We start from the raw sequence: 207,136 nt of genomic DNA, 5'->3' as shown, positions 1-207,136 counted from the left end.
CTAGCACATAGGAAACAACACTTGGTGTGTTTTCAGAAAAGTCTTTTGTGGTGATCTTGTGAGTTCCCAGAAATATGACTATTAATGGGTGACATAATTCACTTAAAAGACACTCCATGTGCTACAGATTTATGTGAAAGACACCACCACAGCTGTCAGATGGCGTTCATCTGAGTATAATCAAAACCTCATTTTGACAGTATGTACATTCATATTCCTGTAAAACAGTGTGTTCTTCAATGTGACAACACACATCAGGGGCTGGAATCCATTGTGACAGACTGTAAGAGAAAGAAATAAAGGCAATGGAAAGAGCTGAGTGGTCATCGTAAGAGAGTAACAGAAGAAGAATTTAGCTTTCGACTGCCAAAGCTAGTGAGTCACATCCTATCTGAGAGATTCTTGTCAGATGTGGGAGAGTGGGAGGTGTGTGTGGGCTGTAGAAATATGATATAGAAGCACAGATCCAGCCTGCGAGCGTTTTCTCTTGAACACCAAGAAATGAATCCATCCACCTTGGAAAGTCCTCAAGGCTTTTCACACTAAGGATGTAATGTGTTAGTAACAGACTTGTATGGGTTCTTTGTGTGTTTGTGTCAGCGAGAGACAGAAAGGAGACTGTGAAGGAGACAAACATTACACTCTATATGCTGGAATGCTTGAGTAAGATGCACATTGCCTGTTTTGTTTCAAATTACTCTGTGATAATGATATCCACTACTTCTACTCACACCTCTGTGCTGGTGTGTAACTTGACAACACCTGGCCATAGTTGCTGCCTCTGAGCAGCTTTGCACTCTGTGACCTTTGCAGTCATTTTAAACCACTAAAACTATTAACATCACCATTGAAAGTGCCATATCTTAATCGTTATGTTCATCTCTATCTTTCTCTTGCAGTCTCATCTCTAGATCGTGTAATTATTTTGCTAAAAACTTACATCCTTCTCTTTTATTCCTCTCTCTCCCATTCACTATCTGTGTCCGCTCACGGGAACGGTCCTAATTTTGATCCTGGTAGTGATTGGTGCCCAGCCAGGTGGCAATAATGTGCCCATTCTACTGTGTTTCCTTCCAGGGGTCAGGGGTGCTGGGTGATTAACACACAGGATGTGACCTTTAATCCACTAGCAGCTCCTTGCAGCATTAATTTCCCCCAGCCAGCATTCAGCTCTGATAATGGCATGTTAATTAATGACACTCTTTTGAGATGGCGTCAGCCGGCACTGGAAGCCCCAAGAGCTGGTTAATACCTCGCATATGTTCTCAAGCATTCATGTCATCCCAAAATAAGAATAAATCAAAAATACAGACACATAAAACCCACCATGTGACAGCCAATTGATACTCAAGATTTCTTCCCAAGACCTGTTTGATTGAGTGCAAATGTCTCTTTCAGTGGCTGTCAGTGTGCTCATGACTAAATGTGCCATTGTTAAATCAGAAGACGTATGTTTTGTTAGTGAATTTTCTCAACTGTAAAAATATTCTTTGCGTCAGCGCTGAAGAACAGCATGATTTTTATGTTATCTTATGCATACCATTATAGCCGTGAATGCATGTTTTATCAGGCAAAATGTCAACCCATGCTCCCTTCCTGTCTACTCATATCCTTCTGATAAAGCTGCTCGCTCTAATGTATTCACAAACACACATGCATGATCCACCCACAGGAACCTCACGCTCTTGGCTTATACATATTTAATCAAATATTTACATTCTCTTGTTCACTATTCCCTGTTGATGTTAGAAGGAAAGACAACTGGCTGAGCTGAAGTTTTGTGTACATTGGGTGAGTCAGAGTGATATGGAAGAGAGGCAAAGACCAGGCTTGTCACTGTCTGGGAACTGTGACAGGATTTATGGATCTCTGTGCCTTGGAGGGGAGGCTGCAGAATAGACAATGTGTGTGTGTGTGTGTGTGTGTGTGTAGTGCCATCAGAGTGGTGGGAGTGGACTCCCAGGAACTTCCCATCCCCCACCCTATTCTTTCATTTGACTTCAGTGACTTTATTGCAATGACTGTTTATCAGCAACAGAACTGATTTTAATTTAGAAAAAATATAAACAATATTCCAAACTTAGGTCATCCATTCAAATCATATTGCATTCAGTGTCAGTTCTTTTTTGTTTTGTTTTAAAACATGTGATATATGATGCTACCTTATCACTAATATCTGTAATAATAATTGATTATTTGGATTGAAATCCAACACGTGCCTTTACTTTAAAGCAAGACTAAGCATCCAGCCATGCTAGCAGCTCTGTGACGCTGTATTGGGCACAACACAGTGGTTTGAGCTACATGCTAATGTCACATTGGCAATATGCACACAATGACAATGTTAACACGCTAATGTTTAGCAGGTATAATGTTTAACACGTTCATAGCTTAGCGTATTAGCATGACAACATTTGCTAATGAGCACAACCACAAACTATCATCAAAGTTATTACAGTTCATCTTTTATGTCATTCTATACGATAGTTGTGAAGACATTTCACAAAAAAAACAAAAATGTCAGCATCATTGTGACACAAGAAGTCAGTAGGCTTCAACCTCTGGGGAACACGAATGTCTGTACAAAAGTTCATAGATAGTTATGTTGGGACCATATATACTGTACATATAACATATGTCAATACATGACAAAAAATGAACCAATTCCTAAAATTCTGACATATTCTGGTGTATAAATGATCAAAAGTTGGATTGACTTTTACCTTCACCAACTTTGTAAGATAGAATAAGTCTTTTTTTGTCAGTTAAAATTACATTAGCTCTATCAGTAATTTATGGATTTTGTAGTAGACATAAAGATCTGAAAATATGATGATGTATGTTCATATGAATTCTTTATTTTTGGAAAATGTACGCCCTGGATCTGGTTTATTAATTTTGCATTGTCTTTTAACTTAAACCCATGCAGACTGAATATATTTGTATTTTTGATACGATAATACTTTATTAATAATACTTTACTTTATAACTTTGGCCGTTGTAACCAGCTCAGCCTGTCTGAATGTGCCATTATTTTAAAACACAAGAGCAAGCTGTGCTTACAGCAGAGTTCAGTATCAGTTAAGTAAAAGTTCAGGAGGGAGTTGCAGATTTAGTTTGAAGTTAAAGCCCTGAGAGAAACTGTGAAATCATCAAAGCGTGATAAACTGAGCTGGAAGTGTCAGCTGAAGTGTAATCACTGAAAGCAGATTAGCTGAGAAATGAACGCTGTGGGACTTTCGGTGTACATAAAGGCACTGAAAGCAGTTGAAATGTCAGCTGAGGAGTAAGAGATAATGGCAGTTGAAGTGTAAGATGAAGATGAAACACCAGACACAGCTGAAGTGTAAAGAGGCTAGATGCTATTGGACTGTCAGTTAAAGAGTATGAAAGTATTTGAGATAGTTGAAGTGTGTGCACTGTGAATAGTTGAAGTGTCAGTTGGTATGTAAGTAGGGTACGAACTATTAGCTCATATTAATGAAGAGTGAAAAACAGTTAGCATTATTTGACATTGAATAAATAAAGACATAGTGGCAAACAAAAATGCCCTCGGATACAGAACCTTATGGAATTTTAGCCTCAGGGGTCATAATATCATGATAGTGTACTTGATTGTGTGTGTGTTTTGTCTTTCATGGATTTCTTATTGCTTCATGTCTCCTGCGATGCTGTGATACCAGTTTTTGTTACACTGCGGGAAAGGAGATATATCACTTTTTCTAGTGGGGGTATATCTCTGGGATTAAAACCCCCACCTATCAAACTTGAATGAAGGGCAGAATCTCTAAATGATGGGATCAAATGCTCTGTTCACACTTTTAATATTCACACTCCAACATGCAAATGTATTTTCAAAAAAACATACCTGCTTTGAACTACTGTTATATTTTGGCTGCTGTGGTTTTTCAAAGGAGTGACTGGTTTTGTTATAATACGCAAAAATTCAAGCCATTCAGAGGTGATACTCCTGGGGAAGACACACCAGCTTAACCAAGACAATTTATGGTTTGACTGCATTTCTTCAAGTAACATAGTTAACTTCCTAGCTTTGTTTGCTAAGACCACATATTATTTTTTACTATTTACTATTTTGTAATGTGAATCTGTCACGTATTGCTGACACGATTTGTTGAAACATTTGAGATAGTAGTTGAAATACTGAAAGAAATGGAAGTGGCAGTCGAAATACAATTAGTAAAAGAAGTTAAAATGGACTGAACTGAATGAAGTTTAAGTGTTAATTTAACTGTAAGCACTGAGTATCAGCTGATGTGAGAGAAACTGAAATAACATGATCAATTGAGCTGGAAGGGTAATAAAATAATGAGAGTTTTGCAAGAGTTGTGGTGTGCTCCCGTTATCTCGATCGTTTGGTGTGATAAAACTCAGTTCCAGCTGTCTTAAGTCAGTGTTTTTATCGTCTTAATATTATTGGATGTTTTTAGTCTTGGCTCATGCAAATAGTGAAATTCAATGACGTGAACATTGTCAATAACCAATAGGTGCGCTCTCTCCAGCACCAAACAGGAAACAGCAAACCGAGCAGATAGTAAACATCGCGGGGGACTCCGGGGAGGCGCGTCCTTGTTGTGCCCGTTTTCTTAAGCAGGATCGTGTCCACATTCTGTGGTGTCTTCTCTGGTTTTTCAAAACAAACCACTGCACGCACAAGTACAGCTGTGGCCAAATGCTGCTTCTGTTTCTGCTCTATTGTTCAACAGTTTTTCTTCTTGTAAATTTCCACCAGGAGCAGGATGGAAAATAATCACAAAAGGAATCTAGTTGTAGTCTTGGAAATAGTGACCCTAGTCTTTGCAAAATTATGACACATTGTCTTTTCAAAGTCTTCTAGTGTATGGTAGGCATAAGGCTCCTCTTCCTCCTCCTCCCTCAGAGCCTCTTCGCCTCGCCTCCCCCACTGTGGCTCCACTTCTCCCCCTGTTCTTTCCACTCAGTGGTTTAGCAGGAGCTGGTTTATTGGCTGGTGGCTCTGTCAGTCTGGGCCTGCCTCTGCAGCTTCCTGGCCGGGGAGCTGCTCTCCTCTGAGCCCAGGCTTGTTCCCAAGCTGGTGTCTGTGGCTGAAGCTGACAGTATCTATACCAGCAGTGGAGCAGAGACAGTCTGAAGGAGGCTGTCTGGATACACAGGTAACATATTATATGATGTTGCTTTGTGCCCCAGCTTTGGCCTATTGGGTATGTTCCTGACTGTATAAGGAGTAAGGGAAAAAAGATGATATATTTTTGTTTTCTCCATGCGGTGTTCTGAAAACAAAACTAAGAGTGTACAGCTATGCTAGTGGCACTGGGGGCTATATTTCGGCACAGTTGTGCTTTGAGCAAATAACATACTCACAGTGACAATGCAAAAACATACTGATGTAAATCAAGTATAATGTTTACCATATTCACCATCTTATTTTAGCATGTTAACATGCACATTTCATGGCATCCATCCAATAGCCGTTGAGACATTTCACTCAAAACCACAAATGTGAACTTCATGGTGACACTAAGACTAACACACAATGTCAATGACATGCTCCTTGGCCTTGGAAGTAATACTAGGTTACTACTTGCAGATAGTTAGCCAGACAGGCTAACATTTGCAGCTTATATTATAGCTTATAGCTTATATTTTGCTGTTGTATTATTGGTTTTGGGATGGCTAAAACAAAAGACACCAACCTCCAAACTCTCTACATAAGGATTATCGCTCTCACTTCACCACCATGCACACCGCATCAAAGTGTTGAGAAATCCAAAGCCTGAAAGTCCTGCTGAGCCTAGTTACAGCTGCCTAGCCATGATTGGACTGTTTTTTTTTTTTTTGGGGGGGGGGGGGGGGGGGGGTTTAAGGGAAAGGTCAATTAGACAGTTCTATTACAAAAGAGATAACAGATGTTTCAAATAAATAACTATTCTTTACCAAGATAAGATCATGTGAAATGTCTGATTTCAGTAAAAATTGGTCCCACAGGATGTAAGGAGCATGGGAGAAATATGAACAAGTGCAAGAGGAAAAGAGAAACAGCAGTTAGACAGATTCATTCTACATTCTTAGAGTGTATTTATCCTTTTGTGCGTGTATGACAGGTACAGAAAGGTGCTAGACGATTTTCCAGGATCAGATGGACGTGTTCAAAGCCATCAACAATTTCTAGACAAAAGTAACAGTCTCTCGAAACAAGACGAAAGCCAAACTCTCCACCAGGATCGAGGAAATAACTTCAAATCTCTTATGCAACACATCTGTACCACCTCATGGCAAGTTGCACATTGATGTTTCGAGTAAAACCATGGTCCTAATTTGTAGGGTTAAAACTAAGATGTTATTAGCTTATTTACAGTATGATTTTGTGTCTATTCTCATTAAAGACTCTAGATCCTATTTTCTTCCATTCCTTCTTCTCCTTCTTTCATTACATTGTGATCAGGATGCTGTGACCTCTGACACTTCACTCCCTTACTTTTCTTAATTTTGTGAAGAAAATTTTATAATTGAATGTGCTTGTATCAGTGATTAACTGAAGTGTACATACTGAAAGTAGATGAAGTCTCAGTGGAATAATGAGATTAAGGCAGAGGAGAGTCAAGTTGTATGTTGTAACCACTAAAAGCAGGTGAATTGTCAGTTGAAGACAAAGTGCCAGAGTTGAAGTGTCAGGTGGTTTTTAAGCAGTGACGGCAGTTAAAATGAGAGTTGAAGTAGTAGAACTATTATGTCAAAAAGAGAATTTCAAGAACACTTATACTGCAAAACTTCATAATTATTAATAATTATCATAATTGATAATTATGTTGTATTAAAACAGTTACTTATTATAGGTTTAACTGTGCAGACAGGTCATGTATTGTCTAAAAATATTATTATGGAAAGAAGAATAACCAAAGTTCATAATAATAATCACAATTGTCAAACATCAATTAAAATTATACACCTTGATGTATTATTTTGGGGTATTAAAGGGGCCTCGCCTGCAATAACATGAGTAGGAACATCAGTCCAAAACAATCAAACTATCAGACTGATAAAGTGATGATAAAAACAATTCATCCTATCAACAAGATGAGGGGGGCTCAACCTACAACAACAAAAGAGAGAATAATTATTCATCTGTGCTTCATAGCATCACACTGAGAAAGAAGCTCTCATTGAAACCTTTTGTCTTAAGTGTTTGTAGCTTATCCAACCGAAATGTTTCCTGTCTTTTCAGGAGCAGATCTAGATCCCCTCCCCTAGATAGAGATCTGCTTTTGAGGCATAGGTGAGGCTCCTCTAACCCAGTGTTTTAAACTTCTAATGCAAACATCACAATGTATTCATTTTGAAAATCTGTTTTCCATTTATTCCACTTCTGCGATTTTATCACCTTGGGGGTGTACTGCACATACTGTACTCAGTATATTCTGTATAGATATTGTATGTATGTATGTTTGTATGGGAGTTGTCATTGTATGCTTTAAATACAATTTTGGTGTAATACTGCATGATAGTGATGTTCTAAAATGGATGCACAGTTATTTTTGTCAATAAATCACATTTACAGCTGCAGATTGAACACTTTTGGTACAGATCGAGTTCATATTACTGGGGCCAAATGATCTTTCAGGTTTTTATAGACTATAGGAATTAAAATTCACTTTTGTATGAATGATTCTTACCTGAAACATACAATTTATACTTTTTCTGGATTAAGTGCCATGGCTGGATTTAACTTGCTAGGGGGCCCTGTGCTAAAAACAAACGGTAGCCCCTATTTGTATAAATTCCTCCCACCCCCTGTGAATTAGAGTACACAAATACCCATCACATACAGTGCACACAGTAGAATACATGACATGATAATTGTGTTTATCCTTGAGACCGAGAGAAAAACTACTGGTACGCTAGAAAACCCCAGGTTTTTACATGCTGTTTTTTTCATCATTTTTATAACACAATCAGAACAGAATTCTCACCAACTCCATAACTTTATAAGGCCTCCTTTAGTTCATTGTTTTGGCTTTACAGTACATTTATTGTGTGGTTCAGTCTCAGCAGACAGCTATTTTCAGTAAACAAGCCCTGATATACCCACTGTATGCTTCCTGCCCAGCAGTAAACAGCAGACAAAGTTAGTGACTAGCTGGTGAAGAAAATGGAACATCTAGCAACTATCCTTCTCAAGAGTTGGTGGAGACCAAAACAGAGCTCACAAGAGAGTAAATAATGGACTCAAACATGCTCCGTGTATGCTGGATGTCCAAAAAAAAGCTATTGTTTCCTCACATTTGAAAAACTAAGAACAGATGGTTGGCAATTAATTTGCTGTCTATTGACTATCAGTTAATTAATTAATAATTCAAATGTCTACATGTGTGGGTGCCAACCTACATATCTTTGAACTGTGAGAGGAAACCTGGAGGAAACCCACACAGACATGTGGAAAACATTCAAACTCCACACGGAAAGGCCCCAATAATAATAAAGATATAAATAGTTCAATATTGTGCATCGCTGAAAGTGAGCACCCCTCCCCCTTCCCTTCTTCTTCTGTACCCCCACCTCTCCCCTCTTTACTTTAAGCCCCTTCCAACATTTAAGGCGAGAGAAGAGGCCCCTGGCCCAGATACTGGACCCCATCGCCTCATGACATACGTAGCAGTGCTTGTGCGTGTTTGTATGTATGTGTGTGCGTGTGTGTATGTGTGTGTGATTTATGTGTCTTGTCCAGACCCAGTGGGAGATGGGAATATGGACCCCCCACCCTCCCCCACACACCCAACAGAGCTCTCTAAAAATGTGTGTGAGAGGTTTGGGGGAGGTTCCCCTGAGAGGCAAATAGAATTAAGGAGCCAACTCGAGTCACTGAAACTATGCTATAGCTCCTCAGCTGACAGCAGTGGGAGCACACACCCAAGCCACTGAGAATTCCCTCTCACAGAAACCTGCGTGTTGTTCTTCCTCATACCTGCACAAATACAAACTGAGAGTGGAATTGATTTAGATCATTTTGATCAGTATTCTAGACTGAACACCCTGAGAATGTCATCTTTGCAATAAGATACACTTGCTAAGTATTTACCTCTAATCTCACATGCTGACATAAGCAATGAATAAAGCAAACACAGTCACAGCCAATCATATACACATGCACAGTAACACCACCAGTACTTCCTCTGGCATTAATCTCACACATTTATTCTGGTCAGTCTACTTGCAGGCAGGAATCCACCAGGACATCTCATGTTGCATATCAACACTTCCATTTGTGCAGCGTGAGGCTTAAGTAGGTTAGAGGCAGGCATGCACACTCCACTTTCGTCTCCAAGCCCTCCAGGCAGTAAACGATTCTGTCAGAGAGGCTGCTGCTCGTTATCGACGTGCTCACAGGCTGGAAGTAGTGGGCACCACAGCAGCTTCTGCACATTGCAATGCAGCCCAGCAGCAGCCTTGGCCTCTGCCACACAACAGCCATGGGTGATCGAGTACATTATGGATCGGCAATAATACCATGCACAGAAACACTGTCAAACCCAAAAGGGCCTCTGTAGTGAAGTGGATATATATTGATTCCAATAAAGCAAACAGTAGTAGTTACATGAGTGTGAGCTGTAGACGTGAGGATATAATGTCATCTTTGTTTGTAGTTAATGCTTGCAACACAATGATTAGACAAGGCTAAAAGCCTACAGCCATGCTAGCAGCTCTGTGAGGCTGCACAGAGATGCAGCATGCTAACATGCTCACAATGACAATGCTAACATGCTGATGTTTACCAGGTATGACGTTTACCATGTTCACCATCTTAGTTTAGCATGTTGGCATGCTAACATTTGCTAATTAGCACTAAACAAAAAATGCAGTGGAGGCCAATGGGAATTTCATTAGCTTTGCAGGTATTTGGGTATATTGCACAAATTAAAATGTTTAGCTAATGATGGTGCTGGATGACACGTTAAAGGATCGCCAAAGTTATGAATGTCTGTACCACATAAATTCTTTAGGCATTTTACTCAAAACCATATGTGTCAAGGTGGCACTAGAGAAAATAGGATACATCGTCCGGGAACCATGAATTCCTGTTCAATATTTTGTGTCAATCCATCTGGTAGATGTTGATATATTGCACTGGATAAAACACCTGCTAATGGAGCTAGATGAATAGATAGATCTCAGGTGACCACCAAAGTCAATAGGATTCGTCCTCTGGGCACCAAGAATATCTGTATGAAGCACATTTCCTGGCAATCCATTTAATGGTTGTGGAAACATGAAATTAAAAAAACAAAAATGTCAACCTCATGTTGGTGCAAGAGGAAAAGTCAGAGGATCACCAAAGTTTATAGGATTCATCCTCTGGGTGTTATGAATGTCTGTACCAAATTTCATAGCAATCCGTTTAATTTAATAGTTCTGTCAGGACTAAAGTGGTGGTCACAATGAGGTTGCCTCCCCTATAGCCACACCACTAATTTGGCTAAAAAGTCAGAAAGGAAAATAGCTTATTCGTAATGTGTGCTGCAGCAAAAGGCATGCACCACACCTAGCCTGAAACCTTTTGACTGTGTGTGCATGCCTTTCGTGTATTTTGAAACAGGGATGTTATTAGATAGTTTGTCTGCATGTCTGGATCCTCCAGCCAGTAGCTGTCCAGGGGGGTGGGGAGGGATTTGTGGATGCGGTTAGACCAGAATAACAACACTCAGATTAATGACCCCTGTTCCTCTGCAACGCTCGGAATCAATGTTGTATTTCACAAGTATTTGTGGCTGGAATGTGTGTATTTAGAGCATGTGTTTACTGTATATCGGGGTAGGTGTAGTGTATAAGAGAGGCCCCTGACATTTACACAGAAGAGTGTACACTAGCAAGGGGGATTGGGTGGTTTATGGAGCAAAGGGAGCTGACTTGTATGATCCATGTGTTATACCTGAGATGTCTGACTGGAGGCCCCCAAGGCATACATGTGACAGTGAATTCCATTATCTCCCGCAAACCAACCTCCTCATCTAACACACATGTTTCCTATCATGGTTGGGACATTCCAGGCATTGCCCAGCATACCACAAAAATATCTATCATGTACCAAGCACATCTAGATAGAAAAAAGAAATAAACTACACTGAGGTATCCTACTGGGATTTCTATGTTTGCGTGCAGGGAATAGAATGATAAAAGTCATGAATTAAGTGCATGTTAGCAAATCTTTACTGAACATCCAAATACCTTGGAAGCCATATTTGTACCTTAAGACACTTGGAGGTGGAAAGTTAAAAAGACAAATTCAATTCAAATGTCAAGAATTTGACAATAATTTGTAGTTTCACTTGTTTAATTGAAAATCTGTTGAAAAATAATGGACATCAAGAATCTGGAGAAGTGTATAAAATTATGCTTTTGTGAAGGCCAACCTAGCAGTTTTTTGTTTGCACTTGCACTATACTGTGAGTTTCTGAATATGCTTTTTAGGGTCAGTCGTTTGGTTGGTCCACCACAAATAATATTGAATCAACTGCCATGAAATTTTTTCATGGTCCCCAGTGGGTGTATCTTACTGTCTTTTTTTAATATTCTGACTACAATGAGGTTGGGTTGACATTTTTGTTTTTTAGTGAAATGTCTCAACGACAGTTGGATGGGTTGCCATTAAATGTGATACAGTTATTCATGGTGTCCAGAGGATGAATGCTACTGGCTTTGGTGATCCCTTGACTTTTCGTCTACTACCACCAGCAGGTAAAGGTTTTCACTTATCCAGTGAAATATAGGAAATGTTAGCATACTAACACTCTAAACTAAGGTGGTGAACATGGTAAACATTAGATCTACTAAACGTCAGCATGTTCGCGTCATTATGAGCATGTTTTCATGCTACCATTAACATTTAGCTTGAGGCACCACCGTGCCTAAGTACAGCCTCACAGAGCAGCTGGCGTGGCTGTAGACTTTTCTAATTAATGATAGAAATTGAGCCCTAGTGTTTAAAACAGCCTTGTATTCCTACATCTAATTAAATGAATCAGTCTTCATTAATCGTTACTGCTTTTACAAAAAGTCATCAAGAGATTTGTTGCTAAAAATGCAACACGTGCAAACAGATTTTTCTTGTGGTATGGCATGCCATGGCTCCTTTCTTGTGACTCATGACACTAACGCCTTCTTTATTCATTTTTAGCTATCCATTACAGTTACAATATTTCCATCTTTTAAAAAAATATTTGGAATTTTATGCCTTTATTAGAGATTTCACACTAGAGATGACAGTATGGAGGGTAGAGAGAGAGATGGGGAATTCATGGACCAAAGGTCCCTGGCCAGACTGAAACCAGAGATGTTGGGTATATGATCCCCACCTTAAACCCCTTGGTCTCCAGGGCCCCCCATATTTCCTCTTTTTTTTGCCATAATGTTAGATACCACCATTGCAACCCAGTATAATCTGACTCCTAACAAGTATGTAAACAAGCCAGCAACAGCAGGCAATAAAAAGTTCCTAAGATTTCTGAACCCACGCCTACATTTTTATTTTACATTCACACGCTCATTGTGCAGAGTGAGTAGAGCTGATCCAATGACAAAGCTAGAGGCCATGCATGGTATGTAAACAGTGACTCACCTTTAATAACCCTAAACATACACATTGCTTGTAGGCAAATGGGCTAACGTGATGCTAAAGCACTTTCTCAGTTCCCTGTGGACATTACGGAAAGCTTTTTATACAGTGCATATCATGAGAGGAAGAGTGGAGAAGGAGGAGGAGAAGAGTCTGCAGAGCCATCCGTGGGGGCGGATCAGGACAAGATCAATGGGAGTGACAGGGAGTGCAGGAGGCAGCAGGAGATTCAAAGTAGGCCAATAAATAACATCCTAGTGAGACAGCAACTGCCTCCCCCTCAGCCGCCACCCCGACCCCCCTGGCCCTGCCGACTGGGCCCCCTTGATTACTGGCCTCCAAGGGGGGGATGGAGGCCCCGGCTGCACAATACACCTCTCATACGGGGCCCTCACTCACCTCTTGCCTCCATTTGTTGGACATTCATCTTTCAGCATGTGTGTGAGTTTGTTTAGGGGGTGGGGGCCTAGTGGATGAAGGGGTGGCAGGGACTGGTGGGGACAGGGATGGAGGGATGGAAGAGGGGTCGGAGTGTATGTGTGCATGTGTGGTGTGTGTGGGGGGGTCTGCTATGTTTTTTACACCTTCTCCCCTCCAACACACACCCATCCTCCTAAACACCATCCTATATTCTGCCATGCCCCCCATCCCAGATCACTAGGCTCTGCACTGAGGTTTCACTGAGTGAGCTTGGTGGTTTAAACATTGGCCAATTTTGCTTTTGCTCCATAGCAGCCAAGAAGAAGAAAAAGACCTTGTCTTCTTTTCAGTCTGGCTGCCATGCTGCAGCAGCAACAGTTCTGCATGACACCTTCAAGCAAGTTTTACTTTTGGTAACACAACCACGATTCAAGGCTTCCTGGTTTAAAATTTCAGCTAAAATATTTATAACATCAATTTGAAGGGGCATCCCGCTGATTTTACACATAAAGGTCAGTTAACTCATCATGGTTAGTAGGATACAGGCTATACCAATCTCTCCATAATGTCCTCTTCTTTATAAAGTCTGAGAAAATACCCCATGTCATCAGGGATATCTTGGGTCGGGCTTGAGACAAACAATCTTCAAAGAAATCCTGTGTTATAAACAGGGGCATGGATTTTAAGAGATGAGGGCATTATAGGTTGTAATCCTTTCAAATTTCAGTCCTGGTTGATCTGGCAACATCTGTGGTTACTGGCGGTAACAGCAAGCGCAGTTTAATACAACAGCAAACACTTACTGAGCAGCTACTTTGTCAGAAATTCAACGGTAGAGCAACTGGTGTATCTGTTTACAGAGCAGCCAAACAAACTTACATTTTAGTAATGAAGGCAGTCAAAAATAATTTCAACTACAATATGACTTCATGCTGCATATGGCAAGTAGTATTTCACACAACAGCAAGGCATAGTAAAGTTTGTTGCTTCTTTGAGGAGCAGCCCATCTCCTGCAACTTGTCTTCTAACAGCTCAGTGTAGATGCTCCCTCCTGTTGCCAAAAATTCATTTTTGATGAATGATTGTGGTCAGCGATAAGCACAAATACATAAATTGCATTTCCTTCTTTACGATAAAATCTACCCCCATGTTTCGATAGTTAAAAGAGCAGCACTGAACTAGCAGAGGAATAATATGTTCCTAGTACAGCTCTCATACAGCTGTAGGAGAGTGAGCAGTAAACAGTGAGGATGAAATCAATGGGATAAATAGCAGACACTGCCACTAAAAATGAAAACTACCATTTAAAGAGGTAAAGAATGTAAATACACTGAATGGTAATCATAAATAGTATCAAAAACTGGGTTTGATTTAATAAAAATCTTAAATTAACTTTAACAGGCATAGGGGCTAATGAAAGATGCTAATGTGTTGCATTATGGGAAATGCAGGATGCAATATTTTTGAAACTTGACTAAAATTCAGGATATCTTGCTTTGATTTTGACCATCTTTATTTTATTCTTTTTCTCGCAAGTCTCCTAACTTCATGGAAGTGCAATTACAATTTTCTTAAGAACGCCTTTAATATGCATGTTGCTTAACAGGGAACATGACTTATTTTTTCAGTATTAGAGGTTGTTGGCCCAACAAGACTTCATGAAAATCTAAAACTACAAGAACTGACAACCATCAGTGCAGAAGAGAAGACTGTGATCTATGCTCCCACCTAGCATAGTGGATTCATTTAATTACAGTTAATACCTGAATTTGGCTTGCACCAGGAAGGGAGGCATTATAACTGAGGAGTGCATTTCAGGTCGAAAGGCTTGGCTTTCTTCCCTTGCCTCAGTAAATAATGTGAGTATCTAAATATTTCACAAAGCACATACAGGACGTGTAGGACAGGCAGATGACAGGCAGGTAGGTCGAGCGAAGGGCTTGTGTGTTGAGACGGGTGGCCACACCTCAGCCGAGGTGATCGCCCAGAGGACTCAGAAAGAAGACAGAGATCCCCTTTGTGGTCCGCAGCCACTCACTTACATGACTGTCATACCACAAGACGTTTGCGTGGAAGATGAGAGCAGCCGAGCGTAGTGAGCTGACAGGAGCAGGCATAGAGGAAGAGGGAGGAAGAGGCGAGCGGGGAAGAAAGAGAAGCCGAAGGAGGAAGACAGAGAGGGAGAGAGAGAGAGAGAGATTCGCAGAAAATGAGTGGGAGGTGTGGGAGCAGAGAGTGGCAGACTTATACTGTAGATCTCCGTGGTTGTACGTTTTCAAAGTGCCAAATGACACTTCCTATCACTATGTTGAGGGAAGTGGAGCGTGTCAGCTCCTGTGCTCTCTCACCCCATCTTGCATGCAGAGCAATTACCCCTGACACACACACACCCTCCTCCCCCCCCCCCCGTCAACCACCATCATCCCCCTGCAATTCAGAGAAATCAGCCAGCAGAACTGTGACTCATCATTTAGAGTAATAGGCCTCAGGAGTCTCACCGCTTGTAGGAGGCTTAAGGAGCACAGGGACATGACTAAACAGAGTGAAGTTGTCCCATTATGAGGGGAGAACATCATAGAAATCATCTTATCTTTTATCTATATTAGAATGGATCAAAAAGGCAGCATTTCAATATCATTCACAAGCTGCTAACCTTGTTCTCCACTATTGAGCAGAGAGCAGCTCCACAGTGACTGAGGTTTAAAAAACCCTGCTCAAAGGCACAGGAGCAGCTTTTGTGCATGACAGGATGAGCGTCATTCATCTTTACTCATTTACTCCATCATTCATCTGTGTGATCATGTGATCCATCTATTTAAAGAGAATCTAAACGGAGGCATGTCTGAAAAGCCGTGTTGCCAACGTGTGCTACATAAACCATTGTTCCACCAGCCCTGTGATTTGCACTGAAGGGGTCGCAGTGGGTTGCCATGGCAACCTTTCAGTATAGATGGCCTGTTTCTTTTCCAATAGCGGTGATCATCAGCATCATTGGAGGAGCATCATTAGCAGGGAGCCCCCGAGGCTGTGTGATCAGTGCCTGGCCGGGACATTAGAGAGTGTGGAGGGAATGATAGACAGAGCGATTGGCCTTTATCATCTGCAGGGTGCAGCAGGGCTCAGCTCTGACATGACAAGCCTCAATGGGTTCTTTCCTACCTGGATTCTTTCCACCCCCCCTCTCTCACACAGCCTCTGCATCTGTTGCCTTCAGCCCCGCTTGTCTCTTAGGCAACAACAAAGCCCTCACCACAATGATCTCCTCACTGTTGATGTGTCAACACACGTAATGATTGTATCATCCCTGTCTCCAAAGGCTGTCATTTACATGGCATCCTCTGCTTAGGGGCTCTTGTTCACGGCTCTGTGCAAATGGAGGAAAACACACAACAGTTAAACAGCAGCCCATCATCTCTGGTTCACACATTAGACACTGTTCAGAGGCTTTAAAGACCCTCCTGAGGTAAACACTCGCATGGTGGGAAGGCTGGTGTCTGAGTAGAAAGATGAAACCGATTCTGACAGCTTCACCCAGCACCGCTTCCCCTGCATCCCTCCTAATGCGTGACTTTTTCACATGAAAATAAAGATATCAAAATACAAGCCTGCCCTCCAAAGTGCTGCCACGGGGACTTTTTCTACACAGCTGTAAACTCTCACTCTGAGTTCCTGGATCACAGAGCAGTGCTGTTCCTTGAGTTTAAAATCAGGGTAGAAACACTGTGTTTGCATGTTTACACTAGTGTGTGAAAGGTGCTTTCCCCCTCCAACTCTATCTAATCTGACATCCAGATAAAATGTGGATGGCAGAAAAGTGGAAAATGGCTACACAAATGTTTACATTGTTAAGTGTTTACTTTTTCTCTGCAGCTCTTTCCATCACTCGCACACATTCACAGAGAGAGGAGGTGTGAAGCTAGTGATAAGTATGAACCTGTGGTGTGACTCATCTACTCTCTTTAATCGCACCATGAAAGCTCCTATGATCTGAAGTCTGCTTTAATAAACGTGCAGGACCATTATCCCGCTTCTCATGTCTGACCTTCATGTCACGCTGTAGAAAAAAAAAAAAAAAAAAAAAATCCTCCTCTCAACCCATTAACCTATAACTCCTGTTTCCAATGGGCAGTTTTATGAAGCATAAATAAGAGAGGTTGAGCACAGAGCTGGAGTGATGTCCAGGCCAAAGGAACCAGCTTTGCCCATCTGTTCATCTCACGGCCCTCTCTTCTACCTCACCTCCCTTGTCTCATTCGTTTAGTGGTGAATGTGGACCGGCCACTGAATGCTAGTGGAGAGAAGATTCGCAGGGTGTGCACTGAGGAGCAGATGGGAAATTTCAATGAGCTGGAAAATCCAGAGTACCAGTAAGCCTTCTTCAAAGAGGGTGCAGGGTGATATTGGATGATACAACAGTGCCCCCTTGTGGACAAAGACTCTGCCTCATCATCACTACAAGCATTTAAAAGTTCTTGATATGGAATGCTTTTTTACAGATTTTGTTTGTCCTGATTCATAGTGAGTTTGCAAAAGTTTAATAGACACATGTTTTAGGTGTCTGAGTTAATCCTCAGCTCTTTTGCCCTTGTGTCTGAATTACTCAGCTGACATATCTGCCAGTGTCAGCAGCCAGCCAGGCCAAGCAGACAGTGCTGAGAAAGGCTTTCTGGTCTCCAGTGCTATCCTTAGACTGTCTTAAAGGCAAGATGCTGCAAATGTAAAATCAGCTTTGTGCCAAACCAAAATTCTTACTGACAATCTACTGCAACCTTTGACCCCTATGTTTTTTTTTTTTTGTCCAGATGAAACCAGACTGACATTTTTTTCGTTAATGTCTGACAAAAAAGGAATATGTATACAAACAGCACCAAAGACTCCCATCTCGAACTGATTTTAAAGACACACTCCCTGGTTTTGTTACAACCAATAAAGTCCCAGCTCAGTGATGAGTTGCAAAACACTAAGCTGCAAATAAAAAATAATAATTAGAGGGATATTGGGTGCAGCAACAAAATCAAAGAGTGCATTTTTAAGAATTCACAAGACTTCCAATTACTTACAAGGGATTTAATGAAAAAAATGAAAGGAAAAATGATGAATTTGTGTATAAAAACAAAACACTTTATTACAATTAGGCTGAAAAAACCCAATGAAAACACAACTACTTTACAAGTACAAATGTTTTTCATTGATATTTACAGTTTTTTTTTTCCGACATCAATAAAAAAAGACAATTTATGAGAAAACACAAAATACTAAAGTACATGTTTACAGTGTATTTGCTGCAATAAAAAACAAATGACTAAAGGAACGTGCATTATTCTCCATTCATTATCTATAGACAACAAGGGAATTAGACATAAAAGGGACTATTTATCAATACACTTATTCTAATGACAGCTCATTCCCCTACTCAGAATTACAAACAAGTCTCAGCCTCACATATCTGTTGAGTAATATTGTAGTCATCACTTTGAAGGCGTGACTTGTGTCTCTGATCATATGATGTATTGGGCAGCAGTTGAAGGGGAATTTTTTTAAGTTGTGGTAATTTTCAAGGAACATTCCACTTTTTAACGAATGAATAAAGAAGTAACAACGTTGTTTCGTTTCAGTAAAGCAGAGTCATGGGCAGACATGTTGTGACTGGTCTGCCAAAACAGCACTGAAATGGCTGTGTTATGTTCATGTTAAGATTAGAGATGGTTGGGATGAGGTAAAGGTTTGGTGTGTTTGAGGGTGTGTTGGGACTTCTGTCTCTGCTGTTAGCTGCAGTGAGATTCATAAGAACACTTCAGTACAACTTCAGTACTGTCACATCTGTACTGCAGGAAAACTCAGTAAATTCGGTTTCATGAGTGTGTCTCCTAGCTGGTCCCCCCACTGGGCTTGGCAGGAGTTTTGGCTCTTATGCTACCCTGTCGAGCTTGGCCCTTGGTGGGCTGCTGGGGTTGAGCGGGCTGCTGTGCCGGGGACTCGGCAGTGGAGGGTGCTGCAGTCTGCTGGGCGGGGCTGTGGGGAGGAGGCGTCTGGATCTGGGGCGAGGCGGCTGCAGTCACCACCGGCTGCTGGATGAGCTTTGGCTGGACTACCTGGGCTGTCGCTGTGCCAGCGGAAATCATCTGCACCTGAGCAGGAGCCGATGTGGCTGCCTGGGTCAGGGCCACGGTCTGAGGCTGAGCCTGGATCTGAAGAGAAACAAGACAAACATAACAATTACATCCTGTTTGAGAGGTTTATTTGTGATTCATTCCACTGCACTTCAAACCTTTATGCTGGTTTTACAAAGAGATTACAAAGTCCATGATGAATCATAAAAAACTTCAAACTGAAAATTAATTGATCTGCCATAGTTTTTGCCTTGACGCAGACATTACATTTGCACAGACTATAAAAAGATAAAGCATCAAACATGTCATTAGAAAGGCAGGTCTATTAAAATGATGAATTAAAATGATGATTCCTAGCCCACAGTGACATTTAATCTTAAACCTGGAGTACAGAGGCTCTGTCTGAGGATGTCAAGCTTATAAGGGGGTAAAGGATCTGTCATATAGCTTAGGGACAGACTTCACCACATGTTTAAGTCATTAGCCACCCAGAAGTTACCTCCAGGAGCAAAGCTCAGCCTAAAACCCTTACCTGCTGAGGAGAAGACACGATTTGTTGAATATTGGCCACAGTAGGCTGCTGCTGCACTATTTGTGGGAGCTTAGCCACCTGATAAGAGAGGTAAACATGAAAATCTCATATCAACACACAAACCCATTATTTATCAGCAAATATTTGTTTTAGGATAGTGACTGCCAGTGATGATGTACCTGGATTTGTTGAGCTCCACTGGGTTTCTGAGCCTGGGCGATGGATGTAGTAAAGAACTGGGTCTTGATCCCTGGTTGAAGCTGGGTGGTGGCAGCGTAGGTCACCTTCTGCTGTGTTTGCTGGGTAGGCTGGGCTGCCTGTACTGTCATCTGCTGGGTGCCGATGTAAGGGGAAATACAAAACTGCACTTAATACAGTAACTTGATTCACTTTATCTCCTTAGTGGATTCATACTTCTCCTGGACTTAATACCGAATGACCAGTTTTTGTCGACAACATTTGCTGTTGGTCTGTTTACCTTCTGCTGTACAGTGGCCTGTCCTTGTGGCTGCCCTGCCTTCTGCTGGGCTACAGCTGCTGCCTGAACCGCCGCCTGCTGCTTCTTCATCTGAAGCAGCTGCTGGACCTGCATCTGGGGGAAGGACGGCGTCAGCACAGGACCACCTGACAAAGGGGAGAAAGAATGTCATACAGAAGATTTAGGACATATCAGAAGTGTGTGACAATAACCAAAGCACCTTTTCTTGCAACACCAGGATTTCACAAAAAGGATGTACAACACATATAATATTGTTGCCGTTTTGATTTGCAACACATCCTGTGTTCTGTTCCACATGTTGCAAAATTAACTTCTATTTTTGTCACAACTCAATCAATTCTGTCTCATATACTGAACAAAGACATGCATATGAATAAAAGAACAGCATCTGGTCCATAACACAGTTCATGCTTCATTTTAAAGTGTTGTAGACCATTACTAAGTTTGATAGCTGATAGCTATTTGTCACAGACTGTATGGACACAAAGACCAACATTCAAGTCAGTCAGTTTGCTTCGACACAAAGAGAAAAACTAATAAGAGTTTTAACACACCTGTTTTCTGGGCCTGGCCAATAGCCACACTAATCCCTGCTACAGTGACTGGCAGTGTGGTGACGCCAGCAGATGAGACCACAGCAGGCACGGAGACCACAGGAGGCTTGGTGAGGGTCACTTGAGCCGTCTGTCCTGCCTGAGCCTGAATCTGGCCCTGAGTGGGCACGCGAGTCTATGAATGGAAACAGGACCAGAATTAATGCTGCACCAACTTCAGCTGCTAACATGAACAGAGGAGAGAACAGGACAGGGATTTACAGAGGATGACAAAGTTTTTGCTGGAACACCGAGCTGCACACAAATATAAAACGTCTGTTAACTGGTGTCCTGTTGAAGTAAGAATTCACATGCAGCCAACTTCAGACAAAAATGTGTGACGAATAGGAGGAGGGGCATCTGGACTTTAGCTTTCTCCTCTGGAAATGAATGAATGGATTTGTTATACACCAACAACAACCAAGATTTTTTTCTGTAGTAGATATCTTAGTTCATAATGTGAGGACAAACTATGACCGATTACTTCCATTACCTCTTTTAAGTGTTGTAGTTTCTGTATTTTGTATGTCAAATGATTAATTTCACAATCTTACCAGTCTAGCCACCTGCAGGTTGGCCACTGTGGTACCAGTCAGCACGGCTCCAGGTCTGGGTGCTGCCACAGCTGCTAGCTGGGGATTGGCTTGGGCAGCCTGTGCAGGTTGAACCTGGGTGGTCTGCTGGGCCCCTGCAGCCTGTTGACCCTGGGCTGCTGCCACTGCTGCAGCTACCTGCTGCTGCTGCTGTTGCTGCAGCTGCAACTTATGCTTGTGCATCTTTAACAACTCCTGCAAACACGGTATTATACACGTTATCATATTATCATAACCCTTACACTGTTCCATTGTATTGTTTACTACTACAATACAGCCATCGCTACGATCATACTGGCAGAACTCTCAGTAACATTCTCCAGACAAGCAGTGATTGACATTTCTCAAGTGTCCCATACCATCGTGTTTTGTGCAGCTATTGTGTAAAGATGCTGGTGGTGTACCTGTGGTTTGCCGACAGCTTTGATCTGTGGGGAGGCAGCCTGCTGTTGCTGCTGCTGTTGCAGCTGTTGCTGCCGGAGCATCTGCAGGTGGGCTGGAGTGAGAGGCTTTCCTTGTTGCAACTGCATACCTGTGGCTGGGTGGATGACAGCAGGTTGTCAGATATGTAAAAACATGAACAGGGACTTGATGGATGTCGGTGTTCAGTTCATTACCTGGTGTGACTTGAGTGACAAGTGGGCGAGTCTGTGACTGCACCGGGCTCAGAGTGGTAGAAACTACTGCAGATGCTGTCACTGGGGTAACGGCTCGAACGCCCTGCCCTGCAGCTATGGCTACCACTTCTGCAGGGGCAGCAGCAGCTGTAACTGCCCTCTGTTGTGCATGGACCACCTGGGCTCCAGCGGCACCAGCAGGCTGGATCAACAACAACAATAACAGCAACAAAATGAGCAAAAGCTCCAACACTTGCAATGATCATTATGTCTACAGGATGTAGTGGTTATGCATGCTGCTTAATGCCGATTCAAAGACTATTTGCGTCATAAATTCCTCTAAGTCAGTAGGTGGGTGTGTTAAGCCAGCAGCAGAGATAACTGAACATGACTCACAGACAGGGTGCCTGGTATGACTGGAGATGCCAGGCGTTTGTTGGCCTGGAAGGGACTTGGAGGAACTCCAGCTACTGTGTTCACAATCACATTCCCCCCTACAGTTGCTGGAAGAAACAAAGAGAAAGGAGTCAAGTGCTGGAACACCAACAGCTTTGTAATGTAAACCATGTGTGTGTGTCAACGTACCAGCCTGGATGGTTGTGCCCACAGTGGCATTTTTTATGGCTCCAGCCTGAAAAACATGAAACATATGTGAAGAGATTTTACTGGGTACAAAGTGGCTTGTTCTGATCTGACTATAGAAGCATATTGATGGAGGATGTTTTGATTCTCACCAGAACAGCTGCATTAGGCACAGCAGCAGCTCCAGCAACTGCGGCAGCCTGAGGGACCTGAGCCTGAGCCTGGCCAGCAGCGGGAGTCTGGGCCTGGCCGGGTGAAGCCTGGGGAGCTCCAGCCTGCTGCTGCGCCAACTGCTGAGCCTTCTGCTGCTCTGCAAGGGCCTGCAAACACACACACAATGAACAAAAGCAAAGACTGCTTAAACATGCCAGTTAAGATGAAAAACAAGCTCTACTTGGATGTGATATACACAGATAGATACTTTATTAATCCCCAAGGGAAGTTAAAATACATATGAATACATGATATACATGAAAAACAAAGCAGGTGCTCCTGATGGATGTGTCCGTTCGATATGCATTAGTCTTATTTTTAAATCATGAAGCCACAATAACAAAAGCTTTTTAACTTTAATACTTTAGGATGCATTCTGCCTTGAATTTTTGGGGGGAATGTATTCCCATCCTTGTGGTCAGTACATACCAGTACACGTATTGGGACCTAGCCTAACTTGAACAGAACAGCTGCAGCCTGAGAGGGACAGACAACTATTTGTGCCCTCACTAGTAGGCAGGTTGTCAATCTACTGAAAACTAAACCAGCAGATTTCTTTGATTAGTTAACTTTCTCTTAGGCTGAAGCCATGTTAACAGTCAAACCACATGATATTGTCTTTTGTTGAAATAAAGACCTGCATACTCCTGGCATGCCTTAACACATGCATATATATCCATGACCTTTCAAGTTGGCATCTACATTTGTAAGCAGTTGTCAACACATTTCCGACAATTACCTTTTTCTCCTTGGCAATCCTCTCAGCACGTTGAGATGCCACCTGAATGGGAGGTAGGGGCTTGTCGTAGCTGATCCCACTGTAGAAATGAAACAGATGTTACACTTTTTTCTTTCTTTCTAGATTAAAAGTGGAGATGTCAATAACATGAAAATGGCAACATGAAACGCACCTTTCTGCCAAGACGGAGGCATGTTTGGGATTCTTTTGGAATGGATTCATGCCAAGCCTGTAAATTAAATGAATACATTTAAAAAGTCACCACATCTAAACTTGATTTCACCATTTTCTAAAGATATGAAATAATAGTCTGGAACATAGAGGTTTCTTAGTTTCAATTAATCAGGGTTTGACACAATCCTCAGTACTCACAGCGGTTTTATCGGTGGGCTCCGCTTGCTGGCAACGATCTTCATTAGTTCAAAGCGGCTGTTGTAGAGCTGAATGTGAGTGGCATTGTCATCCTGTGTGTAGATCTGACAGGTCCTTAGAGGACGGCTGTTCTTAGACTGAGTGTGTACACACGCACAAGACACAAACAAACAAAGAATATAAGTGAGGCCACGAATTCAAGAGCAAAGGAACATTTTTTCAATACAAATAACAGGGTATAGTACCTTGTATATGCTCTTGGTTTTCTTCTTGGGGTTTGCCTCATACACCAACTGAAAATGGTTCGAGACATGGTTTAGACAAACTAGTACAAAGGTACTTGCCATTTTCACAGTTTTACAGAAAGGTATGTTGATTCTGTTTTACCTTGCCCTCTTCTCTGGGAATGATGACATTCTCATAGCGGTTGCGACACTGTTTGGGCGAGCGGTATATGCGGCTGCAGGAGTTCACCACATCGCTCACCAAATCCCAGTTGGGAGTGTGGGCAGGAGACACGATTGTCAGGTTCAGAGGCAGCTCCAGCAGCTGCTTTACAGCCTGTCAGAAAAAGAGCAATGATATTTGGACCCTGAATATACATGACATATGACAAAGTGACATACAATTCAAGATCTACAGTATTTGCTTCCAACAATACAGCTTAGAAAGTAAAGAATATCATGGAAGGATTTAGCAGAGCCAGTACCTGAAGCAGAGCCCAGTCCTCACTGATAAGCCACTCTGGGTTGTCCTGACCGGCCTCCATGGCAGGTTTAACCAGCGAGGGCAGGGGCTTGGCAAAGGGTGCCTGCTGCTTGAGGGAGAAGTTCTTTTTCTGGTCCTTGCCCTCGCGGCGAACTTTGAGCATGCTGGCCTTTTCGAAAAGGGAGCGTGGAGGAATGACTGTTTCCCCATGGCCTTTCTTCTTCTTCCTGGCAGCTGCTGGACAAACACACACTTGGGTAAGAAAAAAGACAACAAACAAACCTGCAGTGACATTTCAGGATGTGTCTATTCAACAGACCATCTCCATTGTTATAAAAATTATGATTACACTGTGTATGTGTGTTACTATTTTACATAGATCATGATGAATTGTCTTGTACTGCAACATCAGCAGACTCGTCAGCTAAGGTTCAAGGAAGTTCAGCATTATATTTGTAAAGAGGAAGATGTAGAAAATAAAATTTGTTGGAAACAGGGTGAGACATGTCATCTGGGGGTCAGTTTAGCAGGTTGGCTCCTCAACAGGAGAACTGAAAACGGTCATGATGTTATCGATGAAGTCTGTACTTGACAGACTGGGAGAAGAACTGAAACGCCCACCTACACTGTATAAAAACTCATTGACTCATTGACTCCTCGAGGAGTCTTTTTCTTTGTAACCTCATCCTGTGTGTTGCATTGTGAAACACTCCTTCTTGTACAAGAAAATAAATTCTGTTAAATTTTGATACTTCGGCTCCGGTCTCTATTGTTTTAAAGGTTATTACAGAAATTCATTTAACATCCGTACTTGATACATTTATATACCAATGTTCTTTAAGTCTTTTAGAACTTCATCTATTGAAGATACATTTATTCCTGTGTTTAAAAACAATTCCTTCTCTGCACGCAGAAAAAATATTCCTAGATCAAAAGCAAATACTCTCAATAAGTAGATGTAAACGTAACTACATATGTAATCATATTCAGTGTAAGACTGACATAGCAGTTAGTGAAGTCCTTAATCACAAATCCTCACCTGAGGGATCCATCTTGAGTCTCTTGTGCTCCTTGCGGATGTAAATAGGAGGCAGCTTGGACTCTGGCATGGGTGTGGTGTCATACATTAGACACATCACAGAGTCGATGTAAATGTCGTTGTCATCCTGCGGCGGTGTGGGTGGAGTCCAAATCTGTGTTGGAAAATCACAAAAAAACATCACTGCAGTAGAACACAGATTTAAATGCCATACATAGTGATGAGTGACATGCAGAAATTGAGAGTGAAGAGTCTGTTCTACTGGCAAACAGTAATTGGATCATTATTTTCTTCCTATGTAACATTTTATTTCTCAGATGTCTTACTGGCATGATTTCTGTATGGCCGTCCTCTGCATCAAATACATACTCCTGGTGACACAGAGAAAAGGTTAATGTCTGACAATAATGTAAAGCAATCCACACACCAGTTCTCATGAGATCTTATGATGAGAGACAACGGCCACCCACCATGTTGTAGGCATCCTCTCTGGTGTAGGTGAAGAGATCTTCATCTCCCTCCATCACCTGCCGCTCATCCTCCTCCTCCTTCAGCTTCTGCAGCTGCTGCAGCTCCCAGCCTCTCTTAGAGCACTCTAATCTCTCCTACGGAAAATAAACACAAAACATGTCTCAATCTGACTTATTTAAGTAAACTGAAATGCCAACTTAGTAGAGCTGATACATTAGTTGATTAATAGTCTGATTTTGAAATATACGGTTTACATTACCTTGAGAACAGTTTCATCGTCACTGATGTGAAGGTACTCCAGGTAATGCAGGGCATACCTTTCGATCGGTGTGAGCTGTTTGAGGGATAAGTAAATGGTAATATAAACTCAGTAAACAGAATTTTATTTTTCATTATTTCCTGAATATGTTCTTTTCCACTTCCAGCTTCCAAACAGTACCTGTTCCATGACCGCATTCAGCTCCTCTATCTGAGCAGGCTCTTCTTTAACCTGGCTCTGTGACTCCTGATCGTCCTCTGCTGAACCCTTTTCTGTTAACTCCACCTCCTCCAGCTGCTGCTCATCCTCCTCTGGCAGGGCATCCAGATTTATGCTGTGGAGAGCCTGGATGTAGGGTCTAGCCACTCTGGGAGAGATGGCCTCAGAGGCTGATGGCTCCTGGTGAAGAACCACAAACTCCTCCACCTTCTCCCCAGAGCCTGCCTCCACCTCAAACAAATCCTGGATTGTCCGCTAGAAAAACACAGACATTAGTCAGTTACTTTCTGTCCCAAGTTGTATAAATAGCTTAGTTATGTATACAGATGACTTCATACAATACAAAGAGTACAGTGCATACACATGGCTTTCATAGTAGAATAAATTTAGCTTTTAGCAAGTGAAAAATAGAGGTGTGTGGTTTTTCTGAAACTCCAGGAAAAAACTGCAGCAAGTTCATCTTACTTGTGTGAGGAAAGCCAGAGTGTAGTCAGTGCCCTGGGCAGCCACCTCTCTGATCAGGTCCTTGGTGCCGTTCTTCAACAGCTTCTCTTCAATGGAGTTCCCACTCTCCAACCTGGGCAAAAAAACAACAACGAAAAAAACCCAAACCTTAAACTAGCACCACAGTCCTTGATTAATCAGAAGGTAAAAGTTACATCTTTTACCATGACGTGTTGAGGAACACAAAAATACGGAATTAAAACAGATGTGCCTGTATTCCTGTATTAGTAGTATCACCTGTAAATGTGTATATCCTTGGAGCGTCCAATTTTGTCACACCACTCCTGAGTGCGGGCGTCCATGCTGGGATTTAGGTCTGTGTCATAGAAGATGATGGTGTCTGCATCAAAGACAGTTCCCACTGTAGCGCAGCAGTGGTTGGTCAGGATGCTGCAGAACACCTGTCTGTTCCTGTTAAACCTCTTCATATTCTCCTGCAGGGAGGACACACCAAGCACATGAACACACTTAGCAAAGGCTAAGGAAGAAGTTGTTGAAAATGTTTTTCATTAAAGATGTTACTAATTTGGACTTTCTTTGCTTATCTCAGTGATTTGCAGCACTACCTTGTACCTTGCACACCCTCTTAATGCTGTAATTAATCCAAGCTTTTTTTTTTAAGTTTAATCTTTATTATCCATTTGAATGTGACTTCTGCAGCCAATAAGTTGTCTGCATCTTCTTTTTTTAACAGTGCCATCAGGTCTAACTAACTCAGAGACAAGAGGGACAGACAATAGGTTAGACAAAATCAGGACAGAAGCATTCAAGATTTAAAGCAGAGGTAAGGCAGAGAGGAAACAGTTAATGGAAAAGAAATAAACCCAAGATGCACGCAGACTGTGATCTTAACTAATGTCTGCATCTCATAAGGCCCTGGAAGGAACAGAATCCAGCAGGGAGGGAAGAGAGCAAGATAGTTTGTCCCCTTGTTGAGCCAGAAGTCTGCACTGACACTGGGAGGTCCCGGTGTTAGACAGGGAGCCGCACAAAGGTATGGATGTCTATGAATTTGTGAACAACTACAATCTAATGCTTAAGTCACCAGATGAATTTACTTGTCCATGTTTGATCAAGTGTCATGAGGCCAAATTTCTGCATATTTACTATAATGTGAATAACATCCACAGAATAAGCTCGCTGTAAGTACTGCTTGTCAGAGACACTTCAAACGGTTGTGATTTTACCTGTCGCTCGTCAGGAGTGAAGCTTTCATCCACCCGCACATAAGTGAGTTGCCTGTAATCTAGGAAGGCCTCAAGGATGTCTAACATCTTCATCATCTGAGTAAAGATGAGGACACGGCGGCTCTCTGACCTAAGCTTCTGCAGCAGAATAGCAAGCGCTTCCAGTTTACCTTTTGAAAAGAAAAATATACAAAATAAAGTTATTACTCATGACATGTTATGGTTTGTGGTATTTCACCAAAGTTTATGCCATCAATGAAGATCTTTATCAATAGACGGTTGTTGTTTTTCTTACACACAATACACATCAGTTACCAGTTAATTATGTTGTAGTTATTAATACACAATTTTAATTCATTAGCTGCGCAGTCCCAGCAGATTGCATGTGAAACAGAAAAAATAGTGTTGCACTAACCTGAGTCCATCTGCATTAGCTGCATGTCAGGAAAATGGAAGAGACGCCCGGTCACCAAGTGGTGGATGTCGGCGCTGTGGGGAGCAGAGGCCTCCTGTAGCCGACAGTGGAGGGACTTCTGTGCAAGGCTGTAAGGAACCGGGGGATTGGCTGCATACAGGAGAGGAGGCAGGGCTACAGCTGCAGGCACCACACATTCCAGCCTAGAAGGTGACAAAGTGGCAGGTTTTCAGTGACTTGGAGCAGTGAAAAACCGACTAGTAAATACATTGCATTGTAATTCTTAAAGGCAGTGCTTATTTCTAATACTGCAAAAAAAAAAAAAAAAAAAATCAGTGTTTTACCAAACCAATGTGATCGTAACAATGTGGCACACAACGCATGAACTCATCAAGCATTTTATGGTCTCAAACAACATAGGCAGCATAGAATGGAGGAGGCTTTAATACTGAGCTGAAGTACCTCTTGATCAGGCTGCTGGCAGCCTCCAGCCGGTCCTCGACAGAGAGCAGGGTAGACTGTAGAGTAGAGGTGGTTGCCACACAGGTTCTCTGGGCCCTGAGGCAGCTCTCTCTACCCACCCACCTCCAGCCTCCAGCAGTCAGGGCAGAGTGACCAGGCTCTGAGCTCACAGTGCATGCCTGCAGCAGGTCTGACCCATACAACACTCTGCGGCTACAACGTCGCTCATTTGCTTCAAAGAGGCGGCTCAAACGCTGCTTCATCTGCTGAGTCTTTTCTTCTGAAGACTCCTGAATGTAACAATGAGGACAGTGCACACAGCCACAATCCAATGTGCACAACGTTACAAAATTTTGTATAAATACTGTAAACTGATTTTACTTTAGTCAGATTATCAAAAAGTGAAATGCATTACTTGATTTAGCTTGAAAGCAATGTACCAACCTGTGATCCAGCATGAGCTGCAGTAGTGAGCTTGGTGGCGGCTGCTGTGGCATTTGTAGTCACACCCAGCGCTTAAAAACAAATATATAACGTCAATAGAAGGATACAATCTATCAATTTGCAGTAGCGGTGCTATTGCTAATGCAAGTGTTAAACCTACTGTGCAGGAGAAGAGGTTTAATATAAATTGATACTGGATGAGTCACCTTGTTGGGCTGTTGACAGAGCAGGATGAGGTGTACCAGGTGTAGCTGAGGCGTTGGAGGCAGGAACAGCTTGTGGCATTGTTTGCATTACCATGGATCCCTGGGGCCTGATGATCTGCTGCCCTGGAGCTGACACAATCTGCAGGATGTTCCCTAAAACATGACACATAAACAACCATTACAAAAAAAACTACTGGTAGAGTAAGTGTCCATAGTTTGATATATCAGTGTAAACATTTATCACACCTCTATGATCAAAAGGCAGGTGAATTTCATCAAGATGTTAAAAGGATATTAAAAATGAGTGATGAAGGAATGAAAAGATAGTGTGACAGTGGGATGTACATTACCGAGTGTACCTTGGAGCTGCAAGGGCTGTCCGGTGGTGAGCTGGCGGAGCTGGCTGGGGGATAAAGTGAACTTGTTGCCCTGAAATTGCAGAGTGACAGGAGTCTCTGGCTGGGAGATACGATTCTGACTACCCGCTATGTTGGCCAGCTGACCGATCTTCACCACGTCTCCACCTTCAATGAAAAGGAAGAAAACACACTTCATTAAAGACGACATTTAAATGTCTGTTGAAACATCTGCCATGTTAACATTTACATAAAAATATACTCTGCATCAGTTAGTTAAAAGGGTGAAAAAGAGACAAGACATGCAGATCCAGGGTGGGTTAATCAGTGGAACGAGCCCAGTCGCCCTCCACAACAGAACCATAGCAGCTCCTATTTTTACAAACCCTGAAGGGGAAAGAAAATTGCTTTAAGAGCAGTCCTAAGGTGAGACAGAGAGCCTGAAACATACACAAAAATCAAGACCGCACTTGACTGCCTTTTCAAGGCAACACACATGGGTGACAAGGAAATATACTTAGAGATTGGTGTCAAAAATGATATCTGTCAATAAAAAGTCTTTGAACACCCTTTATTTATCACTAGTTTTTTTTTTTTAACTTTTCAAATATTATATGATTAACCTTTAAGCCATTTTTCATCTGAGCAATACACTCATTCTGATTTACCAGACATTTTTGAACATTTACTACAAGTAGTTTGGAAATGGCATGATGAACCTTGAGGAACTTTTTTAAGGCTCACAGTGAATGTTTTAGAGCTGCAACTATTAGTCAATTAATCAATTACAACTATTAAATTAATTGACAACTATTTTGATAACTGATTAACCTTTCGAGTCATTAAAAAAAGTCTAAATTCTCTGATTCCAGCTTCCTAAATGTGAATATTTTCAGGTTTCTTTAGTCTATGTCAGTAAACTGAATATCCTTCGGCTGTGGACAAAACAAGACATTTGAAGATGTCACTGGGCTCTAGGAAACAGTGATCGACATTTTTCACCTTATTCTGACATTTATTTTATTCTGACCACTAAATTGATGAATGGAGAAAATAATCGACAGTTTAACTGATAATGAAAATAATTGTTTGTTTTAGCCCTTAAATGTTTCCATTAGGCTTTTAATGTTTCTTAATCTGAGCAAGTTTCAGGTGCATCAGAAAGGCTTAACAGTTGATCCTATAGATGTTGTAAATACATAAACTGGGCTAACACAGGCATTAAGATAATGTATGTCATACGTTACTAATTCAGGTGCCTACTATTGGGGGTGTTCAAAAACCTCTGACTGGCAGTGTACTGTATCTCTCAGTACCATACCAATTTTGCAACTCAAGAACCAAGCTATCAGAAAGTACCCAATGGTATTAGCAAATTTAAAATGCTTCTTTAAACATTTAGGAGTGTTTCAATTGTGGTGTAAAAAAGCAATGCACTCATAGTAATACTAATTTACTAAATTTACAGAGCCCAGCAACTAACAGAGAAAAAGGATTTGACAATTTGTGTGCACAAATTAGTAACAATGACAGCAAAACACTGTGCTGGGTAGTGCAATGAAAATACATTAAGTAAGAGTTGTCAGGCTGAGGACAATCTAAAGGATTATTCAGTGATTAACGTATTCAATAAAGTATTAAGTATCAAGGATTTAAATTGTCAATTGGCAAGCACATGTTATTAATCAATGTGCATGAATCACTGAGTCAAGTTTATGTACAACTCATTTATGCGCACAAATTATCCAAAATTTTAACCAGCAGATACTAAAAAAATTTTTTAGTATCAGCTGGAGTAAAATAGTCTATCAAATGACTTCAAGAATCACACTCAAAATGTTTCAGCAATCTTATTGAGATTTGAAAAAAACAAACACTCATAAGATAATTTCCAAAAAATGTTTACCCTTTTAAAATAATCAAATACTGTGTGTTGTTACTGAAAAGGTTTCTCTGTTCACATTTGAGGCAGAAAGGGCTGGCAACTTTTGAGACCGTTTTCACATGCTTTGCAGTGACGCTCGACATCAGAGTGAAATCATAACATTATCAAACAAAAAATTAAAAACCAAAGCTTTGGGATTTCTTCCTGCAGCTGGGCTGATGCAAGAGACAAAAGAATATTAGTAAACTGGGAGAAAAAAAAAAAAGATTAAAAAAGAAGGGGTAGAACATAATTAAGTGTAGTGACATGTGGTGTAACAACTGGGTTGTTCATAGTGTACATGCAGGTTTTGAGAAAGAAGCTGGGAATACAGAGGCTGTGGAGATGCTGCTGATATGGCTATAGATCTGATTTGAAGGAGCAAATTTTGGGACCATGAGTTGCACTAACAACCATGAGTTGTTGTAATTACTGATATATGGCATCAGTGCTTTAAGTAACTGAAAGACCAAAACCGCTGTACCACCAGTGCTGCTACCATTGCACTTTAGAATTTACGTACAAAGTCATTTGTTTTAGGAGTAAAAACTGAACACATATCAGCAGTGCCCCAAGTAAAGGCCTCAGTGTAGAGCAGCCCGTACTGTTGTGGCGGAGGTGGAGGGGAAATGCTGAGAGGGAGGGGAGGGGAGGCCACTTACTAGGCAACCGTGCCTGGGCCTGGGATGTAAGAACCAGCCTCTGGGACAGTAAGCTGGGCTGGATGGCGTGGCTGGGGGCTAGAGCTGGCCTGGGGACGTGTGCTATTCCAGGCTGGCTAATGGGAGCTATAGATCCCACAACTGTGCCAGCTAAGGTCTGGCCCAAGGCCACAGGGGCAGCCCCCAACACATGCTGCCCAAGGCCACTGCTCCCAGAGGAGGCTACAGTGGAGGCGGCAGTGTTGCTGCTGCTGCTGCTGACAGAAGAGGTAGTCTGGGCTCTCTGTGTAGCTGTTCCAACCGCTGTGAAGTACAAGGTAATGGGGGTATGGGACTACATGTTAGGGGGAACCCAATATTTAGTCAAATCATCAGTACGATCAAAAGCCTATGTTCACTCAGCAGTGGTGGGCCAACGCAGCAAGCAGAATTAAGGTTGTTACTGACCAATCAGTGATAGATTCATCACTGCTAACAATTTGATTGATGAAATATATAGTACCTGACAATAATAAGCAAAGTTGGTGTTACAGTAACTGTGCATCTCTAGAGCATCAATTCCATCTGTGTGGGTGTATTTAGTGGCAGCCAAACTTCACCCAAACTGAAATAAGCACCTTTTGTGTGCAACTCTTTATCTAACAAGTCTGACTGTTGTTTGTTTCATCATATCTTCATTTGCAATATTACCACTTACATAATTGTCCTATCATTTTTTTAATCAATAAGCAGTTACAGCGGAACAGGGCTGGTAGTCCCTAAATGATGTAGTAGTCAACAAAGACTTAGGGCACAGGAAGCTAAAGCTGCCAATAAAAGCCATACATTAAACTGTATCCTACTGGCTGTGCTGCCATTAGGGGAAAACAGTATGGCGAGCCCACCAGTGCTGTATGGAAGAATGAATCTAAACAAATGAAACCTCTGCGGCCAGTGAAATTTGCCAGTGAAGGTGCATCAAACCTATCCATAATGGACCTATATAATTTGCAGGACTGCGCATAAATATCTACACACAGTTTTTAAAATACACTGCAATAACTAATAACAACATATGACCATATGGGCAAAACCTACATTAATATTTTATTCATGATACAGTATAATCAGATTAATTTAAATCCAAAACAATGACACAATCATGCAGCACAACACTGTATAATGCACACATCACAAGCTTAAAACATGTATAAGTTTATTAGGTAAAGGTCCCAATATAACAGCTACGGGTGGTCATGTTTGTCTTTTAAAGTTTGACGTTAGATGAAACTATCTAGAATCCAGTAGCCTCTGTGGAAACAAAATTTCCTGTCCTTTACTGAGCACCGTCCCTGGTATGCACTTACCATGAGAGGTGGCTGTAGCAGTTGCAGTGGTGACGGGGGACTTGCCCCTGGTCTGGGCTGACTGGCTGGTGGTGGAAACGGAGGTGCTAGTAGCAGGAGAGCTCGTTGGAGGACGCGGGCCTGCTGTAGTTGTGATGGCACCTAGGCGACCTTCTGGCTTTGTCCCATACTGCACTGGTTGGAACAATCTGATCAGAAAAAAATTAAATGATCATGTTGTATCAATGCCAGAATATCCATATAACAATAACATTTTAGAGCAGTTTGAAAACGTAGAAGGGGAACATCATCATTGAGATTTTATCGCTGACCTCATGGGTTTTATCGGGCATGGCTTGGGTCGTGGTGGTGGATCTGGACCAGTGTAGATCTCCTCTATGAGCTGCTGTGTGACTTTCAGTTTGGGTACTGCCTCTTCAGTCTGATACCGAGTCAGTCTATTCTCATTATTGATCAGATCAAATATGGACATGTTTGCAATCTAGGAAGATAATGAGATGAAAGACAACAGCAGAAGTGGATCAATGTCGACTGATGAATACATTTCAATAATTACATTTTAACAAAACAACAGAATATTCAGCAAATGCTGATTAAATCAAGGCGTAATCACATAACATTTAACAAATCAAATGATATAAAGTAAAGCAAATATAAAGTACAAAAAGGGAGGACAGTGTACTCAGCAGGGCAGAAACCAATGATTGCTTTTATTACAGGTGAATTGATTAACTTTTTTTTTCAAGTAACAGTTTAGTCTTTAAAAGGTCAAAAACAATGACAGATGTCAATCACAAAGTGATGTCTTAATACTGATTATTCTGTCTGTCTAAAGATTATTTTTTCTGTCCAATAATCCAAATAACTAAGAAAATCTTTACATTAGAGCAACACCAAATTATTCACTTATCAAAATTGATTAATATCCTGTTAATCAACTGACTGATTAATCCTTTTAGCACTGCTATTCAGGGTGTTTGCCTATTGTGTCTTAAACCTCATCATAAAAACCAAATTTTTTGTTTAGACACTTAAAGAGTAGCCAACAACTTGGCGGATCTTGGAAATGCAAAGCACAAGTGTATACCTTGCTTGAGTCATTCTGCAGCGCTCCCAGCACCAGTGATGGGATATTGTATTGCAGAGGAGAGGAGAAGTAGGAGCTGCTTGTCTCTCTGGGTGACACCAGATCAGGGTGGTTACACACTCGCTGTAACTGCATCAAGACCTGAAGCACGCTGACAAAATGACCTGTCTTCAGCGCCTCCTGGGCTCTAGGGGCACACATCAAAACAGAAGACATGATTGATTTACAACAAAGGAAAGAAATATATTGCAAATATTTACAACAAGTTATACTGTGCTTTTGATTTTTTTTTTTCAAATTTAATACATCATTTAAGTTACTTCTTTAATTATTTTTAGTGGAGAGACCTACATATTTTACAGTATAACTGAATATATTGCATTCAACTTCAGAAAGCTTTACTGTGGCACAAAGGGAGTTAATAAATCACAAATGTGTGCCTACTTTAATTGCAGGCAATTTGTATGTGCGGTGATTTATTTAGTTCATTAGGTGTTGCAAATCTATATTTCTTACGGCTGTGGAGTCTGAGCAAGATTCCCGGTTAAAAACCTAATCAAAATGTCACTAACTTCAAAAAGAAACCTACGGCTTTGGTATGTTCTTTCTGGCTTTCATTTAAGGGAAAATTTTATGGGTAATTATCTGAGGGGAAAAAATTGTGATCATAATATGTCAACAATAAATGCATTCAAAGTTAAAAAGGGTTGTTTGTTTTATTTGCTGTCCAGTTATCAGTTTGTACATTTCCTATTCTATGACTGATAATGAGTGTGTGGTATGTCTTGAAAGTCCCGTCTCTTGTGTGGAGCAAATCTCACCCTGGTTGAGTAAGGATATCCTCATAAAGGCTCTTCTGTCTGCTGGAGAGGCGGCACTTCAGGATGTGCTCGTACTTCTTGGGCAGTTGTTTCTCCACATCCCTTTTGGAGCGCCTCAGAATGAAAGGCTGGATCATCTACAGTAAAGATTAAGAGGGTTTGATATGTAATCTGCATTTATGGCTTAAAGGTTAGTTGAATTAATCATGTTTTGATTTTTAATGCAGCACAGTTGAATCAGTACAAGCATTTGCAGGCGCTATACCCACCCTGTGCAGCCGGATGACCAATTTGTGGCAGTAGTCCTGGTTCTGGTCTGTGCCTGCCTTAACAGGGAAGTCAGAATAAGGCCTGGTGATTCCTGGCATAAGGAAGTGGATCATGGTCCACAGCTCTTTTAGGGTGTTCTGTAGAGGAGTGTTGATGAGGAGGATCCTCTGCTCACTGGAAGATGCACAAAATACCTCAGTTACTGAGTCAACAGAGCCTTCTTATAAGTATCTAACAGAATATGAAGTGCTTTCATAGAGAGAGAAAAAAATCACTGACAGAGAAATGATCTCATCAGTGAAATAATTGGACCAAAACTACTGTTGCATATGCATCAGTCAGACCCAAAAGCCATGTAGCAGATGAATGGGGATGATATACACAAGCCTGAAAAACCGTGAAATTACATCCCAGCCCACCTTTTAAGAGCAAAGATTGTTTCCCAGTGTTTTTCAGTCATGTTTTTGATGAGCTGCACTTCGTCCAGGACCAGGTGCCTCCACCTTCGCCTCAGAAAATGGCTCTGGTCCTTCATCAGGAGCTTGTAGGATGTCACACAGACATGGAAGCTGTTGGCTTCTCCCCACCACTGTAGATCAGTGATCAGATAATATGTTATCGCATTTACAGCTTTTTTTAGGTCTTTTTTATGGAGTTGTATTATCAATATGTGTGTGTGTTTTTTTTTTAAATACAGCAAAAACCTACCAATCTCTGAGATCTGCGCTCCCTTTTGTTGCCCAGGTACAGGAGGATCTTTAGGCCAGGACACCAGCGCTTGAACTCCACCTCCCAATTTAGCAACTTGCACGTCCTTACCACAATAAGGTGGGGTCCCCAGATGCCTGTGGACAAAAACAGGTGATGTGTTTATTACACTCTGTTCTACAAATTGGATTAACAAACACCTTGAATATTTAACAATTATGTTATTACTATCTTCCAACAGAGGCATACCCTCTTGGCCAGCTAAGTGGGCCATGTAAGCCACAGTCTGTACGGTCTTGCCGAGGCCAGTCTCGTCAGCGAGGATACCATTGAGGTGTTTCTTGTAAAGGTTCACCAACCAGTCCACACCAATTTGCTGATATTCTCGCAGTGAGCCATGCAGTAGAAAGGGAGCTGGGCTGCGGGTCTAATAAAATAAAAGATAAGTTAAAATATAATAATAGGCATCTTGTTCTTTTATATGTCTTGTGTGTGAATTTGAGTGCATCTTACGGAGGAAGTGGTCCTGAAGCTGCCCTTGGGCAGTATTAGCTCTGTGGCAGCAGCAACTTCAGCTATGTCTCTGGCGGGGTTCCCATCAGAGTCACTGGAAGAGGCCTTGTCCGCAGCACGGTACTGGTCCACACTGAGCAGGGAGTCAATCAGCACTGCCTCAGGTGGACTGCTCGCAGGACACTCCATACCTGGATAATAGAGTATCAACTATTTTAGAGGCAGGGTATTCATAACCATCAGCTGACAAAACAGGTGTAAGGGTGATCATGACTATTTCACCTTCAGTCTCTTCCATGTCATTCTCATCACTATGAGGACTAGGCTGAGGCCACTCAAAGCTGTCAACGTAGGCGCCAGCATATTGTTTCATCAAAGCATCCAGAGGCATCTCAGCTAAGAGTCAAACGAAACAAAAGCATTTTAATTAGAAACACAGACATAAGGACACAAGTCATTCTGGTACTTGCATGGTATATTAGACTAAGTGGCAAAAATTGAAAAAGGGTTTAATAATTTTTATCAATCTATAATTTGTTTAGAAAATAAAATTGTGATAAAATTGAAGATACTGTCCAAGAATCCTTCATTGCATAAATTCCAAATGTGTGTTTAATTTATTCATTGTTGAGCACAGCAGAAAATAGCTATAGTTGTGAACCCCAGTGTAATGTCAGGTTATGAAAAAATGGATACCACCACCTTGTTTACTGATGACCTGAATATATTTTATGTTGTGTACAAGGGAATATCATACAAATGGGATTTTAGGAGTAGACTAATTTCTTAATCCTGCTTCTCCACATATGCATAGACAGAAAAGTAAAGTGAGTAATTACCATCTTTGGCGAGGTCAACCAACTCTGCTTTGTGGTCTGCTACCCCTTCCACGGCCTCCTGTTCCTCTATGGTGCTCTCTTCATCTGGGACTAAAAAATTGGCAGTCAAATAATGAACAGTTGTAAATGGTTTTGCAAGGCCAAGGCAACTGCACTGCACCAACTGCTATAAAGGCTTTTTTTTTTTTTTTTTAAACTTTTTTTGGCAAAATGAACTTTGAAAGTTTAACACATACCATCTTTATCAGCCAAAGATGAACTTGATTTTCTTTTTCTAGTTGAAGTGGCCACTTCCTAAAAATAAATTAGAAATACATGTAAGCATCATGCAATATGTGCTTTTGCTTTGTCATACATTAGTGTTTAAGTGCAGCACCTACCTCTTTATCAGCTTTCTCTCCTGTTGACTGACCAGGTACTGTAACAGAAGTAGCTTTAGTTCAGTACACTTAACAAGCAAACAAAAATATCAGCATTTATGAAGTATGTTTAAAACAGGTGAAATAGACTGGCGTGATTTAGATTTAAACTGAGCCCGATGGATGGCAAAGTAAAAGCTTGTGATATAGAACAAATCTGATATTAAATGGGACGTACCTTTGGCTGAGGCTTTTTGTAAGCTGAGGGCTTTGAGCCTCTTTTCATAAATTTCAAAATGGAGTTTAATTTCCACAACCTGACAGAAAAAAAAATAATTTAGACTGGTAAATACACAATTATTCATTTAAAAAACATGATAAGGTTCTATACTTAATAAAAACAACATACCTGCTCAATGTTAGACCAGAAGAACTCCACCTCTCGGGCAATTGTGCTGGCAATGTGACGAAGATGAATTTCCCGTTCTTTCTTTGACCTCTCTTCACTTTTCTTCTGCTCTTGATGGTAGCGGGCACATGTGCGAACAAGCTGTAGCAGAGACACATGAGACAGTTTGGCTTTCAAAAAAATATCAACTTCTGTAGTGACTCCTCCTTTCTGTTGTGCCAATGTGTCACTTCACATTAATCTCTCCCTGAATAGGTTCCCTGCTGTACCTTCTTGGCAGCAGCCTCTTTCCACCTCCTCTCCTGGGCAAAGTCAGCTGCCATCCACTGCATCTCCTCCAGAAGGTAATCCCAGTGGGACTTTGGACGCGAGGCTTCCACGAGCTTGGGAAGCCTACTGGCTGACCACTGGCCCTCCTTTCTCAGCTCAGAGATGCGTTGATGCACTTGACTCTCCTGGGGATTAAACACAGCATGTGACATCGAAAAAGAAATCAAATCAAGTCATTTTTATTTGTAAAGCCCAATATCACAATTTTGCCTCCAGGGGCTTTACAATAAAAAAAAAAAAAAAACATTCTTGACCTATTCATCCTTGTTTCAATTGCTCCAATCAAATATGTGTTGAAACCCAAAATTAAAGCCTTACTCAATGAGCACACTCAGTTATAAGACAATGCACAAAAGCAGCACATATAAAGAATAAAAATAGCAGTTATTAGAAATTCACAATAACCTTATGTCTTCATACTAAAAAGGAATCAATTCTTTTTACTCATCAAATCTCATAAGAAACTAAGCAGAAGTTTTCATCTTTGCTTTCATCAAGAAAGGAATACATGACTATTTGCAGCCACTAGTGAAGACTCAAAAGCAACACATAAGTGTATTTAGGATATTTCAAGGCATTCAATCTATTCAACGCTAGATTGTTTAATTATTTATCCAAATAAACATTTGCAAACTGGATGTGCAGGAACTCACCAGTTTAGCTTGCTCAACTTGCTTATCTTGAGAACCCTCCTGCGAGGACTGCATGGTTGCACTTTGACCAAACCCACCAATTTTGACTGCAGAGACACCATTGGTTCCAGTCAGTTTGGACTGGGTGCTTGGGTTGATGTTGGAGCCAAGAGGGCGAAGAGGACTTGTAGTATGGGGGGTTGGAACAGAGTTGGGAGCAGGAGACATGGAGGTCAAGGATATTGAGTTGGTCATAATCCTTTGAACTGGTTGGTTTGACTCTGCCCCAGGGCGAGCAAGGGCCACCGTCTGCCGAGAAGGAAACTCATCTTAATAGGACATTTTGAGGTGTCACCATTTAAGTACAAATATAAATGCATACTATATTTAGGTGGTGTCAGGTAGACGTAGACTAACCGCTTGTCCTGACTGTAGCATGGCCTGGGATTGTTGCTGCTGAGGCTGCAACTGAAGATGAAGACCAGGCTGCATCTGCTGCTGGAGTTGAGCCTGGAGCTGTGTGTGGGGGTTTACTGTGGCCAGGACAGGCCCACCTGTTTGCACCTTCATCTGGAGCTGACCACCTGGCTGGGCTGTACTCTCCACTAACTGAGCCTGCTGAGAGAGTGTCATGGGCAGGCCTGCCATAGGGAGGGCACCTTGGGGCAACCTGCCAGGCAGCTGGGGGGGAGGGGTGTGCAGGCTGGCTGCATTCTGGACTGGAGGTCCTTTGGATGGGTCGTATTGTTGCTGGTTCTGCTTCTGTCCTGCAATCTGGACCGCTTGGGGAGTAGGCGGCATCCCGCCTGTACACATAGTAACCAAATTATAGGACAAACAAAGGGGTGGTATAAAAAGCAACACAAGGAAAGAGGGTAAAAATCAGGTTGTCAATATTGTCATGTAAAGTGGAGTGATAAAGTGTAGAAATGTCTTTTGTGCTCTTGCTAGATTTTTAAGATTTTAAAATTGCCATTAGGTGTTTGGTAGCTTTCCCTTAATATACATTTGAGAGCACCCTTGCAACTAGTTACATATTTTGAAGCTAATAAGTAAATAATTAAATGGTACTTTTAAATTGTAAATGATGAGTTTCAGCTATTAGAGCTCCTCAGCCTTAATGAACTACATGTACTTTATGAATCAACAGTAGTGTACTACTTCCTGATGATCAGAGCGGAAACTAATGAAACTCATACGGCAAAATGATTACAGAAGAAATGAAATCAATGTGGTCATCTACATGTCTCTCAAATAAAATACTACTTTGATTAATGCAAAACCAAAACATTGCATTTCAAATGTTGAGAGAATGTGGTTAAAAACATCAAAAATTATACATGCAATAAGAGAGGTTTTAGAGAGTAAAAATAGAAATGTTTCAAAGGAAAATGAAAAAAGAAGAACTTCTGAAAATAAAGAGACAGGGAGAGGAAAGGGTAAATAAAAATTCAGAGCGGACACACACAAAAACACCATATGTTTGGCATGCATGAAGCGATGTCATTTTAGCAGTAATCAAGGCATCTGAATGCCTCACAGAGCAACAAAGCACAGAGGTGAGAGCAAAAGGACACACATGGGGTCTTGCAGACAGCAGGCCTGAGCGGAGCTGTGCACACTAAAGCAGCGCCTGCCTTACCTCCCTGAACGTCACACCACCTTGCCTAGACGCCATCAACACCTGGCCCTGACACACCCACACCACCACAATCGCAAAAACCTGTGCCGTGAACACAACTCCTCCACATGATTCCCCTCCTACTTAGACTGAGGGAAAGAAGCCAAGTCAGAACAAAATGCCATGAAATAACATGGAAGGAAATCAACAAAATGTGAACATGAGATAAATAAATACACTCTTGAAGATGTGACGTATGAATTTACGATTGATGATTTCTGAATCCCTGTTGATGATGCAAGGACGGACAACCAGTGAGGGAAAGACTTGAAGGAATGACAATGGGAAACCAAAAGGACGCATGACATGTGGATTCATAAAATGGGAAAACAAGCAAAACCCACTGGAAAGTGAATTTATTCCCACAGGGTTCCCACTTTCTGTGATCCACCTCCACATTAGATGAAAATCCATCAGCACGGGAAGGTCTGTCCAAATAAAGACGACTAACAGGAACAAACTTCAGAAAAGAAGAGATGGATAACGACGGGTGACCAATAGTTAAAACAAAAAAGGAAAATAATAAGACATGGCATCTTCCCATTGAGTGGCTACTCTTCTTCAGACTTGAATTGTCTTCTTCCCCATTTATCCTGACAGAGAGAGCTGGTGCTGGTAGAACTAAGCCTGAACTTCCTGTGGACTGCTGGAAAATCCAGCAGATGGATGAAGATCTGTTTGTTGATGCTGCTTGGAGTTTGTTTGTAGAAGATGAATGTTGTGATTCAGTTTTTAAAATCTCCTTAGTATGAGGAAGGGGACACGTCCAGCAGCATCGAACAGAACACAGAGCGGCCTGGTAGTAGCACTCCTACCTTGCGCAGTTGGCATAAGCTGCTGGAGTGGAACGCCAGGTGATCCTAAAGGAGCTACACCAGGATGCTGGAAAATCAGCCCATGGCGACCAACGTCAATCCGGGACCTCTTAGCCTGATCTGGGATTTAAAACACACAATACCCTCATAACGCAAAAAAAAGCACTCGGCATAGAGCAATGACCTTCTGAAGACCTTGCAGGTCACCTCTCCTTCCTCGGGTTAAGACTTCAACACAGAGCGCAAGTAGGGGATGCCAAATATCTAAAAGCAGAAGCAATTAGAGGGAGAAAAGAAAACAAACAGAAAACAAAGCAAACGGGGAGGAAACAAAGCAACAAAAGAGACACAGGTGTCTACGATCCTTGCCCTACCTGCTTGCACCATGGCCTGTTGCCTCTTAAAGGCATCCATGTCTCCGGGGTTGGCAATGGTGCCAGCAGCAGTCCCTTGATGTCCCTGCAAAAACAACCTCAAGGAATTAGTAAGATATTTCCTCTTTACAAAGATTCTCAATAGAATTTCAGAAATAACTACAAACAGTTAACTGTAATAAGTAGAAAAGTGTTGCCTCTATTACCTGAAATTGCTGCTGGGAAGAGAAAGCTGCAGAAACATTGGGAGGAAGCTGTGTTGCTATGGCAACTGGTGTCACAGCTTGACCATCCTTTCCAGTGACAACCTTCACCTGAAAGAAGCACAGATTTGAAAGAAGCACAATATTCATTGAATGAAGTGAATGTGAAACGCTCTAATTTTAAAATTCCAACATGAACTCACAGAGCCAGCCAATGTAATACCTCATCATTAATGACCTCAGATTGTTCTTCTTCTTCCTCTTCATCTTCAAGGTCCAAGTCGTTCTGTCTCAAGTAAGTGTACAAGGGAACACAGGGTTTCTTCTTAAAGGCTAAGTAGTCCATCATGTTCCCTTGCAGGTGCTGGAGAAAGAACAGCTCAATCAGATATTCTTTGAACACCTCCTTCAGGCTCTCCATCTTCTTGGTATTGTGCTCCAAGCATTGTTTCCTTAGCAGAGCTATCTCTGGAGTAGAAGGAGCAATTTCCTCTAACTTCTTGAGAACCTGTTTTTTCATAGTTCCCACTACCATGCTGGTGGGTGCAAGAGGATTATTGGGGGTCCCTTGGGATGAACTGGTGAGGGATGGGCTAGATGGTGGAATGGAGGAGGGTATACTAAAGGATGCTGTGGCTGTGGTTCCTACTCCAGCAACCACACTCTGTGGTGTCTTCTCAAATATCATAGGGCGCGCAAGCTGTCCTTGAATGATGCTGCTTATCTGTGGAGGTAGGTTGGAAGTGGTGATGTGACCTGGGCTTCCCAGAGTGGGCAGAGCAGTCCCGGGGGCCACAGGACTTTGAGGTCCGAGGTGGTGAATGGTGCCTCCAGTCTGTGAGTGAGGCTGAGACAGCCGACGTTCTCTCACAGAGCCTGGTGCTCCTGGAGAGGCCAGCTGTACCTGGCCAGGTGTGGCAGGGGCAATCTGGGCCAACGCTGTCCCGTCCTGGTAAACAAAATGGCCACTTCCCGGTGGACTGCTTAAACTGATTTGCCGCACTAGCATACCGGCTTCAACAAATCGTGTTGGACTCTGTCCACAGACACCCAATGCTGTCGCAGGGGCTCCTGGCCTTGTCACACCTTGCAGAGGGACTGGACTGTGTTGGGTGGGACTTTGGGGCTGCATGGGTTGGGGCACAGGTGAGGTGACCTGGATGTAGGAAGATGGAGCATGCTCAAACCTCCACTGAGGTGTAGTATGCTGGAAGCCGGGAGATGCTGGGTTCTGGAGGGGGAGTGGGGTTAGGGTGATCTGGTTGCCAGGCACAATCTGTCCCACATTTTGTAAAGTGATGTTCATGTTCTGTCCAGTGACTGGGCTACGACTCATGATTATCTGATAATTGGGCGACTGGGGGGCAGAAGGGCTGGCAGCAGAAGAAAATGTAGTCACAGGTGATTGAGGATGGTTAACTGTAGCTTGCTGCTGTGTAACTGCCATGGTGGGTTGCTGCTGCTCCTCTGCTTCAGACCCACTGACAGACTTGGATCTCTGGAGTTGTCGTTGCATATTCTGTGATCCACTTCCATGGTGCATTGCGTGACACTGTTACTATGTCTAAACACAATAATCTGTGAAAAAGGCACAGCAGAGCACAACAATTTAATAAAAGAGGAACTCTTATCCATGTAACACTACAATACCCACTACACCTACAAATTATATATATTTATTTTAGTTTAAAATATAAAATGTGCAATACATTCCATTCATTACTGTATACTTGAACAGTAACGTCACTTTAAAAAAAAAAAAAAAAAAAATCAATATTTATCTCAGCACTCTGTGCATTCTTCACTTCTTTGCACTATTTATATCCTGTTTACAGTTCACAAAAACAGTTTCACCCGTTTAAAGACATTCCTTGTATATCTTTCTGAAGATTGTTGTGTTGTGTGTAAATACATCAAGAGCCACTGAACTGGAGTCAGATATCGATATGATATGTATATACCTTAAGCTTACATAAATTTGTCAACCATCAGAAATTTTGTCACACCATTTATACTCTATCCTTTTAGTATCTCTGGGTGTATTAGGCCACTGTCAGATATGCTGAACATCAGAGTAGTTATACTTTATGGCAATATTGAATTATCTTTATATGATTTTGCAACAATGTTTTTATTGGTCTATAATTTACTGGATAAACCTAAAAAAAATATATTCATGTTTGTTTACTTTACCTACACCTACCTACCTACTTTACCTAACTATTTCTTGATTGGTTAAGCAATATGTCATACTGTATATTAATGTCTTGACATAAAACATATATACATACATACATAAAGACAGAATTTTCTCAATATTGCCCAATCCTTATTCTAACTTGTATAAATATCCAATTGTGACGTTTAAAATACCCACACAGACAAACACATTAACATTAAGTGATCGAAAAATATACAGAGCAGCTGCTGGACAGTACACTTCACTCTTGACAGCTAGCACATCACGCATGTTAAAATGTCTTTATTAAGTATAGAGGTGGTCTGTTAATGGTGACAAAAAGGTAACGACCGTTACCTTAACGCCCAGAATATACACCTTGCTGTTATATAATTTGTGGCTTCCATAATACATCTTTGACGTATTATAGCTACAACTCATTTGTGTCTAATCTTCAGCGGACGCCAGACAAAAGCAATAAAAATCAACGATATTATAGATAAAGATTCTTCTGTAATGGAAATAATGGTGTTGATCTAGTTTAACGCTGTGAATCAACCAAAGCCTGCAAATCTGCATTTGAAACAAAGGTGATATACCGATGATGGCCATGGTGATACTATAAGCGTTATATGTTATATGCATATTACAGTAAATTACAGCGTCGAGAAATTCACGGGTATGTTGTAGGCTACTGGTTTTAACACAGTACCGATTGCATCATATTTACAACCAAAATGGCTTGTAAAAAACAGTATTTTCTGACATCGGTTTACATTTTCATTGTTTGTTACGACGTTAACTTCAGCTCCCACTTCCAGTATCGCTCCGGGGCGTAACGTCAGCTAACGCTAACTAGCTAGTAGCATTACAATTAGGCATTGACACTTTTTGTCGGTGTAATTAGGTATGAGCAAAGAGCTACAACACAATATACTGAGAGTAGATTGTAAACATTAAACTGTTATATATGCAATGATGCTGCCCGTGAAATTTCAATATTTACAACAACCCTTGCTACGGGACGCGTGCTAGCGAATGGTACGATGTTAGCTTGTTATTGCTAGCAGGCCATCTCCCAACGAATGAATAATGTTACATTTTATCACCTCACTGGTGTTACTTACAGGGAACAGGGGCTTCTGTAGTTGTTTCATAAATCCTAAGTCATATTTACAATGAGACAGATGCTGTAACAAATGCTATTCGGCGAAAAAATAAAATATCGATATTGCTACCGGCTATTCAATGTTTTGGAGCTAATTTCATTCAGCAACATGGCGACCGCGGCAACCTTTTGTGTAACCCGGATGTCGTTCGGTTTTCAGGAAGCGGTAATACAGTGAAACGATGACGTAAGCTAAAATGGGTTATTTAATGAATTTTAATAATTATGTATGTTGTTACCCGCCTGATATATGAGTAAACCATCATTATTTTTTGTCAAAAAGCATAATTTCTTTGTATTACGTTCTTAGAAACTAAATACAATCTTTTGGAAATCAGCAGTGGAAGAAATACTCAGATCCTAATGTAACCAACCAGAGGTCTTCGTTAGCCTAAGAGATTGTTGCTGGCCTCCAGCAACAGTCATTAAACTTTCTAAACTGCCACAATAGTATTACTTTGTAGATATTACAATACATTTGGTAATGATAGCAATGCTGTTGGACTTGAAAAGCAGTGTATATGGTTTGGCAGTGGCATATTTTGAGTTTGAGTATTGGGCTGGTTTTTGGGCTGGTTTTGATTGGCCATTGTGCTGGTTTTGTCACACAGACCTGGCAACCCTGTGTGCTGCCCAGCTAGGGTTAGCTAATCAGTGGTATCTGCAAAGAGTCTACAGGTTTTTGTTCCAACCAAGCAAGAGCACAGCTGATACTACTGTCTACATCCTGTTACCTGTTTACATCTTGTTCTTAATTGTCCTTACCAGTTCTCATTATGCATATACATTAGTGAACAACCTGTCTACATTACAGTTTATTGTTACTGTACACCTGCTACCACGGTATTATATTCTTACCAATGTATTATATTCTATTTTATTACTATGTTTTAACTCCTGCACTATTTTATATCTTAGATTCCTACTTTTACTTGCATTTTTCTCTTTTCTATACATATCATTTGAGCATTGTTGGAGGGATCCTGAGATTTAAGATTTTCATTGCCAATGACTGCCTCACTTTAATTGTTGTGCACATGACTAATAAAGAAATTAAGTAATGGTGATCGGTTTCTTTTTCTTTTTCTTTTATAGGTATGAAAACTTACCCAAAACTGCAACTCTAGGGTGTGCAGTTGGCATTTCCCCAATGGCAAAGCTGCTGGGCCATTGTGATTTGCATGGAATGATTCCTCAACCACCTCAGCCATACCCCTAAATGGAAGAAACAAATGATCCCTAACAGTGGTGAGGATGAACAGATCAACTACACGATGCTGAGGTAGAGAATGTCATGCTGAGAGAAGAGAATGAGAAATTAAAAAACAATTGGAGAAACAGAGGCAAACTTTTTCCTTCAGTCAAATTTCCTCCTATCCAGTATGATAGGGCCCGACTGCACCGAGGTTGCTGTCTCTAACACAGAGATGCTTGACACACACAGTCATTTGTACAGCCAGTACAAAGGACGGACCATGCTGAGGGCTCTAATTGGTGTGGCTTCCAATGGAGTAATTACATGTGCGGTGGGAGTGCCTCAGACAAGGCAATAACAGCTGACTGTGGACTTCTCCAACATCTGAAACCAGGTGATATGGTTATGGCAGACAAGGGCTTCACAATTCAGAACATTTTGCTGAACAGCCTGTCTTTCCTTTTCAATGGACAGTTCACACAGGAGGAAGTGAACAATAGCTGATCAATAACTGACAATGACTGATCTCCCATTCAGAGGCTGAAATTGTTTGGCATTTTGCACCACATCACTTACCAGTTCAGAAAAAACATCAACAAGATACTGAAAGTATGTGTGTGTCTTACAAATTTACAAACACCCATTCTCTGCTAAATTGAATGAATTAACTGATTGTCAATGTGTGTTAAACATTGTTGAATAATTGATTCATGCCTGAGAAAGGTGTGCTTTGCCCCCTTTGTGGGCATCTTTCCATCTTCCTATTCTTTTGACTAATTTATGTCCCTGTTTGTTTTGCGGAAAGACTTTTATTAAAAAAAAGTAATACCAGATAAAAAAAAAATGTGCTACTCTTATTTATATCCAGAAACATTTTATTGTGTGAAGTGCCAAAACTTCATTTATTATAACTGTCACAATTAATTCAAAGGACATTAGTACAGATCATGAATGCAGGGTAAATACAATTGCAGATATAAACATACAACTGTGACACAATGTTTGGTAGGAAACAAATCTTTATAAAATGTTTCCAGAGTGTCAGTGTTAACAGCCCATGTTGGGTCGTTGAGCACTGGCAGGTCAACAAGGGCAAAAGGAACCCTCACAAGTAGGTGACATCTGTTAGCTCTGGTCAGGTGCAGGTTGCCCTAGATCTGATGCCAGTGGTTATGAGTTTGTTTTAGTGTCAGAGACACAGTCACTTCATCCAACTCCAGAAAAAAGTCCCTACTCTCTGCTGCCTGCAGGATAGTCCTGGTTCTGGCTGACCACAGACACTTGACCTCAGTAATTCGGCCACCTGATACTGCCCCATCTGGAGATTCACCAAGCAGGCTGCTGTCAAACAGAAACACTCCCCTCTCCTGGATAACGACACCAGTACGCTCCATGTATCGCTGCTTTCCCCCTGGTTCATGGAGGATTTCCCAATCACATGCCTTGAAAAAAACCCCATACCACTTATTGCAGTGATCACCAGCCCTGCTGCTCGAGAGGTACTGCCCTGCATGCTTTAGGTATCTCCCCACTCTAACACAGCTGATTCTAATTATTAACTCATTATTAAACCCTTGACAAGCTTAGCTGCTACAATCATTATCAATGTAAATGTCACATGTGACTGATATGTTATTATATGATATAGATTGTTAATACTGATTTCACTGTTGTACTTGGTTGAGATAGAGCTAGTTTAACTGCTTTATATATTGTACAGTTAGGTAGGTGTTTTAATCTTTAGTATGTATTATATTTTATAAGCATATGTTTTTTATGTCAAATAATCAGAAAAGTAACCAAAAACTTCAGCTATCATACAAATGTGCAGTAAAAAGTACAACATTTAATTCAGATACTGTGACTAAGGCACACTGATTTAGCATGCAAACTGAGGTGGACTTGAATAGAACCCATAGTTCTGACAATAAATATTATTTATTTTCATCACACAGTATGTAACAACTCATTTTGGCAAATTTGACTGGCAGTCATAAAGTGACAGTAGAAAAGGCATTTTGATAAATTCTAAAACAAACTTAAGTAAGTAACTTAGTAATATCAGGCAGTCAAAAATCATGTGTGAATTCATTCACAAATTAACACTTTTTTGTTTTACACACTTACATCTGTACTGCCAAACTTTGCACAGCTGAAAAATAAAAACCAATGATGCACACATACACACATACAACAGATAAACACAAGAGATGTGGCATGCAGTTAATGTCACTTAAAGTACCTCATTACGGAGTACATCTCTACCTGAGGGAGGCCATTGTTGGATCAGTTGTTGTAACACTAAAATTTCATTCAGTTGTCAAAATATACTTAATACATTTCATGATGCAAGTCTACATGACCGTTAGACAGGTGTTTTGTGTGACGTCAAAACATACTCTCATTATCTTTAAATCTCTACTGTAAGAAAAATGAAGCAGGCACAGTTTTACTAGTATTGCTACGAATTTGCAATATTTGGTCATCTCATTCAAGATCTTTTGACTGATGTTGGCTGGTGAACTTTTACTGTACACGCAACACAAAAGCTTCAAATACAGAAAACAACCTAACTAATTAATCTTTGTTTCAAGTACAACACATTAAAATCAATTATAATTTGATCAGAGTATTCTATGTGCAAAACACAAAAAACACACTAACATGTACAGTTTGTAACAAAACAAATACTGAGAAAAAATGTTACCTGATCAAAGTATTCAAACAATCATAAAACAATCTGTCTTCAAGAAAGTGTCCGAAAAAGGACTTTCAGTCTTTTCTGTGCAAATGTCAGGATTATAGACTGGGTAGTGGGACAGGAGCAGATGCTCCAGTGGTCATTTCCCTTAAGAAAGATCAAAGTGCTTCTGTGTATCAACAACCTTGGAGAATCCATCTATTGTACATTGAAGGGAGATGGATGAGGAAAGAAAATGTAGTTGTAGGGCTCATGGACACAGTTAAGTCTGCAGAGCTGAGAGACGTCGCTCAATACACTGCTTACCTGAGAACAACAGAGAGATTGAGAAATTCAGATTATAATAAAACCTAGTCAAGGCAAGCACAATAATCCTGTAAAGACAATTCATCATTGTGACAGCATGGGAAATACATTTATATGTGGTGTGATTCTGGCATTTTAAACTCCTGTCTTTGTGATTTGTGTGTCATAATGTTTCCACATACATTTATCTATGCTGTCAATGTCCTTTTGCTCCGTAATGACTCGGGACAGACCCTCCATCAGCAGAAGGGCTTTATGGTAGCGCTGGACTGATGCTGTACCATAGTGGAACATCTCATCTAAAGCGGCAGACTGTACCTGAATGCAGTAAGAACACACACAGTCAGGCTACGATAAAGATACATGCAGGATAGAATTTAATTTGGAGTAAATGTCAACATCCCCTGCTACAAAGTGAACTCACCATGTGCACAGTGTAGTTGTAGATGAGCTTCTCTGCTGTGAGTCCATTGAAGCGATCCATAAGCTTCTGTTTGTCAAGCAGGAAACTCTGAAGCCGATTGGTGAGGGAGCGACAACATGTTACGCAGGTCTTGTACAACTCATTCAGCTTCTTGATTACTGCAATCAGAAAATATAGCACACAAAGACATTTCATTACTATTATTATTATTATCATCCCATGTTAAACTGTCAGTTACAATTAATTAATTTTCATTGCCATAAAAAATATTTAAAATGTCCATAGAAACTTCTGAAACTGTTCCTACAGAATAATCCATTTTTCTAATGTCATTCTGTATGCTGGTGAAAAAAAAATTGTTTGGAACATACTGAGCATACAGATTAATAGCATATAGGTCAATTAAGATGCTTGACAAGCGCCTGTTTTGATTTATTCTGTCTGCCATTAGTACACAAAAGTTGAGTGCTTGATGCTTAAAACCAGAGGTCACCAGTCTCACCTTGTTTGACTGTGGCAGAGGGAAGGACTCGACCTTGCTTGATATTCCCTTTAGCACTGTGCAGTGCTGCTGACAGAAACTCTTCAGCCTTCATGTACAACACTAACTGCTCTGCATAGCTGGAAAGTGAACATGAGAAACAGAATATTTTCAAGAAACTTTGTGAAGAGAGGGGAGCTACTGTACATGTTGATAAAGTGTAAAAATCCTCATGTCTCTCACCTCCACTCTCTACTTAAGAGGCTGATCTGATCTGTCACCAAACTCTGCTCTAACAAGGAAACATCAGGACTGCTGATGGTATCCAGCCCTGGCTCCTTAGAAGAAGCCAATTCCATAACACAGTGGACAAAAGCCAAGGTGAAACGGAGGTCACTCAGAGCATCTGTGTGTGCCTGCTGTGAAGAATTAAACAAATAAAGCTGATCATGTGGAATCTGAGTTTGCCTATTTTATGTTCATTTGCAAGTAATTCTTCATGCCTGTAACTTCAAAACAACCAGCAGGATTCCCTTCATCTCACAGTCACAACGTAGTATTTGTCTGTACCTCCATCAGTGTATCTTCAGGCAGCTCTGGAGGGTGAAAGACCAGATTACAGTGTGGAGTAGCATCCATAGCTTCAGTCTCACTGTTTCTACGGCTTCCTCGCTGAAGAAGGCGACTGTTGAGTAGCCAGGCTGAGTTAATGTAGCTGGGGGAGCCTGCATTTAAGAAAAAGATAAACCCAACATAACCTTGAACATCTGAAATACGAGGAATAAAAAGAGCAAGCATGTAATTCGCTGCGCTTACAGCAAACTGTAACTTTAATGTGACCAATCACAGTTTGTTCTTTTACATGCCCAATGTTAAAATAGTTTACTTTCAAATTTACCTGGTTAACAATATTTCTGTACTTGTATTTCGCTTTAGATTGTTAGATAGATTGTTACTCAATTTGAATAAATGGTCTGAATGAACACTAAGCTTGAAAGAGCAATTCTTGATAAAAGTATAGCCTCAATCATGGATCACTCAGAAATATAATTAAGAGGCTTTTCATAAACCTCCTACAACACAAGCTAAAATAAAGGTTAGACATGAATGCACTCAATAGTCCGTCAATATTTAGGGTAGTTACTGTAAGTAGAACATATACCTGTGAACATCCTTGATACCACAGTATCAGGAGGAGTGTTTTCTTTGTATGGAGAACCCACAGTGAAGACTGCAACAGGCGAGCTGTCAGGGGAAGGAAATCCTGTATGACAACCAGTAGGTGGAGCTGTGGGGATGAATAAGAATAGTCAAATGGCTATGATGGCCTTGGCCCAGTAAATACTCTGGCCATTGTCACTATGGTAGTTACATCAAAATAGGCATCTTGTAATTATGCATGTTGCCAACACGTTTTAAAGTGGGTATTGATTTCATTATCACCTGAGACCTTTAGGACGTTACAGTTTCTATGAATTGGCCTGTTATGCTTATCCGTAACTACAACAACAACTATATAGTCTGAAGTACTGGTAAATAAACATAAAGACTGCTACCTGTGGTGTCCATGCTCTTCTCATAGCCGAGGCTGTCGTCACTTCCTTCATCTAGAAGTTGAGCTCCAAAGGCAGCCTTGAGAAGCATGTCAGACAGCCTGCCTGTGCTCAGTGATCTGGATATCCAATACAAACACAGACACCGTCATGAGCATTTAATAATTTATCACACGGCATATCTTTTATACTGTGTGTGACATTGCTATGTGCCAGATGGCAGGTTTTCATATCAATGACGTAGTCTGAAGTAGAAGTGGGTTATTGAAATGAACACAAACAAATCACATTCACATTAATCACATTTCATTCTGTTGTCATATGACTACAGAATGTTTTTTAACAATATTGTTACATAACAATAACAGTTATAATAATAATATTAATTTATAGACATTACACTGTTCTGACCTTTTAGCAGGGCCAATTTTATTGGCTGATTTCCTGCTGAGGTCGGTCTGGGTAGCAGGAGACAGATCAAGGGATTGCAGGTCCGGGACTGTCCTGATTCGGCTGGGCATTCTTGAGTGAACCTGCTTGTTAGAAGCATTTGAAAATTCTGAGCCTTGACTGGAATGAAGGTGCGTAGATGACAAAATATTTATTTTTTGATATTCTCTTTCTGTAATAGAGATGTTTTAGAACCTGACCTTGGGGATGAAAGTGTCCTGCATGTCAGGAGAGACAGCGAACCGCCCAGTTCTTGTACAGAGAGGGAGAGACTGCTCTGGGGTCTTTGGCGTAGTTCCCACTAGTGAATAGAGCATTACAGATATTAAAACATATGTAAAAACAGTGAGAAAGGTCTGTTTATTAAGTCAACAGTATTCATTGGAACACTTTTGCTCTTATTAAAAATATCATCAACACTGAAACATGCTCAGGCATGATCTCTGGGTGTTGTCAAAAGGCCTAAATAAAAGTACATGAGTCATGTAGAGGGAAAGTGGGTACAGAGGAAATCAAATGATAACACTTAATCACAAAACAACTCCTGGAATGCACATATTTTTACTGTGTATCAATGTCAGATGGAATTTTTGTTCACACCCAAATGGCTGTAGTGGCCAACAAGTAACATTACTCTTAAAAGATTGCCATGTACTGTGTTTAGCTGCAGTATTGGGACAGAATGGGTTGACTCAAGGTAAAACAAAAGCAGATTAAGATGCTTACCAAGTGGGGAGGACTGCTGTGGTCTGGCTCCTCCAGTTGCCAGCCTTGAGGAGTAGGGGTTGAAGCCTGAAGCCGGAGATCTACACCCTCCACATTGTGGGGAGCTTTCATTGCTGCTCCCAGCACAGCAGAGTGTGACCCTGAATGACATGAGGAATAGTTAGGCAGAGAAGAACGGGTAATAACCAGACAATAGGGTGCGGTGGGTACAGAGATAAAACAGCTGAGCAGTTGTACATACCTGGTGGAGCCATGAAGGCCTACAGGCTGCACCATACGCTGGTAGTTTTGGATCTGAGTTGGGACAGGAATGGGCTCCGAGCGACTGCGGTTACTGCCGCCGAATTCAACAGGCTTGCTGTATGGATAAAAGAGCAATGGACAATTAGGAATATAATGGATGATTTCAAAATAAATGTAAAACAGTAGTGGGATTGACGGTATTTTGTGCCATTTTCAGCCTCTTCATCTACTTTGAACACTTTCATCTTCAACCCACCAAAATCTAAACCAGACTGACTTTCTCTTACCTAGCAAGCTTGGAGGGACAGTGTAGCAGGGGAGACGGGGGAGGCATCCTGTCTGCAGCTCCGGGACCTCTCTCAGCCAGTAGTGAGGTCCTGGAAAAAGCATAAAGACAGACATTTGTTAGCTCTGTCTGCACAAATTAATAATAATTACTAACATTAATTTTTACATGACATTTTCAAACAAATCTGTTCTGCATTCTTTCTACAGCAAGTGGATATTTGGATGCTTCCCTTCAAGATGACAGACTGCCACTGTGTTTTTGTAAATATAAAACAGAAGAAATCATCAATCTTATTATTCTCCTTATTTCTACAAAAATAAATCTGTAATACTAACAAGTAAACTGAGAAAGCCCACAAGGGATACAGTAATGTACAATGGAATCATCCACATAATAAAATGTGTTGAACTCACCCGCTGTATATCAGGCAACTCTCAATGGGTGACCCACCTTCTGCCTCACATGTGTACTCACCTAGAAACAGTACAACAAGAAATAGTCAGTTTTCAACAAATTAACGTGTGACAGGTTGATGTTAAAGAAAAATTGCTTGATTGTGATAACTGCACGATGATCCGAAGAATAAGAGTGAGTTCTTACTGAGAAACTGAGCAGGTACCATGACATAGTCTTCAGTGTAAGATGAGGTGTTCCTACTGTCTCGATTGGCAATTTCTTTCAGCAGGAAGCCGGGGGTATCCTGCGTAGGGGAGCACGGTACCTTGGGCTGCAGTCGGTGCATCTCTCCATCGGAATGCTACGAGGGTGTAAAACAAAGAACTGTTTGATCAAATTTAACTTATAGAAATTGCAGAGAAAAATACACATTGAGCGCACTTTATTTTAAAGTATAAAACTATAAAAAACTATACTACACATCTTTTGACAAGGGATTTTGGTTTCATGAATCCACAAGAGAAAGGTGTACACACTTGAAGGGAGGCCAGATGGGATGTGGAGGAGCTGCTAGAGGAGCTGCCTGAGCCAGAACTGGGGTAGGAGAGCATAGGAGCTGGAGAGCCTGTCAAAACAGAAATGTACTTGTCTTAGGACCTCGGATACAGCACCTTTATTGATTAAAAACTGTACTGAAACAAGCAAGATACAAAACAGTACGTACACTTCTTTGTGGATGAGCTTGTCTCCAAGAAAGGATGGTGGAAAAACTCATCTGCAAATGTAAAGATTTAGATGTAAGAGAGACCTTTAAAAATGTAATTATGAAAAAGAAGTACTGAATGTTAAACTTTACCAAAGGTGATCCGTTCCTTGTGGTTTCTTTGAAGGAGCCGCAACAGTAGATGTCTTAGGTTACTAGAAGTCTCCTTGGGGATGCTGCAGAAAATGAAACGGTTTCAAAACACTGTTAATAATATTAATCATGGACGAAACAAAACACAGATGAACAAACTTATACAAGATGTGTGAGAGGAATCATGATTAAAGTCAGATTACTGGCTCGTACCACCATTTTTTGATATAAAGTACAATCCAAGAAGAAGGGAAAACATTAGGTAGGTGTATCTCTGCATGCAGCTTATACAATATGTCATGAGTGTACCCTACATGTCCATAGAACATGCCATTATGTTGAATTTCATGCTTAAGTGTATTCACTGTGTGCACTTTTTGTTGCTGATTCTGTTTAGGTGGTGTTAAAAGCAATTTTAATATTTAGGTCACTTGTGTTTCATAAGCTCAGACTGAGCTGTAAAATATGTGAATTTTTAATCTAATTTACAGCTTCAGTGAAAAAACCTCAGGGCATCATGACACTCAGAGTCGATACAGACTTTGTGTGTTTATGTCTGTGTTGAGCTATGTGGGTCATGTGGAAAATGATAGCTGTGCAGACCACTAGCTGGCAGCTCGCAGCAGGTTATATATAGAATGAAAAGAAAACAACAAACCATGCCTCCTCACACAAGCCGGCCAGCTTATCACCGGCTTTATCAGTGCAAAAGATAAGCATAGCCACGAGGCATACACAGGCTGGAAAAGTACACCATGAAAACAGTGGGCAAACAATCCATAATTCCCTTTGAACACTTTCCAGGTCCAAGTTCTGCACATCAGGGATTCAGCGTTAATATGACTTTAAATAGCCAAGAGAACTGTTTTGTAAAGGCATTGGTCTTACTGATATCAAGGCAGAGAAGTTGGGTTTCACATTACACACTGACAACACCTTAAACTATGAAATATACCATAGACAAGACACTAGATATAGTATAATTGTCTATACCTTAAGGATGGAATTGAATTAAACAGACAGCATAGACCATCGAAGAGAGACCCTGACTCTTTCTTCTAACTAAATCTAATGACTCATTAATCAACAGTGAAAAACAGAGTAGATGATGCTTTTGCAATTGTGTGAGTGGTTGATCAAGAATGTTCTTCTAGATGATTGGTCCCGTCAGGTGTCTGTATCAGTTTCTTCCAGATTAGAACTATATTTAGTGGTGGTGTGCAGCTTGTAGATTTATTAAGTTCTAACTATGTAGGCGTGCGTGCATGTGCCTGTCTGTGTACTTGCATGTGTTTTGTAAACTGGCCATGTGCACACCAAACACCATTCGCACACACACAAACTTGAGCACGAGCACAGGGCAGAGTACCATCAGTCATTCATCGGAAAACTGAAAGGTGAAACTAGAAACAGCTCTCACAGTAATGCATCATCTCATTGCGTGTAGCATGTGTGTATGTGTGTGTGTGTACAGTGAGTATGTGTGCTGGTGGGTGGGTGGGGGGGGGGCGGGGGGGTCGTCCAGAGGGGCACTAACCTGGGTAAGAGGGTCCTGTTGCTTTCATAGAAGAGACGGAGTTCCTGTGGTGTGCTGGCCTATACACACACACACACACACGCATCACAAAATCACAAACGTGAGTTACAAAAAAATCACCATTCCCATGCACGCACGTGCATAAACATGTGCAAATGAATACACCTGCACGCCTACAAACATGTGTGTTTGAGTAAATGATGAGGAATGTTTGACTGTCTATTTACCTACAACATCACAAATATAAAAACAGTGCCACAGCCAATTGTGCTACAGTGCATAAAATCCAAACATAAACCATATGATGATCCCACTGAGGACAAAGTGGAATGCTTGGACATGCCAGCTAAGTAAACATCATCGACATCATCATCATCAGGTAACCTCACACTGACCTTTGTAGTTAACTGGCTGACCTGCCTGGCAGAAATAGAAGTTAATATCTCCTCTCATTCGCAGGGAAAATACATTCGAAGAAACTGCAACATAAATAACCTCAATAGGTACAAAAGGTCAAACAACATGTTTTTTCTTCATTAACCTCTAATACATGGGGATAAATGGATTTCAAAATCAAAGAGGAGACCAAAGAAGAGATAGAGCATGTGTCTATACTGAAATCAAAGGTGAGGCAATCTGCAAATAACAGATTCATCAGAGAGGCCACGTGAACGACATTAAGTAATACCCGGGGTTGTGAAATAATATTTACTCTGGGCTTAGAGGAATGGCTTGCAGCCATTTCCGCTTGCCCCCCATCTGTAAACAAGGCTCTTTCCTAACAAGCAGTCAAGCTGTTCCAGCATTTCCAAATAACATGAGATCAGGGAGAGTGTCACTCAGCGGGCAAGTGGTTTTTTCATATTTGCGTTGTGGATCACGTTGTTTCTGCGTTGTGAAAAGGATACATCCTGTTCAGTTTTGTGTTGACAATGATGAGCATGAAGCCAATCTACAAACAACTTCACAAATATTTATGATTATGTAAGGGACCTTAGCAAGCATTTTGTGGTTTATTGTTAAATCCAGTTACCTAAACACAGAAGGGTGATGTTAGAGATTTAGTATCTGCATGTGTGTGTTCTTAGAAGTGCTGCTCACATGAAATGGTGCCTTTCCAGTCAGACATTGGTAGACGATAGTGCCTATGCTCCACAGATCAGCCTTGGCATCGTAGTTCTGGGACATGATGACCTCAGGAGCCTGTGTTCAGACAAACACAGCTTATAGCCTGGGGACACAGTGACACTATATTGTGCTGGCACGTGAAACCAAAGGACCTTAATACTCACCATGTACATGGGAGAGCCACACAGCGTTGCTGCCATAGTGTTTGTCTGGAGGTGACGCGCAAACCCAAAATCAGCTGGAGGGCGAGAGAAGTACAGTGAGGGACCTACAGTACAGCAGTGCGTGTGTGAATTTGTGTGTGTTGAGGGGGGTAAGCTGTTAAAATCAGTGAGATATAAACTAGTTCCACCATCCTCCTTAAGCTGATGCATTTTCACAGACATACTGTACATCTAGTTCTTCTTAAATCATTACCTATCTTAATGCAGGTATTGATGGGACTGGACCTGCGCCCCTCTGTGTGGCAGAGCAAGATGTTCTGGGGTTTCAGGTCTCTGTGGAGGATGCCTTTGCTCTGCAGAACCTTCATAGCCTGAGCAATCTGCTGTAAGAATACACGGATGGTGTCCTCACTTAACGTGCCCTTAGCTGAGGGTCAGAGGGAGGAAATACATTAAGATGATACGGGAGGAAGTTAGCATGGCAGTATATAGAAGGTTTGTCATATTACATGGTATGTAGATACACGTGTAGAGGTGTCAGCTCTTATTCTCTGCATGCTGCCGCAGCTTTAGTGCCATTCTGTCGGACTGCAGTGTTGCAACTTACTATTAATTTAATAATCATTAATAATAATTTAGAGGACTAACTGTTTTATCTATAAAATATAAAAATATAGTAACAAATGTACATTACAAGTTACCAGAGCCCAAGTGTCTTAATATCACTCATTTTGTTTGAGCAGTATAATAATAAACAGTATAATAATATCAATAATAATATCATGAATATCAATAATATCAACTTCTCAAATGTGAATATTTGCCACTTTTTAGTCTTCTATTTCAGACTGTTGGTCAGACAAAACAAATGATCTGAGTATGTCAACTTGGGCTTTTGTAAATTGTGATGGGAATGTTTCACTATTTTCTGACATTTTATAAACTAAATGACTAATTAGGAAAGTAATCAGCATAAATCAACGACTATATCTACTTAAAACTTTGTTTGTGCTTACATTCCCATGACTAACTGAAGTAAGGTTCAGATACCCAGCTCCAATCACATCGACGTCACTGCTGTCATAGTTCGTGGAAGAGAATTTTGTTTACGGTGTAGCTGCTTTTGGATATTAAAAGCTGTCTGACATGCCACCTCTCCCCCAACCCTCCTTCCCAGTACATCCAGAATTTCTAGCTGCAGTGTTTTTCCACCGAAAGACAGAGGATAAGTGAGTGACAGATGGGTGAGGTCATGTGCGTGCTCCGTGAACCTTGCCAAGACGTGACCGTGTGGTTTGCTGCAAATAGCTGGATGTGCTTTCTGGCAGGGACACAACATTGGCAAGTCCACAAAATAAGAAACTGGCATGGTGGCAGAATTAGATCAACACTTCACATCAGCATCTACACCAACGAGGTAAATTTAGCACGAGAAAAACCAACTCCATGCCCTCAGCCACGTCATCATATTTTGAAAGAGGGTTTGAAACTTGAGGCGGGGGAAATTTTCAGTGTGACGTACTAGTGAGAAAAGTTTTTTATCATTCTGAGAATTTAAACATGGTGAAATTACATGGTACAAGGAAAGGCAATGACAAGAAATATAACAGCTGGGAGTTGTTATTGGGCACTCATTTTGTACTAGTTTCTACATAATTAGTACAAAAAACCTGTGAAAAACTTAATCACAGGCCAATTCTAGGGGTTTAATTTTATCTGGGTTAAGTACTTAGGAGTATTAGTGATAATTTACCCACTGACCTGTGGGAACATTAAACCTGAACTCTATGGTTATACTGCTTCCGCCTACTAAAAATCCTTTTATTCCTCTAAAACACTGAAAAAGCTGGGCCAAGCCTCTTAAAAGCAACACAAACCTACCGGTACTACAGTAAGCTGCTCCAAACATGTTTACAAGTAACAAACCGTGAGTCTGATCCCCTTTTGCAACAGTGAGGTGTACTGAGAAAGGTGAAATGGAAAAACTTAACAGTAGTGAAATGTGGGCTATATTAGGCCCTGTGTAATGTAGGACACTTACAGTGGAGGTACTCTGCCAGGTCACCTCCGTTGCAGTACTGAAAAGACAAGAAAGACAAGTCTTAACAGACGCTGTGACGATGCTACGTTATTAGTGAATGTGATTTACATTTCCGTCATTACCATTTCTATCACAACTCACCTCCATGACTAGATACACACATCCTCCCATTTCCTGTTGATAAAACCAGATCAAATGTTAATTATCATAGGAAAATGAAGACTAAGTGGTATAAAATGATGCTAGGAATCAGATCAAAGTGACTTTTAAACTGATTTGTTGAATGGTAATGAATACATCACATTTTGTAGAAAGACGGGGAATTATAACTTATACTGACAATCCATCAATGTCTTAGCAGCTGTGCCCCAGGTTACACAACAAGTGACAACAGCTCATTTCTTAGACTCTCATTTCGCCCATCATCAGTGGTGATTCTAGACATTCTGGGCCCCCTGTCAACAGCTAACTCAGGGGCCTGAAACTGTACCCTGTCATGGACCTGTCAGCTCATGCTCCAAAGACCCCCTCCCACATTTGGCACCCCTGACCATTGCCATTGAAAAAGTCACAGAGCAGAGAGGTGAGATGAGGTGGGGTAAAAGTGTGAGAAGTTTAAGGTGTCAGTCCCACCTGTCTACTGAAGGAGGAGTGAAGAATAGGGGGGGGGGGGGGGGGGGGCAAGCTGCCTCTGTCATTTATATCAGGAAGTTAAAGCTAATAGGGTCTGTGTCTTGGATTAAAACTTACTCGTACTAATTCATGAATAACACTGTTTGTCTAATAGAGTGTAATACATGTCGCAGACAGCACATGTTGTGCTGATGCCAGGTAAATTAACACCATTACGGCCCACAAAAGTCTCCTGCAGCCTGACCTAGAGTCTCAGTGTATAATCCACATTCATTAGCCCTGTATGCTAGTGTGTGCCTGCTGTGAGACGATACTCAGACTGTGTCTTTTATAAGCCATTGTTTAACCTGCTTCACTCTGCCATCTGTCAGAAACACTGAGAGATCGGCTCACCGTGTCTGGCAGTCTGGCAGGTGTCAGTAAGGTGAGAAGCACACACACTCATGCAAACACACATCCAAGCAAATGGTTACTGCCCTGTGCCATGTGTGAGTTGTTGTAAACTTTAGGGATTTTTATTTAGTGTATGGCTTATGATAAAATACCCTACAGAAAGCCTCATAAGAAACTACAACATCCAACAGCTAAATCTGTAGCGCATGAGCAAATGACATTCAGTGTTTCAGCAACATGTCAACATTTGCAACGTGTGGCAGCATGGCCTACAGTATGGCTTATGAGGGTGAATAGCTGTTACAGAGATAGAGAGGGAAGACAAGACAAACCATCCCTACCTGATAGTCCAGTAGTCTAACAATATTCTCATGTTTGAGTTCCTAGAGGAGGGAAAAAACCATTTTAGTTCAAGGTACACTGAAGCTGACACAGAATATATTGTATGACTCCATTAAAACCTTCACTACCTTCAATATTTTGATTTCTTTGCCAAGAAGAGATTGTGATTTGGCCAAGTTTTTCTTGTTGATACACTTCACAGCAACCTCCCAGTCACGTTTCTTGAAAAGTAAAAGAAAATATAATAAATGGTATTAATACACCAGACTTACTTATATCAACAATGACCAGACAAATACATATTTGTTTCAGATATGAAAGTTACCTCTTTATGTCTGCCTTTAAACACAACTGCAAAGGCACCGTGACCAATCAGGTCTTTCCTGCTGAACTCAAACTTCCCAACAGACTCCATGGATAATAAAAATAAACACACTAAAGTATCCGGGCAGGTTCAGGAGGCTGATTTTCCGAATAAAACAGACGCACAGTCCCACAATACTTCCCTTGTGCCGGTAAATCCCATCTCATTGATGAAAAATGTTGTCTTCACAATTGACAAGTCATATAATCGAAGAAAATATCGATGACAGCCTTAAAAAGTTGCTGTCAACAGACAAAAAGTTAAGACAACGTGCGTAGGGATAAATAGACGTATGTAAACAAAAACACTAGCGTCCCGCTGTGCTTGTTTACCGGTTCAAAACCGATTCAAACGACTCCCTGTTGCTTCTAACAACAAATACAAGTTAAAAAGTCGCAGTAATGCTGTTTGTTAATCGTTTGTATCCAGACAGAGCTCATAAATTACTGTCTTCCTCACCTTTACCCATCCGCTGCAGTTATTCATATCTCATGGTGAGCATGCGCAAACGGACAGGCAGAGGTTTGATGACGGCGCCTTCAGGGACACCTCGTAAACTCGTAAGTCAATGTCTTAAATAGGCTTGAACTTATTTTTAAATGCTAAATCTAGGAGTTTTTATTTAAAGTAGTAGTATGGTGGCTTGTTTTTATTTATCTATTAAAACGTGGAACTCAAGCAGCCCAAATTACATTGCCTTTGTTATTTAGGATCCCTAAACATTTTCTTTGGTCAAAATTGTACATATGCACAAACACTCAACAAACAAAACAATAAACCTGCTTTAACCCCATTTAGTGATTCACATGTCTCCTCCACTACTTCCATGCATGGATTACCAAAAGCCCCAGTGGCCTAAGTGATCAGGGGATCCCTAAGCAAAGGGCTCAGTCAACATTCCTTCTCTAAAACTGAAGAAATCCCCTTCACTTAGTTTAAAGATATCACATCAAAGAAGACATTACAACACCTTCAAAAAGAATTGTTCGTCCCCTCCTGGTTTCTGTAAAGAGTTTAGGCCTTGTGCACCATACTGACACCACGCATTTTAGTGCCTAGAGGCCAACAATCTCATAATCCATCAGGGCCTAAACATCATAGAAACATCAGTATCATAGAAACCAGACAATTTCGTTGTTGTGTGTTTTAGCTGGTTACATAATGTCTCCATGTCAGTGAGTTAGACAGTACAGTAATAACTCTCTCCTTTCAAAAAATGGTTTGATAATAGTGTAATTCACAGGTACATATACGAGTAACCAACAAATGGCATGAATTATGTTGCCTATATAATGAAGATGACACAGATTCTTGTCATAAAAGTTTTTTAATAAAGATAATTGGAAGCACAAACCATAGTACCATAAGACAACAATCAATAAAGGCCTTATACATGTTTTGAAATACTGAAATATTTAACTTTAAATCTGACATGAAAAGTGGGTGCAGAGTGACTTACAGTAAATCCTGTTTTAGGAAACTTAATGTTGGTACAGTGTAAGATAAATGACATTTTAAAATATGTCATCTCCCTCCATTCTCACAGTATGTTAAGAAAAAAAGCAACCACCTTATCATGTCCCTCTGTTGTGGAACATATTTATTTTAATGTACAAAAAAGTATGAAAATTTAAAAGAAATTTAGCTCTAGAAATAGCTAAAGACATCATAAAACTTCACAGAAATGTGTCCACAACACAACCAGTATTCACTATTCTTCAACAAGCATAACATACTGCATCTTACGAAGATGTGAGGTACTGCAAAATACCAGTCAGTTCATTTCGAGAGAGAAAACACACAAACGGACACAGAATTTAACATGAGAACATACTGATTGTTGAGCTGTGACACTTTGCAGAAGACGTGAAACAGAACTCAGAATCACAAAATAAATAAATACATTATAACAGAATTACATAGGGTCTAATTCACTGCTACATCATCCATTGTTATTATGCAGTTATTGCGTTAAAGCTGTGTGAATGAATTGAGAGGTGTTTATCCTGCAGTGAGAACAGGTAAAATAAGCTGTTTATCCCAGGTGATGATGAATCAAATGCTGTTAACAGCTGGTGAAACCATGATGTTATTGTTTTGAAGGCATGAATCTACATCTACAGCAAAATATAAGCGCTTTCCTTGGTCTCTCTGTATCCAAGGTCATGTATTTATACTGAAACATTCCCTATGAAAATACTAATCATCTCAAATTTTAGTTACATTTTCTACAAGTAAGTTAAAGCAGATGGATTTGCACAATTTAATTTTGTGAGGAAAAATAACATGTCAAAGCATATCACTGTGATTTAAATAAACTCTGGCCGCCCATTAAGTCAACTGCAATGGACATACAGACCATGCAACAGACTACTCTGCTACACAGAGCGTCATGGTCAGACCCTGAACTACGCTCTTACACTCTTGTGTCACCTCACTGACCTCCTCAGAAATCCCTGCTCCTGTTTTTGGGAACACAATATGTTTTTTAATGAGACATTATTAAGGCACAGTTCTTAGAGTCTGCTTGTCTTTAAAGGTGAAGCTATTATTTAGCTACACAACACCTCCTTTGGCATCACTTTCACTTGAGGCTTGGATGAGTGTCCAATTCAACACATAAAATAGTGGAAAAAAATACTCTGGCATTCAGTGTTTTGTCGTTCTACACTGGTGAGCTTCAGATTGCTCTCCTGCCACAGACAGAAACGGTGATGTGTGGTTTTACACGGCGGAGAGGTCGATACGATTGGCTGAGTTGGTGCTTTTGTCCCATGTGTTCATCTTAGTGGGAGTTACGCCCTCCTTGTTTCCATTCATCTAGAGGATAGTAAGGAGAGTATTAGCTTCAGGTAAAAGTTGAACAGCTCATCTTTGCTCTAGTGGATCTTTAACACCAACACTCACAATGTCAGAGTTGAAGGGCTTCACATTGATGTTTCGGATGGAGCTGCTGGTAAGAGACCACACCTTGGTTTTGTGTTTGAAAGCAGCTCTGACCTAAAGTACAGAAAGAAGTAAAACCATTACACCATTAGACCCTGTTGCCAAATGAAATTCTGCTGTTGTGTGTGTGGACAGTTTTCTTCCACAGGACTTGACAAAAAGATAACATAACTATCATTAAAACCCAAATTTAACATGTTTAGCACCGTACCTCAGAGTTGAGAAGACAGTGAAACAAGAAGACAAAGAACCCCTAAAGAAAAGGAAAAAACTGTAAACTTTAGGAGGAAATTCACAAATGACTGCAAACATTTCGGAAAAGAAAATATCTCGTAGTGAAGAACTTACTTGTAACGAGTTGAATACTGCGAAGATATATAGGAACGGCAGGGAGTGCGTGTTAACAGCTAGTACGCCGAAGATCCAGGAAATGCCGAGTATAGGCAGGAGTACAGCCACTGCCTTTGCTGTCAGCCTAAAACAAAGCAAGAGAGAAACCCAATTTATATTATTAGTTCTGGATATGAGGACAGTATCTAATAATCAAAACAGTACTGGTCTGATCATGAAAGCAAATCAACTCACTTGACTGCATTAGCATCTCCATGAACCTTGTAATTCTCTCCGCTGATACGAGATATAATTCTGGTCACAGATATCAGAATGCCGATGTTCACCTGGAAATCAGAAAGGAAGCAACACAATTAATATGAACAGAAAACACTATTTATTTTCTTTCTTCCTGGGATAGAACACAAGCTTACAACCAATAGAGATTAAGAAGTAGACCAAATTAGGCAATGAATTGTTAACTGTAAAAAATGACAAATGCAAATTGTTATAAATTCCTCACCACAATGACAAACAGGGCTGGTGCCACAAATGCCCAGATGGCTCCATTCTTCAGTGACAGCCAGCAGCTGAGAAAGCAAAGACACGGGAGAGAGTGAAAAAAGATATATGGCGTTGCCTTCCAAGTAAAAATGCTCTAATGCTGTAATGTAAATAGGGAATGACATCTGCAGTTACTGTTAACCTGAAAGTTTTTGAATAACTTTAAACACAGTTGGCAGTTCCAATTTCTTTCCACAGGTGATGTCATTCTTATGCAATGCCACCGAGCTCAAATCAAATTAATTCAATATAAGTATGATATACTTTTTTTGGTCATACTTACTTGTCAACTTCACCGTAACTGTCCAGAGCTGATGTCATGGACACCACACAGATCACCAATGGAGAGCCTGTTAAAACAAAAGACAAAGAATCCCCCCATGTTACAAATTAACTATAAATGTAATTTAGTCTCCATGGCTGGATTGACCTGCTAAGGGACCCTGGGGCAAAAAAAAGTTGTTATCAGCACACTCATATTCCTCAGTCAACAAGTATGCAATCAACAGAATGATTTAAAGAACATGTCTGTGGCACTCAGCCCATTTTTCCTACTGAAGACAACAATCTTTAAAATGAGTCGTAAATATAAAGTATAATTTCATTTTTAAAATTAAAATTAAAAAATAATTTCCTGAAACTGCTGGGCTTCGTAGTTTTTTGTTAATGTAACTCAAACAAGAGGAGTAAATTGTGCATTTGTTGGGAACTATTTTCAGCTGCGGATTAATTGCTCCACTGTATTATTGTGTATTTCAATGTTCAATTCATTGTTAGTTTTTGTCTGTTCATGGAATTTGTTAATAATGAGAAAAAAATTGAATTTCACCAGGGTTATCTTGTAAAAAAAATCTTCAACAATCTAATGTAAACCAAAGCCACTGGTTTTGACAGATTTAAGCGAAATACTGTAGTGCAAAATAATTCACTTTTTTTCCACGTGCACTGTATATGGACGGATGAGATTTTCTGAGATTTTCATGACACTATATGAAGTGAAAATTGCCTGTCGTCAAAAAATATTCCTCAACTAATTTTAACAAACAGCCTACTGTTAGACATTGTGGCCCTGATTATATTGTCCAATATGGTAAATGCTACCCGCCAAAAGTTTCTTCTTCTAGGTTTACTACAAGGAAACTGTTACTATATTAAGGAGGAAATAAAAGATAAAAGCCTTTATCACAGCTTATAGCAGCAGCAAATACTTATAAAATGAATTTACTTTTTATTTGCATCAGGTATGCTTCTAACTGTCAGAGAAGTCTCTAGCACATAATTTGCAGTTGGCCACACAAAATGAAAAATTACTCTGGCCAGAAGAAAGGAAGTAATAAAAAAAGGATCATTTTTCCACTAATGGGTTCAACATGTGGAGGAGAGACGATGCATTCCCCAGCATCCAAAGACAGTATACGTATGTCCCAGATTCTTTTCATCTGTCCATCAACTCTGGTTCATTGAGATCATGAGAGACAATGTTACACTGGAATGTAACTCAAAGCAGATTTATTTAACGGGCTCATCTTTATTTATGTTTAATAAACAATATTTGACCAGTAAGGTCACTAAAAAGTAGTAAAATCACATTTACAGTAAAGGACTGGCATGAGGTAGAGACAGGACGATGGGTCAAACTGGGGAAATAAAATAAAATGACAAGTACAGAAAACCGATAAAATGACAAAAGAGAAAGTCAGTCAGATATATCTTCTGGTTAATCCATCTGAGTGTAGTAAATAAAGACGGCAGAGCAGACTTACCCCAACCAATGCCATAGTAGTAGAAGTGTTTGCTGCCCTCAGAGCCGAACACCTTGACCACCATGCTGTAGAGGTGGAGGCCCTCCACCAGCATCCAGGCGAAGGCGCTCAGAAAGAAGAAGTGAAGCAGGACAGCCATTACCTTACAAGGCAGCTGGGACAGGGGACAAAAAATCATTCTCATTATTATGTTTTTATTGTTTCTTTTTTCATTCTCATTTGTTTTTCACTCAACTACAGTATTTTTCTCATTTTTTCCTTTACACTTTCTTCTTCTTTCTCTCTTTCACGCATAATTCTGAATTTTAATCATTCAAGTTGTAGTTTACTCTTTACAATATTTAGCATTTTTACACTGTAAAACACAAATGATGTTTCTCTCATTATTTATTCAAATACACACAGACACACTCACTAATCTTTCTGAGGCACACTATAATCCTCATTGCCCTCATTATATTAATAATTATCATTTATCCAGTAATTTTTATTATCATCATTATCATCATTTTTTAAACCTTTTTTATCACTGTAATAATTAAAAAACTACTCACAATCATTATCATCAACAACATCGTAGTCATTACTACATTGCTCATTATCATTATCATTATCATGCTGTACTGTGTAACTACCGTGCCCGGGCTGAAGCGAGCGCTGATGAGCAGTAAGATCTCAGCCACCAGGATGGCGAAGGACAGGTTGGCGTGGATGTGGTAGCGTTGGTTACGGATGGTACTCACTGACCTGCAGAGCAGTAGGACAACATCATATCAAAGTGCTATAGTATTGTGATCAAAATAACATTTTGAAACAGATATTTATGTTGACATTGGTGCATTTATGAAATAAAAACAGTATTTATCAAATACAGTACATGGAGTGTATGTGTGAATGTATTGATCAGGCAATATATTGCAATACATTATACATTAAAGTCCCCCTCCACTCAAAAATGTGTTTTGCTTCTTGTTCCTTCACTTGGATGTTTGGGATTCACTGTACAGAGTTTGACACTAGAAGGCTGCTTTCACATTCATCTGCTGAAGGAGGAAAGTTTCTCTGTGCTCACCTTCACTCTGAGTTTAAGATGTGTGCCTATGAGCATGATTTTGTGACATCACAGCTAGTTTGAAAGCCAATTGTGGTTTAGTATGCAACTTTGATAAGTGTGATGTGGAAACTTGAAGCCTCCAGTGTAACACTGAGAATTAACTTTTCAGTTAAGTAGGAGACATCTTGTGTTCAGTTGTTACATTTGTATACTCATAGATTCTGTTTTGGTTTTTTTTGTTTGTTTTTTTATGAGGGAGAGGGAGTAGATGTAATTTTAACTTTAACTTAGAGAAAAATACATCTAACACAAATCATTATTCAAAGAAGAGTATTTTTATATGTCTTCAAACATGTCTGGAGGGGGTCTTTAAACATAAATTAAAGATTTATGAATATGAGTTATTAATGTGAGTAATTGGTGATACTCACGACAGGACTGCAAAGGTGACCAGAGTGATGGCAAGACAAAAGATGGAAATTGAGCAGCCAACATAACCAATGGTTGACAGTGCCACCTGGTGGCCGGTGGTGAGCTGTATATGGAGACACAACGCTAATCAACAATGGACCAGACAACATGTAAAAACATTATTATTTTGCGTACATGGTGGATTGGTACATTGTGCCAGCAACACACATGCAATGCTAGTTCTTTCCAGTCTCCTGGCCTGTCTCAGTGAGACTCTGCAAGTCTTATTAGCCAAGAAATTCAAAAGAGCTTGGTAGAGTTTATGATGAATAACACAATATTGACCTTCATTAGTATTTTCTCAGGCAGGCTACCATCCAGGACTGGGCACGAATATACTCTTTAACTGTCATAAAGTCTTAGTAAAAGTCTCCAGAGTAAAGGATAAAAAAGTTGGATACGACAAACGTTTTCACTAATTGAGAGGTATGCTTTTTTTTAAAAAAAATACATGTCTTAAACATTTGAAATAAAGTTGTATAAACTCATTGTAAAAGTACAGTTAAATACCTGTTTTTATGGTTTTGGGATAAGCAAAATGTACATTGTCCAAGAAGCTAAAGAGTGACAGTATTGTGTTTCTCCATATGCACATGCCCATGGTGTACAGCCTTGTGCATTGATGTTGTTTTGGAGTTCAAGCTATTTTGAGGGTTTGGGTTTGTTTCTCCATTAACTGTCTTCACATGTGCCTTGTCATTATGAGGGCAGAGGAGTCTCAACCTTCCAGAAAAGGGATACGTGGGATGTTCCCTTGCAGCTGAGGGATGAGGCAGCCCACTAATTAGAGACTGGCTAAGGGAAAGTATAGCATCAAATAGACTTCTGCTACTTAAATACAGCACTGGCCCACTTAGCAGCAATAAGAACTCCTTCTCTCTATTTAAAGAAGCCAACAGGGTTGCTGACCATACTCCTGTGGCACATATTCTTGGATAACAAAGAGTCAGTCTGTGGTGACAATGCTCATGGGGTTGGCATTCCAAGTTGCTCTAAGTGCAGATAACGTAAATGTAAAATACTGAGCAGAAGAGTGTTAAGAATTGAGGAGAAGCAGCAAAACTGTTATCCCAGATGTTGTGAAGTGACAGTTTTTGGTCAATCTTTAAAGGGACAGTTTTTGTACTCATGGGGGACTGTGGTCCTTGAGGAATGGACCACTGACCTTTGCAGTGATCCAAAAGAACCACATTAATCATGGTTGTCCACAGCACTTCTGTATAAAACCACCAGTGAAACCGACATTGTGACTGTGCAGGTCTGCTTACAATTGACCTACAGTGAGGAAAAGCAAACTGTCCAAAAGGCAGCAGTGGGGGCTTCTGGTTGGTGGTTTAGTGTGTGGTAGACCGCTGTTTCCTTTCTAATTATGCTACAACAAATCTACTTATTTGTGACAAGACACAGAGGGAGGGGTACACTTTTGAAAAATGGTGGCATTAACCTCCCTTTAAAAGTAGTGGGAGGTTTACTGTGTCTGCAAATGTCCTTACAACAGATTTATAAAAAGCTCTGTGGTGAGAAAGATCATGTTGAACCTTCAATAATTTATTTTTTGGCCACTTGGGGGCAGCGCAGCAAGCTATACACACAATGCTGACACATTATCATCTTATAAAGTTGATATGGCTAAAGTGTTAGCAAAATGTTGCCTATCCAGTAGATATGGAGCAACATTAGCATTCATTTTGGATTTCTAGCCACCAGGCAAATGTAAGTCCAATTATTCACTTTAGTCTCCCCCAAGTCCTGAGGAAAATGTTTGTGTCTTCAGCTGCTAAATGCTCCACTGTGTTTGCCAGATAGTCGCTAACTTTGTCTGTTTGTCATTTGGTGCTGGACAGGTAGTATATTTCAGGATTATCAGGGATTTTTCCCTGAAAACAGCTGCCTGTTGTGGCTTGAGACGAGGATGATGAGAACAGTGAGAGTCAAAGCAGCAGAAGCCAAAACAATAAGCTGAAAGAAGCTAAAGCGCTCCGTAGGGGAACTGTAGAGTTGTGAAATAATCCTTCGTGGGTCCATCGTAATGAGCAATTTGTTCCACATTACATGTAGTAGTTTAATCTGTTGTTAATATAAAAATATTAATTGCAGCAGCTTTTAAGAGTGGCCTCATACCTTTAACGGCACCACTTGCATAAGGATGGCAAAGTTGGTGAGGTGGTTGCACAGACACACAGAGTATGTCATGTTTCCATCTGAGCGTACACAACCTTCGTTGGACCATACTCCCTCTTTTGAACTGAAACGGAAGACAATTATGTATTATTTACAGAGAAACTACAGAAAATACATACATATAACGATGTGAGCATTCAAAGCTAAAATAAGAACAAAAGAGACAAGGTTTTTAGAGGATAACTACTGGCAAAGATCACTTAACATGATCCATTGTGGGAAGCAAACCGAGAATTTTCTTTTCTGAATTTACCAGGGCAACCTGACAGGGCGATCCAATAATTCACATTTTTCTTGAGCTTCGGGGCAAAGGGGAGTCAGGAGAGGAAGCCTTTGAATCCAACTAAAACACACTCCCTTTTAAAATGATTTATGCTCTCTAAATAGTGTTTTGGCTTCACTTATCATAGCACCATAATTTTTCAGTGGGCTGTTGCTCAAGATACATCAAACTGAAACAGCAAGACACATAACGCCGGGTGTTTTTGATTTGAATGAGAAAAGGGAAATACACCTTTTCCAAATCTTATGTTATTGCTCTTGATTCAAGAGTTGTGCAAAGAATATGCAAAGAATCAACAATCAAGACAAAGCCTCTCTGGCTGCACATCTGAATGAATAATTGGGACATGCTGTATCTAAATCATGAACACAGACCCACCTGTAGTCCAAGAAGGCACAGTAGAGGAAGACTTTATTGCTCTGATTTAATACTTGATCCTGTTGTTCTTTAGTCTGAAAAGGAAAAGTAAAATAAAGTTAAGACAATCCTATCTTTAAATATGTGGCATAAGAAAACATTTGTTTTGGATTGTACTGGCTCATTAAATTACAAGTTTTGTTGTTCCAAATCTCACAGACACCTCTTTGGAAAATGTGCTTTGATAGAGAAGACAGCATTGAATATTTAAGACACAAATTAGCCTCATTCTTTCCTTAATACAGTCTTTCCTTTGCCATATGCTCAACAGAATCAACAGATCTTGATGTATTGCAACACAAAAAAATACTGTACAACTGACTTTTGGATCTAAGGAGGAATAAACCACTTCATTAATTCAGCTTCTGATACAAAATAAAATGCTTCATTGGTGTGTACATGCCAATAAATTCAACTAGAAGGGCCTGAGATCATATTAAAGGAAAGACAAGACGCAGATCGACACTCAGCAAAGGTGATTATTCTGCTGAAAGAAAATCCCTACTGTCTTCAAGAATCTTATTTGATTATAACTCACTTTTTCCATGTCATTCCCTAATATGAGATTTGGCATCCCTAGAGACAGTGAGCTAATGGCTAAAGTGCAAGAATTCAGTAATTGGGGCTTGGCCCTGGTTTCAGGTCAAACCACTACCCTCCTCAATCTGTCATCCGAAGAAAACAACACTTTCATTGGCTGGTTGGGTGTATACTGAGAGACTGCTCACCTCCTCTCATTCCTCGAGCCTCGACTCTCAGACTGAATAAGTATATGATTAGATGGACTGTGTCTGCACTATTTCCTTCTGGAAAAAGTGAGAGTGAGAGTGAAACTGACAGTCAGGCTGTCTGTTTCCTGGCCCATAGGCTCAGTGATTCATATTACCAAAGCATAGCACAATACGTTGACTTCATTGTGTAACCAAAATCTTTGCTCTCATTCTGTCTGTTTTGCACATGCAGCTCTTTAGTCATTATGTATTGTTACCCTCGAGATGAATGCATGGATAGATATTCATGTGGCCCATTAGAGCAGGCAGGACAATGGATCCAAGAGCCATGAGAGCGCCATAAATGCACCCCGTCATCACAAGCTGGCGGCCAGCTTTGAGGAGCTGCAAGCAACCCCGTGGGTGAATTTACTGCTCCCTTGTGGGCTTTAATAACTCACATTTCTTGTTGGGTGTAAATGAAAGCAGATGGAAGAGAGACAAACTGTAATTGGCACACTGTAAGCCTTTGCTTTACAGTGTCATATTTGCACTCCACAACTGCTGAGCCTTTAATGTTGCAATGAAGGAAGACTAATTATCCACATTAAGCACAAATGTAAACCCTGTCTTGTGGGAAACAATCCATAATTATCAAACCCTGAGAGGTATCAGATACACTCTAACATATACATTAACTAACAGACCATCAGACATGAGAGAAGTGCTGTTTGGCCATGCTTCCTCGCTAGCAACTGTCTGTTTGTGGTACATCCAGCATGTGCTTTTGAGTTGATATCTGTGGAGAGGTGCAGGGACCTGAAAGTCACTGCTGAGTGTTAAAATGCACTCGGAGATCTGGCCAAGCTCTGCGCGCACACCGTTGTTCCCCAGTGCCCCAAGGCCTCAACATCTACCAGCCAAGAGTGCAGCTGGCACTCCAACTCTCTTATTAACACCAGAAGGCCAGCAAACACCACCTTGGAAATCACTTCGAGCCTCGTAAGAAGGATAGACAGAGAGAGGAAGAGAGGAAGAGGGGAGAGAGGAAGCTAGTGACTGGAGAGTGATGCAGAGTGACAGACTGATAAAGAAGAGTCAGAGAGAGAGGCTGATAAATCATAGATAGTTAGGGTATTTCTAATGCTCCTATGTATGTCACTCTGTCCCATTTGATGCAGCTGTCAACCACATCTTCATCTTCACTGGTGACATAACAGTGCTTACTTTAACAACAACTCAGTGACCCTTGGACTTTACAACAGTGGAGTTCAGAAATGAAAGAAAACAGTCTTTAATCCTCAGATTCACCAGCAGCTATCAGTGGTGGAAGAAGTATTCAGATCCTTTAAGTAGAGGTACCAGCAGCATCTACCTAGCAGCAAGATGTACTCAAAGTATCAAAGTAAAAGTACTCGTTGTACTTGTGAGTGATGCGTTATTGTATATGACATTATTAGATTAAATAGATTGTGTGAGAAGCATTTTACTGCTGTAACTGGTGACATAACTGCTTTATACACTGTTTTGTTTTGTCCAGCGGCTCCCAACCAGGGGTCAGGGCCCCTGCAAAGGGTTAAGATAAATCTGAGGAGTCATGACATGATTAATGAGGGAGGAAAAAAAAAAACATTCTGCTACACATATTTGTACTCATTTCCTAATATTTGCATTTTTTTGTGAAACATTAGATGATTTAACGTCTTTGGGCTTGACATTTTTATTTAAATGACACCATCTGGGAGGTTTAGAGGGGACATTTTTCTTTGGTAGAAGTGCTGTCAACTCATAGACATCTGAAATGTGACAAGAGGTCCCGTCTAGACACAGATTTTTTATGAAAAAATATTCTTTGAGGCCTTTTTTGCCTTTAATGGATAGCAACAGTTGAGAACTGACAGGAAACGGGGTGAGAGAGACGCAGAATGACATGCAACAAAAGTCTGCTGCTACATGCCACATCACATAGCATGCATCTTAACCAAAAGACTACCGAGACGTAAGTTTATCACATTTTTTCATGTAAAATGTTAATCAGAAAAGTAACTATGGCTGTAAAATAAATGTTGTGGGGTAAAAAAGTACAATATTTCCCTCTGAAATGTAGTGAATTAGAAGTAGAAAGCAGCATAAAATGGAAATACTCATGTATTGTAAAGTACAATCACCTTCAAAGTGCACTAAGTAAATGTTTCACACTGGCAGCTAGTAGTATTTTGGGTGCACAAATATGACTTAGCTGAGGCAGATGCCAGGGGAGAACATTACTGTAAATTATGATACTTGTTTGGAGTAAACAAACTGCTTATAGCTGCCATGTCATTATATGCCTGTGATACGATCATGTTTTACATAACAACAATTTATGTGGAAATTCCGAGCATTGTTTAAGATTTGAATGGTGTATCCTGATGACGCTAATGGCGACACATCTATCAACCACGTACACCACCACACCATCAGCTGTCATGTTGAATAAATGGCCCTGAATGCTAACATGAGAAACGCTAGCTGCTGCCTGATGTATACATCTCTCTAGCACAAACTAAGCCGAGTCCTTTTTCTGGTTAATGACTGTGTTGAGACTGTTTGGTAAAATGATGAGGGATGGAAATAAACACTCTCATGCATCACAAAAGTATATAAGTCTTAGATGACATATAGAACCCAGTAATTTGTGTAAATCCAAGCTTTTCTGTCCTCTGTGGTGTCTGTCAGACCTCCCATGACTGGCAGAGCTGGAAGCCGGAGCCTCGCTGTGGTTGAGCTAGCTTCAGCAAACACCGACAGCATATGCCTCTGCAAATCCCAAGACTTCGGGCAATTACAGGCCAATTTAAATCCTAGCTTTTGACGGCTGGTTTTCAAGTATGGTGCCATCTATTGACCTTGTTTCAACAGTCAATTCAAAACAGACAGACGAGTGCTGTCAGAAAGTAGACTGTCACACAGTGTCCTGTGCATACACGCACGCACACACAGGCTTTCATTTCTGTACTTTAGTCTGCAATAATCTAAATTTAAGAGGTTTAATTCACAAATGAATTAGCTTGCAGCTACGCATTCAACATTAAACTCAAGAAAACTTAATTTTTTTCTCTAGTACTGAGTGAAATAGACAAAATCATATATCATGATATTTTTGACCAAATACCTCGTTATTGATATTGCAACATTACTGTAGGGATGACTTTTGGGGCTTTCACACAATGATATTTTTGATAAATAATCATCAATAATGTGGATATAATGACTAAGTGTATAAAGGCAAATAACAGAACAGCTAGAACAGTCTGTAAGTTCAGAAAATTACATCACTTTACTGTAATGCAGCCTTTAAAACCAGGAGAAGACAACACTTATGACATATCATGATATATATTGCCCAGCCCTAATGACCATTACTGTATACAGTAATATTATGCAGCAGTGAAACCGAATCAACAGCGGTCTACTTTTTACAAACCCAGATGGAGATATCTACGTAAAAGTTTCAGTTACACTCGACAATAATCATATGTGATGTGAGCACAAAATAGTCAGCATAAAAAAAATCAGACATTTTGACCAAAAATAAAACATTGAAACTCCACAAAGGGCTAGTAAGAGGACCTTGAGTAAATGTTTGTCAAATATGAAATATCGCTTATAAAAAAGTCCTGCACACACCCACTCAATCCATCCAGCGCTGGCACAATGGGATGCAGCCACAAGTGCAGTCAGGCATATTTCAGGAGCAAAGAAGTCTAAATAAAGGCTTTGGTTGCGCTAAATTTAAAAAGCAGCAAAAAAGGAAAAAAAAAATTACACAACAGTATGAGTGAATAAGTCAGCAATCTTAATCTTCTCCTTTTCCCTCAAATGTTCCAAATATTTGAGAACACAGAGAGCCAGTGTGTAATTTGGACTGCACTTTCTGCGTTTGGTATAGCTATCATTTCTTAACAGTGCAGCTGCCAAGAGGGCCCATAATAACAGCACTGAAACTCATCAGTCACACTTTATAAAACTACAACGTATTATTTAAAACTACCATCTTTTTTGTGGAAATGTACAGTAGGTGAAAGTCTTGTTAAATGTGTGAGTCAACAGAAGAAAAGACTGGCTAAGGTGTAGTCAGCTTTTGACAATGGCTGAATTGTTCCGCCTAACAACAGAGTCCATAATTGCATTTCCCAAAAGCTACAGTAACTGCTGTTAAATTTAGTAAGGGAAGGAAACACTTTATTGCAGTATGTCTGGGAAAGGCACGCAGAAGTATGGTGAAACATTACTCAGTGCAGTCGGCTCAAAGAACACTAACTGCAGCTCAAAACTTGACCTGGAGTTTGAGAAAAATATGCCCATTGAACCACCTTAAGGTCATGACATTAAAGCATCACGCTAACAAAACGGAGTGTAGATCTCATTGTCGTTGTAACAGGGCTTTTCAATCAGAGGTTGGACTTAAGCTGATCCACGTACAGCATGTGAAGTAAGTATCTGAATCCATGCAGCTAAACACAAATGGCCTTGAGTGAGCTCATTGTGTCAGGGGAAATGTAATAAGACATGCAGCTGTGGTCTCGGCTCAATTTCTGAGATAGACACTAAAAACAAGGAGAAGTGTTGATAGGCATGCAGGGTGTGAGGAAAACTGGGGACAATTAAACAACCCCAGAAGTTTTGATAAGGTGAGTGGTGGACGCTGAGAAATACTGTACCGTGACTGTTACTTTGGCTCAAAGTAGCAAATATGACAAAGGTTTCTTTCCTTTCAGAGCTAATCTCACATGACAACGGGAGAGGTTCTCCATGCATGAATTCATGTGTTAAATTCCCACAGGCTTTCATGTGGGCTCACCGTAACGTTTCTCTGGTTCCTGGCCCGTTTCTGTTGGAGCAATATGTTTGCATTTGTAAGTTGATGGCTGCATTTTGAGCCTTCGCAGAGAAGTTTGAACGTGGGGAACATACGGGTCAATAAGATTTTAAGCTTGTGAGAAGATAATAAGAAATATTTTCAAAACCTTCACATTCAAGTTTGTGAATGAATAGAAAAGATTCATAGTTGTGGAAAAAAAATGAGAATGTCTAAACAAAATTTGTGCAAAATTGACATCAACAGTGAGGTTACAAAAAGACACTAAGAAGAACAACATTGGGAACATATGAGTCCAGATGATTCAAAGGAGAAAGATTTCTGAAAAAAAATTGTATAAAATTTGTATTTGCAACTTAAATGCGTGACATCAGTGTCACACACATTGTGGGAAGTTTGGGTTTCACAATTTTCTGCTTTGACTATTTACTCAGATGTTCACAAAAGCAGTTTTTTTCCTTTGTGTAACCTCACCATTGATTTAAGATGTGAAAATTTTTATTTTAACAGTCTCTAATTCACTCATCCAGTTTTGCCTCAGGTTTGAGTGAAGGCTGATTTACAACCACCGGTTTTAAAGTTCTTTCTGAACATTATTTTACAAGCTCATTTTTCTACCCACATTGAAGCTCATAGAAAAACTTGTATATACAAAATCAGCACCAAGACCTTCCCTATCTTCCTCTGGCTTCAAACTGGAGCTGCATGTAGTGAGAGGTGGTGGTCGTAGGGATAGAAGGGGGGAGCTAAAATGGGAGGAGCTGTAAAGAGAGGCCCTAAAATCCAACTCTTTTGGCAAGAGAGGAATAGCAATAGCCAGACCTCCATCTGTGATTGATCAGTATGCTGGCTCACACAGCTTGTGTTTGTATGTGTGCTGGCGTATGGATGGGTGTGGGTGGTTGGAAGAGAGGGAGAAAGAGAGAGAGAGGAGAAGAGGCTTTGCCCACAAGCTGGGCTGGGCGTGTGCTAGGAGTTATAAAAAGACTGGCAATAAAGAACGGTTATTATTGTGGCAGAAAAGACTGATACCAGTATTTGCTTACATGATTAAACAATTAAGAGTGTGGGTATCAGAAAGTGTTAAATAACCTTTGCATGTTTATGTTCAAAGTGGCTGAACAATTAATCCATTATTTTCTGCAGGAATTAAGGAGCTCCAAGGAGTCTAGACATCTTTGTTAACAAAAGGCACCCAGTTTCCCTTGTTGCCCCTGACCTCTTTCCTTTCTTCACATCAAACTCTCGCTTTCATGTGCCCATGAGAAGGAACCTATTTGTTAAACGTCACAGGACAATGTGGCCGCTACTTTTGTGTCCAGCCACTTAGTGCATAGTTGAACTGATAGAACAATGGTGAAAGTCAATTGAGTCAATTTGATGAACTGAGTCATTACATTCTCTTAATTTTTTTAACTTTTCAGGGAAGAAAATCACAGTTACATTCAGTCTGTGTAGAAAAGAAGACGTTGCCAATGTTAATAATTTGTAGTTCTACTTTACTTCACAAATTAAATGAAGTAAAAGTCAATTAAGGGATAGACGGAGACACCAGCACTCTTCCTCTGCTGCCAACCTGTGTCACCGTTTGCCTTGGACCTTCTTATGAGGCCGCCAAACTAACACACGACTTTACAAGCCTGTAAAGTCATGCCCTCCTTGTCAAAATCTGCTTTTCAAATCCTCTCACTTTTGACCCTATAAAGAGTGACTTTGCTCATGAAAAAAAATCTTTCCATTCATTCACTTCATACCATCAGTGTGATGCTTTGAAGGAGGAAGAGGACAGGGAGGAGGTGTCGGTGTTTTTATGTATGTATTAATGTTTAACTACAGACCCCAGTGCTTCCCACCCTCTTTTTTCTTCTCTTCTTCTCTCCTTTGGCCCTCTCAAACTGAACCTGAGTCAGACAGTAGTAATAAATCACTGGTGGAGCCAGGGTCCAATCACCACTGTGGCCGAATGGCGTGAGAAAGCATGTGGGCCTCCAGCAGCCTTGATAACGCCTTCTCTGGGTATCAAACTTGGACCGTGCCATCACGTAACGCAGCACGTCGGCTCTGACTGAGTCCGTTGGGAATTGCATTACCTCACTGTAACAGCACAGTGAGGTCATGCCATTCAATCAAGAGAGCAAGGTCACCCAGACACCAACGGCATGGCTTTGACCTTCAGAGAGTGGTACCTGCCATGACACCAGGTTGGTGACACCATCAATCCATGGTACATATGGTTTATCTTGGCAGGTGTAAGTTAAAGAAAATAGATGGCATTCTGAGTCTGAGTCATTACACTAAGTGACTGTTAGTACAGTACAAGCGATGGCACACAGGACTAACCATGGCAACACGAAAAGACATATGAGAAAGCTGACACATTACGACTTCAGACACATTCAGCCTCCCTGCTAAGTTTTAATGAAGTCGCTGGGTACTTGTCTACTCTCCGAGGTTAAACCACTGAACTTGTGCCATGAGAGTACACCTTTGACCTTTAACTTACGCAGACAGTAAAGAGCGACATAAACAATGACGGGAAAGGTCTGCCACATACTGCGTGAGCAGCCCTCCCTGCCTCCAAGCTAGGGAGGCGATAAGTATCCATCAGCTGCCAAAGACATTAAAAATCCAAAAATAGTCACTTTTTGATTAAATCCAACTACAGGTCTGTGCGGCAAACCAGTTATAGCAAAACAATCCGTTTTCTGGACGTGTTCACAGCCAAAAGTGCTTGTGTGCCAAATTAAAATGCAGCTCCTAAATATAAATCATTGTCCAAGCTATGCAGCCTAAGTAAAGTTGAAAAGTGCTGGCACACTGCGTTCCAATCAGTATGTGTTAGTAATAAGTATAACAGCTTATTTGTAATGGGGTAGAAAGGAAAGAATGTAAGAAACCTGATTTATCCTTACATCAGAAGTAAAGGCAATCCAAGTGAAATAGAAACACCTTGACTCAACAGAGAGCAGAGCTGGTGAGCATCTCCAGCACCCCCATAACAAAGGAGATTATAAGCTCTCTCCCATGGTGTCAGCTAAAACAAACACAGTAATCATTGTCACAGAAAGCAGGCCAGATAATTGTAGCATAAACATTTATTTCACCAAGGAAAATGAAGGCAAACAAACCGATATTGCCATGGTTTCATGAAGCTGCATGGTTTTCATTTGTGCTCTTGTGAGTGAGGAGGAAAAAAAGCCTATTTGTAAGTCATTTCAATAGAAAATGAATGGTTTTTGCAGGACTTTTAAATTAAACAGAGCTATGTTAGTAGGGGTTTACTCAACTTGTTTTGTCTTAATAATTGCTATTGTATGATGGACTAATATGCAATTAACATCATGCATTTAAATGAAAAGAATGGCTTCACCATCCATTCATTGTGCAGAGCATTAAACACATACTATGGCTGTGAAGTTCACCGCCACATTTCTGACTTTACAAGGAAGCAAGCAAATGCGATACACATTTGTAAGTTAATTTTCATTATGAGTTTCCCATGGAAAACTGGCACAGCCCCTGCCATAAAGCAGTGAAGAAAAAATATGTTGTTCATAAAAGCAAGTTATTGTTCCCTTCAAAGTGCCCTAAGCCGACAGTTCAAATGTCCATAATCAGTTCTCTTTCTGGAAGCCACATGCTCCGCGAGGGAAAATCTAGGCAGGCTAATGAAAACCAAAATAGGCTTCGCTCTTTGTGTTGGTGAGTGCCCAGCTGCACAAGCCTCGGTCAGTGATAGACGCTCATCTTCTTACATAAGAGAACGCCCAAAAATAGAGCTGATAAATTTCATATGGGGGGATCCAGCTACTGCAGCCACAGGCGAACCGTGGCCTTCTTCCCTCTGATAAGGCGGGTGTCCCACACCCAGCAACTGGAAAAATTAAGCACTCCATTTTCCCAGTATGACTGACTCACCCAGAGGTAAATAGCAGATAAAGACATGAGTCAGATAAGAAGAAATGGGAACAGTTAATATATTGTACAAGTTGATTCTTACCAGGACATGGGTGAGAACAATCTTGATGAGTGGCGCTCCAGAGAGGTTGATTGACAGGGCCGGTGAAGGCTCCACTTTCAGAGAAATTAGGCAACTTGCTACTTGAATCTTATGATCCTTGAAATCAACTGCTTCGTTAATCCTAAAATACAAGAAGACATGAGAAAATAAAGAGATTTAGATTCAGACACAGAAGACAGAGATAGAGGGCAAGAGAGACAAAAACAAATACAGTCGGATAAATAAGAAGAAATCCACGGTATCCTTGCACAGGCACCAACACATAAGTGTTACACACTTGCTCAGAGCAGTAGCATTTAAGTGGGACTTTGATCTGTCTATATAATTAATCACGCTGACAACCAGCAGCGTTGCATCAATAGTCTTTCAGAGCCATCTGATATGTGACATTGAGATCATACAAGCATCACCTCTCTATCATGATACAAAGGGGCACTCTCACCCGCAGAGAGAGCGGAGCAGGGCAGTGGGACGGCCATGTTAAAAACAATCAGTCACTAACACCTCCAGATGTTGTCACGTATTTTTTTTATTTTTTATCACATTTGGTACTTAAACTTCTATGAAGGATGAGAAATGGGGAAAAACAGGTTGCTTAATCGCTGTTATGTCAGGTTTGGTAAAAATAAACATTGCAGCTGTAGTGGAACAAGCTGGCCCAGTGATGAGACAATAACTAAAGGGCGGGGCGGGTGGATGCTGGGGAGGGGGGGGGGGGGGGGGGCGGTAATGGATATGTAGAGCTAATAGCAGGGTGTATCAGTCAGGGGAGGTTGAGTGGTGAGATGAGAGATAGGCGAGGGGACAGATAAGACCCTGGCCCCAGGCACCAGCCGTTCTGTGGTTCAGGAAACATGGGCGCCTTAGTGCCAGTCAACATGATTCCTCACACAGGAAATATACAAAGAGGGAAGCCTTTTGAGTAGCTAGAGTGAATATTTGCAATTAACATTTTTGTTTAGAATATATAGTCCCAGATACGGTCCTCGCCAAACCCAAAGTGGGATGTCAAAACCTTCAAGTTTTATCTGACTTTATTGTGTGTTGTCCTGTCCTCTTACCTGGTCTTGATGGGGCTGATCTCATTGTAGTAGCTGTGCATGTTGTGGTAGAAGAGGCCAACGATGGTGGTTTGAGCTGAGGTAAAAAAAAAAAAAAAAAGCAAAAAAAAAAAGCATGCACATAGTTGAATGTATGAGGCATGAGCAGGGGGCTGGAAATGTAATGCAGTGCTGCTAAAATGCTCACAAAGAAGGGAAGTTAATTAACGTTGCCCTGCCGCCGCACACTGGCACCGGCAGCCTAATAGGATAGCCGTGTACTCGCACAAGGGTGAAAGGGAGAGGGCCACAAACCATGTGGTTGTTGGGAAATCTTATGAAACCTCTACATGACTTCACCAGTAGAGCAGGAGGTCTGGTCCCCCTCCCCTAATCTGACCTATCATCCAGCTCGGTCCCACCTCAATACTGCAAGATAAACAATAAAATTGGAGGAAACCCTTAATGGTCCTGTTCCTCTTTTCAAAGGGCTTCTAGCCGGATCCGTTGACTGTGACAACAAAAGCCTGCTGATGTCAAACAAATGTGCGGTGTATATGCTGCGGGAGAGTTTTTAACCTTCCAAAAAATCATGTCAACAGAACACCCACCCTCCTCCTACCCCCCGGCCAGTCCCGCAACAGATCACAAGGTGGCCAGTTTGCTTGTACAACTCTCCTAAGGAAGACGGGGAATAAGAAAAAAATTAATAACAGACCAGTCTGCAGCACTCTCTCCATCTAATTAGGATGTAAAACCTCCCCTCAGAGCGTTTCATACAGCCAGGTACTAAGACCTATGAGTTAATTTGATCCTGGCTCTAATGTGTCAGAAAAAACATATATTCCATTTCTGATAATAGTCCTTTAATGAATTATTAAAACGGTTTATTCCAGTGTTCGTATGGCAACATGGTGCATGCAGCGGCCAGGTGGAGCCAGGGGAATCTGACCTGAACACAAAGTCAAGCAAACAGTTTTAATGTCCACCGTAATTACTACTCCCCCTCACTCCGACTATGTGAGTGCACTCTTTTTAATGACAGAGGAAAGTGGAGAGAAAAAAGTGCTCTCTCTCATTCTTTCTGTTTTGAATAAAAGAGTAACTGCCAACATTAAAGTCATAGCTGGATTTCTACGGTGCACCATAAAGCCACACAAAAGCTCTCATGGCACTCCTGTAGTACACTCTATGCTATGTTAGTGGTCTTAAATCTAAGCATAATAAATTACCGGCCAATAACAAGAGCCTCCCAGCTGGACAATTTTCTTCTGGCAGAATGAGTGCACGACTAATGCGCGGTGTTCACACTCAACCTGGAGAAGTTGCTACTTTTTATGCAGAGAATCCTCAAGCTAGGAAAAGGTCTATTTTGTACATCAACTAAAGGAATGTGATGTCTGAACATCTGTCGTTTGAAATATTGGCACTCACATTGCATGGTGAAAGCCTCGCCGGGCACAGAGATGTAGTTCTTGCCCTCCATGGGGAAGCGGTAATGCGGCAGGTTGTAGTTCTGTGGAAGTTTCATCAGATAGTAATCTGTAGGGTCAAAGGTTAGAAAAAGCGAGAGAGTGTTGAGAAAAACAGACTGAGAAGCATGAAGCATCAATCTGCTTTATCAGGGGTGGATCAAAGATGTGAGGCGACCCTTGGGAGAAAGACACAAGCAATTTAGTGGCAAACAAAATATTATGCAAAAGAAAAAAAACCCCACACCCGTGAGAGGCAAGGTGGGGGGGTGGGGGATGACCCCCTCCAACTCTGCTTATCTGACCCGTATTTGTCCTCTGGATAAGAAAACGAATGATGTCAGCTTGACGCTCCATGTCCTTCTGTCCTAACCGTGTCAACACAAACTTACAAACAGTGAGTCACTTTATGGAGAGCTGACCCAATACTGACCTGCAACAAAAGATGTTCCACCCAGGGAGATGAGGGAGTTCGGGCTGGGCTCCAGGTTAGTCACCATGTGTTCCATCACTCTGTCCACGGTCTCGATCAGACCGCTGACCACAGGGGTGGACTGCTGCTCAACAATGACCCAACAGGAAAATGAGCACAATCAATTCACAATCACTGCTTTCAATGTCCAGTATTGCTTGATGCTAATCTATTAAAATGGGGTCACATCTTTAAAATGTGTTTTTGGAATTTCAAATTTATTACATTTTTCTTCACAGGTTGAATTTAAAATATGAAATAGGTCAAGTTAAAGGGGCACCACACCAATTTTACACATAAAGATCAATATATTGGGCCTGGAGAGTACTACTCAATACAATACAACAGAACAGGTTTATAATATCTTCTGCTGTTCCAGAGAGAGTTTGGGCTTTGAAATTAAAAATTTATAACAGAGAGCCTGTGTTACAAACTGGGGGGCATATAGTTTGAAGGACGTTAACCAGGCAGGGAGCATCAAAGGAAATGCTGCTATTGTTTGGATTATGGGAAATCTGGGATCCAGGGTTTTTGGAGCATGACCCATACTAAAGACTATAAATTAGGATATCTCAGCCTCTGTTGCTTCAAAAAAAAAACCCACTCATTTATCGGAGTGCAATACAAAATTGTTGGAGAACAGCTTTAATCAAATAAAAATAAATAAACAAAAAAGCTAGAAAACCAAATATAGGTTAAATAAATTACCACTTAACATTGGTTTTACATATGTAGCATAAAAAACATCAGCATCCAGGCATTACAATGCAATAGTAATAATAGAAACTGGATTAAATGAAGAACAAAAATAAGGAACTGCAAACAATGAGTGTGAAATTAAATACAAAGTTAAATAATGATGATAAGTCAAAAAGTCAAACATGTACCTTATGTTTTCTCTGGAAGATTATAATCTGTGAAAATGTGATAAAGCGTGAAATTTTCTGACACTCATCATGAATCTGATCAGAAATCGCAAGGGGATTTACCGAACACTGTATCTACTGTCCAAGTTTTGCATTCTCGTACGTGAACATCTGTTTCAGCTTGCTCCTACAAAAACAACCGTGCTTGTTCTGAGCACTCAATGTACTGAAACCACACACTTTCTTCTGGAAACAATGTGTTGGTATATGAAAGCGCTGAGCTTTGGCCAGGATTTACAGTACCGGAAGCTGCAAATGTACATTGAAAGTAAGTCCACACCTCCATATTTGACTCTGTGTTGCCTATGTACAGTAGTTCTATGTGGATAACATCGCCAGGTACTGTTATTGCTCCTGGCACCACTTGTACCAAAAATGTGCAGTGTTAGAATCTGAAACTCATGGATCTCTTAAGTGCTCTTAAGTATTCACCAAATTGCATATGTTTCATTATGTCATGTTTAAACATTGCACAACAACATGGTGAACTCATTTACCTCTGGCAACCCCGGAGAGGACAGCACTTCTTCCACACTTTTGAGAAAAGCCTGGGTGGAAGAAAATGGACATCACGGAACTGTTGCATCATATGCACATGGGTGGGCATTGTGTCTGTGTGTGAACTAGCTTTGCAAGTGTAACATGCGTGTGTGTGTGTGTGTGTGTGTTTGTGTGTTGAACTGTGCTCCAAGACCTGCGTGAGGTTGTTGGCAGTGTTGTGAGGAATGGTCCTATTGGGCAGCGCCTTCAGGAAGCCCAACATTGGCATGGACTCCGGGTCCTGGGAGCTTTGGACCTCCTCATGCTGGCTGTTGACGACAGGAGAACTCACTTCAATGGCTCTCTGGGGAGACAACACATGAGGCATCAAATGAGGTTTATCAGGAGGTCGTTTCCGAAGGAGCATGGTGTTCCAACACACACAGGATGTTTAATGTGACTGATAGCCTGAGTTTGGGGGAATACTTTTTGTACAAGTGATTCAGTGTTGCTCTTTTTCAGCCTAGTGCCCTACAGGGAGCCATTTTGTGTGTAGTGTTGAGCAGCTGTCTCCACTTTCTTCTATTTCTTTATCCGTTTTCTACCTCCAAAGCCCTTTAATAAACAAGACCGCTCTATTCACATGTGCTGTCAATATCCTATTCCTTTTCTTCAAAAGGAAACAATAGTTCAATAAGAAATGTATCGTTTGCATTCAGGGAAAAAAGGCCTTCACCTTGTTCAGTGATTACATTTGTGCATATTTTGGCCCCAAAACTGTATACAAATTATTCAAGCCATTTCTGTGTGAAAGAAAACCTAGATTGTTAACACATGTAGTTTATGCAATTTTACATTGGATTACAATTTTACAGGTATCACAATTACATTTTGTTACTGCAAAGTCAGAATTGACAAACTTACGACTGTTGGTGTTGTTAGAGTGAGTTCTTTGGAGACGCTGGGTGTTGTTGCAGACACCATGGCTTGACCTAGAAAAGCCAAAAATCAAAGGAATCTGTTAATTAAACATTAGATGGAAGGTATAATTCACTCTCTAAAAGGTATTACAGTTTAGATAGCCCCTGCTTGAGTGCAAAAGCTGTAATCTTTCCATTTGAGAAGCATTTTTGTTATTTTGTCATTTGTCCTTTGTTGAACCTGACCAGGCTAGCTTCTATAATGTAGCTGGATTTTATCACCATGCAGCTTTAATAGTTTACAACGCTGGACGGTGCCCAGTCATGAAAGGAGATAGACAAAAGTTGGATAATCAACCACGTAATACTCTGCCACTAGCTCCTGTACAAGGTTAGGATACATTTTTATGTCTTTGCTGTCATTTAATGAAAAACAGCACTAACTAGCTACCAGAAAATGTCCATATATGGATGTACATTCAAGGTATCAGTCTGAACGATTCCTGTTCTTCTTTGGTTCAATGCAACATTTTATATGTGTGCTCTGGAGAAGTAAAAATATTTTTTCTGTAACCATAACAGTTGGGCGCTTTGCATCTGGTAATGGTCTGTAGAATATATTATGCTTTTGTTAACAGCTTCAGAGAAGAAAACAAGGCAATGTGCTCTTTGTTTCACACATCGTGATCAGTTGAAGCTCACATTAATAGCATCATATTATTACCTAACGCACAATGGAAGAGACAGCTTAAACTATTAGTAATCAGTATGTTTCACACACAACAAAAGTTGATTCAGCCAACAAGCTGAAAAGGTGAATTTCATCAGGCTTTGAACATTTCTCAGACAACCATGAAATTTGATAATTGGCTATATCACACAGCAGAATGGTATTTTTTCTAAATTCTGATAAACGTCAAGATGTTTTTGTCCATTTATGGCACTCTCCTAACCAAAGGAGGTAAACAACAAGAGAGCAAAAACAGACAAAGGTCTGGGGGTTTTGTCCTAGCATGTTATAACCTGTCACATTAAATTAAAATGATCTGCCCCCTGCAACCCAACATGCCGCTGCACTCTAATAAATACTTATAAGGCAGAACTATGTGAGCCATGGCACTTACATTGTGAAAGGTCATGAAAATATTTTGTGCAAAATCCACTTGACAAGGAGGTGTATTTGTATAGTTTAATATCTTGTTGTTATGCATGAATGCTGTGGGTGGAATGCGAGGACGGAAATTGCTTTTTAACCCCTATTTCCTCAGAGTGGAGTCAAGAGGGAGGAAGCATTATAACAGACATGCCATCTCCTAGAATGACAGGAAATACTTTCAAGTGGACCGTGATGTCCTACCTATGGCTGCGTTGTAGTAGAGCATGATCTCGTGAGGAGAAAGGGCCCTTTCCCAGATGACAAACTCATCAAATGCCCCTGTTACATAATGATCATAAACCCTGTCGTTGCCAGTTCCAATGACAAGGTCAGCGTGGGGGTCGCCATAGTTCTCTGAGACATTGCCGTCTTGATCACCAGCAGTGAGGGTCCCATTGATGTAGACCTTCAGGCCGTCCATTTTTTTCCATGTGAACAGAATGTGGGTCCAGTAAGGCCCTGAAAGAGAAAAACAGAGAATCATAATAAAAAAATGATGTAAGTTTTGTATGTCATTCTTTCAGAGGCACAACTCTGCTTCACCTGGCAAGTTTGTTTGTTTTGTCAAATAAATACATATAAATAGAATAAATACATGAATTTCAAACACTTGTCTTTAACAAAGTTAAAAGCCTGAATCAGCTGAGTGGTATAAGAATGCAGCTCTGGGTTGGTCTTTATTTTGCCACGCTGCTGTCGTGCGAGAGGTTCAGCTTCTGCAATGGGCATACCATGCTTGAGAGCACCTGCTTTCTCTTGGGCAATGAGCTGCTGACTCCAATTCGATTTGTTTCACGGAGACATGGATGAAGGAGCATCAAACTCCTGTACTGCACAGATACAGTGTGAAAAGAGCAGACCGAGATGAGCAGAAAGCACAGAAATCGCTAGGAGGAGGAGGACTATGTATTATTGTGGATAATAGATGGGAAATCACTTTGAACAAGACACTGACTGTGTCATTTAGGCAGTTTTATCTCCCAAGAGAATTTGGAAAAATAAATATAATCCTGACATTCCAGGCCCTGACAATGAAAAGACTGCTAGCAAAATAGCAGAAAGCTATAACAATGTGCTTTCTCGTTCGGGAGACCTTGGCGATTTTAACACCTGTTACATAAGGGGTCATCTGCCAAAACCGGAGCATCATGTCACTTCTCCTACTCACTCCACTCAAATCTTAAACTGCTCTGTGGAAATATTAAAGACGCATATAAAGCAGTCTGCTGACTGCTCTTGGATAGGTTGGATATGTAATTAATCTCCTTCCCAAATATGAAGCCAGAGTGAAAACAAAAAAACCTACAACCAAGGAGATACAGGTGTGGTCTGAAGGCAAACTCAGAGACTGCGCTGAGGGCAAATGGGCAAATGTGGGACACTGTCTTTGACACAATATCATGATGTGTAGAGAGGGTAAGAAGCAAGAACATCATGCTATGAATGACCCGATCTTTGTCAATGAGCTGAATGTTTTCTACAACAGATCTGACAGCTGCTTTCTAACATAGTTCCGGTTCCCAAAAAAGGTAAGAGCTATTTTAGTTCATGATTTACATATTGTCTCTGTGAGTCAATGGAGAAAGTTTTACAAAATCACCTTACTGCTTCTGTCACTATTCACTTCAGTTAGCTTACGAAAGCCAGAGAGAGGCCTTACCATGCTTGACAGCGTGAGCACCTACAGCACCCCAAAACATATGCTACAGTTTTGTTTTTAGATTTTAATTAAGCTTTTAATGTTCTGTTGTACAATATCACTGCATGGTAGAGTAACCTGAGCAGTAAATACAGGAGCAAGCTGGCAAGGATCATCAGCGTGGGCAGTAAATTAATCAGAAGGCCACAGAGCCAGTTAGAGGCTTTTGGGGAACAGAGGGTGAGAAAAAAGCTTTGTGTATCACAGAGAAACCTTCACATAGTTTCTCCAGATTTGAGCAACTAAACTCTGGTAGGCGGACACCTCTGGCAACACAGAATGTAAGAAGTAAGAAGTAATTTATCCCACAGGCACTTGGCTTGATCATTTTTTGAGATTCAATATTAATATTTTTTCATTCAGTATTTCAGTATTCATACTTTCAGTGTTGTGGATGTGTGGAGAATGTGTTCTATTCTATTCTGTGTACAATTAGAAGCATTTTAACAAAATAAGCACTGAAAATGAGGAGACAACGCTGGAGTGTATAGGAGTGAATAAAGTGCAAGAAAGAGAATCGGGAAATCATTAAAAACATTTATCTCCATCATTGATTAATCCACAGACAAACTACACAATTATTCTAACTGTGAAGTTGCTCATTATAATTTTCCAGACCATAAGGCGACATATTCAAATTGCTTGTTTTCTCCAACCAACAGTCTAAAACCCCAAACTATTCAGCTTGCATCATATATGATGAAGATAAGCAACAAATCTTTACAACTGAGCAGCTGAAGCCAAGAATTTTATCACATTTTTTATGGGAACATGAACGTTTGTACCAAAATTCATGACAATATATCAGATAGTTGTTGAGACATTTCATTCAAAACTCATGTCAAGCTCATGGTGGTGCTGGAGAAAAAGTCAGATGATCATAAAAGTAATCAAGATTAATCCTCTGGGGACAATAAATGTTACAGGTAATAAATGTACAAAATTTCATGGGAATCCATCAAATTGTTTTTGAGGTAAACCCGTCTGGCACAAAGTGGTGGACCAAACAACAGACCAACAAGTTTTGCTCTACACTTTTTGTTTCTCATTATTATTTTATGATATACATGTGTGTCCACCAGACCTCAAGATCAGAGTCTGTTCTGGTCCTGCAGAATCTTTGCAATTAATTTTACAATACAAAGAACTTCCTCTTGTTTCTCTGAAGTAAAAGTCCCAAAAGACAAAACATTCACTGTCTGAAAAAACTTCTACCAGAGGAGCAAAACAACCAAAACACATCAATACTTTTGTGGTTAGAATATAATGTGCCAAAGACCACCGCCACATAAACATTTCAACTCTTTTCATTTAAAGATATGTCTCTTTGCATACTCTGACAGTCTAAGCCTCCACTGATGATTATTTCAGTCACGGGGCACCTCGAGATTTGATCCATTACCCTCAAAGCTTTTCCTCACTTATGTGAAGAGAAAGAACTGACAGATTTTGACATCATGTCCCAAAACTTCGACATGTCACACAGTATGAGAGCCAGATGATGTTTGATCCTCCGTAACTGGACACGCAAAACAAAATTGAGTTATGACGCCCTGTGAATACAATCTTGAGTAATTGCAGCCAAAACAGAAGATGACAGAAGTCATTTGAGAGCAAAATACTGACCTGTAAAAGCTTCACATAACTTTAAGTCTAATATGGTTTATTCCACTTTGTCACAATAGGTTGCCAAATCTTTTCATCTTATTAGAATACAAATGTAATGCTTGTAACTTAATTTAAACTATTGGTCATACTATGACTTTCATTATGTTTCACATTTCATCTAACTTTACCTTTACCAATCACCAAAGTCAGGGAACATTATCTTTTTTTAAGATGGGAAAAGACCACATCTCATTACATGTCCATGATAATTGTATGTTTTGTGAAAGATTTATGAAATTTATCCTTGACTTGCCAAATCAAATGTTCGCGGCTACATCTGGTTTCAGTTAACCAAACCATGAATGCAATTACATAGCTTACAATTTATGGTTGAAAACTAAAAAAAAAAAAACTAAGAAAGACTAAAAAAAAAAAAATCTTCCAGACCATTCCTCAGAGGAATTCAGCTGCAAGAACACTGTGTAATTGAAAGGCAAATTCATTTGCAGTACCTGGAACTTTGATATTGGCCTTCCATCTGTGGTTGTTGCCTCGAGTGTAAAACTCCACATAACCTCCAAAGGGATTGGTGTAGACAGAGAAGCCATTAGAGATAACTTTCCCTCCAGAGGCTACAGCAAAACGCGACTCTGCCTCGTGATTTTTCCAAAAAAAGGAGAAAGTAATCCCTGCAGAATGAAGAAAAACATTTGTCATCAATACAAGAGATTAAAAATGATTTGTGCTGTGCCAAGTTATCATATACATAAACTGCAGTGTAGATTACAGTGTAATAAGCAAGCAGCAAGTTATGGTGATATTTGACACTCACCCTCAGGACCGCACAAAGTAGGGTCACTAATGCAAGAGTTCTGGTAGTTTCCAAAGTGGAGGAAGGTACCGCCGTTGTCTCCATTCAGGAAGATGCCTTTGTTGACCATTCCTTCAACAATATCTGCGGCAAAGCAAAAATCAAGGACATCATTTTGCTTGAAAATTGAGATAAGTGTCTTCTAGCCAGGAGATCTGCCTTAGCACCAAAATACGGAGAATGTTCAGTTCTCTGCTCGTACGAATAAATCAGCACTGTTACTAGTCAACTAATCATATATTGTTTTGCAACTAATGAACACAAGTATTTTATAGCTTTCTTGGTATCTCATAAAACAACACAAAGACACTTAACATGTGGCTTAAATGTATTAATACAATACAGTTCTGATTTGCTGGCAGTACAAACTGGAATCGTGTGCATCCAAACAAAGAACACTAAATCATTTTTAAAAGCTAAGAATTCCTCATCTTGTGTTGTACGGATGAAATAAAGAGAAAAGTATGAAATGCTGAGCTCTACCGTGGTTAGGTGTGTGGTAGAGCAGACAACAGAGGGCAGTGGGTGATGCACGAATGAATTTCAGTGAGCAGAAGTGATTGATTCTCACCTACTGTTGCAGAAATGTTAGTGTAGGCAGAGTCATTGGTATACACATAGGAAGAGTTATGGGAGGAAGGGAGCACAGTGTGGTTGTGGATTCTGAGAGCTGGACAAAGACAACGGAGAGAAACAGTGATTCACACCTATATAGACACATGACAGAGGAGACAAGAGAACAGTGAAAGAAAGACAATGGGAGGGACGTGGTGCGCAGGTATGAGACAGAGTGATGCTGAGCTGAGTGCACAGTGGCAGCGCTTTTCCTCTTCAATCGAGGAATCTCCTTAAGTCAGAGCGACTTCACACATCATACTCGAGTCTATACCTGATCCCTCTTCAAATGTATCTCTTTTTGAAAAACTGACAAATGTAGGCACAACATGGCTGCATGTGAAAGAAGTAAATGTCTCTCAATCTATCTCTAAACTATAAATCACGTTTTATCATACTCTTACTACCTCCAGATTATGGGATAATGTATGTAAAGTATAATACAATAAGTTAGCTCACACACCAGATATTTTGTCCTATAATATCAGTGATAAATCTAACATACTGCACAGTATATGAGAGCTTTGCATACAACAGCAGCATATTTAAAAAGCACGATTGCTGTGGTGAAAATAGCTGAAGACCATGCAGAGATCAAACAGACAAAGACATTTAGGTGCTGCGTTCCCAAGAGTATATACAGTTTATATATGCACATACTTATGTTACTTCCGTTAACATAACCTGGTCTGTTTCCAATCGGGTTCCACAGTTCATGGATTCCTTCCACAGCATCGAGAGGCCAATAATGTGAGGCCGTGGCCAACACCTGCAGGCCTGGACGGAGAGTTCATGGGTAAAACAAGGATCTAGAAAGGGCTTTTCCCCCAATCAAGCTCTGTCGCAATACTCAAAATGTATTATTCTGGCACTCAATTTTGGATTTGGGGGGATTCAAATATTTTAAATAATAAAACAAACAGCTGTGAAGGTTGTTAATGCAGACCAGCAGCAAACAAATCAATAACATCTTCTGGTCTGGATGTTAGCAGATATTATATTTATTGAATCTGTATATTTCTGATCCAATATACAGTATAGCTGTATAATGACATCTAATTTAGCAACTTATGACAGTATGGTTAAATTAAAGCAATCACAACACTCATGCAGAAATGCATTACTACCTGGATGCTGCACAGATTGTACCGCTTCAGCATAAACCTGCAAAGAAATCAAATGGATTTTTAAAGGCTGCTATACAACAGATAATCAGATTACTAAAGGCTGTGACTGGCCTGCACTTGTCAAAAGTTTCTTACCTTCATACAGGAGACAAAAGCTGTGAAAATGTGAATTTGCAAAGAAAGCTCCATAGCTGTTGAAAAAAGTACCATTTCTTCTGTTCTAAAACAATATTGTTAAATCCCCAAATAAAGATGAATCCAGGAGAAGTCACACATTATTCCGAGATTCGGAAAGAATTCTAATCAGTCCACGTGTCCAAAATTTAAAATGTATAAAAATTATAACAAAAGCTCCAGTAAGAAAAAGGTCAATTTAGTGCTCTGGTAAGAGGCAGAAAAACTTCAGAGGTTGTTCTTTCATGATAAAACACTGAAGCCCAACTTCCACGCAGAAAATTGTAATCCGTGATCTTTATTCCTACATTGACCTAAGAGTTGTTTCTAGGCGTTTTATTCTCTGTGCCTGCATCTGGACAATTGCAAAGAGTAGAGAAACTCCGTGGAGGCGCACTGGGTTGTTGGGCTGAACGTGGGAATTGCAAAATGTGATGTCATTTTTGGATCTTCTGAGGAGGGGCGTTACAGCTGTGCGTACATGGCGTTATTTGTGCGTAATTGGAGATTGCGCGGGGATTGAATACTGTGTGATCCAGATAAAAGATTCGGATAAACATTTGTCTCATGATTAGTTTGGATATTGGGGCAGATTAAAGGGCAACACCCTGGACTCTCTGGGAACAATAAGGGATGCTGTTGAGGATGGGTGGTTTTTTAGTAACGGTCTGCTGACAGGCACTCAGACACAGAAACTGCTGCAACAGATACAGTATCTGCAACATTACTTTTAACTTTTCTGGGTGATTTATTTATTATACTTCAACCACATTACTCGCATGAAAAAGAAGGAAGATTCTCAAATATAACTCACCACCATGCAGAAATAATATATATAAATAGCGGTGTGACAAATGGGAATTTTTGTTTTGTGACACCAGTTCCGTCACAGTCTCTCAAGGTCCATTTCAATTTGAAGGTAAACAGCGCCATCGCGTGGTCAGGTGGATTATAGTTTAGTGGCCACATAGTCCAGTCAATCTATTATTTATTAAATCCTCTCGTGTAACTGCCTGGTGGTGTGTTTGCTGTCAAAGTAAAAATCATCATCTAATAAAAAAGTTGTGGTTTTCATTTAATAAACCACACGAGACTCTTATAATGTGTTGTAATTCGGGGATTTTTTATGGGGATATTATAATATTAATTACTTTTCTGTTCTCTACCCTCCCAAATTATATGATTACATTCATATGGTTGTTTATCGTAATGGCCTGATCAAATTTAACTGAGGGTGGACTGAGAGAGAGAGAGAGAGAGAGAGAGAGAGAGAGAGAGAGAGAGAGAGAGAGAGAGAGAGAGAGAGAGAGAGAGAGAGAGAGAGGCGTATCCTGGTGAGAGATATTGTGGATCTGTTAGGGCTCATTGTGTTTTTGCGGTGAGTAATATCAACACAGACCAGAGCTGAGTAGTCTCCTTCCTTCAGGTTTTCATTTTGTAGAGCTCTCACCTTAGACCTACTTTTGATATATATATAAATAATTTTTGGAGAACTCGGACGCGCTCTTTCCATTTCTAGGACTCGTTTAAATACTAAATAACGTCATTCATGTAGGCCTGCTGTATTTGTTTCCAACCATCCGGACCTCAGTCCACAGCTTGGTGGCTCAATGTTTCACCACATATGGAGACTTATTACAGGATGACCCAGCGGGTGTTTTACTAGAATTATCTGTCCAGGAGACGAGCTGATCGGTGTGATGAAGGATAGACTGGCTGAACTGAGTGCTGTAAGTGGTCTTGCTATAACCTCGACAGGTAATACATCCTGATGCATTTGCGCAAAATTAAAAATAAGTCACACAGTTGTATTTTCCCATCCGTACAGAGCAGAACACAAGCAGAGGAAGATGTTGCAGTCACAGTGGACAGAGATGGCTTCATGGAGAGCTTTTTCAGAAGGGTGGGTGTCACTGTAACGCACAGGTTTCGGGCTCTGGGTTGATCCAAGGTATTGACTGTTTTTACGTACTGATTGATACAGGTGGAAGAAGTTAGAGGGCTCATTGATAAGATCTCCCACCAAGTGGAGGAGGTGAGGAAGATGCACAGCATGATCCTGTCTGCACCCAACCCAGATGACAGTAAGTGTGTGCCTCAATCAAACATTAAGGACAAAGTCAGAAAGCATGGTTCATTTGGTTTTCTGTTGTTTTTGAACTCTTGCATTGAATTGTTTTGTGACCTGCTTGGCAGGAGTTTGATTTTTCTGGCAACAAATGCAACAAATGTCTCACTTCCTTTCTTCAATTTTCCTCCTCATTGTGAATGAATAGCTGCCTGTCAGGAAACATTGTGAAGGAAACAGCAGTGTTTCAGCTCCAAAACCCACAAAACACTGTAGCTTGGGCTCTGATTAGGAGCTTATAATAAGAGGAGGATTTTAACATGTTTCATTTGCAGATGTTTGTTGACACCTAGTGTACAACTTAAATTAACTTAAATTTTCTTTAACTTAACAGAAACTGTTTAAAAGTACGACAAATTATTTAAAAACCATATAATAGGCAGATGTCAAAGTGGCACACTGTTAATATGGAGACAGACCAGAGGATTAGCCAATGGCCTTGTTCAGTGTGTGAGCTGAGCTGATGCCTGAGGAGTCCATCAGGAAAAAGAGTCTGTTTAGAGTGCCATGAGGAAATGAGTATGTCTAATGTAACACACTGTAGTACGGTGTTTTAAGATCCATGACGTGGAAATGGTCACCAGGGACAGAAACAATGGGCTCTGTGAAGTGTGACCTCTGCAATATTGCCGCAGGGTTGTTGCCAAGTTACAAGATGAAAACCTACAATAAATCCAATATTTACAGGAGGGAAGGCCAGAGTGATTAGCTGGGTGACATTATTTTTCCTCATCAACAAACAGAGTCTGATGTTTTTCCCATCTGTGTGTGTGTGTGTGTGTGTGTGTGTGTGTGCGTGTGTGTGTGTGTGTGTGTGTGTGTGTGTGTGTGTGTGTGTGTGTGTGTGTGTGTGTGTGTCAAGGAACAAAGGATCAGCTTGATGCATTAACCAACGATATCAAAGGGAATGCCAATGTGGTGCGAATGAAACTAAAATGTGAGTTGAATCATGACATGATGTCATAGTAAGACACCTCAAATCTTATTAATATTAAATATTATTCAGATTTATTGACCTTATGGCATTAACACTGATGTCTTCTACTTTGTTGTTGTGTAATGTTGTGTCATACCTCTCTTCCTCTGAAGCCATGGAACAAGGTATGCCCAAAGATGACATACCTAACAGATCCTCTGTTGACTTCCGGATCCAGAAAACACAGGTCAGGAAATAAATCAACGAGTGGTAACTCCTCACACACACACATATCAGATACCCTGACCATACATGGTCATCATTAGTCACTTAATCTGTCATGCACAAACATCAGGTGAGAAATGTGGATAATGTTTTTGTGTAGATTTATCTGACTTGTTGGCAAAATATGTAAGATAATGATTATTCACAATCAAATCCAAAAATTTACTGTTTTATAGGATGAGTTTTCAGATTAAATTGGGATTTTCTTTGTTTGGTGGTAATTTTGAACATTGAATGAAAATGTAACAATGTAAGCATCTTGTTCAGAATTGCTTTGCAAGCTTAAATGAAGACATACACTGCGGTCTGAAACGCCCACATTAATTCGTCATTCTCTGTCCTTGTGTTTTCACTTGTCCTCAGCACACAGTGCTGTCCAGGAAGTTTGTGGAGGTCATGACCCAGTACAACGAGACTCAAGTGTCCTTTCGGGAAAGAAGCAAAGGAAGGATCCAGAGACAGCTGGAGATAAGTAAGTGACAAATACTAACCCTCCTGTACCCTTGTGAGGCCAGGGAGTACGGGTTCTTAAGGTCTCTGATTCTTTTTAAGAATTAGTGTTGATGGAAACTGCTAATACTGACAAGAAATACTCCCTTTTTTGCTTGTCTTTGGTTGTATGTACAAGAATTATGAGTGCAAGACTCCCAAATCTAGAGATAAAAGAGCGACAAATAAAACCCTGAGGCTGTGTCAGGACAGGATCCAGGAAACAGACCACACCGGTTTCCTCTCTGATTCTCTGGACACTAACCTTGTTGATAAACAGACGCCAGCAGGGACAGGGTTTTTTTCAGGTTTCTTCAAGATGTCAAGGTTCTCTTTTGCTCAAACCAAAGTCACAATTCAACTCTAAATGGAGTTCTTGTTCTTGATCACATCCAAACACTAGAATTTCTGTGTTTTGTGAGATTTGATGTCACTGAAATTAGTAGTAGTTGTAGTACTAGAAAGATATACATAGTATTTGTGTTCCAGTATTAACAGGATGTGCAAAATTGTAGCATTTGCAATATATAATATAAATGAGAATATAGGTTTGTTTGCATTTTTAATAGCTTATTAGTTTCAATGTCTTTGCAGACAACTTCATATTTTCAACTTGTATTCTGAGGAGCATTCTTGGATATCTCAATTCAGAGTTACAATGACAAACAAATGCAAGGACAGCGTGTTTCAGTTGCATTGTATTATGCACATATGAGTAACACAAGACAATAGTGAAAGGTAAAAAATAGGACAGTCTCCCACAGTCCCTGCGGCCGGCATTAATGAGAGGCTCTGGTTCTCCACTCTGCAGACGGAAGAACCTGATACTGGAGACGCCTCACTGTGTTTGTGTTGCCCGGGAAACGAGCAGAGGGCTCATCGGCCTGTGTAACAGTAGTTCACCTGTCTTTGACAATGCCGCACGAACCTCGGCCTGTGCTGTAGTGGAGTTGCAACATTAATTTACATCATTCAGGAGGGATACCGTGTTTGCACGAGGAGTATTGATGAGTTGTAAACGAGGTGTGTTTTGCTGTGTTTGGTGCAGCGTCTCTGAGGAATAGCCATCGCAAAAGGCATGTGACATACAGTAAGCACCTGCACAGAGATCAGCCTCTCCAGGGAGGTTGTTGTACAACAGGAGGGATGGTTTCAGGAAAGGAAAGCTTTCTGTTTATAGAGTTTCAGCAGCTGTTTCTCTACGAGGGGTCCTTTGTTCCTGAGACAGTTCTAATCTTAGTCACAAGTACAACCCTTATCCATGAATAAACTGAGCAGCACAGCAGGAGCTGACTATAATTTAACATGAAATTATCTAAACCACTTGAAAATGCATTGTTTGCAACTGTTGCGCTGAGATTTAGGGTTTAATTGCAGCATGTTTTCCTTTCTCAAAAGTCCTCAAAACCACAAAAAAATTGGCTCAAACATGTAAGTGAAGTCTTACATGACTTTAAACTTCAATAGTAATCTTCAGTGTGCTTTACTTTAATGCTGTCTAACACATTATCTGTTTTTTAAAAGAGGGATATCATATTTGGATTTTTTTTGTTTCATTAAACAATACAATAAATCTCTCATTGCTTGGGGGGAAAGTCTGCATTGTCTTTGTAGCAGTGTCCCCTGGGTGGATAACAGAGACATTATTTTTCTGTCTGCTCAATCAATAGAGCTACAGTACAATGAGGCTTCATCTCCTCACACAACAGGCTTTATATGGAGCAGCTCCACAACACCAACAGACAAATGCATTATCCTGGGATTAAACACATAGCAGTGTATTGTGTCAAGGCCAAACACAGACATTCATTGTTTACAAGGATATGACTTACTCAATAATCTGGGACTTCTGTCAATTAAACGTCTGAGTCGTTTTGTTGTTTTTAAAGAATGAAAAACAACAACAAAAACAACACAAGTTAAAACAGGCTACATTAGATAATTATTTCTTTAGACACACAGACAATAACCACATTCAATTGTTAGACATAATTTGTTCTCTTATCAATAACGGCTCAAGAGGGATATCAGGTCAGTGCAATGGCCTTTTATATTCTAATCCCAGATATTATATCAGAGGTACAGAGCAGAAATAGAAGGTTACAAGTAGGAGTGTTGTCAAATTAAAAAATCTTAGGGCTCAGTTTCCTCCAAATAAGCTATAAATTGCTGCTGCCATATCAATATAAAATCTTCACCCGAGTCCGGTAAATTATAGTTTAATAATCTCAAATGACAGTTACCGCATCATGTCTCTAAGACATTTTATGTAAGACATTTAAATGGTTAAAGAGACCAATGTGGCATGTGTTTTAGTGATTAAGCAAACTGTGGTAAGTTCAGTTCATTGTTGGATAATCATTGCTCGCTTTTCTTATTATCATCTCAGCTGGAAGAGTGACCACCAACGAAGAACTGGAAGACATGCTAGAAAGTGGAAATCCATCAATTTTCACATCTGATGTAAGTTTTCTCTTACCCTACTGAACACTCTTGTTGCAGGTTTAGAAGGTAATACTGCCATCTAGTGGCAGAGAAATAATAAATCATTTGAGGTGGGGTGCTAGGCTTTTTTTCGTCAACCAGAACTGGGAAAAATCAGTTTGGTGTTGTTTTAAGAATTATTCATTTTGGTACTCTTTTATCTCCTTTTTTAGATCATTTCTGATTCTCAGATCACACGTCAGGCCTTAAATGAGATAGAATCACGACACCAGGACATCATGCGTCTGGAGTCGAGCATCAGAGAGCTCCATGCGATGTTCATGGACATGGCAATGCTGGTTGAGACTCAGGTAACAGCTAAATATCATTGGTTGTTACTTAGGAAAAAAAAAAAGCCTTTGTCAGTTATAGTTCTTTCAGGTCAGGTCTTATGTATTAGTTGATGTGTAATAGTATCTACTTTGTCCTACTTTCTCAAATGTACAGTCTTATGTCAGTGTTGACCTTTAACCATATGTACCAGTCTGCAGCCACTATGTTTCTTTACCTATGTTACCAAACAAAACTCTCATTTGATAAATAAAATAATTCAGATTCTCTCATTTACAGGGAGATATGGTCAACAACATTGAGAACAACGTTTCCAATGCAGCTGAATACATTTGTCGGGCAAAAGAAGAGACCAAAAAGGCAGTGAGATACCAGAAAAAATCCCGGAGGGTATGTGTTCCTTTTTAATTATGTGTTGCTTAGTTGTCACGAATAAAAACATTTTTAAATGTCAATTATACAAGATGGTTCTAATGACAAACCTCAGTCATGTGCGACCACTTACAGCTACTGTATGAATCTCTTTATAGTGCTCATATCACTACATTTAGTTCAAGTAACACCATCTTCTTTACTTGGCAGAAATACATAATCCTTGCCTTTGCTCTATTGATCCTGCTTGCCGTCATTGCACTAATTGTTGGCCTGTCTGTTGGACTAACCAAACCTCCTGTATGAGACCTACTGTGATTACTGCATGAGGTAATAACACCCACATACAACTTCCATTCCTTGAACATTCATCCATCCGTTCATTTATTTACTAATGCATTCATCTGATAAATGGTTTGATGGATTTTTAATGAATTTTTTTTTTAGCAAGCAAAACCTGCGATTCCATTAGTTACAGCTACTTACGTCTCTGTTTCTTCTCCTTTTTACAGAAACTTCTCTTCCTTACCATGTGTGGGGCTGCAGGTTTACTTTTACTCATCATAATAGTTGGAGTCTTTGAATGATGGATTTCATGGTTCACAAACTCACAGCAGTCAGCTGTTCCTGTAGTGTTGAAGCCTACACCGGCTCCATAATAAGACTGTCATTCACTATCCAACAGCATTACAGAGAGGATCTCTTGAGCACAGTGAAGTATAATAATGTGAGATCCACTTTGCACCAGTAACATCAGACCTCATGATACACTGTTCTGGAGCAATTCTACACAGCTATAATAAAGTGTCTTGTCAGCACATATCCCTCTCTGTTAGCGGTGATATAATGAACACGGACAGCACATCAGATACATACACTAGTGTACATTCTGTTTTGCTGCCATCTTTTCATGTTGGATATCACATTCAGACATTTCTTGGTCCGATGACTTTAAAGTAATTGTTTGATGTTTTAGGAAATATGTTTATATACCCTCTTGCACAGATTTAGATGAGAAGATCAGTACCACTGTAATGAGAGTGATATTGATCTTCTCATCTAATGTTCGGTAAAAAGGCAAATAAGCGTGTTTACCTAAATGTTGAACTATTCCTTTAATATTCAAAAGTTAATGTAATAATTGTAATTCTCTTTATAAATTAAATGTATAATTTGTGTTACATGTTAAAGTGTATGTTTAATATGTAATTCATGTGAATTGAATGTAAAAGTACCGAAGCTCAGGACTCCATTAGGAATAGAAAAATGTTTAAAAAAAAGAAAAGAAAAATAATTATATTCACTGTAATCTTTTCCAGTTAATTGTTTCTCAGTCAGAAGAAAAAAATCCCAGTCAATCAAATGGGATTCATCACTTCATTCAATACCACAAAAGAAGCTGTTATTGCACATTCAGAATATTTGTGACACCTGACCGTACAAAAGTGCCTTCTTTACTTAACCTTTAATTATGAATCCTTAACTTATTCAGTTGTATTTATCGTGATCACTGTGTGTGATGACTGAAATATTAGTTGTGAAAAAAGTCATGCTGTAAAGTAGGACTCTTGGATGATGTCATTTCAAGAGCACACATTTTCATTTTGATAGATTTGATTCCTTTTTTTATTTGTTTACAAGTTATATCTTGTATTTTCTATTGAAGCTGAATAATGAAATCATGTAATTTCAAAAAATAAAAATGATTTGCAGAATGTATTGCTTGTTTATTCCCTTTCATATTAAATGTATTATTTATAATTATGGATAACGCCAGACATTTCAAAGTGCAAACACCTCTGAATTTCTCAGACATTATTAAAGTTCTGTTCATTTAACAACCCAAATATTTGGAGGTATGGTGTGCTTTGATGAAAACAGAAAGAAACAGAGGTTGCTGTTTACTTCAGGATTAATGAGCACAAAGCACTTGACTTCTGTGTAATCAACCAAACAAGATTAGTGAAGAAAGTGGAAGTAAGCACCCTGATCAGATCAAAATTAGATCAAAGGAAACATCAGAGGTGCACTAGGAGTGAAATACTAGTGAATGTCCTTAAAATCTGTACATGAGGGTGTTTTCAGGTCACTGAGCACAATATCCTAGATGTCAAGTCAAGTGATATTATAAGCTGTGAGTAAAGTTGGACACAGCAGTTTGATTGATGTGATAAACAATTTATTTGGATGAGTAATTTATGTGGCAATCTGTAGATGTTGAAGCTTTGGTAAATGAGAACAAATGTGTAAAACATAATATTTAGAGAGATATGCAGGGTTTATTCTGATGAGTGTATTATTTTGTGTATTATTATTAAGATGAAGCTTTGTTGGGCTTTGTTGCCTTGTTGTTGGATGTCAGGTCATTAGTGTCCACCATGTTTTATACTATAGTCTGTGGGAGGAGGCCAACTATGAAAGCCAGCAGTCTGTTTGAACTGAGAATTGTAAAAATCAAGACCATTTATGAACCATTTGAGCACAGTATCATGGAATCATTTCATGAGCAGGTGGGATTAGTTTAAATGTCATAAATGTTCTTTGCAGCACAATTCTGCTTTACAAGCATTATGGCCCACTACAGTCATGTAGTATTGTAACAGTTAAGCTAGTCACTAACTAATAGCCTGGCCGGATGTGAGGCCATGCCTAAATCCTCCCACTAGCTGTTCTGGCTATTCTGGCACTGCCTCATTATCGCCAGCTGTGAGGTGATTGACACCCTGCTGTTCTGAGTGATATGACTTTCTCTGAAGAGAATGGCCACAAATCAAACATACTTGTTGTGACGCAGTCACAGATTTGGTCACTGCAGACAATGACATTAATTCTATCTTAACATTATTGAATGTAATTTCTTTTATCTTTATTGAATGTAATTTATTGAAGTAAAATAGCCCTTTTTTCAGTTTTCAAAAATAGAATAGAAGTTTCACAAAACTAAAACTACATTCTTTACAGTCAACGTGCTAATCTAGTCTAGGTTTGACACTATCTACGCATTGTGCTTTTTGAGCTAGACCTGGTCTAAATGCAGGAAAAGCACAATCACCCCCTTTTCACTCTTTAGCCAATTTTCTTTACTGTCACCACGGTTCATCATTTATAAATGCAACCTGTGTATACGTGGCACACAGTGGTTGTATTTCCATTTCTTATGCAGCTGATGCAGCCACTGAACATATAAGATAACAAGTTATATTTGCTTATTTATAAAGAGATGACCAAACATACCATTATTTGACATGTATCCTACTAAACAAAGTATAAAATATACAATATATGAACAAATTAATTGCATTTGGTGCTAGATGTTTTGAACCAGCCAATAATTGTTTAAATATATTTTAATATTCATAGCAAACCTACCTACTTATTTATTAATCTTGTTACTTTTCAAGTAATTTTGTAATATGTTTTCTAGACCTGGTCTAGACCCAGGCTTCAAAAAATAGTGTTTTTTAAGGTAGTCTATTTTCTGGATGGAGAAATATCAATAAAATTGCCTTTTTTTCATAAATAATAATATAATAAGATGTTATTACAAGACTTTTATTGCATGTCTTACACTTTTTTCACAACGTAAAACAAGCCAAACTCCACTTTGAAAAACAATATGGTGGCCAAACTGGCCCCCACATTGTATAAACAAGGCATTACGATAAGAGCATGCAAGAACTGATATCAAAACAAATGTGACATTCCAGTGAATGGGATTTTGATTGCAGTTTGAGGTGTCCTGTCAACAATTTCACAGACGTTGGTGGTCTATGGGGAAAATGCTTTTCGGGCAGCAGGGTGATTTTTTACTGCAATACCGCAAGTGGCCACTGGGAAAAATTGGCTGCAAGGCTGAGCGGCGGAGCCATGGATGTATTACAAGAGCCCTATCCAGCTCTTATAATACATCCATGGATATGCATCTTTGTCCAAACCACTGGTTCGAACCAATCAGCATCCTTTGAGGATTCTTGTGTGATCTTGCGATCTCGCAAATCCAGATGCCTTGCAAGCAAGACGGTGATAGACTGATGGTTCATCCAATCACCTGCCAAGTAATTTTTGAAAGTGCCTGCTCCAAACAGTTTTCAAGGACAACTTCTCAGATGGTTCTGTGTAACAAATCATCTGGCGCATCAGGTTAACATAACTTTGCACATGTATCAGAAATGATCTGTTATGGGTTTTGGGCTTGGGTGTGGCAAGTGGGCTCAATAATGCCCCCTAAATAGTTTTGAAAATTCAATAAAGTAACGTGGAGGGTCCGTGTCACCTGGATGCACAAAAGTTAGGCACATATAACATCTCCTGACTTACAAAAAAGTCTCTTGGTGCAATGCCCTAAAGCCATGAGGAAGTTGGCCATTTTGAATTTAGTGTGCAATGTCAAATGTTGAACCAATCAAACTTGAAGGCAGCAGGCTTCAAGAGTCTAATAGCTACTTGACAAACAGGTAAGTACAGAAGCAGATGTCAATGCAAGAATAGGCAAGGCAAGGGCAGTCTTTTTACATCTCAAGAACATCTGGCACTCTAGAGTGATACAGCAACGAAAAAAATTAAAATCTCTGTGCTGGTTTATGGCACCGAGACCTGGAGAATTCACAATACAAACACATTCAATAAACTGCAAACTTTTATCAAAAACTGTCTAAGAAGAAATCTTAATATCCACTGGCCAGACAAGATCAGCAATAATTATCTGTGGACGAGGACACAACAATTACCAGCAGCAGAAGAGATTGAAAGAAGATGGAGATGGATCGAGCACACACTACAAAAACCAGTGTCAAACACCACCAGACAAGCTCTGACATGGAACCCTCAAGGGAAGAGGAAAAGACATCAAGACAGGCAGACATCGAGACTGGGAAACACCTGGTATCAGATAGAAAAGAAAGCTAGTGACCGAGAACTTTGGAGGTCCTTTGTCGACGGCCTATAGCCTTCTCCAGCAGTGTCAGGCATAGTAAGTAAGTAAGTGCAATGTCAGTGAATTTTGCGCAATTTACAGGCTGCATGCTTCAATGAACTCCTCCTAGCAGGTTAGTTAGATCAATCCCAAATTTGCCAGCAAAGTGTAAAGATAAAAAAAGACCTTCACCATTGTCCGGTCTGCCCCAAACTTGACATATTTGATAAGAGTGCAGGCCTGAACACATCTACAGGCCAATATTGAGTCATGGTCATAGCGCCACCTATTGACAACAGAAGCAAGCTCTCTGAAATACTGTTTGCAGGCAGTAGTTATAATCATTTTTTATATCATTATTCATTTTATTTATTGTTTAATGTTTATTCATTTTGTTTTATTTATTTATTAATTAATGACAGACTGGCTGACAGACTGAATGTGAAATCACGTTCACCGGAACGTCGCATTCTTACCGTAATGTCGTGTATATACACGCATAGCAAAACAACGTGGGGGCCAGTTTGACTGTGTTTTTCTTCGAAGTGGAGGCTGTATGTATTGTGTTTACAGTTTGCCAGTGTATGGGCATCTTTAACCTCCTAGGCCTTCATATACTAAAAATTGCTCAACAAACGTAAAGGTCCATCTAACCAATGAGAAGAAAGGGAAGACAGTCACGCAAGATGACGCAGCAGCGTCACGATTCTTGTTCTGTGTTGAAGCGGCATTTGAGGGCTGAAAGAATCACTTGTGACTGCGTGTGTACGATGTAAGAGATGTCTCTGCCCTCAAAGGGATGATATTGAAATGCAGGGTAGTAGAGTACTCGTCTAACTGGAATTGGAGCTGACAGGGAAAGAAAAGCCAGAAGCTAATAGTCTTGCAGTGGTTTTTGAACATGCTGGCTTTGATGACCCAGGAGAGAAAGTTACTGTAACTGATGACCAGACAGCCTCACTTCTGCTGCAGCCTGCTTGTCTGCATCAGAGGTGGGTGTTAATAAAATATTCAACAAACATACTGTGTACTTGTGGAATGTTGTAGTGTTATCATAGCCTACAGCTACAGTGAATCACTGTATCATCAATTAAACATGAAAGAAAACTTGCATTGTAAGCAAGTCCAATTATGCTGACAATCTAAATGTCCTCTTGTGTTTAAACATAATAATTCAGCATGCAAACCATTTTTTTTTCTTCAACTGTAGCTTTGTATTAGAATGTTTTGTACACTTAACAAAAATCAAGCCTACGTTTTATGATTTATGGTGACATTTGAACCTGTTTACTTGTCTAAACATCATCACTTCCACTCAGCAATCCAATTATTTAATCTTATGAACAACAAATAAAATGAAATGAGTTCCCTTTAGAAGAAATACATTTTAAGAATACAGTACAGTAAATATCCTACTTGCAGCTCTTTTCTGCTTTTTTTAAACAATGAAAAATGTAATTATAGTTTTGTATTTTCATGTATTTCTTGTGGCAGCTGTGCAGTCTTTTCTGTCTGTGTGTCCTGGCAATAATCCAACATCCCTTATTATGTAACTCCGCTGAATACAGATATTTATAATCTGAACATGCTGGAGTCATGACATCATCCCGCACTGCCGACCATGACAAGCGTTGGGGGAAGCATGCAAACTGGTCTGTCATGGTAGGCTCTTGCTTGTAACCGACAGGAAACATATTAGTGAGATGCAATGTGATTGATGTGTGGCTTAACTTGATGTCTGTTTTTATATCCCAGGGGACAATGGGTTGCCAGAAGACTTGCCAGGTGGAGAAACTCCTGAAACAGTCTCAGAGGGAGGTCGTGTGCAGCCAGAGACAAAGGTTAGCCACAGCGAAGAAGAACAGCCGGATGAGAGGCACAGATAAGGTGAGCGTGATGTGCTGTTTGCCTGCGTGTCGATTGTAAAGCTTTCGATGAATAAGCTTTGATTCAGTCGTGTCTGGACACTAGCAGGATCAGCACTTGTTGATGCCTGCAGCCATAATCTGACCTCATCGTGCACTCCTCAGCCAAGGCTCTTTACTCTCAAGGCTCATCATTAACAGATGCAACCATATGTGGCACTCAGTGGTTGTATTTTCATTTCCTATGCAGCTGATGCAGCTACTAAATGCATGAGGTATCGTAGTGCCTTATTTACTGTAAGTCGTACTTGCTTGTTTATAAAGAGATTACCCAACATGCCATTATGTAACATGTATTTAATTAAATAAGTCTTAAAATATGCAATATATCAACAGATTAACTGCATTTGTGTGCTAGATGTTTGGCATTGGTTTGTAATTGTACATACCCGCATCCAGACATGTATTTTTATACTTTTGGCAAACCTAGTTATTTATTTAGTAATATTAATTGTTTTTAAGTAACTTTGTAGCCATAATATGACATACTATGGGCAGGGTAAAAAATATGAATGTCAAAGGGATTCGTATACGCTAAACATAATACACTTTTAAAGAACATTTTTCTTAACGGTAATGGTTGTGGTATTGAACTAATTGTAGTGTGTAGTGTGTAGTTAATTGTCAGTAGATTCACAATTAAGAGAGCAGAAGTGATTTGAAATTGCTGTTGAAGCACAAACAAAACAAGAAGAAACAGAGAGAAATGCAGTGATTTTGCAGATGTACAATATGCAGCTGGGTTGGTAAATAGCCGAGTAGCTTATGATTGTCCATGTGCAGATTACCGGCCAGTATGTGATCCCTTAGTGGTGTGTGTATTTGTATTGTGTGTGTGTTTGTGACGGTATTTGAACCTGCTTGGGGATGCAGGTACTGGGTGATGGATTTTCGACAGGTTTGTTTGAGGACACAGCTGTGGGAAGGAAACTGCTGCGGTGCTGACTGCTGCAGCCAATGATGAACCATCATCAAGAGTGTACTGTGTTATGTAAACTGGGGTACTCGGTGCTTTTCCCTGCTTTGGATTTGGGGCTGGTATGGAGAGTAAGTGACTGTCCTCATAGTTAAAGGATACAAAGTCAAACCATGCTGTGATGGATGATACATGAAGGGATGTTTTCAGTGACAGGTCTGTAGAATTTGACACAAGTATGTTGTGACACATTGTGTAGTTTGATGTATTTGATTAAATCTCGCAATGTTTGCAGTAGCATCTGGTATTTTCCAGGTAGAAAGTTCTTTGTGGGTTCTTGTGAAAGTCAGTCTTTATCTCTACTGTCTTTAAAGTGTTCAAGGTTGTTATCAGCACACAAAATTGACAGACATCTTAGTGGGTCATATTGTATCTGTTTAAAAAACTTAAAGAGTTTGATTGAAGAGTGGCAGTCATTTAAATGTAGGGACTATATGAGTGGAGAGCTTGCAGCCATTTTAATGAGAATAGCAGGGGTTTACCCTCATATACTTGAAGTGGGTAGGACTGTTAAGGATGTTAATGTCTGTTGCAAGACCACTGTCAATCAAATCTGTTCAAACCACACCCACACAGTGCTGATATGAAAGAATAGCTGAGTTTTTTTTTAAACCTTAACCCCTCTATCCTTTTCCCAAACTTTAATGGTGCCCTGTAAAGTCTTCTGGTAAACAAACAAAACATTATGTTTACATCAAGTGTCTGTGTATCCTTGAGGTGTAACAAATGTGTTGAATGCATGTCCTCATAAAACATTGCAAAGCTGAGATATTTAAATATTTAAACTTTTTAAATCATGCATTGTTTACATCCATGCTTGCTTGTGAGCAGTCTTTTTCTTCACTACATTTGTAGGTGTTTTGCTACAACTGTTGGCACGTTACCGCCACCAACTGTCAGTCAGCGGAACTTGAAACTAAAGGCTTGATGTGAATCCTGCTGTCTGCATGTTTGGGTGGTGCACGCAAGATAAAAAAAAAAAAAAAAACTACTAGTAGTCAAAAACTCCACAGGGTAGCCCACCTTTAACTTTGAGTTAAAGTCATAGCTTCTTATTAAGTCATGATGTCATGTTATACAAATTTCTCTTGGGCATTAATATTGGTATAAAATGGATGTAATGGCTTGAGAGTCAATATTATCCAGGGTTTTGGTTATCGTTATATTGTGAAATTAACAATAAAGGCTTGCCTGGTCATGAGATTATTAGTTTTTTATCTAAAAATTTCCTGTCTACATGGAAATATCATCTGACTGCTTCAGTACTCATCCACAAAATATGTCTTTTCTATTCCATATTCCTTAACATATAAGCTGCCTTAGCTCTTCGTGTTATTGTTGTTGCACCTCACACTGTTTTCTTTTTTTTATTAATATGCAGAAGCCTTCACAAAAGGGGATGTCAAAACAGTTGTTCACACCTCCAAACGTGTCTCAGTCAGCTGAGTTAAGGCAGGCCTGGAGCTCCTCTTCTGCCTTCTGACATCCTTTGACAGCTGTCTGAACAGGTTTGGTTCCCTTTAACATTCTAAGGTAGGCAGGCGTCCTGTGAATCATTATTAAAAAAAAATAAAATAAACTCACACAAAACCAGCAGCGGCACAGCTAGCTGATGCACGCTATAAAGCACTCTCCTGTCTTGTAAAGATTCAGACAGTGCCTTGATCCCACTTAGCTCCGACATAATTTGCAGCTTGATGTTAACTGGAAATGATTTTTTATTAAAATGATCTGTCAGTCTTGTGTCTTTCCCAGTTGACCTGAACTTTAAAAGCTTGTATCTATTTTAAACTGTGCAGCTTTGAAGTGTCATAGGAGGGCAAATACAACAGACTTAGAAATACAAGACTGCGTTATTCTCTCTTATGGAGCAATTACGCAGACATTTGAAGGTCATTCATTACATCTGCATTCATAAATTATAGGATAAAAACAGATGTTTGAACATAGTTTTCTTGTCAAAATGATCAAAGAAGTTTATTGCTTGCAGTACTACTTTTTTATCCTGCTGTGTTATGGTGAATTTACTCGTGGCCCTAGAGGACATATAATGTACAGTGCAGTCGCCTATAGCAGCTGCTGTTATAGTGAAAACATCAGGTGTGCTTCCTGCTCATTGTCAGAGCTCAGCACCTCCCCCTTTTGTGTTTACACACCAGGTAGAGGACATGGGCGGGAACATTTGACATCAATCGTGTGTGATGTAGCGGTGCCTTGACTGTTAAACGGCCACTGTGATATAAGCTCCCAATTGGGATTGCAGAGAGGGTCCCGTTGGAGGGGGAGGGAAGGCTCTAAACAGAGGTAAGGAGCTGTTGTGGTTGCTAGGCATCCACGCTAAGGAGAGCATATCTGTTTTGGGCCCTGCTCCTCCTCTCTCCTTTTCCCACAACAGAGTGCAGCGCCGCTGTCAGCCACAGAGGGCAGCCTCACCGCACATGCTGTGCTGTTCTCCTCCACATCTCCCTACAGTAAAAAAAAAAAAAGCCCCAGGATGGCCCAAATAATCTCCTTTAATACCCTTCTGCACTTGATTTCCTGATCTGTGATTGGATGGCAGTGGCGTTGCTGCAGTTTGTGATAGCTGATTGGTCTGGCCCACCGTTCAGTGAGTGAGGGTTTGTCAAGCTGAGCCTCCGGGGAGCCTCTGTGGCATAATGACCCATGACGAGGCAAGGCAGAGTCTCTGTATCAGCTTGCAAAAAAAAAAGAAAACAGCTTAGAAGCAGTGCAACAAAACTGAGAGGAAAGACCAAGGGGGACGCCAGAGAACCTCACATGACCTTGCCAGCTTCAATCATGGCTGCTCATCAGTGGTGGTTAGGTGGGCAGGCGGTACAGAGGAACGCAGCACTGGAGGGGTTTATTGACAGGATTGTGTGTGACTGCTGAGAATAAGACAGAGAATGACCAATTCTGATTAAGGAAGACGAAAGACATCCTGGAGAGGGAGCGCTGCTCAGTGCCGCTGCGCACTGCACTGCCTCTGCACCCCTGCGTGCCTGTGTGTGTGTGACTAAGTGTGTGTGTGTGTGTGTGAGAGAGAGAAAGTGAGAGAGAGAGAGAGAGATAGAGAGAGAGAGAGAGAAAGGGGGCGTGTTGATGTGCGTGCTCTGCTGCACAGCCACGGTAGTGTGAGCTGAATGATGCTCGCTGGCTGTCTCTCTCTCTCTCCCCCTGTGCTGCCTGGCTGTGCCTCTTTCTGCCGAGCAATTGATGAACCATTTTATGCTACAGAGCTGCCATAGACATTGTCCTGGTCCTGCTGCTGGCTGATCTGTCCTTCCGACCCAAAAGGAAACACCTGCCACTGCATTGGTTCTTTAACCGCTGCTGCCAAGGTACTGTACCGTCTACTGTCTGCTGTCAAGCCGTGTGTGTTTTTCTGAGCCAGGGATTGTTGTGCTGCCTCTGCTGCAGGATCCCTGTGCTGCTACTGCTGCTGCTGGGGGGATAAGGTTGATCTCAGTGTCTTAGACTCTTGGCGGCTAACATAACTGAAATATACTCTTCTGTCTATCGTGCACATGTAGCTCTCCCTACCGTTATATGTATTTCTCAAGGGATGCATCAGCCTGTTTTGAGCTGTTCTGCACAGGAGTGCAGAATATCCAGGTCTGACAGCACTGAGAGGAGCCAGAGGACACTGCACATAATTTGCATGCAGTAAGGATTCACTCCATATTTGTATATTGTTTGAGTTCCTTGTCCTAATTGAAAACATGCTGCAGTGTGTTTTCACAGAATAGTTTAGTCAGCGTAGCGGGAGCAGTCTGTTTATTGTCTGTGGGTGATATAACATGATTTTTGGGGTTGACGTTGGTTCCGGTTGTCACTGCCATGCCTATCGGGGATAGGCATCGGAAGGCACTTTCTGTAAAGTCTACATGCAGAGATGTGTCATTGGGGTTAATGAAGTTGTATTAATAAATTGGAGATATGAATGCTAAATGGTTGTATTTGTGCAGATAATTCCTCACCAGTAGACTAATATCAGTGCAAGGCTGCTAAGATAACAGCTGATATAATTGGTGTTTTTTTCATATAATAAAAGGTGTCATTGAGTTCGTGTTTGTGCATTATAATTTGACACTATAGGTTGTAGTAGGCATGAATAGATATGAAAAGGAGGTAAGTGTGTTTCTAAATGTTGTGTCATTAGCTCCAACACTGAGCAGCATTTTGCAATGAGACATGATCCTATAGGTGGCAGTCATGAGAGAAGAGGGTGGGAGTGGGAATAAACATTGAAGGCTGAACTGTGACTGTGAGAGAATATGTTGTCTGTGTGTGTACTGTGTGTGTATGTGTGAGCGTGCACGAGTGCACAGGTATGGATGTTTCTGTCGCCTCCCAAGGTCACTCATTTGAAGAGCTTCCATAATTAGGGCTGTCAGTCTCGACCCGCACCTCAGACATGAGAGAGTACTCTGACGACAAACTCCCATTCATACTGTAGCGCCTCCTGCCCACCTTGACAAGCAAGCATGGTCATTCATCATTTTACTGGTTATCCCTGAGCTGCCAGCAAGCGACTTTTATCTTCACAATGCACCGGGGACGGGTATTCATATTTCTAACTTAAAATTGTTCGCTCTGCAATGAGTTGATTGCAAGAGAAGGCATGGAAGGATGGAGTTGGTAGGATGGTGGTGGTGAAGGGGGGAGTTCAAGGAGGGGGGAAGAGTACTGCTGTGTATTTCTTAAATCCAGAACTGGGTCAAATAATATTTGCATAAAATTCTGTTTATTTCCTCCTTTGCGTAGAGTGGGGTTTTACCTCACTGGGAGTTCAGACATTTTGTTTTCAGTGATAGAAAAGTACTTAATCTGAATTTAAAAACATCTGCTGGCTGATTTTATGCCATATGGAATCCATCTGGTGTTTTGCCCATTTGGTATACGTAGTAGACTGACCGGCATTTGAAAAATAACGATAAATGTATATTACCTTATTTTTGTTCTTTAACCTAAAAACATTTATTTTTGATAAGGATCAATTAAAATCTGTAACGAGCAGGACATTTAAACCCTCAATATTTTTTTTTTTTTGCCACTTGGGGGCCACAGAAATGAGCTTTAAACACAACCTTGACATAGCAAGTAGATGTTTTTTACACATCCAGACACGGAGCAAAATTAGCATTATGTTGCAGTCGTGTTTCTGGCCTTTTGGTGAATGTAACTCCAATATTCACTCTTCTTCTAGCTCCACTTTGGTCCCCAGCAACTCCTGCCAGAAACATCTGTCTCTTTAGCAGCTAAATGCTCCTCTATGTTCACCAGCTTGTTGCTAGCTTTGTTTGGCTTTCATTTGGTAGTGGACACGTAGCATCCAGTGTGGGTTTTTTTTTTTTTTTTTTGCTTTTTTACTGAAAAAAGAGAAATGAATTGATCACAAAAGCAGTGAGAGTGAACCAAAACATTAAAGTTGTGGGCAGTAAAACCAAAACAAAACAATGATCCGAAAGATGCTGAAATGCTCTCTATTGGTGATAGAACTTTGGAGTCAGGTGAAAATTCTCTGTGTTCATCACTACAAGTGACCCCTTTACAAGTAGTCTTTTGATCTTAATAATAATAATAATAATAGTATCTTAATCTTTAATATAAAATGATTCATGAGAGCAGCTTTAAAGTAAAAAACATGAAATTATCAGTGCTCTCTGGGGCACAAACTATGTCATTGAAATTTAGAAAGTTTCTAAATAAAAAACATATCTTTGGAATTTCTGTACTGTGTTTTCTTGGTCCTTGTACACTGATACCAACTTACATGCTGATACTGACATATCTGTACTAACCTTAGATAGATAATATGATAATATTTGCCATGCTGATGTGTCAGTCAACTGAAACTATGAAGCAGGTTAAAACAAACACTGTAAGTTCTTAGAAAAAATAAGTGTTTGTGGTGGTGCTAATGCCAAGAGTAATTACCAAATCCCTTTGAAGCTGGTCTGTTTAAGTCTGTATAAAATTCATTAACTCTATATGGCTGTGTCCCACAACATGTATCGTCAGAGTTTGCAACAGATCATTACATAATCATGCAGTTAGCAACCTTCTGGGCAATGTAGATGGCATACACAGCTGGTAATCCACAACAAAACTGGACAAAATATATTTGTAACTTTCACAACAATGCTATGCCCTAACATTATGCCAAATAGTTCATCTGTGTCTCCTGTACATGTATGTTTAAGGTGGACATTGCTTGGTAGATGAGTTGCATACTATAAGATGTGTTCGTATAAAGCATGGCCTCCAATGCTGCTGTTGGAGAGACCAAAGTAGAAAGAGAAGGGCTGAGGTGCTGAACATAGCCGCTTAGTGTGAGAGGAGCGTGGCTCAGCGTGGTCCTGAGTGACTGAAGCTAGGCTGTAGTAACAGCTGGAACACTGCTGCTGCTGGCGCCTGGATGTGGCCTGGATAAAGCACGTGACCCCGCCACAGTGTGAGGCATTAGTGATATGAACAGCAGGGTCCACGGCTGCTGTTACATAACACCATCTTCACTGGGAAATCTCTGTAAAGATGGCTCTGTGAGACTTGGTGACAGCAGAGTGAAAGTGCATTATCATTGTCATCAGCCGCATCACTTGGTCTGATTGTTGGACTATCCCATGCATGACAAAGCAAGCATGGGTTCACCGCCCTCTCTCTTTTGTATCCTGAGGGCATTTTCATGTGAGAGCAGATTTATGTAGATGTTTGTGCTTTCTAAGCCCTGGTGTGTAATGCCTCTACACTTGATCCTCTTTACACGCACGTTCAGTATACAGTATTTGTGCACATGTTCTTATGTGTGTATCCACTTGCATCTGTCTTTGGATGAATGTATGTGTTATGTTTGTATCTTCACATAGTTATATGCATGTGTATGTTTACATACAGCATATGTTTGTTTTACGCCATAGCTCCCGCAGCTCAAACGTAATGTAAATTGATATGCTGTGCCAGCTGTCGTCATGTCGGCAGTTTGACTGACTGCTGTAGTCGGACTCAGACGTCCGGGAGGAACTGGCTGCTGACTGTGCTGGAGGTCAGAGGAGAGTAGCCGGTAATCACCTCAGGGATCTGACTGCATTCATAATTGATTGTTCCTGGAGTTGATCAGGGCTGTCCACTCAGTCAGATGGACAACACTGATCTGGCGTAAAGAGCACGAGATTAGATGATCCGCCTCAAAGTTAGTTGTAGTGGTTTGTTGTTGGGCATCTTTCTTGCACACCAACATGATTTTGGTTAGCACTAGTCAGGCTTGACTAACGCAACTTAAAAAGTTCAAACAGTCATCATTGTGAGTTTGAAGATAGCACACATGAAGCATAATTATGAGATATTTAACTGGTTCTCCTGGAGTCGGTAAGTCAGTAAGTCTGTGTTTGTGGTCAACTCAGAGAGGTGGAGGGCTGTTTGGATCTGTTTGGATCTGTTCTGAAAGGTGGACGATCATGTCTGAGGGCGGGGGCTTGGGATGATTATGTGGATCTTGACAAAATCCACAGGCAACGATGATTATTTGTCAGGATTTGCTTTGTAATAAAAAAGCTTATCTCCACAGGTTCAATCTCGGTCATTCTCTCTGTCTCTGCCTTTCTGCTTGCAGGTTTTGCCTACTGTGTCTGTTTTGTACACACTGCATTCGTGTTTTTTTTTTTTTTTTTAAAGCAAAATCATGTGTGATGCTATCATGCAGCATGCTCAGTTTAACCTCTCATAAGTTTATTTAACCCACACTGGCTGATTCCCTCTGATCTTTTCTCCATGAGACAGACTGATGTGAACCCTGGCCTGTGCTCCATTTGATTCACTATACTGTCGACAACTTGAGGAGCCGGATCCTCTGATGTATGAGGTGTTTGTTGAACACCACTTCCAATGTTCGTGTCCTTCACACGGACAGGCTCTTCTGTGTGTATTGTCCACCATGTTGGAGGTTAATTGCAAACTCTTTGATAGCATATTATTGGCAGGCAGAGCTACAGGCACACCGTGGCAGTCAGTTCAAGGCACACTTGCTGTTTCTACACCACTTTTAATGTTGACAATGATTAATGGAATGCTAATGTGCTCTGGAGTTAATGCTTTGTGTTTATGTGGGGATGTAATTGATTCTAATGTCCCGATCAAGTAGAATTTCACAGTGGATTACTAGAAAAAAAGCTCGGCTCTGCAGTGGGTGCTGTAGCACAATGATTCCTTTTTTGCAGTGATTCATCTTTGTTAACTGTGTGATAGGGCACGCTACATTGTTCTATGTTATAGGTCTCTGTGGGGTTGGTAAGCCTCCTGTCCAATCCACTGCCTCCATCCTGGCCCATCAATGAACAGGGGCACAGGGTAATTGCATGAAGAAGCTGTAATAAGGTGGATTGAATTAGCTTTGCCCTGACTAAAATGAATTAAAGAGGCAGTCATGACATACAGACTCCTAAACTGACTTATTATACCTGTTCAGGCAAATATATCATAATGTAGTGTAGTATCTTAGAGATGCTGACAATCTAGGGCTACAGCCCGACATGAGTTTGTGCAAATGCCTGTACGCTGAAATAATAAATGGTGTCTAATTCTCCTTAATTGGAAATGCCTGCATGAATATTAGTCCTAATATGGACGAAAACTAAAAGTCAACCCTCGGCCCCGACAATTAAAACAAATAATGAGCTCATATTGTCCTGAAATGTTGTTAACTCAAATCCTATGTGCGTGTCTGAGCAAGCCAGTCATCTACACAGTGATGAAATGTTTTGAATGGCATTTCTAAGTAACTAGAGCTCAAACATTTTGTAAATGAATCGATTAGTCGATCAAAAGAAAATTATTCAGCAACTCTTTTGATTGAATTGATTAATCATTTAGGTCATTTTTCAAGCAAAATTGCTGAACATCGCCTAGTTACAGTGTCTCAAATGTGAGGATTTGTTGTTTTCCTCTGATTTATTATTATTATTATTATTGTGAATTGAATATTGGGCTGTTGGCCTTGGGATTCAGAAAATTTTCCCATTTTTTGACACTTCATAGAACAAACAATAAACTGTTACATTGGTAGACTGAGAAAATAATTGGCAGATAGCAACTGATAATGAAAATACTTGTTAATTGCAGCTCTATAAATATAAAAGCCGTATGTGGATCAATTAATGGACCCATTGACAAACAAGGCAACTTTGTTTGAACTTATCAAGGTGTCACTTTTGCTTATATGTAAATGCAGGATGATTTAATTTTCATCCAAGATCACGAGTTATTGTATGAGGAGATGAATAAGTCATAAAGTTCCACGGGGGAATGGCAATTGATGCTAGACAGAAGAGCTTTGGAGCTCCTATGAAGGTTGAGATGGATGAAGGGTCTGCATTGCTTTAGGAGTCGTGCCTTGCGGTAGGGGTACGGGGCAGGACAGAGACGTCCTGTGTCCAGATGTCTGTTTGTGTTAGGGAGATTACGGCACTGCCTCCTGCCATGAGAAACAAACACTAATTGCCCATTGGCCCCGGGTTGGAGATGTGCAGCTGGGGACATGTAGCTAAAAATAGCACTGCTTGTTCCCATGAGTGGCGGGCACACAGCACCATAGCATTAGTATTCAGCACTAAAGCATGGCATGGACAAAAAAGGTCATCTTCTGGCCATGGCCACAAATGTCAGGGTGGGGTACAAAGCGACACCAACACAGGGCGGGTGAACCGCAAGGAGCGCCTCGGGCTTCAGCCCCCATATGGACCAACCTGCTGAACCGCCGTCCTCGGTCTGAACAGTTGCAGGAAAATGTCACATGGTAACAGCCAAGCGAGTGTCATGACATCCTGTGTTTTGTTTGTAGCCCAGCAGCGTCCACGCTTGTTCCATGCAGTCTTTACCCCCATACATAGATGGCCTTCCATGCTTGAGTCGAGTTACAGCTCTCCCTCTATGACACAAAAGCAGCATCTGGTTCCACCTGACTGGAGCCATGAATAATTTAAAACAGGGCATTATTATTTCCAGCCAGCTCCACTAGCTTGGCAATAACAAGCAGTTTAGGTAGTGCTATCAGCATTGCTGGCTAAGTGGTTGAACATGGAGAGAGGATGTTATTTTACCTTGTTGGCATCTTATACTTGTGTGGGTTTGTAAGTATCTGGTTGAATGAGTGCGTGAGTGTTATTTTTCATTGATACACTAGGCCAAATCTTGCTTGGTTGTTTTCAGGACTGGAAATGTGCATAAACAGAACTATGTGAAGCATCTAGTTGACCATTATACCAATCATGACGTCTTGTGACATGTACAGATTAACAAGCACAACACATGACAACTTTGATTTGATTTTACAGCTCATCCATTGAGAAAACAATCACTTTCTTGTTTTATTATGTGTGGCTCTTTTTTTTACTGATTTGCACACATGTGCTCAATGCAGACAGCACGTAGTCCAGTAGATACTTTACTTTTCTTTCTGTTTTCAAACTGAACGCGTGAAGGAGAACACACTCTCCTTGTGCTGCATGAGTGTCACTGTTAGCTGTTTTTCCACTCAGACCACCTGCTGGCTCTGAGCGGCCACTCACCTACACATACAGAGTGCTAGCAGATTTATCACCAGTGAGACTTAATAGCAATTATTTGAATTCAAGTTAGTCAAAAACTGTGCAATGAAATTGTAAAAATGCCACTGTTATATCGATAACTTGCAATTGAGGAAATGCACTATTATTATTATATTCATTTGGCTGAAATGCTTCAAATGACTGCAACTTTTTCGTTTCACTCCCCCACAGCTGAGGAATGAAATTCTGCCACTGCAGCTCCCAGGCATACAGCGTTTGGATAGCTTTCGTCTTCTAGAGGACAACAGCGGAGCTCTGAGACTCAGCCCGCAAACCCTGAGCCACCAAAGGCTAAAGCAGAAGTTACTGGTGAGTTCTCTGTGTGAAAGGGAGATAAAAGCTTGTTGATGCTGTACTGGGCACGGGTCATTAGGAGCAGTAGGAGGCTGCTGTTAAGGCATTTGCTTTTAGCAGTGTTGTGTAGCTTTCATGTTCTTCTCTCTGCTTTGGATTGTGAACTTGTGAACCATGGTTTTTTTTATTTCCTTTGGTTTACTGGTTTAATTTTGAAATGAACTGAACTTGCTTCCCCTCCCCTTCGTTTGGAATCATCGTTTGGATTAATTGGGGTCAAAGTTGCAGTTTACTCAGTATGTCATGATTACTGATCATGTCAGGGAAAAGTCAGGAGACAAGTCATGAACTTGGGCCTGTGCCGTTTCCTCATCCCTGCTTGAGGAGGACACCAAACCTAAAGTGAGATTTTGGGAAACTGGCCTGTTTGCCAACCTAGCATACGTTAGCGTATGTTTTGAAATCTTGACACTAAATCATCCACATTTTCCTTATGAATACTTTGTTCGAGAGTTTATTTGATTATTATATTACTTTTTGCTCACATAACTGTCTGTTACATGAGGCAACAAACTTTTTGTTGCGTTTGTAATGCAAGGATGTTGGTATAAAATCAATCAATCTATATAGCAGCTAATCCAAAATGAAACCTTGCTGCATTGTTGTGACTTCATGATATATCATCTTTCATATTTATGAATGCAGTAAAATATTAATCTATCTAAATATGAATATTTTTTGCACGTGAATGCTGATGATACCAATCTACGAGTGTCACATGGATAGTTTTTAAGTGTATGTTATCATTCTTAAAGATTCAGTAATGTTTAAATATCCCCCAAATTTAGCACACTGATGTCAACGATCTGGTTTAAACACTGTTGTAGTGTTGTCTCCTGTGGTGTGGGGACACCCAGTAGCCATGTTGTTGCAATGCTGTGGACAGTAAACAGCGGGTTTCCAGAATGAAACTGGCTTCGTCTTCCTCAGGCTTCCTCCAGGCTGCATTCTCACAGCGGAGGCTGCTTGTAATTCCCCCGGCTTCCCCTGACGTCTGTGGTTCAATATGAATGAGCTGCATCGATTAAACCTCAGTGTGGTGCGTGTGCTGAGGGGATGAGTCGTGTGTGTGTGTGTGTGTGTGTCTGCGTGTGTGTGTGTATGTGTGGGGCTGCTGGCTTTCTCTCCTGTGTGTCCTCAGCACCAGACTGTTGTTTTCACAGAGGGTGACATTATGGTTGACATCTTTTGGCGGAAGCATAAACTGAAGCTTTGTTGTTTGCAGCTTCTTCCTGCGTGTTAATTAACAGTTAATGTAACTGATATTTCCTAATGGAGTGAAGAGAGAGGAGTTATATTGGCAGAAATGGTAACACAAGAAACTAACAAACAGCGCTGACAGAGTTGACGTCTGTATTGACTTTCTCTTTTCATGTTTTCTGCTTTTGGTTCGGATGGTTTGCATTCACACTGCACTACAGAAACACACGTTCTCACATGGCTTTCACAACCCTCAAACCTTCTTGTCTCACGCACGGAGAGTGTGGCCTTCTCGTGTTAAAGTCCGCGAGCTGTAGTCTATAGGGGTGCGAGGTTAGCAATACTGACTGTTTGCATAATGAGGGTGGTGTGAACTTTATTTTTAAAGTCTCCGCCTGCTTGTGACAGGGCTACTTGATAATTAGCTTGTCAACATTTCTTAAGGGCTCGCCTGCCTCCTCAGTCATGTGCAGCAGCATTTTTAAAAGAGACTAAATGTGAATAATAACATATATTTCAAAACTGGAATTAATTAGTTTAATCAAACTTTTATTAATCAAGTTCCCTAAAGATATTGTCATAAGTCAGTGGAAAGAACATGAGTGTGTGTATGCCTTCACATGCTTTTGGCAGTGAATCAACAGAACGTTTGATGTGTCTTCTGATAATTATAACATTCATGAATGAGGTCTGGTTATCCAAAAGCTCTTCTGTCGTACCTGTGGTGGTTGCTTGGAAACGAGTGCTTTTGAAGTCTGCGTGCATCCTATTTTGTCATTAAGCTGGCGTTTTGAAGCGCTCAGTCAACAGAGAACTGGACTGGGAAGAACAAGGGTATTGGAGAGAGGGATGGGTGGGTTGGAGGTGGTGTTGTTAATTCCCTGAAGTGGAAAAACAGCCGATTATGGATCCTGAAAGATTGGCATACCATCAGTAATTACCAGTACTGCATGATCCTATGTAAGACTGTGTGAAGTGGTAATGAAAAACTGACAGAGCATGAGGCACTTCCTCAGCAAGCACCATTAGCCTGCAGCTCTGTTATCTTATGATGGAGATGCAATCAACTAACCGCAGACGCACCCTGGTAAAGGTGTCTTCCTTGTGTACACAGCTGTCTGCGGGCGTTACATCTTTCCGTCTCACGCAGCATGTGTGTATTCCTGTGAGCGAGCTTGATAAAAGTGACATTTTTTAACTTTGCCCTAGAGATTTTGTACCCTTTTTGTTACCTTTGTTGCTTGTCCTCTTTTAGGATTGCGGATTTGTGCTAGAGAGAGAATTTTACAGATACTGACTTATAGATGTTACTCTGCAAAAGCTGACATTTACATAACGTTTTCGTCTGTTACAGGACTTTTTATTGTATGACTGCAGGAGGATTTGAGATTAAGGGACATGTCACTTTCCTGCCTACACACTGCATTACGCATTTACAGTACAGTTCTGGAAAAAATGGTCACAGTGAGATCATTAAAGTCTGGCCTTATACTTCAGTCACATTTAGATAGAACATGTCAGCCATGTTTTGGGCATTAACCTGCTCATACTGTTGTGAAATCAATGCATTCAAACCAACAGAATAGAAAGTTTCAACCAATCAACACATTTATTTTCCTCCAAGCCTTCTGCTTCCTCAAAGCGATACTTCAGTATCGTCTTTTGCTGAACAGCAGTTAACATGTCAGTGAAATGCCTCAGTAATGTACTTTAATACAGTAATGTCTATCTAAAGTTTGCTAACATTAGCTAACTTCAGCCGCCACATGCTAATGGTCATACCAGAACAAGTACGGTTGTATCAGCAAAATCAAAAGTTACAGTCTTGCTTTAAATTATCCTGAAAACCTGACAGGAATGGCTGTAGACTTTGAATGTCTTTAAAGTCTTTACCCATGTTTTCATCCAGCTCTTCTGCAAGGGGTAAACTTTTGAGGTAAATTGGCAGACTTTCTAGGGTGTCAAAAAATAAAACAGGCGCATCCGTCAAACGCTGGTCAAAGCGAGCATTTGAGCATTTTTCAGCATTGAGCGTTTGACAGATGTGAGTTGCATGAAGATGTGCTGTTTAAAGTGGAGAAGATTTACTGCCTGATGGAGTAATGGGATGTGTGATGTTTTTGGTGTTACGAGATTGACGAGTCATTTCTGTGCATTTTAGATTATTCCCGTCTCTTTATCCCTCTGTTTTCCTCCTGTGCTCTGAATGACCCATCAGCATATTGATAAGCTGAGGATGTGAACCATTACCCATCTGTCTCTGGAGTGTCTCAGCCATGATGACAAGGGGCAAGACTTATTAGGGATGTGAACAATTTCTCCTTGGTTAACTCCTGCCCTCATAACTATTCATGACTTGGAGGAGGCCTACAGTCAGGCCTACGGGTTTGCTCAGGCTGTGCTCAGTTTGATGGTCAAGTGAATCATCAGGCCGAGGCACATTTGAGTGTTGATCATGAATATGCATCACACAGATTGGAAAAAGTCACAGTCACTTCTCAGTATAGATATCATAGACTGTGGCGTACCCATCATGTTCCTCTAAACAAACAGAACTAAAAATATTCTGCATGTCTCATGCAGTCTCTCCTACACCACCGTCACTGCCCAGGTTTATCATTTATTCCAGTTTATTAATATTAAGAGGTCTGGGGTAGAATACATTCATTTCACTCAGAAAGGACCAGGACTGACAATCAGTCCCCTTCTTGCTGTGAGGCAACAGAGCTAAACTGTAACACCACGCTGCATCAGATATAATAATACTCCAAATACATTCAGTAGCTGACGCTGCACAAACACCGTGTTCCTGTGTTTCATGTGCCACATAATGCTGCTCCCCCGCCGATCCATTATTATTACTTTATTAGTACAAACTCACACTGACACACAGGTAGAAATCTCTGTGTTGTGACAGGATGTTGCGTGAAACAAACAGGTGTTGTAAATTGATTGCCACGTGTGAGTGTCTTATTTTTGCATGTGTATTTTTATATGTGTGTTTGTGCATGTATTGATGTGGGAGGCCCCTGTGCTAGGGGCCAACCTCATGTTTACATCACTTATAATGAAATTAGAGCCGCGTGGCGCCCACACTACAGGCCTCCACTGATCCTCTAATTCAATTACCCCCCTTATTAATGCTCAGATGCTGCTGGCTGACCCAGGACAACACACTGCTTTTACTACACACCATTCACTCTGCAGCCTTTTCTGCTTCTCCAGTGGGCTGACTAGTTATCAGCCATTGTCTTACCGACGCACAGGGCTCAACCAAGTTCTTCCTTGACATCTACTGTATGTCTTTCTTTATGACTTTAGTAGCAGGCCCAACGCTTTACTGCACTGATGCCAGGCACAGCTGAATAGACAGCTAACATTACCTAACATTGTGCAGTATGTGTGAAAATCTACAGTAAGAGTGGAGAATATTTTTGTGGGTTCATTTTTTTCACTTTTCCATTTTTCTGTCACGTCTGTTGTTGCTGGACCTGCGGTGATTATTGGGAATATCAACTAATCTAGTGATTGTTTTTTCAAATAATTTCAAAAACAAAGAAGTGGGGATGTAAATGAATATGAATACATTATTTAGGTATGAGCAGATATGAACAGCATCCAAATCTGACATTGCCCAGGTGTTATTTTTACCTCATGATGTGATAGTAAAGCCTGCTCTCTGAAAACTTGACAGTAAATGAGAAACTAACCAGCAAAGAAAGCAGCTTTGTCTTACAACCCCAAAAGGAACCAAAAAGTACCCAATTCAGCTTTCAATTATTACAAATAACAGGAAAAGCAACTAAAAATGAATGTAAATGTTGACTGTTTTGTATTTTTAACTAACTGAAAATACTTGAGATTGTGATTCATTCATCTGAATTTCATCAAATCAAATATCAACCACAGAGTGAACACACAAAGCATAATGTATCATCACTCATGAACAGTAGACATGGATCTGACTCTCGTCTCATTTTCTATCTGAGATACGAGCCTTGTATGTAAACTGTAAGACTGTGTTGCTATTGGAACAAGGCCCATTGCTTCTCTGCTGTAACAGGTCTGCAAGGAGCTGGCGGGATGCATGGCATAATTTAACACTCAGGGTATCTGGTGCCAGCGCGTAAACAGACAAAGGCACACACACACACACAAACATACATACACACAGTCCTGTATGTAGCCGAAGGGCGGGCCTTTACCTTACCAGATTACGGTACACTTATGATGCTGAGATAACGTTTATCGCAGCCTTATCACAGATACCAGAGAGAGGCAGAGTCCTCTCCAGTCTCTTCCAGGGTCAGGTGTTTCCAAGCCTGCTGACACCAGCCACCTTCATCTACAGTCTGGCCTGTCATGATGGCCATGGGCTTTAACATCACACTACTCTCTGTATTTATTCAGCAGCAGTGTGGCACCATGTAGGGAAAAACCCCCACTGTCACTCCAAAAAAAAAAAATACAGATTTGAGATAATGTGGCTACTTTCAAGTTCAGGAATAGACCTCTAAAATAAAAATATATACAGTCCTGATAGTGCTTTATTATGCCAAACTAAAAGGGACTACATTAAAAATAGCAGTAGAAACATTGCTTCATATCACAGATTAAATGCTGCGGGAAGTGTATGAAACTAAGCTGGTTAATGGGTTTATCACAGGTTTGCAGAATCCTCTGTCTTTTGACCCGCTTGAGTGCATGCATGATACAATGAGGCTAAATCATCTCATGCCCATATTCAGGATTTCAAAGCTAAATCTCTGCCAAGTTTCTCAATCTCTAGCAACTGCATTGAGCTTATTAAAATTTCAATCTGCTACAGGCTCTCTTTCTCGCCTCGCAGGATGAATGTGCCCTTTTAATAATGTAACCGGTTTTAACAAGATCGTAAAATGTTCATCTAACTTTCATAAGCCCTGTTAGCAAAGTGACAAATTCATATGATGGCAGCAATCACTTTGGCAGTCCCTCAGTTTTAGAAATGAGAACACAGTCAGTTTTTTTTTTACTTTCTCTTTCTGTGCAGCTCCGTGGAGGCCAGAGTTTTGTGCCTAAGTTTACAGCAGCCTGCAGGGGAGGCTGAGCTTGTTGCTGTGTCACCCCTGTGGCTCCAAAATAGAGGTTAGTCATGATGGTGGAGATTTAGATTGGCCTTCTGGTAACTGATAGTGCTCCACTGAACACTCCCCTTCTCCTCTGCCTCATCTATAATGTACATGAGTTACACAGGACTAAACCCTGAAAACTCAGCCTATTTAGGTGCAGCTTGAGCATCTCCCACTTGATGGCTTTTATAATCCATTCATGGCTGGTGAGTGCTCTCTGTTTTTACACTATTTAATATAGTATGTGTTTCAGTAACATTAGTTGAATTAGGCAGGCCCGCTTCAGTTTCCACAGGGGGGCCAGATTTAAACGTGGTTGAAAACATATATTTTTACAGGGTAAAAATGCCATACCACTATGTGACAAGAGAACGCCTCATATTAAGATAATGCTTAACAACCCGCGCTTTAATACAAAAACACATTACAGACTTGTTAATTACACACTCTTACTCGCTTGATGTCTGCGTCAGAGCGCATCACAGTGTAGCATAAGCATTTACTAGTACAAACTTAATTAACAAGAATGTAGCTTAAGCAAAAGCTGGCTAATATCACCAAAATACCACAACATAACATAACGAGTTTAAATGTGTTTGTAATCCAACTGTCCTGAGCAGCGTGAGCATTGTTGGCCTTATTCCACAGCTCAGTGAACTCGGCCTCACAGCGGAGTTTCTAAACGCACTCTGCGACACTCACCACCTACAGTTTTCTAAACCACTGGACTCACTGTTAGAAGAGCTGCAGGCGACATGTCTCGGTGTGGAATCTCTGTCCTGAGGACCTTGTCCTTCCATTCATTCAGGCATTTGCATGTGAGGTCTCTGTCAAAGGCCAACTGCACCAGCTGCGCCTTGCGTGCATGGACTGACGGTGGTCAGTGAAGACATTCCTCAACACTGGGAATGAATTTTGAATGTTTAATATATTTAATGCAGACAGTGATCTATCTGTACACAATTTTTAAAAAAATTCTTTATTTAATTCTGTGCTGGGCATAAATGTACTGCTACAGTCTGGGACATGGGCTGCTCTCTTATTTATTAGAAAGAATACGACGACAAATTCCATGTACAACCCACAAATGGAATTCAGTAAGGCGAAAATGCTGCAAAACTGTGATAAATCAGTGGTTTGCCCTGTCTTGACGGAGGAAACCTCAGTTGTGTCTTCAGCATTCAAATCTCCTACCAACTATGACACCCAGAATGTTTTGGCAGCGCACCACTTAGCTGTAGCATGGATGCATGCTAGAACCTAAAAAACGGATAAATTCTCCACAGCAAGACTCCAAACAAACATAACTCATGGCATTTTGTAAAGGACAACATTCTGAAGTTAGATTAGTAAGCCAGTTAATGTTAGCTAACGTTGCTGACGTTAGCTAGTTAATGTTAGCTAACGTAGCTGACGTTAGCTAACATTAACTGCCTTTACACTGTATTCCAGCCGTTCACAAGTCTGGTACCACAATGACACAAAAGAGCAACTCTTGTTCTGAAACAAACGGCCAGGGTTGTGGTCCAATGACAGTCACAACCGATCCCCTGTGAACTGATGACAACGGCTGAGCTCCAGCTGCATGGCTAACGTTAATGTTAGCTTGGCCATCTTCATGATTTCGTCCCCTCCTCCTCCCACAACAACCTGTCTTTCTTCTGTTTCAAAGCTGGACATCTCTTTATTTTTGTTGGTTGAATTTGCTTTAACTTTAAGCCATTTTCGTAAACTGTATCCATCCTCACCATACGTACTTTTTATTAATGCTAGCTCCCAAAATTCTTTGAGTGGCAAGCTTAAGCTTTAACCTTGTGGGTCACCATTAATTTCGCAGTTATGTGTGAGATGTTTGATGGTTACTGGTCTTCCTGAAAATTAAATTTTGTACCAAAACAGGTTTCAGTGTTTCCCCTACAATTGTACAGGCCAAGGAGAACCCCTGCCAGGCCAAAAAATATTTTTTAAATGCCAAAAATAACGCCAAATATACATTCATTCGAAAATCAATAGCGTTTGGGCGCCTCTGAGCAGCGCTGTTTCGAAACGCGAGTCAACGTTTGTGTTGTTGCCCAGGAAAGTGGTTAAGTGAGAGAGCGAGCGTCAGAAAAGTGACGGTGAATGTGAGCAGAGCAGAGACCAAATCAGGTGGTGCGGCATTCAGCTGCAGGGTTGAGCGGAGGTGTGGGCGTGTTCATTTGTCCTCCGGAAAGTAACCGCTGTGAAACAATCAAAAAATAACGTTTTATTGATCTGATTCACTGGCATTCTCGCTACCAGCGCTCCCTCTCTTCATTCACTCTCCAGCTCGCTCGACCACTGCTGCTCTTTCTCTCTCGTCTTTTTTAAAATGAGTCAAAATGAAGCAGACAGCAAAGCTTTACTTTACTTTTAACGTTAGTTGTCGTTGGGTAGTAAGTTGTCAATCTGGCAGTAAATGTACAGTGATGACCCCCTCCCCCATGCAAATGCAATGCAATGCAAAACACACATATTTTTTCTTTTTATTAGAAAATTAATTTTGTCAGATGGAGGGTACAACATGGCATAGATGGGTGGGTATGTGTGTGTGGGGGGGCAGGAGATGCGCCTTGGGGGTGACATTGCACCCCAATGCCCCTCCTAGCGACGGGCCCGGAACTAGGGCAGGGTCAGGGTGGTGTGTATGCAAAAGCTGCTGGCTAATTTAGTTGAGTGTGCGTGCGCCTCGCCCTCTCAGGCGTTGTTGGAGTAATGTGACCTTCATAGGGAGATTAAAATACGTAGCAGGCATGTACTGATTTTTGGACTGGCCACTGGTATTTATTGACTCAGTCAGTCCATAAATATTGATACCTGCTCTCCTAAAGAGAGGTCTGACTTTGTGTATCATTTGTGCACTTATGCACTGATGGAGCTAAAGAAAAAGAAAACTAGCATGAAATAATGGTACCTGATTAAAAGAAGAATAATTGGTAGCACATGTGTTTTGGTAACCTAAATCTGTTTCTGACCCAGCAGGAGCTTAATAAAGTCATTCCCATTATGTAGTGGCTAATTACAATGCCTGTCACTGAAGTCCCCAGGCTGCACTGTCAAGTGCAAGAGTAGTTTAAAGGGACAGTTCATGACTAAACACAATAAAACCTGTTTTATTGTGTTTACTTTAACCGCAGTATTGTGTATCCATTTATTTAGTTGTGGTGTGACATGCTGAGGTTTAGATAATGGTTGTAGCTCCAACAATGCAGTGCACTCTTTGGCATTTGTTTTGTGCTCAGTGAGCGATTTAGCATTGCACTATCATTAAGTTGGAGGACTCACAAGAGAGAGAGATTAAAAGCACAATGGTCAGAACTGAAGCAGTAGAGGGCGAGATATCCTGACTTTCAGTCCCTAGTAAAGCTCCAGCCCAACAAAACACTGGATCCCTCAATTCCCATAATGCAACTCAGTAGTGTCTTTTGTAAGACCCTCCCTGCCTGGTAAATCCTCACATCTTTCAAACTCCAACCCCAACTTTCTGACACAGGCTTTCTATTACAAATTTGTACTCTCAGGTCTCAAGCCAGATGACATCACTATGACATCATCAGGGTTATTTTTTCAGACTTTAAAAAGCTCCATCCAGAGCCACAGAAGGCATCATACAACTATCATGACATGTTGACAGATTTTCATGTGAAAAATAGTGGAATGCCCCTTTAAAAATGTATGCCTTTTGTTATTTGGCTCTCATTTCATAAATATGCATTATTTGTTGAACATGAAACCGGCTTTGTTTTTAAATCTTTGTGTAGTTGTAAATAATCAGGAGGTGGGCGATTGTGCTCAGTCTAGTGCCCCTTAATTAGATCAGTGCCTGGGTGGAATTAAAGGCCAACGATGGCTGCCAGCGTTTCTCATACAGACAGAGGAGCTGACTGATAAGCTGGCCACTCACAGTGTCAGAAGAGTTGGGATGAGCTGTGTTTGTCTGGAGCTATTGTATCATTGTATCCTGCTATAACCCTCTCTTGCTTCCTTTGTCTCAGTCGGTAATGCTGTTCATCAGAGCGTTTTGTTCAGTGGTTAGACGTGTTTTTTTTTCTCAGAGCGGGTTGTTGACTGTTAAGTTTACTCTCCTCCTACTTGCTGCATTTGAGATGATGCCTGTGTGAGGTTTTTCTTCTTAGTAGGTACTTTGGGATGAGTGTGAGAGGCAAATGGTCCTGACAGGCCGACGTGGGATGACTCACACTGCTGACATGACTTTTTGTCCAATGAGTTCACCAGGAAAAGGTTGTCTTCTGGGTCACTTGCTTAGATTGCATCTCTCTCCTTCTCTCCTTCTCCTTCAGACTTTTTTTTTTTTAGCTGATGTCTTAGGTATCTCAAGGATTTCTGGTGAAATGAGAACCAGCTCAGGATCCCCTCTGCATCAGTGGGAAAGTCCTGTGAATGTCCTGATTAGAGTGAAAGCACGGAGCGAATAAACATACCCTACTGTATACTGTATTTTGTATATTTCATCAGCATCCAGAAAAGATAGCAAGGAGCCAGTCTTCCACTCTCACCGCTGTATCCAATTGTACTCAAAGCGTAGTCTGACACAGGTCTTACAGAGCACTGAGCCACTTCTCAGGGACTGAATATTTAACTTGCACCCTCATAGAGAGTAAAAAACAGATCAGAAAATGTCTGGGAGTCAAAGAATACCTGTTAACATTTTCAGGATAGGCTTTCCTATCATTGCTGCATGAATACACTGTCCTGTAGTACATGAAGTTGTTACACTGGCCTTGAGTTCATATTAATTTACTGTGTCAGTCTTTGATGCTGTGTTATTGGGCGACTGGAGCTTTGGCAGTGTGCTGTAATTTAATCGGCAGGCTTAGATAGCACCATGGACTTCAACTGAACTTCAGGATCAGGTTGCAGACTGATGCTGCGGTTTCAGAATTCTGTGAAGACAGCTCTGTCTGTCTCTCCATCACTACGGTCCGGACAGACATCTGGAGACCGAAACTTGCTGTTTGTTACCTGCTTCTCGTCTGGATATGAGGGAATTAGTCTTTCAGTCTTGCACCGTCTCTGTGTGGGAGAAGGTAAGGCTGGGCTAGTGAGAGTGCTTAGAAAAAAGGTAACCTTTGTATGATGTGGGTGAGTAAATTCAGGGGGTCAGGGGAAAGTTCAGCCCAATGAATTAAATTCTGCTTGTTTGATGTTTTTCACAAGCCTAACGGAGGCCAGTCTGTTTCCTTTCCTGACTTTTCCTGACATAACTGTTTTTTGAGTGTTCACTCTTTTATAACACAAAATTAACTACTGGGATTCTACTGGTGTTAAACTCTTCTGTACTAAAATAATTATTCCTTGTAGAATTCAACTTTTCATTGATGACAAGCGCTTATTTTAGCAAGTAATTTATTATAATGTTTGGACTTTAAGTCTTATTTTTTACTTAAACGTGCAGTATGTAGAATTTAGTGGCATCTAGTGGAACGGACTTGGCAGAAATGGAAATGGTTTTATTTAGTGTATAATCACCTGAAAATAAGAATTGTAGTGTTTTTATTACCTTAGAATGAGCCATTTATATCTACACAGGGAGCGGGTCCTCTTCCATGGAGCCCACCATGTTGCACCACCATGTTTTTCCAGTAGCCCAGAACGGAAAAACCAAACACTGGCTCTAGAGAGGGCCTTTCATGTTTTTCAAGAGTTTCACGGCCAACGTAGATTCTCCTATGCTTGGGGGGGGGGGGGGGGGGGGGGTATTCAGTTGATTACAGTCTGTAACCTCACTGCTAGATGCCACTAAATCCTACACACTGGTCCTTTAAAGCCTTTGAGAAACTCTGCCAGTGGCTTCACCTCCGTCCAGTGCTGTCCTTCAAGAGCGTTCTGAATGTTTCTGGAAATTTCTAGAAACTAGCATCATTACTTAAAAATGGGCAGATCTCTGCAGTAGAAACTGGATTTGGTTACAGTATAAATGGACTTTGAGGGAACAAGATTACATCACTTAGTTGGCTCTGATATATTTTAAAGAAATGTTGTGCCTTTTTGTGCTACTGTAGTTATTAAAATGACTAGAGCTGACTTATTAATTGTTTTTGATTAGTCCATCTAACAGTCTAATAGTGAAAATTGTCCGAGACATGTCCAAGATGGTATCTTGAAATGTCTCGCGTTGTCAGATCAGTTCCAAAGATCAGACCTGAAACCCAAAGATGATCTGTTTACAATAATAGAAAACAGGGAAAAGCGAAAAATCCTCACATTGGAAAAGTTAAAACCAGACAGTTTTTTTTCAGGTTCCAGCTTATCAAGTGAGTTTTCACTTAATAATTGATGGAAATGATAAAATAATTATTGTTGCAGATACATTTTCTGTCCATTGACTAATTGTTTCAGCTCTAAAAAATGAATAATGTATTGAATAATTGAGTAATTTATTGAATTTGTGATATTTTACATATACCCTATACTTTTTAACATTTCATACCTTGTAAACTACAATTGTATGAGCAGGGGCTGTAACATGACTACAATGGAAAGTCACTCATCATTATTCAAACATTAAGCTTAGGCTTTGGCCCAACCCAGTAGTGTCTAATGCCCCTGATCAATTAGTATGCTACATAGGAGCTGTTGTGCTGACTTCTTGTTGCATAACACTTTAACTGCATGTACATTTACCAGCGAGGAGTCCTTTACCTGCTGTTGTTTGATAACTGTGGTGTATTTTAACCATGTTCATGTGAGATAGGGCGCACAGTATTTCCTTGCTGCATTGCTGCCATAAGCACCGTCTTCCACTTAAAGAATGCCTCTCCCCTCTTTCTCTCTCTGCACTGATGATGACTCACACTCCAACACACCCTGCAGAAATCTCCTCTCATGCACCGGAGAGAGCGAGAGAGAGAGAGAGAGAGACAGAGAGAGAGAGAGAGAGAGAGAGAGAGATGTCCCTTTATGTATGTAGCTCTCTCTCTCTCACACACACATAGACACACACACAATACTTGTTCATGTGTCCTGCTCTACCTGTCTGTTTACAGAAATACCTGTACTCATCAGTATTCTCCATGGTTTCCTGCAGGGTGGAAATGCAGCTGGTGTTTTTGCACTGCTAAACCCTTGAGTGTATTTTGCATTTATTCGGGCAACTTGTTCTCTTACCTTCAACCAAGGGGCTTCAGGAGAGCATTTACATTCATTAGATGCATTTAATACCTCTAAAAAAGAGAAGCCAAACCCTGAATGGCAAAAAGCACAATTTGAGGCTTCATTATTTCTACAGGAGTTGAGTATCACATCAGATCAGAATTACTAAACACTGCATCCATAAAGTATTGGGTGCAAAGGTGCCATTTATAGGTTTTCCTCGTGATCCTCTCACCGTAGGCTGCCCTCCAGTGAGGGAGCTAACATTGTGTGACATTTGCAGTGATGCTGAAGTCCGGCCTGCACGTGCTGCAGTGCCGTAGGTCCGTTACCCTCAGGCTTCTGCTTCTCTGGAAATAGAAAAAGAGCAAAGAGACCGAGCGTGATTAATGGCCATATATGTGCAGCTGAAAACACAACAGGCCTGTCTGCCGCCATCTCCTAACACACGGCCCCACAGGCGTAATTACGTAACAGATCTGCAAAGTTGCTCATGCTGATTCTTAATTGCTTTAGTTCATTTATTGTATGTGATTGCGGCTGCGAGGGCTTGTGCGACGCATGCGTGTCAGGTGGGATCACGATCACAGTGAGATGTGAGCGGTTTCAGATTCAGAGTGGTTTGCCCCGCAATGGGTCGCTATCCTCTTATTTACCATGCCCTCTAGTTTAGCTCTCAGGACTGTCTTTGGAAGAAATGTTTTATCTCTCCCCCTCGTGCCAGGCAGGATTTGACTGGCACTCAGTTTTTTTCTATTAAGAATGTGCTATTTTTAGCGCACTGTGTCAAAACACGGCTGTCTCATCCTGTGTATGTGCGCACTGAAATAACTTCCCTTCCCCAGAAGGCTTGAGTGGTCTCTTCAGCTACATGTGCTGAAGCCCTGTTTGCTTTGCTTCACACTGCATGCAGAGCCATTACGCAACCCTTTGCATCAGCCGCGGGGCCACCGGGCCAGAATCGCAGCCAGCTACCAATCACTCTCCCTCTCATCTACTCTTTCCCTCCTGTTTTTGTCTCCTTGTCTGTCTTTCTGTTCTGCCCTGACCCCTCTCTTAGTTCCCTTCTTAGTTCATATTTTTCAAGGTAAAGGAGAATGCGTGGTGCACTGATTTGTGTGTACCAAATTACAGCAGTCTGTGTTTTAGGGTTTCAGTAAAAGCTGTGGATTGCCGTTGGCATGCAGCGTGGTTCTCTCTTGGTGTACTGGAGTGTGAAGGCAGGTCAGTGGGGGCCAGCGGAAGAGGAGAGGATGATCTGTCCTTTGTTGTCAGTGGGCTTCCTGTGCGCTCTTCCTCATCTTAATGCAAAGTAGAAGGTTGTACTTTCAGAAGTGTTGGACCTCGAATGGGCACAGTCTGCAGTACTCCACTAATTGTTTGATCTGCCATATTGCACAGTGCTTCTTGGCAGGTTTAATAGAGACTTGAATGTGCCTTGAATTCTTAATGTGCCATCGACTGATAACGATAAAGTGTAACATGCAGATCATTGAAATATTCTCATGATAAACATTCACATAGTACCCAGGCAGATTCATTGTATGTCTGTTTGATGTTTTTCCTGTTGGCCATGTAAACAGATGAGTTTAACATTTTGTGTATTCTTACTACCTCAGTATATAATGTACATAAGTGTACTGTAGGCGTACATTTACGAGTCAGATTGGTGAGCTGGTGTAGATAATACAAATACTGCAAAAGCAGTGGAAGACGTATTTAGTTGTTAAGTAGTTTGACATTTTAACACTTCTTCGCTTTCTAGTGGAGAGTTGGGAAGATTAATACATGTCTGTCTGTTAAATAGAAGGCAAGCAGCCAGCAGCCAGTTAGCTTAGCATAAAGACAGGAAACAACTGGATTGTCTTTCACCTAACATCTGCTTCCAGCTAATAAATAGTCTGGCACTTCCTAAATAAAACAGCAAATTATCATTTTTACACTTCAGTCACATTTAAATTTTGTTAAATTTTCAAAGAGATAGCTGTTTATTCACTTCCTTATAGACAGACAGATCAATACCACTCTCTTGACTACACCATATGAAGCTAGCTAACCATTTAGCTTAGCTTAGCTTAGTTTAGCTTAAAGACTGGAAACAGAAAAAACAGCTAGTCTGACTCTGTCCAAAAGTAAAAAAAAACAAAACAAAACAAGAACCCACCAACCAGCATGTCTTAAGCTTAGTAATTAACACATTGTATCTTGTTTTGTTTAATTTGTTCATAAACCAAAGTGTACTAACAACAAATTTTACAAAGAGAAGCAAAGCCAGGCTAGCTGTTTCCCCCTGTGGTAAGATCAACTAATCCGCTGCTGGCTGTAGCTTTATATTTAAGGGCCAGATATGAGAGTGGCATCTTCTTCATCTAACTTTCAGCAAGGAAGCAAATAAGCGTTTTTCCTAAAAAGTTAAATTGCTTTTGTCTGAGTAGTAAATACTGACTGAAGCATATTCTGTGCAATATAAGCAACACATATTATAATACCCATGGAGTTTGTAGAGAGAAATTACAAGCAAATTATGTTCTAGAAATTAAAAGCACATTATGTTCCATTTATGTCCACTTGTGTGTGGAGAGGATGTCTGCTGTGACATCTCACACTAGCTGAACCTTGCATATCAACACACAGCTGAGACTCTATTAAGGTGGTAAATGAGCCTGATACAGATATTTGAAGTAGCTCAGAGTTTTAATTGAATGAAACAGAATGTCAGAGGAGTTGTGTTGACCCTCTCACACTCTCTTTCTCTCTCTCTCTCTCTCTCACACACACACACACACACACACATTCTTGGCTGCTCTTAATCACGTCTACTCTGTCTGGCGGTCTCCAGGTATATCTTGTCACCTTTTTTTGGGCGGCCATTCACATAAGAGTCAGTATTTGCATCTCAGTCCTAAATTGACCTGAGACATGTTTTTCTTCTTCTAATAACTTTCATAATTAATCTCTCTGCCTGTAAAAATCCAGTGCATTGCAGTCAATTAGACCTGGGAAAACAAAAAAGTCCATTATGACTGTTATTGTCATGTAGACATTAGACTAGCTCTCTATGTCTCCATTCCGCCTCCATTCGCCCACCTATCTGTTTTGGACACTTCAGAGTCAATTTTTCCAAAGCAAAAGCAAAATTGGAGTTCTTTTTTTTTTTTGTCCTGCTGAATACTCAAATTGGAGTTTCAAGTATTAGAAATAGAGAGTCCAATGATTGACAGGTTGGAGTATTGTTTTTCTGCTGTTTATCCTCTCCCCTATGTGCAGGAATCAAAATCCTGACAGCCCCTTTCTGATCCCTGGATGAGGACCAGCGAGCATATTGACAATTGAGCCTTGTGCAGCCGCAGCCATCTACTCCAGGCTGTTGTTTATATGCTAATGCCAGACTCTCGCTCTCGCACGACCGCCTCACTCTCTGTTGTGGTGTTGGCCGTGCACAGCAGGCTTTAGCTCCTCATATCAATCTTAACTTATTTAGTTGGACTAAAAGTGACACCTTTGTGCAGAATGTCTGTGAGATCCTGATATCTGTTAAATTTAGTTTACCAGGAAAGGTGCGCTGATTGCGAAATTTACTTCACTGTGGCTTCTGGGGAGTTGCAGACTGAAACAAAATTAGTTTCAGATTTGCAGTCCTCATTTACCCTGGAGTTATGGGGCTCTCTGCTGTAAAGATAAGTAATTTGTTTTCAATTGAGACTCAGCAGGGACGCCTCCTTATTTGTGCTACTATGTCTGTATGACTACAATGTCTGTGAAAATTTGCAGGTAGATTTTCTGTTACTCATACATGTATGTTTTACTCCATTAACTAAATTCCACAAGCATTTATGTTGATATAAAATGAGTTGAAATACTACTTTTCATATTAGAATTATTTTTGTGAGCTTTAACTGTTGATCTAATTATTATATAATGCTGCTGATCAATTAATTCATCAAAATGTCCTTGACGGCACAATGAAAGTAACTGATCTATTTTTAATTCGCCTTCTTGCCTGTTTTGTTGTTATGCTTTCCCCACAGCGTCCATTGCAAACACTATGATAATAATAGAGCTGAATGGAATCAGTGTGTATCTGTTGCTTGCATTATCTGACCACTTGTATGATTTGGCACTTGCTGTTGTGGGCAGCAGGTCCTGTGTTGCTACTCAGGTAATGACCAGTAATTGAGTGTCCTGTAAATTGGCAGTGATGGTTAGAGAGTGTCTCCCAGATGGGAGGCAAAGGCGTCTGTTTCTTGTGCGATTGTGCCAGACTCCTGTGGGGTGAAAGCCTCACTCTTTATCTCCTCCTGGGCACCACCTGTCTTCCATTACTGGACACAGGATCCCTTCACCCACACCCTAATGTTGAAAACTCCTCACTGTCTGTTTTTTCTAAGGCCAAAAGCCAAGTCTGACACCTCATAATAATCAACTCACACACAGAAAGCCTTTTCTAAGTCGCAGCCAGATGATCCTCGACACCAGGCCTACCTACGACCTTCCTCTCCATTTTCCGCTTTCTCTGGCATTAAGGAGCCATTAATGGACACATCTGCGGGGTCAGGCTGACAGCAGCTCTTGGCAAGCGTCGGACTAAAGGGAGGGATGTGAAAGCTTAGTGCTGAAACTCAGGTTAGAAAAGGCAAGGATCTGTTTCATCTCCACCTAAATTAAACAGGAAAACTCCTGTGTTGTAACAGCCAGCTCTAACGGTTTACCAGCAGCTTTGTACACGCTATATTTTGCCAAAATTAAGTTTTTTCCCCCTTTGACAAAGGATATGAAAGTTAAGGTGTACTCATTATATTGGCTTTGCAATCTGGAGAGCAAACTAATTGGTCACCAGCTGTTGAAATGTAGTTAATGAATGGAAAGGGAATGGAGAGCTGTTCTCTCTGCAACCAGTACAGCTCCTCCCTGCAGGATGGAGCAGCATATGTCTGTGGCTCTGGCTCAGGATCAAAGCGGGAGACAAGCCACCTCAGCTGGTGACAGCCCCTTTGCCTAAAACAGTCTGAACTCTCTCTGTGTGGGGCAGGAAGACGGTTAAATTAGCAGCAGCCAGTGTAGAATAAGTAAGAGTTTATCATTACATTTTGTTGAATGTGCCTTTTAAACTGAGGCAAAGAAAGGGGATGTACCACCAGAGCTTTTGGTAGATACTGCAGACTGTACTTCAAAGTCTGCTGCCGTCATGCTATGAATCACGATGTGAGAACAGCATCAGTACTGACGTGTTATTGCTATCTGATACAGTAGAGCACAGCTGGTAATCCGGTGGGTGAAAGAGGGAGTCCCTGTGCCGCTGTGACTCCTGAATCATTTCATAAATGATAGGTGTTGGTGAAATTACTGGACATAATTGTCACAGCTAATGATAAACAATCCTTTCTGGGCCAAAGGCTGCACTAGTTTTGATCTGAAGGATCACTGTATAGCTCGTAATTATCCATCTTAGTCTACCTTGACATTTCATAGGTCAGTGATTTTGCATCAGCAGGGACATTGGGATAACACTGGATCAGAACAAATAGGACAGCATGTAATATTTTGTGTTATAATCAGCTTATCTGGTTGGGGCCCAAGTGTGCAGACAAACAGGCAGCCTGGTTCGATGTGAATTAATTTGATCATGGCAGGTTTACGAGATTCTCTTTCTCTGTTGGCTTCTGACGGAGAGGGACGCAGATGTGAGAGCACAACTCCCCATAGAAGAGGAGTGAGTGATTCTGGCAAAGTCATGACAGCATGAAGGGAAAGATGGCTGCTCCTTTAACTCGTTTTTGCCGAGGCATTGCTGTTTTCAGATTTGTCTGATGGAGTTTGTCTGTCTGTGCCAAATAAGAAGATAAATGAAATGCTATGTATCTTTTATGGCTAAATATTATGTGATTTATATGGCATATATATTATTAAACAGGAAAAAAAAAGAGTTTAAATACCTGCAAGACTATGTTATAAAATCATTGCATTCCAGACACATGTGGCCAGATCAACTGCTATTTGGTCTAACCTAACTGCTTTATTTATATTTATTTTGTGCGACACTTGCCATTAACCTTCAGGTAATGATTGCTAAAAACATCTTGTAGAATAATGTACTGAAGCTTTCAAATGGTTTGAAATGATTTGTTGTGTAGAGTGTCTTTGAGTTGTTTTGATGCTCACAGATGAATCAGTAGATCCATATTCATAAAGAGAATATGAACCAAGATAAACTGATGCCCAACATCTAAAGTAATGATTTCATATGAGCAACCTAATTGCAGGCTGTTAATGCCAACTTGTTCTCTCTGTGAGTGTGTCCATGGCTGCTAAAATGAATAAACAGAGGCCTCTACTGCGGATAATGAGTTTGCTGCGGCTGTCAAGTACCTGGATTTCCTGTGTGTACAGTTTCATATTAGTGAGTCTTCATTTGTTCTCCTGTGTTTGCTCCCCTGCTCAGTTACCAGTGTTGACACTGCCTCCTGAGGGTTGAACACTCTGTCCTGACGGTTCAGAGAGCGGTCCATCATCTCAGCAGCTCGTCTACCTGCACGGCTACTGGCCACTCTAATGAGAATGAGCCGGCCATGAGGCGTGATACTACACATGTCTCTTGAATGGTTTGCAGCATTTATTCAAGCAATACTATAGCCTTTTTCCAATATAATATGTAAACATTTTTATCTTGAATTGAAGTTGATATGACTATGTCTATAATAAGTTTAACAGCACTTAAAATCTAATGTGAATGCAAGCTGATAGTCTAGCTCTGTAGCCTAGTAAACTATGACCTGGATATCACAACCTGCATTCATATTAAATGCTTGCTGGGATGTTTACTCTCTGAAATCTCAGTCCCAACAGGACACCTCATTGTGATTTCAGCCCCAAATGAAATTGGAATACAATTTGCAGATTTTTTTGTCAGAAAGATGAAATTGTGGAAATGTTCAGAAATTGCAAAGCTGTGGAGAAAAATGTGAAGTTTGGTGGAGAAAGTCCTACCTGTGAAAAAAGTCAGATGTAGAAAAGATTGTTTTGTAGAAAATGGCATTCAGTGGAAAAAGTTGTGGGAATTTGACATTTTTTTTGCAGAAATATTACAGTGAGTGGGAACATTTGCAATAATTCTTTCAATGATCAAATATTCCTTGAGAGACTTAAATGTAGGGCCTCATATACACCTGGTATGGACATGTAATCTGTATCTAGATAAATTCTGGATAATGACATCTGATCCATAGGTCTTTTCATTTACAGCTGGTATTAAAATGTCCTCATGTCCTCTCAATTGTACCCCCATTATGCTTGGATCACAACATGTAAATTAGTTACAGGCGGACCTGGCGGATGATTGTAGCTATTGTGGGGCTTCCTTTAGCTGGCAGGAAGAGGAGGAACTAGGTACTATTCAACTTACTTTATTTCTTATGAATGTGTGCTGTGCAGACTGCATTTACACCTGGCTGAGATCCGATCACAATGCGAGTCTGACCACCTCCAAATCCGATCGCATCCCGATCACAATGCGTTCTTAGTGCATTTACACCTTCACTGTTTTTCCTTACCCAAATACTGATGGCATTTTATAGCCAACTGTAAATGGGGTATAGATGTTTGGAAGGAGAGTCAAATTGGATAAGTGCATATTCACCTGTTATGTTTCTTGTTTAAGAGAATTAAGCTTTTGTGTGTATCTATGTGACTAAGTCATCCTCTGCACTTCTGTGGATCTCTTGCAGCACTATTGTTCTGCAATCTCTGATAAAATGGAAAAACAACATCACTTCGTCTTGGTGCAGGGAGTCAATCCCCAAATTTACAGTCTATATAAAGAACATATTTTCCCGCCCAAACACTTGTACTTTGTTCATGTTTTGGTCATACAGGTTTTTACGGGAACTGTCTTTTGTTGAGAGGCGTTTACTGCTCTGCTATGAGAGATGAAGGTTACCATGTGAACTGAATGACAGTCTGCAGAATCCTGGCCAGAAATTCCAGCTGGGGATGAGTAAGCCTCTGTGTCTGAGTGGGCAACAGCAGTGGGCTTCCAGCATTTGCTTGGTTGCAGCAGTAATCATCAGATGTTCTCTGTGGACTTTTAGTCAGCGAAATGGTTTCAGCTGCCAAAACACAAAAATAAAACCTGTTTATTCTCCGATCATACTGTAGTTTCTCTCTATATCACGCTGCATTATTGAATCCAGCATTGTCATGTGTCACACAGGCAGATGAATAGATATCACAGCAATGCATAACACCTTCCTTCATCCCTGTAGGAGACTCTTGTGGCTGCACGAGTCATTGTTTAGTTTCTATTATCAAGGTAAAAGTCTCATCTGACATCTTGGTATTCATGCAGTGGGATTATCAGATTTACCATCCTCTCCCCAGAGACTCTCATACACATTGAGCCTGCTCTTTTAAAATTAGCCCCTTATTCCTACAGCCCTACATTTTATTATAGTTCATCCTTTTCGTTCTGCTTCCTGTCACTCCCCTTTCATCACTCTTTATTGTACAGGCCTTTGATAGTAGCAGGATAGTTCCCCTTCCTGTTCTTTTATTTGTTTTTCTTCTTGATCTTTCATTCATGATCAGCTCCCTCCCTCACCTCCCCTGCTGTCTCTACAGTATTTCCCCTTCTTCTCTTCTTCTTCTCCTCCGCCCTATGTGCTCTTCAGTAGTGTGTTAGACTCATAAGACATCAGCATGCAGGTAGCGTAGCGTTCGGTGGCTCAGAGAGGTCAGACCCCGGCGATAGTGGCAGTTTCATTTTTGATTCTGCAGCGTGCTGAGACTTGAGGTTCGTGGTGGGGAGATAGAGAGAGTGTGAAAGAAAAAAAAAGAGAGAGAGAGAAAGGAGGAGAGGAAGTGGAATCTAGACTAGGCTACTCCTTTTGCCACTGCTGCATGATGTTTAATATGCCTGATAGAGGATGCCTCGCTGAGGTCTTATACCCGGGACAAAATGCTGCAGAGCTGAGGAGCTTAGACGGTAAATCCTGCCTCCATCCAATTTTTCATTTTGCCCATTCTCCCTTCCTTTTCATTTGCATTCCTATCAAGGGCCTCGCTGCCTTCACGTATCTCTCTCATGATCATACATCCATTCACCATCAGTCTTTCTTTTCCTCTCACCTCACTCATTACCCTTCTCCTCTTTGATCTGTGTGTCATTTCTTTTGTCCTTTATGTGTGTGTGTGTGCGTGTGTGTGTGTGTGTGTGTGTGTATGTGTGTGTGTGTGTGTGTGTGTGTGTGTGTGGATGGATGTACTTGTTGACCTCTGGGAGTTACACTTGTTTTTCCTGTAAATCTGTGATTCAGCAGTCAGTCTGCATGTTGCTGAGCATACACACACACACACACACACACACACGCACACACACACAGATACACACTTGCAGGCGGCAGACGAGTACAGTATTAGTGGAGTGCAAGCATCTGTGCCTGCGCACACAGACTTAAGCTGTAGGGGTTATGTAACTTACTCTGCCATTTCCAATGATTTGAAATCACAGGGGTTTGCTATGCTGGACTAGATTACTGCGTGTCTGGGCCAGCAGTATGTGCAGTATAGTCAGCAACTACAAACAGTACTGCTGGGAAGCTGGTGGTCTCATGATAGTAACTAAGGGGAATCCTCTCTTAAAGACCTCGACAAGACAATGGTTTGCTAACACTCAACATTGTTAGCCTTTCTGTCAGCCTAAAGGCCTTTCCAGTAGCTGCAGCTCGGCTGGAGAAAAGAAACAAACACACATTATAACGAGAAAAAAGTGTCTCAGGACAATATATATATATATATATATATATATATATATATATATATATATATATATACACAGTATCTTAGACAGCACCACTGACATTTTGAGAGGCAACAAATTAGCTGTAAAGCTACAGTTTGTGCCACAGCCTGAGCTTACGTACAGTTTGTTTTTGAGCGTAACTACTCTCGGTAAAAAGTGAAGTGCTTTTTCTTTTGGGTGGCAGTTTTCACATCAGTTTTATTATAGCTCAGCTGAGTTGTAGCATGCTGTGTGACTGCATATATTTTTTAGAGGATAAGCATTCATAGTCATAATTAGATGTGAAGTTAACCTAAAAGATTTAGCAAGAAGAACATAGGCTGCTTTAAAACACATCCTGGAGCAAGTCTTACGCCTGTGAATGTCTGTCTATATTTGATATCTCCATCAGATATCTGCTGTTTGCATAGAATTGGCCTCTGGTAGAAAACGTTGGCAGTTTTTTTTTTTTTGCTCAGCCATAGGCAGGATTATTAGCCATCATTACGCACCATGCATATTCAACACAACAAGGGATGAAAGACAGAGAGAGAGAGAGTAATGAGGTTACCCCTGCTCGCCAGAGATTATGCACAGAGCTTTCCCAACTACAAAAGATCAGAAGACCGAACGCTGAGAATAGGATGGGGAAAGCCTCCTGTGTTAATTAGTTAGCGCTGAAATAATAGTATCTGAACCTCATTTCATCAAGATGTTGCTGTGCATTGAAGTCACATCAGAGAGTCAGCAACAACAAAAATAGTGGAAGTTGTATGTATATATATATACCACATACTACTTTTGTTGTCCCAGGAGAACTGTCCATGGTGCTGAACACCAAGACCAGTGTGTTCAGAGCTCACAGCTGAGGCTTTGTAGTTTGAATCAGTGCTAGTACAGTAAATAGTAATAAGTTGTCAAGACTGGATTTTATTCAATATTAGTATTGATTTAGAGATTGTGTTTAATTGAAAGAAAAAGGAAAACTGGGGAAGTCGCTTTCAGCAAAAGAGCTACTGGAAGAAGTATACATAGATAGAAATATAGATAGAAATTTTATTGACTTTATTGGTACCGAGGGAAATTTAGGATGTACATTATGTATTGGCATCATCATTCTGTTATTAAGCTACGCTAGCGGCATCGCTCTAGGTATGTCTGTCCACATTGGTCCAGACTAAAATATCTCAACAACTATATGATGGATTGCCATGAAATTTTGTACAGAAATTCATGATCCCCAGAGAATTAATCTTACTGACTTTGGTGATCCCCTGACTTTTCCTGAAGCGTCACTGTGATATTTTGGCGTGTTCATCTCAGGATAAATTGTAATAACTCTGATGACTTTTAATCTAGGAAGAGTGAAATGTTGAAAGTTGGACAAGTGAGATATGTAAAGCTACAAACAATGATTATTTTATTATTTATTAATTTGTCAATGATTTAGTTCTCAAGTTCCCAGACAGCAATCACAAGTTCTAATAGATAAGTTTTACATTTTACATTTGTGAATCTTGCCACAGCCTAAAGTTAAACCATAACTGTTTTTGGAGAGCTTGTACCACTCACTAACATGGAAAAAAAGTTGTCAAGTCATTGATTTTTAAAGATGTTCTGCTATTAAACAGAATGTGAAACTCCTGCTGCATACACTGCATAAGAGACATGGAGGCAGTATAGATCGCTGTGGATGCACCTTCGTCGTGCATGCATTTGCATTAGTGTCACTGAGGCACGAGTGCTAGATCCAGCCTAAGGGGATGGTCTTTCTCATCTGTCTTCATGTGCTGTGCAGTAAACGCCTCTTCACTTATACAGGAGCTCATTACTCACAATGGCAGCCATTTGAATCTTTTATCAGAGGGATTTTTAATTGAACATTGGCAAATGTGTTCCAAACAAATGGGCCTCAGCAAGCCTGAGAGCTGTGTGTGTGTGTGTGTGTGTGTGTGTGTGTGTGTGTGTTTCCGTGCACAAGTGAAATATTCATCGTGCATGTTAGTGCGACGTCGTAGCCGTCTGCTTCTGAAAACTGTACACATTAGATACCAGCCCACATGGGAGCTGGCAAGCTGTCTGCGGAGGCTTTGTGTGATTCACTGAAAGGAAATCATGGTAGTGTGCTTTATATTTTTTATATGTTTTTTTTTTTTTTAACATTTCCAATTTTTTTCAATCATTTTCTATTTTTTCACATTTTACTCTTCTTTGACTGTATAACAAGGAACCAGACTGACTGAACTGTGTCTTTGTTTTGTTTTTCAGCAGTGTCTTCTGTTTTTCAGTAGCGATACTAAGCTCAAATTCTCTCTTTTGCAACTTTTGGTTAAATTTAATTTAACTCAACTAAGAATTTTACTCGATTACATTGTTGAAAAGCCTTACCTTAAAGGGGACATATTGTGTATTTTGTGATTTTCTATCATTTATATAGTGTTATGATGTTGGATATCTATGCTAAACATGGTCAAAGTTCCAAAACTCAAGGTTAATGTATGAAGAACTACTCCCTGCAAGTCCAAATCCAGGGCTTTAACCTGCTCTGAACGCTACATTTGCAGCATTTTTTTCTACCTTGCTGATGAGCTGATAAATGGCTGTATTTTCCGTAGCCTTTGTTGCTATGGGTGTTGCCAAGGTTTTTCTATGCGTTGTTTGCTTTGTCCACTCACATATTTTTCAATTTGAATATATACGGATGGATTTGAGAAGCTAGGTCTTCGAGTAAAGACCGAGAAAAAGTAATGAAATCCTACCACTATAGTTTGTTTCATGGTTTGTTGACATAGCCTCCACAGCTAGCAGATATCTGCAGAGGGGCAGCTTCCAAAAACTGACCAGTCAGAACAGAATGGGCTACTCAGGAGGGGGGCCTTAAAGAGACAGGAGCTTAAACGGCCTGTTTCAGACAGAGGCTGAACTGAGGGACTGCATAAAGGGTCAGCATGAGTTAAATAAGGAGTTTTTTTTAACTGTAAATCATAGAAAAGATATTCCAGCAGAGCCCCAGATTAAAAATAAAGACCCGGAAATATGCACAATATGTACCCTTTAATGTTATTAATTTCATGCTCTACCCTTACTCTTACCTTTACTTTAAACAAACCCCACCATTTTAAAACAATATTTTAAGATCCTTAAGCATAAATTAAATTCTAAATCATAACATTAACCATACCTTTATCTTTACTCTCCATCCTAAATTTAATTACTGTACTTACCAGGAGATTTATTTTCCACCCTTTTCTGTCCTTGTGAGTGCTTTGGCTCTCAAAATGATAAAAGCATGTGTAAAGCAAATGTACACATACATACGACTGAGCAGGATCACTGTTGGACAAGCTACGACAGATAAGGGGTCAAAGATTTAATCATGACAACTGTCACTTGCTTGGGGTGAAACGCCACAAGGTTACAGATCAGGAAAGGGTCAAAGCTTGTTCTTCCTCCTTCTGCTTGTTCAGTTCTCTGACCTTATTGCTCACTGTCTTATTAATTATTGTCACCACTTAGAGGTCAAGAGGGGAACCAGCAGATGTAGCAAAGTAAAACTGTCTTCCATTTGAATGGATTCCAATATATATTCAAAGTCCAACCAAGCTGTGAGCATTGGTACGATGAAATGCACATTCACGCATTTTTCACACACAGTATGTATTATGTGCTGTGGGCTCTCCGATGGTGCTTATTTTAGTCTTGCTCAGGGACACGTGGTGCCATGCTACAGTGCCAGAGTGCGTGTGTGCACGCTGGTAGACACACATAAAATTCTGTTTAATTCTATATGCTAATCTTGGAACATCCAGCTGCACTTTCACTCCCATCCATAGCAACAATGTTCCTTGTATATTCATGTGCAGAGGATCTGGTTGGTGATGTACTTTCATGTATTTTGTACTGTAAAAGCAGTACAGTGGTGGTTTATCCTTGAAATTGATGCCCATAAAGAAGGTGTGTATTTCTGTATAAGTTGGATTAACCTACACTAGTGAATGCATCCAAACTTGCCAAAAAAGTGTTAACTTTTGTTAACAATCACAATGTGATAAGGCATCTCCAGAGCACGATTGAACACCCAGGCAGCTTAGATGGGGATATCCCATATCTAGCTCTCTGCTCCTAGTGAGAAGCCAATGATGATAATTTCTCTGAACAACACTGATAGACTAAACAAGTCAGATTTGAGTCATGTTGTGGCTCTAATCGCACACTGTGAAAAGAGGTGAACTTCTTTTCATTGTATTTCCAGCTAACGCAGCATTCAGCTGTCAGCTCAGTTAAATGGCAGCTTGATGGAAACATAACAGGCATTCAAAAATGTCAGAAGAGAATATTAGGTGTCAGCTAGATACTGACTATGACTGATGATAGAGAATGCAATATACAGTTTATATGGTGTATTGTACATGAGGATACATTATTAAAGAATTAAAGTTTGGTCTGTTGAGATTATATTTCATTTAAATGGGAGAGAGTGAATAAACCTTTCAAACAGTAAACTTTTTGACATGTTACAGCAGAGAAAGCACACATGTAACTAACATGAAGGTTGCATTTCATTTACTTTGTTTGTATTTTTACTTTATCAATGACAGGGTGCTGATAATGTGCATGCTAGTCGTTTCAGTGGTATGGCTTATTGTTATTAGTAGCACCTGAGATTTTCCTGCTATGATGAGTAGAAACTTCTGCTGTGAAAATGGACAAATGACAATAAAAATATGTGAAAAATGGGGAAACAAGAGACATCCAAGGCAAGGCTTTTAGTTGTTAGTTGATGTTTTTTGCCATGCTAGCAGTGTTGTCAAGGGATCCATTCAATGATTGGGCACTTTGGTCACTTTTGGATGGATTGCTATCAAATTCGGTACAGATATTCATGTGTTGTGCTGTGTGTAGTGCTAATTATCAAATTTCCAACCTCCAACTTGCATGGAATGCAGCATTATTACAGCCTTATGGAGCCGCTAGCACAGAGCTGCTAGTAAGCCCTTGCCTTGTTAATTCAAGAGTGACCAGACTGATTAAAGGCAGACTTTGTTTGATCTCTTTCATCAAATTATTCCTAGAAGACCACACCCTACATCCTCCCAACATTTGAACTTTAGAATCCCAGCCTCCTATCTGTTTTCTGACAACAAAAACGTTTTGTAATATCTGATAGATAATCTCTGAAAATCTCTCTCTGTCTGCGCACACACATACATATACACATGAACGCACACATGTTCACACACATACGCCCACACGCCTAAATACTGCTGAATAATGAAATGCTCCAGCTCTCTCTCTCTCCCTGCCTAGTTTCACTGAGTTCTCTCAGGAAGCTTCTGTTCCTGACAAACCATAGCAGCCGCCCTCTGCTTTCTTCTCTCCCCAGGAGACTGAGATCAGCACCAGAAGGAAGGAGTGTGAAGCACTTGAGGCAGAGGTGAAGAAAAAGAATCAAACATGTCAGACTTTGGTAAGTGCTCCAAAAATATACCTTGGCCTCTGAGTGAAAGGACTGAGGCTACAATTGATTTGTACCTGAGAGCCTTGCTCACTATCATCATGCACAAATGTCCCCTGAGAAAATGAGTGGCGGTCTACTGTAATGATAGCTTGGTTCACAGGTGGTGATGACTGAAATTGAAAAATGGGAGCAGTTAACTGTAATATACAGTGTCTCTGTGTAGATTTTTTTGTTAGCATGAATGCATTTGAGAATGAGAGCTACACTTTGTAGCATTATTTTCTCTTTTTGTTGTGAAGAAATAAAGTAGTGCCGCTATGTACAGTATACAAACAATGTGCACATTGAAAGTGCTGCCCTCAGGCTGTGGCTATATTGGTTTCTTTGGTGTGCAGTTCATGGAGCTCTGTGCAACACTGTTCTCTAAGTATACAGCACACTATGTGTGTTCTACATGTAAAAAGAGGATCAGAGATGTGTTAGACAAGTGTTATATTTTCAGATGGTGTTTAGTGCCTCTTCAAGGACTTTTTCCTCCAATGGTCCAGAAATGTCATTCTGCCTGCTGGAGTGGCCTTGATTCAGGACAAAAGGCAAAGAAAAGGGAAAAAAAGATGAAGTGGAAAAGCAAAAAAAAAGTTCTTGATTACATGTCTAATCTTGACTTTTTAGCATTTGGGTCCTCAGTGTCCTGGGTTTGAATCATAGAAATATTTTCTCTGTATGTTTGCACTGTTTGCACAGGTTTGCTTCACTTTCAGATGTCCCTTTGAGTGATGTTGCTGATTATCAGAACTGTAGACTAATCAACCAGTATGCCTCTAGTTAGATGTTTCCTGTGGAGCTTTTGGCCACTAGTAGTGCAGCAGAACAATGTTTTGACAAGCGGGTCTCTTGTAAACAATACAAGTTTCACACAAAAAAACAACAAAAAAACAAATAATTGAAAATATTTTATGTGGCAGGAAATGTATGTAACATGTTTATAAGGCTTTAATGATACTGAATATAGACAAAATTGTGTTTATTTACAGTAGAAACTCCACAGGATACAGATACAGTATACCCATATTTACTGTAGCTGTTGTGAAATATCTGACTTCACATTTGTATAGTTTTGGGTTAAAATAAACTAAAGTTAAGTGCTGATCAGTGACAGCGTATTCTGTCATTCTGTAAAGAAAAGAGGATAATTTGCTTGAAATTATGAAATATACATGTATGTGCAGTGTATGCAATGTAATGCTGTAAGTCAAACTCATTTCTACCCCAAAATGGGGAAATAGCCCTATGTTGACATTTCAATTGGATCCCCTCTGAGTAGCAGATCATGAAAGACTGTCAACTTTGGTGCTGCTGAGTGGAGGGTTTGTTGTCAGAATCAGGCTTGTAAGCTCAGGTAACAGCAGCAATTATTGCCCTGTGTTGTTGTATTACTTTAGTCAGAGACAAGAGTCATCAGGCTCTATCAGTCTCTCACAGCAGGAGCACATCAGAGAAGTAAATCACAGCATAAATAAAGTGAATGGTTCTGATCTTAGGGGTTTTACTATTACAGTTATGGGAGTCCCACTGAGCAGAATGACAAATCAATTTTTTATATTATTATTATATTACACTGAGATGGAGAGGTCTGCTCAGCACACAGCTTCTGTTATAGTTTATTCTAAGAGAGAATGACATATTGCTGCTATGATGTTCCAGTAGTGGTTCTCAAAGTGGGGTCCCCAAGGGGCTCGGCAGCAAGATGTTGAGTTTAATTTTAGTTGAATTGACTAGAATTTTAGAGAATATGTAAGTGTAGAGATTTATACAGAGCCTACGGTCTGTGGTTTGGGAGTCAGGAAGAACAACACAGGGTGCTGTATGATTGTGAAAGTTGGAAGTTTAGCTTTGTGTAAAAATGATACATGTTTGTAACCTGTAGGAGCAGAAGTCAGCACCGAGTAGCGCAGGTGTCCTGGACTGAGATTTTTCCTATGAAAGGCAGGAGCTGGAGGGATTTAGCAGTAATTCAAATGGCACTGTTTGGTCCTAGACCATTTGAATTCATTCCCTCATGCCCCCAAGCCCACTTCTTTAGATGAGCTGTCTTTGTGTGTGGCTCTCTGCCCCAAATAAACACTCCATTAGGACTGTTTTCTTTGCTGCCCTTCTCTCACATTCCCTGCCCACAGCAGCACTTCCCTCCTCGCCCATTGTCAGCCTGCTGAGTCCGGGGGGAAGCTACCCAAAGGACAAACTGTCCCCAAATGGCGTGCTGAAACGGCGGGCTGGTCTCCACAGACTGCAGCACAGCTCTTATCTCCTCCCGCACTGAGCCCTGAGAACAGAGGCAAACACAGACAAGACCAATGAGCACTATTGTGAGGGGATGGTGAGTTGACAGTAATGTCACTCCCTGTTTGGTCTAAACTGGCTTACCTCTCTCTCTCTCTCTCCTCTGTTTTTCTCCTTCTTAATCCTCTCCGTCTCAGGTTAAAGTAAAGAGTGCACATACAGAATAGGCTGCTCAGTGCAACTGCTCTGCCGGTGGATTTTTAACAATCTATTCACCAAACACTGACAGCATATACAGGAATATACATAGATTTTTCTTACCAAGTGTTGAAATTCCAGCTGGTGTTAATTCCTTGTCTCCTCAGAGTGACTTCAGCTGTCATGTATATAAACACATAGTCTGAGTGAGTGTGTGAATGACAGTAAACACAGGCATAGCCATCTGGCACCTCCACCTTCCTGGGTATCGAGTGTATAACTACAGACCATCAGCTGAGTATGACTGTGCTACCCTGTTACCATGGCGACAAGCATCAGCTTTGCCAGTGTCTCTCGAATAAGTATCACAAGACACCATGTAACACAATTTTTGTTCCTGGGTAGAAAGTGTTATTTCCTAATTGCTTGTGCTTAAAAAGTATAGAAAATGGCTGTTATTCCCTTCAGACTTTGCTTTTGTGACCTTTTGAAATTAATCTATTTCCAGTGAGAAAATGGGCAAATTTGCACATTTTCATTCACATAAAGTCAGAAAAACAACATGAATCAAAATAGTACATGTATTTATACTAAAATTATACAAAAGTGACCACAAAGAATGACGTGTTTTTCAAGGTTTACAATTACACTGTAAATGACTTTCATGAATCAGCCCCCAAATATAGTCTCCCATCATCAAATCTGCTGATTCATATGTTGTTTTTTCTGACTTTATGTGAATGAAAATCTGCAAATTCGACCGTTTTCCCAACGGAAATAGGTACATTTCAAAATATCACTGTCCTGGTCACAAAAGCAAAGTTTGAAGGGAATAATAGCCATTTTCTATCATTTTTAGGCATAAGCAATTAGGAAATAACACTTACTACCCAGGAACAAAAAAACAAGTAAAAATTTGTTACACAGTGAGATCAATGCTGAGGCAGACAACAGACAAACTCAACAAGTCCAGGAACCGGACTGTGTCGCTTAGCTCTCAAATTGAGCTCAATAGCTGGTGTGAAGTGCCTCTGTGGTCAGCTTGGCTTTCATTATGAGCTGTTTGTAAACACAAACACCTTCTGTCAAAAGCGTGATTGGCAGCTCTTGTTACTCGGGCACATGGCATGCATTGTATGAGCCAATGTCAGAATTCAATTTCAAGATTGCCTCTTTTCTCTTAATGTTGTTAATTCCAACATGTATTGTATTTGAAATGTTTTTCAGCCCTTTGAGATGGTTTTGTATTGTATGCTTGTTCATTCATGTACACCGCATTTTGTAGTGCTGGAGGGAAACACCGGTGTGTACTGTTTAAGGTGATGCAAAGGACAAGTCATGTGTAAGAGAAATACACCATGTACTCATACTCTATAGTGCACTGTGCATCTGATGTGAGTACAATTCACTGCACAATTAAAAACAGTTGAATTACATTTTAGGCATTTTGCCGGTCCACAAATGTACTTACAATGAAATACTACCATATATACTGTATATACTATGTCTACAGTACAGTAGTGATTGGCTGGTTGTTGTCTATACTGAACAAGAGCAATTTGATGCTGCTTACACTAGCTGAGTTTACAGAACAGAGAGTAAGTGGGTGAAATGTTTGCTTTGCTCATGTGTTAAATGGCACGGCTGATTCATCTATCAGGCTTGTCGAAAATTAAACGCACAGCTCCGGCATACCAGGCTGAGTCAGACCGTGTCTGGACAAAACATACAGCTGCCTCTGCACTGCTTTCATACAGAAGAGTAACTCAGGTACTCTGCACTAGATCGGCTTAATTATTTTGTTCCAAAGCGCACTGTCTGTTATTCATGAAACGACCCTGGTTCATCAGGAATGAATAGAACACATTTAAAAGAATTTCCCGTTTATTATTACACATTCATAATGGTCAAATATATGGCCTTTGCAATGTGATAGCCAAAGTGACCCGCCTGTTTCTGTCACTTACACTTGCTCCTGACATACAGTTGATATGGTAACATCATAACATATGGCTTTGCTTTTGTCGGCAGTTTGTATGTACATGCATGTGTCTCTATTAACATCAGGTGTACTATTAATCTTTAGAAATTATTTCCTTAAAGATTTCCTGTGGTGTAACTTTTGTTTGTCTTACACAAAAAAACTCCACAGGGTACCATTTAAATGAACAGAAATAATCTATTGACACAGATTTTTCACTTGTATTATGTTGTTTATGTCCTATTGTTTGCATCATTCAAATCTCAAATTGCAAATCTCCCCTCAGCAGGAAAATCTCCGGTTTTCAGCTGAATAATGTTGGAGACAGCTCAATATAGGCCACAATGTATTCTGCATGGAATTCTCTTCATCATTGGGCACACAGGCTCTCTCCGTAAAAATGTGTCTTGCCAAGGGATTATGACGTATGCTGATCTGTTTAAAGCGTTAACACATCAACAATGCAGGACAAAGACACAGCTGATTCTCTGTGTTCAAGACAATTTGGTGTGCATCATCATGCGCGTGTTGTCGGATCCAAATTGCAAAAAGGATTTCAAATGAGGATGGCAGTCATGTTGAAATGCTTAAATCAACAACAGGCTTGAATTTCAAAAAGTACTTTAGCTGATTGTTCTGTCAGTGTATATACAGTAAAACGCAGGCCTTCTGTTTTTTTTTCAGTGGCTGTTTGTCCTTCAGAATGAACACCTGGAGGCTTAGCCAGCCCACATTAGCTCTTAATTGAAGGATCAATGGATATGAATAGGAATGTCAATGCAATCTAGTGCTTGTACGGGAAGCATTAAAATGGGTACAGTTGATGCAGGTTGAAATGCCAATAATTCTTTGGATGTGACAGAAATGAAATTAATGGAAAAGCAGCAGATCTCAGATGTGACTTTGGTTCTGTCTTCAGGCTGTTGTTTACTTATGACTGCTTGTCCTTGACAGTATGCATCCTCTGTGGTGTGTGTATGCACATTTTGTTCATGTTTGAGCCATATCAGAGGTCCATATCATAATGTATTGTTGTTTTATTGCTATTATTTTTTGTAGTAGTACTAGTAGTGGGAAAGCTAGTCATATATATTATTGTACAAAGTGAAATAATGATATGTAGTTTATAGTTAGTTTTTTATCCCCTTGATTTATGAAAAGAGGATGACCACATAGTCTAATTATTTAATTATCACCAACGTTTTGACCACACAAGTGTCAAATACATCTTTATGTACTGCATATATACATACACCACCCAGTAGCAAATTTACAATCAATTGGTGACATCATAAACAATTAAAAGGTACACTTGAGTTCATCGCAAACAATAGGCCAGTTTCACAGCAGACATGTATTGTAAGAGAAACACAGGTGTTACTAATAACATTAATGATGGATCTGTTTTATTCAAGTGTCCCAGTAAGCCATGACATTGTGACGGCGAGCTAGCATGCACAATACAGTGACCGTGAAACCAAAGCCACTAAATGGAATTCAGCCATCATTAATGTTATTATTTACACCTGTGCTCTTCCAGTTATTACATTTCAAATTGTCTTTCATGAAAATAGCATATTGCCCTGACTAGCACTGCCAGCATTTTTTCTAATTTGGTGTGCATTTCTGCCAGACAACTCATGCTGAGTTATAATGCTTTAAGAGCATCAGTGGGGAAAAGGAAAATTGCTTAAAATTTCTCTAGTCTCTTAACAAGTTTACAATTGCATGCATGTTAGTTTTCTATGTTTACTCCTGTCTCCATTTGCCCACTGAAGCAACCTTCATAAGTAAAACATAAGAGAACAGGAGCACGGGCCATTAAGAACCACTGTATTTACTGTAAATGTATCATGCATGAGCCAGTAGGTTTCTTGGCTTCCCATAAGAACAACACTTGGCCTACATGCTGCTGTAGCTGCAGTGAATTGCACATCAGAGAACTCTCCATTTGACACTGCAAATTGCATCCACGGCATGCCTCACGACTGTTGATTGAATGTAATTAAGTTTTCCTCCTCTGCAATGAAGGATCCCCCCCCCCCTCCAGCTCGATACACTTGGTGGGAAAGAGAAGGGATTGAGGGCTGTGTGTGTGTATGTGTGTGTCTGTGTGTGGTAAGGAGGTTATCAGAATGAATGTTTGATTTACATCCACTCACAGAAAGTGGTAAAGAGGAACATTTTCGTGACTTCTGATTACAACCATTCCAGTATGTTAAATACACTGAGCCTATATTATAGCTAATATTATTGTTCCGCTGTAGTGGCGGCTTTCATGCTGCTAAAATGGCATGCTTTCTAGAACATACCAGAGAACCTCGAGCTGTCTCCTCAGATGAATAATGCACAGGCTATCGCTAACAACACGCTGGGTTTGAGTGCTGTGCTCTGGTCTTATCATGGTGACTTCTCTGGCTCTAAACGCTGTTTTCTTTCTGCCTCTTTTGCCTAGGAGAATGAGCTTCAAGATTTTCTCCAGGAGAACAAGCACTTGAGCCTCCAGTTGTTCAGCAATAGCCACAAGGCATCTGAGTATGAGAAGGTAAGAGACAACGAGGCTGTGGTTTTGATGTCTTGACTGCATACACATCACACTGGCACTCCATCTGCACATGTTTTTGCAGGTTTTAAGCTGTGTCATATCTGTGCTAAATCACCAGTTTTTAAGCATGCCAGCAGCATGGCTCTTTGGATGACATTGTTGGTTGGCCAGTTGGTCAGTCCTCTGACTTTGGTCCAGACTGAAATATCTCATCGACTACTGGATGGATTGCTATGGAATTTTGTAACAACATTCATGATGGCCAGAAGATGAATCCCAGTGACTTTGGTGATCCTCTAGCACCACAGTGAGGTTGACATCTGTTGTTTTGAGTGAAAAGCCTTTGCAACTATTGGATGGACTGGCATGAAATATGGTAATGATAATTTCCCCCTCAGGATAAAATGTAATAACTTTGGTGAAGTTTTCCTCTATTGCCATCATCAGATCAGAATTGGACTTTGTCTAATACTTGGGTTCATGACCAAATACCTGCAAAACTAAATTCCCATCAACCTATGTAGTTTGTAATTGCAGTTTGTTGTTTGTTGTTTTTAGTACTAGCTACACATTAGCCTGTTAGCATTGTGAGTATGTTTTCATGCTAGTGTTAGCATTTAGCTCAAACACTGCTGTACAGCCTCACAGAGCAGTTAGCATGGCTGCAGACTAAGTCTTGTTTCATAGACTGGCATCTTTACATTAGCACTACTGTATATCAGATGTAAAACGTAAAAAAGTCAAACGTAGCTAAAACTGCCCTTGGATAGCATATAGATGGAGGCGTTTTTTCCAGTTTCCAGCATATCAATGCAAGCAAAAGAGCCTCCAATTCTATAAAAACACCATCACCTTCCTTTTAGCCCAAAGACCTCAAAAGTCTTCTGTGCTGATAACACCACTGCGAAGTAGATCAACAAACAAAGAGCACCAGGTCTCTCTATGGACAGGAAAGCAATTTCCTGAAGGAGTTGATTGGCAGGTAGTTGCTGTTGGGGTTGAAGAAGGGCTGGGATGCTGGTTATTGATGTCTTATCAGGACTGGGGTGGCTCTCGGTGCAGCTATCCTGAACTGTTATCACGCTGACGGATATGAGAGCAGCACTCTGCAGGGCAATGCGGATATTAGCCCTCGCTTACACCCCCATGTTCTGATCCATATCGTCTCTGAATGAACTAGGAGGGGCTGCAAATGGCATCTCCCTCTGCCCATTATAGTCTATTGACCTGCTTCTGCTGAATCCAATATAGTTTCGTTCGATCTGTCTACATTAGGTCTGACAATCACTGCTATCCATGCGCATAGTTTTTACTGTGTGGAGGCGGGCCATTCAGATACAGACTCACTGGTTTCTGTTTGTGTTTTGCTTTGCTGGTGTTTGTTGAAACGCCCTCCTCTAGGAATCATTAGTCATTCATGGCTGCTCTGAGGATGAGACTTTACCACATTATGGCTGCAGGAACCAATCACCTTGTTGCCAATTAGGGGCCTTTCAAAGGCTGATTGAAATAATGATACAACTGGTCTGTGAGTGGGGAGACAGAATATGAACAATAAGAAAAAATAGAAACATTTTTCAGATATTATTCATAATAGCAGTTTATAATAATATAATGTACGTCTGCTTCATTCAATTGAATGCTTAGTGTTTGGTTAACAATGAAGCATGAATAATTTATTACTGTTTTGGTCTACAGCCATGGTAGTGAGTGAATTATGTTACCCTTACATTATTATATTATTTAAAGGCTTTTATCACCGAAACCAGACAGCTCCGACGTCTGTCTGGCTTGTAACAATTTCTGCCTGTCTTAAATGCTTGGAATGCTTTGGGTGGCATTAAAGCAAATCGTTTTTTTACAGTATGGTGCTTAAAATGTACACTGAATACCAGAAAAATTGGAACAGCTGTATAATGGAATACAATCCAGTGCAACCGTTCTACCTTTATAAAGCTTTTAAAGAGTTGATTCAACTTTATAGTCAGTTATGAAGCTTTGTGGTGTCATTGGATGGGGCCAAATGAACTGCTGCAAGTGTGTGGATATTGTGGTCACTAGTTAATCTGTCTGTATTGTTTCATTTAAAATAACACAGCTATTTAATTATAAAAGGCAGCCGGCTATACAACTTTTAAAGTCACTACATAACCAACTAACCTAACTTAACTAACCTAACTAGTAGTTATTTTTGAAAGAACACTCTCTATTCCATCATCAGTTCCTTAATGTGAATAAAGTCATTTTTGGTCTGTGCTAATTAGCTCATCTATCATTTTGGTACATTGTCTTTTACCCAGCACACCCTGTAGTGAGTACACTGTTGCAATTATAGTCGGCAGTGATGCATTTAATGTAAAGCTCATGAAACGGGTTTTATCATTGCTAACATGGTCTTATTGGGTAATGGTGGCACAGATTTTGAGCCAGCCTTAAAGGTACTCTTTGTAGCTTTGACTGCTAGTAGTGCTATGGACCAATGTTTTGATAACACAAATTCACAAGGACACACATGATGCAATACATATTCCTGCTAATGGTGTCATAATATTCCACTGATTGACAGGCAGCAATAATGTGCCAAGCAAAGTAGCAAGACACAAGCAAATGCAGGGAAGAAGAAGACTGCATGTAAACAATGCAAGTTTAAATTTTTGTGTTTTGCTCAGCTTTGCAAATGTTTTATAGGTTAGAAAATGCATTCAAGACATTTGTTTGGCCTTAAAGAAACACACTGTTCCTTTTGGTGAAAAACACTGAATGTAAACTGAACTTTGTTTACTAGAAAAACTCCACAGAGCACCTTTAATATCTTTAAACAGCAAAAGAACACATACACTAAGGTAGATCCAAAACAAAACATAACAGCTTGTTATAAAGAGAAAGGTAGCAGTAAATATATCCATTTATCCATTTTCTGTGCCCACATTCTCTTCAGGTTTGTAGGGTGAACTCCATATCTCACCATTTTATCACACTTAGGGGTGGAAATTTTAGAGTTTTGGCTCATTAAACTTGTGATTAAAGTTGAAGAATTTGAAAAAATGGGCAGCGCAGGAGACCTAAAACAGTGGAATTAGGGAGTGACCTCTCATACCTACAAAGAAAGACATGGACATGCCAATATTCCTAAAAAAGCTAAAAATTGTCCCAGTTATCATAAGACAGACACTGGATAGATATTGGGTAGCGGTGTGGAAACCACATTAAAAATACTACTGATGAAACACCCTGGTTTTGACCCAAGGAAAACAAACAGTAGAGAAGCTACACTCTCAAACTCAGGCTCTTTGCTCCTTGCATGTTCTGTCTGCACAGGTGAAGTCTGAGTATGCCCAGCTCAAAGAGACCCTTGGTGCTGTGACGCAGGAGAGAGATTTAGCCCTGTGGGAGAGGAACCAGCTCCAAGGCAAACTGGAGAACCTAGAGCAGGTGCTCAAGGTGAGGAACCCGGCTCCAAGGGCAGGCATGACCCCACTTCCTGTCAGTACTGTGTGCATTTCTGGTAGTTCGTCTATCCCGGGACCCTAATTCAGGTGTTTTTACGGAGCCTAACCCTTTGCCAGTGCCCTTCCCCTACCTGTGCTACACTGCCTCCATCTGGTTATCTTCCGCTATACTGTCTAATGTCCCTGACATGTCTGTTGCCTTCCAGTGTCGTGTTGGGAGGTCTGACCAGGAGCTGTGAAAGAGTAGAAGCTTGGAGCAGTCTGCCCTTCCCCTTCCCTTCCTATTCCACCCTTTCATGTTTTCCCACCCTCCCTGGTCTGTCCCTTCCCACCTTCCCCACTCCCCCCTGCTAGAATTATAAGGTATCACTGCTACGTCTATCTGTTAGGGAGCAGTCCTGTTCAGTCCCATTCTGAATGCTTTCTGTCCACCTCAGTGGCTGTGCTTATCTTTCCCTTTATCCGTGGGCTGCTTACCAGACATACGAATGGTCACCTGGCTATAAGACCACAGCACTGTGGAATGTGATTTTTTGCATGAGGCAGGACAAAGAGTTTGGCTTGATGACGTCAGGAGGGGGAGGAAGAGACGATAGAGAAACTGGGTCACCCCTCGCGATGATAATGTCACCTACAAGTTCGATGACATTACCTATCCTAGACCTTAATTTTTATTGGCATGAAAATGTCATTTGCTTCTTTCACCTTACAGTGTCGCAAATATTCACATATAGTGGGAACAGTGATGTGACTGGATGACACAGGCATATTGTGTTATGAAGAGCCAAGCATTCAGTCCCTTGTATTGTATGGCTTCTTTTGTTGTTATGGATGACCACAGATAAGTGAGCACGCTGCAGAGTTTGCTCACCCTTTTCATGTAACTTAAAACCCTGTATTGATCATGCAAAGACAACATCGCTGAGGACAGCTTTTCAAACAGTCCCAGTAACAAGACTTCTAACAGGTATTATGTTACCTAAAGGGGGCAGCAAACCTGACTGTGGATTGATGTAGTTTTTTTTGTTCACACAGCAAAGCATCTCTAGTCCTCATCCATAAGCACCTTTTGTGCAAAATTTGACCTGATCTCTGCCGTAGATCATTTGACATAAACTGTTGCCACATGGCATTTGCTGTGGCATAGTTTATGTCTTTCTTTAAAGGGTTTAAAGGTCAGTACACTGTTAACCAGCCTCTGTGTGTGTGATGTGTGTGTGCACATGTAACACCTGTGTTGTCTCTTGAATGTGGAGTAGAAGACTGGAGATGCATTTTGTGTTGGCTCCGTGCCGTTGGATTTTAGTTCCACTAACAGCAGCCCTCTTTATGCCCCCCCACCCCACAATCCTCCCTCCCCGGCTCTCCACCCCTGCACCCCCTGCGGACAGCATATGCGCGAGGCTGCGGAGCGGAGGCAGCAGCTAGAGTTGGAGCATGAGCAGGCCTTGGCTGTACTCAATGCAAAGCAGCAGGAGATTGACCTTCTTCAGAAGGTAAGGGAACTCAGGTTACATAACACTAACAGCACCAGAGGGTCAGGCTTTCTTGTTTGCCAAGCCTGTGCCTGTGTCACGGGTCAAAGAGCTTTTTGTCGGGCACCGGTGCGATACATACAAGTCCAACAAAGGTGAAAGTCAACTCAAAGACTTTATTATTAAGAGCACAGCAGAGAGTAGCACTCTCCATAGGCTGTGGCACTCACCTTTCTCAACATTTTCATCACTGGCACTACTAGAGCTATCCATCGTGCTGTATAAATAAAGTGGATTGGATTGGATTGGATCCACTTAACCCCATCCTTCAGCTGTCTATCACTCTCCAAACCCTGAGTGCTCAACTTTTCAGGAACACTCCTCTTGTTTGTTACAAGCGAGCAAATCAAACATTCAAATCCCAGAGTAGATATGACACTTTTTAGAGGCTTGCTCAAACAAAAAATGCTGGCCGAGGCCATTTGATGGTCGGGCTTCCTCCTCTGTGCGCTGGAGCTGACTGTAATGTCAAAGCAAGCCCGGCAATGTCTGAGATTGCTGATAGTGTGAACGTGATAAGAATTGTCACCAATGCCTTCTCCAAAAACAGTTTGTGTGTGTACCCCAGTGTTGCTGTTGCTGCAGTGTTGCTCTAACTTCACAGTCAGCCTTTCACAGGCAGGGTTCTCAGCTTTTTCTCTCATTAGCAGAAGCTCATTACTGCCTTATCTTACTTCAGACACTGGCTGCTCTCTGCATTCTCCTAAATTAATTGCCTGCAAAGTAGATTTATGAAATTGTAAAGTCCACAGATGCTCTTCATATTCATGTGGAACACTTGTTTTTCTCAACAGATGTTCCTAGTTCCCAAAAGAAAAATTATTATGCTATGTTTCCATACAGTTGAGTTGTTCTATAATGCACAAACCTTATTCCCCTTGAATGCACTAGATTTATTAATTTATTATTGATGGAACATAAATTTTGTTTAAGATCATTTTTGTTTGCAGAGAACCTTAGTCAAAAATAATGCAGGAAACACTGTTTCTCTGACAATTTACTTGAAGTTACCACTATATAAAGAGACCTGCACTGCAATGTACTGCAGCCACAAATATATGTTAGCACTGGTTTCAGTGGAAGTACGAGGTCTGTGGGATTGCAATGTCAGTTTACATACAGTAAATCAGATTCCAGCTGAGTTTGAGAATACTGAGGAAAGAAAAAAACGTATATACTCCAAGGCCGAGCACCTTGTCTCTTCCTTTCTTCCCCCTCGTACCCGTTATACTGCTCTACATTTTTTGTAGAGGAATGCCGTTTGACATCGTATTTGCTGGAGAACACTGTTATCTGCTTGTAGAGTGCTGTCGGTCATTAAGTGCTGTTGGCTTAAATGTTTCAGCTAAACGTTGCATTTACAAATGTGAATTAAGAGCCTCTTTCAACTTTTCTAGAAAACTAAATTATTTCTCTAAAATAAAAGAGTGGGGGAAATCAAGATGGGAAGGAAATGATACATTTGTGTGCCAGATATAACAATAAAATCTAAACATGTGGGGGTCTTGGTTTAGAGGCTCTCAGGCAAATGCTCTTTTCTCCTCAGGTGAGTGTACTAAACTAACTTATAAATGCATTCTCGATTATACTGTATGAACTGTCTTGCATGCCCATAATTGTTAGGCTGAAAAAAAAACCATAAAATATACAGTAAATGGTGAAAATGGTGTAAGAAAAGCTGCAACGTTGTTCCTTGTGCTGTCTGTGGTAAAGCAAGAATATACTTCTGCAAAGACCAAGGCACTGGGAGTATTAAATACAAGGAAAAGAAAGAATTTGCTGATAAGTTTCAAAACATCAGAGGAGTGCAAACAAAAACAGTGGCTTTCTTTTCAACCGTTTTCACCCTTTCTTTGGTATTTTAAACTGCAACTAAACTGCGACATAAATGAAACTGAACTGAAGCACTGCACCCTGTGTTTCCCAGGCTCAGGTTGAGGCTAAAAAGGAACATGAAGGCGCTGTCCATCTGTTAGAGGTGAGCGTCTGGACTCTGGGGCTGGGGTGGGGGTGGGGGGGGTAGGGGGATGGGGTGAGTGTGTTTATGTGGCTGCTGCTGGAAGAAAACAGACTAGTCAGCCCCCGGGGCAGACCTATGTATACCTAAAGCCATTTCCTGCTGTTTTTGACCCCACTGTGCTCTTTTTTTTAAAAGTTTTCATGCATCAAAATATAAATCCTTGGCTGAATGTATGAATTTCCTCTCACAATACTGTTAAATTGACTTATGCAGTACACTTTTAAACAGAACAGAGTTGTGTAAATAGCCTGAATCACACATGCTCATTATCTTTCTATTACTTCATCTTTCTATTAGCATTGTAGTAAAGTGATTCATGTGCGCGAGTGTCAAAGCAGAGGGTAGTTTAAAGAGTGCTTTTCTTTCAAGATGTGTATGAGTGATCACATGTGTAATTGTGCTTTATTTCTTTCCTACATCTCTTTTCACTGTATGGGTGTGTGTTTATGCTTATACAGAACCACTTGGACAGCATGCAGGTATTTCAGAATTGTTTTTATTTATTTACTTGATATTTATTTTTACACCTTTCCCAGTATAGTCAATAGGGTGTACAGTACCCCTATGTACTGGAGGTAAGATGATGTAACGCCGCATTGCAAACAGAATTATTCATCCCGATCTAAGTCTTGTATTGAGGATGAAGATAATAAATATACAAATGATACTCAAAAGGTAACATGAAGCATACATCAATTAAGAGCTAATCTGATGTGAAGCCTTTGCTTTTTGGTTTTCAGAGCTATTCAGAGCTGCTTCAGACCGATCTTTCATCGGGCTTTACTACCCACTCAGCTCTGTTTCCATTTTCCATCGAAGCAAACTCATGAGTGGGAGGCCTTTTTGACAGGCTTGAACGTGACTGACAGCATAAAGTGGAGGTCTCTCATTTGATCATAAAGAAAAATTCAGCTACACTTGCTGAACAATTGATGAAAAGATTCGACTCATAAAATACAGTTTCTACAATATGCATCGACTTCAATTACAGACAGCTGCCTGCCTGGGGCCAATTCCACATAATCAAAGCCCATCAACACGGTGCCGTGTGCAAATGTAACTTTATAGATTTTCTAAAGTTGTTAAATAAAAACATATTTTTTACATACATAACAATTAAAGCACCAGACAAGAATAAATGAATGCAGGAAATGTATTTTGTCAGTTTTATCAACAAATTGCACTGAAAAGTTTTTTTTTATTGTAGGTAGAGTTAAATGCTTTTAAGTCTTTCATCTAGATTACATAGATATTAGGTATTATATTTGTATGTTGATTACATACAATTTACAGTAGTTTTCTGACTATACATAACACTGTAATTTATTATCAAAGGATCACATAGCCAAACAGTGATGAATGTGATCCTTTTTCATTGCATGTACTACATGTTATCCAGCATGTGTTTTACTCGTCGTACGATACAGAGCCGTATGATGCTATTACAACTAATTCCTCTTTGTGTTAATACACTAACTCTAGTTGACGAATGCAGGAATTCCTCCGTCGCTCCTTTGCTAACAGCATGTTTATGTGAAGCAACATGTGCATGGAAGTGTTTTAACAGAGCAGCATAGAAAGTACTGTAGTAGCGGCATTGCATTACTCTGTGTTGGGCGGTGTTAAAAAAAAAAAATTCCATGGTAGCTGCAGTGACCTTCAGAGTATCTCTGGTTCAGATTGAGGAGTTGACAAACCATTATTCAAGTGAAGAAATCCTGCTCTAGCACCTGGAATTTCCATTACACCTGCCCAAACAAGTATGTTTTACAGTGTTACTGTAGAAGTTTCCTGCTCTGAAAACACGGTGTGGTTTGGGTATGCATACTGCGTCGGAGCTTCTTTAGTTGCACAGTTATTAGTATTAGCTGTAGACGTGCATGTGTTTTATATAGTGAACTGTCAGTAGTATCTACGTTAATTTCAGGATGTTTTTCTCTGTGATGACTGATCCACACCCTACAGTAAATCTCATTCCATATTCTATTTGTGTGTAGACAGTTGACGTATAGCATCATATACGTACCTACTGTACATATGTGTGTGCTTGTGTATTTTTGTGTGCAGAATACTGAGTCCTGCATCCTGTGGTTTTCTTATTTTCTCTTCTGTTGTTTTCCTTTGTTTCCCTCATCCTGTCTCTCCCTATCTGTCTGTCTGTCTGTCTGTCTCTCTCACTCCTCTCTCCGTTACTCTCCTCCCTCACCTTCATCAGGCCAAAGTCCGCGAGCTGGAGGAGAAATGTCGGACTCAGAGTGAACAGTTCAACCTCCTGTCAAAAGAGCTGGAGAAGTTCCGGCTCCAGGCTGGGAAGTTTGATATCCTCAGCACTGAACCCTTAACTTTATGTGAATCTCCTGGGTCACCCAACAAATCCCTATCCCAGCTCCTTAATGGACTGGCTGCCCCCATAGGAAAAGGTGCGTATTGGTTCTAATTGATGCTGATCATTTGAATTTTTACCATAATATCATTTTACAGTATGTTCAGGGCATTCAGTATAAGAATATAGCAAACAAACCATAAATATTAATGTAAGACAAGTGTTACATAATATAAGGAGTCACATTTTCAAGTGGCTGAGATCTCATTTCGGACTGAATAAACATAATTTAACAAATAAAAGAGCATTTTACTTGATGTACAGTAGCCCACTGTTAGCAAGGAGTTGTGCAATTGAATAAATGCGTAATTACTGTCATGCGGGGGCTATTGGGAGAGGAGTCAGTTTGCTGTGATGGTGTTGGTAACTTATAATCAGGTGAAAACACCACAGCAGAAATTAGAGGTCTGAGAGGCAAGGTTTCTGACTGAAATTGTAGTAAACACTAACTGTTAATGAAATAATCAATCATAGTGAGAAATAGCCTTTAGCTGGCAAAACTTGTTCTCTGTTTGTTTTTGAAAATACACAAATGCTTCATTAATTACAGTAGTATGTATTGTTCAGCTCTTGCTACAGTATGACGTTTTAATTTATTTCTTATGGTTACAAATAATTACAGACTGCAGAATATAGTACTGTAAGATATGTACGTAAATTATGCCTGCTTAATATATACGTTTGTAAAAATACATTTATTCAAATAGAGGAACCTTTCAAATGATTAAAATATTCTACAGCATGCATCAGTTATACAGTATCTGAAAGTTTCAAGTGTTTTTATGGTTTTTGAAGCAGTGTAGATTGCTTAATATATGAATGTCAAGTATGTTTTTTTCTCCTCTTTATCTCTTTCTGAATTGGAAATATTTGGTGTTTTAGTTGAGGAACTCTTAACTCCTAATATGATTTTTATTTGTCTATTAGTTCTGTTATATTCTCATGTGAGGATTTGACAAGAAGCTTTGTTTGTTCCGCAGGCAATGAGGCTCCAACCAGCAGATCTTTGATATCTGAGTTCATTCGACCACTCCAGATCAGTGCAGACAAACCCGAGCTCCTCTCTGTCAAGCCAACATTCCTCACTCGCAGTCGAGCCAGCAGCCCAGCACGGGCTTTCCTCTCTGAGGTATCTGATAGTGTCCGTTTGTATCTCACATGGCTCCCGCTTGGCACATTTCTCCATTTACACTTTGTATGACACCCTTAGAGTAATTGTGTATATAGAGCAAAATGGGTTGTAATAAACTTGAAGCTGCGTAAGGCAAGACTATCTGAACTGTGTAATGATGCTTTATGCTGCCCTGTTTACCTAAATAAAATCCTTTGTAACAATTTTGGAAAAAAAAGCTGCTTCATTTTAATCTAAGTAATGTGTTTGGGTTGAACAAGAGAAAATCCACCCAGCAGTAATGCATGACGCCTCCTGGTTTTACCCATTCAAGCTGAATATTTGAGACTGACGACTGGTGCAAAATATTTTTAGTGTGCAGGAGATGACAAATTGAAACAAATGAAATATGAATTTTGTATTTCTTTTTTTTTTTTTTTTAGAAAACTAGTGATACCCTAGTTCACTACCTGCACTTTTGCACTTTGTCTCTTAACATCTTGGCATTTTTATACAAAACGTTCAAATGAGTTCAGTAGCCTCTTCCTCCACAAGATCATTTAAACTTAGAAAGCTTACTTCTCTGGTTTTCTTAATGTAAGGTGAAGGTCCAAATGAAAAGACAGAGAAGAAGCATTTGATGTTGAAAATGAGATATTTTTGCTTTATTTGCCTTCTCTAGATGGACAAAGAACTCAGCTCAACCACCAGGTCTAAACCAAGGTTCACAGGAAAGGTTCGTCTGTGCATTGCGCGGTACAGGTGTGTATCCTATATAATAAACACATTGTATTATTCACCCACTGTTCACAGCATAGCATCAAGCTCTATTTCCATCATTTTTATTAGATTTATAGTGTTCTCACTTTAGAAATATATTAAGTGGCTTAAATGCATAGTAAGTGCTACCAGGAGCCTTGTGCTAACAATGCCGAAACCCCCCAAATCAAAGTGAAACAGTTGAATGTCCCAAGAGAGGGCAATGGTCAACAAGAGAGGTGGCCAAAAATCCTGAAATACCTCTTTAAAATTAACTGGCTGCTCAGTGTAGACAAGTGATGGACAGGTCTTGCTGAGATTATTTGCTTTCTCTCACAGAGCGTTAAGTTGTGGTCTTAAAGATGATTCAGTGTTTCCATATCTAAAGAAAATTACCTGTCAGCACAAAAAATAATTGGAATCCTCAGAGCACAAATGTGTGAAACAGGGCCAGAGCTTTCAACCCACATGGTCCTCAGCTCTCTCTCTTACTTAAAAAACCTAAGTAAATAAATAAAAAGCCATTGATACAAACTTAATATTTTCAAAGCAGCACATAGTTTTTTCCTTGATATACATATTAGGGAATGGCAGTGTTTGACATAAAAAATTAAATATAATATTTTTTTTAAAAATGTGTGTAAAATATAACGCTGACAGCCAAATCGTTCATGTTTTTTTTGCTGTAGTTACAATCCTTATGACGGGCCGAATGAGCATCCTGAGGCAGAGCTCCCCCTGGTGGCAGGGAAGTACCTCTACGTTTACGGAACAATGGATGAGGATGGCTTTTACGAAGGTCTGGCATCCCTTATCATTTCTCTCTTCTTCAAATATCACCACATTGCCAACTATCTCTTCTCCCTTTAATTTCTCAGGAGAGCTGCTGGATGGACAGCGGGGGCTTGTCCCCTCCAATTTTGTGGATTTTGTCCAAGATGAGGAGACACCCTCCGTCCAACACAGGGACACAGTGGCTAAAGAACCTGGCTACCTCAACCACAGTAGCCTGGGGACTCAGAGACTGGGGGTCAGCACGGGAATTGGGACAGGCATAAGCAGCCTGCTGTCGGACAGTAAACTAGACTGTCTAAGCACCAGCAGCTTGGGCATGGACCTCCTGGGCTCCTCCAGCAATGGGACAGGAACTTTGGATGTCAGCATTGACGAGGTCGGTGAAGACATTGTGCCTTATCCCCGCCGCATCAACCTGATTAAACAACTGGCCAAGAGTGTGATTATTGGCTGGGATCCTCCTGTGGTCCCACCTGGCTGGGGCTCCATCAGTGGCTACAATGTCTTGGTAGATAAGGAGGTGCGCATGAGTGTCCCCTACGGGGGCAGGACAAAGTCTCTTATTGAGAAGCTCAATCTAGCCACAAACACCTACCGGATCTCGGTGCAGAGCATCACAGACCGGGGCCCGTCAGATGAGCTACGGTGCACTCTGCTCGTGGGAAAGGACGTGGTGGTGGCACCTTACTACCTGCGTGTGGACAGCATCACACAGGCGTCTGCTGAGCTCTCTTGGATGCCCAGCAACAGCAACTACAGTCACACCATCTTCCTCAACGGTGCAGAGTACGACATGGTCAAGGCTGGGGGCTACAAGTACAAGTTTTTAAACTTGAAGCCCATGACGGTTTACAAGGTGAAGGTTGTGGCACAGCCGCATCAGGTGCCTTGGCAGCTTCCGATGGACCAGAGGGAGAAGAGGGAAATCTCTGTGGAGTTCTGCACTCAGCCTGCAGGTCAGCCTCCAAAACGTTAGTCACATTTTGACTTTTATCTGTTCAATTTAACACAGTAAGAAAGGGTGTTGGTTGGAGGGCACACAATAAAGTCAGATGTTCTTCAACCAAAAAAAGGTTGATACTATTTCCCTCATATGCATTTATATCAATCCAGTAAAAATACAAATTATAATTTAATTGGTTATTGTGCTTTCCTTAATAATGGTATCAGTGGAAAATTCTATGTAAATTGCTGTATTATTAATGCACTAATGCTATAATCGCATTTAGTTTCCTTTATAGAGACTTCGATTTTATGATAAAAAATGTTGTATTTCCATCTTTACTGCAATGAGCACTATGTGTTGTTGCCTTATCTTTGATGATTGATATTCAATTCTATCATCTTTTTTTAAGATATAGAAAATATCAATTGTAAATGAAAACAGAGATTAAATTGCTTTTTTCCCCGAAAAACGTGCAGTCAAGATGACATACTTTTTTCGGCCCTTAGTAGTGTCTGCAGTCTTCCTCTTAGGCTGCATACTGCTCCATCAACCTCCACCAATAACATAGTACAGGCTGTATGTTGCCTGAGAAGCAAAACCCAGGGCAAAAAGAACTTCACAGCACTTTCTGCTGGTGTAAGCATAATTATATAATTCTAAGTGGTAAAAGGTAATTGCTGTGAGCTCACTGTAATAACTGAAGATGACTCTGATGAGTGTATCAAGAACTCAGAGGGTCTCTCATCTGGATATTGAGAGCTGGACAGTCAGATGACGCTGTTTAGAGAGATTTTAGTGAGTTTCAATCCGAAACTGGAAAAGTATGTGGAATAAAAAAGTGAGGAGGACAAGCCGCCCCCTTCCCCAGAGGAAATTATGTCCTTGACAGCAATTCAGTGACTTTTAGTAGTAGTGTCTGTTTATATAGCCAGACATGTACATTTTCGGTTAAAGTTGTATTTATGATAAAGAGGCAGTGTTGTTCTCTAGTTCCCCCCCTCCCCAATCTGATTGCCACTCTTGTAGTCTAATATTCTGTTCTGTCTCAAAGTCATCTGATAATCCACAATGAAAGCCATCTGATAATTTACATCCCACACAGCAATCTATTTATTTACCCAGCGACACGCTCTAGGCCCATTACATTTACAAACCTGACAAACATCTCAGCCATTTTCTTTTTTTTTTTCCTCAGCCACTTTTAGATTGCCCCGAAGGATTTGTGTGTATGACTGCGATAAGAGACACGCATGGTAGAAACAAAAAACCCCAAAAAAAAGACAAGTGCAGTGAGAAAAACATCCAAGAAGCATTCGCAGAATAGAGCTACATAACTCTGGAAACAAGAGTCTTTCGAAGCCAAATTAGTGTAAATAGTGAGCGTTGACCTCCCATGAGGGGGCTCGTTGATGCTCCGCTGTTGCCAGCGCTAACTTGGGTCTTGCAGCCTGACTCTCCTGCTATTGGAAATCTTTTAAAGTGAGAATGTAATGAGAGTCATTCTTGTGGTAGACAGTGTATAGATACAGCGTAGTTTGGCAGATAAAATATAACTGACACATGTATCGTTGAGGGCAGCAGTTCTAAAATTACAGAAAAACAGGACACTGCAGAGAAATGATAGAATAATGAATAGAAAAAAGGGTGAAAGAGAGGGAATGAAGGGAAGACAGATAGATAGAGAGAGAGGGAGGGGGAGGACAGAGAGGGAGTGAGGCTGAAGTTTGAATTGACATTTTCTGTTGGCAGCTGACGAGCTCACATGCTGAGAGTTCATTAAATGATCCATCTATTGAACATGTTAATTAGAGGCGTCTGAAATAGTCTCAGTATCTGTGGTGGACGACTGTTGTCAATAAGGAGGACAGTGTCTGGAGGCTCTATATTAGGCTTTCACACTCTGCATGCTTTCTTCATACAAGCGACTTCATTAGTTCCTAGCGATACATTTTTATTAAGATTACTCACTACGGGGCAGCCCCCACTTTCCTGCCTGTCCTGTTTGCCATTTGTGTCCAGTATTAATAAAAGCAGCTGCACTGAAATATTCATTTAAACACTCATTTCAGTCCTCAGAGTCCTTTTTTTTATGATGGGCATATTTTAAATATGACACAAGGAAATCTCCAAACAGTCACCGCTGCTGTTCCAAGACTCTGTGTGTTGTCTGCTGACGGACGGCGTAGAAATATGATTAAGATCGCATTTGATGCAAATTCTCAGACGTGCACAGCTGTACATTGCAGCTCGGAGATACTGCTGACTGCATCTGCTCAGCCTCTCTCACTGTGTGACTGCAGGGGAGCAGCAGCACTGCACAGATGGGTATGTTGTTTAGTATGCAGGCAGCACGGACAGATTGTGGAAAAAGCAAACTGTGTTTTTTTTTTTTGTTGTTTTTTTTTTTTTTTTTATGCTCCATAGAATATTATCAGCGAGAATCTGGCAACAGGATATTGCTGTACATACAGTGATGGCTGAATGTTGGCAAACGTGGCTTTTTCAACCAACGTTATTGACTGCGCCCAGTATGCATATGAATGAACCTCGGGACACGCACCGTGAATCTGCACAGAGATGAGCGAAAATATAACAAAATCATCCTGCAAATTTGCAATATTTAAATAGAGTGAATGCTACAATCAGCTGTCACTGTCTCATTGTATCACAGCACATACCAGCTGTTCATTGCAGTAAAAGTGGAAATGCTTGTAGAAATGTTATAAATTTAAATTCATTTTCTGCCAGATAGTATTAAAGTTATTCCTTTTAGTATACATTGCGTTTGAAATACAATTTGTGTTGATACCCCCAGGTTAAGCTGTATACTTTAAGATATATAGTACAGTTCCCACCGCATGAGAATATCCTCATTCCATACCACTGTGAAAAGGTTATTGAATGTGCTTTGTACTGAGGTCAGCACATTATTTTTTGATCAAATAGGCAGAAATGGTTCAGCCACTGTTCAGCCACTCTTTCTTTCTCTCCTTATTCAGTGTGTGTATTGTGCTCCCCAGGGCCCCCTCTCCCTCCCCAGGAGGTGCAGGTCCAGTGTGGTCAGACGCCCGGGGTCCTGCAGGTCAGATGGAAGCCGCCGCCTCTGACGCCTGCAGGGACCTCCAATGGGGCCAGCGTGATTGGCTATGCTGTTTGCACAAAGGGACAAAAGGTACCAAAATGTCAAAAAACAACTCATTTTTCTGTAAGTCTTGCAATACAGGTCTTTAAAAAAAAAAAAAAAAAAAAAAAGGTTGTCTTTGCCATCCTCAGTGGTGACTTCTGTGAGCAGTGCTCTATTGCCATCTCCTGGAGAAATGAAATAACATTGATATCCAGCCCCCAGGGACGAGAATTAAACATAAATTCACTTAGAGAGTTTTTAAAAGGCTCCACTGTGCTACGTCACCACATCCCATTTCCACAGAGAGTCATTGCGTTTGCCACAAATTAATATTTGACCATTTTCTAACAGGCCTGAAGTGGGAGCCATAGTTAAAAGTTTAAACATGTTCATTTTATGTGTTAGAGCTCCAAGACTATGAATCTGTCTGTCATGATAGTTTTTAAGGAAAACAGGTATTCATCTACAGCTAATAGGTATGAGAGCAACGAGTGAATGTAGATGTAGGGTTACAGAATAAGTGTTTGTGCATGCTGACATTCTGAATAGCCCTTTGGTAAGGACTGTCTGGTTCCTTTGTGAATGCAGATAGCAGAGGTCTTGTACCCCACAGCAGACTATGTGACGGTGGAGTTAAACAGGATTCAGTGTCTGGAGGCCAGGGAAATCATTGTAAGGACGTTATCAACACAAGGAGAGTCCCAGGACTCACCAGTGGCCATCATCCCGCACAATCTCTTGGGCTCTCCACGCCTCTCCCACCGAACCACCGCACCTCCCCACCCTATGCCCCACCCAGCACACACACAAACCCATCCTCCTTACCCATCTACGTACCCCCCGAATCACCCTCAGCCCCAGGTGCAGCCTCTGCCTCGAGCACAGCCCCACACGCTGCCCCATGCACAGCCGCACTCGCAGCCCGTCTGCCACCCACCTCCTCTTCCCCAGCCTCATTTCCAGCGCCACCCCATGCCCAAGTCCAAACCGCTCGTAAGTGCCAGAGAGCCAGAAACCAAAGAGCACGAGGTGGGCCTGCGGCCAGGCAAGCCCTGGGAGCGCTCCCCCTCTCCGCTGCCTCCCATGCGCGGACCCAACCTGGAGCCACCGCACTTCCAGCCACGGCGATCGCCCTCTCCTCAGAGGATCCTGCCGCAGCCTCAGGGAGTCCCCATCCCCAACACCATCGCCAAGGCCATGGCCAGGGAAGCTGCCCAGAGAGTGTTCGCTGAAGGCAACAGGGTGCGTAGGAATTAAAAAGCATTACTCATCTCGACATAATTTTTCACAGTGAAAGTGTCTGTCAGGATAATAAGATCATTTCACTTATATATGAAAATCTGATACCTTTTAAAACCATCAACACAACATTTATTGGTTTCAGGATATAACTGTTTGTCTCTAGAAAACAAAACTACATTGGCAAAAAGTGGAAAATACATACTGTGAATTAATTTAAATATCCATTTTTTCACTTGGTTTGCAGAAAATTGGATTTGTAGAAATATTACACAAACATATTCAGACCCCTTTACGATTCTAACATAAATACATGTCTCTTATCAGGTTGAGAACAGGAACATCTTCAGTGAGCGTGGTAACACCCTGCATCCGCTCAACTCTGACGAGGAGGAGGACGGCTACGACTCCCCGCATGCCAGGAGGAGAGGAGCCTCGGTGGATGAGTTCCTCAGAGGCTCGGAGCTGGGCAGACAGGTACTTTCCACAAAACACAACAAGCTGTGCTCAGCCAGTCAGTGCGCGCATCACTTGTTTCTAAGGAGTCAGCGGTAATACATGGGCAAAATCATATCAGTGGAACTTCAACATTTCAGTGCACATAGTGTAGCTGTAAGGGAGTTTTGACCAACACAAACACACACACACTTTTGAGAGCGTCACTTTTTGGGTTTGACTGGAAATCAACTATTAGCTTATTTATCCATACTGAAAGCTACAAGAAAAATCAGACATGACAGTGTCAAAGATGTTCCCAGGACGAAAAGATAAAATAAAACTATGTACTCGAGGCCACACTCTGCTGCCTTTAACTCCCTCTTGTTTTCTCTCAGCACCATCACCACCACTACAGCCACAGCGAGGAGTACCACACAGAGAGCAGCCGGGGTTCAGACTTGTCCGACATCATGGAGGAGGACGAGGAAGATCTCTACTCTGAGATGCAACTGGAGGAGGGGCGCAGGCGCAGCATCAACTCTCACAACACTCTAAAGGTACCTACCGCACACCTTCAGCCCGTAGTGGCCAGGGGGAGGAAAGAGGAAGGCGGGAAAGAGAGGGAGGGGAGATGGAGGGATGGAGGAAGGGAGGGAAGGTCATGCCATCTGCAGAGGTTCCTACTCTCTCTCACAGGCTCTACAAGCAGGCCCATCGTGGCTTTGCCCGGCTGAGCTGCCTTGTGTTAGCTGAATCAGCCTCCCCTCCCTAACCTTTTCCTCCACCCCGCCCCTCCAGCACTTGCTTTATTCATTCAGGGCTAAGCTCACAGGAATGGCTGTGTATACATACCTGTACGGCATGCGAGAGGGGAAACCTGTAAATTAGAAGCATAATGTTATTTTCTGGTTTGTATTGTATTTCAATGCTCTTTATACTGCACCGAAGGAGTGTTACAAGTTAAAATCAAATATTAGAATGTGATATTCAAATTAAATTTACTGTATCAAAGGGTCATGGCATATTAAGTGCACATGGGAATCTCATTTAAGTGAGTACTTAAATGGAAATATTCACTTTTGTTTATGTCTGTCATGTCCTAATGTTTACTTTCTCTATTGTCAATGTAGATGTTGACATTGTCAGTACATGATTCTGTCTTCATTTGGTCTGTTAGTGAGGATGTGTGGATGTAAAGCCAATCTGTTATGAGAGTGAGAGGTACTGTTAAGTGGCTGATTGGTCCTCTGTATTGTAGTAGACCTGCTATCAGAAGTCAATACAAAATCACTGCAAATTTCCCTGTGCAGTAATGTTGTGTTCCTGAGGTCTATTCATTGGTGTATTTACTTTGTATTTACTTTAAATACACCAATGCTGCATCTCCTTTTTGTCATCACCATATATTTGTATATAACTGTTGCACATCATCTACTCCCCTTTATATTTCTGTAAAAACATTAGTATTTTGAAGCATGTATAGTAATGATATAAAAGCTTGAATTAGGTATTGCTCAGGGTGGAATAGTTAAAGATGAATTTGCTTTGGCTATTGTTTCCTGTGAGCACATAGATGGAAGTTCTGCGTATGTTGCAAAATGTGAAATTGTTGCCAAGAAGTGTCCTAATATATCCTTAGTAATTGGTTCTTCTGCTCATTCAAGCTTCACATTGTTAATTTCTGGCTTCTTAAAGATTCATTTATTGTTTTCATCTGCACTGATGTTTTGATTTAACCCTCACCAGTTGCACTAACACTGCCTGTCACCGACAAAACTTTCATTTGGATATTTCTCATTTCTCACGAGCGGAATTCCCTGTTTCACAATTAACCTCTGTGCCCATGCTCAGTTTATCAGTTATCGCTCCATATTTTAGCCAGATTCCTGCTCAGAGCATGCCATTTCCTCCTCACGGAATGAGACTGCATGTCTTGCTACATTGCCACAAATAACTAATTCTGTCTTTATTTTGTCTTCCCCCCCCATTTATTCTATTCACATACTGTGTTGTTTCCTGCCTGTTCTAAAACCTTCGAAAAACTTTTCAACCCCCCTCCCCTTCAAAAAAATCTAAACTGAACCTTTTGAATTGAACTGACTAACTGAACTGTAAAAATGGGGAACATTGCCTCCTGGTCATGACTGAAGGCGTATTACAAGCGTCAGGACCTTGCTGAGGAAAGAGACTGCTGGGACCTCCAGAGGGAGGTGGTGAAGCAGAAGTCACTCCGAAGCAAGCGTCTTCACAGCATCCCTGAGGTGGCTGAGGAGGAGTCGGACAGTGTGGACAGCATGGGTCAGCGCCTGTGCTTCGAAGATGGCGGGCGACCGGGAACGCCACACACTCAGCGGAGGATGTACCCCCCAGACACCCACATGCACAACCATCTCACCCCCAGCAAGAACTCCCGCCATCTGCAGCGCCAGCGCTCCTTCCCTCGCTTCTCTGACAGCCGCTACTGCTACAGTGCAGAGGACCGCGGCTTGATACGACCCAACCGCCAGAACACCAAGAGTCCTGACAGCGGTTTAGACTGTGGCAGTGAGGAAGAAGGCTCTCTAGGCCGGGGTCATAGAGGGTACTATACGCACGGGAGCCCCATGCGGCCTGTGCGCATCATCCACTGTGAAGGCCCAGTAGAAAGGCGGGCGCTGGCTATGGGCCGTAAAAGAACTCTAACTCGCCAGTGCAGCGTGGAGGAGGAGTTCTCTGACGTCCCAGTGACTGCAGCCAAGTCAGTACACACGGGTGACTTTAGGAACAGGGAGCACTTTGGGCCTGTTCGGGAGGCCAGGCCACGAAACTACTCCAGGGAGGGGGCCCTGAGCGAGGGCAGGCTGAACGAGCTGGACAGGGTCTATTACAGTCCCCACAGGGAGGCTAGGGCCCAGTCTTTGTCCAGGCTCAACCGGGACCAGCCGCTGGTGTGTGATTCAGACTTTCTGCTGTACTTTCCATCAGCAAGCTGCAGCCATTCTGTTTTCTTAATGTTGTCTGTTTTTCTTTATGATTATCCCCCTTCCTTTCATTTGGCATTTTGTTTTTAATTTGATGACAAGTTATCACACGTTCATGGTTGGTCTGATTTGATGTTTTATTTTGTGTGAATTACTTTGCTTGTACTTCGAATGTCAGGTGGATTTTTAAAGTAAAGCTTTTAATTACCTAAAGGCCATTTAACTAAGTTTTGACTTCTCATGTCTTTGAGGGGAAAGGTTCCATTTAAAGAAAAGCAGCAGCTCAGCTGCAGCAGTTTCTCTGTGCAATGCATGGGGATGTGCTGCCCCTGTCTTCTCCCTTGCCTTCTCCCTGCCAGCTGCCGGTTTCATATGTCGTTCTTCATGTCTCGCCCTGTAGAGCTGCATCCATATAGCTCCGCCTTGTGCTTGGAGCTCTGTTTCAGCATCTCTTACCTCTCATTGCTTCACATACAAAGGTTAAGTCTTTTCCAGCCTGTGGTGACTCATTTAGTCCATCATCTCTTTGATTGTCTCTTTTACTTGTTTCAGCAAAAAAAAATTCTCTTGTTCATCATCATTTCTCATTTATTAAATGTTTTGATAATAACAAGCCCCAGGCTGAGGCTGTAATGGCTTTGCTCAGCTAACCACATCTTTGTCCATTCTCTCTCTCACACTCAGCCTTCCACTTGAACTCTCCTTCTCATCTGCTCTTTCTTTCTATTCTTTATTCATCGTTTATGTCATTTGTGTCATCATTTGCTTCCTTTTCTCATCAAGGAGCTGACATGCACAGAACAAAACAAACCAAACAAATGGTCTTTAGCTAAGCATCTGACCCTCCCTAACCCCCAGTCCATGTTGTTGTGTTGGGGGTTGGTTTGATTTACTTGTTTTGATGGTTTATTGGGTTTCTTTATTGTTTTATGGATTTTTTTTTTACTATTATTTTGCCTCCCTAAGTACAAATGGAAGCCAATCATTTGCTCTTATGGTGTTTTAGTTGTTTTAACAGGATTGTGGGATTCTTTTAAATGATTTTAAATGTTTAGTTGTCCTCACAATGCAGGCAGTGTATTGTTCTAACCTCTTGTTTGTTGTTTTTTACTCTAAAGATCATTGGGAACTCGCCGTCACATGGAAGTGCTGATCGCCTGGACCACTCAGGGAGGAGGCCGGTTCACATCGGCACCCCCCCTCAGCGAAGGCCCATCCCATCCATTGGTTAGTGAGGTCACCACATGAGGAGACGCCTCATCCCCACCTGCAGGGCCACTGATGTTTGTGCTATTTATACCATGTGTATCCCTTACCCATGTGAGCCGAGCTGTACATCTCTTCCATAGAGCTTAAACAACCACATAGACCCTTTTTTTGTGGGGTGTTTGCACACCCTGTAGCTGTCCATCCCCATGAGCTGGATTCGCCAAATGTTCACATGCAGTTTTGCAGGAAAGTTATCCCCTATGCCTGTGTTTACTGTGGGTTAACATGTTTTACATGACCACCCAATTTGACCTCCCCACAACAGTGCAAGCATTGCTGTTTTACACCCAGTGACTCCAGAGTGAAACCTGTTGCCTTGTACACCCCCCACCTCAGGGCAACCTCATCATCCTACTGTCTCAGCATGATTGAATGGGCCATGGGGTAGAGCAGAGTGTGTGTGCGGGGGATCTCTGACCGTAACGTTGTGATTGGTGTCTTCTGTAGAGATCACCATGGACAGTAACAGTGAGGGGAGTGAGGGGAACCTCTCACCCGTCAAGGAGGATGTTTACTATGGCAGTGTAGCTCGGCGAAGGATATGGCGATCTATGTCCTCAGAGGATCAATATGGTATGTGGTGCAGCTTCTCTCCAAGATGACAATTCACCTTGACAATGCCAGAAAAGGCCAAGAATCGTTCTTGAACACATGCAGTGATATCAATGGTGGTCTTTGTTCTTTGCTGGACAGTTAGCTGCTTTTGTTTAGCTTAGCTTAGCTTAGCTGAAATAAGCTGACGGGGGAAGACAAGACTGGCCACTTTTCCCGTTGCTGGAGAATGAAAATCCCTTCCCTGTATGTACTCCTACGCCTTCAATCCCAAGAAACCCCAACCCACCCACTCTTCCCATTCACCACTTCATATCCAGACCACTCTTCCACTCCACAGCAACTTAGCCCACCCTCCTATTCCTTAGCTTCTCCACCACCTCCTCTTTTCCTTCTCCCACCTTTCCGGGCCAGTCGCCTTAATTTTTGCATGACCCGCTTACAATACAGTGAGAAGGAAAGATACATTACTGGATGAGTTAGTGCATTCTTGCCTTGTTGGTATTACTTGGTTGCACATTCATTAACTCTGCTGCCATCACAATCAAACACAAGTTTTACACTGTTAAAGCACATTTTACCTTCCAAAAAGCATATTTTCAGTTGCTTGCCACGATACGCCTGAGTCACTATTCAGACTTACTACTTTCTGCCATTGAAACATTTAACATGGTGATCCATAAGAAGCATGGGGGACTGATATCAGGTTCATCCCGTCCCCCTCACTGTCCCTGATATCTACGTTACCAAGAACTGCTGGGGCATTTGATGTGTTATCTCCCTCGGGAACGTGCCCCTTTTTTCGTTGCACATTGTTTCCAGATGTGGCCTAAAAGCATGACATTACACCTGCATTTGATGTAGGAATGCTCTCCTCATTGTGTCCGATCCCGGGAAAGCATGCATGTTAATCAGCCTCTGTGAGATAAGGCAGTGAAACAGCAATGAACAATAGTGCAGTGTTATTTGTTTCCTCCTGATGTGCACAGTCATTCAGTTTCCCTTGCACCCAAAAGCTGCTTGACATGTGTTTCCTGTCTGTGTTGTGTTGTGCCGTGTTCTATGATGTTTAGTGACTGTCACGCCCAGCAAGCAGAGATGTGTGAACGAAGAACCCTACTGTCCTATGACGACTGAGCCTATTGTAAAAGCATTCATTGCTTCTAGTGCGTGAACACAACGACAATATCGTTTTCAAAGCAAAACCGATTAAAACTACAAGTGCAATTATTTCATTCGATCTCTGGCTCTTTTTTCACACATGCATCTCATCACCCTCTCCCCTGTCAGCTCTAACAAAGAGACATCTTCTGCTCTCATTGCCTCTACAGCCAGCGTGGCTGTATAAGGCTGGTAGTAGCAGCAGAGGCCTCCTCTATGTTTCAGACGGCTATGGCGAACGCAGGCACGGGCGGGGACGGCGCTCCCCGGAGTACTATGAGGAATCGGAGCTGGAGGAGATGACCCGTGTGTTTGTGGCTCTGTTTGACTATGACCCCCTGTCCATGTCTCCCAACCCTGATGCTGCTGATGAGGAGCTGCCTTTCAAGGAGGGCCAGATCATCAAGGTGGTGGCTCGACTCTTTGACGCAACTAAGACATACAGATGGATGTTAGATATGGACTTAAAAAATAAACTAGAAAAGAAGAATCTTTGCCAATCGTTGCAGGTTTTCTGGTTTCTGTCCTTCCCCTGACTCTTTGTTGTCCCTTTAGGTGTTTGGGAATAAAGACACGGATGGCTTCTACAGAGCTGAAATCCGAGACCGAGTTGGCCTGATCCCTTGTAACATGGTCTCCGAGATCCAAACAGAGGATGACGAGATGATGGGCCAGCTCCTCAAACAGGGCTTCCTGCCACTCAACACTCCTGTGGAGAAGTTAGGTGAGACATCATTTTCCTACCCTCAACTTCCTTTTTTTACTTTGCCCTTTTATTCCCTATCTGTGTCTATCTGACCAACTTTATTCTCTACTGAATTGTTTTCTTACTGACACATTTCTCCTTTCCTCAACTCTTTCCCACTTAATTATGTTTTTTTCTGCTTTCCTGTGAAGTGAACTGCGACCGTTTCAAAGATGGCCGCTCAATAAATCGCAGGTCCCGAAAGTCCAAGAGAGGTCTGTGTCCAGTGAGATTTCCTTCTGCTCTCTGCTTCATCTTCCCTGCTTTTTTTCACTCCACACTATCCTTTCCCTGTCTGTAAACTATTTGTAGCTAATGTCCCTTGGTATTTTACAATCCGCGACCATGAACATGCAAGCCAGACGATCACAGGTCACAAAGATCATTGAACTTGCAAGGCTATTATGTAGCGACATTGGTCATCACATCCTTTAGTGTTTTTTACATTATTCCCAATGATTACTCTTTTCTTATGTCTATTTTTTGATCCCTTCTCCTCATCAAGAGAGGAACAGGCGGAGTGGGCGTCAACACCCGATGTCAACGAGGAGAATGGTGGCCCTGTATGACTATGACCCACGAGAGAGCTCCCCTAACGTTGATGTAGAGGTACTGTCCTCCTGTATAAGCTCCAGCTATCCACTTTGTCTTGACCATTTTGTCACCATCATTATGTAATAAATGCATAAAAGCAGTCAAAGCACAAAACATTTTGAGGTGCACAGGCACTACAGTGAGGACTTTCTATTTTCTATGTAATTTGTAAGCTTAGAATTAGTTCAACATTTTGAGAAATGTGCTTATTTGCTCTTTTGCTGAGAGTTACATGAGAAGATCGATACCAATTTTCATGCCTGTCCATTGGATATGAAGCTACAGCCTAGAGACAGAGTGGTAACATTGGGAAATAGCTAGCCTGGCTAGCAACAGTCCAGCACATAACACCATTGTAAAACCACAAATTGGGAGTTTCTACACTTCGGTTTTCATGTGGATTAAACAAATATCATGATTATCAACAGATATCATGTTTATAAGGGTTTATCAGTCTCCTACCTGTAGCTTCATATTTTAACAAACAAACATTACAGTTTTCTCATTTTACTCTTGGCAAGAAAGCAAATTTCCCAGAATGTCACCTGATTCCTTTCAGTTCGATTCAGGGCAGTGTGTGCACAGGTGAACTTGAATGAGGAGTTAGTTTGTAACTTGTGTAAGCAAGGATTGAAAGTACTTTACCGTGCTGTTTTTTTCCCCCCACACCCCCTCCACCCGGTTTCACTTACGTACTTACTCTCAACTTTCATTTGGCACTGTCACCGACACAGTATAAGGGTAACAGACTGAATGAGGAGTTACAGTTGGCATTGTGTAAGCGAGGATTGAACGTACTTTCCCGTGCTGTTTTTTTGCCCCCTCCCCTCCACCCCCCAACCCCACCCCCACCCGGTTTCACTTACTCTCAACTTTCTATTGGCACTGCCACCGACACAGTATGAGGGCAACAGACTGAATGAGGAGGTGAGTGAGGGTGAGGAGGGTATGGTACTGTCTGCTCTGTGTGTGTTTCCTCCCCCCCGTTTGTTGGAGTGCGAGGGAGGAGGTGGGCTTCGGATAACGGGCCTCGGCCCTCTGTCCCTGGTGGTTATGAATACAGCCCCTCATGCATTGCCTGAGCTAGCATCTCCCCTCCTCGGTTTGGTCTTTGTGTCGACCTGTCTCCTACATACTGTACATATGCTATGTTTGGTTTGTGTGTTCTCAAGAATCCCATAGGAGAGATGTGCCCAATGTGTTGCAATCCTGTCTTCAAAGTTCCAACATTTGATGCATTTACAGTTGCAACAGTCCGTCTGCTGAGACTGAATTGACACTCGTGTTTAAGATGCATCACATTGATTTGGAGAAGGAAGCACAGCATTTCAAACTCATCAAACCCCAGTAAATTTGATGTTTTGGAAAGTCTTCTGCACCCTGTAAACAGCTGTAAACAACAAGAAAAGTACAACAGGCCAAATGAATCTCAAGGCTCTTTTCTTCTTTGACAGGCCGAACTGACTTTCTGTGCCGGTGATGTCATCACAGTTTTTGGAGAAATAGATGAAGATGGCTTTTACTATGTAAGTACTAAACATTTCTATTTCCAACAATTCTGTTCTTTTGAACCTGTTATTACCATTCACAGTGCATGCTTACAGTTGTATTAAACATAGTTTTACGTAAAAACACATCTGTACAAACTTACCCATAGAGTTGTGGGGTGGGAAGAATTATTTCACAGTGGTTCTGGATTTAAAAGCCTCTTTAATTTTGTACTTAGACAATTGTAGGCAACTCACAGTTGGAACACTTCCATAGCTTGGATGAACATGAAATTATCACTTTTAATAATCAGTTCAAAAGAAGAGGAAATATCTTAGAAAAATATGGTTCTTTGATAAAAAATCAAAGGTGTATAGCTTGTGCAGAAAACCATTCATGGAGAAAAGTAAACTATGATTTCTAAGGAGGATTTTAGTGTGAAACATCTAATCAGAGTTTAAAAGACTGTTGACAGCATATTCACAAATAAACTGTTTTTAGGCCGATTCCACTTAATTTGGCCAGTATCAGCAATGATACTCATACTAGTGCATCAGGTTCACGCATCCCTGCTTTTAAGTTGATACAACAGGCTTGTAAGGAAACAGTTGCTTATTTAAACTTCCAACAGAAACAGTTCAACAGTTAGCATTCATTAGACTCTGTTTTTGGTCTCCATAAACTCCTTAGGGAAATATCTGCTTCTTTAGCTGCTACAAGCTCCTCTATGTTCACCAGCAAGTCGATTATTTTGTCTGTCTGCTGTTTGTTTGGTGCTGGACAGGTAGGGTATAGTATGTTTATCAGAGGATTTTAGCAAGCTGCTGATGAGAGCTGTGAGTGAATCAAAACAGTAAGGTTAAAGGGATAGTTCGCATTTTTTCAAGTAGGGTTGTATGAGGCATTTATCCATAGTCAGTGTATTACCTGCAGTAGATTTCGGTTGGCACCCCACCTCAAAAAATACAAACTATCCCTTTTAGGGTTGGAACACCAAGACAATGGGCTGAAAGAGCTTCATAGAGCAAAGACAAACCGCATGGGGCAGGTGATAATTATCTGTAGATTCATCACTACGAGCGGATCCTTTCACACAGTCATTTGATTCATTGTTAATATAAAATGAATTATAGCAGCTTTATAGCCATCATTAAAAATAATTACAATGTGGAAAATACCTCCAGAACCAGCAGATCCTCCCACTTCTTAACTCTATTGCAGCTTTCATTTGAAACTTCTCAAAGCGTGAGGTGCCTTCTCAAAGTATTAGGACAACTTGTTCAACTGGAGGGCAACATTTCAATTTAAATATGGCAGACAGAGTCTCACTGTCCTTGTGTGTTCCTCAGGGCGAGCTCAATGGACACAAAGGACTTGTTCCTTCCAACTTTCTAGAAGAAGTGCCTGATGATGTAGAGGTTTTTCTCACTGACTCACCATCTCGATACCCCCAGGACACTCCAGCACGGATAAAGACCAAAAGGGTACATGCTCCTTCGCAGTACTAGCCCTCTGTCATCCATTTACTCTTTTCAGTTCCCTCTATCTCCTTTAGTTTCGTGTCTGTGCGTGTGTGTGTGTCTCATTGGTACAATGGGATTTCTGACTTATGCTGTAAATAAATAGATGTCTAAGATCTATGAAAAAAAATATGAAAAACTTAAAGACTAATACTTGACAGAGGTACTTTTATTTTTCATGTTTACTGCTGTGAAAAGGGTGGGGGGGTCTGCATTGTATAATACATGGATATATTGTATTCATAAAGCATTCTCAATGAGAGTAAAATGGAGGGGGGAGAAGCTCCTGTAACTTTTTACTTGTTCTGTCATGTCTTGGAAAAACAGCAGTTAACACTTTTTGCACATGCATATTTAGCATTCTAACAGATGATTTATGAATATATTATGTGTATGATCTCAAATCATTTCTAATAGAGTAAATAGTTTTGATGTACTGAAAGATGAACTATGTAGTCTGTAGCTCAGCATGTTCTATAGTCCAGATGCATGAATTCCTGAACATTTTATATAAAGATAAGTCTAGTGTAGTACAACTTTTGTATCTGCTCCTGAACGCCTTGTTTTGTATATTGCTTTCTTGTAAAGTAGGTCACTTAGCCTATGTTGCCATCAGAGAATAATTTCAGAAGTAATTATTTAAAAAAATGTAAATATGTGATGTTATTTTTGTGTTTAACAAATAATGCAATTGTTTAAATATTAATAGGTGTCATCAGATATTTCTTTCCTTGTGTTCTGATTTGCCATTGTCATAGTGCAAACTATTGAAATGCCATCACCATATTTTTTTATTTCTTTTCCTCACCCGCTTGGCAAAACAGAAGAAGAGTGTTCATTTCACACCTTAAAGGCTCTGTTTCCGTCACGTAAGTGAGCAACTGAGGATACCAAGATTACGCTCCCCTCGTCTAATGCAGATGACATGGGTACCCTTAGTTTCTGGTATGCAACATGTATACTTTATATGACATTCCTTTAGTGCTGCTATACCTGTAGGTAGTTTTTAGGAATCTTTGTTTCACCAAAACACTCAGTGCTGTTTGTTGATAGGAGACAGTAACCCCAGCCAATGCATTAGACAAGAAAGTATGGTATCTTCAGTTGTTTCTCTGAGTGTTGTACATGACAATGTCCGTCTCCTGAAATAAGTCTCCTGCTGTAACTCATGGTAAGCTAAAAGGCCAGTGTTGCACAATTACCCTCTATTATTAAAAACAGCACTGCTAACATTTAGACTACTTTCAGTGCAGTATGACATGCTGCATCCTGTAAAGAATTACAGAAAACCTCCCAATTCTATGCAAAAACCCAAAGAAAAGTGTCAACATTTTGTTCATTTGGTTTAGTATTTCTAACGTCAGTTGGCTTTTTTTGCTCCAGCCAAATTTAGGACCCTTGTTAATGTTTCTGTCTGATACACTTTTTCTCTGTATGTAAGGAATACTGTGAAACTGTAAGAAAATACGTTTTTCCTCATTTTGAGGATCGTGAAATGACAAAAATCAGTTCAAATCAGCACCAATTTTGTGAAGCAAGGTCAACAAAATTGCCAACTAAGAGTTACTGATTTAAAGTGAGACTAGGTAATGTTTTTGCTGAACTGTGGACATTGTGGTTATAATGGCTATATAATAAGCTACTGTAACAGTAGGACAAGTTGAGACGAGTCAGTGAACTGACTCAGTAATGTCCCGCATACAGCAATATTTACCTAAAGTTTTCTAACATTAGCCACCACAAGCTACTGTCCATACCAGTCCAAGAAAGGCTGTAGCAGCAAAACCCTCTGGTGTATTGAATTGAGCAACAGTGTGTTTTGTTTCTTATTAATTCAGCTTGTGAACAGAGGAATGTTTTATTTCTTCTCTCAGACGCTACATACCGTAGTCTCGCTTTAAACTCAGCATAATAAAATACCAGAAAGATTTTTGATATGTTACATGTTCTGGCGTATAGATTATAATCACACATACTGTATATAGAAATACAGCCTCATAAATGGAATCTTTAACCATCTGTCTTCCCAAAAGTGCAATTTTAAAGAGCCTTTTAGCTCATGATTACAGAAAAGGAATAGTGACTAGTAGTTTCTCTGTAACCCAGTTGTATCAGTAAATATCTATATATATATATATATATAACAGGAAGGAAAGTGAATGTGATATAAATATGTCCCACTTGTCCCCAAAATGCAAATGTATCTGTTTATGTGAGAGGAACTGCCCTGCCTTTGATAGTCATTGTTGGGAAATGTTGTCATCTTACATTGATGTGGAAGTTAGTTGATGTTTGAGTGAATCATGCTTAAATTCTGTGTTGTTAGCTTATTCATAGCAGCTTTCATATAAAACGCTGTTTCTACCTGCCAGAGGGGGAGAGGGGAGGGGGAGGGGGGGGGGGGTTATGTATTACCTGAGTGCACAGGACAACATCCAGGGAGGTAGACTTCAGAGCTATGGTGGCCCTGCTGAGACAGAAAGGACTTAAGAGAAAGAAAAAAAAAAAGGGGGAGTAGTGACTGAGGTGTGACAGGCGGCTGGCTGGCTTTTTAACACCCTCAACTGTCCCTTACGGGTCTCCCATTAGGTTCCATTGGAAAAATCGGGTCCGCCCAGAAGAGCAGCCTCTCCCACAGTGCGTCCACACATCCCTGGCTCTGGCCCTGCCACCGTGGGGCCCGGCAGTCCCATCAGGGCCCCACTGGACATGTACTCCTCCAAAAAGAAAAAGGGACTGCTCTCCAAAGGGAAGAAACTTTTGCAAAGACTTGGCGCTGTAAAATAATTTCTCGACATACTTGGAGAGTGTCATCCGCTTCCTTGTAGTGTTTAAAAAAAAGAAAAAAAAAAAAAGAATACAGTGGACAGGTGGCATTTGTGAGCTTAGCAAATGCTTTATTCTTGTACATCTGTTGTATACTAGAATATTTGTATTTATTTAATCATATCAACTACATATTTTCAATAATACATTTCATATTATGATCCCGAGACCTCATGGTGTCGGCCGATGTAGTACTGAGGATCTTTACCTCCAAGTCTCTAGATGATGGGAGTTTTGCTGTAGACAGAGACGGGGCCCAGGGTCAGTCTGATGGCACTTAGTACACCACATCATGCCTCAGAGTCTGACCAGTGTCTCTGCATACAGAAATCAGAATGTCATTCACGCACTGAGGGCTCAGTTAAACCTTTGAGTCCATTTTGAATCCGAGGGGGGAAAAAAGAAAAGAAAAAAGAAAAAAAAAAAAGACTTGGATGGCCTCAACTTGAGCTCGTTCATAACAGCCAGTCACATAAATGGTATGAGGTTTGCATGCTTTACTTCAGCACATTCCCTCCTGACCCCGCCCCGAGAGTGCATGGAGTGCGACTGGCTCAGTGTAGAACCTGGAGCATGCAGTACTTTAATAAATACCGGCGTGGCTGATGTGCTGTGCGGTAATACTGTGACAAATCAGCAGAATTAATTGCTATTCTTCTGCCCTATTTCATCAACTGCGATAGAGGCGAGTGTCCCCCCCCCTACCCCCGCCCCAAACAAACATGTCCAACACCTCCAAAACAAGCACATACTGTACTTACTACAGGGTCTCTGCAGTGAAATCAGCCTGTTCTGTCCAGCTGAATGGAAATGCCTCGTAGATCCAACCTCCATGTATTTGCCTTATAATCGCACAATGGTTAGTACTTTGTCCAGTAGAGCGTGCAGTCCCATGCCGACTATTCATTTCTGTTGTTACTTCATAAAAAACAAGATCTGTTTGCAGGTGTTAATCCTGACTTGTGATGTGCAGGGTATCGTGTGACTGTCGTGTTTTACATAGGACCAGAGCTTACATATAAACCTCCAAGACTCCTGTGGTGACAATGTCCATCATCCAAAATAACAAATAGTTTATGAAAAAAAAGGTAAAAATCCTCCCTGCATAGCAATTTTTGGGGCGACTGAGAAAATATAGGCACTTTATTTGAGTTCACTGTTTTTGCCACACTGATGCACATTTGATTCAAAACGATGACTACTCTACAAAGGAAACAATGTTGAAGGTACTACACAGAGAAACAGATGGACGCTAATTAATTTGTGTGACATAGCATCAGTAAATTAAGTCCTGTTAGCTCATTTGATTCACAAGCAACACTTTTGGGCTTCACAGGAAGACTAAAAGGTTTGACTTTTTCCACAGTAGTTAACGATCAGACACAAGGCTACCTCTACGCTGCCCCCCTACTAACCCCAAATCTACTCAATCTGAAATGTTTATTCAAGCCAATCTGTCATTGATGCCTGTTGAGTGTCCCGAGTTATGTTGGTGCAGGATACAAGTACTGTATATCAATATATATCTACACCTTAAATGTAGAGTAGTGAATGTATGATGAATTGAAAGCCAATGTATTTTCAAAGCTGCCCAAAAGGATTGTGCAGATGTCCGTCTTTGTGCGTGAAATGAAACAGTCCACCTTTATCGTCTCACACCGTTCTGTTTCCCCCCCCCTCATTTCATTCTCATGTATTTTAAAAATCTAGCCTATTTTTTCTACACACAACACACGAGTTAAACTGAAACTGCCAAAAAAGAATGTATGCAAAACATTCTGTAATACTTTCTGTACAATTTGTGGCTGAACAGCCACGTTAACCTGCGGTAAACTGATGTACATCTTTTCCTATTTATAGATCATATCCTCAGACATTGCTTCTATTCATTTTGAGTGACTGTTGCTCTTTTTGTACTTTGTCCATTTGTAAAATTGTTTTTAAATGTTTATACTTGATTTTCAAACTGCCTTTTTTGTACATTTAACTTTATAATCAAACAGTGCAAGCTTTTCCCATGGTGTCTTGAAGACCATATTGTTTAAAAATCTGCAATTGTGTGCTAGCTTTATGATAAGAATTATCAGCCTATATTGATGGTTACAAATTATTGTGTGGGTGTGCATGTGCAATCTTTTCTAAAAAAGAAAAAAACTAAATAAATTTGATATTTTGTAACATTCGCATGTCTGATTGACTAAGAAAAAGCCAGAAAATATGATACGACACAAAGAAATTGTTTAATATAATCATTTGCAACACAGTAACAACAGTTTTAGGACCTAGATGTTGGATTCTTATGAGCCTTTTTACTAACAAAAACCTAATATATCAGCAAGTTATTACTCCCCCTATAGAGGACAACCACTGCTATAAATCGTCTACAAATCACCAGGAGGCTCACTGGTATAATAAAAACAAGTAAACAAAGATTCTAGGTTCCCTTATGAAAAAAATGTTTTCTTACTCAAAAAAGGCAAAACCCAACATCAACATTGGTAATCAAGATATATGTGACAATACAATAAGTGCTTGTATTCTTTGAAGTAATGCTCTTTTCAGGAACGTGGACTTCCTCTCAGATCAATTACTTCTGAACATCTTCACGCACTTGACATTACAAATCTCAAGTCTATTCCAACAGTGTGCATACTGATCGTGTTAGCATATGTGCTAGCATTTGACTTCAAAAATGTGGCTTTGTCCTTGCATTGGACTCAAAATGTATAACATACCATTTAGAACATCTTAAACTGCGTAACTTAATACACAGGGCTCACTGACTCAACCAGATGCTAGAATAATTTTAAAAAAAACTTGAGAAATTGTCAAAACAACTTCCAATAATCTAAACTGAAGATAACCTGTATAACAAAGTTTTACATACATACAGTTCTTTACAAGCCCGCCTTAAGAGTCAGAGCCCAACAAATTGCTCATCTCTCTCTTCATAGGTAGAAGAGGAAGTCATCCAGTTGCACACTGGGCTCCCTGTGGATGCTTTGACCCACAAGGAAGGCCAACTTGTGGGCATACTGGCAGGGAGCAGGCACTCGGATGATCCCCTAAAAATGCAAAAATGAGGAAAATAGACTAGAGTAAGTCCAGGGTTCTTATACAACTCAAATTGTTATTAATTTTATACACATCAATACTATATTTAAGCCTTTAACATGCTAGAGCTACTTCAAGTCATTACTATATTCTTAAATATCAGATTTAATAACACCTCATGTAATACCAGATGTCAATTCCAAGATTTACATATATTCAGACTAACAGACCTGTGGAGAAACCTTATGATGATCAGAACGAAACAAACAGCCTACCTGCCAGTTGTAGTACATGTGGCACAGCTTGTAGGTGAGCCGCTGCATATGATCAGGCTTCAGTCCACTGGTGTCGTACACAACGTTGTAGTGGGTCGGGGAGACGCTTCCACTGCGGACAGCCTGGCTCACGATGTAGAAGTCGTACCTGGCAAATGAACGTTGCAAGTTATTTACTTTGGAACCGATAAATAAAAAGATGCAGGAACAGCGAGCAAAGCGTACCACTCTGGGCGGGTGACCTCCGAGTCGACGATGGTTCCTGGTGGAGGGTTGGACACCTTTCCGTTGATGTGGGCGAAGAACCTGCTGCTGATGCGCTTCTTCACCACCACCACACTCAGTTTAGGCCTGAACAGAGGGGGAGGCTTATCAAAAACTGGAAATGTGTAACTCTCGCACTTTCAGTTCTTTTGGTGTGGCGACTCCGCCACACAGCAACTACAAGAGCCAATCAGACATGTGTTATCTCATCATTCAATTCACCAATCAAAGGACATGGAGGTGTTAAAATACATGTGACTTGTTGGAGATTTAACTGCCTGTTTCTACATACAGCAGCTTAAAAAGGCTTTCAGAGGTTAAAAGTTTGGACATGAAAAACTCACATGTAGTCATGGCCCATAGACTTGATGGAGTCCATAATCTGAGAAACCTCATAGTTGACCACGCTGTGCAGCTGGCCGTCTCCCACTCCATCTCTGTACACAATGATGCGTGAAGGAAGGCAGTTGTTGAACTTCAGGTAGTCTTTGAGTGCACCTGTAAAACAAATACAGAGGTTATGACATTTGCTGATTGTTGATACACAATCTAAGAACATTTAGTTAAAAAAAAATGTAATAAAGTCTTTAAAAAAAAACAAACAAACTCAAACTTGCCACTCAAGGCCATCTTCAGTCCATCCATGATTTCCTGACCTTTGTGCTGCAGCACACACTTTGAGAACCACCTTGAGAAAATAAATAAAATTGAAATATCACACAAGTGACATTTACAACTTGCTGGTTGTGCTAAACAACTTCTATAGTGCAGACGTTTAGATGTCGAGTACAACTTCATTCAGACTGTAGACTGATGTGTAGAGAGAAATTGTGCCAACACTCAGCCCTTCATCACACACGGTCGCTGCCTCTGTTGTACATACTGACCTGCTCATGCTCTGGTTGAGGCTGGCCACTAGTGCACCGATGGACCTCTTTCCAGCGGTGGTGTCATGGTAGCAGTCGATGCCCACAATCATCAGCTGTTTGAGCTGCACACAGAGGTGTGAAAAGTTATCAATACAGTGTTTTCCAGTTTTGTCACAAACAACATTCATCAGCACTTCCCATTTGTAGACTTTTTTTTTGGTTTTATCCCAACCTGATAAAATTCTGTGAAGGTATAAGGTATAAAGGAAAAAAAAAAAAAGATACCGCCCATGACTTTCTCCTACTTCAGCATCAGACATTCAATTCAAGAAGTTCCTGAAATATATTCACTCATACTGGCCTCTGTAGGAACCTTTTGGGTACATCCAGGTTTATAAGCTATGACAGACAAACAGTATGATTTATATCAACAATACGTTCACATACAATAAAGCTCCACAAACAAAAAGTGAAGCTTAAAAAGAATTCCTTGCCACTTTAGGGACATATGGATTTTTGAATTCTATTTGTCAGAAACTGAGCCGTACTCAAAGTCCATCTTCAAGCAACCAACCCTGTATCTAGCAAATAAACATGATTCAGACCCCAACACTGATTCACTGACTTGTGACATCCTGTTTAGTGTCTTGCTTAAATGTAAAATCATGACAAATATTTGTGAAACATTACACAGTAACAGGTTCATGCTTTTATCTTCTCTGAAACATCTGACAGTTTACTCCACCCCAGAACGATTTTCCCATAATACACCTCAACTTTTAACTTCAATGTGAAATTCATTAGTGTGCGAGTGACTTGCAGGGATTTCCACGCTCCACAGCTCTCCTCCCATCTTGCAAGCCATCTGCAGAGCGATCTTGGTAGCGACAGTCATGAGTGCCTGAGGTCGGCTGAGGGTGCGGGACACCACACACTGGCTGGGAGTGGGGCAGTCCACACAAAGATACTTCTTAACGCTGTCATACTTGTCCTTCCTGTTGCTGGGGAGGACCACCACCACCTAACACACAAACAGCAGCATGACGATATACAACTAAATGCTGCTAGATTTTACTTGTGACTACATTATTCTTGTTGTAAATCTGCTGCGTGGCCCACAACAAATGTCACAGCACTGACTAAATAAAAACACAAAAGTCAATCTTGTGACTGTGACCTGCTCCTCTGTGTTTATCTAATATACATTTAGTCACCAACCATCTGTGTTTGGGGTCCAACGTTGTGCTGCAGGGCTCTGAGGAGAGACTCTTGGTGATCGTCATACACAATCCTGATCAAAAGACAACTCACAATAGTTACATGACATGAAAATCAATAAAACTAATTTACTTTGGAAACAATTAACTGACTATAATGTCAACAAAATCCTAAAAATATCTTTGACCAGAGCAAATTCAAAATGAAAATTTGAATGCCTTTTATTCTAAATAACGTTTAAAAGCTGTCCAAGTGTTGCAAGGTTATATTTAACTGCGTTCTACACTCTGCTATACCCACATATTACTTTAGTGATAACCATCATGCTCACAAATTTTCTATGATGCTGATAAATGCTCAAAATTTAAGAATTTCAGGCATCAGTGTGACTGCAATAGTTTTCTCTTATCACAAGGTGTCACAGAAACCCTGTTTTTGGACTGTAGGATATATTGTTCGGATGCTTGCACTCACATCATGGCTCTTTGTATGCGGATGCCGAGCGGACCCGAGACTTTGTTGAGGGTTTGCAGGAGGGACTGGGCTTCGTTGCCGTTACGCCGGGTGTGAAAAAGGAGCCAGTTATTCAGTGGAGGAGAGTTGATCAGAGGCAACCCGCGCATCTCTTTCGACCAGTCGGCTTGCCAGGGGTTGTATTCGTACTAGGTGACACAAATTATGTTAATAGCTCAATTAAGATCATATAAATAAAATTACATTAATGTGAAAATACATAAATGCAACCACAAGCGTATTATACCGATCTTGATCCCTGGAAAATCCTCTCCCCTGGGAGGACTCTGCCAGTCAGGTTTAGGAGTTGCTTATCAAAGTTGAGTCCCCACTTGTCCAACTCTGCCTGTGCATCAGTATTCCTATGAAATAATTTCTCAGGATTTAAAAATCAAAGCCTTGGATTATGCTGCCTGTTAAACCTGCAGTTTTAACTTCTATGCATATAAACAGACTAATTACACAAGCTGCTGAGATGAGTACAAATAGGGTCACAGTTAAGAGCCCAAACCTTCATGATTGCTGCAGACATTTCAGTTAACCCTTACATACATTACCTGTATTTAAATAACCAGGAAAATGAAATGAATCGTTACGTCAATGTTAACATAAAACCTTTTAACTGCTAAACAGGAGGTTAAGTAATTAGGATTTTCAAAGCCACACGATATCAGCTGTGCTACCAGCGCTTGCAGCATTTCTGATGCTTTTGAATGTTTTGGTCAGGAGTGCGCAGGTAAAAACACGAGTCAGAGACGCATTGATTGTCACCTACTTTTGTATATTAGTGACAAATCTGTTGAGGCGTCCCTCCCTCTGCTCTGGGGTCAGTCTGGTGTGGGTGCTCAAGTCCTTCATGATGTTGAAGTCTGCTCGCATCTTATCGGTCAAGCCTGTCGACCACATCAAAGTTGTCATTTAAACTTATGACGAATTTCAACGTATAGTTGTAGTTTACCATGGACAACACTTTAAAAAAACAGACCAGTCACCAGTAACCACACATGGGATTTCAGTGTCTGTCATTTTGATTCTTTCAGTCAGCGAGTTATAATACCTGTTAATAACCTATAACATTTAAAACACAAACATGCTATGTGTGAACCAATGCGTGTTTTGAATGTTGACATAAATGTGGCTTTTAGAGTCACAAACTGCAGGTAACCTGTGAGGTAGCACAGCTCTGGGATGAGCATGGCCGGGCCGGGGGGAGGACCTCCAGCAGGACCGAGCTTCTTCACATGGCTGATGAGAAGCACCTGGTTCCCGTCAGTGATGTCCAGGCCGTATTGCTGAGAACACAAAGCGTAACAGTTATTCATTATATTTGTGCGTCAGGAGTGTCAGTATGCATCTGTTGAGGCAAGAATGTTTACACCAAATATTGTCCCAGTTACACCAGTACTAGTGTGCATGACACCTACAGTCTTGTAGTAGTTCTTGAAGGAGATGTCGGTGTCTCCCCTCTTAAATGTGTTGTTGGGAGTGTGATCCCATGCAATGTCATCAATCCTGTAGGTTTTGTTGTTGTACCTGAGAATGTGAGAAGCAGAGAGAGGAGTAGAAGACACAGGTATTAAATTAGGGTATGTTGGGCTGACAAAGCATCACTTCCAAGCCAGGCATTATACTGATTCAAGACCTCTGCATATTAATTCAAAACTGTGAAATGTGGATCTTACTTAGTGAGGACTATGAGTCCAATAAGCTCCTTAGCACAGATCTCTGGGAAGCGCTGATTTCCACACTGGTGCCTCAGATTGGCCATAAAGTCAAGGACCGTCTCACTACGCAGCACCTTGTGGCTCACGTCTGTACAGAGCATGATGGACGACTCATACTGCAAGATGGTAGTGGTGTAGCCTGGCCAGATGGTCAGTCTGGGATAAAATATTTAGAAGGACAGGCTCCCCGTTTTTCATCTCTCATCTGATAAAAAGTTGGTTTCCATCATTTAAGATCATCCATCAACACAGCTTCACACACCTGTGCTACCACAACTCTGCTGAAGCTTCTCACTGGGTTTAAAATCATCACTTTACCCTTTTAACACCAGCATCATTATTTTCAAGAACAGAAAACCCACTGGACAGTGATTAACATCTCATTTTCTACTACTAAGAGGGTAGGTAGCAAGCCATCAGATTTTATATTGCTTTTCTTACATTTTATACATTTACGGAAGTAGGAGTTAAGCAAGTATATTAAAAGTTTTATTTTAAGAGCACATACAGCTTCCTAGTTTTTAAAATAAAATCTTAAAAATCATATTTTTAAAGGCCTTGGATTTACTGTGAAGGCATGCTTTGAACAATCACACTGTAAGTGACTGAGGAGAAACTTTTAAAAAGGCTCAAGTTGAAGGAGAGTGACCCAACTGTGTTCATTCTATGTAGTCAATTACTCCAACGTAGAGTATGCACTTAGAATAGTGTGAAGCATGTGTCCTTGAAAATGTGTCGTTTTTCCTTATCAATTTAAAACCCTGCCATTAGTTTACCGATTTGAGAAGCCAAGGTTTCTTTTGGGCGCTGGTGGAAGATAACATTTTTTAAATCCCAAAATATACTTCATACGCGAGAGAGCTGTTATTCATCTTTATAAAAGGCAACAATAGTGAGGCGAGTCAATATACCTGTGCTGTGGGATGTTGAGTGGATCGTTGGGGCTGTAGTAGTTGCGTCCAATCTGCTGCATGTTGAGAATTCTCAAGATGCTGGAGAAACGAAGAGGAGAGAAAAAAACAAAAATAAACAAACAACAACTTATTGTTTTAACACCTGACAAGTGGAAAACTTACCGTCTGAATATGATGTTGTAAAACTGGATGCATACTGGTGATGTAGGTGGCAGTTCATTTGTCAGGGTGACCGTGATCTGAACCTTCTCTCCGTTTCTTGTCTCGCTGTGTAGCACAGTCTCCTAAACACAAGGGCAGATATTTCAGCACAAGACATGAAAACATGTCTGCAGAACAAAATTCAAAAATGTACCAACCAAGTGTACCTTGCTGTGCAATCTGTGAGGCAGAAACAGCAGAGCTCCATCAAAGCTCCGCGCTGAGCCAAGGGCTTCCTCGTGCTGGAAGAGGAGAGCAGATCTCAGGCGGCGAGACTCCATTGGGGGTTTAAAGTCCACATGGTACTGATACAGAACCCACTGAGGACGGGACAGGATGCGAAAGAAGTTGGCTGACAACTGAATGGCAGAACCAGTAGTTCCTGAAAAAGTGCGGAAACAATTTCAAAGTGTCATTTATAAACCTCTCCATCAATGATGAAATATGCAGTGGCTGAATGTGTTGGTATACATGAATTCTTAAAAATGTTGACAGACCAGACTTTGATTCTTTGACGTGCTCCATAGCCTGCCTGGTGTTAACCCCTGCATCATGAAAATCCCGACGACGTCCACCTCTTTCTCCCAGTTTCACCTGTTGGAATCCAGCTGATATCTGTAGAACAGCTAAAGTAACAATAAAACTTAACAGTCAGAACCACTTTGCTTACATTTCAATGCAAAAACTCAAATTTGAAATTGCAATATATTATAGGACAGTGATTAAGAAGGTACAACAGGCATGTGAAATCAACCCATCATCCCACAGTTGAGGGTGCAGTGTTGTGTTTTTTTTTAAATCCCAAATTTTAATTTCCAATCCCTCTGCACTGCAGTCCTTGTAATGGTCAACTGTACTGTTGTACAGAAAATATTTAATTGCATTTCCACACAGACTTTCAAAAGCAAGACATAGCCACAATCATTTGCCATAAGAAAATCAATTTCCTTTAAGAACAAACATAAAACTGTCAGAATGTACCTTCTGCAGAAAAAGGTCCTGGAGCCCCTTTCTGCCTCCCTCTACCAACCAGCTCTCCCTCTGTGGGTGGGGCTGGTGCTGGCTCTCGAGCCTGGCTCTACAAGAATAAAAAAAGAGAAATCAAGTTTTAGGTTGGAGGAAAAAGTCTATTCTCTTCATGGAAAGAAAGTCAATTTAAGTAACCCATTTCATTTTCTGTATCACAACAATAATTTTTAATGTTTTATCCAGACACTCTTCAGACAGAGCTCAACTGCCTATTTACATTTTGCCCCAACAAATCACTAGCAGATAAAGGGGGTGTGTGTCTCTGCTAATGCTTCGTCACTCAAGCCTCCTTACAGTCAAAATACACCAGGCATGAACGCAACGCGTCACGCAGGCAGGGTGGAGCAGGGTTGTTTTACCTGCTGCACAGACTCCGTCTTCATAGCGTGTCAGCCGTGTTTTCTGTAGGATACTTCGAAAAATGGGCAAGTTAAAGTATGTCACTTAAACTATTACAAAAATAAGACCTGTCTACATTTATAATGTACATTTATTTTCTTATGTGCGTGACATATTGCCTATTAAGGTTACTTAAAAAGTTGACTGAGCATTGTGAAGTTTGAGGCTGCAAAAGACAGAGTACTTTATAGTTTACTTATGTTATTTTCACCATTTTTGTTCACCAGCTCCCACTATAAATAGAAGGAAGGCGGTTGCCCTCTTTTTATTACGCCGAAGGATACAAAGAAGATTTCTCCCACTCCCAACACATTTGCATCCCTCCTGCTGGCTACATTGCCAGTATTTTTCCACATAGATGATCAGCTTCACTGTGTGCATATTGAATTTTGCAAAGTGATAATGCAGTTGTGCAGGGTTCGGAAGTGTAGGCTATATTAACTGGTACTGAATTAATTAACTAGATCATTTTAACTACAGGATCATGGCTACACATTGATTTGATTGATTTATTTTAATGTACAATGTAAAAAAAAAACCTAATAGGTTGCACTGCTGCATCACACAACCTCTGCTACAATAGGGGATTTATTTTAATCATTCGGGTACAATCAGATTGTACTTTAAAAAGAGAGAGAGAAAGAGAGAGAGAGAGAGAAGACCAGCTATGTAAAAATAAGAGATTAACAGCACGATGTTTCTGTGGTCAGTGTAGCAGCTTGGTTTAATTATAATGGAAACACTCTGCTGCAGCAGATGTGTCACACAGCCCCCATGCCTGGTGTATTTCGGCTGTTACTTCTCAGAGCAGAATGATGGCATATATGGATTAAAGGATAGGTTCACTTTTTTTCCCTCCAGGTCTTAATGCAATACTTACAAGCCCATATGTACATTGAAAGAGTTATTGGTCACTGAAATGGTTTCTTCAGTCCATACTGGCAGTAACATTCAAATCATGCACAAATGACTCCGTAAGTCCAGCTGAAGCTAATATGAAGCTTCAGTAGTCTTACAAAACAAAACAAGTTGAGATCTTTCATACCTATTTTTTTACAAGCAAATTCCTGCTTGGTGTTACTATCTCTCCATAGTGGCTCAGCAAGAAAATACTGCCCACAGAAGCACAAAGACAGGAATCATATACTAAAGAAATACTTTGGTAGAAACTTATAACAATGTCTAAGTAGATATGGGCATGTCTCTACTGTTTTAAGATGGACCTGGAAAAATACGTAAACCTGTTATTTAAGATAGCTGGATTGCATGTTCAAAGAAAAGCTAGTAGCAGGCACTGCCAGCTCATCTAATACATATTACATCTGGATAGCATCATGCAACAATAAGCATTATGAGAATTTATGAATACTAAATCTTTAGGGGGTAAGATTTCACAATAAAAATTGTTAACAGGCATTGTGTCATTCAACCTTTAGAAAGCTGAGTCATACAGAAACTCTCCTAACAGTTTTCATAGGAACTATTTCTTCAATAAAAAGTAAATAAATAACTGAAGTTAACTGAAAGATCAACTTCCCTCGGGAGCAGGAACCAAGTAGCAACCTCCGGGGCTGAAAAATGAAGCCAATGCGGAAGTGCCAAAAACGTTCCTTGAATGGCCACTTGAGGCTGGCTCCAAAAGCAAGTCAATCCCCATAGACCCCCATGTTAAAATGCTTTGCCCATTTTTGATTGGCTGGGAGTTAGGCAGAGTCTTGTACTGCCAAGATGGCGATGGTGGGAGCAGCTCACTTTGAGCTTCAAAACATGGATGTATAAAGAGAACTGGATACAGCGTCGGAGGCGAGGACCTGTTCATTCTTATGAAAGTTGCTCAGTGGCGCATGAAGCCAAAAAAAATCGACTTCCCGGTCTGAGAAGTATCTGGATCTTCGCATTGTGCGGCCCATAGAGCATGTGCACTAGTGACTTTTGCTGGCCGAGTCAGCCACTTCCGGTTTAGCCCTCCGGCTAACTTGAATGGGGATAAAATAATTCAATCATGCGGCTCTTCTAGACTTTTGAAATATGATCGGATTTATCCGCTGATTTACAGATGTCTCTTTCACAATGTAAGTCTATGGGAAAAAGTCTTTTTGGGCAAGTGTGCATCACATGACGTTGTAATTACACGGTTTAGCCGCTATGTCAAATGGGCTTCAAAGCCTGGCGCTGTTCCTGTATCCAGTTATCTTTATACATCCATGCTTCAAAACCGCTCTTCAGAAACCATTGGGTGACGTCACGGTAAGTACGTCCATATTTTCATACAGTCTATGGCAGGAACACAGTCTGTCTTTTTAATGTATTTTGATGGCTGAGCACCACAAACGAAATTACATCACCACTTTAGAATTAGATGGTGAAGGAAATCTCAAAGACATGTTACAAAACCTGAGAAACCAAAATATCCCCTGAAAAACAACAAGCGGTTCAAGTATGTCAATTTTTTTTTAATTCATCGACCACTTTTTAATAATGGCGAACCGGATTACTGAATTAAATATTGCTTGGGATATTAAAACAGGCAACGGTGGACAGACAATGACCACACTTCTCTTACCGCTCCAGGTGCTGCAGTCTCTTGACCGCGTGCTCTGCCTCGTGATCTTGCTCGTGCCCGACCAGTCATTTTCAGGCGGACTCAAACGGTGCACCTGTTTTAAAAGCATATTCTATAATTTATACAAAGATAGGAGCTATGTACTTACATATGAAATTTAACAAACGGGATTTAAAAGATAGAAAAAAATAAAACCAAGAACAACATATATGAATCCAAAAAACAACTATTTAAACAACAATTTATTTAATGGGATTGTCTGACGTTAAATTTTCTACCAACATAGACTTAAGCTATTAAAATAACTTGGTGCCTGTTACACTCACACAATAACTTGTGAAGTCGTAAATAGAGAGCTTTAAGTCTTGTAACTGAAGTTAACGTCAGACATGATGGCGCCTGCTAACATGCTAACGTTAGCTAACATTAATGATAGCATGCCATCAAAAGTTGATGCCAAATTTAAAAAAAATCTTTAGCCAGACATAACACAATGATGCATAAAACTATCACACTAAAATCACGTTACGGTGTTCTCATATTAGTAGAGTACCAGCTAACGTTAGTTTAGCTAATTAACGTTAATTAACCGAGATACGACCCAACTGGCTGGCTGAAAAGTGGTGTTATTTCGATTACATCTACTTGAATCTGAAGAATTCAAGATTAATCCTGAAATAAATTGACAATGCCATATATGATGTTTACATTTTAACAGGCATACTCACTTTTGAAGAAGATTTTCTACAGGACGAAAAAAGTTTCTCGCAGGTGCATCCGCGATGAAAAGTACGACAAAAATGCGGCAATTTACATATAGGCCTCTTCACTGAGAAAATTATTACGCTTGTAATTATTTTAAAACTGTCATCAAACACTTCATTGGCTTACATAAGACATTATTATCTACTACATGTGCAGTTGTTCAGAATTCAACTAATGACGATGTTAGTGAAGGGTGGTGGAAAAACAAAGTAATTAGAAAAGTCTAAGAACTACTTTTTTGGGCGCAGTGATCTGCTGAACCAGGTATTGTTGTGTGTGCATTTTTAAACTGTGCAATATCAATTGTGGCCACTAGATGACAGCAAAGCCTGTCCTGTAAATCCAGACTGGAGCTGTCTGGGTTACTAAAACCGACATCAGCTTGTGTTGAAATTGACAAAATTTCCCAAAATGTCATTTGAACTTCATGCTATTGATTCTAATTAGTAATGTAGAGGTAAAGTGAAAGGTGGCAATGACTTTCAATTTGTGAGCATAAGACAACATAAAAAGTATTTTCAAAACGGTATTTATTGATGCTTATTTTCTTCTATTGTAGAAATACTGAGGAAATGAGACTGAAGGGGGGCTGCAGGCCTCTAAATAATTGCCTAAATGGATACAGGCCAATGGTATGAATAGCAGTAAAGAATAACTATGATTTTTCATTAAGAAATGTAAATGATATGGGTTAATGCTGCTGTTACTCATTGCCCTTTGATACTGATGTCTACAGTGATAAGAATGGCTCCACAAAGGCCTTCTGTCTGTGGTTGATTACTTACTTTCTTATCAAGTGTCTCTTATGACTGTGATTAAAAATTAATGATTCAAAAGTGTAAGAGTTAAGGATGCTTTCACAAATTCAAAAATCTCTCGTAAGAATCCTTTTTAAGACACAGCTGATCACAAGCTATTATTTCTTCTCAAACTTTTCCTATCCTCTCCGCATCCTACCATTTGAAACAGAACTTGGCACCTCAGAGGGCATTTTGAGGAAGATGTACGCAAGTCTTTCATGTCTGAGATCTAAGAGTGATTACAGATTCAGACCTGAGGGACCAGTCTGGGAGGACCTGCTTCAGTCACTGTTTACCTGCTGGAAGAAGACTGAGGGGAGATGAAGAGAGGCAGGGACATCAGTGTCATCAGTTCCTGATTGTGGGTAAAAAGGGAAAGTTACACCATAAGACACAAACATGAGCATCTGGACAGTTACAGATGGAATTTAACATTTCAAAAACATCATAATATATATTGTCAAACAGTTGAACAATATGCACCTGACTCAAATAGTCCAGAGCTGTAAAAGCTGTTTGATAAAAAAAAAGAAGAAAGAAACGTATTTTACAAAAACCCACGCTATCTCTTAAAAAACAACAAAGGCCACTGAAAAAGAGTGAAATGAAAGAGAAAGAAGGAAACATGGCCAGGGAAAGGGCTGCAAGCTGAGCTGTATGAGGCTGAGAAAGGTGCACCCTGCCAGGGACGTTGATGAATGCGCTTCAGGCTTCAAGCTTGCCCCGCAGCCCCCAGCGGTGTGGATTCCACGCTTACGCTAATCATGCTCTGTGAGATATAGTAGTAAGGCCCAAAGCTGATGAAAGGAAACACGCAACACAGTTAGTGTATCAAACTGACTGCACTGTTACAAAAATGCACACCCTTCATATTTACATTATTATCATCACAACCAGTGGTGTCATCATCACTGTCTGTGTCAGGAGCATGTTTCTTTATCAAAAAAAATTATATACACAGTATCAGTAGTGTTCTGCGTGATATTCATAGCAATGCCACATCACTTCCTGTTTTGAAATGATAAAAAGAAAACAGGATCAAAGCTTTCGTTCTACATAAATCACAGTGGCCCCATTAAGCTTGAACTGCTGATTGCAAAACCAGAACAAGAGGGGATTCTGAATAATAAGGATCTACCGTGCCATGATATCAGTAAGCGGGTTAGGAAAATTAGATTATTCTTTTGCCTGCCGTGGAACCTAATCTGCTCTGCATCAGTGTGCTCCCCCTTAAAATGATGCAGGCACTGCATCACACACACACAGACACACACACTTGCACCATGAGTTTCTAAACCCATGCAGAATAAGCAAACCATGCATACAGTATGTTGACTCTAAAACCATCTAGTGCACTATTTACAGTGAAGACAGAAAATGCCACAATAGTTACTGGCTTTGTTAGCAATGAAGCACAGCTGGTGTCAGAATCACTGAGTTTTATTTGCGGTAGCGGTTCTCCATCGGAAGAAGTCTCTGATTCTGAAAGAAAAATACCCTAAGAGATGGTGTTCTTCCACAAACCATTATATATAAAAAGTTGCCATGAATGATTAATAAACTGTATTATTATTATATCTACATTTACTTCAGCCAAAGTAAAGAACAAAAACCCCAAAGACTGGGAAAAGTTTAAATTGCAGCAGACTTTCAGACTTCAGAGACAAAGATTTTTCTGCAGGATTACAACTCTGATGGACATTTAACTACATTTTAAACTCAGTATTTAATGTCTGAAAATGATTGTGGAAAAAAAGAAATAGAGTCAATATGACCATCCATCATAAGCATCATAGCCTCCACTACCAGACTGTTGACAAGGGTTAGAATAAAAGCATTATTGAAAGTAAATGTACTCACTTTAGGTAATAACACTTTGCTACTTTTTCGTTTTTTAAGTCAATAATGTTGTGCATTTAGAAAAATTAGACATTAGCTGCCAACAATTTTGGCATCAGATAAAAACTGAATAATTTCCATGACAACTGAGCAAACTCCATCTGGGAAGGAAGATGCAGGATGCAACTGAAAACTAGTAAGTGGATGTTGAGTCTTTGTCAAGCTTCTGTTCCCAAGCTCCAAGAATGAACTTTGATGGTCTCATCACCCACCAACATCACCTCCAATGTAAACATGAAAAGACTGACAGTTATTTATCAGATTTTGAGTTATTATTATTTTTTAACTATTATATGTATACAAAACTAACATATTTAGTTGTATATGATTTGATATTTTATAAACTCAAAGTACTCAAATTTTATAAACAATGTATTTTGTGTGTTGCATTCTTTGCATTCTTTATTATTTTTGTATGAATCTATACATTGTTTTTTTTTTTAGGAATATCGTGTATAGTATGCCTTTAAGTCCTGGTTACAGAATATTTATTGTGAACTCAATTATCTCTGTGGTAAAGTAATGTTGCCTCAGCTTATGGTATTGATTGTATGTTTGTTGTTTTACTGATGACTATTCACAGTAATGGGTGTGGTCTATTGACTCCAGGTCTTTCGTGGTGAAACTGAAACTCGGGGTAACATAGTGCAGATAGATGACTAGAGCTTGAGAGTCACAGTGACCCTAAATGGTAGCTAAGCCTGGAACAGAGAACACTATATACTTGTGATGTCAAGGCTTTAAATCACACTTGTGATCAATCCCTTCTTTCTCTTCCATGTCTTTCATCTACACTCTCTAGTAAATCAGACAGCTATGAAAATAATCTTTCAAAAGCCCCCCCCCCCCCCCCCCCCCCCCCCCACCACCACCACCACCACACACACACACACACACACACACACACACACATTATGCCACAATTACTATATATAAAACCAAATTCCCATGCATCATCACCATGGCTTTCAAAACACAGAACTCTTTTTTCATAAATGATTCAACCCTTTATCCACACTTCCTGCTAGCATGAGTGCCAAGGACATATTCCATTAAGGCTCCATTTATTTAGCCACTACGGTTTCCTGTTCGTTTGATAACAAAAGCCCTCTTTGGCTGGTGGCCTTGGTGGTTAAATATTATTCAAATGGACAGATACAAGAATTCTGTGTAGAAAAAGACTTGATTTAACAGACACAGATAAAGGTAGAAAGTGAGTCAATAATGCGCCAGATTCCTAGTTAGAGGAAGTAATGGCAACATGGCGAGAAAGGAAAGCATTTTTAAAATGCATTTTTAAAATGTTGTGTGTTTGGTGTATTTGAATATTAGCCAGTGCTGACCTGACTTTTTTTTTTTAGAAGGGGGGGGGGTAAAGGCAGCAGGAGAAAGTGGAGGAGGCCCATGCTGACCGTAGCAGAGTCCTGCAGAGGCAGAGCCCCCTTGGAGCCAGCCTCAGTGAGGATGCCATGTGATCTCTGAAAAGTCAACAAGGGTTGGTCCACAGCTGGGCTGCAGGAGAACAGAGAGCAGACACGTAGCAACACCCTCCTGCTGGGAGCAGCCGAGGAGATGTAGGACTCACAGCCTGCATCTGAAATCTACTGTAGATTTGAAATGTGAGACGACAGCGAGGAAGGAATCTTCCCCCCAATTCAGCTTTCATCATCTCAGAGGCAATTCCTATTTTTAGCACTCGTTTTTAGTTGACATACATGGTCAAACACTAATCCTTGGACTCTAATTTCCTGCATTTTTTGACTCTTCAACAATAAATATTATATCTCGTCTCCTCCGAGCAAACTCACAATCCATCTCATCTGTGCCAGTGAGCCACCACACAATGGGAGAGCTGCAGATTTAATTTCCAAAAAAAAAAAAAGATTAAGTTGCCTTCTGCATCACTGAAACTTTCTGGGGGTTTGAAGTTGAAATCTCAGTGGTTATGCCTCTCTTTGTCCGAAGCATCGGTTTGAACAAAGGTGCAGTGAAGCATCAGCAGCAAAGAATCTAATAAGCGCAATGTGGGAATAAAGCAGAGGGGAGTGAGCATCAAAGGCAGCCAGGCACAGCATGACTGGCATCGGGCTGAACTCCCAACCTAGGACACTCAGCATGCTCTTCAGCAATCGCCCCCTTTAGACCAATCCTGGGCAGTAATTAAAACCATCATTCCCACTGCCTCGGTATCTCATTAGCCACAGGACCCTGGGCTTTCATCCCTGCTTGTCCAAATATATCACAACTCCACACCAGCAAAGATGAGTCTCGCACAACCAAAACACACGTCTGTGACATCTCTGAGCGGAACAGAGCATTATCTAACTATCATCCAACTCCAAAGAACAGTGGGAGACCACGCGAGCCTGTCTCTTCATGTCCACTGTAATTATTATTGCACCTATCAGAGATGAATTGGAGGGAAACTGTCACCCTGCTGTTGGCTGATTAAATCTACCTGTGCATGAAACAAAGAATAAACACAGATATGAGAGAATAACCAAAACGTAACTATGACATGTTTGTTCTGCGGGGAACACGGCAGAAACGACTTAGCAGAGTGCTTTTGTATAATTTTGTTTTCGGCTGCAAACATCAACCGGTGTTTGCGACTGAAACCCATTAAAAAATGAGGACAAACTGATACATTTGAAGCTCCTACGCCTTCACTATCAAAGGGAGGATTTGAAGTGGGCGAGTATCGGTTGCAGTGGTCAGATTTAGCACTTTGGCTGTAGATAAAAAGAAACTCTTCTTCCCATGTTTAATTCAGTATGAGCCATGACTAACTCATGTAATATAGTGGGCCTCTGAAGTCAATCGAAGGCTTTTTCGCTTGCTTTGTGTACTGTAGGCAGGAATGAATGCGTCACTGTATTTTGACAGTGTTCAGCACAGGGATGCAGGTTAGGAAAATATGTTGGGATATTTTATTCTCTGGTAAATTAGTTCTTCATATAGCAGCAGCAGCAGAAGCAGCAGCGCAGAGCTATACTAAAACCTTAATCCACTGCATGTTATTAACCTACTTGGCATCACTGCCAGGCTGTTTTAGTGCTTTCAAATGACAGCAAGAGAGCTGATGGAGAGAAGACAGGATGTCAGCGAAAGCATCGTTTGTTTTTCTTTCAAGTAAACAGCGGCCTATCTCTCTTTCAATTGCCAGTTCAATAGTAGGCCTGCATGTATGTTGAATGTGTCATGAACCACAACAAACCAATTAATGGTTTAATAAAAACAACATGTTGCATGCTCCCACATGTTCCAACATGTTCCCACATGTTGCGTATAAATTTTTTAAAATGATTCCATGATCCTCCATTCAAGAATTGTAAGATAGTTGCAGTGCCAAGAGGCCCCACCCAAACAGCACAGCAGGATCGGTACTGTTACACAGCTCCCACAAACATGCCAACCACTCCTCCTGCTGTACAAGTGTGTGTGTGTGTGTGTGTGTGTAGCATATGTATTTGAAATGGAGT

General features: G+C 40.7%; 6 protein-coding genes, 1 long non-coding RNA gene and 1 other non-coding gene across 24 annotated transcripts; 3 read left to right on the top strand and 5 right to left on the bottom strand.

Moving 5' to 3' along the window:
• Window positions 1–18,126: 18,126 nt before the first annotated feature.
• ep400 (E1A binding protein p400) lies at window positions 18,127–46,606 on the bottom strand. 4 transcript variants are annotated; one of them, XM_042420249.1, is made up of 52 exons: window positions 46,421–46,606; window positions 43,338–44,692; window positions 43,118–43,225; window positions 42,912–42,996; window positions 40,459–40,847; window positions 40,063–40,350; window positions 39,349–39,534; window positions 39,080–39,220; window positions 38,909–38,987; window positions 38,692–38,729; window positions 38,548–38,605; window positions 38,312–38,401; window positions 37,755–37,868; window positions 37,473–37,663; window positions 37,209–37,386; window positions 36,960–37,096; window positions 36,671–36,840; window positions 36,251–36,425; window positions 35,982–36,118; window positions 35,161–35,347; window positions 34,385–34,554; window positions 34,074–34,261; window positions 30,136–30,309; window positions 29,786–29,938; window positions 29,580–29,650; window positions 29,136–29,425; window positions 28,674–28,876; window positions 28,259–28,428; window positions 27,309–27,505; window positions 27,033–27,144; window positions 26,529–26,822; window positions 26,349–26,423; window positions 26,089–26,223; window positions 25,945–25,989; window positions 25,619–25,772; window positions 24,581–24,816; window positions 24,259–24,432; window positions 24,117–24,164; window positions 23,872–24,008; window positions 23,672–23,728; window positions 23,500–23,578; window positions 22,700–22,867; window positions 22,551–22,596; window positions 22,362–22,468; window positions 21,966–22,167; window positions 21,753–21,886; window positions 21,310–21,543; window positions 20,717–20,891; window positions 20,142–20,287; window positions 19,843–19,995; window positions 19,664–19,741; window positions 18,127–19,209 (listed from the first exon to the last, which is right to left on the bottom strand). In XM_042420249.1, the coding sequence occupies exons 2-52, from the start codon at window positions 44,655–44,657 to the stop codon at window positions 18,889–18,891; spliced, it is 8,997 nt and encodes a 2,998-aa protein (XP_042276183.1). In that variant the 5' UTR covers window positions 44,658–44,692; window positions 46,421–46,606; the 3' UTR covers window positions 18,127–18,888. The 4 variants fall into 4 exon arrangements, with proteins under 4 accessions (XP_042276183.1, XP_042276185.1, XP_042276184.1 ...); XM_042420251.1 differs by having other exon boundaries at window positions 19,843–19,992; XM_042420250.1 differs by having other exon boundaries at window positions 24,581–24,813.
• Window positions 27,926–28,056, bottom strand: LOC121904730. The gene has a single exon (XR_006098290.1). It is a non-coding gene; the product is annotated as a small nucleolar RNA SNORA49 (small nucleolar RNA).
• A 2,972-nt stretch (window positions 46,607–49,578) lies between the features above and the next one.
• Window positions 49,579–63,182, bottom strand: ulk1a (unc-51 like autophagy activating kinase 1a). 2 transcript variants are annotated; one of them, XM_042420253.1, is made up of 28 exons: window positions 62,645–63,182; window positions 62,448–62,540; window positions 62,319–62,360; window positions 61,093–61,125; window positions 60,952–60,988; window positions 59,164–59,337; window positions 58,911–58,984; window positions 58,720–58,821; window positions 58,014–58,034; window positions 57,619–57,677; window positions 56,082–56,164; window positions 55,950–56,000; window positions 55,762–55,850; window positions 55,430–55,586; window positions 55,243–55,303; window positions 54,828–54,917; window positions 54,539–54,655; window positions 54,298–54,437; window positions 53,772–53,872; window positions 53,533–53,654; window positions 53,125–53,240; window positions 52,731–52,856; window positions 52,139–52,293; window positions 51,812–51,987; window positions 51,590–51,708; window positions 51,088–51,245; window positions 50,846–50,981; window positions 49,579–50,663 (listed from the first exon to the last, which is right to left on the bottom strand). In XM_042420253.1, exons 1-28 carry the CDS (start codon window positions 62,732–62,734, stop codon window positions 50,620–50,622), a joined length of 2,766 nt encoding a protein of 921 aa, XP_042276187.1. In that variant the 5' UTR covers window positions 62,735–63,182; the 3' UTR covers window positions 49,579–50,619. The 2 variants fall into 2 exon arrangements, with proteins under 2 accessions (XP_042276187.1, XP_042276188.1); XM_042420254.1 differs by lacking the exon at window positions 58,014–58,034.
• Window positions 63,183–64,002: 820 nt separating this feature from the next.
• adgrd1 (adhesion G protein-coupled receptor D1) lies at window positions 64,003–96,080 on the bottom strand. 3 transcript variants are annotated; one of them, XM_042422479.1, is made up of 26 exons: window positions 94,806–96,080; window positions 94,671–94,707; window positions 94,204–94,320; window positions 93,500–93,598; window positions 92,890–93,012; window positions 92,570–92,746; window positions 88,952–89,209; window positions 87,599–87,666; window positions 86,889–87,038; window positions 86,692–86,742; window positions 85,230–85,353; window positions 84,759–84,866; window positions 83,346–83,421; window positions 82,264–82,405; window positions 72,654–72,727; window positions 71,933–72,056; window positions 69,772–69,875; window positions 68,922–69,033; window positions 68,287–68,440; window positions 66,807–66,873; window positions 66,483–66,549; window positions 66,215–66,306; window positions 65,978–66,104; window positions 65,841–65,882; window positions 65,591–65,683; window positions 64,003–65,503 (listed from the first exon to the last, which is right to left on the bottom strand). In XM_042422479.1, the coding sequence occupies exons 1-26, from the start codon at window positions 94,878–94,880 to the stop codon at window positions 65,408–65,410; spliced, it is 2,757 nt and encodes a 918-aa protein (XP_042278413.1). In that variant the 5' UTR covers window positions 94,881–96,080; the 3' UTR covers window positions 64,003–65,407. The 3 variants fall into 3 exon arrangements, with proteins under 3 accessions (XP_042278413.1, XP_042278414.1, XP_042278415.1); XM_042422480.1 differs by having other exon boundaries at window positions 94,228–94,320; XM_042422481.1 differs by lacking the exon at window positions 93,500–93,598.
• A 123-nt stretch (window positions 96,081–96,203) lies between these two features.
• On the top strand, window positions 96,204–103,524 carry stx2b (syntaxin 2b). Of its 2 annotated transcripts, XM_042420048.1 has the most exons (11): window positions 96,204–96,574; window positions 96,673–96,747; window positions 96,829–96,928; window positions 97,835–97,909; window positions 98,062–98,135; window positions 98,537–98,645; window positions 101,052–101,125; window positions 101,320–101,457; window positions 101,717–101,827; window positions 102,020–102,139; window positions 102,322–102,405. In XM_042420048.1, the coding sequence occupies exons 1-10, from the start codon at window positions 96,545–96,547 to the stop codon at window positions 102,113–102,115; spliced, it is 882 nt and encodes a 293-aa protein (XP_042275982.1). In that variant the 5' UTR covers window positions 96,204–96,544; the 3' UTR covers window positions 102,116–102,139; window positions 102,322–102,405. The 2 variants fall into 2 exon arrangements, with proteins under 2 accessions (XP_042275982.1, XP_042275983.1); XM_042420049.1 differs by lacking the exon at window positions 102,020–102,139 and having other exon boundaries at window positions 102,322–103,524.
• Window positions 103,525–107,245: 3,721 nt separating this feature from the next.
• Window positions 107,246–187,206, top strand: rimbp2b (RIMS binding protein 2b). Of its 9 annotated transcripts, XM_042422392.1 has the most exons (29): window positions 107,246–107,713; window positions 108,290–108,383; window positions 108,477–108,608; window positions 120,395–120,532; window positions 149,175–149,258; window positions 156,164–156,253; window positions 159,572–159,694; window positions 161,094–161,198; window positions 163,165–163,215; window positions 163,716–163,736; window positions 165,473–165,677; window positions 166,621–166,769; window positions 167,434–167,513; window positions 168,200–168,309; window positions 168,389–169,261; window positions 172,272–172,423; window positions 172,964–173,617; window positions 173,942–174,091; window positions 174,448–174,609; window positions 176,203–176,979; window positions 178,131–178,239; window positions 178,729–178,854; window positions 180,220–180,401; window positions 180,550–180,718; window positions 180,892–180,954; window positions 181,245–181,348; window positions 182,788–182,859; window positions 184,171–184,305; window positions 186,931–187,206. In XM_042422392.1, exons 2-29 carry the CDS (start codon window positions 108,318–108,320, stop codon window positions 187,126–187,128), a joined length of 5,280 nt encoding a protein of 1,759 aa, XP_042278326.1. In that variant the 5' UTR covers window positions 107,246–107,713; window positions 108,290–108,317; the 3' UTR covers window positions 187,129–187,206. The 9 variants fall into 9 exon arrangements, with proteins under 9 accessions (XP_042278326.1, XP_042278322.1, XP_042278321.1 ...); XM_042422388.1 differs by lacking the exon at window positions 176,203–176,979; XM_042422387.1 differs by lacking the exon at window positions 176,203–176,979 and having other exon boundaries at window positions 168,389–169,276.
• Window positions 187,207–189,383: 2,177 nt separating this feature from the next.
• piwil1 (piwi-like RNA-mediated gene silencing 1) lies at window positions 189,384–201,110 on the bottom strand. The gene is made up of 21 exons (XM_042422396.1): window positions 200,919–201,110; window positions 200,191–200,284; window positions 197,181–197,277; window positions 196,697–196,825; window positions 196,367–196,581; window positions 196,161–196,282; window positions 195,996–196,076; window positions 195,043–195,240; window positions 194,785–194,893; window positions 194,526–194,652; window positions 194,136–194,253; window positions 193,608–193,722; window positions 193,322–193,509; window positions 192,848–192,920; window positions 192,450–192,650; window positions 191,648–191,751; window positions 191,378–191,448; window positions 191,105–191,258; window positions 190,722–190,847; window positions 190,497–190,644; window positions 189,384–190,232 (listed from the first exon to the last, which is right to left on the bottom strand). Exons 2-21 carry the CDS (start codon window positions 200,257–200,259, stop codon window positions 190,116–190,118), a joined length of 2,562 nt encoding a protein of 853 aa, XP_042278330.1. The 5' UTR covers window positions 200,260–200,284; window positions 200,919–201,110; the 3' UTR covers window positions 189,384–190,115.
• Window positions 199,694–206,851, top strand: LOC121904580. 2 transcript variants are annotated; one of them, XR_006098255.1, is made up of 4 exons: window positions 199,694–199,874; window positions 201,515–201,587; window positions 201,925–202,116; window positions 205,016–206,851. It is a non-coding gene; the product is annotated as an uncharacterized LOC121904580 (long non-coding RNA). The 2 variants fall into 2 exon arrangements; XR_006098256.1 differs by having other exon boundaries at window positions 201,925–202,120.
• The last annotated feature ends 285 nt before the right edge of the window (window positions 206,852–207,136 follow it).

This window comes from Thunnus maccoyii, chromosome 9 (genome assembly GCF_910596095.1).
Source record: "Thunnus maccoyii chromosome 9, fThuMac1.1, whole genome shotgun sequence".
Lineage (NCBI taxonomy): Eukaryota > Metazoa > Chordata > Actinopteri > Scombriformes > Scombridae > Thunnus > Thunnus maccoyii.
The sequence above is the reverse complement of the archived record's forward strand: the minus strand, read 5'-3'. Positions and strand labels throughout refer to the sequence as shown.

Excerpts from the sequence above, each read along its gene's own strand:
- piwil1 (XM_042422396.1), bottom strand. The coding sequence starts at position 200,259 with ATGACTGGTCGGGCACGAGCAAGATCACGAGGCAGAGCACGCGGTCAA. Across the intron at positions 194,894-195,042 it reads GGACTCATAGTCCTCACTAA|GTACAACAACAAAACCTACA; the intron begins GTAAGATCCACA and ends TCACATTCTCAG. Across the intron at positions 193,510-193,607 it reads TTTTCCAGGGATCAAGATCG|TACGAATACAACCCCTGGCA; the intron begins GTATAATACGCT and ends TGTGTCACCTAG.
- stx2b (XM_042420048.1), top strand. The coding sequence starts at position 96,545 with ATGAAGGATAGACTGGCTGAACTGAGTGCT. Across the intron at positions 98,646-101,051 it reads CCAGAGACAGCTGGAGATAA|CTGGAAGAGTGACCACCAAC; the intron begins GTAAGTGACAAA and ends TTATCATCTCAG. Across the intron at positions 101,828-102,019 it reads ACCAGAAAAAATCCCGGAGG|AAATACATAATCCTTGCCTT; the intron begins GTATGTGTTCCT and ends TTTACTTGGCAG.
- adgrd1 (XM_042422479.1), bottom strand. The coding sequence starts at position 94,880 with ATGGTACTTTTTTCAACAGCTATGGAGCTTTCTTTGCAAATTCACATT. Across the intron at positions 94,321-94,670 it reads ACAATCTGTGCAGCATCCAG|GCCTGCAGGTGTTGGCCACG; the intron begins GTAGTAATGCAT and ends CTCTCCGTCCAG. Across the intron at positions 84,867-85,229 it reads TGGAACATCTTTTGTTGCAG|ATTACTATCTGATGAAACTT; the intron begins GTCAGTATTGGG and ends TTGACCCTACAG.
- ep400 (XM_042420249.1), bottom strand. The coding sequence starts at position 44,657 with ATGCACCATGGAAGTGGATCACAGAATATGCAACGACAACTCCAGAGA. Across the intron at positions 29,939-30,135 it reads GCAGCTCCAAGGTACACTCG|GGAACATCCTGCAGATTGTG; the intron begins GTAATGTACATC and ends GTCATGTTTTAG. Across the intron at positions 28,877-29,135 it reads GCCAGCAGCCTGATCAAGAG|GCTGGAATGTGTGGTGCCTG; the intron begins GTACTTCAGCTC and ends GTCACCTTCTAG.
- ulk1a (XM_042420253.1), bottom strand. The coding sequence starts at position 62,734 with ATGGAGTCTGTTGGGAAGTTTGAGTTCAGCAGGAAAGACCTGATTGGT. Across the intron at positions 59,338-60,951 it reads CCTGGCAGAGTACCTCCACT|CTAAGGGCACGTTAAGTGAG; the intron begins GTAAGTGTCCTA and ends TCTGACCCTCAG. Across the intron at positions 58,985-59,163 it reads CAATACCTGCATTAAGATAG|CTGATTTTGGGTTTGCGCGT; the intron begins GTAATGATTTAA and ends CTCGCCCTCCAG.
- rimbp2b (XM_042422392.1), top strand. The coding sequence starts at position 108,318 with ATGACATCATCCCGCACTGCCGACCATGACAAGCGTTGGGGGAAGCAT. Across the intron at positions 178,240-178,728 it reads AAGGCCCATCCCATCCATTG|AGATCACCATGGACAGTAAC; the intron begins GTTAGTGAGGTC and ends TGTCTTCTGTAG. Across the intron at positions 181,349-182,787 it reads CCCCTAACGTTGATGTAGAG|GCCGAACTGACTTTCTGTGC; the intron begins GTACTGTCCTCC and ends CTTCTTTGACAG.